At 35.9% G+C, this 223,308-nt stretch overlaps 2 protein-coding genes and 1 long non-coding RNA gene across 6 annotated transcripts; 2 read left to right on the top strand and 1 right to left on the bottom strand.

Annotated features, from left to right (window-relative positions):
* The first annotated feature begins 382 nt into the window (after positions 1-382).
* Positions 383-46,292, top strand: LOC149785204 (calumenin-like). 4 transcript variants are annotated; one of them, XM_089979008.1, is made up of 9 exons: positions 510-721; positions 14,929-15,045; positions 20,841-20,971; positions 22,669-22,859; positions 25,181-25,338; positions 33,001-33,061; positions 37,260-37,484; positions 38,039-38,235; positions 43,114-46,292. In XM_089979008.1, exons 2-9 carry the CDS (start codon positions 14,938-14,940, stop codon positions 43,216-43,218), a joined length of 1,176 nt encoding a protein of 391 aa, XP_089835134.1. In that variant the 5' UTR covers positions 510-721; positions 14,929-14,937; the 3' UTR covers positions 43,219-46,292. The 4 variants fall into 4 exon arrangements, with proteins under 4 accessions (XP_089835132.1, XP_089835134.1, XP_089835131.1 ...); XM_089979006.1 differs by lacking the exons at positions 510-721; positions 38,039-38,235 and adding an exon at positions 383-500 and having other exon boundaries at positions 37,260-37,504; XM_089979005.1 differs by lacking the exon at positions 38,039-38,235 and having other exon boundaries at positions 37,260-37,504.
* Positions 46,293-54,626: 8,334 nt separating this feature from the next.
* On the bottom strand, positions 54,627-170,590 carry LOC149785202 (deubiquitinating protein VCPIP1-like). Its single transcript, XM_089979004.1, has 17 exons — positions 170,481-170,590; positions 165,450-166,396; positions 161,441-161,569; positions 156,242-156,372; positions 152,920-153,031; positions 151,313-151,522; positions 134,697-134,784; positions 127,975-128,118; positions 124,280-124,413; positions 115,540-115,724; positions 112,416-112,562; positions 97,883-98,023; positions 97,091-97,298; positions 92,820-92,957; positions 87,420-87,610; positions 83,534-84,115; positions 54,627-63,587 (listed from the first exon to the last, which is right to left on the bottom strand). Exons 2-17 carry the CDS (start codon positions 166,324-166,326, stop codon positions 62,655-62,657), a joined length of 4,350 nt encoding a protein of 1,449 aa, XP_089835130.1. The 5' UTR covers positions 166,327-166,396; positions 170,481-170,590; the 3' UTR covers positions 54,627-62,654.
* On the top strand, positions 70,350-79,681 carry LOC149785203 (uncharacterized). Its single transcript, XR_016425373.1, has 3 exons — positions 70,350-73,292; positions 75,633-75,777; positions 76,529-79,681. It is a non-coding gene; the product is annotated as an uncharacterized LOC149785203 (long non-coding RNA).
* Positions 170,591-223,308: the final 52,718 nt, after the last annotated feature.

Genomic DNA, 223,308 nt, shown 5'->3' with positions numbered 1-223,308 from the left:
AGAGAGAATCAATAAACAATAGGCCATTTTTAGATAGATAGATAGATAGATAGGTACAGAAACAAGTTCTTGGGCACAAATTCATGTTCTTATCTTATTTTTATGCTTGAACACACGCTCTTTGTGCGTGTGGTGTGGGGTAGGGAGAAAAATGCAATAATAATAATAATAATAATAAATCATAACAAAGCAAGGAAAACAAAAAAAGTTTCCTTGTTCATCTTAAAACAAAATTTTAACGCTAATTCGCTTAAAATACAAAACTGGTTTCGTATGCGAGACAAACAGTCAATGATTTCAAACCAGCGGGCGAGACAAATAGATCGCATGGTTTGTAACTCCCTATACTGTAGCAAAAAATGTACAGCTTTCGTTACAGTAAGTTTCCTGCCACGAATGCAGAGCGGAAGTGAGCGTCATTATCCAATCCAAAAGGATGTTCTACCTTAAAATTGAGGGTGCTAACGTATCAAGTGGGCCACGTTGGAAGCATTTGATTGGTAAAAATACTCAGATTGCAAAAATCTGGTTTCCTGATTGGCTCTTATCCTGAGTTCATTTTTTGCCAGGCAAGTGTGTTAGACATTGAATAAAATACTACAGCTGTACGCCGGTAACGGAAATTTCATTTCAACCTGCAATATTGATCGCACAAAGAAAAGCTGTTGCCTACGGCCACAGATTAATTGATTGTTGGAGATATTTCCATTCACTGACATAGGTAAGAGCTTTGTACATGCCTTGCACCAGTTGCAGTGTAAATAGCGATTGGTACTGAATACCGGGGTTCGTTACAAAGAAAAGTTGGAGTAACCGTCCATGAATCAAGGGTGGGGGATTCTAACCTGTAACAGCCCCATTCCTTGATTCATGGACGGATACTCCAAATTTTCTTTTAACGAACCCCTGTGGTACTGAAAAGTTAGTAATTTCGACTTCCTTCAGTACAAATATTTGCATTTATTTTAAAATAAATTCCGATAGAGATATACCGTCTTATATGCCTGAGTTGTTACACTGCTATTTTCACGTGCTCGTTGAAATTTCGTGCACAGATTTTCTTGTTGCATAAATACAAGATTCACTAATGGACCACAGGTGCTCGACGCGAGCTTGATGTTGAGAAAAAAAACCACAACAACAATAATCTGAAGGTAAAAAATCGTAGAGTCTAAACAATACCTTAGATTGGTACCATGACCCGTTCTGAGTCCCTCTATCATACTATATGAGGGAAGGTACGGAACTTCCAAATACTTGGTTCCACCCATGACAATCGATTTCCTTCAGCTATTTCCGTCTTTAAAGGCACACAACCATACTCTATGGCTTGTTTTACAACTGAGATATTTTTCTATTCATCAAGCCACCATTAGCTTTTCTGCAATTTACCAAACTGAAGTTATGGACTCCAAACATGTGATTGTTGCGAATATTGTCTTTTGGAACAAGTGCAAGCTCATGTGACAACCGGTGTAAAGAGCGACATGTACCATGTTTGTGACTCTGTGATACATCTATTTTTGAATTACAGTGGTAGATACAAAAGTAAGTTTTTACTTACCATTAACTCAATTCAACTTTAGGAAACCTGTTCCATGGAAGAATTAGACATTGTGTCGTTTTCACTGCACACATCATAGACAAGCAACTATCATTTAAAAAAAATGTCCACTCTGTGGCACACATGTCAATGGCGAAATATGATTGGCTGAAAAGCTTATACTTAAACAAGATCAGTGCATCAGAGAACCATTTCACGATGTAGACTGTTTGTACCCAGGCAAAAATAGGTAATAACATGATCGCATCATGTTAGGAATCATTTGAATATGTTAAATTAATGAGAGAATACATTAGAGTATATAGTATGATAGAGAGGGTCCTATGTCAGAACGGGTGATGGGGGTAATCTAAGGTATTTTTGTCCCTCTGTATGATATTTTTCCTTCATATTATTGTTTTTTTTTTCTCAACATCAAGCTTGCGTAGAGCACCTGTGCAATGGACGTGAAACGTGCAAATAATCGTTGACTAGGTCATAAATGCATGAATGCGTGCCTTAATGCTCTTTGCGATTACAGCTACCAAGTTTACATCAATTCGACTGAAAGTTATATGGTGCAAAGTTTTATTTGCAGTGTGAAGCATATGTTAATCCAGTGCTACAATGTAAGACATAGCACATGTTGTTTTTGTTTTAGTGCTATGTCTTACTACCCAAATGACTGCTCCGGTGGCCTGGTGGTTAGAGCATATGCCTCAGATGCGGGAGGTCGTGGGTTTCGATCCTTGGCCGAGTCATACCAAAGACTTAGCAAAAATGGTACTATCAGCTGCCTCGCTTGGCACTCAGCATTAAGAGGTTAGTGTTAGGACTGGTCGGCCTGGTGTCAGGATAATGTGGCTGGGTGGGACATCATGCAATATGTCTGCAACATGATGCCCCAGTGCTAGACATCACTATAAACTGACACACTGCAGACATCGTAGCAATATGACTGAAATTTGTTTAGCTGCGTTAAAAATCCAAATGACACATACTACCCAAATAACGGCCTTGTATAGCATGTTCCGATGTCGCTTGATATTGGAATGAGTAGTGAAAGTTTCAGGAATATCTCACACACTAGGCAGTCCATATTGACCCTCTGCCACTAATTTTTGTGTAATTAGTATACTTACTGTGCTTTTTTATCCTGGCGGAATGAAAATGTGTCATTTGCCAATGGACGCATTTTCATGTTCCGTTGACATACATTTGAATTTGTTGCAATGCAACGGTAGTCAAGGTATGCCGAAGTGTGTTTAAGTAGGTTCATATAGGGGATATGTTTCTTGAATGGAACGAAATGTTGCTTACAGTTCCAATGGGCATAATATGTTTTTTATTCATTTCATTAAAGAATACTTTAGCTTAACCAAATTTTGGCATTTCCGGCTTTCATTGCTTTCCAGCCAACTGAAATGTAGGCAGACGAAACTTGAAAACATGTCCATTTCTTTCGTGAGAATTTGAATTTATTAGAGAAAAGACATCAGGGTAAGTAAAGTCAGACAAAAACACTATAACTTTGTAGAAAAGTGTTGTTATTGGTTGCCTGTTGTGTGTGATATTCCTGAAAATTTGACTTTACACAGTAGACATAAAAACACGCTACACAGCGACATTAGTTGGGGAGTAATACCCATCGCCTCCAGAACAAAAATATCAGGTGGTGTGACTTATGTCGTAGGACTAATGTTAATCATAAATTTGTTAAGTATAGATAAGATTGGAATCAGTTACAGATGGTTTTGTATGAAGTGTAAAAATTTAGGATCGTTTAAATTAGCTGTGCCTAAGGTACAGTGTGTGACAGTAATAGATCATTGACAGTAATGTATGATTTATACGATGTCTTGGTTTTACATGCGGATTACTGAGTTGACACGGATAATGATGTTACACTCATCTACCATAATCAGTTACCTAAACCCAAAACGTTAAACTCGGGGACACTTTCATTCTAATCTAGATCTATAAAATGAAGTGCATTCTTCTGAATTAAGCCGAATTTTAGCCATGATAAAACCTAGAACAAAGAAACGAAGAATTTTTGCTGAAAAATTTAAACTGTAGCTCACATGGAACATATATATCAGGTCTTTAAAAGCCTTCATTATTGCAATAAGATGCATTGCTGTTGATAAACAAAAGCGGTTAAGTCTTGAACTCCTGTATGAATTCACTGATGTGAATATGACAATGACAGATTGGCCTTGTTTTGATGTGAATATGACAATGACAGATTGGCCTTGTTTGATGTGAATATGACGATGACAGATTGGCCTTGTTTGATGTGAATATGATGATGACAGATTGGCCTTGTTTGATGTGAATATGATGATGACAGATTGGCCTTGTTTGATGTGAATATGACGATGACAGATTGGCCTTGTTTGATGTGAATATGACGATGACAGATTGGCCTTGTTGGATGTGATTATGACGATGACATATTTGCCTTGTTTGATGGGAATATGACAATGACAGATTGGCCTTGTTGATGTGAATATGACGATGACAGATTGGCCTTGTTTGATGGGAATGTGACAATGACAGAGTGGCTTTGTTACAGCTGCTTGTCCATGATGAAATGTGTTATTTTTCTGTAGAAAACTGTAAAAGAATATTAACTAAGGATAACAAGGAAAGGAAATTATGAAAGCAGAAACTACATACTCGCTGTCCATTTGTGAAAATGTTTTCTCAGCTTGGTAATTTTTAATGACAAAATCTTTTTTCATTGTAGTGCTTTACTTACATTGATGGTTCAAAATGAAATGTGACTAAAAACTAAATTTTCAGTCCTGATTGATGTCATGCTATCATATGCAGTTCTATAATATGTTTAAAAAGGCCTCAGATTCTACTCAATATTACTCGCTTAAAAAATTTTGTGAACAGATTTATATCAAGATAAGGGGTCATTTTGAATCCAATCATGTATAGTGTGTCCAACAAATTTAATTAATAAACATTGTAAAACTATTAATACAAAAAAGTGATCCATTGCATGCGTTGTATTTTTAAATATTTGGTTTTCATTAATAGTCTGCTTTTTATGATGTATTGAAATTTCATGATTTCATATTTATGATCATTTTTTCCCTCAAATGCCTTGGATATTAAAGTACAGTATGAGGAGCTCAAAAGTTCATACAAAAAATACCTCAGTTGTAGTATTTCTAAACTGAATTATTTTTAAAGAAATGCCCTTAAAAAACAAGATATTCAGACATTTTGTAAAGTGATGAAAACATTTCTATGCGCGACCAATTACCCTTGTTCATGTCATTTTGGATTTGCTTCTAAATATAAGCATACTTAAGTAGATTTAGAACATTAAATCATTTTAAAGTTTTTGCCTGTAAATTGTGTACATGAAAGTCTTTCAAGAGTTTTGCTCATCAAATATAAATGGTTTTTATTTTATTGATTTTATTGATGACCTGGTATAAATAAAATAATAGGTAATGGTATTATGCAAAACCTAACTTGAAAGACCACTGGTGGGTGGTTTGCTGCACTTAACCGTGATATCACATTTTTTATTTGACTGTTTGTTCCAGAGATTTCCCCAAATGTTTGTTTTTAAAATGAGCTGGTGAATGATTCCGTTAAACATAATACAAGGGCAGCATTTATGCATTGTCCATCAGATATATTTAGTTCCTGTTTGATAATATTTATTAGTAAATTCTGTGTAAACCATTGATATTTACTTTTCTTTGAAAGAAATTTAGTTAGTAAAAAACTTAAAAGGCCAGATCTTTCAATCAGAACTGATAGGAAAGTATTCATAGCTGCCAACCCTCAGGAATTTGGTGTGAATTTCACAATTTTATCAGCGATTCACGGATTCACGCCGTAAGCCAAAAATTCACGAATTTTCCAATCCTCAATTATTTTAAATCTTTTATAAAATAACTGATTTCCCGTTAAGCACTAGTCGTGATATTTGCAGTTGCCGAAACGGTCCAGTACTGCTGGTCACGATATTAGTAGATCTACAGCCGATTAGTACAGTTGGCCCGGTAGCAAGCAATTTAGCCTCTTTTAATCTATATGTATAAGAGTAGTTTTACAAATGCTTTTGAGAGAAACTGGGGCCTGACCGGAAATTTGCTCCGCGCATGCGTCAAAAGACTGATTTGAGTTACTGTTCAGCCTCGCATGCAAGATTTTGAAAATGTCTTCACCACCAAGGAAAAAGAAATGTATTACTCAAAAAGTGAAGTTTAATTTGGAATATATCAAAAATTGGCCATGCATTCTGCCATTAAACATTGATATTCATTCATGCTTTTTGCACTCAGTGTGTCATCGCAGAGACGATGTGAGGAAGAATGTCGGTTGCAAAAAACACGTAGAAGTTGGGAAAATTAAGAATTCGCAGATTTCAGCTCTGGAATATTTTAAACCATTTGCGTAAGACCTGCAGGCTACCAATGCTGAAGCATTATTTGTGAGTTTTCTTGTTGAACACAATCTACCTTTATCAGCTGGAGACCATGCTAAACATTTGTTCTGACAAATGTTCCCGGACTCGAAAACCGCTTCCAAATTTTCCTGTGGAAGAACCAAAAATGCTGCAGCTCCTGTGCATTACTCACAGCAACAGTGACAGCGAAAGAGTATTTTCTTTAGTGAGGAAAAATAAGACAGACTTTAGGGCCTCCTTAGCTGCAGAAAATTTGTCAGCAATTTTAGTCCCCAAGATCAACCTGCAGACAATAAGTCAGAACTGTTTAGAAAACAAATTTACGATCAAGCAGTTGAGGAAGTTCAAGTCTGCCACAGTATAATGTCTTGATAAATAAATATTTCTGCATATATGGAGTGTTTTATTTTTATTTTGCGAACTTGATATAGTGTAGTATTGACGGTCGGAGTGGTCAGAGTGGATGGAGTTATTGTCATGGTATTTTTCACGAATTCTTGTCCTAATTCACGACTTTTTATCCCTATTTTCACTAATTGTGAGCCTGGAAGGTTGGCAGCTATGAGTATTTTCATGAACTAAATATTCTTGTAACGTTTGTATGTGGGAGGTCATGGGTTCGATCCCCTGCCGAGTCATACCAAAGACTTACAAAGATGGTACTAACAGCTGCCTCGCTTGGCGCTCAGCATTAAGAGGCTAGTGTTAGGACTGGTTGGCCTGGTGTCAGGATAATGTGACTGGGTGGGACATCATGCTACATGTCTGCGACTTGATGCCCCAGTGCTAGGCATCACTATAAGCTGCCACACCGCAGACATCGTAGCGATACGACTGAAAAATTGTTAAACCTGTGTTAAAAATCCAAATCACACACACACATTTTTAATGTATGTGGTATTTATATACCAGAAAAATATAACAAAGGATGGTCCAGCAAACCTGAGACACTAGCCAGGGGCTTTTGAGTTCTAGAATTCTTTTTTCATGGTGAACAACTGTTATGGTGAAAGCACATAATTATATAGTGTATACATGTTTATGATCAAAACAAAAGGCAAATTTGAATTAAAGTCCCTCTAGAAAATGTCAAAATTGAATATAAAATGTTGATATGAAAACATTTCATAGTAGATGTTATAATCTAATTACACAAAAAGTCATATCATCATGACTAAAACTGATATAGTTGCAAGTACAGTGTAAAATATAAAGATCCGATTAACAAATATGAAGGCAAAATATCTTAAGTGAATGCATGTGTTCTTTGCTTGTCCAGCCAAAGTTTGAAGTATCAGTTATATCTTCGAACCTCTCGTTTCTTCCTGCAAAAAAATTTATAAAACCAAGAAATAGTTGATTAAATTCATTTACCTGCATTTACTCAGGTGTATCATTTTAATGAGATCTCCATATGAACATTACTTTTGAATAACTATCAGGCGAATTAGGGAAGTATGATTCTACTCCAGGAACACAAACTCAAATCAGTACATTTCATTTTAAAAACCTCGTCAATGAAATGACAGCCCCTCTTGGTGAAATTTGGGTCAAATCATTCCAGTGTATCAGTCTGTAATTTAAAAGGAGATTTTAATTTTATCTGTACACACCTTTTCTCACCTTCAAAGTATGCAAAGGGGAAATGAAGTACCTACTACTTGTTCCATTGTTCAGAACTCCAGATCATTCTTAAGAGACTTTACTTATGCTATTATATGTCAATACCTGTTTATTTTATATATATACTATATCCTTTTACCAGTACACAGATGATTATTTTCTGTTTGATTTTATCCAGAATTTAACCTTCAGGATCTCTACACTTGTTTATACAGTCTACTTAATAGATCTGAATGTAGTTCCTGACCTGTCACCACTTACTGAGCTTGGAGTAGATGTAATCAGCTTCTGTTTCCTTGGTTGTCACTCTTTTCCTGGTACTTCATTTAATTATCATTTCCTATGCTGTTGCATTCTGGCTCTTGTCAGTGCTTCCTTGAGATCTTCTTCAGGAATTCTGAGGTCTTCACTGCTGGCATAGTGGACATGTGGGACCGGATTGTATTCTACCACATCATCAACTTTCTTTAGACCTACACCTAAAGTTCTGCCTCTGACTCTCTGCAGTTAATAAATACAGCAGACTACTGTTAATTAATTTGCAGATGTTATGTAATGCAGTGACTGGAGGCATTCACAATGTTGTGCTTCTTACAGCTTTTCCAATCAGTTTTATTCTTAATTGTCTTACTTCTTCCATGGAGAGTCTTTCAACATTGTGCTTGTTCGCAGTAGAGGTCCTTCAGCAGAATGTAAAGCCCTGGGTCAATGGTTACACTGAAATGCCCAGAGTCTAGTCTTGAGCTGATCTTGAAGAGATTTCTCCTGAAAGTTTCATTTTCAAATATTCCTTTCAGCAACTTTTTGCGTGAGATCCCATAAAATTTGGGAATAAAGTCCTTACCACCCAAGCTGAAACTGAAGGATAGAATCACCGCTGTTTTGTGTTCATTATATCTCATTTCCCTATCCCTGACAATTCCAGTGATGTTTGTAGATATCAAGCTTACCAGCACTTTAGGCTTTTTGATGACGACATAAGACAAGATTCTTGAAATAGCCATCATCCTTTCGAGGCAAATACAATGAAATTGCTAGAATACGTATGGGAATACTATCAATGTCCCCTGACAATACATGGCTGGCAGCCTTTTCTCCTTCTTCGAGTCCGGTTGCAATATAACAAAGCCAATCTGCCTGAGCTAGCTCTGCCTCACTTTTTTTGTCTGATGTCCAACTTCTCAGAAATGGACAGTACTGGGATAACATTATGATTCCAAAGATTCATTGACAGAACAGAAACACAGATGCAGATGAGTCAAGATGCCTCCCTTGCTGCTCAAATCAGATGTACTTCATGTAGAATTGACACAGATAAATCCAGCCCATAATAATTTTTTTTAGTAGAATCAACAAAAATACCACAATCCATTCATTCCAGACCAAATGGAAAAGTGGTTGCAATGTACAGTCATTCACAATATGACTAAATTTCAATTTTAAGTAGGCCAAACTGACAGTTTCTTTCTAAAGTGTTGAGCGCACAACTAAGTTCAGATTTCACAGGGCGGAGTTGTGTGCACATTATTATTGTTGTTTTGTACTGATGAATCTGCGTTCGTATGATTAGTTTGGAATACAGCGTAAATTCAATTTGCTTCTTGTAGTGTATTTTTGTTTATATAATTATGCCTTAGGTAGCATAAGAAAATGATTATATAATTAAATGATTACTGCATTTGTATGGGAAAATATGAACTTGTTTTGTCAGATGGATATAATGCACTCCCAAGATGATGCATTATCCATCCAACAAACTTTTTCATATTTTCCCATACAAATGCAGTAACCTATAAATATTGTATCCTCTGGTGTGGGGAGTAGATTGAAGTCATGCTCAACTGACCTTGATGGGGTCATTGTCCGACTCATTTTCACAAGCAAACATTTGAGGAAATCTCTGCGAGTGATAGTGTTAAGACCTCATTTGAGAAACTATCTGCCTTGAGAGAATATGCAGATGGCAGAGAGGTTGTCTCATAAGAAAAGTTTGACTCATGGATATTTTCGTGTTTAAAAGGAAAAAAATTATTGAACATTTAAAAAGTCATTTTTAAAAAAAACATTATCTAATGCTGTACGTTATAACCTGTCTTGAAAGGTCATCCATCTTTCCAACAGAAAGTGGCCTCTTAAGGGACGTTATTATTAATTAATCAGTCCAGTGATAATTTGATCTCATGACCAGTAATCTTGCATGGTCTTACAGGACCAGGTTTAGTGTATCAGCAAATGAAAGGAATACACATTAAGGCAGTAATGGACCAGGATGAGAGTGGTGGATAAAGGATATTCTAAATATACAGCTACTGTCAGAAACAATAAAATATATGGTACCGACCCAAGCTATATGTGCTGCATAAAATTCACGAGTTGCCTGTACAATGACTGTGCACTGTAACATATGCTTAATTTTGAAATTTATCCTAACATTACTTGACATTGTTAAAGTTAAGCTTTGTCTTATCCAGTTAATTGTATACAGTTTAAGCTCATTTTCATGTGTATGGGTGCCTATTCAGAACATGTTTATGGCTGTGAAGATGTCAGCAGGTCAGCAAAATATTCTTCCAGTTGAAGACATTAATTTATAATTATTTTCTCTTAAAAGATAAATTAAATAAGTTATTTGTCATTTCACTGAATTAAATTTACTTCAGGTGTTCTACTCTTGTTCATGAGTAAGGTGTGGTCGTTTCTTATGGCTGATCAAATCCCAAATCCAATATATCTAGTTGGTGCTGATCTGACATCCAGTAAGGCCACCATGGCAGTCATATTAAAAATCATTTTATCACTACTTTTCTTGAATAGATGGCCATATCAAATTGGGTTTTTCACTCAAAGATGACTTACAATGTCTGGTTGGTCCTAAATGAAAATGGTTCGAGCTTGATGTCCAATATGACCTTCATAGCAGCCATCTTAAATATCTTTTATTGCTACTCCTCCAGAATGCATTGTCATGTAAAAAAAAATGGGGGGGGGGGGCAATAAAAGACTTCTTATGGCGTCTGATTGGTCCCAAATGAAAATTGTTCTATTCTGACCTCGAATATGGCTGCAACAGCAGCTACCTTAACAAATCTTGTTATTGCTAATCCTGAATGGATGATCTTGTGAACAGTGTGTTTTCACGTAAAGGCCTTTTATGATTTCTAGTTGGTCCAAGAGAAAAATGGTTCTGATTTGATGTCCATCATGAGTACCACAGCTGCCTTCTTAAAATTCTTCTTATTGTTACTCTTCCATGATGTATCAACCATCCATTTAGTTTTTATTAAAGGACTTCTTATTTATCTATGGGTTAGTTGGTCCTAAGTGAAAATGGTGTCAACCTAATGTCCAATATGATCACCACAGCGGTCATCATGAAAACCTTGTTATTGCTATTCGTTTAAGATGGATGTTCATATATTAGCTTGATTTCATTGAAATATTTCTTATAATGGCTAGTTGGTCCCAAATAAATATGGTGCCAATCTGATGTCCATTGTGGCTGCCATGGCAGCCATCTTAAAAATGTTATCACAACTCTACTTAATAAGCCATATTGACATGGGGTTTTCACCAAAAGATTTATTATGATGTCAAATTAGTCTTAAATGGTGTCCAGTATGACCACCTCAGCAACTATTTTGAAAATTATTGCTACATCTCCTGAATGGAAAGTCAGATTTTAAAATGGACTTTTTTGATAACTAATTGTTACTGAATGAAAATGGTGCCATTCACACATCGATTATAGCTGCTATGATGACTCTACTCCCAAAATAGAAGATTATTATGACCAATTTTTCACTTTGTCCTTAATGAAAATGGTGCCAGCTGTAGACCATCTTGTCACTACTCCCATGAATGAATGATCATTATCAAATGGGATTTTCACCAAAAGATTTCTAATGATGTCTACTTTGACCTAAATGACATTCAGCTAATTTTTTAAATTTGAAATTTTTGTTATTGCTGAAGAATATCAGATGTGCTGTAAACATCTGGCAGTTAAATGGAACAAATGGTCTTGTTTTTAATTCCTGAAATTGTTTTTGCCCAGTAGAGCATCATTGCCTTTGAGGGTCTCTTGTGACCTACATGTATATCATGCAGAGGAAATGTGCCTTCTCCAAAAGGACACAGGAGAAGCAAACCCTGGTTATTGTCAATGAGTATTGAATTCATCTGATATAACTTAAATAGTTCTGTATGGCAAGTCATTCAGTCTATCAGCTGAGTTCTTGCAGGTCTCCTTGATGATTCTATGTATGTATGTAAAACTACACATGCTTGCACAATACTGGTTATAGAGTGCAAACAAAATTGCAGGTAAAAGAATGTAAAGATAAGGAATGCCAAAAGACAGCTTTTACGAAGTTTAAGTCTTCTTTATAATCTGTAACATGAACTTGCTTATTGCAGAAGTTGGTTAGTGTTGCTTTTTTTTCTCCCTTCATTGACTTGGGCTGCATTTTCTATTTATGCTCATTCTCAGGCAATATTGATCCTAATATCTTGAAAAGGATACTAATTTACATATTTGTTAATATCACAACAAAAGATCATCATGACCTATATTTCATCTACCGGCTTTGATTATGTTTTTTTTTTATTTAGCTCATGTCTGCACAAGTTTTTTGGCATGTTACATGTACTTGTATTTGCATACTATATTTGCTAGAATCATGAAACTTGGTGTTGGGGTGTTTTTGAATAGTTAAAGGGGTGTTTTTATCCTGTACCACATGTTTCAATAATTTTCCTGTGAAGTTCATTTATTGGTGACTGTTGTCAGGTCATGAAGCTTGATAGTTATCTGCATGTCTGTTAGTATTACTCTCTTATGTCACTGACCTACATAGTTATCTGCATGTCTGTTAGTACTACTCTCTTATGTCACTGACCTACATAGTTATCTGCATGTCAGTACTACTCTCTTATGTCACTGACCTACATAGTTATCTGTATGTCAGTTAGTACTACTCTCTTATGTCACTGACCTACATAGTTATCTGCATGTCAGTACTACTCTCTTATGTCACTGACCTACATAGTTATCTGCATGTCAATTAGTACTACTCTCTTATGTCACTGACCTACATAGTTATCTGCATGTCACTACTACTCTCTTATGTCACTGACCTACATAGTTATCTGCATGTCTTTTAGTACTGTTCTCTTATGTCACTGACCTACATAGTTATCTGCATGTCAATTAGTACTACTCTCTTATGTCACTGACCTACATAGTTCTTTGCATGTCTGTTAGTACTATTCTCTTATGTCACTGACCTAATTAGTTATTTGCATGTCTGTTAGTAGAACTCTCTTATGTCACTGACCTACATAGTTATCTGCATGTCAGTTAGTACTATTCTCTTATGTCACTGACCTACATAGTTATCTGCATGTCTGTTAGTACTATTCTCTTATGTTGCTGACTTACATAGTTCTTTGCATGTCAGTTAGTACTACTCTTATGTCGCTGACCTACATAGTTATCTGCATGTCAGTTAGTACTACTCTCTTATGTCACTGACCTACATAATTATCTGCATGTCAGTTAGTACTACTCTCTTATGTCACTGACCTGCATAGTTATCTGCATGTCAGTTAGTACTACTCTCTTATGTCACTGACTTACATAGTTCTTTGCATGTCAGTTAGTACTACTCTCTTATGTCAATGACTTAAATAGTTCTTTGCATGTTAGTTAGTAATACTCTCTTATGTCGCTGACCTACATAGTTATCTGCATGTCAGTTAGTACTAATCTCTTATGTCACTGACTTACATAGTTCTTTGCATGTCAGTTAGTACTACTCTCTTATGTCGCTGACCTACATAGTTATCTGCATGTCAGTTAGTACTACTCTCTTATGTCACTGACTTGCATAGTTCTTTGCATGTCTGTTAATACTACTCACTTGTGTCACTGATCTTCATAGTTCTTTGCATGTCTGTTAGTACTATTCTCTTATGTCACTGACCTACATAGTTATCTGCATGTCAGTTAGTACTACTCTCTTATGTCACTGACTTGCATAGTTCTTTGCATGTCTGTTAATACTACTCACTTGTGTCACTGACTTACATAGTTCTTTGCATGTCAGTTAGTACTACTCTCTTATGTCGCTGACCTACATAGTTATCTGCATGTCAGTTAGTACTACTCTCTTATGTCACTGACTTGCATAGTTCTTTGCATGTCTGTTAATACTACTCACTTGTGTCACTGACCTTCATAGTTCTTTGCATGTCAGTTAGTACTACTCTCTTATGTCGCTGACCTACATAGTTATCTGCATGTCAGTTAGTACTACTCTCTTATGTCACTGACTTGCATAGTTCTTTGCATGTCTGTTAATACTACTCACTTGTGTCACTGACCTTCATAGTTCTTTGCATGTCTGTTAGTACTACTCTCTTATGTCACTGACCTACATAGTTATTTGCATGTCTGTTACTATTACTCTCTTATGTCACTGACCTACATAGTTATCTGCATGTCTGTTAGTACTACTATTATGTCACTGACCTACATAGTTATCTGCATGTCTGTTAGTACTACTCTCTTGTGTCAATGTCAATGACCTACATAGTTCTTTGCATGTCTGTTAGTACTTCTCTCTTGTGTCACTGACCTACATAGTTCTTTGCATGTCTGTTAGTACTATTCTCTTATGTCACTGACCTAATTAGTTATTTGCATGTCTGTTAGTAGAACTCTCTTATGTCACTGACCTACATAGTTATTTGCATGTCTGTTACTACTACTCTCTTATGTCACTGACCTACATAGTTATCTGCATGTCTGTTAGTATTACTATTATGTCACTGACCTACATAGTTATTTGCGTGTCTGTTAGTACTACTACTCTTATGTCACTGACCTACATAGTTATTTGCGTGTCTGTTAGTACTGCTACTCTTATGTCACTGACCTACATCTTATGCTCTACTGTTATTGTCAAAATTTTGTTTTATGTCTTTTTGTTATGAGTGTGTGTTATGAATGTATGTATGTTGGCATAATGCTGACAATTTTAAAGCTGAATAATAGTTCTAAAATTAATAATGTAAGAAGCATATATTTTTAAAGGAAAGATGCCAACATTAAGATAACTCAAGTCTGATTTTATTTTCTGTATGACAGTTGCTGTGTACAGTGGCTGCTGGAGAATACTAAAATCTTTGTATAGGTGAGCAATGTAGTAATTGATTATATACTAGTTTCTCATATCATCAAAGATAATTCTGATGCTGTCTGTTTTTCAAGGAACTGGGTTGCAAAATATTTATATATTCATTTATACATTTACAGGTGATCACAATGAAAGCCTACACTGTTTGCTTTACAGTGGCCCTGGTAGCCACTAGCTACTGTTCTGCCATTCCCCCCAAAACACAGGAAAACCACAAGAATAGAGTGTACGAGAAGGTAAAAGTTGTGCAACAGAACAAATGTGGTAAAAGACAAAAAATGCTGAATCAGTAACTTAGTATATTTATTATTTTAGCAATTATTTCTCAAACAGTACTTCCTTTGGATTTATGCATTGGTGGAAAACTTTTTAAAATACCAATTATTCATGCCTCTTAATCCCTCAACACATCAACAGTTGATGCACTTACTAATAATAGAGTGTTACTATTGTCTGTCCATCACACCTTGGCATTTGGGTCATATCAGACACTGGTGGGGCATCTGTTCCATGAACATATTTCTATTGTCCTAGAATGGCTCTATTTCTCAACAATGTTTTTCATATCTCTAGCATAACAATTTCCACTCTGAGATGAAAGGGTTTTGATGTAAATTCAGGTAGTCTCCATAAACCTGCAGTAAGTTAGGATGTGATACTGTTTATTTTGTTTGTTTCCTATTTCATTTCTGCACAGTAGCTTGAGTTATCCATCATTGACCATTGCCAAACTTTGTAACTGTGCACTTGGTGAAAGGATGAATCATCAATTTCTGGCTACAAAAGTTTCAGAGGTTATGATTACAAAGACTCGTGTGCTTCCTGGAGGCAGAGTAGTCAAAGTTGCTTGCCATATTACAGATTATTGACATATCACCTGTCGGTGTGTGTATTCCACGTGTGTTTGAGTCTCCGCTTGGCCAATATGGGTATGTGAGAAAGCTTGCCAGTAGCTTTGTATGGGTTGTTGGTCCTTCCTGCAGTTTTCCTGGGCACTATACTGGCAGCTATGTATAGTTTATCATATGCTGAGGAATGGCATTAAAACAAGCATAACAAAAAAGTAAAAATTAAAAAACAGTACAGTGATGCAAAGAAGGAAAACTGTTTCCACTCAGTAATTTGACATGTATACCTATTACCTTGACTGCATTTTGCATTTGATACAAGTGAGATGCCTATTCAGTTTGAGATCCAAGTTCATTGTCATGGTTCTATACCCATTGTCATGGTTCTATACCCATATATCTTTTCAAAACTTTGTAGATGGCTTGCATTTGAGTCTTGGAATACCCCTGTTAATTCTGGGGTTAAGAGGTCCAAGGTCAAGGTCAGATGGACTGCAAGAAAGATAAAGAGTTTCCACAATAAAACTTGTCATCTCATGCATACTATGGTCAAACTTTGTGGGCGGCTTGAGTTTCAAGCAAGAAACGTAACTATAAAGAAGTCCAAGATCTGAAAGAAGAAAAATGGTTTTCTGCAAAATAACTTTACATGGTAGGGGTAACTTTTACAGTGTATGATAGTTTGTTTGATTTTGTACCTCCAGAGAAAATCTTAGACATTTGGAAAATAAATTTTAAAAATGGACATATGCTAAGATTTTTACCCAGTTTACCTTTGTCTCTCTGTTTATCACAACTGGTAACAGAAGTGCTTATCAGAGGTCTCGCTAGGATTTTAAAACTAGGAGTCCAGGACTCTTATTTTGGAAAAACAGGAGTCCCACCAGCAAAAGTTGCAATCCCCTACCAGAAGCATATTGGGCATACCTGAAGTAGCTAAATTTCCAGATGAGAAGAACCAGTGGCTGCCACTGAGTTTAATTTTATAACTTCTTTACACCACTGACGTATAGCTCTTGTTTGTCCATTAGAGTGAGAGTGAATTATGTCAGCCAAGGTAAAGGTCTTATTCCAATCACTAAGCTAGGCATCACACATAGTGTTCCATGTGAAATATCAGTTCTAGCAACTTTAGCACTCTGCAGAATCTCATTAAAATCTTTATCAATTTGCTCTTTAACCCCAATAAACTTATCCAAATTTGCAAATAGCATTTTGTCGATCTCTCAACATGTCTTGATTTTGAGGTCACATGCACTACATATTAGGCTGCAACTGGAAGTAAACACAATAGTGAAAGCTAAAGTTGTTCATTTGATGTACTCTTATACACAAGTACATCACTGATCTTTCTGCCTCTGAATTCAGTCTTTTTAAATATCAGCACATTTTCCCACCACTTAGCAGCTAGTCAAGGCATTGAACTTGCCACCAAGCTATTAGGTCATGTTCTTCTGATGTACTCTTATAATGACAACATGTACATCTTGAGGTCTTTTAGACACTGAATTCTGTCATTGTAAAATATCAACACAGCTAAAATGATCATTTGATCACATTTTCCCACCCAGCAGGTGGTTGAAGCAGGACTGGCAAGCCCTTGAATTTACCATCCAGGAATTGCGTGCATACGGATGACTCATGCATATGTGATTTTCTGCATCTCAGATTAAAAAAATTGCATCAAAATATATGTGATTAAGAATTTCCAAGACCTCTGCACTTATGAGATGGGCTTTTGTCCATCATCTGTTAGCACAGGACTTTTATCACTAATCCTAGACTACTTCATGGATTGCCATGAAACTTTACACACATACATGTATTCATCCTAAATGCAAATGTTCATTCAATGCTCCTTCCAGATAGATGGTCACTTTGACTTGGTCTTTTCACACAAAAAAGATATATTGTACAAAATGAAAATGGTGACAAACTGACATCCAGTATAGACATTATGGCAGCCATCAAAATAAGCTTCTCGTCATTATTCTTCCCAAATGGAAAGTCATCTTAGAATCAGGTTTTCACCAGAAGTCTCCTTAAAAGGTTTAGATGGTCCTGATCAGACATTCGTTATGACAACCACAGTAGCCAGTTTGAAAATCTTGTCTTAACTCGATAATATTGAGAATGGTTTCAACATTCTGCAAATTTTTTCAGCAATTAAAGCCTTAATCCCTTTTGCATCATCTTTATGGATGCATGGATACTCTTCAGGTGAATACTCCATTCCTTTATAATATTTTTATAAATATTATATTATAAAAAATATTGTAAAGGAATAATGTATTCACCTGAAGAGAATCTGTAAAGATGATTCAACAGCGTTGTAAGGAATAAAGCATGGATATTTTTCTGATCTTTTGTTATATTAACTAATTTACATATATATTGTGTGCTTGACCCTTGTCTGAGATTGAGGGTAAATTAGTTATTGCAAGTGTCAATAGATCAATGAGAAAGCACAAAACTAGATTGAAGGTATTCATTGTGTCAAGCCAAAGAATCTGCAACCAATTGTTGGTGTATTGACAATAGACAAACACGAGTTTTGTTTCTTAAAGGGTTCACATAGAGGGGTAGGTAGTATGGACGGTGATTATTTGATCAAATAATGAGTAGATGGTACATGTGGATTAGTGTTGTCCTCTTAATATTATTCTGAAATTCAAGTCTGTGTTATTTTATATGTAACCAGGAAAAGAGTGGATGTGAATATTACAGTGTAGACATGAGATGAGCTTGCATTATTCCACCACTGATCCCCCAGCTCACAAATACAAAATTAAATTATTGATTAGTTAGTGTTTTCCTATTGGCTTTCATTTTTAGTCATTTTTTGGAACATGTTATGCCAACAACGAAACTGTCAAAAGTTCCTAATGAAAATTGTTAAGAGTTTTTGGAGTTTTAACAAGTTATTCTATTTCATGAAATGCCCACACTTTTATTTAGGGTAATTTTTTTAGGTTAAAGTTAATTATTAAAGAGCACACTGTCAAAAAATGTCTTTGTCGCCATTGGTCGCACTAGATATTTTAGATTTGTATAAGAACAATGCATTTACCTCAAAACTTTGCATGCAGCTCCTCCTGGTCAGTCTTCATAATATCAGATCTTGTTGTTTATGCTGTGTCAAAATAAATTGCATTGCTGCTGCATTTATACCAAGTACGCGGGTTCTAGTTTTGTACGTAGTGTTAGATGGTGCTACATTTAATGTGACTAAATTAGTGTATCCACCACTGTATAACGAAGTTCAATGACCTTTTTAGCTGAATGGATAAAGCACACAAACATCAGTGTTACATAAAAGGCATCATCGGAAAAAATACAAAATATATTTCAGCATGTTTTGAAATTTTTAATCATAATGTTTGAACTGGTAACAGTTAGCCAGTAACAGTTATTTACAAACTAATGTGTGAGAAAGCTTGCCAGCAGCTTCTCGAGGTTCGGTGGTTCTTTACGGGGATTTCCCGGGTTCTTCCTCCACCATTAATACTGGCCGCCATGTATAGCCTATGGTGTGCTGAAAAATGGCTTTAAACCCTACAACAACAACAACAAACTAATGTGTAGTTAAATGGCAGATGATATTGATTTAAGCAAATGGAGAAAGGATTGCCATGGATGATCATTTTCCTTCCACATTAACAAAATATTGCAATCTTTCATGTTCGCAGACGTCTCGAATTATCAGCATTGATACTTACGATGAATTGATGGTCTATAGCCAATCTTCGAGTATAGTAAATTAATAAATAATTTATTTCAGAATCCTTTATTATCCTTTTGTATGAAGACTCTTATATTTTTTGCTGTTATAAAAAGCAGCAAACAAAAGAAAACTGATTCAGTTTGATAGCAAATGTATGAATCACCTCTGCATCACTTGTGAATAGATAATATAGGACTTGGAGCCCTTTGGCTATGCTGTAAGCATTTTATATATACATGTAAGATCCATTTTGGGGATGGCATAAGAAGCCACAGGCAACAGGGTTTGTATGGTAGCAAGTTTCTAGAAAATAATTATGTTCTAAGCTTGGGTTTTCTTCTTGGGTACTTTACTTTTGTGTGTCATGTATCCATAATGTATATATTTTAATGGAGTTTTAAATTAAGTTCGAGGGTGATTATTAAGACACTTGAGTATTGCATTAAATACAGTACTGCTTAACACTTAATACTATATATTCTTGCATACAAGTTTGGTCCAACTGCAAGCTGCATAGACCCTGATCTCGTGTGGCCAATGTGGGTATGTGAGAAAGTTTGCCAGTAGCTTCCTTGTGGGACAGTGGTTCTTCCCAGGTTTTTACTCTTCTAAATATACTGGCTGCCATGTATAGCCTATGAAATGCTGAAAATGGTGTTAAACATAAAACCAACCATCCTGTCACATAATGTGCACAAAGATCTGTGTCCTCCTTTCAGTATTTGTGCAATAATCAGTAGAACAAAAAACCTAGACCTGATCTGTGCTGTTTGCATTTGCACCTAAACTTGTATGCAAATATACAGTATCAGAAAATTTGAGGTGAATTCACCATTATTCATTGGATAGCAATTATCTTGGATTTTAATCTTGCAAGGATCCTTGTGCAGAAACAATAGGACCCATTCCCAAGTCCTGAATTTAAGTACCCTAAAGCCTGGTATTGTTATAAAATAAATGAATTCAGAGTGTTTTGTTTGAATGAAATGTAGTGGTTACACATATGTAGTGTCACTTGTTTTTTTAACTAAAAAGGAATTTCTCTGTCAAGGTTTGGTGAATCAGCTGCTTCCACAAATCTAATTAACATCAGGGTTGAAAAGCAGTAAGGGAACCTAGTCATGTGTTCGCAGCCTTTATTACCAATAATGGAAATATTCCATGTATATGTATAGTCAGATGTCTAGTGACTATTTGCATAATTTAGATTTTTCATAAGATGTTTGTTTTAAAAATGGATTTTGTCAAAACTTCTTAAAAGTAGATTCCCCTGCAAATAACATAGACCCTGCTCTGCGGTTGCATAATGCGCTGTCAGATCAGGATCCATGCTGTTAATTATTACTCCTCACAAAGTGCATAGACCCAGATTGTTGTGTGAAAGCATATCAGGGTCTGTGCAGTTTGAAGTTGGATTTCACTTAAAAGAGAGTATATATTTTACTTGTCACTATCACAGGATCTTAGTGATCAGGACCATGAGCTAAACGGTGATCACAATGCTGAGTATGACCATGATGCTTTTCTGGGAAAAGATGAGGCAGAAACATTTGACCAACTGTCACCAGAGGAGTCCAAGAGAAGACTAGGGTAAAATTCTTGCTCCAAAATTTGTTTTGTTTGTTATTATTCCCACCACCTTGAATATGGTTCGGGCACATATCATTGGTTTTTTCCATATGCCATGCATGTAAATGAAAACACCTAAAAATTCTTGTTTGCAACTATTCTCACATCTTTACACGAGGCTAAGGTCCGGTGATTGCTCCCCCCGTGCAGAGACACCACAAACGAAGTATCTGTCCTTGTATTGATTGATATGTTCTACCTATGTGTGGAAGGTATTGAAAATGACTTTTACTTCCAAGAGGTTGATATGAAGAGCCTTTTCATAAAGCATCCACATGCTACTGACCATCATGGCATACATGCCAACCCCTGGTGAGGAAAAAGTGTAATCCAAATGGACAAAAAGAGTAATCTGAGCAGAAAAAGAGTACTCCACATATAACATGATAAAAATTCAATGAGCATATGTACAAAATGATTTATTTGTCCCTTTGGACTTTTAACATAAATTACTGCTTCAAGTTTTGAGATTTAAAAAGCAACAGATTCGTATTGCATTTCAAAACACTTTGTACCAGCTGAGACTATAAATGTTTTGCACACCAGTAGAGCACAGAGTGCTGGGTTATTACAGAGCCTGGATCTAAATTCAGTTTTACTTTTGTTAACAATGCTGAACAATCTCTCACAGTCAGCATTAGAACGGTAAAGAACCAATATTCCTTTCATAATCTTCCAGTTATTGGGTCTTTTAGCTGGCATATAAGATGAAAAAATCAAACTTCAAAATGGCCTGTATTGATGTGATACCTTGCATTTGTTTGTTACCTGTCTAGGTCTGGAGGCAATATTTTCTTAAGTTTCAATAAAACTTGGTAAATGGGTTTATGCCATCCAGATCTCGGAAGACTTTGAGGAAGAGACTGCATTCTAAGTTTTATGCCATTATATTTTTTTATATATTAGATCCAAATCAACATGTGTTAAAGTTTGGTTTTATTTGTACAATACTGCATGAGCCTGCTTAGTGAAATGATTCAGTCAAGTTATACAAGCCAGGTGGGTGATATCAATTCAAGTTGTTGTTGTTATCATACCCCTCTTTTGAGTTTTTAAGTTTTATTTATTCCTGAATAATGTGCTTGTTCCTTCTAACTCATGATATCATTTATATAGTCACACAAAAGAGCTTGACTCAAAGATTCAGCATCTTAGTGACAAAAATCAGCACAAGCTCTTACAGTTTTGATTGTGTTGTTTTTATTGAAATGAATCTCATTTGAGAATTTCAATTGCTGTTTGTGATTTATTGGTTGCTATTGCCAACATAGCATTATATTCATTACAGCTCTGTTATATATTTGCATGCATGCCAGTTTCAGCTGCAAACTGCATAGACCCATTTTTAACATTGCATAATAGACAATACCCTGGCAGATCTGGGTATATGCAGTTTGTTAAGAGTAATCACTGGAACAAGTATGTGCAAATTCCTCAAGTGCATGAGCAGGATAGTGATTTTTAAATGTACCCATATAATGTAAATGTAAATCAATAATACCATGACCAATGGCTGTAGGTTCCACATGCCCAAAGTTGAACAAACAGCATACATTCTGATCTTCTGGCATATTATGTGTTAACAGATCAGGGTCTATGTTGTTTGCAATGTAACCTGACTTGTATGCTAATTAATACAATTTTGAATTTGTTTTCAGAATTATTGTAGATAAAATCGACAAAGACAAGGATGGTTTTGTTACCGAGGACGAACTTAAAAGTTGGATTGAGTATGTCCAGAAACGTTACATTGTTCAGGACACAGAGAGAATGTGGGCAGATCATCAAATTACAAATAATGTCATGACATGGGAATCGTATAAAAATAGGACTTATGGATATGCTGATGGTAACTATGTATTATTTAAGTATTATATTCTTTTCTTATTAATTGTTGGCGTATTCATTTCCTCCTTTTCTTTATATCAAACACATAATGCTACAATACATGCATCACGTTTTACAGATTGCCCACTCAATATGGTGGACTTGTACAAAGGGGCAGATGAGTAAGTGCCCACTATGAGTTGTGGAAAACTACTCAGTCTGGTGGATTTCTCTCCATCTAGTTGAAATCCACTCAATCTAGTTGAAGTTCATCACAGATTTTATTGCAACCTTAGTGGGTTTTATGGCACCCCATGTTGATTTTATTGTGTATGATCCACCAGTCACAGTAAGCAAACAGATGGGCAATACCCTGACACCTTAAATCCAATTAAGGCAGGTATAAATTTCATACCTTTACATGTACAAACTCTACTGAGGTAAGGTTATGGTATTTATCAGTGGCCCAGCTAGGAATACACAAAGATGAATGTGCATAAACAATGAGGCTTTAAATTCAATGGATATCTTCCCACTTCATTCCATAACAGCATACATCAGAAAAAATTGCTTAGCTACAACATACATCCCTGATTGATTACATGTAATGTACTTGTTAGCATATAGAGAAGCTGAAATTGACCCTGTGTTCTGCATCAGGTGGTAACTTTGATATTCGTAACAAATTATATTTTATTAAAGTGCTTTGTATACAGTTATTAAATTTGTAGTTTCCCTTTTATTTCCATACTGTTTCGAAGACCCACTTTGAAGAAATTATTGAAATGTTTAATTCAGATGAAATTCTGATTACAAATGAATGCCATACTTGTCATATCAGGCATATATGATCAAAAACACTGGAACAATATGAAGTTATATTATAATTCTTTCCAAGGGTTTATTCTACAAGGATAACTTGGCATCATACTTTAAAATATAAAAGATACATGAGCTCTGCTACAAAAAGTTTTGTCTGGACTTTGACCCTTAAACTTTGAAAATAATATTGTTTATGTTTCATTGTGTGGGAACATGTTAAGCAAACAATTGAATGACTGGAAAAATGTAAAAATAAATCTGCATTTCTCGCATTTTCTTTATTGGAATGAAACCTGTTAATACTTATGTGTGATTTGTTTTTCCTTTTGTTTCTTTAAGTTCAGAATCTCTTTCATTCAAATTACTATAACTAAACTTTTTATATTTTGTGAAGAACCTAAATAGTCTTGGCATTGTTTGCTTGTAAATTTTCCTCTTGCAATGCACTTATGTGAATGTGTTTTAGTGGGCAAAAGTGTTTGAATATTAAATGGCGTTGATTGCAACTTTATACATGGCATTTTGCACTGTGTACTCTGCCTGAGCCTAAGTTCCATGTGAAGTAGTGGACATCCACTGTTAGATAATTCTGTTGCTGCAACTTTCTAATTGGGGCAATAAAACTTAATCCCTCCTCTGTGCGCAACAAACTATATCAGGTCATGACAGAAACAGCGTGAAAGGATTAAAGTCGACTTTGGTAATTTGGATTTTCTGTAAAATGTGATGCGTATACTGTAAATCATATAAAACTGGTGAAGTTGATAAATTTTGTAAGTGCAAAAAAAAAGCATTAAAACTCTTTTTCTTTCTTGTTTTTACATTATAAGATGCAGTTATTGAAATACATCATGACTTTTTTGTACTCTTAATGTTACCATTATTAGTTTTTAATATGTACAACACAGCATAATTTGCTGACAAACATGTGAGCTGGTCCATGCAGTAAGTGTTTTATAAATGAACATAATTTAGAATTAGATACATTCATGTTGGGGGGATGACTGTACGCTTTCCCACCTGGCTCTGACAACTTAAAGCCCTTATTTATGTCAGGATGAGAGTATGTACTCCATCTGGCCCTTGCAACTAAAAGCCATCATTCATGTCTGGTATGTATTCCCACTTGGCCATGACAACTGATAACATCATTAGCCTTCTAAGATTTCATATAACTATCCATTCTTTTGTGTTTAAAAAAAAGAATGAGAAAAAAATGCCAGGATATGCTGTTTTCCATCTTGCACACAAATTTCCTGTATCTGTAAAATGATCTTTTTGTTCTCTGACTCAAAGTTTTCAGGACACCGACAGTAATGTAGCCCTATACCTGGTGTCTTTCTTTATCTTAAAATAGCTCGTTGTCTTCAAAGATCTGTTAATTTTATTATATAGTACATAACAGTTTTTTTTCCAGAGATAGATTTTTTAACTGGGGCAGCCACTTGCCTTTTGTTCATGATGAAGAAAAATTGATCTATGCTTCCCTTACATCCTCTTAAAACTGCACTTTCATTACAGATGATGAATTTTCTTCTAGTTATAAAGAGATGATTGCTCGTGATCAGAGGCGCTGGAAAGCTGCTGATAAAAATGGTGATGGCCAACTTGGCAAAGATGAATTTATGGATTTCTTACATCCAGAAGAAGTTGAGCACATGAGAGATATCGTTGTAGATGTAAGTTCTTCTATTTTTAATGATAAATGCGTGATGGTATTGAGTTGCAAATTATCACCAGCATCAGATTGTGTTATATTTAGTTAAGAGCATTGGTCCCATGCCCTTAGTGTACTGCTGCCTTTTTTGAAATGCAGGTATTGTCATGAATCCCACTAGTTGGTCAGATTTTCCTTATTGCTTAATTTATTTAGTGTTTATTTTATTCACAGCTGATGAAGGCCAAACATAATTTGAATTCAAGCCATTAAATTGTTTGTTTTGTTGATTTTAATGGAAGTGTAAGAACCTGATTATTAGCTATATCATGTCTAGAAAATGGGATTTAACTACCTTTTGAAAGGACACACTGAGGCATCTGACTCATGCTGGCCTGGGCAGGTATTACAACCATCATCCTTGGGTTATGAGTCTGATGTTTTGACAACTGAGCCAATGCAGCTCCCAAATCATGAGATGCTGTCATGCTGCTGGATGGAGCATGTTTTTTTGTGCACAAATTAGAAAGAGTTGTACAACTTCTAAAACCCAGTGGGGTAAAGATTACACAAGTTATCTGTGGTTTCCATGATTTCTTGTACCCAGTGTGCGCTTTTTACATTTTTTATTTTAATTAGGTTGATTGGATAGTCTTTTTTTCCTCTTCTCCATGATTTGAATTAATCCTGTATCATGGGAGAATATTGTTTGAATACAGTCTCCTTTATGATCGAGTATTGCAGAAAATATAGAGGTATTCTAATTGAATTGTTACCTTGAGCAGTATAGTAAATTGATCCATCTATCAGCAGTTTGGGAAATGTCTGTATCACAACTGCAGTGGGTCACATTGAAACAAAAGATAACTGATTTCTTTACCAAAGTCAGCACGATGGAAATATCATCAGTTAATGACTAAACTATGGAGGATGAAATACACTGGACAACAAATTTTTACAAAAGTCATGTTACTGAAATAAAATTAGTCAATTCTTATCAATTTTTATGTGCTGAACACGAATATGACAGTCAAATTGCAAAATTGGCTCTAGTTTTTTTGTAATCTGCAAGAAATTAATGTTTACATAACGAAATGCATTCCAATAGTAAAAGGTCAACTGTAATAGCCTACCTATAAAAAATCAAGTCATTGACTACATCTTAGATTTCTTCGCCTGTCTCTTGTACAGCTGTTCGGGAGCATCTCTGAGGAGTGTCCAGCAGTAGTCAGCCAGCATTGTAGTGGACCATTTTCCCTGGTATCTTTGTTCCATTGTTGCGATATCTTGATGAAAACGTTCGCCGTGTTCATCACTAACAATACCACAGTTGCTAGGAAAGAAATCCAAATGGGAATGAAGGAAGTGAATCTTTAGAGACATATTGCAGCCAAGTTTCTTATACTTCATCAACATGTCTTCTACTAGTTCCTTATAGTTTTCTGCCCTAACATTTCCGAGGAAGTTTGTAGAAACTAGGCGAAAAGCATTCCATGCTTGTTTCGCGTCACCTTCCAGCAAGTTGTTGAACCGGTCATCTTTGAAAAGCTCTCGAATCTGAGGACCCACAAAAACTCCCTCTTTAATCTTTGCTTCGCTGAGTCGAGGGAATTTTTCATGCAGGTATCGGAATGCTGGCAAAGTCCAGTCAATGGCTTTCACGAAGTTCTTCATCAAACCTAGTTTGATGTGAAGGGGTGGTAGCAAGATTTTCTGAGCCTCAACCAGAGCTGGGTGTTGGATATTCTTCTCTCCAATGGCTACATTCTGCCTGTGAGTCCATTCCTTCCTCATGTAGTGCATTTCCCTTGCTCAGCTATCCCACTCGCATAAGAAACACATGTATTTTGTATATCCTTGCTGCAGTCCCATTAAAAGGGCAACTACCTTCAAATCACCACAGAGGTGCCAGCTGTACTTGTTATACTCAATGGAATTCAGTAGCTGCCTTAAGTTATCGTATGTCTCTTTCATGTGGACAGCATACGCTACTGGAATAGATGGAAGAATGTTTCCATTGTGCAAAAGCACAGCCTTGAGACTCAGTTTCGAAGAGTCCACAAATAGTCTCCATTCTTGTGGGTCATGAGTGATTTTTAAAGCATTCATGAGGCCCTCAATATCGGAACAGAATATCAGATTACTTTCCTTTCTGAAGAAAGGCTCCAATTGCTGGTGGCGCTTTCGATATGCAGTAATTGTGACATCTTCTTCTAGAAGATTCCATTGTTGGAGTCTTGATCCTAGCAATTCTGCCTTGTTCTTTGATAAGTCCAAATCACGAATCAGGTCATTTAGTTCTTCCTGTGTTATTCTGTGTGGGGTTGATGATGCACCACAGTGAAAATCTGGATCACTGCATGCTGATGGACCAGGAGAAGAACAGGTCGACTCACCTTTGTCTTCGTCAGATGAATCAAGAGAATATTCTGCTGGAGGTTCTGGAATAGGAAGTCCCTCACCATGTGGAACTGGTCTCAATGCAGACGGAATGTTTGGGTAGACTATTCTCGACTTCTTTCACTTCGTTATTCCGCCGGAAAGAGGAGGAACCAAGCAGAAGTAACAGTCATTTAGGTGGTTGCTTGGCTCTCTCCACACCATTGGGACTGCAAACGGCATTGATGACCTTTTGCAATTCAACCACTGTGAAAGCTGTGTTGTACATGTAGCACAGCATATATGCGGAGCCCAAGGCTTGTCTTGGTCACCAACCTTGCATCCGAAGTAAAGATGATATGCCTTCTTCACTTGAGAATTGATACTTTTCTTCTGGTTGGCAAATGTCACTTCCCCACAAATATAGCAAAAATTGTCCGCGGTATTAACACACTTTCGAGGCATTACTGTTCTTTATTGTACGTAAATGGATAAAATAATAAGTTTTATGTAACAGTAGCTTGAACTGTCTCGCACAACGTCTAAAATATTTTAAATGCTGAACCTATCTGATTGGGCTTTATATAGTACACTGCTTACGTCAGCTTCAGCAGCCGCCTGGCATTAGTATAATAGGCCTACACATGTATAGTACACTGCTGACGTCAACTTACTTCAGCAGCCGCATGGCATTAGTATTGCATTGCATCAGAAAATGATGCAATCAACTGTGGATGATGTGAGCATGATGGTATTAAGCAATGTTACATCATTATTCCGGATGTTGCTGCAGTCCTACTGGAGAAATTTACACAGTGAAACATAGAAAATGAGGTATATGAATATCTTCAAAACGAGAGCCAATACAAATTTTTCACGGTTATATTCGTGTTCGGCACACCAAAATACTGCAGATTAGGGCCTTTTCAAGTCAGTAATGATTTCACTGTTGACCAGTGATATCGGATGGTTTCTTGCTAATCAAGCATGGCACAGATATCGATGATCAGGGTTTTCAGTATAATCATACCCTCGGACTTTGACATGTGGAATTTATATATGACCCTTTTTTGCCCTGTGGAAATTTTGACTTGTACGTCTTTTGACGCACATAGATTTGGGCTGGAACATCAGTCATAATTACCCATATTTCACCTCATACTTAGTTTCTTACTAAGAGTATGCCCATAACAATTTTACAACAATTTACACCATGACTGCCAATAATATCGACCCAATGGAATATGCTTACATACATACATTACATTACATTACAGTGGCCGAGTGGTCTAAAGCGCTGTCCATTACAGATCACTGCCTTCTCACCTCTGTCTGCGTGGGTTCGAGTCTAGGATTCGGCCAATATGGGTATGTGAGAAAGCTTGCCAGTAGCTTCTCATGGGTCATTGGTTCTTCCTGGTGTTTTCCCGGGTTCTTCCACCACCATTAATACTGGCCGCCATGCATAGCCTATCATGTGCTGAAAAATGGCGTTATATAACATACATACATACATACATACATACATACATACATAGTAGAACTGCTAAAAGATGACTATTTTTTGGCAAAATCAAGGATTTTATCAAATTAATTGTTCTAGTATGAGATGAATTTCTTCTGCTCCACCAGCCAAGCAGTTTCTTTACTTCCTTAACTTTGTTGAATAATCAAGTTCAAATTCGACTGTTTGCAAAAACTCTACTATTTCAAACCTTTACACACACACAGACACACACACACACACAGGTATTATGCTTCAGGGCAGTTTGGTATTTGAACTGAGCTACATCATTTAAAGAGGTTCATAATGTGGACAGTTTTGGACCAAGACAATTCTTAAATGGAATACACTAATCTGCTCTTTGCTTCTTGTGCTCTTGTGTAGCTCACTCTCAGTATCCCATTTGACAAGAGAACAAAGAGCAAATTTGCAGGTGGAAAAAGAAGACTATAAACAATTCTATTATGTACCATTATTATCATATTATTACATATTGTATATTGTTATTGTCTAGACTCGAAAAACTTTGTCATATTTATGTTTGTGTCATCAGTGACCTTGGGTAAGATCACTCTAAACCATGGACAAATTTTCTGATGTAATTTTTTTAATCCTAAACTTTTTGACTTGTTACTGAGATTTTGTTGATTACTGACATGTTCTGCTAAGCATGCTGAAAAAGGCAAATCTACATCATCAGACCTTGCTCTGTAGGGTATCTTCATTCCTCTCTTTTCCCATTGGGACACCTCACCTCTTGCAGTGCATACCTTTTCCTTTAATACAGGAATTTGCTCGATTGGCCCTCTTTTTGGAGGCCTCATCAAACATCATGGTAGATCAGTGTGACCTTTCTTTTGTGAAGGATGGTTTATAGATATGTTTCATAGAAGTCCCTCCTCTATCAAGGACACCAATATTCTTCCATCAATCAAATGTTTTAAACTTAAAGGAAGAAGTGCACACCCTTCTTCAGAAGGGCGGTTCAAAACATCCATTCACTAGCTTTCTGCTCCAGATATTTCTGGCTTCTAAAAAGGGCATAAAATTGAGACGTGTTGTAGACCTTTCCCACCTAAACAAAATTTCTGCAAGTGGAATCATTCAAGATGGAAACTGTAACTTTGGTTCAGAATGCTATCAAACCATTCTAATGGCAGATTCCATTGATCTTCTGGATGCTGCTTCCACATCCTGATTATTCCTCTGCACAAAAAATATTTCCAGTCCTCAGTTGAATAGAAAGTATTTAAATTCTGAATCATGCCATTCAGTCTAGCCTCAGCACCAGGATCTATACGAGAATCATGGGAATAATAGCTGCGTACTTGAGATACTTGGGGATTCCATTTATCCAGTATTTTGATGATAGGCTGCTACACAACACAGTCTCATGCAGCCACATGACCTGCTATTGGTTTGTGGTGACACAATTAGGACTGCTTCCAAACCTAGAGAAATCAAAACATGTTCCATCTCAAGATTGTATGTACATAGGAATGAATTTCCTTACCTCCCTGGGCCTGGCTTGTGTTTCCACAGAAAGGATACACAAAATCTTGGAACTTTTAAGGCTGTTACAGACCAAGACTTCGTGGTCAGCTCATCTGTATTACTCCATTCTGGGAATCTTGAATTCTGCATCAGACCTGGTATCTCTGGGGAGGCTTCATTTATGTTCTCTTCAATTTCTTCATTGGCAGTTTGTTTGGAAACCCCACAGTTTTTTTTAACAAAAAGTCTCAACAGCAGGCTCCCATTTTGTCTTCTTAGTCCCAGACCATGCAGCATGGGTAGTTGACAACTTGGGATTGACTGTCTGCTTATGCATTCCCACCCGTACTGTTGATTCCACAAGTATTGCACAAGATCGGTGTGTCCACCGCAAAGATCATCCTGCTTGCACCTCTGTGGCCTCAAGGTGAAGGTTTTAAGCAAAGTTGTTGATGGCAGTGTTCTACATACAAAGACTATAATGCAAAGTGGAAAATCTTCTTTTATTGGTGTGCTAGGAAATGCATTAATCCTTTGGATGCTATATATAGCACAGACTGACTGATGGTGTAGGTCAGACTGACTTCATGCACATTTTCTAAGAAATCCCTAGAACTAGGAGTTAGTACATCTAGTTCAGATGAGATATTTTCGTGCAGTTAGGTAAAGCTTAATAATAGTGACAGGTAAGTATTACATAATTAAAATTAGTTTTACTACCTGCAGAAAGCTACATTTTTAGTATTGGTATATTGAAGTGATGTGTTAATATTAGCTCCCTCTACCCATTCAGTACCTGTCTACTTCCCCTTCAGTACCTGTCTACTATCCCATCAGTACCAGTCTACTTCCTATTCAGTACCTGTCTACTACCCATTCAGTATCTGTCTACTACCCATTCAGTACCTGTCTACTGCCCCTTCAGTACCTGTCTACTACCCATTCAGCACCTGTCTACTACCCCTTCAGTACCTGTCTACAACCCCTTCAGTACCTGTCTACTACCCATTAAGTACCTGTCTACTACCCATAAAGTACCTGTCCAATACCCATAAAGTACCTGTCTACTACCCATTCAGTACCTGTCTACCGCTCCTTCAGTACCTGTCTACCACCCATTCAGTACCTGTCTACTACCCATTCAGCACCTGTCTACTACCCCTTCAATACCTGTCTAATACCCCTTCAGTACCTGTCTACTACCCATTAAGTACCTGTCTACTACCCATAAAGTACCTGTCTACTGCTCCTTCAGTACCTGTCTACTACCCATAAAGTACCTGTTTACTACCCATTCAGTACCTGTCTTCTGCCCCTTCAGTACCTGTCTACTACCCCTTCAATACCTGTCTATTACCCCTTCAGTACCTGTCTACTACTTCTTCAGTACTTGTCTACTACTTCTTCAGTATCTATCTACTACCCTGTCAGTAACTGTCTACTATCCATTCACTACCTGTCTACTACTCCTTCAGTTCCTGTCTACTATCCATTCAGTACCTGTCTACTACCCCTTCAGTACCTGTCTGCTACCCATTCACTACTTGTCTAATATCCATTCACTACCTGTTTACTACCCATTCGCTACCTTTCTACTGCCCCTTCAGTATCTGCCTACTGCCCCTTCAGTAACTGTCTACTACCCATTCAGTGCTTGTCTACTACCAATTCACTACTTGTCTACTACCCCTTAAGTACCTGTCTACTGCCCCTTCAGTGCCTGTCTACTACCCCTTCAGTACCTGTCTACTGCCCCTTCAGTGCCTGTTTACTACCCATTCACTACCTGTCTACTACCCCTTCAGTACCTGTCTACTGCCCCTTCAGTGCCTGTTTACTACCCTTTCAGTATCTGTCTACTATCCATTCACTACCTGTCTACTACCCCTTCAGTACCTGTCTACTGCCCCTTCAGTGCCTGTCTACTACCCCTTCAGTATCTGTCTACTATCCATTCAGTACTTGTCTACTACCCATTCAGTACCTGTCTACTACCTCTTCAGTACCTGTCTACTGCCCATTGACTACCTGTCTACTAACCATTCACTACCTGTCTAGCTGAACAATATGGTTGCTTTGGTTTGTCCCTGGAAAATGCTTGTAAGGCATAATATAACCAATGATGTGTTGAAAGTGCTGTAAAAATAAAGAAAAGAACAAAGAAGCGAGCTTCCTCAACCCAATTTGCAAGCTTCCTCAACCCAATTTGCAAAGCTCAGACATGGAAAATTCCTTTTTGTATATGATTTTCATCAAACAAGGGCAATTAAAAGAGAAATCAGTAGTTATACATTTGTTTCATTTCAGGAAACTATAGAAGATATTGATAAAGATAAAGATGGTTATATAAGTTTAGAAGAATATATAGGTAAGTCATACAGTTTTTAATATTAGTTTCAAAGAACATATATGTAAGTCATACAGTTTTTTTGTTAGCTTAGAAGAATACATAGCTAAGTCATAGCTTTTATATTAGGTTCAAGGAATAGATATGTAAGTCATAGTTGTTTTTATTAGTTTAGAAGAATACATAGGTAAGTTATATAGTTTTTATATTTAGAAGAATATATAGGTAAGTCGTACAGTTTTTAATATTAGTTTCAAAGAACATGTATGTAAGTCATTCAGTTTTTTGTTAGCTTAGAAGAATACATAGGTAAGTCATAGTTTTTATATTAGTTTCAAAGAATATATATGTAAGTCATAGTTGTTTTTATTTAGAAGAATACATTGTTAATTTGATGTAGTTTTTATATTTAGAAGAATACATAGGTAAGTCATACAGTTTTTTATATTAGTTTAGAAGAATACATAGGTAAGTCATATAATTTTTTATATTAGTTTAGAAGAATACATAGGTAAGTCATACAGTTTTTTATATTAGTTTAGAAGAATACATAGGTAAGTCATATAGTTTTTTATATTAGTTTAGAAGAATACATAGGTAAGACATACAGTGTTTTATATTAGTTTAGAAGAATACATAGGTACGTCATACAGTTTTTATATTAGTTTAGAAGAATACATAGGTAAGTCATATAGTTTTTATATTTAGAAGAATACATAGGTAAGTCATACAGTTTTTATATTAGTTTAGAAGAATACATAGGTAAGTTATACAGTTTTTATATTAGTTTAGAAGAATACATAGGTAAGTCATATAGTTTTTTATATTAGTTTAGAAGAATACATAGGTAAGTCAAATAGTTTTTATATTTAGAAGAATACATAGGTAAGACATACAGTGTTTTATATTAGTTTAGAAGAATACATAGGTAAGTCATACAGTTTTTATATTAGTTTAGAAGAATACATAGGTAAGTCATATAGTTTTTATATTAGTTCAGAAGAATACATAGGTAAGTCATATAGTTTTTTTCAGGATCATGTTCGTGAAGTTTTCTATGTATTGGTAGGTCAACTCAGGGAAAGCAATTTTGATTTTTCAACTGTTATTATGTTTAACTTTTGTCTTCCCACCAGAGTATTGAAGTTTAATGTTTTGATAACTTTTATAAGGACCTATTTGGGATAAAATGAGCATTGGACACATTTTGTATGCCCCGAAATGGGGAATATTGTATTTGGGTTGTCCATAGGTGGATGTGTAGTTGTGATGGGGCAGCTTTTGGTTCAAGTTTCGTCCAGCATGTATAGCTTAGCAAACATTTACCCAGTTTGCTTCATATTTGGAATATCACATTGGACACCTCTTCTATCAGGACCACTGTTGTTCCTGGATGGGGCTATGGGGTCAAGATTTACATGCATAATGGAGACACATTTTTGTTTAATTTTTCTGGGTTAAAAAATCATTGCCCATTCACTAAATATTTTAATATATCAGTTTGATATGCTCTCTCATCTCCTAGTACCACTCCCGCCTTTGGTTGGGGCCATGAAGTCATAAATTATATTAGTGACACATTATATTTAAAACAATGTTTTAAAGGGTTATTTCATCACTTACAATTCCGTAATCCCTGTACCCAAGTCAATTCATATTTGGAATGACACACCATGGTCAATTCTAGGATGCTGTGATGTATATCAAATTTTTTTTTTTTACTCCTGGTACATGATTTTATTTAATTTTTGAAATTTTTATTCATGTCTGTAAATTGTACAAATTATTTTTTGTTAGAGTTTGCTTATGTGACAGGGTTTATTAAGAACTAAAATTACATAGGATCTATAAATAGATGCTTGTTGTGTTGACAGTTACTAATAATAATCTTAATAATAGTAAGACTTAATGATGATTTTGGGTTAATTTTTCTTTAACTTCACTATTTAGAGCATCTTTTGATGAGAGGTTTGATTCAGTCCATTGTGTTTTAATCGACTTTTCATCCAGTTCACTAAAAATTTCCGATTATTATATGATCTAAGTTTTTCTTTTGCCTTGTATTGTCCTGTGGATTGGTATATCGGGTTAAAAAACAGAACACCTTTTGCCTTATATTGTCCTGTGGATTGGTATATCGGGTTAAAAAACAGAACACCTTTTGCTTTGTTCATTTCTCGATATTTAAATCACTCATCAATTAATTAACTTCCTTATTAGAATATTGTATGATCACATGTTTTCATTTCTCTGTCCTGCTGTTGCCCCAAGTCTGTGTCCCAGGGTGGGGCCATGGGGGGGGGGGGGCAAGAATTGACTGCACATTTTAATTATGACCTCAAATTCTTATCTTTCACCTTGTACCACTCTTACTCTGGGATTCTACCCTTGGATGGGACAGTTGGGTCAAAATGTATGATACATTTTTGGGTTAATGCTTTCTTTTTCATTCATATTTACTCCCAATATGGAATGTACAACATCCTAAACACCTTTCCCTCATTAACTCAGGCACATTGGGGTCCACAAACATAGACCGCACTATAAGTGAGGCATGAGTTACCGAAAGACCTCCAGAATTTTTAAAAAATCTCTTTGATGTCGAGAAAACCATGGGGGTGCGTGTTAGGAAACTGGGCTGTTTAATGACCAAATTCTCATGTTACAATCACATCGATACTAATTTTTAATAACACGCTTTTTCTAATGAAGTTGTTCATTATTCTGTTTAAATAACATTTATTTTTGTTCGATTGATCAAAGAAGAGAGTTCATATGACCAGGGCCACTAGATTTTAAGTTTGTAGGATTTTTGTGCTTTTTAACTTTTCTTTTATTCCACCTCCTCTATTTGACATAATTAACATGATAATAGATAGGAGGTCAGCTTTTACTTCAGGGGATCAATGCAAAAAATACTTCCGCAAGTCAGTTATCAAAACACGGTCGGCACATAATTAGGTTCTCAGCGAAACACTCGCAGACATAGCTGTTACAGTAGATTGAAGCATTTTACGTTTAATTACAAGAGGACACATTGCATTTATGGCGATTACACTTAAAAGGAACTAAAAGATAGAACTAGAACACAAATTTCAATTGCTAATTTTTTTAATTTAATTTGTATTTATTTATTAAAGTACTTCCTCAACTTGGTGCAAGTGACATTTTCATTGGCTGAAATTTTCCTTACATATCATTAATTGTGACATACTAGGAATGTCGTTTGGAAAGAAAAAGTAAAAACAATTGTATGACCTATTTGTAAATTTGATATTTCATAGTGTTGACTAAAATTTCCAGGTCCTATCTACCGTTTTCAGTGATAAAACGAGCGATACATCAAAGTTTCCATTACCAATTTTGATCACAATTTTATTCAAGTTCAGCAAATAGGGATCAGTTTTGGGGGTATTTTCTGGTTTAAACACTGGAATCCACGCCTGACCTTGCATTATAAGAGGGTTCGCGATTTATCAGGGTGCGAGTTATGAAGGGAGTGGTGTACCTCCCTTATTTTCTGTGACATTCCTGTCTTTTGATCATACCCCTGGTTGGGGCCCTGAGGTAATTGGGTTGTATCATTTAAAATATCCACAGCTCATCTCAGGAACTTATCATGCATTTATTCATACAATAGAAAATTGGACTTGTAAAGTTGCTCATATATCATGTGAGCAACTTTACAGGTCCAATTTTCTATTGATGCTCATATATCATATCAGGGGCCCTGAGTGGCCGAGTGGTCTAAAGCACTCTCCGATTCGGATCACTGCCATCTCACCTCTGTCTACATGGGTTCGAGTCTCGGATTCAGCCAATGTGGGCATGTGAGAAAGCTTGCCAGTAGCTTCTCGTGGGTCGGTGGTTCTTTCCGGGGTTTTCCTGGGTTCTTCCTCCACCATTAATACTGGTTCTTGAAGTTCAATAATTGTAGGACAAAGCATGTGGGGTTAATGAGAAATGGGGATGCACTTTAAAACATATTTTAATGTATGCTTTATTTTGAATGACAAAGGCCCACAGAGAACATATATTGTTGATATAATTTGATATTACAATTTATCATTATTATTATTATTATAAAGTACTTTATGAAAACCTGCTTTAATTGAAATAATTAATATACCATGTAAATGTCTGCTATATACAGGTTTTGCTATATTATGCTAAAGACCATTCAGTGCTTTATAACTTGCCTAATATCTGTCTTGGTCAGCTGATATTTATGAAGAAGATGATGAGGATGGTGATGAAGATGATGAAGGTGACCATGAAAAGGATCATAAAGATGGGGAACCCGAATGGGTCCGCTCAGAGCGAGAACAGTTTATCTCCACTCGAGATAAAAATAAAGACGGCAGATTAGATAAGGGTGAAGTTCGGCAATGGATTATTCCAGAAGATTATAATTATGTAGAAGCAGAAGCAACACATTTGATGCGTGCTTCTGATGAAGACGAGGTTGGTTCAACTAAAGTGGAAACAACTTCGATCATGATTCATTTTACCGTCCTTTTGATTTTCAGGTTGAAAATGGGGACATCAAATTGATTTGAAATTAATGTCACTCTTACAAAATTTGGGATGGCTGCCTGTTTTAGTTTCAGTTCATATTACTGGAAAAAAGTAAATCTGGTGCAAACAAGTTTTGATTCAAGACTTAGAACTTGTAAGATTAAAGAACTTGGCCGTGAAGGTTTTATTTCTGGCTTTAGAGTATTATTATGATGAAGTTTTTGTGCAGTGATGGGTAAATGGTAACAGAACCTGATGCAGTTTTTCAAAAGAGGTTGTATCACTGGTTATTTTTTATGTACTTGTTTGTACCAGTATTTGCAGTTTACCATGGGCCTAGTTTTAAATTCATCTTTTTATTTGCATTCAGATATATCCATTGAAACTAGAACAGTTGTAGCCCTTCCATAAATGTGATAATGCATATTGGAAATTGCTGATTGGAAATTGAACTTTAAATTTGACCTTTGATCTTTTTAGGTGATTTGTGGCCTAATAAGGAAGGGGAAGAGCCTGAGTGGGTACAAACAGAGCGTACACAGTTTCATGAATACAGGGATAAAAATAAGGATGGAAAAATGGATCATGACGAAGTTAGACAATGGATTGTACCACCAGATTATGATCATTCATATGCGGAAACCAAACATTTAATTTATGAAAGTGATGCAGATAAGGTTTGTAATCCAGTCAGTAAACCTAATGGAAGAAGGATATGCATTGCTTTGTATATTTTAGTAAGCAGGTGTTTCAAAGGGAAGGCACAATGACGGGCAATCTTCTTGAAATGAATTGTCACTGGACCGATATTATTTAACACAATTCCAGATCCATATATTGTTCAATTTGGAGGGTAAAAGGAGAAATATAGCAGAAAAATAATCTTGAGTGCCTTTAGGAACTATTATTAGTATTTATTAATTTATTGGTAAAAATAATTTTGGCAAGCAATCCTTGTTCACGACAGCAAATACCATGAAGAGTCAAAAAGGGAAAGGTTTTGAAGATATGATATTTACACTGTTGAAGAAATTTTAAACATATTGACAAAACATTGTATAAATATAAAACAGACATATTTTCAAGCAAGGATATGATGAAATTCCTGCTATTCTCACCTTGGCCATATTTAATTTTTTAAGGTAATCCAATGGAATTTATTTATAGTCTTGAAAAGTCTATAGATGTATTAGGAGATATTAGTATACTTTGTATGTATCCTCCATTCATAGTTTGTTATGCACTATGCTCTCTTAATCAGCAGCTACATTTACATGTATGTCAAATTGTTGTTTGGAAAGGTAATTTAATATGCAAAAAATTATTCTTTTAAAGTTTGAAAATTCAATTTAATATGCCAAAAATTATCTGGTAAAGTTTGAAAATATAAGTGTACACATATGTTGTTTTCAACTCAAGGGTTCATATTCAGATTTTATTAATGTTTTTTACTTTTCAAACTTTAAATGTTAATATTTGCATGTGCGTTGGAAGTTGATGAACTCCTTATGTTTTATGTGGAAACATGGAATCCGATTGTAATTTAGAGGTTTGCTATCTTGGAATTAAGCCTTTCATTTTCATTTCACACTGGTATAGACATTATCAGGTTGACAAACAATTAGCATATTATTCAGAAAAGCATAAGACAAAATCAGATATGTATCTAAAACAAGACAAACAGTACAAGTGGTTTGAATCACCAGAATGGACTGGAACAGAAATTATCACTGGAACATACTTTGAAATTTGCAAATGTGGGCATACAATAAAAGGAAACTATAAATATTTTTACTTCACTATTGTCAGTTGCTTCTATTATGTGTTAGTCGAAATTAAATGTGCCTTCCCCTGGGAGTATACATTTTATGGAACAGCCCTAAATAGGATTAATTATTCTGATAGGGATAATTTATCTTTGATAGGTTTTGTTGTATGTATGTGTGTGTGTGTATGTATGTATGTATGTATGTATGTATGTATGTATGTATGTATGTATGTGGAGTGTGATGATGTGTTAAGTCTTTTGATGATATAATTCAGAATGACCTTATGTGAATCACTGTAATTCCAAATTAATGTTCCAGTCCAGATTATTATTGAGCACTTTGTAATTCCAGTGAATAATTTGAATAAATATATAAACCCAAATTGAAAACTGAACACAGTAAGAATGATTCTGCTTCAGATGTTATGGCAAGACTTGAGTAATATTAGATAAGCAAGATTACATACCTCTCTTCTTGATCAAGGTCACAATGAATATGTTCTGAAAACACTGTCACTTAATGGAGTTTTCCGTTGTTGAAGATTTTATGGTCAGAATCAGTACTATCTTTTAAGTCAAATTCAGGTAAGCATGTTTACATTAATAATGATCAGAATATTTAATCTATGCTTGGTGAGAAATATTGGCTATGTATTATGATATTTACAAAATAAATGTCACTGGTTAGATACAATATGAACTTGATTTTGGAAAATACCCTTTTGATCTTAAAACATCAAAAGGGTATTTTGGTGGTTTTGCAAACAAGGACATTTCTGTTAGTACTTACGGTAATGGATTGTAAAAGACATATTATTTTCACAGATCATTCATTGGATCTTGACATCTTTTAAATAATGAACTTACAGTATCTAAGGTAAACATGAATAATCCTTCCATTAACTCATTAACCCCTGACACCGCGTTTACGTGGCAGGAGGTAGTAGTTTACTGCCGAGCTCTTTATCATCATGGTCATGCATGATACACTAAAGTTGGTGGTATTATAGAAAGGTAGACAGAAGTAGCTCTACAATGATACCAAATAATCTGGATGTTTTTGTTGCACTACAAAATACATAGAGAAAACCCTAATTTTTTGGACCTGTTTTTGTTTTCACCTGTGTTCGGAATCTGATTTTGTGTCTGGATTTTAGCCTTTTTGGCCTCAGATCTAAGGCAGACTGGCCTGAACTGTACACAGACAGATGAACCTTTGCAAAAAGTAGGATAAGGTGGGCATTTGGAAAAAGAGTGGTCTCGATACGAAAATGATAGGTCTGTTAGGAAATAGAAAAAAATAGAACTCCCAACTTTTACCCTTCTGCTCATGCGTGAGCAAAATAACCAATGGAAAATGATGTTTCTAACACAACTAGGTATTAGGCTAATGGAAAATTTGTTGGAAGTCGATGTGTTAGGATGTATTCAGAAATAGCCCCCAAAATGTGTTTCCTGCTCGAATTTCAGGTGAAAATGACAAAAACCTTCAGGGGTTAATGAGTTAAGGCATACTATGAGTGCAGTATTTGTGTTCAATGAATCTTTGATCATCAAGATTGGGCAATAAAGTGGTCCCCCTCTTTCAGGCCACCCCTTCTGGAGCAGGAGAGTGTCCATATAATACAGGTGTCCTAACTAATTTGTTAAGTATTTTCATTTAAAATCACTATGGAATTAAGGTGGTAAAATTGATATTATTATTATTTAAATAATGTAAAACCACTCACAAACCTTTTCAATAGAATCAGTGTATAATTGTAACCATTCTGTGCCCATGTCAGGGTCAGAATATCATAGATATCTCACATCCATTCCCATTCCATGCGGAGCAGAATGTTTTGATGTGTTATGAATCTTTCTGATGTCTGGTTTTGTCAGTATTGATCATAGGACTCTCCCTTTTTTTGTCTAGTTGAATTGCTTTCACTTTTTCTTCAAAACTGACATTTTGCATTTTTTGCAACAACTTATTCCTTCATTGGCAACAATAACAGGTTAAAACTTGATTGTAGCTATTATGGTAAACTCCCTTGTCAAGCCACCTGTTACATAAAGAAGGTGAGTTTGTTTATATGATTTAATGGTTATAATCTTTTACCCTTTTGTAATTTGTCTTGTAATCAAGAAAGAGAAGCCATAATGGTTAACAGTACCAGATATTTGTCTGAATATTTTATGTGTTGAGCATATCAGCATGGTGTTGTCATTGCAAGACTTGTGGTGTCTAGTTATTAAATAAACACTGTGCTAATCTGATATCCAATATAGTTGTCTTTCACACCTTATCACAACTCCTTCTGGATACCAGTATGGCCACCATGACATTTCATCTTCAAAATCTTGTTTTTGCTACTCCTGAATGGAAAGTCACATTAATATGGGGTCTTCACCAGAATACTCATTATGATCTCTAGTTTGTCCTGAATGAAAATGGTGCCAGTCTGACCTCAAATATGGCTGCCACAATGAACATATTGAAAACCTCGTCACTGATTTTTGTGAATGGATGGTCACATCATTATGGGTTTATCACCAAAAGGTGTCTAGTTTGTATTAAATGAATATAGTGCTAATATATGGCTGCCATATTGGTTTAAAACTCAAGAATATTGGAGATGATTTCAGCACTATGCAGTTTAACAGAACAGAAGATCTCATCTTGAATTCCTGGAAATTCTTTTCAGACAGAAGATCTCATATTGAGTTCCTGAAAATTTTTTTCAGACAGTGGAGTGTTGGTCACTTTGAGGGACTCTTGTTTATGAATTATAGTAGGCCCTGGCTGTATGCATTATACTTCTGTCTATCACGAAATTTCAACACCTTTGTTGCAAAAAATCTCTGTGACCCATATTTGATACTTTGTTGAAAACTTCATGTTTGCAAGTTATTTATTGGTGCGGTGAATGTTAGATTAATTACAATGAAACTTGATAATGTGTTGCATCCTAGTTATTACTGTACTGTTACAACCAAAGGTCACTGTGACCTACATATTTTATTTAACTAAGATGGTGAAGCTCATGACCACATAATTTTGCATGCTGTATACAGCCCTTTATGACCAGTGTGGTTGGAAGGAGGAATAAATATTTGTTTTCTTTTCCATGATAAACTTTCCATATTAATGATTAAGCATTGTGTATTGTGATAAGTGACCCACAACACTATATTGTGCATGTGAGTAAGTATGGGAAGTATACAAGTGGACTGCACAGATTTCATGTGAGACATTAATTGTAAAAATTAATGATGGTAGATAGCTGACACATGATGTTTGCTTCTACAAACCTGCCAGCCCCAAAAGGACTGCAGAAAGGCCATTGATAACCAGTTTTCAGTACGGTGTAATAAAATGTTGTGTACAATTATTCGGGATTTGGAAAAGTGTCATCTGAGGCAGTGCATGTTCATTTAAATATTTTCATGAAGTACACTTCAGACTTAAGATCTCCAGTTCATTTTCAGAAACTTCAGTTCCATACCCCATGAAGATCAATTACTTCTTGCTAGATTTCTCAACTCAGTGTAATCTTTATTATTTGTAAAGTTCAGCAGCAGTCATCTCAGCTTCTGTGGACAAACCACAAATTGGAATGTTCAATGAATGGAATTTTCACCTCTCCTTTGTATAGCTTATAGACCAGAAGAGATTATTGGATGGTTTAATTTCTGGCATCTGTCCTTTTGTTAGCATGTTTATTATTGCTACACAGCTACCTTAAATAAATGCATGTTTCAAGCAAAATTTTCCCCAGCTAAACAACATTTATTCATATTTCAGGATGGAAAACTTAGTAAACAAGAAATTTTGGACAAGTCTGACGTCTTTGTGGGGAGCCAGGCAACAGAGTTTGGAGAGGCTTTAGTGCGACATGATGAATTTTAATGATCTCAGCCTTTAAAAATCTTCTACCCTTAATGTTTGGAGAATTGTTCCTTGCATTGAATTATAGACTTTATCCAATTTTGTGTTATATACTTCCAAAATGGAGTATAGTAACCATAAGAAACTCCAGATATGAACAACACTTTTCAACCAAACGTTTGTGATATATATTCAAGTTCAAATGTTTATGCGTAGTATTCAAACATTGTAATACTTGTAGGAGAATTACTCCAATGTTAAATGGAATGTTTTATAAAGCATGTTTTCTTTATATTCTGTAGATCAAGTTATATTACTTATGAATGCTAGTCTCCTTACTTCCTGTACATGATTTTGTTCTTATGCTCAATTTTTAAAACTTTTAGTTCCAAACCATGGAGTAAAATATCACAGTTTATTAAATTTGTATTTAGAGCACTTGAACCAATCCAAAAAGAATACTCTTTAACAAGTTGACTTGGTAACTACCTCTCAGTTATGCTTTCGGATCGGAGTTAAATCATGCGGGGATGATAAAGACTTTTATGCAGAAAAATATATCAATTACCATATATACTTGCTTACAAATCGAGACCAACAGGAAATTCACAGACCCAGAACTGTTGTCACGTAAAGCACCATCATATTTGGGTCTCTGCAGTTTGTTATGAGTATTCAGTAGAACAAATAACAGATCCTGATCTGCCAGCGCATTATGCAATAGATTTGGGTCTGTACTGTTTTCATTTTGACTTGTAGCAAATATATATGATACCTAATCACTCTAACAAAAATGTAATTTTGGGGCATATCAGACAGATGCTGAATTTTTAGATTTGGAAATGTTGTCAGAAATTTGTATTTTACTAACCCTGCCCCATTCCCAGAAGAAACTCAAGATTTTCAAACCTATTCATATAATTTAGAGAGAATGTAGGTAATAAAAACATAGATGAAAACACGAATTTCTACCTTATTTGCCAGCCTATAAGTCAGTACATCATTACCAGCAAATCTGGGCTTCATCTTATACTTGAGATCGACTTGTATGTGGATTAATGTCATTCAGATAGTTTCATCATGCATTATGTAATTTTTTTAGTGTGTAAAAAATAAATATGTTTTTCCAGAGTATGAAAAGCAGTGTGTAAAAATATAACTATCAATTTGGGGAAGAGATTGCTTATGAAATAATATAGAACCCAACATTGATAGAGATTTAAAAATATTTACATGATCATCCCAGTTAAATTCCTGTACATCAGATGTAATTGTGCTAAAGCAGCATGTCCTAGTAATATATGTTATCTGAATTTGATTACATATGTGTGTGTGTTAGATTAGACAAGCTGGAAAATGAATGACTATAACAGAGACAGGTATTTTAGTGCATTTTTCTTCTTGCACTTTGTAATAAAAAAATAAAATATTCCCCAATATGAGGGTGGGTGAGAATTGGTTTCATCAATTACCTGATGATTGTGATCTTACCAATGTACAATGGCGATACTATTATTCTATTATCAGTTGATACTTCTGAATAAAATTTCCTTCTAGTATTAATTACATTATCAATTGTCCTGAAAACTGCATGGTTTTGCAGTATTATTTACATGGTAATTAAATATGCTACAGCTTTGGCCAGGTTTTGACACCTGTTTGAGGGCAGACAAGATCAAATTAGTGAGGCTACAAATGGGGTAGCATAGTGCCAGGAAATGACATGTGCTTACTCATGCAAATGTCATTCTTTGGATTTAACCTATCTGGAGTCAATATGGATATAAATTATATATCTTTGAAACTGAAGGAATATGGTATGTATTTTTATAGTTAATGTTTTTATTGCTGTTTTCTCTTTAGCTTTTGCTAAACTAGGGCAGTATGGTACAAAATAGCAAGAATGGATGAAATCTTTCTCTGTTATATCTGGGCATAATTTATTTTGATCTCAAGGTGCAAGAAGAAAATTGCGATGGAATACTTATCTTTCTCTCCCTCTCTCCACAAAACAAAACTGGAAAAAGCATGTTTGTTTGTTATTATCAGTGATGCAATTTCCCAAATGCTGGTATCTGAATAGCATATGGTGATGCCATTAATATTCATGAAACCAAAAGTTAGTAGTGAAAAAGACGAAGCCAAGGAATTGATCTGGCTTCGTCTTGTACTTCACATCGACTTGTATATGGATGAAAGATGGAAAATTTATGAAACTAGCTAATTCAGCTTATACTCTACATCAACTTATAAGCCAGCAAATACGATACTTAAACTTCTGCATAGTAAAATTGATTGGTTATTCAGTAACTCTTTAGTGTTTAAAATGAATTCTTTTTTTAAAAAAATTATCAGATGCTTTTTCAAACTAGCAGCAAGCTGTTACTTTTTGTTTTCAGTGGTATTTTTAACCTGATTATGAACAGTGAAACAACAGATATACCTGTAGCTTACATTATCAGCAATTTGTCAATTATTTTGCGTCATAATATTTTTAATAAGAAAATGTCTTTCCGGAATGTTAAATGTGAACAGGATCATAATCAAAAGAATTTTTAATACTCTGAAAATTGCAATTTGTATTTTCAAGTGGTTTTCATATTTCAGCCGTAATGCTAGTGATAACTCGAGAGGAGCAACTATTCCTGAATGCATTGCATGGAAGGTCACACACAAGTTTTTAATATTCTTAGTTTTGTAGATTATTTTATGTAGTTTTTTATAATTGCTGGTCAGTATTTTCTTTCTAGTTTGAATTAGTTATCATATAACATGATAGATTTTTTGTGCCTTTTTAATTTGCAATTATAAAGGCACCTGAAATAGTAGACGTAACCTTTGGACAAGTTAAGGAATTTTTTGTCTGTCATTCTACTTATCATTTATCAGTTAATATTACCATGCTCATCGTTGTTTTTAAATCTTTACGAACTATATAATTAAATAATGAAACCTGCATAAATAAATGCATGACCAAAAATGTTTAAGTGCCAATTAGTTTTTTTGTTGTTGCAACAAATAGATTTTAATTAGTGTCAACTGCATGTATATTGTTTCCAAAATTATGCATGTGTAGTAAAAAAAAATGAAATTAATTTTCTGAGTTTTGTTCTCATTATTTCATGTTAAAGGTCAGGATTTTCAAGTAAATCTTGTCTGCACATTTTTCAAATGTTACCTTTCCCATCTGGACATGGGCATGTGTGCATTCTTACAGTATGCATGTCAGGCAACTCTTCCTACAGCTTCAGAAAGGGATGTCAAACCAGGGGTCCAAAGATCTGCTCAGAGGTTTTGATCCATATACTCCATAATTTGGGGTTTGGGGGCTGAGGTATGGGGCTCTAATATATATATGGTTTGGGGGGATTCTGGGGTCATTAAATTTTTCCAGTGCTAGGTAAATTTGTTACAACATATTACCTTTTTTATGACATGTACCTGACAGCAAAACAACCTAAACCAGATGACATAATGCACCAGCAGATCAGGATGTTATTTTTATGAGGAAAAAAACCTCTTGAAATTTGCAGTAAGGATGAATTATTTATGTTAAATGTTAGCCCTTGGTTAAATTAGGGATTTGAAAGATCATTAATAACAATGTTTCCAGAGGAATTATGATGTAATATAACTTGCAGTTTGTATCTATATATGAATTGTATTCATTGTCAGAAATAGTTGACCCCTATCAGATGATAATTTCCATTCCTTATTGGATTAGAATTTGTAAAATTAGTTTTCAAAAATAGGTTAAATTTTTTTTATCTACATAAATTTTGTGTGGTTTTGGAGGACTGAAAAATTTTTTTTTTGGCCATAGTATATTTTCTCTTATTATACTGAAACAGCAAGTTTTGGACATGAATCGGATTCTGATGGCAAAATGCACGAATAATAATTACTACGAGTCAGGATATTGTAATTTAAACGAAAAAGGAAGAATTGTAAATCTCACCATTACTTCACTGCAAAGATTTAAAAAAAAAATCCATATGCATTTTTACTGTCCTTCATAAATTCACTGTCTGGTGTTGACTGATAATATTCAGTTTGATTATTAACTTTGAACAGGCAATCAGTAGTTTTTTTGTCTTGATTTCCCCTGAAGCACTGAGTAGTTTTGGTAGAATGGAGAATGTCCTCTCATATCAGCTCTTGGATGATCCAGTCTCAAATAAGTCCTTCAAAGTGAGTGCGAGTCATTGATCATATGCAGTGGTGTTTTCATATGCCTGGTGATAACATTTCTTCCCCCATGTGCTATCTTAAAATGCACTTTGCATGAGACACAATGCAGACCTGGGGCCTTTGCTCCTCACCTGAAACTCACCACAGACTCGGGGACCTTTGCATTGCTGATGTGTTAGCTGGTATTTTTGTTCTGGGAAAGATCGTACATTTCACAATATTGATGTGAATTGACCAAAAAAGATAAAATCTGTCCTTGAATATTCGTCCAAAAACATTACAATAATTAAACTTTAAAAAAATATTTAAGCAAGTGTTCTTTCAAAATCTATTTGTAGTCATTCTCTCCTTTTTAGCATGCTAAAGCCAAAGGTTGGCATATTGTTACTTAGAGATTTGACAGCCATCTTGGACCCCCTTTTTTTTGTTTTACAACACTTCAATAAATATCTCACCTTTACCTTAAACTCTCCAAATTACAACACAGTAATCATCTGACTTGTTGTTGCACTGTTGACAATGGTCCGGTTTCTGTACATGTGTCGATAGAACATTTTTTACTCCAAATTAAAAAAAAAATCTTTCAGTTTTCAACTAGATTCAGATTTCAACTATAGAATGGTATGTGTGAGTCGACCGCTTTTAAAATAGTATTTGTCTTACCACTTGGTAATGTCACATGTATGAATTGAAAGCCAAATAAGGGTCATGAAGAAAATTCAAATTCCATGTATTTTCAAAATGTTATCTTATGTTGGTAGTTATTAACAAGGAGACCATTTGTAGGGAAAGGTTTGTTGGTAAACTGCAACATGATTTACCTCCCCTAGGGTATAGTACAAGTAATGAATACTATATGTATATATTTTTTTTAAACAGTACATGTGAATGCTTGATGATTGTGTTATGCTAAGGTTCAAACTTGGGAAGGCATTACACATATTCTTTTTATTGTTGAGCCCACATTAGTGCAATGTGATATGTAGCAACATTGTTGTCAGAGTTTTAGGTTTTCATGAAAGACTTTCATTTCCTAATTTATTGACGGAGATCCTTATACTTGGGATGAATCACTGTCAGAACAGTTAATTCTGTGACCTTTAATCTTAGGGATAAAGTAAATCACAGGAAAACTGCATCTGGGTTTTGATTAAGGTTTTTCGATTTTTATTTCCTAAACTCTTTTGTGGATTACTTGGAATTAATCATTCTGATGCTAAGATAGTTCATTCTACAATATGCTTGCTCACCCATCTGCATCTGCGGTCGATGCCAGGTGGTTAAAATTTGCATATAGGTTTTGGTTAATGTTTTTTTGCAGTTGCATGCATTTAGTCTTGCTAAATTAAGTAACAAAGTATAGATCAACTCTCCTTGAAGGTCACTTATATCAAGGGAGGTTACTTTAAGGTCACATGTGTCACTCTGGTAAATGATTAATCTTATTTCAGTTATATTCCTTGGATAGTGTTCCACTGATTAACTGATAGTAATACTTTCAACAATAATAGAAACTGTTTATGCTTTTAAAAACAAATCAGCATAATCATTCTTCTGAAAATGCTCAATATAAATTCTTATGTGACATTACAACAAAAAGAAAATTTAGAATATATTATGATTATTTAGAGCAGTCTGTTTACAGTAGTAAAGCATGGAGTTGTGTTCTTCATTTGGTCTTGTATAAATTAGCATCACTTTAACTCACAAAGCCATCAGTGTGTTCAATAATTTTGATTTAAGAATAACATAAACTTCTTCATGATAAGTTCAGGTAATTTTTGAAGATCATTTACAATAGAATACCCTTGCTGTGTATATAGCAACTGGATGCATTTTTATTTTATTGAAGTTAATGAGTTTTCAATAAAATGTGTTTTTAAAGTCAACATACACACACACATATATATATATATATATATATATATATATATATATATATATATATATATATATATATATATATATATATACCTTAAGGTTCTGGAGCTCTATATTCAACAACTTTACTGTATAGCTACATGTGCCATTTTAAGGCATCAACTCTGCAACTTATTTTATGATAGAGTTGCAGCACTTCATTAATTTTCATCTTCTCAACTGCAACAACTCGGAAACAGTTCAATATATCCAGATGCAGTTAGATATCGATATTTTTTATACGAAGATGTGATTTTAGGGGTTCATCTACATTTCTTGTCAACCACATCAGCTCAGTGGTTAAGGCATCAGACTCCTGACCAAAAGGGCACTTGGTTCCATTCCCACCATTAAATCAGCTTCCATTGTTTATTCTTGGATAAAGCACTTGTCTCATCATGATATGATGCTGTATCATTCCACTATTGACAGTGATAGGCCATTATAAATATCAGTCCTTCACATTTGAAGTTGCTTGTTAGAATCTCATATATAGTTTAGGAATTTTTTAACATATTCTTATACCATTGGGTATGCTCCTTGTCTTGAAGATAATTACTGGTGATCAATTTTTTAAAAGTCATCTGCTTCCAAGATAAATGTGCTTTTTATTATGGATTTTGATGTGCTGAATTCAAATATGACAATTAAAGCAACTGATTGGCTAGTGTTTCCAAGATATTTAACGTTTTTCATTTCACGTTTATATATATTGTGTAGATATTAGAATTTTAATCGTAAATTGTAAACCTTGATCTTGTCATGTATTTATGGTTGCTTTACATGATAATATTTAACCTGTCCTGTTTATGTAACACCTTAAAAATCAGCTTCTTGCTTATCTCTTGCATTCGTTAGATGGAGCATTTCTTTTCACTGTCCAGCAATAGTCTGCAAGCATTGATGGGTACCAGTTGTCCTGATATATCATTTTTCCATTGTTGCATTGTCCTGGTGAAATCGCTTGCTGTGCTCACTGCTCCGCAGTTGGGTGGAAAAAAAATCTAGATGAGAGTGCAGTTTAAATGACATGATGCAACCATGGCTTTTGTTTGCCTTGAGGAGGTTTTCCATCAACTTGTAGTTGTCCACCTTGTTGTTTCTGAGAAAATTTGTTCCCTTCCCTTTATATCTCATTTATCCATCACCATTTCCAAATCATGGTTTGTATATACTGACCCAGTCTCATATCTTTAAAACTAGAGCCAATCAACAATTTTAGGCATAATTTTCATTCTCAGTGATCCAAAATTAGTAACGTTTTGCATTTATTTTGGAAGCATTTTGGCTGTAGACCAGTGTAATTGGCATACCTAATGGTGCTTACTGATACTTTTGTTGTTTTTTTTTACAGTTTTTAGGACCGCTCCGGTGGCCTAGTGGTTAGAGCATCCGCCTCGGATGCGAGAGGTCATGGGTTCAATCCCCGGCCGAGTCATACCAGAGACTTAAAAAATGGTACTAACAGCTGCCTCGCTTGGCGCTCAGCATTAAGAGGTTAGTGTTAGGACTGGTCGGCCTGGTGTCAGGATAATGTGACTGGGTGGGACATCATGCTACATGTCTGCGGCATGATGCCCCAGTGCTAGACATCACTATAAACTGCCACATTGCAGACATTGTAGCGACATGACTGAAAAATTGTTAAAGCTACGTTAAAAATCAAAATCACATCACATCACATCACATCACAGTTTTTAGGAATGGAATTGCAGAATCTTGTGTTGTCAAGAAATCCTTACAAAACATAGCATCAAGTTTGAATACATTCATATTTTTGGCAAGTATTTATTGGCCCATTACTTTTAAGAACATAAGATGTTTGTTTTTTGTTTCTAGTGTTGCTGTATTGTTAGTTACTTTTTAACAGCACTCTGAGCATATTATTGGTCTTGGGAAATAGAGCTAAGTGCATTCTCCAGGGAAAATTAAGGCATTTGACTATGGGTAGCATGGCTGGGTACTGAACCTGTGAACTAATGAATTACAAGACTGACACTCTGCCAACTAAACTACCAGAGTTTTCTTTGGTTAAATTGAGAAAATACGGATACATTATTTTGTGCCATCAGACCAAATTGATAATTACAAGTGAGTCAATTTGGACTAGTTTTGAGATGAACATGCCGTGTTGTTGAGGACTGATAAATGCTGAACTAAGGAGGTTTCTGATGTGGCTTGGCTGAAGGATCACCCAGGTGTTAAAAAAAGGTCACTGACCTAATTAGTGCACTGATTCCTTACTCATGTCCATATTTATTGTAAAAGCAATACAGCCAGTAAGGTCAAAGATGCATACCTCATTTTCTAGCTCCATCATGCTGAAAAAATAGATAACTGACAATTTCTTTGGGCTACTATACTCCAGAAGATTTATCAGCAAGTGTGTGTTGTGTGTGATTTAGATTTTTAATGTAGCCTTAACAGTTATAGTCCTATTGCTATGATGTCTGCAGTGTGGCAGTTTATAGTGGTTTCTAGTACTGGGGCATCATGCTACAGACATGTAGCATCATGTCCCACCCAGTCACATTATTATGACAGCAAGTCCTAATACAAATCTCTCAATGTTGGAAACCAAGCGAGGCAGGTGTAAGTACCATTTTTATAAGTCTATCATTGGACTTGGCCTGGATTCAAAACCCGCAACCTCCTGCATCCGAGTCGGACACTCTGACCACTGGAGTGATATATCAGCAAGTGACTGTTTTGGAATTGCAGAAAAATTGGTCTTAAAATGATATACTGATATTTGCAGAATGAAAAAAAAGCCAAACTATGTACTGCAAATTGCACATCACATGCTACACCCATCTCACAATCTTTTCCCTATTGATTATCTTGACCTCGGAACGAGACTATTACTTAAGGTGGAATGGCAGAAGCTCATTGGTTATTGTGCCAGCCTGTGTCCTCGGGCAAGGTACTTAACTCCAGTTACCTCTACACTAAGTAACCTACTTCTCTTGCTGTGCCATACCTCACCAAACTGTGTGAAACATATACCTGGGTAAAGTTTCATCACAATATCTGAATGGGTTAAAAAGTGGAAGCCTGGATAAATAAAGAGCTACTAACCTGCATTCCTAAGATCCTGACCTTGAGGCAAGAGGTATGACTGAGATATAAAACAGGCTCAAGTTTTAATATAACTTCCTTGGTACAAAAGTTATACCTGTACAAGGATAGAGGTCACTGATTTTTTACTTTTCCTTGCCATGACTATGACCTGTATAATAGGAGACAGCTTAATTAAAATATTTAGGTGGTTCAAAACTTATGTGCCAGATGAGGAAATGTTGCAGAATTTTCCCAGCCATAACTTTAAGCAGGAAGATGACTATGGTATGTGACACATCATCTAGTCATGATATATACTTATGGCAACTTTTATGAAAATATTTCCAACAAATACAGTTATGGGCTGGGCAGACAGAAGGATGGCCAAGTGACCCCATAATATAATATGCCCAGTTAAGATGGCCTGTAAAAACAAAATACTCTTAACAGCTATACTGGCAAGGAAAATGCAACATTAATACAATTTCAGTAAATGAGGGTTTTATACAATACTGTTTTTGCCACTTGTGAATTCTGCTTTTGATATAATATCAACAGTGTATGCTAGGAAATTATTTGGGTAAATTTTTAAAAGTTTAAGATCACAAGTGCACACCCATGATATTATACACATTGTTCTCAGATGTGTACACACCACAAGAGTGAGCTTTCTTTGTTTCTGTTGGTTGCTCTCCCCTTTGGAGGTGTACTGTCTCTCCAAATATGATCACACTGCATAAAATATAAAAGATTAGATTTTTTAAGCCTCCTTTAACCCAATAACTGGTAGTACGGGTAGGTCACAAGAATATGCATTGTGGTGAGTTCCAAGATCATAATGACAGGTTTATCCGTTGCTTCTCACCCATGAGGCATGCAAGGGTAAAGAGGGAGAAGCTGCTTCCATCACACAAGGCATGTTTAGATAGAGAAGCAGGTATTTGCAGTAGTTTCCCTCCTGTAAGGCTGGCCAGTTACTGAGGCAGGATTTAGCAACTTTTTCACTCACATGAGGCATGCCAGTTATTGAGGCCATTCTAGCAACTGTTCCCCTCTTATTAGGCAAGCCAGTTATTGAGAGGGAGGTTTAAGTAACTGCTTCCCTCCCATGAGGTATACCTGTTACTGAGAGTCCGGTTTTAACAACTGCTTCCTTCTAATGAGGGATGTCAGGTACTGAGAGAAAGGTTTTAGCAACTGCTTCCTTCCCATGAGGCATGCCAGTTATCAAGGCAGGCATTAACAACTGCTTCCCTCCAATGAAGGATACAAGGTGCTGAGCAACAGGCTTTAGCAACTGCCTACCTGTCACGAGGCATGCCAGTTATTGAGGCAGGTATTAACAATTGCTACCCTCCATGAGGGATGTCAGGTACTGAGAAGCAGGTATTAGCAGCTGCTTCCCTTCCAAAAGTCATGCTAGGGATCGAGAAATGTGTGGTCAGTAAGATAAGTTGCGCCGTGAGCATTGACCCCAAAAAAATTAAAGCATGCAAAGGTATTACATCAAATATGGTATGAAGATTTATTGAAGAACATAAACAAGTCACTGCACCATTTTCTGCAGAATTATTGCAATTGCTCATCTGCAGATCTGGGTGTACATCTTTGTTCTCCCTGTGATTTCCAGAAAACAGCATATAGCACACACTGTTGTTGTTTTAAAGCGACTGGATATGGCTTTACACTGTTGCTGTTTTAAAGCGACTGTATATGGCTTTACACTGTTGTTTTAAAGTGGCTGTATATGGCTTTAGTTTGCAGCTGGGTGGACATTATAGAGCAGTAAATGAAAAAACTGTTTTGCAGAACCTGGCATCTTATCTGCAATCATCTACCGAAGTATATTTACTGTCTCTGCTGTACCAAGATTTAACACAACACCTGAATATCTCTGTGTTGAAAGTTGACTTCTAAATAAGTCTTGCCATGATAAAGCTGGCAAGACAAAAAGCAACTAGTGTTTCTAACTTTATCAGCACAAAAAAACTAAAAAAAGAAATGCACATATAAAATACATACCAAGAAGCGTAACCAAATCATTGCCATATTTATTCATATACTTAAAGACTTGAATTTTCTTGAACGAGTAAAGAGACTAAGTACAGCTTTCCCTTGCTATAGTGCCCTTCAACATGATACAATTCTGGCAACCACTTGGTACTGCTGCTGTGGCGCCAGTGACGAAAATAAAACCAAAGTACTTGAATTGGTCCATGAAATGTATTACAACATTATCCGAAAGACACAACATGAAACTTATTGGTAAACTTTATTTCCTTTCTTTTAAAACATAATTATTTGAAAAAAATGCACAAAAAGCATAAAATTAAATGTATATTTCATTTAGATAAGCAGAAATTACTACTATGCATTTGGCTATCATTTTATTTATTACCCCACCACTCCTAATTACATGCATTCACTGAATTTTCAATCACAGTTTAGTACATAATGCAGTCGGCATAGGTCAGTAAAGAAAAGTCTATATTTGAAAACTATGACCAATTGTTTTCAGTCAAACAAAGTGGCCTAGATTTACAGTTTAAATAAATTAAATCAAAGAACTTCATGCATCTTTAAATTTTCAGAAACACCAATTTTGTAAACAGTCACAGCTCATTGCTGGTCAGTATGCATAGTCAAAGTCAATGAAGCAATAGAAGAAAAAAAAATTGTGACTAAACCCTGCTTGATTTATAAAATTCCACACTAAAAATTAGTGAACAATTAAAACACTACAGGAAACAGAAGTGGCTCCAAAATTCACCAAAACTGAATAAAATTTTAATTTTGTGAAGTATGACTACTGAGTGAAGAGTGCACTAAACTCTTTTCAAATATAATGCTTTTGGACACAAGACTGAATATGTACATACTAAAAAAGGGGCCCAGAGTGGCCAAGTGGTCTAAAGCGCTCTCCATCACAGATCACTGCCATCTCACCTCTGTCTGTATGGGTTCGAGTCTCAGGCTTGGCAAATGTGGATATGTAAGAAAGCTTGACGGTAGCTTCTCGTGGGTTGGTGGTTCTTTCTGGGGTTCTTCCTCCACCATTAATACTGGCTGCCATGTATAGCCTATCTTGTGCTGAAAAATGGTGTTAAACCCTATAACAACAACAACAACATACTAAAAAAACAAGAATTCAACTCGATGCAACATCTTACCTGCTGTGCTATAACATAAGCCTAAAACACTGCAAAGTTGCAAATCTTGAAAATGACATTGCTGTGACATGCATTTGCTTGTGGTGAGGATTACCTTCCAAGACAATGCATCCATCAAGTTTCATGACTGAACATAAAACAGCATCAGAGAAAGTGAGCCTATAATAACAACATTGCCACCAGAAATGTAATCTCTGTATCTCACCTATGCTTTGCTGGTAAGACAATTATATGAACAAGAGTTAAAATGTAATCTTTTCCTTGCATTACCCTGAATACTTTTACCAACTTCATTTATTTCCATTTTTTTAGTTATTTTGTTCATACACAGGAGTGAAAACTGAAGAACTTCCACTGTAGTCATGGTTACCATGCTTTTCTAAAGATAAATATCCAGGTCATTTCCAGGGTTTTTCCAGTTTGAAATAACTTTTTTCAAGGTTCACATATGGCCATTACTGAATGGAATTAAAGAACATTTCTAAATCTAAAGATATTTCTCTTTCAAGACTCTCCAAAAACATTGATGTCAGAAAAGATGATCATGTCCAAAACTACAAAATGTATCACACGAATTAAGTTTGACTATATTCCTATAAACTGGCATGTAAAGTCATTTCAATGTACAGAATAAAAATTCTAACTTTATTTTGCTACATTATGCTGGAAACAATATAATGAACATAAATTATGTTTTGTTTCCTTTCAAACCTTTAGTTCTAAAGAATTCTATAGCAATATATATATATCTCATAGAAAGTAACATTTCCTATGTCAAAAAAACAAACAAACCGCAAATAATTATAATCTTGTCTTGTAACGAAGAGTTTAAACCTGAATTTTGGGCGTCAAGAGGTGGCGGAAAATTCCTGGGTTTTTCCAGACTTTCATCAATATTTGCAAAATTCAAGGACTTTTCACAATCGGGGAAAAAATTATAATTTCTCCCGAATTTTTCCCGATTTCTCGTTAGCGTGGGAACCCTGTTTAGTGTTTAGGCCATCAAAACAAGAGATCCAAATTGGCCTGTTATCACTTACCCAACATTACACAACAGCTATTTCACAAGGAAGGCATATGTAGCATAACTATCTCATAAACTTTATAGCATATTGATTTATAGCTATTTTAAAATATCCTAAAACAAATTCTTTTAATCTCTAGATAAATTAAGGCATAATTAATATCTACAGACTCGGGGTCATAATTAAAGTCTTCTAAGATCTTTCTGATATAAACTCATTTAACATGCACAAATCTCGTTCTTTACTGAACCCATACAAGAAATTGATAATATTAGCCCATATTTCAAGTTTTATACAAATCATACCAGAAAGATGACTTCCACAGTAACAAGCTCAGTAAATGAGATGCATGGTCACCTCAATGATATATTTAGATTTTTTAATTTATCTGGGATCTTAACGACATAAATTTACAATCAGTGCAAAACTGGATAAGAAATAAGGTCTCCAGAATGATAAGCTCAGTTAGCAAGATACCAGATGATCTCAATAGTCTTAACGGATCTTGTTTATTATCAAAATGATACAAAATTTTAAAGATTTAAGCATATCTTTCAACTTTGATTAAAACTGGGCAAGAAATACATGGTCCAGAGTGGAACAAGGCCAGCCAATCAAATGCAGGATTACATTTTTAATATGTGTGGGTCTTGCTCATTATTGAACTCATCCAGTAGTTCAGCTAGGTTTGCCAAAAGAAGGGACTGAATGACACCCATCATTTGAGTAGGACAATCTGAAACGTTGTTTACATAGTCTATTTAACATGTTATTTGCATGACAATGCAAACAAAGAACCAACTTTAAGATTCTTTTCACCATATTTTAGACGCACAAGAGAAGATGTAATCCCTCCAACATCACAATCGTCAGTCTTTGTGAAGTTTAACTTCCAAGCTACTTTTTGATGTGTGTTTTATTTTCCTTTTTGTCTGCCACTGTGGAATCCAATTTTTATTCATGCCAAGTTTCCTTTCTGTTAGACTTTCATCTTGGGTTTTACCCGCTTGTTTACTAGAGTCATGGAATCGGCAGTAATTTTTATGCATCCTTTATGATTTCAGATATCCATTGTTCCTTATGTACCTCTTAGTGAAGCTTCACCACCTTTGCATAAATGGAATTACATGTGACTGGAAGCTCATGCTTACAAGAATCACAGACTACAAATTTTTCTTTTTATCAAACATGTTAATAAAATACTAATGGAAGTTACCTCAATACATTAATTGATCTTTATATGTTTTCATCAAGACAATTGTAATTTGATCATATTCAAAGCATATTTTTACATTCTAAACCAAAAACATATCATGGGATACACATGTACTGAGTATACAATGATTTCCCTAACTTTGTCATATATGGGACTAGAGAATCAGGAAAAATAATAGTGTTCAGTGCAATCAAAATGTATTGTATGATGGATTTTGTTAAATTTTATAAAATAAATCACAAAGCAATTTGGACATTTAATGATTTGTTGGTGCATCTTAGAGTGTAAATGTGCAATTGTTGACAGATCACATACATGACGGACACAGGGTCATACCATACTTGATCTCATGGGCAGGTGGGCTAAAATAACCCCATATGTTCACTGAGAACACTTTGAGATGATGCATAAACCTCGTGGTAATAACAATCTGTAAAGGCATACATTTTGTTAAAAATCTAAACTTATCAAAGTCATTTTCTACATTTTTACAAAGAAAAATATGAATGGCAAAACCAAGACCTCACTACAGTGCAGGGTCTCTCTTCACATGATCTCTGCCAGACAACACCTCTATTCCTGTATTTGTAACCAACGTACAATCCTTTTATCAGTTTTACTGATGTACTTTCATCCGCCACAAACACCTTTGTGAGACTAACAGTAAATGACTATCACAGTTACAGGTTTTAAATGTCTGGTCAAGACAGTGTCACCAACTATATGTGAGAACAGTGATTTTCAGGCATGACTCCTCTTCTAAAACTTGGAATCTAAAGTCTGTTCTGATCTTGGTTAAATTTAATCATTTAAATAAATATTACAAAAAGTGAACCAAAGATTAAAAAAAATTGATTATTTTCCTGATCAAACATGGTTACAAGTAAACATACATGTTGTTAATTTAGGCAACATATATCTTTGATCCTGTGACTGTTAAAGAATATAAACCATGATTCCAGATCAATGATAATGAAATACACATTTTTTATTCCTCTTTACGCTCCCACCCCCTGGCCATTTTTAGAAATATAAACAGGAGTTACATTTATGTTCATGTATATCATTTATTATTGTGTAAATATATAAATTAGCCTTTTTATGTATATCCAAGTCTGGTTCTTAAGTTTTGAAAAACTTTAAATCAAAGTTTAGAATTAGACTTTCAATTTTTGGCTTTTAATAGATTCTATGTACAAAATGATACTGACATAAAATATTCAGGGCTAACTTTCTTATTACTGAAAATTTTCAATTATGTTTAACAAGAGTAATGTGAATGGTACATTATTCACCTGTCCAATGTTTCAAAGTCCTCCAAGTAGGTACTTGCAGGGAATGGCCGACTAGGGAGATTATTGACCAGTGGATCTCAATTGCCTTGACTCTTTGGTCAAAGTATGCAGTTTTGAACTAAACTTACTGCCTACTAGACATGATATGACTTTGACCTTTAGATCCCAACATTCATACATTTCTTTATTACTCTAAGTGTAATACTGTAGCTCTTTGAAAACATGGACAAGTAAAATGAGTGGACAATTATTTCTGATGATGATGATGATGATGAGCATAATAGGTATGCAAATTGATGATGATGAGCATAATAGGTATGCTAGTTGATGATGATGAGCATAATAGGTATGCAAGTTGATGAGCATAATAGGTATGCTAGTTGATGATGATGAGCATAATAGGTATGCAAGTTTCTCAGCAACCCATAATATTTACCAAGTTTGAATGCAATCAATCAAAACTGAAGACTAGTTATTAAGGTTGTGTCATACATTGCATTAAGCAACAAAGGTTTATACATGTATGTGCATTTGGAGATTATTATAATATTTATGTTTCAATGCAGGACTACTTGCTGTAATGAACTTTGGTGCCACCAGATCTTGTATGGACAAACAAGAAGATTACACTCTACTCTTACCTCTGAAGAGGCAATATTAAAACATACATACATATGTATGTACATACATAAATACATACATACATACATTCATATGTACGTACGTACGTATGCACGTACATACATACATACATAGCACTGGAAGTGTTGGGTATATCAAATTACAATGTGTCAATGGAGTATGAATATGCATATATCAATGGTTTTAAATGTAGTCCATCATATCCCTACACTCAAGTCATTAATAAAACAGGAAAATGAGTTTAATATTCATATTCACTGTTTACCGGTAATCTACATTTTCTAAAGGAATAAAACAGAGGGTTCTCACTAGGATTTCAAAAGTTGGGGTCCATTCTAAATGTAGAATTGCCTTGCAACACTATTTAGCTATGAACTGTTATAGCAGTATAAGTAAAGACTGTACTACACAAAAGTGAACAATGTACTAGTCCATTGTCAGCATTCTTCTTTAGTCCAGTTGATGAACAGGGGCCAAATTAAAAGAGCCCCAAACTGAGAAAGGAGTCATTCTTTGAAGAGAGAACTAAAAGTGCAAAGTTTGTTATCAAACCTTCCCTTCCTCAAAACCATATTTAACATATATTTGCAGTATAAAATGATGAATTATTATAAAAAAATTGATACAAAAAAGTTTTAAGAGAGTCTGTTCTCTATAACAAGTGACAAACTCTGAACAAAAATTAACATCATTATGAAAATATAAAAATTGGAACAAGTCTTACGAGTTTTAATGCAATCTGCCCATAGACATTTGTTAACTTGTTACACATTTTTGGATGCATTATAATATACCATATTGAAAATTTTAAAGTGAACAAACAAATTTTAAATGTTTTTATTTCTACCCTTAAGCATTACTGTCCAGGTTCTTTTCTTGGTGTGGGAATATTTAGGTTGCCACTAGAACTTAAAGATGGTAACCAAATTAGGTCCAATGATAATTACTGACATGTACAACTATTTGGTTTGTCAGGAATAGACGCACTGTGGAATTTTTATTTTTCTGGACCATGCCCTCATGTGACTTGAGTCTTCACCCATTATTTAGCAGTATGTTTTCAGCTTTCTCTGAGTTATTTTTTCTTTCAATCTAATAATTCATCAAATTAATACTAAATTATTTATTTTAGCAACCCTGAATGTTACTACTGCAAAGTTGTTTTTTTTTTTTTACATTGGAACATATCACCATCTAAAACAAATTACCCCATAGGGCAATTCTGGTTATCACTAGCACAGCCTTCATACGTATCATTCACTATGTTGAAAACATAATACAGAACCTCTGTTGCTGAACAATCAGCAAATAAATTTCATTACAAGCCAATGTATTATATACTTTTTTAAAATGGTTTGCAATTACATAGTCTACAAATCCCACTTATGTATCTACACCGAAAAATATGCAAATATTAGAATTCCAGCATAATGGAGAACCTTGAGTCGTGTAACACAAGTTTGTTGAAATCCCCTTTGCTTTCCCTCTTCTCTCTAGCCACAAGTAAAAAAAAAAGATCTATGCAATGATATAAAAAGAATTTGAGTTGAAAACCTTGAACTAGAATTTATACCAAGGAACCTACTAAAACCTGTAGTGTTATAATGGTATGTGTACACTTTCCATAGGATTATTCTCAAGTATTACACAATACTAACAACAAATTTGAAAAAGCTTGACCAGATAAGGGACATATGGTTTAATAAATTCCATGGCTAAATAAAACACACGTATTTTAACCAATCAGATCTTGTTTTTTTAAAAATCTAAAGCAAGGTTCTAAAACTTACCATTTAAACATGTGATGCAAGATCAATAAAATAAGCTATCTATATAAATGACCAATGAAAAGCACATATTTTGCCACTAATTTTCACATCATTTCCAAGAATACCAATGCCAAATTCTGAATACCTTGGCAACTAAATTATCAATTTCTTTTCATTTCAGTTTGACATCACTTTTGCTTTTTCAGTACGATTGTCTGGCAGAGAAGCACGATTCCTGAAAATATTTCTGTTCTTGATAAATGACACAAATATAATCAATTAGGTTATAGAGTTACAGTGTGATTCATACCAAGCAGAAATCCAACCTGCGACTAGAGTAATGACAATCATCACATAATCTGACCAATTTAAACATGGTGAAAATTCCACATCTGAATGCAAATCTGAAGACACCAAGGAACAAATAATTAGCCCACAATCTGTCAATATGAAGTTTCAAAACATGTGGCAAATGTAACCAACCATAAAGCTATCAATTGCTGATCCTAGTTAAAGAAACGATGCTTGGTGAAAGCAAACATTTTTTACAAGTTTCCATTTCATTGTTATCACATTTCTATGAATAATGTGCACTCAATTAGAAAAGAACAGACCCAAATTTGCTATAAAATAAAATGCTGGTAGATGCAGATCAGGCCTTTACTGTTCATTATACTTAAATCCTGAAGCAAATACCCTACACTTTCAACAGAATAGAGTTTACCAGCCAGTGAAGGTCAGCCCCAGTGAAGGTCAGCACATAGGTCCTGAAGCACGATTTGCAAAGCCTGACTATCCACTGCAGCTGGTTAAAAAATCCCAAGTATAAGTGCCCAGGTAGTCAGTAAGTCACAAAGAATGGAACTTGTGTAGTTTATGATAAAGGTTATCATGCATGTGTAAATTTCCAAAGGTAAGGCGGCTTACCTTTATCATTGTTTTAGATACATGACTTTGTGACATACCTTCAGTCACAAGATTATGCTGGGGTCTAGACTGGTGGCCTAAGGGTCCCCTGGGAAAATAAATGACAATTTAAGGCCCGCCCCCCCCCCCCCCCCGCCCCAGAAACAACCCCCAGGAAATCTAGTATGCGTGGACAAGTCCAACTGTGTGCACATTACAGAAAGATGAATAGGTTCAATTTCTTTTCTTTATGTGTCTGCTCTTCATTCTGATCCATCTGGTTCCAAGTTCTTAGGTGTCCCTGATTCTCTGAGCATTGACAAGCCCAGATTTGACTCAAAGTCCTTTGTAAGCTTCACTTCATCATGTGATTCATCAGTAGGCATGAGAAGAACACATGTTTTTATACTGTCTGTTGCCTCATCTGGTAGACCTGTTAGGGAAGTAATGTCTGTCTTCTCTTGAAAGGGAGATGTCATTTTTGTGCAAGTTACTCTACCTTTCACTAAGTTTGGAACGGCATCTGATTTACATGTAGTGCCATCTGTGTCCAGTTTAACATTGACTGTTTCGTCCTTTTTGTCCAACTCTGATCTTGTACAAGTCTTTTCTCTATCCACTATGCAATGAACTTCAGTTTTTAGTTCTGGTAACAATGTTTCTTCCATAATCTTAATTTCAGATACAGTGGTATCCATAGCAAACCTCTGTTGTTTATTTTCTCTGCTGCAATCAAGTGTAATTTTTGAATGATCAGTTTTCTTTTTTTCTTGTTCAATAAATTGTGCATGATATGAATCTGTTTCCATCAACTCACACTCAGTAGCAGATACAGTTTTTAACTGATCTGTTTGCATACCAGTGGTTTGGTTGTTCAACATAGATACATTGGAAAAGGGTTCATTACTATCTATTTCCATTATGGATGAATCTTCTGAGATGCAAGTTTGTGAATGAGTCTGTCTATCACATGATTCTGTCATGTGTGTCTGCCTGTCCTGAATTTGTGGGTTGTCTGAGACAGATTGGTGTGATCTAGCCTGATTTCCATTCTCATCAAACTGTTGGCTCAGTGATACTTCCTGTAGTACATCAGTGTCCTCTTTTACAACAGCTGAGCTCAACAGTGCAGAACTTGTCAACCTATTATCAACATGGAATGTAGGCACCTGCATCACATTTGAATCTGTGTCGTCCTGTAAAAGAAGGGATCAAGCTTTCAATTAATTTTATTCAACAGCAATTTTTAATTGTTTTAATATCAAGAAGACGCATCATCTAATTTATGGTGGAGTACATACGATACACATGCACTTCAGTGAAGGAGAGATGGGATCTGAACAATATTATGCACTTCAACAAAACTGTAAGCCCACATAGGGCTATAACCTAAAGTTTTGACTAAAACAATAGACGTATCATTGCTAATGTCATTAGTCGGATGTCCTGTGGTACTTCCAATATCAAAAGCTTGCATCATCATCTATAAAATGACACGTTTCATGCTTTTCTCTTCTGTACAAAATATAATTTGGTGCAAGAGAAGAAAAATGAATGGACTTCAGCTGCTGAAAAAAGATGTTAATGTGAGTAGTGCACATTGTCAAATAAAACTGAGATAAAATCTAATATCAAAGTTACTAAATAAGTAAATTAGTTACTATCATTTTAATGTCCTTGTATGGAAAACTAAAATATGTTTTCATAATTGGTTATGCCATTAAACCATTCAGCCTTAATTTTCATCATTGTGCAAGAAAATTGCTTCAGTGGAATGCATAAAAAGACCCTTGAAAATAAAGATAAAAAAATAGAGATGGTTGATTTAAAACTGAATTAGTTGACCACACATCAAGCTGGCATAATGAAAGAAGTGCACTTATTGCCAAAGAAGCACGAGACAAATTTCACTGGTGCACAGAAATGTCTTATTGATTTTGATCAGATGGGTAAACACAACAAACAATCATGGTCAATGATCATGGATGGAATGTGTAAAAAGTATCATGCAAGGAAAACAAAATGCAGACTCGTATATCCAAAATAAATTCATGAAATAAATCATTCATTATACATGCATGAAGAATCCAAATCCAATAAAAAGGCCCGCAGCAGGCAAGAATGGTAATGATATGTGTTTTAATTTTGTTGAATAAAAACTAAACCAGAAATTACTTCTACAATTTTTCTAAATGACCTCATTTCCTGACCTGGTAGGAACCAAAGGGCTCCACTATTTGCCTTTCTTGAATGAACACTAATAAACATATGGTCATTAACTCATTACTCAGAACATAGTAACAAATAAACCTTTCAGTTTCTTTTAATTAAAAATTGCACCTTCATTTAAAATTGACACTAGTAAATTACTACCTTGTAAAACATAGACAAATTCCACATTGCAATGTATTCACTAAATATAGTATGCAGGATGCCATGTTTTATATAAATCACCTCCACACCAGAAAATATTGTCTTTCTATGAAGAAAATTGCCTGAAATAATTCTTATCACTGCCTCTATTTGTCACCATTAAAGACTGCCCATGTCATCATAAAGTCTGTGTTTATAATGCCTATACATGTACTGTACTGTGCAGTCATTACAGTATTTCCAGGCCGAACGTAACAAGCTATTCACTTGTTTTCAGACATTCTTAATGCTGAAGCTAAAACAATACTCAGACCTTCAATTTGCAACCATTATATAACATGGTTTATCCGTTTCTGAGTGATAGTTCTAGTGATCACAGCATTGTCTTTTTGTATTTAACATTTGTCAGAAATTGTCACAAGATTAAGTCATACCTGCCATATTCCCAGAGAGTGTAAGGGTTTTTTGAGACTCAAAAAGTGTTGTGAGGTCTCAAGGTTCAAAGCAAGCATTTAATACACTTAGGAAGAAATATCTCATGGAGTTAGCATATATCAATGTCATTATGTGTGCAAACACTCACATAATCACATCCACAGTGACGTAAAAAAAAAACATACACCAAGTTTCTGTCTTTAAAGTCCATTGGATGGCAAAATATATGCCTAATTTGATATAGTCTTTGCTGCTCTAAAAATTTGACAGGGGTTTGAAGGTAATGCAAGCATCAATAGTGTTTGTTTTTGCAGTCACTAGAGATTAGATTGTACTGCTGTCCAAACTTCTCTGTTGGATTCTCAAATTGACTCCTGGTCTGAACGGTATCTGATGCAGTATGAACACAAGATATGTTTGTCATTGAAAAATGAATATATAAAATATTAAATCAGATCTGGGAAGGACCATTTTATTGGGGAAAGGGGGATAAAATATTTTAAGTTTAATGGGGTTTTACTGGTAATACAGCAGCAATAAACTCCAATGTCCAGTTTAACATTTTATCAACAAAAATCAACTGTGCAAACATGAGTGTGCAATTATTACTGTCTTTCAATCAATCTATTTCATGGCTGAAACTATCCTAAAAATCATGAGGTAATTAATAATTAGTATTTTAACAAGACTAAGATAATGAATTGAGAATTCAAAGAACTAATCTAAATGTCCAATTTAGTGTGTCAAATATGCTACATACAGATGTTGTTCCTACTTCGATGGACATAACACACTAAATGTAATATGTGCAATAAATAAAATAATCCATCTTACTGCTGTTCTTGATGTAACAAAATTCCGTCAACGTGGAGTTCTGAAATTTATTTTTGCTGAGCTCTGCTCGCTTTTCTCACTGCTCCCTGAATTACACTCTTCAGAAATGAATCACACAGCTGAAATTGTCATGTTTTCAATTTTATACATGGAATTAAAATCAGACTTCAAAGAAACATTGCCACTGATCACAAACTTTATTAACGATAGCTTCAACATTCTCAGTCAATGCAGTGATGTGTAATAACATCAGTTATTCAGTACATCTCTTTCATGTATTTAACTAGACAGATTGGGTTGTTCTACTCTGTGTACATTACTTAAGCAAATTAGCGAAATAGACCATCCCACATCTTGATTAGACTTGACACATCAACCAAGCTGGCCTAGCTACTGTTGGTCAATCAAGTAATATATGAAAGGTGGTTGTTTGTCTCAGACCATTGTACCTTTTTAATTAAGTTATATCAACTTTATGGTCCACCTCGAAGCGAGAGATCGTGGATTCACACCCCGGTCGAGTCATACCAGAGACTTACAAAAATGGTACTAACAGCTGCCTCGCTTGGCGCTCAGCATTAAGAGGTTAGTGTTAGGACTGGTCGGCCTGGTGTCAGGATAAATGTGACTGGGTGGAACATCATGCTACACATCTACGGCACGATGCCCCAGTGCTAGACATCACAATAAACTGCCACACAGCAGACATCATAGTGACATGACTGAAAAATTGTTAAAGCTACATTAAAAATCCTAATCACACAAAAACACACACACACACACACACACACATATATCAACTTTATGATCCAAGGATAGGTTTAACTGAGCTTTGAGCAGGATTGTTCAAACATACTGATTACAGGTACATGTATCATTATGGTAAAGAATTTTTTGTTGTTGTTGCTGAAACATCTTTGTGGCTTAGATTCCTAAAAATAGGTTTTTCAAAGCATGACTGTTTCAGGGGGTTAGGGAGTCCAAAATTGTGTTTTTCATGTGACACTGCATGTTATAACAGGTATGTTAAGCCCTCACTAACTAAAAAAAAGGCACAGCTGAATTAAATTGACATTATCGAAAAATAATGGTATTTTGAATAGGCATAAAAGTGTATTAAATCAATTTGACTTCTTTTTGGTCATTATTATGCACTTTGTGTATATTTACTGGATTTAGACAAGCTGGAAGCAATTGTTCTTGCAAGCATGACCTAACTATCAACAAAATAAAATGGCTGTTTCAAAACACAGGACGTTCTGAAACTGACATCAGGGCGATAGCTTAAAGTCCCACATATGAAAATGTGCTCGACGAAACATACCATATTTAATTAACCATTTTTGTCGCACCATCTGTTTTTCGGGTAGGCAACTATTTATACATCTGGGGTCTTCAAGCATGACTAAAATGGTTGTTAAACTAAATTTGATTATCACATTGTGCCCTGGAATAGGCATTATGGCACAGTTTGAACCCTCCATGAAGGAAGTTTTACAAATGCACGTATAATATATGGGCAACCTAGAAAACCCAAAATGTCTGATTCCCAACGTGGTTCATTATGTTTTTGTTCACCAAATTCTGGCTGGTAATAGTGATGATGACAACAGCTGTTAAAGTTATGAAGTATATCAGATTACTGGAGTTGGGAAATTGTTAATGGAGACACCAGTGAGTGCCCTTATAAAAACGTAATCCTAAATCAAGCTTGCATGAGCTTGTGATAACTCATAGTAAGCTTCTTACGATCTTAGCTGTAGCTCACAGACTACATGGGAACTCGCAGTGAGCTCACAGTAAGCTTCTCACAATCTTAGCTGTAGCTCACAGACTACATGGGAACTCGCAGTGAGCTCATAGTAAGCTTCTCACGATCTTAGCTGTAGCTCACAGACTACATGGGAACTCGCAGTGAGCTCACAGTAAGCTTCTCACGATCTTAGCTGTAGCTCACAGACTACATGGGAACTCGCAGTGAGCTCACAGTAAGCTTCTCACGCTCTTAGCTGTAGCTCACAGACTACATGGGAACTCGCAGTGAGCTCATAGTAAGCTTCTCACGCTCTTAGCTGTAGCTCACAGACTACATGGGAACTCGCAGTGAGCTCATAGTAAGCTTCTCACAATCTTAGATGTAGCTCACAGACTACATGGGAACTCGCAGTGAGCTCATAGTAAGCTTCTCACGATTTTAGCTGTAGCTCACAGACTACATGGGAACTCACAGTGAGCTCACAGTAAGCTTCTCACACTCTTAGCTGTAGCTCACAGACTACATGGGAACTCGCAGTGAGCTCATAGTAAGCTTCTCACGCTCTTAGCTGTAGCTCACAGACTACATGGGAACTCGCAATCAGCTCATAGAAGAAATCTGTCTACATGCAAGAAAAGTTGCTTGCACGATCTTGCTAGCAAACCCTGCAGATAAATTAATTATCTATAAAATGGTTATATAGTGATGGTGAGAAATTTAATTACTAGAAAATGTAACAGTTTGTGTATAAAATCATTAATTTGCATATCAAAACAATAATCTTGACTTGTTTGAAAAAGGTATTGAATTTCCACTTCTAACAGTTATTTGCTTTATTTCAGAATGCATTTGTATACATTAAACTTATAGGGAAGCATACATGCAGGAGCAGTGTTGATGTGGTATATTTGACAACTGACACCCATGGATTTGCATGCATTTGTTGTGTCCTAATGGATATTAATGAATTTATAATGCACAAAATTGGTCAATGAATAACCGTAACTATGTAATGTGAATACTGATATCTTGCATTTGTGAAAAGCAACACTCTCAGTATCAGTACATGCAACAGGACACTAACAAATACTTTATTTAGCACGGTATATGTTGTTGTTGTTGTTCTAGGGTTTAACGCCATTTTTCAGCACAAGATAGGCTATACATGGCGGCCAGTATAACTGGTGGAGGAAGAACCCTGGAAAACCCAGGGAAGAATCACCGACCCACGAGAAGCTACTGGCAGGCTTTCCCACGTACCCATGCTAGCCGAGCCTTGGACTCAAACCCACGCAGGCAGAGGTGAGATGGCAGTGATCCGGAATGGTGAGCGCTTTAGACCACTTGGGGCCCCACAGCAATTTGTCATAATTAAGATGTATAAAAAGTCACTGTCCTGAATACTAACAATGACATCTCACATTACTATAGTGAAAAGTTATGACTAAGTAATAGGTTGGTGGCATTTTTAAATACAAAAAAACAAATTTCATAAAAAGAATTCATATGCCAGTATCTATTTTATTTGATACCTAACATATATACAAGCAAGAACAAGGTTTTTGTAATGTTCATAAAAACAAGTTTTTCAAACAGGAGTGAACTCATATCTGAAATAAAAAGCTGAATTTAGAATGTGCAGCAGTGTATCAAACAACCAAATCAATATCAAGATACAATTTAACTACCATCATGGATATAAGGAACAAAACTTATTATACAACACTCAATATAAATAATAAAATTTTGTTTGCTTAAATATCCAGGAAACAAACCTCTCTAGTGAAATATAAAAATGTTCATGTGTTCAAATGGATAATGTAGTTCAAAAATGTTAAACTTAATGGTAGTGCAAAGTTTTGTTCAGTATATATAGGGGTGGTGGCCAAAGCAGAGCTCATGAGCTGCATGAGGCTCACACAAGCCTGCGGTGTGGCCCTGATTACACATACTAGATTGTGGCTATACAACACACATTTGCTGTTTGCAAAAATATATGGATGTTTTTTTCCAATATTGCCTCCAGTTTTGCAGCTCCCAAAGGTCGTCTAGTTGGCCACCCCTGGTATAATAATAATAATAATAATAATAATAATAATGACTTTATTTAAAGAAGCTTATTTGGTCAACTGACCAATCTTATATGAGGCCTTCCCTCTACAGGTACATTTGTACATGTATAGATATATATGTGATGCACAGATTTTTTACAAGATGAGGGGTCTTTAGACAACAAATGCTATTAAAACTGGATAATTATCTACTGCTAGAATAAAATATGCATAAAGCTTTAAGGACGAGTACATACAGGATTCATACAAAGAGTTGTAGTGAACATGTGTAAAATATTATATATATATATGGTTCATTCTTCTATTTTGATGTACATGTCTGCATGGTCCAGATTTTATACAAGAATGTATATTTATCAGTCATATTCAACAGAATTGTGGGACACATCAGCAAAAGCAGTGTCCATAAGATCATTTAATTGGATATACACACACAAGTCTTTGACACTTGTAATTGGAACTGTTTTGTATTGTACATACATGTACTTAGATTTCAAAGGAACTATACTAACAGGATTTTTCTCAATCACACCATTTTCAATTGAAACTTCAGTATTAATTCTCAGTTCCTTTATGACCGCAAAATATTGTGCTTGACACAAACAATCAATAGTACAATTTCTGTGACACCGTGTATAAACTTCAATATATTTCTCAACATGGCCAACTTTTCTTGATGCATTATTTTTGTATAAAATAACAGTGTACGAGTTTCATTCTGCAACTGCAGAATACTGTAAAGACTGAAACAGAATTCAATCTTTATACATCCTGTAGAAACAAAGCGCTTTTTTAGGTTCATTAATGTCAAGGATTGAACTTAAAAGGTTGAGCTGTTCATCTGAAAGTTTGTGTATTACTCTCCTGCCTACAACACCTGTACCTTCAGAAACATATTTGCAGTGAGCATTGGTCTGACATCCCTTTTTGCACATATATGAATAAAACATTCCAACAACATTTTCTTTGTCTACATTTTGAACAATATCTGGTAAATGCAGTAATGTAGAGATGGCAGAACTGATCTGAACTTCTGGATGCAGTATACCATGAAAGAGTTTGACCAGCTGACCGTTTATATCCTCGAATGAAAAACAACTATATACCCAAAGTGGTCCTAGATCATGAACATCATCTGGTAAATGGAGAAGTTGATGGATGTTTGCAGAATTATGTCTCTCTCCATATAAAACTTCATACCTACAAAGTATATCAGCAGTGCTTTACTCTTAGTTAACATAGCCTGACTGACTGATTCACTACTGAGCCAAAAAGTGCTTCAACAAGTATATAATGTTGAAAATGCTCATCGTCTAAAATACCATACAATATTGGAATTAAATAATAAAAAAGCCAAGACCGGAATTCATTGGCTTTCAAGTATGAAGAATGGTCTTTCAGGCTTCTTGGTACTCTGCTGATAAAGTTTGGTGGCTTAATTTTCAAGAGTCTTTCATCAACTTTGTGTACATGCTTTGAAAATTAAAAGCTTTCTGATGAAAACTGAGATGAAAACCAGAGACTTAATTAATAATCTTCTTACAATTCCTAGCAGGACACAGTGCATATAGTAAACAGCTGTCCCTCTAAATATGTCAGGCTGCAACAGAGAAGACCATGATGGTCCTTTTATACCAAGTATTGTACTGCCTGTTTCAACATCTTCATGTTCATTTCTAATTGTTTCATCCTGACATCTTCTTGGACCAAATGGATCATTTTTAACAAATGGGAATACCCTGGTATGACCTCGTCCAGCTTTAACAACTTTTCCTTCCTGTTTACATCTCAGACTGCTGTGTTTTCCTTTAAACAAAATTTTAGTTGAGTGTGTGCACCAGAGTATTGCCTACTTCACATGTATGGTCCACTGATAGGCATCTGCAGGATTTTTTTCCGGTGGGTGGGTGGTATTGTTCCGCTCTAGTTTGTAGTTTACATGTTAGGAATTGCCAATGAATACCCAGGGCCCCAACCACAAAGTGGAGGTATTGGCAAAGGCATTCAACTCCTAACAAATTCTGCAAGAGGTATGGCTTTGTAACTACAGATATAAAGGTATAATTAAGACAACAAGAGCTGCTACATTGATCAAACTTGGTCGACAAGATCACCACAAAATGGAGACATGCATTTGGCAAGGAGATTCAAGTCAGATTAATTTTGCAAGAGTTAGTCATCTTTGTTGTATTTAGACTATATGGATATAATTTGCATTTTCTTATTCTCCTAGATGGCTAATGCTATCTCGATAGAAATTGGATACCACAATGAATGTTCTGTATCACCGATTTTTTTTAAAATGTTGTCTTTTGTGATTCCTTTTGTAAGGGCTGTTCAATTTAAACACACATGGTACCCAGGGAAGGCAGTTTAAAAAAATGTATGCTGGGGTACTTTGATTACTCATAGGTGCATATGAAAATTATAGATTTCTAAACTGCATCAATGGAGGACTACTCCATATTAAAAGTGCATTCCCTGGGTCCCATGTATGTTTTAATGGAACAGCCCTTAAAACAATATCTTCAATCTTGGCTATTTTATGAAGTTCAGTTTTAAAAAGTGGCATATACTCCACTCCAGTTCTAAATCAACAGCCCCATATGTATTAATTATAGCATGTATAGAAGAGAATGTATTACCCCATTGGGTGGCTCTCTTATTATTCCATGTGAGATCTAGATTTGTTTTTCCATGTTAAATGTGTACATTAAAACAAATAGCCAGCAAATTAAAACATGAAACAGACAATGGTGTTGTTCGTGAGTTGTCAACATAAACTCCAGCAGTCCAAATCCACTGGAGTCTGTTTGTGAGAAAATTGCCATTTGTTTGCATAAGATTCATCATTCTACTCTTGAAAATGGACTTAAGAGCATCCAGGGTCTTCTTCCATCAATAAAACTTGCTGCCTAGGGTATATAAATACATAAAGATGCTTGTTAATGTATTCACAAAAAAAGTCCTACCTACCTACTCTTCTTTGGTTGGCTATGTAATCTGAATCACACTTATAATTTTTGTTGGCCTTATGAATGATTTCAATGAGTAATTCTTATTTTTAATTCTGCTTATTGAACAATTAAGCTTTAGTTGTCGGTAGGTCATAAAGTCAGTAGAAATGGTCCATAAAATCTCAAGAAAAGGTAATGAATTTTATTTCTCAAAGTCTCTTCAAATGCTATTTGATATTTTCTAGCTGCACTGGGTCACTTATGAAGAATATTTTGTGCAAATAATTCACTCACAAAAAAAACCCAAGTGTAACTTGTCACCATCCGATTCATGCATTGTGTATACTGAGCTACTCATAGTTCTTTACTTTACCTGTAGAAAGCTAACAAGAACTGAAGGAAGATGGAGAGATCGAGACCTAACACCAAATGAGGTGTTGGGGAGCATGAGTGTTTCAGATGCTGAACTAATAGGTAATATTAAGGGAAATTAATGTATTTTAATTTACATGTAAAAAATAATATGAAAAATACAGATGCCCATATAGACCAAATTATGGCCTACCTTGAACCTATGGATGTGACAATTCATTTTTCTTGCTCATAGACCAAGGTATGTAAAATCCGATGGTTCATCTTTAAACAATGTTTTTCAAAAGTAGATGCTTTTGTAGATGTAATATCAAATATATACATCAATGTTTCACTACATATGATATATATATATATGTATATGTATATATAATTGCTTCTTCATTCATTCATATTTGCTAAATTGTTACACATTATGATCACTGAAAATGTACCATTATTTCTTGTTGCAATTAACAAGAAGCAAAGATAAACTAAAGGATGAGCACAAGAAAAAACTTGAATGTGATCCAAACCTACCACCCAAGCGGGTGCATGAGCAAATGACAGTGTCCAATAAGGAAAAGGAAAATAAAGGTTTGACTGTTTGATTTAATTATTATCAGTTATTGTTTGAAACTATTCCCCATACCACTACTACTACTACAACTACTAAAGCTATCTATAGTGCCTAATCTCTAAAAAGCTTAAGCGCTGAACATAATTTAAACACTCATAGCAGCAATTATACATGTTCACAATTGTACATTTATATACATCAGGAAAATGTATACGAGATTACGAGCATAAAACAAAAAGAGCAAGTAAACATAATGTCTTTAGAATATATGCTGGTCCAAAGGAAACCAAGTCTGTTCTGTGAACGGAATAGCCTCAACTGGTCTTAAGAGCACTTTTAAATGAAGTGATGTGATGTCACCAAGATAATTATATCAGGACATACAGCTTGACATGGGGTCATTTGAAATAGTCATTTTTTCTTCTGAAAATATTTCATTTGAATGAATTTCAAAGGGGCCCCCGAGTGGCCAAGTGGTCTAAAGCGCTCTCCGTTACGGATCACTGCCATCTCACCTCTGTCTGTGTGGGTTTGAGTCTCGGATTCAGCCAATGTGGGTATGTGAGAAAGCTTGCCAGTAGCTTGTCGTGGGTCGGTGGTTCTTTCCGGGGTTTTCTTGGGTTATTCCTCCACCATTAATACTGGCTGAAATGTATAGCCTATCATGTGCTGAAAAATGGCATTAAATCATACAACAACAACAATAATTTCAAAGAAAAGATCAGATCAGATTATAGATCTAAACATGGAATATCTGGAACTGTTTTGAAACTGATATATATTACTATAAATTACACTGAGCTTCAACTGTGGCATAATACTTTCAACAGTGAAAAATGCTATCCTGGCATCAAAGCTGGAAAGGAAGAAAAGAGGTGAAGGCAGTGTCATAATTCTTTCAACAGGGAAAAATGCTATTCAAGCATCAACACTGGAAAGGAAGAAATGAAGTGATGGATGTGTGGAAAAGACAAAAAAAGAAAAACCTATGACAGGTTATAAGATATGGTATTTTTGACAACAATTATCTCTTGTAAAGTCTAAACTATATTAATTAAACGTGTGCTTTAAAATAAGTGTGAGGCTCCAAACTGTATAGGAATTAATCACCTTGTCCAATCCTATACTTGCTTCAACAGTAACCAATACATATAGCTATTGTACATGTGAACCATAACTATTTTATTGTGAACCTTCAATTTTATTGGAAGAATAACTTCAGAAACGGCTATTGTAAATGTTCCGCAATCTAGAACCTTAGTGTTTATGCTCTCCAAAAATTATGGGGAGCATATAATCACCTCACATTGTCCATCTGTCCATCTATCGGGCACACCTCTGACACTGTATGAAATATCTGGATCAGACTTATAACAAATAAACATCACAAGAGACAGTGTTCAGAGTGCAAGAACCATAACTCTTACATAAATTTTTAAATATTTAGGTCCAATTTTGACATGTATTTTAGTTAAATTTTTCTTGTCCAGAGCACTTCCTTGACAGTGTCAGATAAATGCACAATATGTAGTAGAATTAAAAATTACAGTTACACAAAATACAGAGTCCTAGATTCGTAACTCTACATTAAATCTTACAAGATTTATGCCCTTTCTTTGCTTGGTTTTTTACTAAAATATGCCTAATTTTCTTATGCTCCAAAACATTTTTTTCCCCAATGTATTTATCTATTATGTTCACACAAATGTGAATGTATTTTATCATGAAGTATAGAATGTTTCTATAATTAAAAAAAAAGAGTGTGAAAACACTGGCAGCAAAAAGAACATTCAAAGAGATGCTGAGGGGAGTGGTGGATGACAATTTTAATAGATATTCCAGTGAATCATCGGTCAAGCCCTACACATTTATGAACCTTTCAGCTTCTGCTGCTGCCAGTTCAGTAGACATCCAGTCACATATTGACTGCTGAGCATGATGAGGCGTGGTTCAGAGTAGCAGAACTGGAGCGCTAGGTTAAAGACTTGCAGCAACAGTTAAAAGATGGAAGAAAGCTTGCACCACTTGGTAAGTTATATTTCTGTATGCACTGAATATAAGTACTATGGGGATCATTTTAAAAGTGTTTCATTGACTGGTAATGAAGTGACATTTCATGCTCATATAGTTTAGCCTAGTTTACAAGTTACTGAAACTAAACAACATATTAAGTTGCAAATATAGCTGCAAGATAATGTAAGTATTGCACAATCCAATAATAATTCCTATGCCAAAAACATTGTTTTTACATCCTAATATGCTTTGCCAAAATAAGACTTTAGAATGTTTCTAGGCACTAATTATTTTAATTACTTTAATATTATTTACACATTTTTTTCCAGTACTTTATTGTACTAATTAGTAAATAATATCTTTATTACAATTGTTACTCCAAGCAAGGTTGACTTTCTTCAAAGGATGGTTGAGTTCATTGACTCCAGAACAATGATAACACTAATTTGGACTATACTCTGGTAGTTTAATCTTGCGTGTTTAGTGAAGGTATACAAAATGCAAATGAATTTTTTTTATTGTATATATGCAAGTTACACATAGTTATCAATATCTCATCTATCCCAGGATGTTAAAATTTCTTTGCCCTGAATAGCTAAATATGATTTTTTTTAATACCAACTGCACCAAAATTAAATGTAACAGGATTGTGGCATGTGTACTAGTATGTACCAAAAACAGTAGTTACTTTACATGTATGTATACATTAGTCTGAAACAATATATTCACGCTTTGATCATGTACCCACTTCTTTTTCATTTTGCAGTCCAAGTCAAATACAAGATGATGCTTAGAACAACAGTTGCAGAGCAGAGAAGCATACATTCAGCAATCCATTCAGCTGACCCCCAGTCAACAGACCAACACTGACCACCAGCAACTCACTCTGCAACCACCCTCATTTCAACAGCTACTCCAGCTAACACCAGATCAGCAGGCTCCCACTGATCAGCTTAAGTCCATTCACAAGCATCTGACTTTCATGATCAGTCTATCCAGCAACAAACACTGACCCAGTCATCCCACCTGCAACCAATGCAGTAGATGCACTATCAGCAGATGTCTGCCCAGTTAGTACAACATACATCCACTCCTAAGCAGATGTCTGCCCAGTTAGCACAACATACATCCACTCCTAAGCAGATGTCTGCCCAGTTAGCACAACATACATCCACTCCTAAGCTGATGTCTGCCCAGTTAATACAACATACATCCACTCCTAAGCAGATGTCTGCCTAGTTAGCACAACATACATCCACTCCTAAGCAGATGTCTGCCCAGTTAGCACAACATACATCCACTCCTAAGCTGATGTCTGCCCAGTTAGCACAACATACATCCACTCCTAAGCAGATGTCTGCCCAGTTAGTACAACATACATCCACTCCTAAGCTGATGTCTGCCCAGTTAGCACAACATACATCCACTCCTAAGCTGCATATCACTAGCCAGTCTTTACAACAGTTTCCTTCTGAGCAGTCCATTGAGCATTGAAGGTCCACTGAGCAACCATTGATTCAAAAACGGTACTTTGATTGGCAGCAGGACTATCAGCATTAATATCATCAAAAAGGACACTAACAATTACTTCCAGCACAATTGGTCACAAGATGTAAATAGTTATTGTCCAGACACCATAGAGGATTCAGATGTACCAGCTTCTGCTGTGGATGAAGAATGGTCATCACCAGTCAAGGTTCAAATTCGATAAAATTCTTAATTGGAAGGAAACAAGCAAATAGTATATTTTTTTATGATCATAAAGGTGCTATTAGAAAATTCTAAGAACTTCCTCCTGCTATAGAACTTGGCAACCAGGTATGATGCTGATGGAAAATATTAGAACATGAAAGAAGTGGGTCTGGTTACTTTCTCAAGTGTCATTATCACAGCATATAAATACAATTGAAGATGTATGACATGTTACTCATTTTTTCCCCAAACTAATGCTTGACATCACTGTCACAACTTAATGGTTGATATGTACTTGTTTATAAGCTGTCTTTGGTTTGCAGAAGAAATGCTATAATTATGTTACTTTGTACTGGATATAGTTTTAACTTAACTTAGGTCTGTATAACACCTTAGCAACTAAGCAATATGTTAATGTCACTCACGCCACGTTTGTCCCTAAAACCATGGTAGCTCAACATGCTGGTCATTGTCACAAGATAAGATTGATTGAACAGAGGGAAACAAAGCCTATCAACAGTCTTAGATAGTATGCCCTACAAAGAAAATCTTCATTATTTTAGAGATTGGAGATCGAAAAGTTCCACTTGCTGATGGTGCTGAAGTGTACATAACCAAGCAACAGAAGTCAAGTCTAGCCATTTGTGGCTTCCACCAACCCAGAAAGGTTGCAATTCATATACCGGACACCCTCTTTGATCAAAAGAGGCTTACAGGCATGTCAGCATTAGGGTCACGTAGCGCACCAAACAGAAAAGAGGGACCAAGGACTCTACCAATGCCTGAACAGGTCAAAAAATGCAATTAAAGGTATGATCATTCCCAATAACCTTGGCTGTACAGATGCTAACCTAAAAAATGTTGATACTGTGGAAATGTTATTGATTTTTATCAACACTATTTTACTAAAAGACAGTTATTTCAATTGCCAAAAATAAGAGAAGTAGTACATATAATGTGAAACTGTTCATCTTTAAATAAATATTAACACAAAAATATCAGCACAATGATGATCATTCATGTGATGTACCTGGAACATTATACATAATTTGACACAGTCCAAACTTTCCAGTCTTAAATGTATTATTCTCATACCGGTTTGCCTTTAATATCTGTCACAAAATGATTTTGTCATTTTCTTTTAGGAAGATATTTATTTTGACCAATAGAATATGATGTCAGTCACTTAACTGGTAATTTGACACCAACCAGTTGGATAATACTGACCTCTCCTGTAAGAGATCCAGTCTACAAACATGCCATTTATTTCATCTCATTCAGTCCCTTTGTTTGTGTTTTATGGATTTTTTACGTAGCTTTACAAACTTTAGACATATTGCTATGATGTTTGCAGTGTGGCAGTTTACTGTGATGCCTAGGACTGGGGCATCATGCCACACACACATAGCATCATGCCCCACCTGGTCACATTATCCTGACATCAGGCCTACCATTTTTATAAATCTCTGATACGACTTGGGCAGGGTTCAAACACGGATCAGAAGCAGACGTTCTAACCACTTAGGTCACTGTTGCAGTCCCAGACAGTTACTCTAAATAATATAAATTAAAATAAACTGATGAAATTCTTTTCTGGTGTTTTTCAACAGATTACATCAAGGAGCACTTTGGAGAGAGTGAGGCATCACAAACTATGAAGGAGTTCAATGGTATAATCATCAGTAATCTGTAAGTGTGGCACAGCTAGATGTTACCTACATGCATTGTGCTGATTTCTGAAAGACAGTTGTACTTCAAAGCAGCTTATGAGATGGATTTATTAAAATCTTTAAAAAAATCATGTCATCTTAAGTTTCTAGTCTGTTGGATCATTTTAATTGTTGTAATAGATTCAAAAAACTAATTTTGTTGTTTTTAACACTATCATAAAGCATGGAAGTTTCATTTGCCATTTATGACAATTACTTTTCAAGAGGTTGCGGGTTCAGTGAGCACTGTGGATAGAGTTAGGCATCACCAGCTATGAAGGATTATCATCAACAGCAAGTGCAGATTGCCAGATGTTGCCAAAATTACGTGATTTTGTTAAAAGACATTTAAACTTTATAAACCTTATTATTTTTTCCCAGTCAGTTGGATTTATTATAAGTTTAAAAAATTATCTGACCTTAATTTTTCTTGTCAATTTGTTGGTTTTAATTACTGTATTAGATTCTAAAACTTACATTTTTGTTTTTAATAATTATTTAAATAAAAAGAAATTGCATTTTCCATTTATGATAGTTCTTGTCATAATTACTTTTTTACTGGTTGTTGGTTCATCAAAAAGGCATCACTTTCATCCATTCCTAGAACTGGAAGTCATGGGCTCGCACATACAAAGTTGCAGCAAGCTCATATACTGTCTTGAAATAAGCTCATGATTTTTATAGGGGTGATTTTGAGCCAGAAAATGGTGTTAAATGCGAGTCAGATGTATATGGTGGGTGGACAGAAATAGTGGGCATGACAGTCAGTCTCCCTTTCAGCATCATTTCTAAATTAAATGTAGAAAGGGCAGAATACTGAGCATATTTATACTACAGACAATTTAAAAGTAGAATGCAATTTTCATTTTTTTTTAATCAATCATTTTAGCCCTGTGAATCATATGCTACAAAACCATATATCCATTTTAGGGTTAAGATAAACTGAATAAATAAGGATGAAAAAAATGAAATTATGAAGTAAAGATATTTTTTTTGAATACGTGTCTGCACAAGCTGACTACGGCATTGATTGGCTAAAAACACTAACACAGTATTATGGAACATAAGAAATCTGGCACGATAGTAAACTACTGATTCAAGATGTAAGTTTGAGCAGATGTATCCAAAAGATAAAATCTGTGGGCCCTGGAAAATTCTAAGCAGCAGTCAGAAAGATCAGTTTCCCAACATCTTCAAGCTGACAAAGTTTGCTATGTTTATGCCCTTTCAGAAGGATGCACAGAGAAATTTTCATACACTGATAAAGAACAGAGTATGCTCAGAAATTATTAACACATTAACACTTATACAACTAAAGGTGACATCTTTTAAAGATTTTGATTTCAGTAGAGCTCTAAAAAGTAGAGTTCTGAAGTGTTAGGTAAATATTCAACCGTGACCGTTTCCTCCTCCCGCTCCTACTTTTCTACTCTCCCCTTCTTTTGGTGACAAATGGTGGTCACCCGTAAACTAAAATCCTGGCAGCATCTCTCCTTAACTGTATATGGGGAACAAATTTGGAATTTCTCTTTTTATGCCGAGATATTTAACTAGTGAATGAAGGTGCTGATGGAATAAATAAAATTACCACAAAATCAGCAAGGGGGCAGATTTCAAACAGCTGAAGTTTATATCCTTGTGTAAAATTTAAATAATAAAAAAAATAGAATAGGACTGGGTGTTGTGAATAGTTTTCCTTCTTCACTAATAAATACAAGTATCTGTGGCCACATCAGTCATTTGCATAATCAGGAAGTGCAATGTGATAGATTTTGTTGGTATTCATCCTCATTCCCATTCCCAGATTTGTTCTAGATGAGATTTTCTTTGCATGAGGAAATTGCTTTATTTCTTCTGTTTTGAAGATAACATTGTAATGTCTTCCAAGTTTAAGTGAGACATGGAATTGTTAATAAGATGCTTTCAAAGCATTCATGCAGTGCAAAACAAAGGGCCTGGTGGCTAAAGTGAGTTAAATGGAGCCACAACCCAATAGCCTAAACGCTGAATAAAACTCACTGACAACCAACAAGAAATCTGTTTGAAAGTATTTTTGTTTTCTTGTCATCAATGAGAATTGCATATAAATATATGATAAATATATCTCTATCTGCAAATACAACCAGTATGTCAACATAGATAAAGGGGTACCAGCTACCTTTCAAAGATGGAAAGACCATCAAGTGTATCAATATGTAGTGTATTGCAGGCTGTGTATCATGAATCATATCAATACGTGGCACAGGTGTGTCATTTCACCCCTACTCAAAACATACTGCCAGCCAAAATGCATCACACAATGAAGTTGCAGTTTTCTTACTGTAATTTCAACTGCTTACATACATGTTTTGCTGGGTTTTTTTATGTTTGCACAGAAAATATAAGTACATGTAGTAACATAATCCTCTGCCCTAATCCAAGGTAAAAAGTACCTTTAAAAATTAAAAAAAAAACAAAACAATTAGGTACATTGTACAATCAAACCTAATTTTCCCGCATGACTGGTTGTCTTTCTTAATTACAGACGAAGCAATTGACAACATGGCAGATGAAAATGTTGGTCATAATGTTGATGATGTCTGTTGAATAGAGTGAAAAAATCAAACTACCATAATAATTATTTCTCTTGGCAAAATGCATAAATTGACAGACCAGTATAAAAAGGTTTCTCTCCACATTTAAATTTGCTTGCATACAAGATACACATTAATTTAGGCAACTTCTTTTCAAGACTGGCTGACATTAAGAAGGAAAAGGTCAAACAAACTGAATGACTTATTTCCAAGTCTGGTTAATGTTAGAAAGCAAAAGGTCATACAGACTAGAGGGCTAATTTTCAGGACTGGCTTAACATTAGAAAGAAAAGGGTCATATAGACTAGAGGGCTGATTTTCAGGACTGGCTTAACATTATAATGCAAAAGGTCATGGAAATTTAATGATGTATATTGAAGATAGCTTATATTAGAAAGCAAAACATCATACAGATTGGATGGCTTATTTTCAAGACAAGCATACATTTTGACAGTAAAAGGTCACACAAATTTAAAAGTGCATTTTTAAGACAGGCTAATATTAAAAAAAGCAAAAGATCATATAGATTTGATGATTTTAAAAAAAAAGACTTTCTTATATTAGAAAGCAAAAGGTCATACAGATTGCAAGCCTTATTTACAAGACTTGCTAACATTAGAAACCATAAGGTCGTACAGACCTGATGGTATATTTTCAAGACTGGTTTATATTAGAAAGCAAAAAGTCATAAAGATTGGATACCTTTTTATCAAGATAGGCTTAAATTAGTGTTATGTATATTTGATTTAATTTATATCTGATTTAATTGTTTGTAAGTTTTAAAATCTTTTTATTTATTAATTTCATTATATGTCAAAATAATGCAGTTTCATTTACTAGGAACTCATACTGTTTCCAGAAAATAGTTTGACCTTGACTGTTCATTTTCGTAAACATATGGCTGACCTGGTTCCCGACTTTAATTCAAAATTAGTAACAGCCAAGTGAACAAGTTATTTTAATTTATTTTTATTGTGGGAATAATAAGATTGAGATTGAGGCTGTGTTGGATACGTGACCCTCGACTTGTAAATAGTTTTGAGTGAAGTAAACAACTTTTATTCTTGGAGTAAAATGATTGGTTCTTATCAAGGACATACAGGGGCTGTATGATATTTTATATGTAATTATTTAGTTTTAATAGTGATGCTTAGAGAGAGAGATTTCAGAGTCTGGGCTTAAAAATGCTTGATGTCAAGTCATTTCCTTCTGTTGCAGCCAGTTTTCGAGTTATATGTTAATTTTTCTTCAGATTATTTGGATTCTAAAAGATTAATTCACTTCTCTGGAAATATTTATGAGTGCTCATACAGAATTCTTGAACAAAGACATTTCCTAAAAATTTTAGTTGGATTTTCAAAACTGGGGGATTATTTAGTGTTTTGTCTACAAGGAACTGTAGACAACAACATTGAACTAGATACAGTAAACGTCATCGCCTTCCATCTTGGATTCTTCATCGGGACTTGAACTTTAAATCATTAGAACATTTCAATATTAGGACTTCTAAAATTTTATTTGTGAATTATTCTTGGATTATTTTGGTATTTGATTCTTAAAACTGTAAATCTTATTTTTTTCTTCATTTTTACAGTAATTTTCCAGGGAAATAAATAGTTTGTTAAATTTCTCAAAGCTTGTTGCTTTCACTCTTTCTTGTGTTACTGTTTATTCGAGCCTAAACATGTAACATTAGAAAGCAAAAGGTCACACTGATGGGATGCCTTATTTTCAAGGTTTGTTTATGTTTAAAGTTAGCTTAATTCTGCACTTTTAAGGGTATCATTAATTACAAACCTCATCTTCCATTGTATCTTTTAGAGTTTTCTCAATTGACTCTGCCAGTGCTCGAAAAACTTCCACATTGTGATTAATCTCATTGCTTGATTGTTGGTCTATTACACTGTATGCAGGCCCTAATCGCTGATATACAACCTCACCGATCTTTGGTGCACTTTTATCGAGATCATGGTCATCAACATAGGTACTGCAAGCCGTCCTTCGTGTCTCTTTATCCACTTCCATAAGTTTGTCTTCCTCTCCTTCATCAATACTTTCCTGATGTTTATTTGGGTCACTCATATTGTTAAAATGTCTTACATGAGGTGTGTGGGTTTTCTCTAGAATATCTACTGGCATTCGTTCCTCAGAAAATGACTTCAGAGAATGACCTTGACCTGTGAAGGCAAACTTGGAAGGTCCATGATGACCTATGACTCCACTCATTCCAAAATGAGGTTTACATTCCTCTTCCACTGTATCTGCACTTGTGGCACTATTTCTCAGAACTTTATTTTCTATATCAGGCTCCACAGGAAAATGACCATACGGTTCTAGACACAACTCAAGTCTTCCTTCATTAGCATTGTATCGAAATATCTGAAGCAGAAAAATGTAATAGCTGAACAGTATTCTTAATAATTTGCTGACAAGCAACATCAATAACACTTCATACTTGTGAGAATGACAAGTCAAAGTCTGACATCAAAATTATTTGCCCATTAGGGAAAGTTGTTGGTAAACTTCACTTATCCAAAAGTAGTTCCTATTTGTCTAAAAACATACATTAAATATAATTAATATGCAATTTGAAGTGATATGTGTACCAACATTGAATTGATTTGAAAATATTGATATTATTTCTATGGGATCACTACTGCAAAATATGAACAAATATAAAATTCCAAGAAACTCAAAAGGAGTTTTGTCCTTGTAAAAACTCAAATTTCAAACATTTGGACCTGAATGGATAAACCAAGTCAAATTTCCAGACTTGGAAAAATGTAACACTGGTTCTGAGAGAACTGTTACTGTTGGACCACAATTCAGTTGTTTACTCAACATTTCTTTACTGTGCATTTTATGGGCTATAGATGCACTCAACATGATACACTTTATCAATTTGTTTGAGTTTATATTCATTAGGAATTCATTATCTTTTTTGGGGTATCACAACATATAAAGGACCTTCAATACTACTGCCAGCTTAGCAGAGGCCTGGCAGTGATTTTTATCTATTGAATATTTTTCTTCTTCTTCTTCTTCCTATTAATATTATTATTATTCATTCCAGTTTTATATTTGAAAAAAAAAGCTTTTAAAGTTTGTGGTTTTTGTGTGAAACTGTCTGCAAGTAATTTCATGGTATATGTTCCTCCGATTACAAGACATTACTACTAATGTTGGCAAGCAAGAAAATGTCCAACATGTATGCCATAAGATGAAGTTGTTGTTCAAAAAGGTAAAAAGATCTTAGTCTTAGACAGAAACAAGTAAGAAATAGTAAGAAACATAGATTGAGTGTTTTTTCATTTGTGAGAGAAACTAATTCAACTCATTCAGTAGTGTGGGAAATGCCATTTGATTTTTGCTATGTCTCCAGAAGAGCATGCTTATTTGTAAAATCAGAAGCAGTAACTTAAGTATGGATGAGATCTGGTGCCAGTTCCCCTATCCAAGGAAGATCACTCTTGTCCAACTCCCACCTATGGCAGCTGAATAATTTCATCTTTTTTATAGTTGAAATTTAGCATGTGAGGGCTGGGCGTGCAAGGTTGTGGTTATATTCTTAAGGTATTATGATTCATTAATGCAATGGAAGAAAAAAATGTGTGAATGAATATAGAAAGGAAAAAAGTTATTGTCTGAAAGTATTAAGAAATGTTGGAACTCCTATATAGAGATGAAGTAATGCAGCTGACAACACAACGACACAGAATGGACAAAAAAATCCATGCAATGTTTTCTGCCTTCAAAATATATAATAAAAAGAAAATCTATATTTTTTAATGTGAACAAGAGGAAATAGTTTACTCATTAAGTGGAAACATTTTTTACTGTCCCTCTCAATGCTTGCACTTCACAAGTAAAATATTTCCTTATATCTGTTGAAAAAAAACATAGAATATCCTCTATCTATCTCTTACAAATAGACCTTGTAAGCAATGCATTGCAAATTTAGCAGAAAATGAATTCCATTTTCTGGTTGTTTGTTATAAGCACTCCAAAGAAAAAGAGAAATTATTTCATTTAAAATATAATCAAGTTGCAAAGTCTGAATATTGAGTAAAATTTTAATATTTGCTGATTTGCAAAGATAACATATATTTTCTTTGGGGAAGTTTATCTTTCATTTGCCCAGGCAACACACTAATTACATTGCTTATACCACTTTAACCTTTATGTACAACTATCTTGCATTCTTCATACTTCTCTTTTATATATCAATTTCTTGCTGCCCTATTGTGGTTGCAATTTGGTAAATAAATTCTGGAATAACTAAGGAGGTGGTGCCTAAAATCCAAACTCTAACTTCCAGGTTTTGGAACTTAGAATACAACTAAACTCCACCCCCATTGTCAGTTATTGGATACAGTGTAAGTGTATTTGTAACCTCAGCAAAGTTAGAAATGTTAAATACATTTGAAAAGGATGAAAGGTCTGTTTTATAACTGAATGTGCAATTCACCTATCCCTGGCCCATCATGGAATCGTGTGATACACTAAAGTTATTACTCCCGAACAAACCTGTAGTAGCGTACTGGAGACCAAAAAACCTCAAGGACATCCTGGTCAGGGCAAAGCTAATGCCAATCACTAACCAAGACCACATAAGTCAATCTGGCCCCTGTGGCGATAAAAGGTGCAAAACCTGCCAACATATCATAGAAACCAGGACATTTTCTAGCACAGTGACTTGAGAAAAACTGAACATACATGGATCAAACAAAACGTGCAAAACAAAGAATGTAATTTATCTCATCACATGTAAGATCTGTAGCATCCAGTATATTGGAACAACTGAAAAACTACACAAAAGGATCAACCTTCATATATCTGATTGGATGACAAAGAAGCTGTACAGAAGCCCAGTCGCAGAACATTTCTGTTCCCATGGCCACACTTTCAGTGATATAACACTTATAGCAACTGGTTACAACCCCAAATGGAGTTGAAACCAGGAAAGAAAAGGAATCTTACTGGATATGCCACCTTAGAACATTGAAACAAAGCAGTTTAAACCAAGACGACTAGAAAAAGACAGCCATTTACAAATAAAATTACCTTTTTGCAGCCGGCATGTTCTCTTTTCAATAATTCTCTAAATTTGCTTATTAGTCACCCAATAACCTATAATTACAACTATAACAATGAAATATCTGGGATATAATTTGCGATTACATAAATTTACCTAAAATAACAGATGACGCTATGGCTCATCGATTTCTAGGTCAATATAAAATATCTTTCAGCATCCACAACAAGTCATAGTCATGTAAAGTCTTACAAAGACAACGGTTTGTCTGTTTTATTTGTTTGTCTTGTCTCTGTTTTTTATTTGCCTTTGAAAAAGACTCATTAAGAATCAAAAGTGCTTAGGCTAGCTAGCTACTGTTTTGCACTGTTTGTAGTCTGTTTTTTTATATATATATATATATATATATATATATATATATATATATATATATATATATATATATATATGTATATATATATATATATTTATCTGTGTGTGTATATAAAAATTCACTTAGGTAACTACATTATACCTGTATTATGTCACCCTGTACTATCATACTTCCTGGTATAGCCCTTGGATCTAAATTTTCACACCTTTGTGCACATATAAAAACATATTCTGATCATACATCAAATTCGAAATCTATCTGTTAAATGATGTTACCTTGCCTGGCAGTGTTGGCAGCTGGCAGTGTTTGTTGGGCACAAGTCCCATATCCCGTTTCATCTGGTTATAAAACAGACCTCCAACAGAAAACAGGTGGGGCATGGACTGAACATAGGTCCACAGATCCTTCCCTGACAATGCTGCCATTACAGCCATTGAGGCTATTGAAGTGTCAATACTGTCACCCTCTGAAAATGTACAAGTTTTATAACTGAGTTTGAACATACTGTAAAATATCTTAAACAAGACCACATATATGAAAAGGAGAAATATATATAAATGTGTTGACTCACCTGTGACTATCGCTATGGTCTTAGTTAGAACCTCCATGAGCTTGTTCTCTGCTCTTTCATCACCCAAGGGACAATCACTAGGGTCATTTCATCACCCTCAATCTTATGTACTAAATCTGATAACTATCCAATTATGGAAACAGCAACCCCATTAAGATCTCAGCATTTTACCCTAAAGGAAAGCCCAAAACAAATCACCCTGATATTTACCTTTCACCCTTATACAGTGATCACCCTGATATAAAGTCTAACTTTTATCCATAGACATGTAAGTTTTTGTTTTAAAACAAAAGCTTAAACTGCAACTTTGACCTTGACCAATGACTTTCCACATCACTATATGTTATCTTACATTCCATGCTCAGTTTCTTATTATGGTAATAATTTGTCCATGACAATATTTGATAAAACTGTCAGACTCAGATTCTCTAATCAATGACCATCCACATCAAGTTTAAATAATTGCTTTATATAAGCATGACCTCTCATACCTCAATCTCAGAAATGTCCATTTTTCTAGCAATTTTCCTTCCACCTAATCAGGGGTCAAGCTAGACTTGAATTTTTAGGAAGAAGTGACCTCTCCTTTTGGACAGAACAGGGAAATATGCAATATATATGTATATGAATTATGCCATCTATTTCCCACTATGCATATTTGCATTTGACATTGGCTTTAGACAAAACTTTATTTTCAAGTAGAAAATTTTCTGAGTTCTATCTCTATTATAAACACATTTGGTGCATGTTTAAAAACTATCATAATCACATTCAATGTATTTTGGCAATATGACTTAAAAAGAGAACAACAGAAGCATTACACTGTAATGAAATTAACTGAGTAACTAGATTACAGCATTGTAACTGCAAGTTAGTACAAATGATTAATCAACTACCCTTGATCAAAAAAAAAATTCTTTTTACTTTCTGAAAGTTCATTATAAAATGGCATTTGAAAATATTTCTGAACTTGTTTGAAACAACCAGTACACCATGTACATGACAGAAATGCACACGTCTTTCAGATCATACTGTTAGTCTTAATTTCTTGTTTGCCAATAAAACTTTACCATAACTGTTCTAACTACCCACTTTATATCTTCATTACAATAGTCCAATGATAGGATTGCAAATGTAAGTTTGTATTATTTGTCTACATACTTGGTGTAACATTAGGCATTGGTTAAATAGTATTTGCTTTGCTGTTTTGTTTTTTTCTTCGTATTTTTACAAAAATTAGTAAACTCAAAATACAACCTTGACCTTACAGCATCTTGTTAATTCCATAACATAGCATTGTCCCATATATTTAATGATCTATATAATTGTATTTTAAAGCTAAATCTTTAATAATGTAATATTTAGTCCCTGCTTTTTTTACAAACTGTTTATTTTCCTGAATATACCTGGCCAATGGTTTACAAAAAGACACAATCTAATAGAACTCAAACTGCTATTTAAATAAATTTAAGTTTCGAAACACAAGTTTGTATGTTTTTATCATCAAAGGGTAAAGATGCAGAAATCAGGCAGTAACAGCTGCTAACTTATTCAGGAAATGGTTAATGGTCAATTAGCTATCCAAATACATGCCTGTGAATGTGCAAGAGTTTGTTTGACAGCGTAACTGATATCAACACCAACTATTTGATGGCCTAAAGTGTACATTTCACCTTGAGCTATATACAGCATAACACTGGAACTAACCTGGCCAAGGCGGGGGGAGCATCTCAAAAGAGGTGGTCATTCAATGTTCCTCTTAAAAAAAATCACAGGGCAAAGTCATTTTTGCTTTCCTAACAGACATGATTTTGGTCTTGCATTAAAAAAGCTGACAAATTTTTAAGTGGAGTTTGGGGGTCCTCCCTCAATGGGGTCTTGAGTGGCAGTGGCCCTGATCAGGGGGTCCAGGGGGCCAAAAGCCCACGGCCAAAAACGCATTTTACACTCATAAAAAACTGCTCATGGTGCAACTTATGATGATAAAATAAACCAAATAATCATTTTAAAAGCTAATAAACTTACAAAAAATATTCAGCTTGACTTCAATAATTTCACAATATTTATTGTCACATGAATTTGTTCTCCAATACTATTGATGCTGAAGTTATTTCATGTGCATGTCAGTGTTCACATCGTAATTAAGTCACAATAATTTTTCAATTTTTGCAGCAAAAATAAGCATACTTCTCTCTTTTCATAACAAATCTGTAAAATAAACACCCAAGTACATCAACTATATACAAATAATCCCATAAATGCATTTTTCTTTTTCTCCACTGGACACAACCAATTGATATCTGGTCAAGCTCTTATTTGCTACTTTGGCAAAGATTTCTTTAGCCTTCTTTTTTGTCACCACTAGATATTTTGGCTCAATGTGCAAGCATTTCTTTTCCTTCTCAATGAGAGCCTTTTCTCTTTCATGCTGGTGCTTGTATTGGCAAAATGCAGTGCATATATTCTAACAGAGGGCTACATCTGTTCTCTCATGCAAGAAATTGTTCTTCTTACAGTAATTAACTGCACCTTTTCCAGATGCCTTCTGAGCTACAATTTTCCATATGAAGCTTCTTTTTAGGTGATGTTCCAAATGCAATTACTGTAATTCAGATTTTTACTGCAGAGATCACAAAATGCAAGTCCTCTAGCATTCTGCTTTCTTATAAACTCAACAACGAAATTTCAGTCTACTTTTCACTCCAGCCATTCCCATTTCCATACGTTTTTAAACCCTTACCTAAAATTTTGTGCCATGGTCTCTCTCAACAACTCGGCATGCCATGTTGTGCAAGCATGCTTCTTCTCTCCTTTGCCATCAGTTTAAATTACACAAAGATTCATTGGATGAATTTAAACCTTTGACCAATCAAAATAGTCTTTAAAAGAGTCATGTGCTAACTAATATATTGAATGAATAATTTATAAGGATCATTGCAGAATCGGAGCAGACAGACCGTTTTAAATAAACCTGATCGGAGATGATATAAAAAGACAGACTATATCAAGAAAAATCTGATTTAAGTCAGGAGAAAGGTGAATTCCACTTTAAAACAGAGAAATATCATATCTGCTAACAGAAGAAAGCAAAGTTTACACTTTTTAGGTGACTTAGTTGCCAACTTTGCCTGATAGCGTGACCCCTGACCTAATGCATTTATGGGCAAAATTTGGGGATTGTACTGTAAATATTGCCCTTTCATGAAACTTTGATCAAAAGGTTAATGCCAGATCGATGGAAGAAGAAATATTTTGACAGCTATGTCTCTTTTTTGCTCAACTCATCACAGGTGAGAAAAAATTAGTCTCCATTAGAAGACTGTCTGATTTTAAATGCTGATTTTGCTGATTTATAAAAAATTTCAATGACTGAATATTGTTTCTACAAAGGTGGTTAACTTTTTCTAACATAAATGGAGAAATCTGACGAAATAACCGGTTTAGGCATTGTTAAAAGTTTACATATTAATCTTTAAAAACAGCTACAGCTGTGATGCAGTGTCTTTCTTTTTAAATTACAAATGCACAGTTCCTTTTAACCTGCACTATCTTTCCCCTTGCATTTGGATTGCACATAGTAACACTAGCTTCTTACATACAATATCTCTTTGCATGCTATTACACACAGATACACTAGCTTGTTATATGCAATATCTCTATTTACATGTTGATTACACACATATACACTATTGTTATATGCAATATCTCTCTCTTTACATGCTGACTGCGCACAGATACACTAGCTTGTTATATGCAATATCTCTCTCTTTAAATGCTGACTGCACACAGATACACAATTTTGTTACATGCAATATCTCTCTTTTTACATGCTGACTATGCACAGATACACTAACTTGTTATATGCAATATCTCTTTACATGCTGATTGCACACAGATACATTAGCTTGTTACATGCAATATCTCTCTCTTCACAAGCCGATTCTGCACAGATACACTAGCTTGTTACATGAAAGTTCTCTCTCTCTTTGCATGCTGATTACGGACAGATACACTAGCTTCTTACATTGCAATATCTTTCTCTTTACATGCCAATCACCTTGTTTCATGCATTATATTTTTCTCTTTACATGCTAATCATGCACAGGTGCACTAGCTTGTGATATGCAACATGTTTAACTTTTCATCTCAAATCTGTACAGATACACTAGCCTGTTATCTGCGACATCCTTCCCTTCACATGCAAACTACACATAGGTAAACTAGTTTGTTATATGCAATATCTTTCTCTTCACATCTGATGGAACACAATAACACTAGAATCTTACATACAGTATCTTTCTCTTCACATCTGATGGAAAACAGTAACATTAGATTCTTACATACAGTATCTTTCTCTTTACAATCTGATGGAACACAGCTACTCTTGTTTATTACAGGCAATATTTCTCTTTTTATGTAATTACATTATCTTGTTTCATGGGATATATTTCTCTTCACTTGCTAACTACATACAGTTACGCGATCTTTTAACATTCAATATTTTTCTTTTGATATGCTGACTGTACAGATACCCTAACTTATTATATGCAATATGTTTTCCTCTATGACTGTACACAGTGACACAAACTTATTACAATTATATGCAATATCTTTCTTTATTTGTTACATGCAATATCTCTCTCTTCAAGTTGATTGCATACAGTTACACTAGCATTTTACATGCAAACTGCACAAACCTACACTGGACTGTTAATGCAATATCTTTCTCTTTACATGCCAATTGTACAAATGTACAGTGGACTGTTACTGCAGTATCTTTTTTTCTCTTTATGTGCAAACTGCACACAGCTGCACTAGCTTATTATTAGTAGTACCTTTCTCTTTACATGCCAACTGCAGTCAAACTTATTGAATGATTTTATTTCTCCTTACATCCTGAGTGAACACAGCTGCACTAGCTTATTATATGCAGTATTTTTCTCTCTCATGCCAACTGCACAAAGTTACACTAGCTTGTTACATGAAATGTCTTTCTCTTTACATGAAATGTCTTTCTCTTTACATGCAGACTGCATGCAGTAATGTTAGGGAGAGAGAGAGAGAGAGTGTGCACGTGTTTGGAAGATTCTAGGAAGATCATTACTTTGTGCATCCTTCAGTGTCTGAAGCAGGTTCTCTGCGGTTTGACTATGTTCATCCTCCTCGAAACAACTCCAGGAAGACTTAGGGGCCTTGGTAGAAGGGCGAGATAGCTCATGGACATTTTCTGCTGGAACATCAACTGAAAAGACATGAAATGAGGAATTTTCACATTTGTGAAAACTATGTCTAAAACAAGCTACAAATACCTGTACTTAAATAGAGTTAGTCTCCAAGCAAAGGGTAATCAAAACTCTCTAATGCAATTTGAAAATGGACATCCTGGGCAAAGGTCCTTGACATATATTGAAAACTTGTGGACAAATATTTTGAACTGGAATGTCCTGACCATAAACTGTAGGCACTGGGAAGAGGAACACATGTCACAAGGCCCGATATATTTCTGAGAATGTTTACAGTACTGTTAACAGTTTTAAAATCCATCCTATAATTTCATGAGCTTGGAAAACTATTACTGTTTTGCATGCACTATTTTTGTAAAAAAAAAAAAAATTGTTTCCACATACAAAAAAGTATACGTAAATTTTTTAAAATCATTATTTTGGATAAGTGACCATGAATGAAAGTCGGATCCAACATGGTCTATATGACACATGATACTGGATGACCCTTCAGCACTAACATACAAAGTAAGCATGCATCTTTAGTCTCATTTTTGCTCCAATTACAATAAATTAGCGAATGTGAGTGAGAACTCTAGAAGTAAGAGATGGACAAAACAATAATGAGTATTCACAGCATATTTATTTGTAGCTGTTATGGTGTTATGTTGGCAATGTGAATAACATGGTCTGTACATGTATAGGAAAATTGTGATCAAAAATATGAACCCCTGTTGTCAGAAAGTTATGTGAAACTTGTGCTCTTAAAGCAACAGTTATCTCATTATCAAATTACAACAAAAAAAATAAAACACATAGAGATGTTTTGCTTTTAGTGAATATGTGTGTGTGACAGAGACAAAGAAAGATGGATAAAACAATGTTGTCAGTGTGTAGGATCAAATTAATTCAAATCAGTTTTTATTTGTAGCTTTTCAAAAGAGAGAGAGAGACAGAGAGGTTATTGGGCAACTATATTCTTGTTTGCTCAGTTTATGCCATTTTTCAAAACCCCACCCTTTGCAGTGGGGGGTGGAGAAAGTGGAGAGGACTAATCATAAAAACAACCACTATCTCTCTGTATATCATGACAGAGTTGCAGCCGTGTCTCATGGAGAATAGCTCTTCACACTGCATTCTCATGCACTCACATCAAATGACCACCACAGAACATATATGGTCTCAATAACATAAACATTTCCTTGTTCAAATGAACATAATGCCAAATAAAATTTTAGTTAATACTAACACAAGGATGGTGCCTCACAAACTGTATTAATGCTACACTTCGTGCAATGAATCAAATTATTTTTTCAATACAATCATAAACTACAGATGAATTAATGTTCTTATTTCTGTTGTTTTTTTAAAAATGATTATATGAAATTCAGTGATACTGTATTCTTTGCAGTGAAAAGAACGATAGACATCAAACAAATTCATACTAAAATCACATTTGTACCGGATAAGTGAAACAAAATCTCACAAGTACAGACATTATCCCCTGCAAGAGTTCTCATTATTCTCATTTACATAAGGTACGCTGTCTTCTGACATCCAATCAAACTAATAACCCAATGCAACAGAAGCCATCAACATGGCTTGTTTTCTCTGTTACTGATGTGTTAACGTCTTGTGCAAACTGAAAACTTGAAAGCACAACAGCTCTACTGCAGGTTTGTTTTCTTTGTTACTGATGTGTTAACTTCCTGTGCAAACTGAAAACCTGAAAGCACAATAGCTCTACTGCAGGTTTGTTTTCTTTGTTACTGATGTGTTAACTTCCTGTGCAAACTGAAAACCTGAAAGCACAATAGCTCTACTGCAGGTTTGTTTTCTTTGTTACTGATGTGTTAACTTCCTGTGCAAACTGAAAACACAACAGCTCTTCTGCAGGTTTGTTTTCTTTGCAATTATGTTGACAATAAACAATGTGCTTGGGGATAAGTAAATCATAATGTATAACCACAGGCTGTTCCATTATTTAACTACTGTAAAAGAAAAATCAGTGACTGAAAGAAAAACTTGTGAACTAATCAATATAGCTAGAATCAAATTTTTGTATTTATCTGTCTATTAATCTTCCCCATTCCTTGCACAAGTCTGACTAATTGTTTAAAATGGACAATGGTCTTCTCCCGAACCACATACAAAGATTATTCTAACCTTTTGTTATTAACAACGAGACCTACACACTTGATCATTCGGGTCCCTTTGTTCAGAATTTTGTAACCTTGTATTAAAATAAGTCCTGCCTTTTACAATTTACTAGCAGAAATTAGATGTAGCTTATCTATACAAAAAATCTCAAAATTTACCTGAACTAGTATAAACATATACTCATTTGTTGTATGTAAATACTGTACATCAATTATATACCTGTATATTTATATCACCAAGTAAACTTGAGCATTGGATTAAATTAATTTTAACTTTTTTTTTCTATTTGTTTCCCTACTGCATCTTGTGCATAATACAGAAAAATGAGATGAACCGGTTTGAAAGCACTTCTAGATTATTAATTGTTCAACAGTACAAACACTTAAAAAGATATTATACAAGAATCAAATTAACTGAGTCAATGACTTTCACATTTATGATAGAAAATCACAAGGTTTTATGTTTATGTTTTTTTAAAAATTTATTATGAAACAAGACTAACTGACCAGTGTGGTCTGTGGTCTTCTTTCAGCATGCACTGATATATAATTTTTACTGAATAAGAAAACATCAAATAACTCTTTATAAAATGCATGTGGTGCTTTGTTACAGTGATTGATTTAATGAGGAGTACTCATTACTGATAATGTTTAAGGATTATCTGCTGAAAAGGCTACTGTACATTTGCTAATGAACAGCAGTGAAACTGTACTGATAATAAGAGATCATCTGTATCAATCATTATATTTTCTCATTTCTGATGGGTGACAAGCTTGGGCAGACTGATAAATCAGTAGAGTCTCAACTAATAAAATGATACAGTCAAAGACCTTTCTGCATAATTATAAACAGTGATTGTTTCTTTATTTCCTAATCTCTTGCTTCATTAAGTGATGCCTCAATCAAAAATATATTCTAAGTTAACAAACAGTTTGGGTAAGTTTTTAACTGTGTTACAACCATTGGTCTTGAACCATGTAACAGACAGAAGTGAATCCAACTATGCCTACAAACTCTGATCACATATTCCAACCTCCATATACACAAATACCCACTTGATCTATGTTTAATCTGTGATTAATATCTATTGATTGAACAATAATAGGAGCAAAAGTGACCTCATCAAAAGACTAATAAATAAATGTTATCAGCTAAAGGAATACTTTCTTGATCAACATCATTCTCAAGGGTTCTTTTCACCATATAGCTCTGGTAACTGCAAACCAGGATACAAATTAGGTATTTCCATCTCAACAGGATCAACTTTTTGATCCAACAAATCTTGTCAGTTACAAGTTGATTAACCATGACTTTATCTCTAGCTAGGTCTCTGCCTAGTAATAAATGAATACCTCTGATAGGTAAAGAAGTCACTGCTCCAACTATAATGGGTCCTGAAACCAAGTCTGAGAACATGTATAAAATTTGTGCATGTGTTAGTTACAAAAAGTATCTTAACTAAAATAAAACTGAACGTGTTCTCTAATACACTGTTAGAGTTTGAGAATGTCAAAGAAGTGGAAATCCGGCAATATTTGAGTTTTTGATTGAATGAAGACCTACTTGTGAACAAAACTGTCAATTTCACAGTTTCATTATATCATGTGTACGTATGTTACAGCTGATGTACAGTGGATATGGAATAACCAAAACAAATACTCATACAATTTAATTTATCGCTAGTTTGGGGATCAAAATTGGCCCTTATCATACCTTGTCCTTTCATTTTCCTAAGATGAGAAGTTTTTGTATAAGTCTGCAAATAAGACTTTCTCTATAGACAAGAAAGAGCCTAAAGAGTGACGAAGATGGCTACAAAATGCAAAAATTAATTGGGTGAAAACCTATTCACATCAACTACATATGTGCTGAAACAAGGCAACCAAATGACACTGATCTAAGGCAAGTGGTCTCCAAGTAACTGTGTTACAAGCCATACAATCACACACGTACAGATAGGAGTATTTTAAGGATACATGAAAATCTTTTTTACCTGCAATATTGGAATCATGAAGAATTTCCAGTGAAACTTTATCACCATGCTGAAGAGGGATTATCTGGGATTCAACTTCTGGGGGTGCCAGTACTCGAGGTGGAAAACCTATTCGGATTTTCTGCTGATCAGCTGGTACACCAACAGCTTGGAAAATCAACTTCTGCAACTCTTTATAAGTGACATCCTTCACTAGTGATAGCTGTATCTGTTGAAAAATAACAATAATAAAGAAACTTTGCAGCCAAATTTCTAAAAGGTCATGTTTTTCAAAGCATGACTGTGTCAGGGGTTTTGGGAGACCAAAATCATGTTTTTTGTGTGACACGGCATGTAATGGCAGGTAAGATGAAGTGGAATGTGACCTAATTTGATACAAGCACTGAAGTTGTCTGCTCTTTGAATTTTATTAATACATGTTGTAGCATTCTTTTAAACATACAAGTGACTGCTGTTTGCAACTGCATAATTTTATTCTTTTGTATTCTTTATTTTGGGTATTTCTAGAGGTTAAACTATGAAATTAAATACCTTCTAATATGACAAACTTTGATGGGCAAAACCCCCGATTTAAATACCCAAGAAAATTACTTTTTTTTAATACAAAACAATGAAAATTGAGCATATGAAAATAAATGATACTACAATCAGATGGGCCTTTAACGTGTTGGAATTTTAATTGTCTCAGATCAGATGAAACCGATAACGATGTTGTATCAAAGCATGAACCGGTACACAGTAATCTTAGAATCTTTCAGAGTTACTGCGGTAACTGCATTTGTCCACATGTACCTGTCGACCATCAGAAGTTGCCAGTCTGATTTTCTTCTCTTTGATCTGTGAATCCGTCTGGGATGATGAGGAAGACAGAGGACAGGGCTGGACTGCTTCTGAGTCTGATAGGATTAACTTCGCTTCTGACTTGACTGGATTCTAAAATGTGAACAGAACGCATTAATCTGGCATCTATCCAATACATCTGAGCAAAGTGTCAAGCTGATTTGATGGCAGTGAGAGAGAAATATTTACATTTGATTTAAATAAAAATAAATACATGTAGTTTAATAGGAAAAAATGGGAACTTTCATAAATGGACATTTTCATCCACTTTTCTATTAGTTATTAAAATTAAAAGGCATCAAACTGACAATTTTCAATACAGCTTATGAGACTATGTTCAGTGAAATTAATATTTCTACCTAACTTGTTTAATTGCTAAGCTGAGTCCAACTGAAAACAACTCAGACCCCAAACTGCCATTACATAATGTGTCTTTACAACAGGGTCTATGCTGCTAGTTCTACTGATTACTTCAAACAAATACCAAGATCTTCCAGTGCATAATGCAATGGCAGATTTGAGTCTATGCGTTTTCAGTTGGGATCAACCTATAAGTGGGTATATAAGGTACTCGGAATCATCAAACCTATTAATGATGCTTTAATACCTTTTTGCCACCTGACATCATCACATCTTTTTTCTGCATTTAAATCTGAATGGCACACTCTCAATCAACATATTTGATCAGTGGTTCCCAAACCCAAGGCTGCAATCCAAATCAGGGTTGTGAAGACATTATGAAGGACTGACAGGATTTTCTATTTAGGGTGGCAAAACTAATCAAAGTGTTAAAATGGGGATCATGGCCCAAAAAGGTCCACTGTTTTAGATGAGTACAAAGTGAGAAATCAATTGGAATTACTAATGTTCAACATAACCAGCATGCAGCCACCATTGATAGCTATAAAAAAAAGGTGATGGATCTCATATATTCCTCTTTACCATTTTATTTCTTCTCAAATGCATCCACAATCCTACAGATTATATATAAAATGCATAATGATAACTGCCATTTGGACCACCTTGGCTTTTTATGATACAGGGATGCACCAAGAAGTTACAAATGCATGAAATCATTTTCATTCATAGATTCCCAGTCAATCTTTTGCTCAATCCAATTGTAGAAATAGTTGAGGTAATAAATATTTCAGTTTCATGTGCATAGAATATCTCTGTTAAACAAAATGCATTATTTGTCTGTAAATTATTGTCAACATATATCCAAGGCATATTTTTGACTCCCAGAAATGGACAAGGTGGTCCAAATGCTTTAAAAGTTCACCATATTGAGAGTTCATTTATAAATGGGAAATATTTAAACAATTTACATCAAATTTGCAATGCTGACTATCTACATGAAAATCATTACCAAGGAAAGAGATTTCAAAATGACCACACAGAATTATATTTGAAGACACATTAGCTTGTTCATGAGAATAATGTTAGGTTCTGAGGAAACAAAATGTGTGAAATTTATTACTTAAGGGTAAAAGTTATAAATAACCTAAAACTGAGGAAACAAAATGTGTGAAATTTATTACTTAAGGGTAAAAGTTATAAATAACCTAAAACTGAAAACATCTTTCAAACCAAACAAGAAATTTTAAGGCATGTATTCAAATATTCAGTCATGACAATTTAAGTTATGACAGAATGAATGATTATCTAACCCATAGTACAGCGTACACAATTCTTTTAAAACTGAGTTTCTGTTACTTTTATTTTTCATAGTAGTCTCCCTCTTGAGAAGCCCAAGTTAGGTGAGGCCACCCCTTGTTTTAAGGCCCTCTTGCCCTATATTAAAATAGTATATTTGTATAATTTTGTCAGTATATTTGTATAATTTTGTCCATGTCAAGAGAGGCATATCCTATCATCATGACATCTTTTAAAGTGGTGGCCTTTTAAGAGAGGGATCAATGTATGTGAACTATTTATACACATTTTAAATTCTCTGATTGTTTAAATGATATCAATTTTATATCTACTGCCAGGAAAGTGATTTTTTTTTTCAACTTACAAGTTTTAAATCAATGCAACTGCTACAGTCCTGGTAAGATCTCAAGTGACTGCTTAGCTCCTGAGATATTTTATAAGCAATAGAAAAATCCTCCGTTCCTTTAGGTTTAATATACTTCTTTAAAGATAAGTGATTAGTCATTAAAAGCGATCTGCCTTAGTCTGACCATCTGGAGTACCACTTATCAGTTTATAAGGTAGGATGTTTACATGTGCTAGTTTCACGGTTTTGCAGTCAAAATTCTATTGAACAAAGGTTCAATGTCTTCTTGCTATTTCTCAACTTGATGTAATCCTAAAAAAAAAAACGTTTCACATAGGCCATGGCAACAGCAATCATCTTTCCTGCCATGTGCCATAATCAAATCAATGCATTGTTGTCCTTATTGCTTTTTTACCACAAGAATCTGCACTATTCTTCTGTACTGACAATTAAAACATTTTAAGAGGTTTATTGTTCTTTCATTCTGAAAATGTATTGCTTAATGAATGTTATTTTTAAAACAATAAAACAACAGCTTCATCATGTAGACATTTTGCATCACAAAGTACATGCAGTTTAAGTGTCTAAGGTACTCCTGTAAAGTTGGTCTGGTTCCCTGATGATTCCACTGAATCTAATGTGAAACTCAGATCCAAATCAAATAAGGACAGGCCAGATTTTATCACAATCCTATTTCTGTAATTTGTGCTTTTATTCCACAAGTTCCTATTTTAAGTGCCATTTCCATAAATTGTAAGGGTTGGAAGATCTGCTTTGTCAATGATGGTGTGTTATGTATATTTAATTCATACTGTGTGCTTGACCTATATCCATGATTGAGGATAAAGTTTTTGTATGTACCTGATTTTTGTAATGTTTGTGAGTGATAAAATGTACCTGATTTTCGTAATGTTTGTGAGTGATCAAACAATCTTGTGAACCACATCCTGGTAATTTTGAGGTAAACTAAATTATTCATTCCCATTCTAAGTTCAGCCTTTGTAATCGTTTACTGCTGTGTTCAGATATTATCTGAGGAGTCACTTCTTTAAAAATTATTCAACGGAATTACAAAGTGCTCATTTACTTTTCTGACTGAAACACACTTTTGGGATTATTGCGAATTCATACAAAGCCCTTCTGGATTATATCATTGTGATACATCAAGACTGCTGGCACATCAACCCATTCAAGACTATTAATACATCAGCAAATTTGATATTGGAATTCATTCAGAACACTCTACACTTTTGGGCATGTGACAGAATATTTAGGATTATGTGGGATTTAATTCACAATACTTAAGTTATTCTTAACTTTTCCTTTTGTAACTCAGGGAAATAAATTTATTAATTTTACTAAATTTCTTGTCCTTACCTTTTTCTGTTACTTAGTTTGAGACCATGGAGTCATAACAGAAATTGGGGTCTCATTCAGATCTGCATTTCATTAAAACATTTCAGAGATATTAAAATACTGTCTTTAAAATTTAAATTGATTTTGTTTTCTAATTTTCATTGTCCCTGGTAAAGATTTTAATTTCACATATTTGATAAATCTTAGTCAAACCATCATGCTTTCACAATATCATCTAAAGTGGAGAACTTTGTTTTAATATCCAATCAAGGAAGGTTTTGGGTCTTTGAAAAAGGAAAAGTTGCATGAGATTGCCAGTCATGATCTTTCCAAACTGAAAGCATCTTTAGCAAGAAAGGAGTTAAATAATATTTTGATTCAGTATTTGGTGGAAAAGTAAGTTTTGGATTCTAGAATTTGTATTTGATTAGTAAGTCCGCCTCTGGTTTTGATAGGAAATTAAAGGAATTACAGTTAAAAACCCCAGATGGAATTAGAATTAGGAAAGATTCCACTATAGAAAGAAATGATGGAAATGCAAATTCAGAAGGAGAAAGAGGAGAGGCAAATGCAAATGCAGAGAGAGAAAGAGAAAACAAATGCAGATGCAGACAGAAGAAAGGTGCATGCAGTATAGATAAAAAGATATGGAACTGGCAGGCAGCAAGTGCTTCCGCCCATTACACACAATTTAATTTTGATGTTTGAAATATGAGGCTAGTACCCCACTGTCAGGAAAATGATGTTGATAAAAACTTTCTTAACTTTGCAATCAAATGATGACAACTTGAAATAGCTAAGATAACACTGGACTTTGTTATTACCTAGTGTACTTATTGGCAAAGCTTGTGATATTTACACTTTACTGCTAGTATAACAAAGTGCCGATTATGATGTGGTTAAGGAATGTTATCTTGAAGGGTTATGAGTTGGTACCTGAGGCATATCAACAAAGGTTTGAAGGGTTATGAGTTGGTACCTGAGGCATATCAACAAAGGTTTAGGAATTGTAGGTGAAAAACTGGAAGAAGATACCAATGTCCAATATTCAAGGGAAAAAGAACTATTATTTGATAGGTGGTATTCAAGGGAAAAAGAACTATTATTTGATAGGTGGTATTCAAGGGAAAAAGAACTATTATTTGATAGGTGGTATTCAGCCAAGAAGTTTCATCAAGATTATGATAAACTAAGACAGCTCATTTTAGTTGAGATAGTTCAAAAACTGCATCCATAGCGATGTCAAGACCTACATTGATCAGCAAAACTTTGGAAAATACTACTCATAAAGCTGATGATTATTCCTTGATTCACAAAGTCTGATTTATCAAAAAGTCTTCCACTCAGCAATATTTTGTACAAAAAACCCATCCCAGTCTAATAGTACTTCCAAATCTCAATCTAGCACAACTTTTAGAAATCAAATCTATAAAACAGAACAGAAATCCTTATCTCTTCCTACGTAAACTTACTGTAAGAAATGGCACATTATTTCTGATTGCTGCAGACTGAAAAGTAAGCAAAATAATTACGACAGAGCTATTCCAAATGCTCTTACTTCAAAGAAGTGAAAGTCATGGTTTGGCACTGAAAGCAATACACTGTTTAGGTTTAATAAACCCCAGTCTCATTCTACATGTATTATGAAGAAATATGAACCATTTATGTCATGTAGACCATAAAATTTCCATGGGGAAAAGCAAGGCCCTTAACTCAAATCCAAGTAAATATGTTATTTACAAATGATCATTAAAATCTACAACCATGGACAAAAGTTAGTTATGTAATAGGTTGTTTCTATAAAAAAAATGACCCTTGCAATCTATAATTATCATAGTCAAATTTTATAGATACACATATCAGTAGCTTTCTGCAAAACAGTATTGTACAAAGAAACATCATTATAATATGCTTTCTTAGAACCAAATTCTATATAATACAGGTGTGGTTTTGCTCATGAAATTTTACCTCTTCACCAATTTCTTCTGATTAATTTTTCAATTACTACAAAGTTTTACTGCCACAATAAAATGTAGTATTTTTATGGGGATAAAACTAATTTTAATTATGTAAAACTTGCCAGTGTTACTATCACACTGATACCCATCTCCCATACACTAAATCTGCTGTCGAAGCTAAATAATCCCTCTTCTATTTAGTAACTTGAGGGCCAGAAAAGAAAAAGAATATAATTTCAGTCTGATTCCTTTGTCATTACTTAACATATGGAATACATTCCTCCTTTGACTGGAACTGAGACAACTTGTATTTCAGAGTGGAGTGTAGGTAAGTCTTTGCAATAGTTGGAGGTAATTATTACATAATTAAAATTAGACCCCCCCCCATAAAACATTCCAATAGCAATAATACATTACATACTACTACGGCACTGCTCTATTTAACACTTATAAGGGAGGAGGATGACCTTAAAAACATGAACTGGTGCAAGGCACTTATAGTATGACTGTTCACTATTGTAAGCTGGTAGACAGCCTGGTCACATGATAATGATTCAATGAGACTAAATGCCTTTGTTCTGTGCAAGAGAGATCAATGTTAAAAAGGATAAAAGGTAGATTGAGACTGCTTGATTATGGTTCTCATGACATCATCTAAAGAGCAGTAATTCAAGTATACCCATAATGCAGCAACAGCCCTAACTTTATGGAATTCATTCTTGACGATGGAATGATAAGCTCTCTTGATAGTGAGAACAATCCACCTGGAAATGGTAGCAGCCAAAATATCAGAGGAACCCTTAAGAGATGGAAAGGGACCCTTCTGATCTCCTTTAAGAGGAAGCCAGAAAAAACCTTAAGGGCATAAATGGGCAAATGAACTGATACTGATCATCACTAGCACAGATAAGACTCTAACTGGGAATCTTAATAGACACTGGATTTACTGATATGAATCTAACTGGGAATCTCAATAGGCACTGGATTTACTGATAAGACTCTAACTGGGAATCTCAATAGACACTGGATTTACTGATATGAATCTAACTGGGAATCTCAATAGGCACTGGATTTACTGATAAGACTCTAACTGGGAATCTCAATAGACACTGGATTTACTGATATGAATCTAACTGGGAATCTCAATAGGCACTGGATTTACTGATATGAATCTAACTGGGAATCTCAATAGGCACTGGATTTACTGATAAGACTCTAACTGGGAATCTCAATAGACACTGGATTTACTGATATGAATCTAACTGGGAATCTCAAAAGGCACTGGATTTACTGATATGACTCTAACTGGGAATCTCAATAGGCACTGGATTTGCTGATATGAATCTAACTGGGAATCTCAATAGGCACTGGATTTACTGATATGACTCTAACTGGGAATCTCAACAGGCACTGGATTTGCTGATGGTATCTGATTCAAAAACCAATCACAGTTACACTGAAACACAGACAACCCTCATTCACCAACTAGTTAAGAATTTCACTCCCTCTCCGAACTGATGCTAAAAAGAACAACAATAAAAGTCTGATAATTGTTAGAAATTAATTTGAACTTATTGCAGAAATAAATAATAATTGTGTACAATTATCAAATCTCAGAAGTTCAGAGATTTTAATTACCATTATATTTAGGGTTCATATAGACAACTGCTTCACACATATCCTATTATCTGCTCATTTTTTCAAGGCATAAACATAAAAACAAAATTTTGGTGTGATCAATGAGGCCACTAAAAGCTTAGCAATATGGGTATATTTTAACTGTTACACCCTCTCCCCAAATGATTCTAATGTCAAGTGCAACTCATTATGATAACTTGTACAGTAGGGATTTTGGATTCCATATGTGTGTGTGCGTGTGTGTATGTGAGAGAGAGAGAGAGAGAGAGAGAGAGAGAGAGAGACAAAGAGAGAGAGAGAGAGAGAGAGAGAGGGGAAATTAACTAAAATGCATCAAATGCTAAAGTTTACTTGGTGATATACATATACAGGTATATAATTGATGTACACTAATTACACACAAGGAATGGGTATATGTTTATCGAGGTTCAAGTGGTTATTTATAATTTCTATTGGTAATTAAAAGGCAGGAAAAATTTTGATACAAGATAGTGCAACAAAAAAGAAACAGGATGAGTGACGTTGGTCTGATTGTTAATAACAATTGATCACATAACATCTTTTCAAGCAGCTTGGATCAAGAGTGACCATTGTTAACTTTAAACAACTAATCTTACAGACACAAGGAATGGAAGACAAAAAACATAAATGCAAAAATCGAAAACTAGCTGCATTGATTAGTTCACAAGTTTTTCTTTCTATCATTGATTTTTCTTTTATGATAATCAAACAATGGAATAGCCTGTGGTAATACAGTATGATTCACTTATCAGAGTACCAGTACAATGTTTATTGTGAACATAATGACAAAGAAACCAGCAGAAGAGCTGCTGCTGTGCTTTTAGGACAGGTTATCAGGATTATCAATTTGCAAATGAAACTAACAAGCCAACAGCGAAGAAAACAAGCCATGTTGATGGCTTCTGTTGTGCTAGGTTATTAGCCTACACATTAGTATATATCTTAAAAAAATTCACATGTCAACCTACATATATTTAGGATGATTTTTTGCAAACAGATAACTGGCACAAAGTAGTACACCTTAAAGTAAAATAAAAATACAAAATCTTAACGTTTTTCATTTCTGCTTCTGCATGGCGAGGTAGTAACTGCCAGAACTATATTTTCTAAAATTTCAATTACCTTTCTATAATGCTGTGGTTGGATGTCTAACTGGAACAGACAGTTTTAACATGGAGACTAACTAAAAACTGCAGAAGAAGACTGTTATTTGTGGTAAGTACTACAGATGTAATTTCTCTGGTGACACCTTGGCTAATGTCTACAAAGTAAGGCATCCATTAAAAAGATGACCTTACACAAAGAACCACGTGACATAAAGTGGTGTGCAAAATAAGAGAATTGAGTGCAAATTGACATGCTGACTTTTTCTTCACTCTGGGAAGATGTATTCAAATCGAACAGTTTTTGGCATGAAAATAAGATAGCTATATGATAGTGGCAGCATAAGTAATTACTGCAGTAAAACTCCCATTCAAATAGAGATGTTAATTCCCACCTTCACTAAATGTGACAAACAATATGTAGGCAAATCTAAAAGGGAATTCCAAGTGAGAATACTTCAGGGATATCCATAATCATAAAGATTTCACGATGTCTAAACATTTTAATTTATCTGACCATAACATAAATTGTGTTAAATATCAGATACTAGAAATTATTAAATCTGATCTAGAGCTCTCCAGTAGCACTATTTATAGGAAAGATAGAGAACTTTTCTAGATATACCAATTACATACTCTACAACCGGTAGGTATTAACATCTCTGTTAAATGGAAGTTCAGGCAATTTTAACTATTCTGCAGGTTTGTTTTCTCTATCATTAGGTTGAAAATAAACAATATATTTGGAATTCAGTGAACATTAAACAGTTTAGATTTTCTGCAATGCAGGAGTATGTTACTGAATCAAACTGTATAACCTGTTCCACTGTTTGTCGTAAAAGAATCATCAGTGAAAGAAAACTGTCAACTAATCAAAACAGCTACTATCGAATTTCCATCTAGTTTTTCACTTGTTCCAAGGAGACTGTTGCAAAATTTAATACATTTCAACTTATTCACATCTCTAATTAGTTAGCAGTATCTTGGTTGTGCAATGACAAACCCTGCATCATGCATGACTTGTTTCACAATGGCATTGCTTATACAAGTGCCAAGGCCCTTTTGACATCTGTACTGGAACTGGAAGCATCATAATCTAATACATCTTTAATGATCTGATTGTCATGAGTTTGAATCATATGTGTGCATTTATAAGGTGATTTTCTATCTTATACTACTTGATATGACAGCTATTCATGTAAGTCCAACTCCATGGTCCTCAAGACTATTACAAGCAGTTAGAACTTTGTAAATAAAACCTGACACTATCCAGTTTAGCATGACTGATCTTTGATTGTTGCATGTTTTCCTATCAGAAGCTAGTCTTATTTAATTATCACCTCTCAAAATATTACTAGCAGTTTCTTTGTTCCATTGTAATTAGAGGATTTGGAAGGATGCAGAAGAAACCACTAAACCAATTCAAGATTATTATAGACCCCAAACTTATTTTAATCAACTGGTTCATAGTATCACAAACAAAACATGATAAATGATATCCAGAAAATTGTTTCTGCTCAAACTGATTCATTACTGTATTGTATGCCATATGACAGTTATTCAAATACTTGCCAATTTGTTTATATTGCTGTATGGTTAAAGGAAATGAGAAATAAAATGGTATTAGCGCTATTGATAGGTCTTTTATTTGCATGAAATTTTGATATCATATTAGAGACATGTAAACAGAACATCCATTATTTTATCCAGAGGAGGGAGAGGGAGGGAGAATGAGAGCAATAAAAATCCTTTGCATGCTTGTGTTGAGAGAATTTTACAGGCACATATAGCCATTAATAAGAAAGAGATGGACATGTGGAATCAATTACTTGTCTACCACTTCACATTACCCAAATACTGATTGAGGATGACAACTATTTTCTTTTTTATTTCTCTCACCCTCTCATAAAATACGAAATCCAAACCACCACTGCATAAGTTATCATAATCAATTGAACTTAACCCTTTACCTTATAGAGTGCATGGTTTTCTAGGAAGTTGATACACATGTAACAAAAGTTACTCAGTGCAGTGCACTATAAATAGAACACCTGTTATCCATTTGACTCCATACACATAGGTCTGCCTGTTGACTATTATAGCAGTGTGGTATAAGTTACTTTCAACATCAATTTTAACCATTTTACATTTTTGGTACACATCTATCATGTATAGAAAGATTTAAGAGTAAATTCTGATCATTATAGCTGTGCATTTATTTTTTACCGAAGAACTTTTTATGTGCTACAAAATCTTAAAGAAAACCCGTTCACTGTCAAGCCACTGATGCCATGCAATCAACCATAGCTGCCGTTTCTCATACTCAAAATTTACAAGTTCTTTGTCTATGTCTACATCAATATATCATCTGAATTTGATAATTTATATAAAAAACTAATTGTTGCTGACATCAATATCAGAGCCTTTACAAAAGTTATTGAAGCTTTCATAGTAGTTATTCTAATCGTGGAAACACAAGAAAGTACTGAACAAAATCTGCGGCCTCCATTTTGGAGAGGGGAGAATATGATCCAGTTACTTTAAATAACAGATTACTACCAGAGTTTAAACAGCGATGATACGATCTGACATAATGGTCATTCACATATATTAAATAGGCTCGGCTAGCGTGGGTACGTGGGAAAGCCTGCCAGTAGCTTCTCGTGGGTCGGTGGTTCTTCCCTGGGTTTTTCAGGGTTCTTCCTCCACCATTAATACTGGCCGCCATGTATAGCCTATCGTGTGCTGAAAAATGGCGTTAAACACTACAACAACAACAACAACATATATTAAATTAAAATGTAGTATCTAATGGGCGTTTTCCCTGAAGGTGGCGCTACAAAAACCAGTAAAAAATGGCTGATGTTTACAGCAGGCATCAAAAGACGCTTCCATGAGAATGGTATTGTGGTGTCAAAAAGTGCTTCTATGCCAATCGGGTCGAGGCATCCAAAGGCGCTTCCATGAGACTGGAGTAGAGGCATCCAAAGGTGCTTGCATGAGGTAAAGGGTTAATATTAAAAACATTTTTTTGTACATGCTTCAGTAACAGTTAAAGTATTCCATAATTACCAATCTTTCTACAGTGAGTGCCCTCTTTTTTAACACCAAGTCAGAAATATTTTTCTGCTGTGAAAGTTTTTCTGATTATGTTCTGAGGAATTTTTCACCAATGTTTGTTTCAAAGTTTCTACAATGCTTAATAATGCTAATCAAATTTTACTTTTTCAATCATGACATATTGCAGTTTTAGGCAATCTTTAGAATTAAAATATTAAAATTTGACTAAATATAAACACACACACACACAAAACTGAAATCTGGAAAAGTCCAAAAGTGGTAAAATTGATACCACACATGACATTATAGTGCCATAAACAATAAGAATTGATCAATATTTCTACCAGTAGGCATGAACTCATGACCTCCTGTTTGAAAATCTGTATCACAATTAGGTTATTGACCCATCATTCCCATGATCAAAATGTTGGTTTTATATTTTCCTGTTACAAAAATGAGCAAATAATAGGGTAAGTGTGGAGATATCCATGCAAAATGCCCAAAATTTGTTGGAAATTAAACTCAATGAACATCTAAGATTTGACAATTTTCCACAATATTATTCATTTCAATAACGCACTGAGGTCACATCCATTGCAGTTATCAGACTTTCATTGTTAAAGACAGGACAATAATTGGAGCTGTCAAGTAAAATGCACCCAGTCAGAAGTCTTCGTGTGATGGAAATGCACCTTTCTTAAGCTAAAATGAACATCTTCTGATGCTATTATGACAATGTTGACATTGGTCACTGCCTTGATTTTTGCAGAACATCTGCTGAAGTAAAGTCTTCATTGGAGAGAGACCATTTTCCAATGAGGCGGCTGGGTGGGGGAGAGAGCATACTTGAAAACAATTGTCTTGCTCTGATATGTATTATGAAAAAGGACACTATACCATTGCTTTCTTTTACCTGAAACAAATTTATCTTGTTATGAATGAAAGAACGAAAAATGCCCAGGCCAGAAAAAACAATCTAGCCTCATAAATTAAATGGCCAGTCCCTTACACTACATATGTAGTCAGAACTGAACAAGTTCACAATTGTTTACATGTATATTCAGCATCATGACTGGGCCAGTATGTGGTTAAAGTGTAAATTTAGGTGTTTTTTGTTTGTTTTCAAACTGAAGTATAATCTAGAATTTAACTATACATATCCCAGATGATTACTTTTCATGCTTAAAAAGATAAATTTACACTCTTCAAGTGGTGCCTCTCATCACATCCATGTATAAGTTTATTTAGATCCTCTGAAGAAGTATAAAAATAAACTTGTTGCAAAAGAAGTTGATCAACATTTTCTAAATGTATTAAATATACAAGACTTTTGAAATTATTTTTCATTATCCAAATATATGATCGGAATAAATATAATGATTCTTGAAATAGCATCCGATTGTAAATCATTCTTAAGTCTCCAGTCTTTCAATGGACCGTCAGTACTTGTTGACTATTCAAATGTCAATCAGTAATGATGACCAGACCAACCATGGTGGAGTTGCAATCAGTGTGGCTGTTGAAGCGCAATGGTGATTTGTAGGTATTTATCACTATATCATGAGACATTATCGTAGAGTGAAAGTGGAAGAGATTAATTCTCCCTGCTCAGACTCGTGGAGTTTTGAAAAATACCATTAGATGTACTATATCTATATTGTGTGCTTAATTTTTACCAATGATTGTAGGTTGTACTTGAAGATGTTAATTTATATAAAAAAAATGTTTACATAGCCACCTTCTGTCCATGATTGTAGGTTGTACTTGAAGATAATGTTAATTTATAAAAACATCTGCATAGCCACCTTCTGTCCATGATTGTAGGTTGTACTTGAAGATAATGTTAATTTATAAAAAAAATGTTTACATAGCCACCTTCTGTCCATGATTGTAGGTTGTACTTGAAGATAATGTTAATTTATAAAAACATCTGCATAGCCAATTTCTGTCCATGATTGTAGGTTGTACTTGAAGATAATGTTAATTTATATAATTTTCTTTACATAGCTACCTTCTGTAGATGATTGTAGGTTGTACTTGAAGATAACGTTAATTTATAAAACACCTTTACATAGCAAACTTCTGTCCACGATTGTAGGTTGTATTTGAATGTTAATTTATAAAACACGTTTACAAAGCTACCTTCTGTCCACGATTGTAGGTTGTACTCGAAGATAATGTTAATTTATAAAACACGTTTACATAGCTAACTTCTGTCCATGATTGTAGGTTGTACTTGAAGATAATGTTAATTTATATAATTTTCTTTACATAGCTACCTTCTGTAGATGATTGTAGGTTGTACTTGAAGATAATGTTAATTTATAAAACACCTTTACATAGCAAACTACCTTCTGTCCACGATTGTAGGTTGTACTCGAAGATAATGTTAATTTATAAAACACGTTTACATAGCTAACTTCTGTCCATGATTGTAGGTTGTCCTTGAAGCTAATGTTAATTTATAAACATGTTTACATAGCTAACTTCTGTCCATGATTGTAGGTTGTACTTGAAGATAATGTTAATTTATAAAACACATTTACATAGCTACCTTCTGTCCATGATTGTTGGTTGTACTTGAAGATAATGTTAATTTATAAACCCGTTTACACAGCTACCTTCTGTCCATGATTGTAGGTTGTACTTGAAGATTATGTTAATTAATAAACATGTTTACATAGCTACCTTCTGTCCATGATCGTAGGTTGTACTTGAAGATAATGTTAATTTATAAACATGTTTACATAGCTACCTTCTGTCCATGATTGTAGGTTATAGAAACTTGTTTCTGAGCACAGAATGTTCTAAAACCAAACTCATTTACAAGTTGATGGAATTTTCCACTAGAATGACTCATGCCTAGGTCAAGTGTGGATATATATGTACAGGGGACTTGGTAAACAAATAATACATTCCCATCTTATGATCAGTCACTGGAATATGTTTGTTATCAAGAGTTTATAGTTGTGGTAGATACAATTCACAAGGAATTGTTTAAATTATTCATTAGAATTAAGATGTGTTCACAGACTTTGGGTGAATACATTAAATTTGGTAATGAGAACTCATTCAAAGATATTCTGAATTGCATCATTGTGGAATATCATGACATTCAAGAAGATTAGAATTAATTTGGAACATTCTATACTTTTGGACTTGTTATAGGTAATATAGGATTATTTGAGATTTAATTCACAATACAGAAAGAGTTTCTTAAATTTTCACTCTTTCACTTGGAGAAATAAATTGTTGATTGTTTACTAAACTTGTTGGTTTTGCTTCTTTTTGTTACACAGCTTAAGACCGATAGCCTTAAAGAGCAAGGCTTAAGGAAAACTACTGACTGTTGATGGTCTTTTGGGGATGACATTCAGTGACGCCAATTCCTTCGTTTTCTTCTGTTGTTGTTTAGGAGCTTCAGTCTCTATTCTCTGCTTGATCTCCTTCTCTTTCTTGCTCTTTGTCAGTTCCTCTTTGTGAACAGCCTTGTGCTGGAACAATAAAAAAGTTACAATGATCACTGAGCATTCTCGACTATTATGTGAATCATTATGTGGCCTTAGACATCAATGATCCCACTACTCCCAAATGCTAAAAAATACTTTTGAAGATAAAAATTCCAATATCCAATTTTTCTACTTTGGCAACTGCTCAACACTAAAAATGCTCCTGTGTCTTTCACTAAATTGATTACACATTTTGCTAAAGCAAACAAAAAATCTCAAAAAGGAATGTATGCTGGTCTCTTTTTTTTCTTCAAGTCAGTGAGTCCAAGATTTTTCTATTTTGTCAAGCCTGCCTTGCTGGAAGCTCAACATGACAATATCCTTAGCATATATGTGCATGTACTTTGAAAGTTTGTTCAAATTGACCCTGGACCAGGTGTTTTTGAGACAAATAGCAATTCTTCCCTCAGTGTTCAGGTTAATACTTTTAAAAAAGTGACTACCATATATCAATTTGTGCTTGTGCACCAGGTAAGATCCATTCGTACTATAATAAAAGACATTTAGTGCATGCTTGAAATTATAAAATCAGTCAACAATGTGCAGAATAGTAGATATGGATAGAAATGCATGAAATGAGCTGCCAAGTTAAGTACATGAACCAAATGCGAGACTCACTCCCAGTGGTCTGTGAAGTTTACAATGCATAGGTCTAGACTACACTCAGATTGCTGAAATAAAGCCATCAAGACCAAATTAAGAATGAAGCCTGTTACAATGGTCAAGAAAGATTTTCTGGTCCACGCTCAAACAGAAGCATTTTGACATTTCCAGACCAATGATGTCTCAGCAGGCTGATGGGGCTTCAGTACAGAAGACTGGCACATGTGTCTTGTGGAAGACCTGGATGAAGTTTCATGGGACTTGTGAAGAAAAAGATGTAGTGATACTTGGGTTTTGAAGTTGCCTGTCAAACAGTGTAAGATGTCATTGACTCAACCTAACTGTGGTAGGTGCCAAAATGAGGCTGGTCTTCAATGGGTATGGGACTTCTGTAACAGGCCCTTGAAAGAGCAAGATGAAGTTGACGAGCTTGGGGGGGGGGGACTTCTTCAATAGATGCACAAAATGTAAAGTGATGGACAGGGGTCACACTACCAAGTGAAGTGGGCAACTAAGTCACCTAAAAAATGTAAACTTTGCCTTCATCTGTTAGGAAAGTGAAAACGACTTCACACAGTGATTTTTGTGAGGTACATTGATCGACCATAGTTTTTGGTATGCCCCCTCTCCATAGCCACATTAGTTCTAAATGTTGTCTTGTAGCGAAATGTATTCATTAAGCCATCAAGTAACTAGTGTTGATAGCAATAAAATCAACACACTCTTGCACATTCAAAGGCATGTATTTTAATAGCTGATTGGCGATTAACCTTCTCCGGAACAAGTTATAATTACAACTATCACTGACCAATTTCCCCATGCTATCCTTTAATAATAAAAACATACAAACTTGCATTCGAAACTTTAACAGTAGTATGTAAATAGCAATTTGTGCTTTAAGAACAAAGTTGGTGATCTAGATATTTTAACTGCCTCTTGTAAACTATTTCGTAACAAAATTAGTTTGAAACTAAGTTAACCAGTAATGGGGACACAGCTGTGTCTGGGAATTACCAGTTTATTAGATTGTTCGTTTTTGTAAACCACTGGGCATATATAATCAGAAAAAGATACAATTCATGAAAAGCAATTTGTAGTGTATGTATTATATTACTGAAGATTTAGCTTTAAAATGTAATTATGTAGGTCAGAAATATATGGGACAATGTTATGTTGTGGAATTCGCAAGAAGCACTGTAAGGTAAAAGTTGTTTTCTGCCTTGACTCATATTTATGAAAATACGGGGAAAAAAGTAATGAAGCAAATGCTATTTAACCAATGCCTAAAATTACTAACAGTAAGTAGACAAATTATAAAACCATAAATTTGTAATCCTATCAATGGACTGTTTTAATGAAGCCATATAAAGTAAGAGGTTTCATTATGAAAACCCCATTTTTTAAAGATAGATGCACTCACATGTCTGTGTTGATTCAGTTGAAAGAAGGGTTTAATTCTTATACCAACTATAAAGGAGCCATGTTTGTACTTGTATAAATTTCAGTGTGTTATGTTCGAATAGTTATGGTAATATTTTATCCGAAATTTTTTTTAGCACGAACATGGTACAGGGGTTGTTTCAAACAGATTTAGAAATCTTTCAAACACCATTGTTGTGAACTTTTAGAAACTTTTTCAAAAAATGATCAAGGGTAGTTGATTAAACATTTTTACTAACTTGCAATTACAATAATATAATCTGGTGACTCAATTAAAATTCATTACAATGTAGTTTGTATTATTCTCTTTTCAAGTAATATTGCCAAAATAGCTCTTCTACCTGAAAATAAAGTATTACTTAAATCCAATGTTAAATGTGAATACTGGGAAATAGAGGGCACAATTAAAATATGAGAAAACACACGCGCGGGTGCGCACACACACACACACATTGTGCGTTTCTTGCTTTGCTTTGCTTCCATTCTCCCTGTTGAGCTCTAACTTATCTCTGTTCTGTCCAAAAGAAGTCACTTCTCCCTAAAATTCAAGTCCAGCTTGACCACTGCATGGAATGCTATTTTCTGCTACTCACATGAAATGTTTGTCTAACAGAAAATTCAGTTATTCTTTTATTTTTCATAAACAAGCATGAAAGATTATGTAAATAAGATGTAGTTACATATGCAAACAAAAATGGTATGTGTGATTTAGATCTGAAAATGCCATTGAAAGTATTTTCCACTCTTATATCTGGCTGACCAAACTGGACAGCTTATAAGGAAAAAAAAAACTAATGAAATAATGCAATATTTATGTCACATCTTACAGAAATTTGGCTGCAAACCAGAAAATATATTTTAAAAAAATTAGGTTTCTTAAGGCTTGTATAAAGCGTAAGTTGCTGATGGATATATATACCTGATGTCCAGTAAGTATAATTTTTGAAGAGGAAGTGGGGTTCCATTCCATTTCTGCTGACTGACCAACAGACTGACCAGCTGCTGTCGACCTTGTCTTGTTTTCATCATCTTCCTGTTTAACCATGGTCTGCCGCAAGATGGTGTCTACCACTTGCTGAACCAAGTGCTCACTGCCAAATTCACCTGAAATTATGGAAACATACATTTGTCTCTCTTTAGAAACATGGTCTATTCTAAAATTTAAAATTAAGGAGGAGGTGATTTTGTCAATACAGGAAAGATTTAACAAAGAAATAATGGTAGGCCACCATTTGGCACTGATTGCTGCTCATCAATTCCATAAGAGTTTTTTCAGAGGAATTCCAGCAGTGAATCATTTTTCTCGTTGCACCACTGACAGAGAAACAGTACTATCTTGGCTGATTTGCTGATCAAGTCAACATGAAAGTAATGGGGGAAGGGCATTTATTTTTTTAAAGGCCGTCTTTCAGATCTGCTGCAGCTGCCGTTGATGATGGTGACTTGAACAAGTGACATCATTGGCAGTCCTTGTTAACACCTATGAACTGATGCTGAAACTGGATGAGAGTGTATACTAAACTGGTATATTTTATCCCAAAGAAGCCAGACTAAAGGAACTTGATTAAGGACAGATGGATAGGTATGTGAAAATATGTACCACACAGATTTAAACTGAGTAAAAAATTAGTTCATAGGAAACCTGTGATAAATTCAGTATTCTCAACTTAGAACTCTCTCCACTGCCCACCTTTTGATCTCCATCTGCAATATTTTTGCTTTTTCAAGATAAGATAGCATTTACATCATGGAAGGTAAAGATGAAAGGGGACAGCTGGTTAAAGGAAATCCAAAGCTCTTTTGATCAAATCAAGATCACTGAAAATGAAGGAATCTGGCAGCAACAGACAGGTTGTCTTCAGGCAGCCTGGGTGTCAAGTCACAAATCTGTGTTGCAAAGTTTGGGAAATGGGACACTTTGTTTCCTATCCCATTAATTGACCTGCTACAGGCAATGAGGGGCCTGTTGCTGCCTGCAGTTAGACTGAGATCAAAACTGGCATTATACAGTTTAGCCTCCTCTCATTTACCCATGATCATCTCTCCATTCAGCTGACCTGAGACTGATTTGGCCAGATAATTGGATCAGGTGGTAATATTAGCTGGTGAAGCACTTTTTATACTGCCTGCTGCCATGTATGTTGATTCTAGTTTCTGTGCCGCCTGTTTCCATATATAGTGATTCTACCACAAGAGCAATGATGTATCATGGGCATAAAAAGAGTCAAAGAATGATGCAGCTTCAGTGATGACAAGTGCAGACAGGTATCTAGCCTCACCAGTTCAAAATCTGCCATGCTATCAGGGCAATCAAATGGTCTATAACCATGTTAATTACTTTGGTAATACTGGTAATGAACGCATACATGATTGCTGACAAAATTTTCAGCAACTTGTCCATATGATGCCAGATCAAGCATCAAAAAGAAGTTGCCATCATATTCTAAACTAACCTAGAAGTGGAATGGAAAACATTCAGAACCACTTAGAAACAGAAGTATTGTCATATTAACTACCACAATAACTTTGTGCCATAAATATACCAAGTGCATGTGGTACTAGCATGTTAAGATGCGGACTTTCCTAAATGTAAGGTTTGGAGTTCTATGGATACCACGTTTTGGCAGACAAATGGAGATCTCTTGGGCATTTGTTGACTGCTATAGTAGACAAAGGAAAGATCTTTGTCCTCATCTTTCAAATCTACTCAAGTCTTCACCATATAAGCTTGTTTTGCAGATGAAGATTTGCTCACTCTGAGATTGACAAAACTTGGTAAATATTTGCAGAGACATCTTAAAACTGAAACTCTGTATGCTCTATGGTGGCATAGGTGTATGATAATAGCATGAGGATATCTCCCCATTCATTGTAAGGGTTGTCCTCCTTGGGTACTTTTTGTGAGTGGCACCATAGCTAGGGAACAGATAGATATACCATGAATAAACTGTCTGAAATGATGGCTGTGCAAACAATATGGCTTGTCTTGCTAGTATTGATACATATCAGTATTATATTCATTGTAAGGGTTGTCCTCCTTGGTAACTTTCTGTGAGTGGCACCATAGCTAGGGAACGGATAGATATGCAATGAATAAACTGTCTGAATTGATGGCTGTGCAAACAATATGGCTTGTCTTGCCAGTATTGACAGCTAGAAAGTCAGCAAGAAAATATGCTAGAGGTCAGCTGGTGAGTCAATTCAGCTGCCTGCTAGATGGTCAGCTGTGGTCAAATAGACAGTTGGATCAGAAGTGTCAGGATTGAATATGCTATGAAATTGACATGCAGACTCTGAAGATCCCTATGCAAGACTAAATATCACAGAAAGGAAGTCAGTATGTGGTATGGTTGACTCAACAGATTCCCATATGACCACACATAACATACAATGGCCAGGCAAGTATTCAGCACAGCTAACCAATGTAACAAATCTTGGACATAAGTCATTATCAGCTGGATGGGCTGGTTATCAGGCGAATTAGCATTTGGTATGAAACAATGACAATATGAATCATCATAACTTAACAAATATTCCATGCAACCAGACTTAAATGCCCTGAAACCATGCTCAGACATGCAGAAGGATTTGTGTACCAGTCATTTTCTGTAAACAGACTTCACTCATCTCTTCAAGGTTTTTCAAAAGCTGTGAACCAAATTCCATCTGACAACTGAACAAACACTGTAGCTGATGAACACTGTGCAAGTGAGACATATCATGTGTGTACTTTTTTATTCTGACACATAACATTGTCATTGTTCAATAAAAAATGACAAGAATTACATAAAAATCTGAAATAACAGCCCAAAAGTGTTCAGTTACAACAAAATGAAAAACAATGGAAATATTCTTTGTGCAAGAGAGACATATATCATGTGTCCTTGTTGACACTGGCATAGAATATCATCATTGTTTAACCTGAAATGACAAGAATGACAAGATACTGAAATAACAAACAAAACATGTTCACATAAAATGGGGAAGAACCATTTTTGTACAAGAGACATATATGCAGGTACTTGTTGACTTTAAATCGTTTACTTGGTTGTTGTTGTTGTTTTAGGGTTTAACGCCATTTTTCAGCACAAGACAGGCTATACATGGCGGCCAGTATTAATGGTGGAGGAAGAACCCGGGAAACCCCCGGAAAGAACCACCGACCCACGAGAAGCTACCGGCAAGCTTTCTCACATATCCACATTGGCCGAGCCCGAGACTCGAACCTATGCAGACAGCGGTGAGATGGCAGTGATCCGTGACGGAGAGCGCTTTAGACCACTCAGCCACTCGGGGCCCCCCGTTTACTTGATACATTTCATTATCACTGCTTATGTGAAGTGATGAGAATGATGAAAATATCAGAAGATAATAACCCAAAAGTATTCTAATATAACAATAACTACACCTTAACAAGCAAAACCATGCAGTGTGTTTGAATAAACAACCAACAATAAGCACCTATGATACCCAAATTAAATACAAGGTCAGAAGAAAGAACGAAAATTATATTGTAAATTATGGTCCTCTGAATATACTTATCCAATCACATTATTAAGAAACTTCTACAATGCAGCCCTCCCAGACTTAAAAAGTCTCCCTGTCTATACGCTGTATAGACACAGTGAAATAATGTTTACAGCTTTCCAGAAAAATGATTTACTATAAAATTACCTTTCTCCATCAAATACATTACCCAACTACATCAATGTTAGGAGATTAGGTAAGAAGAGGAGGAAATGCTGAGTATCCAATCTCTCCCTAAAAGCACACTGTAGTGGAATCCCCCCCACTAAGTAAATAATGACAAAGAAGGGTTCTTTTATTTTAGGTGAATCCAGCAAAAGCTGAAACATCCTACTCGAGGAAGCAGTTGTGTCAGGAGTGGCATTGTCAGCTGACAGTCTGGGCAGCAATCATAGAATAAAATAGACTGAACTCTATGTTTTGCAAGGCTATGTCATGTAAGTAGAAAGAGGAAAATATTGGATGGGGCAGGCCAACTGACTTAGTCCAGTATTTCTTTAATTAGGGCATTCCAATGAAAAGCAAGGCTCCTAGAAACAGCCGAAATGTTGTAAGCTGAAATCCTCATCAGACACCTGTTCCTATGCAAGATCAGTAAAAATGCTGAATGACAAGACAATAATACTTGTGGGGTTATGTCCTGTTTCCATGGCTTAAATGGGAAGAAAAGCTTCTGATATCTGGACTGGATGTAACCTAGCCTCTCTCAAACTAGTGTTCAACGAGAGGGGCAGTAAGGTTATTTCTGGTTGCCAGTAGACAGATGCCTGTTCTTAGTGATGAAACCTGGTTGTGTCACTGAAAAGACTGAACCATCAGAATGGAACTGAAGGGTAGTTTGGATACCTGGACTAAGCAAAGATGGAAATGTAGGTAGTTTGGATACCTGGACTGAGCAAGGATGGAACTGTAAGTAGTTTGGATACCTGGACTGAGCAAGGATAAAACTGTAGGTAGTTTGGATACCTGGACTGAGCAAGGATGAAACTGTAGATAGTTCGGATACCTGGACTGAGCAAGGATGACACTATAGATAGCTTGGATACCTGGACTGAGCAAGGATGGAACTGTAGATAGTTTGGATACCTGGACTGAGCAAGGATGGAACTGTAGATAGTTTGGATACCTGGACTGAGCAAGGAGCTCACTTAATCTCAATGCCAAAGCCAAGGCTATTAGGAAGCATGTCTTGTACGAACGTTCCTTCAGCAGAACAGTGGACAAAGGTTTGAACTTGGCAGAGTTGAGCCACCATATGAGTTTTGAAGTGGCACCAAAAATGTGTCTGTCTACCTTGCAATAAAGGGAACAATATTTGTACAGTAATTAAATCTTTGTCAAGGCTAGACACATCCATATGATAGGTAACATTGAGTGACCTGTACCAATACTGAGAAAAGGTGGGCAGAATATAACTTGCCAAAACAAAAGGCCTTATTATTACCTGGATTACAGATTTTTTTAATAAGTGAATGGCTATTTCTGGAATCTTCAAAGACAGGAAAAATTCTTAAGAATGGATGTATATCATCTTTGTCCTTACCAACAGAAGCCTTAACCTTGTGGTTGTATTTGTAATCGCTGGTGGGAGAAATTCCACAGATATGTAGGATATGATAAATTTCTTCAAGGCAAATTTGAAACTGAATTCAGATCTTTCCATGGCAGAATTGGAATTATCAAGAGACTCCAATTCAGATCAGTCATCGACTTGAGGGTCATCTTCCTACAGTGGATATTTCCCGGGACATGTCATACTGATGTCCAAGACATCGTCTCATCAGCATGCATTGCCAAAAAATCTTCTGTACTTGAAGGCTACAGGAGGTAGTATGGGGACATTCTGGGCCACTTGTACACCGAGTCAGCTTGGCCGGCACAAAAGGCTGATTTAGCATGGCTGGCTGGCTGGCTTGACTGGTTAGACTGCTGTGCTTGTGCACACTGAACCAGACTGAAGGGTGCTGACTGGAAGGACAATTGGTTGGTCGGTCTGGTCAGCAAAGTCATCAGAAGACTTCATCGCTGACGGCATGGATGAATGATGTTTAAAAACTGAAACTGTACCATATCTACTGGGTCCAAACAACTGTAGTTTTCTTGACAGCCGGGACTGCAAATATATTACTGTGGTCAACTTGTTTGCCAGACAGCTGGTTGGTCATCAGAACTGAACAGCAAATAATTCATGATATGATTGATGCTGGCTTGATCGACTGGAGAATAAAAAAACGAACACTCCCATACATCTGGCTTCATTGCCTATATCATGTCCAGGTGGGGAGCTGGACATGTACCCGGTGGGTTTGTTAGATTTGTATGACGTAACTTCATCATATTCACTTGCTGACATTCAAAGATTTATGACTCAAACTGATCAACCCGATTCATAATCTCTGTCGGCATTCATCTGCAATATGTCCTCCATTTCATCATCCCTTGAAAACTAGATAACAAGTCACAGGGAGGGTGTAACTTAAAATGTCTTGATTATTAGATCAAGTTTTTTTTCCTTACTCAAGACCTGTTTTTGAAGAACATTGGACCATACATCTTCTGTCCAAAAAGCATACATCTTACAGGTTTTTGGATGACGAGCATTTAGTGTAGGCAAGACAGGATTCATGACTGTCTTTTGCCACCTTAAACACCTGCATTTTTTACCTTTAATAGCCATGTTGTTGCAGACTATCTGAAACATAAGAACAAAACACACCAGGTGTAAATACAATGTGAGATAATGGATATCAAATATCAAAATATATATTTCTGATTGATGTCCTAAATCACCAAGTCTGTGAATGGAAGTAGGACAGAATGAACTGGTATAACGAAATATATACTGATAATATTAAAAACATAAATAAAGTGATAATAAGTGCGAATAGGTGAACATACAAAAAAGAACAGCTATACTGTGATACTATGTAGCTTTAATATGGTGTTACTGATGTAACATGTCATATGAAATGGTAACAAATTCTGACAAAATATCTGAAATTTCACCAAAATACACAAAAAATGTAGTATACACTACATAGTATGATTGCTTGACTGACAGTAGAACCAAAAACATCTGTTGGAATGGCTAACAGAAAACAGATTTAAGTGGATTCTCTGAGGCCTGTTTGTAGGGAAAGTTAAAACTGATGATATCCAGTATACAAAGAGACAGACTTCAAGTCTTTAGAGGGGCTGGTTTCCAAAGGAAGCAAAAGTAATTCCTAACATCCATGTGACTGGATACTGTATTTGAAAAAGAAGTCCACAACTGCAAACAAATTCAGATAATTACTGATCAAAGATAAAAAGAATGACAGCAACATGTGGCACATACATTATGATATACATAATAGTATACTGATCTTCTGGATGAAAGGTTTGAAAACAAAAATGTATTAAAATGATTTTGGGAGGCTTTGCATTGTCTTGTTGAATGTACAGACCAAAAGCTTAAAACTGGTAAAGAGAGTAAAAAGAGATACATGGTCAGAGTTTCTTCCCTTTTTCGTTTAGTACATAGGTGGAAAAAGGTGTTTTTTGTTGTTTTGTTCTCTTTGAAGGACTGAATTGAAGAGATAGCAGAATTTATTTTGCTACTGTTCATACTATTGGTGAATATATTCACAGGTGAAATAAATGTCAGTTGTAAATGAAAACCAATGAGGGAAATGATTAGGACCAAATGAACTAGCTTACATATTCCATTCGAGTGGTGCTTTTTTGATGATAAATACATAAAGCTTATGAAAATTCAACTTGACAGGAGTTTCTATGTGTTCTATGATTACTCATATTCTCTGTGTATTCCAACTTTTTTTCTGGGTCTAACTCTTAATGTAATTACTAATGTTTTCTATGCAATGTATTCATTTGAGTTACTTTGACATGTTATGGTATGGTGTGTATTTTGTCAATTTGTTATTTTTAAGTTTGTTGTTTTCTCTTCGATAAAAATTCTGCTACACAGAAACAGTGAGGTGCATTAAGCAAAATGGCATGAAGGACCAAAACTCTCTTCCTCTCTCATATTAAAGCATGTTTTATTTTGATCCTGAGGTTTAAGAATACAAATGTGATAATGGAACACCTATGCATGTGTCACAGTTATCCATTTTTTGACTAGTCTATTCAAACACGCAAATCGGTCAAATGCGCAGATCTTGTTTACATTAAAAACACATCCAATTTAGCACATCATTATATTAGCTTATTTACCAAGTTTTATCAAAACCAGGTCCAATATACCACATACCTTGTGGTAAGAACCTCAGCCAACTAGATCACCTCATTAAGATGCATAGATCTTACAACAAAACACATATGACATCCTGATGGTAAAAGCCTACATATAGTTATAGTCAAATCAAATCAGAAATGCCAGTCTCTAGAGTGATAACAAGCTCGGTCAATTAGATGCAAAATTACAATGCACAATTACATCATTAATATACACATACCTTGCTCCAAATAAAAATAAATCACGATGAAGATACATTTTTTCTTCTTTTTTATGTCTTAAGCACATATTACAAGATGGATAAAAACTGGATCAGAAATATGGCCCCCGAGAGTGGTTACAATGTATGATCAAATCAGATCAGAAATATGACCCTGAGAGTGGTTACAAGTGTGCTCACTCAGACACCTCATTAATATGTGTGGATCCTGCTCAATAACCAAACCAACCTTCAAAGATCTTGATAATAAGCCTATATTCCATGTATGATCAAATCAGATCAGAAATATGGGCTCCTAGTGCAAGCAATATCAGCCAATCAGATGCAAGATCAGATAATTATTATGCCTAAATCATGCTCAGTATCCCTCTTGTTGAACAGCTTGATGGCTTCTAGTCCAATTCTGATTAAAATCAGATTATAAATATGGCTTCCAGCGTGGTAAAAACTTTAGCCATTCAGATGTAGGATCTCCTCATTAACACAAGTAAATCTCAATCTCCAACAAACTCATTCAATATACAACATTCAGAATGTTAAGAAATAACTGTTGACATGTAAGGTCATACCACCTGGCTCACTTGACCATATCAAAATGCAGGTAACTCAATGGCATGAGAAAGTAATACAATTTATTTCATACTAATTGTTTTTGGGAGGGTATTGATTTACCTGGGAAATGTTTCTGTACCAAAGCCTGTGCCACATCATATACATTGCTGTTGAGACTAGGGTCTGATTCATACTGGAACCATGCCACCTTCTCTGAAACGGCCTTACCGCCCCACTGCAGAGATATGGGAATCCTAATTAGAGAAAAACAATCACATTAAAATTTTTAGCTAAACCATATGACACAACTTTACCCAGTTTGTAATTTCATAAAGGCCATTACAGTGGCTATTTCTGGTGAAGAAAAATTTCCTGTTCTTTAGCTTGGCAGATTTAATACATACAATACTCTGGGACACTTCATGTTGTTTGTTGATTTTTATGATACATTACAACCCCGCTATAACACGAATTCGGATATAGTGCGGTCATGGCATGGCTCCCATAATTTCGTATATTCTCGCACATGAAAAAATATTTTTTGTTCAAAGTACACAAAACAGTGTATAAAAAATGTATTATCATTATGAGGAGGAGATCGCGTATAATTCCAATTTAATATGATCGTGGAGTGGTTCCTGAAATTTTAAATACATGTATGTGTATTTTTCTCGTACCGGGAAAGAACATTTTTTTTTCAGTACGAGAAATAGTGTGTAAAACATTTATTATCATTTGGGAGAGGACTTCACATTTGAATTTTAATATAATACGATCGTGGCGTAGCTTCTGAAATTTAACAATAACACCAGGCTCTTGAAGTGTTATGCCAAAATAAACATTATTGGAAATGTTACTTATTACTGTCCATGAGTAAAGTCAGTAAGTAGTCTTTGTGATTGTCTTCAATTAATTCTGTATACAATTGTTGCTCAAACAATAGCCAACATGTGTTTCTTCTTTAACTGCATACACAACCAAGCAGCAGACAATGCAGTGATTGATAAAAGATTCTCACAGTTTACTAAACATCAAAAAACAATGCCGCCAACATGTTTGCTGGGTTTGGCGATGTTATTAGATGCAATGAGTTGACCAATAAATAAAGTCCGCTTTATTAGCTGGAAATTGAAAGGGTATGAAATTGTACATGCGTTCAACTTAAAATTTTTGTATAAAAGTGACTCGTGACCATTGCAGGTTTACTGCATGTTGTTCTCGGGTTTTACATATGAATGGGGTTTTCTTACGAACTCATCATTAATTTCCTATTTTTTATAAATAAATATTTTACCGTTATGGAAAAGCAAGTTCACAAACGCAATTTGTTCTCTGCACTTTGGATGAAGAAAAAAATTATTATCAATTTGGGGAAGAGATCATGTATGAATTCGAATATGATACAATATTTAATACGATTGTGGCATGGTTACTGAAATATTAAATACATGTACATGTATAAGTATGAGTAATAGTGTAAAATGTTTATTATCATTTTGTGGATGAGTTTGCATACAAATTTGAATCTAATATGATTGTGACTTGGCTTCTGAAACATAAGAATTTTACCAGGTTCTTGAAGTGTTATGCTGGAAATTTAAAGGGTATGAAATTGTACATGCCGTTATGGAAAAGCAAGTTCACAAACGCAAGTCATTCTCTGCACTTTGCGCAATGATTAGTATAGTAGTTTTCAAGTTTCTTTTGCCATTCACAAAATCTTAAGTAAAAGTTACATGCACGCTGAAAGCATGTGCTGATTGTTAATTATTCTTGCTGTAGTCGTTCAAATGAAAAGGCGTACAGTGTTAATTATTGGAAATTTGCAATGGACAAATGTACACGGAAATGCATATGAGAAAATTTTAGCAGTATGAAATTTGTACAGACACCGTTTATAGACCCTGGAACGTAATGAACCGTACACGTGCTTCGTCTTTCTTAACCTAATTTTGCTGTTAATTTTTCCCAATGAATTCAAACACATAATGATGTGTGACAAAATTATTGAATAGTTTAAATATGTATGCAATTTTGGCAATGGAATTACATATATTATGGATTAATTGCAAGCCCCGATGGTACGATATCAGACGGCAAGTAAACGGTGTTGATACTCAGTTCATGCTGTATATTAGATGCTGAATTCAGACACAATGATCTGGGAAAAAAATTACTGAATATTGTAAACCTGTGTACAACTTTTCAATGGAATTACATGCATTATAGATGAACTGCATGCCACAACGGCACAATAGTAAACGGTGTTGATACCCTTTTCATCATACACATTAGACATGAATACACGTATATGTGCCAATGAGCTGTTCTCTGAAAAAAAGTAAAATACTGTAAAATCCTGCATTAACGCGACCCCGATATTAACGCGATCCAATTTTTTGGACCCCAATTATCGCTTATAGCGGGGTTCCACTATACCATTTTTAAAACCCACACCAAGTCATCATCTGTTCAGTGTGGTACAGAACAGTCCTTCTTAAACCTTGTACATTTTGATCTTGAAAACTGCCCATCTCTCACAAACTTATTATGAGAGACCACTTGTCTTGAGGACCTATTGTTGGCAGAAGGCATGGTATCACAAGACAGGTTTTACTGTATTTACATCAGATACAACAATTATACTCTATGTGAAGCAGCATTGAGCTAATTGTGATAATTTAATATCACATTTGCAAAATTTATCGAATCTGCAAAAATTCATACAAAATATCAGACATCATAAGAAGTTTTCAGGTGGAAACCTCACTTTGATATGACTTTCTGATTTGGATGAGAAACTATATTCAAGATGGATGCCACGGTGGCTATATTGGACATATCTTGGCACCATTTCTATTTTTTTCCAATATCAAAAGATTTCTTATGCACAATATTGATATGGGAAGCCATCTAGAAGAATCAGTGGTAACAAGAGTTACAAGATGGCCAATGTGAGGACCAAATTATAAGGCAGATTGGCAGTTTATGTTTACAACCAACTCAAAAATCCCATGCTGATATGACCAATCATTCTGGAGAATAGTGATAACAGAATTTTCAAAATGGCTACTGTGGGAGGTATATTGTTTATCTGAGCAGCACCATTATCATTTAAGACCAACTAGACATCATTTGAAATCTTTTAGTGAATGCCCCTTGTTATTATGACCATTCATTCATGAAGAGGAGCAATAATACTTTTAAGATGACTGCTGTGGTGACCATATCACATCAGAACAGCACCATTTTCTGAAGCTTTTGTTATAGTGAATGACCATCCACTCTGAAGGAGCAAAGATAACAAGGTTTTCAAAATGGTTACTGTGGCTGCCATATTGAACATCATATAAAAACCTTAATCATTTAGGACAAACTAGACATAATTAGAAGTCTTTAAGCGAAAACCCCATGCTGATATGACCATCCATTCAGAAAAAGTAGCAATAATAAGATTTACAAGATGGTCATCTTGGTTGTCATATTGGATGTCCTAACAACACCTTTTTAATTTAGGACCAACTAGACCATGGGATGAACTGTATGTGTAAAGTTTCATGCAATCCTCCAAGTAGCTAAGCTGAAGCCACAATAACAAACCTGTGCAAACTGGTGGACAGCGAGACATAAGATCATTTCATAGGCTATCCTAATCAAGTAAAGATGAAAACAAACCTTTTTATAAAATGTTAAATCTTATGAACTTGGAGGGAAAATGCCCAACAATGAGCAGTGTGAATTTAAACACTTCAAAAACAACAAACTATCATAAGCATGAAATCTGCTAACACAGGTGAAACAAATATATTACTTACATCTCAGGTAGATTGTCATATTCTTTCCCATGCCAATAGTGCTTAAATCCACAGAGACATTTCCCTGACTCTGATCTTGTTTGGGTTCTGTCTCCATCTCTGTACTGATTGCTTCCATCTGAGTTTACCTGTCGCAACATCTCCCTGAGAATATACATCATCTGACATAAAGAGACTTATTCAAAACTACCACCATCCTTTCCCAATTTTGGTTTTGCTGAATAAATTGTTAAAGCTAAGTTAAAATTCCAATTCACACACACATACACTTAATTAAAAATAATTAAAAAAATAATGTATAAATATTATTCAACAATAATCACTATTCATAGTTGATATAAAGCTTATAAAATAAAAATTACTTAAAGTTTTACTGATCTTTCAGATTCCAATATTAAAAGCTACAACTTTGAGTTAATTGGCATAATATATGTAAGTAATATAGTAATGTATAGAATGAAATATTGTGTTTTATGCTTCATAGATACTGCACAATGTTCTCCGAGTTGTATGTGTTTTATGCTTAATACATACTGCACAATGTTCTCTGAGTTGTATATGTTTTATGCTTAATACATACTGCACAATGATCTCTGAGTTGTATGTTTTATGCTTAATACATACTGCACAATGATCTCTGAGTTGTATGTGTTTTATGCTTAATACATACTGCACAATGTTCTCTGAGTTGTATGTGTTTTATGCTTAATACATACTGCACAATGATCTCTGAGTTGTATGTGTTTTATGCTTAATACATACTGCACAATGTTCTCTGAGTTGTATGTGTTTTATGCTTAATACATACTGCACAATGATCTCTGAGTTGTGTGTTTTTATGCTTAATACATACTGCACAATGTTCTCTTAGTTGTATGTGTTTTATGCTTAATACATACTGCACAATGATCTCTGAGTTGTATGTGTTTTATGCTTCACAGATACTGCACAATGTTCTCTGAGTTGTATCCATTCACCACTGCCTTAATTGCTGCTTAATATTTCTTCTTCTGTTGAATTGGATGACTGCATTTAGCTCTAACTACTCTGTGTCTGTTGATTCCTCAAAGCATAAGTTCATGACTAGTGCTGATATTGTAGGATGTATTTTGTTGACAACACCATTAAAAGCATCATGCCATCCTTCAAATGAATTGCCAGTTCATGGCAGTTCTTCCTTGACATGGTGATACTGTGACTACATCATGTGGGAACTTTGAAAGACATTAATCCTATGCCAATATTTCCAATATATAGATATGCCGTTCATAAATAACATTATCTTCATCTCTACTACTTTTAACAAAAGTAAGCTTTTCCATTGTCATTAAAATCAAAAAGAACACTTGAAAAAATGATGGATCTATATATCCTGGCTCCATCAAATGTGTGCTCAAGGCATGCATGATTACTGATGCAATTTGTGCCCAGTATTAGTTAAATGATACATGAAACCAACGTATTAAGTAGAGGCGACAAACTAATCAGAAACGTTTATAGGTTTATTTAATACCCTGGTTAGATTACCTAACACCTAACCATTTGATTCATATTTCATTAATATCTATTTATCAAAACCAATTTTATTGTTATTCAGACATGATAAAAATTCTAATTAAGCAGATTACATAACTAAGACGTGCTCAGCAATTAATAAAACCAATGTCTAAAACTGAGTCAATAAATTCTGACAAACAAATTTGTCGTCATGAATTTTAATGAAACAGTGGGGCTGAAACGAGTTGATGAAAAGAATGGAAACCAGCTACTGGTAGGCAGTGTTATGCAGGGACAGGCAAACAATCTTACTGTATGGACATCTGATGAATGACGGTAAGTAGCAATATCAACAGCTCATTATAGATTATAGATTACTTGCTGCAAACAATGCATGCACATTTTTTCCACTCACAGAACAGTTTGCCATTTGAGACATAAACACAGAGAACTTAACAGCATGGTTAATTTACCTTGACTGTTGCATAATGTGTATAAATACCTATTTATTCAATGATACACATACAATTTTATATTACTCAGGGCAAAGTAATGGTTATTTATTAATTTCTAAGCACAGTTTAACCAAGGACACTTCTATGCCGGCTGAGGCAAGCATTTGTCCATTATGCTGAAAATTCCCATGATAGGACCAAATGTTTTATCAACCCCAATTGTCTCTGCTACCAGTATATAACACTAGCCATTCTAAAACCTCCCGAGTCCAAGAGAATATAAAAATAGCATTCTCTTATTCAACTATGAACTGACAAAATTTCTAATCACCAACTAATTAGGCATCAGCATTATGGTCGAGTCTCAGCCAAGTTCACAGTTTTTTCTCTTAAAACATCAAGGAGACACAGAAAACAATCTTCATATTCAAGTAGCCATCAAATAAAGAATGGTTAACTATTTAACAAGAGGCCCAATTCAGCTTGATAACTACAAATATAGGCTTTATTCAACATAAATTCAGCATTATGTCCTAGTATTTCCAAGGATACATTATTAGAAAATCTACCCGACAATCTTTAAATATTAACATAAGCTGATCAATTGTATGATTGAAATCTACAGTACACGCATCACATTTTATGTAAAATATATGTTACTATGGTGGACCTTAATCCACATTACAGTTTCCATCAAGGACAGGATATAGTGATTATTGTGGAATGTCTACGTCATGACTTAAAGTGGATGGATTAAGTTTTATTGTCTCAGAAGTTACAGCAATATAGTTGTGTAAATGTTTACCTTCATTACATTGTGTGGTAATTACTTGTTGCATCAGTCGCAGCAAACAGTGCACAATGCTCTTTTTAAGTCGTATACAATGATATTTAATATTCAATTATCCTTTTCATGATGTTGGATCCAAGTGTGTATTTATACAGGGTTCAGCAATTAGGCAAACAATGTGAAATTACATCCATAATTGCCCAAATGGCACTGAATCTTTGGAAACCAATGAAGCTTCACATAAATAAATTCTGGACTAGTTAAAAGTAATAATAAACAAAAATAAAATGAATGGGGCTTTTTTGCCCATGTTGCAGTAGCAGTTAATTTCTCCAGTACATCATATATTTTTATATTCAGCTGAAATGTCTACTATTATGCAAATTTATCTGAAAAATGGGCATATGTGGTAAATACAATTGTAATTTATGCACAATAAAAAATAGCTTCCAGTTTTGTACATCAGTTTGGTTTGAGCTTATCTAAGTGGAATTTATTCTTGTTCATACATCTCCACATCCCACTTGTTTTACTTTTCCTGTATTAGACATAAGCTGAATGCATCTATCAATAATGCCCTGTAGATTGCCTGAAATGGCATAAACCATGTGTCTGCCAAGGCTATAAAATCTATCTCTAATTCCACTGATTGCCATTAATATGTGCCTTCTTAATTTTCATGGCTTTAAACAGATAACCCTGGTAGAACTTCCTTGACTTCTCAGAACTGGACGTGGATGTGGTTTTGGCTTCAAATGTTGTAAATCTCTAAAATTTCAGTTTATCATGAACCAGTCATTAATTATAAGGCCATCATGAATATTGTCACTGTATTCACTCTCAGTAGTGCTCATTCATTCGACTTTCAATCTATCACATTTCTGAAGCTTTCTGTTTGTACATCTCAATTATGACCAGATTCGACAACGGATCATAAGCAAATAAGAAACGCACACTATAAAGGCAAAATTCCATGAACATCAGAAACCATTTGCATTCAGAAGTTAATGTTTTTTTGAAACATCGGTGCTAAAAAATAACAATTAAGCTCAACACCTTCCAGACTGGCCTTTGTTAACAAGCGTAACAGCTGACTTCAGAGTAAAAATGTCACTCTTTAGTGTGTGGTTGATAATTCAAGAAAAAAGTGATGAAAAAGTTACCAATTTTCTGTAAAAATCACTTCATTTATTGATTGAACAGCCAAAGATAGAGAGCTGACAGTGTAGATGAATTTGGTACATTACAATAATTATACTCTCAGATATTCAGTCATAGTCTACCAAATTGAATAAAGGTATTTGATTACTGCTTTCAATAAAGGTATTTGCATACTACTTTCAATAAAGGTATTTGCATACTGCTTTCAATAAAGGTATTTGCATACTGCTTTCCAATAAAGGTATCTGCATACTGCTTTCCAATTAAGGTATCTGCATACTGCTTTCAATAAAGGTGTTTGCATACTGCTTTCAATAAAGGTATCTGCATACTGCTTTCCAATGAAGGTATTTGCATACTGCTTTCCAATAAAGGTATTTGATTACTGCTTTCCAATAAAGGTATTTGCATACCTCTTTCAATAAAGGTATCTGCATACTGCTTTCAATAAAGGTATTGGCATACTGCTTTCAATAAAGGTATCTGCATACTGCTTTCAATAATTTCTTTAAAGGAGGTTTTGAAAATAGTACAGATATTAAATGGAGAAACTATGACAAATTAATAACCAGTGAAAGAAGCACTTTCAAGAAATTATTTATTGATAAAACACGTTGAAGTTACTGCTTGATACATAACAATACATCTATGTAGACATTTTCAATGACTTGCCCACTAAAATGCATTGACATGCATGTATTGAAAGAGATGAAAGATAATTTCTGAGCAAAGAATCCATAGCAAATTTTGGTGCTTAAAAAAACAAAAAAAGTTTAATGACAGTAATCTTATCGATAGAGATTCTGCTTAAATCATTAAAGACTTCTACTCCATTTACTTATTATGCTATGGAATTAGGGGAGGGTTGTATGCTGGGAGACAAACTAAGATGGAGGGGATGTGACAGTTTGAAACATATACACTTGTTCTGATTCTTAGGAAATAGAACTATCATTAGGCAGGCATCAAGGACATTAAACCTTTTTTCGATATTTAAGTTAAATGACAAGCCTCTATTTGGGAAAAAATAATTATATTTAGTTTTCATATAATACTAGAGACCAGTTTTACATAAGAATTTAATAACAAAAGCATTTCTGAGTCAAAAATTGTTTTTTCACACACTAACATCTTTGTAGTTTTAAGGTGTGTGGTTTTGTCATATTTTCTTCAATAGTTAATGTACATTTTGAAATTTGAAGTATGACATTGAACAGTAGCTTGTATATGTCCCAACTGTCCTGACTGACTGCTGTCGGCTGGATGCAGGAAGCTACAGAAAGAGTTGTTGTAGCCAACTTCAAAATGAGAATATCACTCCTTAAGCCAGTGGATGGTGATGCATGAAGATTCATGAATAAAGGTAAGGACAGAAATTAACTTTTTATTCTTCATTGAAATGACTACTGACACCATGCAACAGCTAATACAGTGTACACAATTCCAATGCCTTAAAAAAATGTCATCCACTCTCATAAGCAATATTATTTCCAAAAAAAAATAGTGTGGAAATAAAGGGGAAACTATGACAAATTAATAACCAGCATGCAATCCCATTTTATGAAATATCATTTTGTGGAAGAACCTCAAAGTTAATACTTGATACTGCACAGTATGTAAATGTATACTATACCTACACAATTTTTGGTGATGCAAACTATGTTATAGACATGGTGGGAAGATATCCATATTTAAAACCTCATTTTTCTATGTTATCTGTGTTCATCTTTATGTATCTCTAGCTTGGCCACTGATAAATGTAGCAAGAAATGTTACCCAAGTTTGTACAAGGTGTGCAATTGACACCTGTCATGATTGGGTTTACAATGTTGAAGTTTCTCCCATCTGTTTGTATAGTATCTCGACTTGTGGCAGAAATACAACAAAATCAGTGTGTGTGTGTGTGTGTGTGTGTGTGTGTGTTTGTGTGTGATTTGAAATTTTAACGTAGCCTTAACAATTTTTCAGTCATATTGCTACGATGTCTGCAGAGTGACAGTTTATAGTGATGTCTAGCACCGGGGCATCATGCCGCAGCATGTAGCATGATGTCCCACCCAGTCACATTATCCTGACACCAGGCCAACCAGTCCTAACACTGACCTCTTATGCTGAGCACCAAGCGAGGGAGCTGTAAGTACCATTTTTGTAAGTCTTTGGTATGACTTGGTCAGGGATTGAACCCACAACCTCCCGCTGAGGCGGACACTCTAACCACTAGGCCACCAGAGCAGTTCAACAGAGTCAGTGATGATGCCATTAAACCCACTACAGCTGCAATAAAATCAATGATGGACTTCCACTAGATGGGGTGGGTGGGTGGGTAAATCCAACATACAGAGTGCTCTTCCACTACTCATAGTGGGTACTTAATCCCCTGCCCATCTGTCAACATCCACCAGATTGAGTGGACAATCTGTAAAACATGATGCATGTACTATATTTACAGTGTTAATAAGCATAGATGCAAAACTACTCAAATTCGTTAGAAATTCCAGTTTTGTAAGCATACATACAAGGTTGACCAAAATCAGCTGAGAAACTTTTCATACTGAATAGTAAAAAGATAACAAATCAGATGGTAGATCAATCACATCAGATATGTACAATGTCCTGTGCGATGGAATTCTCACAATGTTCTTATCTGCTGCTAGATGGGACGAGTATACAATGGGATTTCTACAAGGGTTCTTGGTTTCAGAAGCTTTGTTCATGAGAAAAATTTCAAAAATATATAGCATATGCATGAGCTTTAAACTTATCTAAAAACCTGACCCAAACACCTACATACAGCTAGTCCTTAAAAAACAATGCCTTACCCAGAACAGAATGCACAGGAAGTTGGGTGACTCTTCTTCATGTCAGGAATCAAAACATTCTTCTCTTTGTCATAGGAACAGATCACACCTAAAAATAAATTGTACATGTCCAACTACAAGCAATGTAGACACAGAGCAGCAGTTGCCAGAAAATCCGGGTCTATGCTGTTTGCATGAATTCTTATACAGCATGAACAGTACTGACCCTGATTTGCTGGCAACACTGTAAATGATAGTAGACCTGAATGGTCCTTGTTGTTTGACAGTGGGGGCACACTGTTATGGTCACCTTGATGGATTGAAAATTGAGCCTAATGCGGTATAAAAGGTAGAATGAAGATAAAGCAGAAGGCAGCTTGATCATCCTCAACAAAGATATGACTGAGACTGGGGATTTTATTTCTTGACAAGAATGAGACTGGGGATTTCATTTACAGACATGACTGAGAATAGAGATTTAATTTACAGACATGACTGAGACTGGGGATTTCATTCACAGACATGACTGAGATTGGGGATTTCATTCAGACATGACTGAGACATGGGATTTCATTCATAGACATGACTGAGACTGGGGATTTCATTCAAAGACATGACTGAGACGTGGGATTTCATTCACAGACATGACTGAGACTGGGGATTTCATTCAGACATGACTGAGATGGGATTTTATTTACAGATATGACTGAGACTGTTGATTTCATTCACAGACATGACTGAGACTGGTGATTTTATTCACAGACATGACTGAGACTGGGGATTTCATTCAAAGACATGACTGAGCAGGGGATTTCATTTACTTCAGGAGCTATCAAAAGGAAGATAGATGATTCTTGACCAGAAAACCTGCTTGGCAAAGAAGAAATAAAATGAATTGCTCTTGGCACTGAATCATAAGCATTCTTTTCTACCAAAATGGGGGTATTTTCATTCCTTGTTCTCAATGATGCTAGGGAGAGAAGGTATACATTCTTCAGAGTAAAGTTCTCCAATGAAATCTCACTTAATGGTTCATAAGGTGGTTTAGATAATTACCTACGAACACATGAAAGGCTCCACCCAGGCATTAAAAAAGCAATACTGGTCTCCAAAAATAGATATAATTGATCATTTCTGAAAGACGAGGGTCTGAACCAAAGGTGGAGCCCACATAAAATTTGAGAGTATTCAAGACGGCTGCCCTATTGCCCTTAATGGTAGAGACAGAGCAATCTTTTTCTTCAAAAAGGAGAAAATCTGCAACAGCAGTAAAACGGGAGCATATCAGTATCAATGTGTTTCCAAATTACAAAATATTTTTCACATCATCACAAATCCAAATAGCTGATTACCTTTTAGCCTGGGTGATGCAGAATGCAAGCTTGCTCAAAAACTGATATTGGCAGATACTTTATTTCATAACAGCCAGGCATAAAAGTGTAAAATATGTACATTATTGTGCAGGAAAGCCCCCCCCCCTCCCCCCCATCCCACAACAGTAAATCCCTTTTCAGCAGAGACTCCTTGCATCTACCAACTGGTCAAGATAGCTAAACTAAGACCATAGGGCCACACAGACTATCAGGATGATGCTTCTGCGAAGAATATGAGGCATTACCATGCTCAACATATATCTTGGGACAAGATAAAATAAATTATTTTTTTCCTGTCCCTTAATTTATGTTTGAACATTTTCAATCTAATATTTCAAAACACCTATTCATGTGACCAAACTCATCAAACAGGAATTAACCTTATTCTTCTAAGATATCACCTGATCAATCTGTCCAATGGGAAAAAGGCAGAATCTCATAAACATATTTACTAATAATTTTATTATTAATAACTGTCAACATGTATGTAAGCATCTACTGACAGATCCTATGCAATTTAACACTGATTTCTTTAATACGTTAAGATTAGACCTTAATCCAGATATAGATATACAATACAATTTATAGTTATAAATTAAAAAGTTAGAAAAATTAGACAAAATCATGTACCAGGAGTTACAATCAAGGATAAACAATACTGATGCCACTTCACTTTGTGGTGAGTAATATTTAATGGAATATTTTCAAATTATTACAATCCAAATAAATGTCAATACAAGTATTGCATAATGAATACTGTAATAAACAGATCAACACAGTACATACCAAATATGCATTTCTGGGTGTGAATACTGGCATCACAATGTAATAATATTTTAATTCACATTTTTGTACATGTGTGTTTGTGATTTTAATTTTTAAAGTAGCTTTAACAATTTTTTAGCCATATCACTAAAAGGTCTGCAATGTGGCAGTTTATAGTGATGTCTACATCTGGGTCATCATACAGCAGACATGTAGCATGATGTCCCACCCAGTCACATTATCCTGACACCAGACCGACCAGTCCTAACTCTAACCTCTTAATGCTGAGCGCCAAGCAAGGCAACTGCAAGTACCATTTTTTTAAGTCATTGGTATGACTCAGCCGGGGTTCGAACCCATGACCATTTTGGTACATACTAAATTATATAGAATTTCCAATAATACTCCAAGATTTAACAAATTATTAGTACATCATGCTTATAATACACCCCCTTCTCTGCACAATTAACTGAATATTCAGTAAAAAGAAAATGTCAACTTGTAGGCAAGTATATACAGTACATAGTTACATTTTTTTTAAAGTTTCTGTACTTAAAGGCACCAAAAAAAGAAACTATCCGTTGATATATAACAGGCATGCTACCTTTGGAGACTGATTGAGAGTGCACTCGGTCATGATAATGCAAAGAAATCAATGCAATGCACATGCTGAAATAACTCATGCATACACAACATGATTACTGTGACAATTACCTGATCATGTGCTGAAATGACTGACAACCGAGAAAGCACCACAAATTACCGGTAAACTGAATTTAGGTGGGATTTTGCAGGTATGTCAGCACATATTTCCAGTTCACTTGTCTGTAAGTGCTATTGCGGCAAATCAGATTAACGTAAAAATAATTCATTTTAAAGGGCTATTATGAAATCAGCCAGAGCAAATCCTGCAGGACAATTATAATTTGACAAGCTTTTATAAATGATATTTAGCATTCCCACAAAAAGTCATGATACTGACAACATCATGTAATTGCTGCTCATTATAAAAAGTTGCCGAGAGTTAATCTGGATTTCGGTGGATTATTGTAGGCGTGTAATCATATCTTTCCAGTTGATTGTGCCACTATGTGCTGATCTGATTAATGTAAAAATCTAACTTTGTTGGAATAAATGGATTTAATGCAGCTAATATTTTATATTACTCTTTAAAATCACCACTATTTAACAAAAAGAAATGCAGAAGAAAATTATCATTGACAATTCAAACTGATCAGCTGCATAGATCATCAGGTGAATGCTTAATTGCCCCAAATTATCGTGGTTTACTGTAATATTTTTTATTTTTTAATCAATACCCTCGTTCATTTTACTATCTAAGCATCAATATTATGACTGAAAAGATGTCTGACAACAATTTACTACTGGACTAACACACTATTGGAATTCATTCTGAATATTCAAAATTTTTGGGCTTGTGACAAGATATTTAGGATTATTTGTAATTTAATTCACAATACTTTAAGTGTCTCTTGAATTTTCACTTTGTATTTAAGGAAATAAATTGCTTGTTGATTTTACATTCTGTATATACTCACATATAAGTTTGTTCGGGTACAAGCTGACAACCCCAAAATAGGTAAAAACATTAAAAAATGTGTGATCCAGGCATAAACCAACCCAAAAGTTCAGAACATTAAATAAAATGCACATGGTAAGTTCCCAATGCATTTATTTAGGCAAACATGTATTTTCAAACCATACATGTATACTTCTCTTGGGTTTGGAATGTATGATTATTACATGGAAATGTTATAAGTTAATATAATTTTATTTAATTTTCTGTTTTCTTCTTGCTTCTGCCTAATTCAGATTTGTGTATAATTTGATCAGATGATGACAAGAACTAAGCATTCAAGGGTTGCTGTAATATTATCTCTTCCTTTTGAGTCTAGTTAATTATTGTTTGTTTATGCATTATTGCATTATAATTTTGTATCAATGCACCAGTAATCTGGGTTGTCTGGAAAGGTAGGGTACGATAAGGTTGGAGAGACGTGGATCGCACACATGCAACTCACTGAATCAAGAGTAGATTGGCTGAACCCTACAAAGTATTGCCATGGTATGGAAAGCAGACCTGGTCATTGACTCTAGCAATGCTGGCTGTTGTCTTCCATGAGTGGCTATTGCCAGGTGTCTGCAACAACAGTCCAAACCAGCTCTGACAGGCATGGAGCAGATTTGTCTGCCCTATATAACAGGTGAGCATACATATGAACAGCTATTACATCTCTTACTCCAATTGTTTCAAACAGCAGTAAGGGTGGAGGGCATTCAAGTGGCCAACACCCTAAAAATGTCCTCAACAGCAGCTTGAAAGCTAAAATTCAGTCCATTCCATGGTCGGATCTGAGTAAGATGTGGATCTTAAGGAGTTCTGTCACACTCAATGTGTGTCGAGGCCCAACTGGGTCTACTTGCAGTGCTGGAGAAGACATACCAGGTGGTAAGAAGACTCAATTCCATCCCTATGAAAATGTCACTAACTCTCTTCTGTGGACAAGCAGTGAACATACAGAATTCTGGCACTGCCAGCTGGTTTGCCTGGCAAATGATCAGCCTGGAAGCTGGCGGTATAGAAGACGGTCTGGGTATCACTGGTAACGGCTGCTCCAAAGGCCTAGCTGGATAGAGAGATTTCTCACCAAAATCCCTGACATAGAAAGGGCATGTCGTCAACGGTACTGTTGAATGGACAGAAAGATCTCTCACTTAGATCCCCATAATTCACAGTTGACTGGGCTGATTCGATGAAAAGGTCCTCATGTTGGAATGGCTGCATGGCCAGCGACTGTGTGGTTTTAATATGTGAACAGAGTGTGGTCTGCCCAAATGCTGGCAGTATATGGCAGTCTAGCAATCACCAGTACCAGCTACACCAAAGACCCGGCTGAACGGACAGATTTCTCATTGAAATCTCTAGTACTATAATGATATGATGCAGATGGTGTGGCTAGATGGATGGATCCATCATTAAGATCCCCATATGAACTGTTTCGCTGGAATTTTCCATGAAATGGTCCCCATGCTGGGATGGCTGGACGGCCATTAATGGTACAGCAGTATTAAGAGTTGGATCCCATGGATCCTGCATGAACCCCATGTGCCCTGACTTACAGGATATGCTCAGACATCTGGTGGTTCTTAGCCTTGTGGGCTGCCTAAAATCTGGCAATACTCCTCAAGGAATCGGTTTTGCCAGCAACTCATAATGTGCATTTTATGTGCATAGTAAAAATTTCTCCCGAAATGACACAAGAAGAGAAAACAAAATATAGATTAGCAAATTAGTATGTTGTTGTTGTTGTGGGGTTTAACACCATTTTTCAGCACATGATAGGCTATGCATGGCAGCCAGTATTAATGGTGGAATAAGAACCTGGGAAAACCCCGGGAAGAACATCCGACCCACGAGAAGCTACTGGCAAGCTTTCTCACATAACCACATTAGCAGAATTCCAGACTTGAACCCATGCAGACAGAGGTGAGATGGCAGTGATCCATAATGGAGAACGCTTTACACCACTCGGGGGCCCCAAATTAGTATGTGACTAACTAGGTACTATTATAAATTGGCAGATCAGTTTATAACTAATTAACTAAAATGGAAGCCCAGACTTCCACTGATTATGTATTATAGACAATGCATATCATAAATGGTGTATACATAGTATAATCAAGTCACTGTTGACTTCCATGCTCTGAAGTTGCATATACATCATTTCAAGTGCTATTTTACTGAAATGAAACAAAAACACAAATCAAAGCAGCAACTAATAATGTATTGAAATTACTATGTTGCTAAAATACTGTTGTAACTAACAGAGCAGTGAAAGTGTCATATCAGAAACCTATAGCCCTGTTAGGAATATATGCACAATGCTTAGTTAATAATTAAACCATAATTCTATCAAAACAGCATGAAATATGAATAAACTAAGCATAAATATTAAGCAGCACTGCATAATTTTGTTAATAACAGCTCTCTAACAGATGGAGTAAGCGAACAAAGTCATAGGTATGCTAACTCATAATGACCTTGTACAAGGTGAATGATAGCATGGTGGGAGGGTGGTCTTGAAAAACGAAGTGCTGAAAGGTGACAAAATTACTCATAAATTGACAAAATATTTAGAATAATACATGCAACCTGCAGTAGATCAATAAATTCATACAATAAATCCAAAATGAACGTTGGATGGGCCCATAGGAATAAAATATGGCTGGACTGGTGGAGGATAACTGTATGACATGTGCTTTACTGCAGCGAAGCTAAAAACTGGCATCACCTGGTGGTATAAAGGGGTGGTAATGGGCAAGAGTTACTGTCCTTTGTCTATTTAAAATGGACAGGATAAGATGATTTTCATCTTTTAGTAGGGCTGGATTTGCAATGTAGCATGCTATTTTCTAAAGTTGTACTGATATCACTTTTTGCAGATTATGCCAATACCACGCATAGCCGATTATTAAAATTGCCTATACCGATTATTTCAAGAAACCGCCTGTTCAACAGTTATTGAAAGCACTAGCATTTGATTGACAAGCAAACTATGCCCTATTTTTGTTATAACCAACAATGCCTAAAATGGGTGCGGATTTATGTTAACAGGTCAAATGTGTTCTCAAGCTACCATAGATGTGATAACTATTTCCCACATTTTATATCCCACCTTATTTCTTATTGTTAACTCATATATGCAAATAAAACTCTACTAAATAACACATTTATTCCAAATTAGTTTTTTGGAGGTACATATGCTCTGTGATATGTTTCTTCATTCCTTCTTTTAATTTAATGATGGTAATCAATGCTTATAGATACGATACAGTAACATAAGGTCAAGCTGACTCGTGTAAGTTTCACTGGCGGGGATGGAGATCATAATTTGCTTGAGAAAAAAATCTACAGCATTCAGTGATCATTCCTGGGATTTAGGAAGCAGTTCACTAACAAGCTAACCATGTAAAGTGCGACAAAAATACATTTCTGAACTCCTGGTTGATGGAGATGTACTTCGTGAAGCTAGCCATAAAAAAAAGAAAGGGGGGGGGCATTTAATCACCGAATGCGTGAAATCGACAGTCACATTATACGTAACTTATCTTACAGTGCAAAGTACGATCATAGGGTTTTAGTATTAAAATTTCATTATCTAAATAAAGTTTCTTATAAAACTATTATTTGGAAAATAATACACATAATATAGATTTGCTTAATAATACCTGATGTTTCTATTAAAAAAAGAGAGACTGTAGGAAAGTAGATATTTTACATTTGATAATGCATTTATTTCAGGTGACAACAGTTAGACCTATGCACTAACGGTGATGTGCAATGCAAAGACCATGAAAGTAGTGCAAAACAGTCATGTAATGATTTATTTTGTAATATTATGGCTGTATTGCTTGTTGTCAATAAAGTAATAAGTATCCCATCTTTTTCAATTTTCATTGCCTATTACATTAATAGTCTTGGAAAAATATTCACTACTTATTCTTGTGACATTTTTTGAAAATTGCCAAGAAAATATTGAGTTTGGCGATTTTTTTTTTTGCGACAACTTTTAAAAGCCAGGACCATCTCTGTAATGTGTATGCTGGAAGTTCAACGGCCACACGAGGCCTCAATGGCTGGTGTGACTGGGATGAGTGCATGCATAGTATTGATAATTTGTTGAGAGCAGACAATCAGCATTAGTTTACAGCAAGCGTGTTAAAAAGTATTTACTTTTAAGAATATACTGTCTTTCAATTAACCCCCAAATCAAATGTTTATTCCTTAATTTCCACTATTTAATTCTGAATTAAAATTCAAGCCATGTCATGATGAATGTTATGATTAAATTTATATTTTGGAAATTTGTTTACACTGGCACTGATTATTTCTGCCGATACAGATTATTCCAATAATTGGCCTGATTGTGAGTATGGCCGATTAATCGGTACAGCTTTACTATATTCTTAACATAATGGGATTGTGAAACATATTCAAAGGAGAAATATATTTATTTTACATGAATAAAAGTCTTGGGACACAGGGAAAAAAATAATTATTTTTCTTGTCGCAAGATTTACAGCCACTATGGTGGTCAATAAAAAAAACCTTCAAAATGTTCAAGTTCAGACCTAGAACCACAGATAAGCCTACCTGACCCCCCCTTTTTTTCTGGCTTTTCCCCTCCCCCTCAATTATTCAGTTTATACACAAGTATATGCGGTAAATTGCTGGTTTTACTTTTTCCTTCTGTAACATATTTTAAGATCTAAGGCCATAACAATAGACTCACAAATAAGTCAATGTTGTTTATTTGTAAATCAGATTCATACAGTGTAGGGAACATCTTTGAATAAGGTGATAAATAAGGGGTAATGCTGGAATCTCTAGATGTTTGTAGAACACAAAAATGTTGCCATTTCAAATATTTTTACATTTTCATGTCACTATTTCAATTCAGAAAACGAAATATGGTATGAACTGTGTTAATTCTTTTCATGGATGGTATTCATTACACAATATTTACAGTTATCTGGATTTTAATAATTTGAAAATATTAGGGTAAATTAAACACTACTCACCGCAAAGTGAAGTGTCCATCAATGCTGTTTACCATGGGTGCTTACTAGCAAGTTTATTGCTTCTATTTTTGTGATAACAAACTTTATTTGTATAAATATTTGCATTTTGCTCAATGAACACTGTCTGATGGAATCAATGTTTTGATATAATTTGAATTTTCCTTTTCCATAATTTAGATTAACTCTCAAGTGAAATTTCCAAAATTTTCTGGCAGTGCATGTGGCTCCATAGGCCTTTAGCTTGTAATGGCATGTACCTGATGTTGACTACTTGGAAAAGTACTCCATGTACTTGATGCTGACTACTTAGAAAAGTACTCCATGTACTTGACGTTGACAACTAGGAATATTACTCCATGTACTTGATGTTGACTACTTGGAAAAGTACTCCATGTACTTGACGTTGACAACTAGGAATATTACTCCATGTACTTAATGTTGACTACTTGGAAAAGTACTCCATGTACTTGATGTTGACTACTTGGAATAGTACTCCATGTACTTAATGTTGAGTACTTGGAATAGTACTCCATGTACTTAATGTTGACTACTTGGAATAGTTATAGAAGTTTCATGAAGATTTTTATGAATATGGAAAACTTAAGTGTGGGTAGCATGCATGATGAAAAGTAATGTGGATTGAAATAACCCTTGCAGTTTACTCATCTGTGGAAATAGAATGGGTCACAATTTATATTTCACCCCATAATTTCCATAATGTCACGGAATCTAATGACAAAATATTAACATGTGCCAGCATATTTGAAATATGGGAAGAAACATGGAGGCTTGCAGCATGAGAGTATTATCATGTACATAACATGGAAAAACTTGAACCTGGAAAGGAACAGCCAGTAAATGCAGTGTCTTAAAATGGAAAGCAATTTCTTCCAGCAAATTACACTTCACAAAAAATACTTACTTGATCATATTATTAGGAATACAAACTTTCTATCTCCTGACTCCCCAGCCATACTAAATGATGAAAATTCATATTTTCTGTCTATAACATAAAGGACAATAACTCTTGCTTATTACCTCACCTTACTGCCGCTATGTGAAGTTAGATTTTAAGCTAACAAAGATGCTCACAAAGCAGGGTGGCTGGAAGGATTTTTAAGTAACGTGATCAGGTAAGAATTCTTGGGCTGGCTGGGCCTTCTCCAGAGTAGTTCCTTTAATGAGCCAACTTAGGCTGCACCACTATTACAAGAATGATCATACCTCGATCATGATATTGACCCTTGTGTCGTATGGACTGGAAAAGGACATCATTAAGCCTGCAAAGTCATTTGTAATGAGCACATATAAAGTGACCCAGTGGGATAGAATTCGCTGTCACACTGAAAACTCAAAGAGTTGCAAGGAAGAAAGAGTTGGGGAAAATTGGAGGCCCCTTCAAAATGATTTGGATCACCAATTCATTTTGCAGAAATAGTTTCATACAATATGATTGGAACTGCTGGAACCCACATACAGACTGCCTGTGTGTGGTAAGGATGTTAAGTTAGCAACAGGAAAGAGGAGGCTTATGGGCAAAGAAACTTGGTAAGGGTACCTCCTAGACAGGTTGTTGTTGTCTGCAGGCATAAGGTTAAGATCTGAACGGCACTTGCCTATTTTTCCTCCATCCTGGATGGGATGGCTGGATGTTAAATGAAGCAAGTGGAGATGAAAGTTTGAAGGATGGTTCTTGAGCTGTCTGCCTCTGAATTTCTTCAAGTTTGCCACAAACAGCAATGGCGAGGCCAAATAAACAGATGTGGCTTTAGCAACATGGAGCTCAAACATGCATACCAACATATCAGTTCAAGATTCGCAGAGGCAATCAACATATCTGCCACTGAATGGTGAGTTTGCTCTGTTAATGGCCTGAGCCATTTGGGCCACTGATTTCCAGGGGTATTGGTTGGCTGTTTTCTTTCTGGCTGGAAAGAGGGATCTATCGCTAAAATTCCAATCAAAATATGTTTGCATAGCTGTAAACCCAGTGAGACAGATGGATCTACCACCAAGATCCAAGTAATTGTAATTGTATGTAGCCATAAACATGTTAGGATGGACAGATTATCATTTGGATCTCTGCAACTGCTAAGAGATGAAGGTATTGGCCAGTTAAGATGGCCAGTCAAGATGGACAGATGTATCACCAAGTTCCCTGTAATTGTAATTATATGTATCTGTAGCAAGCTGTGACAAACAGATCTATCATTATGATCTCAATAATTGTAGAAAGATGCAAAAAGCATCGTCAAGATGGATGGATATTTCAATAAGATCCCTTAATTAAGATGACTGAACTGGATGGTGCCATTATGGGTTATTAGATGAATAAATTGGATCCATTAAAAAACCAAAGTGCCCTGACTTACAGGCCCAAGGGCCAAGCTTGGACTTATGCCATCTGAGCTGTCTAATCATTAAAATTAAAATTTTGCATTGCTGTCACCCTCTTCCTTTGTCTTAATCAAATTTTTGCAAAAACCTGAGCCCTTTCACGTTTGGTTCATATGGTGTTCATGCTGCATGGTACTGATGAAGTAAATTTTGTACATGCAAGGCATAACTTGTGTACATCAACCTTGGCCTTAAATTTGTTGCATTTATTATACTCACTGCCAGTCTCAATGCAAAAACAAAATGAAACAAGAACACAAAAACCTGTATAAATTAACAATGCAGCATTAATAAGTTGATAAATCAATACCCATTACTGACTGGGCGAGCGAACAATAGGATGTGCATGTAAAACCACGAACCACAAAATAGATCAGTGAAAGTTATAATTTCACAAAAATATTTGAAACATTTATAAAATAATGTATATAACCTGAAGAAGAATGATTAACATACAATATAAATACAAACTCCTGGATGGATGGTTAAAATTACATAAATTTTGGCATGGATTGACGGGAGCTTTTTTGTACAATGATTGCATGACAGCTAATGCTTAAAAACTAGTGACACTTAGTGCTGGCAGGAGGAGGTGATGTGCAAGAGTTATTGCCCTTTGTCTACGTGCCATATACAGAAAAGAAAAATGTTCATCATTTAGTAGCACTGGATTCAGGAGGTAGCAAGCTTATATTCCTAATATTATTGTGATCAAGGCGCATATTCAAAGGAGAAACCAATTTTTTTATAGTAAAATGTTTCTTCAATAATACTTTACAATATAACACCTTAGGAGAACTACTACTACCTTTCAAATCCAGCCTTCCCAGATTAAAATGTCTTAGCTAAATAGGTACAAATTATCTGCCCACCTAGATTGTACACAGAGTGATCTTCCCTTGACCTTGGTACTGGCATTAAATCCGATAAGTCATCAATTACTACTGGAGCAGAAGGCATGCTCTCTATATGGATGTAACTGCACGAATCTAGGGAGGATGTAAGAGCATTACAATTGGGTAAGTATTATCGAAGAAGCATATTTTCATCCCAAAAAAATGTGTTTCTTCTTCAAATAAATTACCCAATCATAATACCTTTGGAAAACAGGTATGAGTCAGAGGGAGATAATCCCCTTATCCTTGAGAGACCATCTCCAGTCCTCAAAGGCATGTGAGATTGCTTCTAGATCCCCCAAATGGAAAACAGAAAAGTTTTCCCTACCTAAAATCCCCCAGAAGCGAAGCAGCATCTTTATGAAGTTGACTGACCAATGACCTGCAAAGGTAATCTTTTGCACCACTGGCAAAGGTTTCTCCAGTTGAAATAAGCCTTTTAGGATGAAAGATCTGAAACAAAAACCTGGATCTCCACCCCATGGCATGGATAATTACATTTACAGAACGGTTTCACTCATATGCATTGTTTGTGGTGACTGTCCTAACATCATGAGCCAATATGCACAACAAATTCATTGGCATGTGTTTAGTCCAATATGAGGAACAGAATGTCCACTATATTCTGGATGAACGTGTCCATGTTAATATATCATACTTCCCCTCTATTAAGGCAAATAAGTCATGATCTCTCTCAATGCAACAGTTAGGTCTTCACTTCTGAGCTGACACTGAATCCTGTAGCTAAACCTTGAGATAAAGTGTCATGAGGCAGAAATTAGTACCAATATTTGATTATCCATGAATGGTAGCCTGTTCTTGGCAATGAACGCAGGGGATTTCGTGAGTGATACTGATCCATTTTGTCTGAACTGCATATGGATGGGTTCAACAATACAAAATGTATTTGCTGATTTTGCCTGTGATCGCCAAAGCAGTGAGGAGTCAGGACTTACATGAGAGGTGAACTAATTAAGCTCCTGAAAGCAGTTCAAATGGTATCTTGTTCAGCCAGTTTAATCCCAATGGTAAATTCCACTTGAGCAAGGATCCAGTGTCACTGGCCATCATGTGAAATAGAAACTTAACAGAAAATGGCATAGGTCTTTGGTTTGTCCAGTATCCTCTCTTCCACGAAAATGCAGTGTGCAGTGGTTGTGGAACAGTAGGTTGAATTGTGATTGGTGCTAAATGTTTCTCATTGAAGAGTCAAAGGTGTGTGTGAATGTGTGTTTTGGTGTTTTAACATAGCTATAACAATTTTTCAGTCATATCGCTACTATGTCTGCAGTGTGGCAGTTTATAGTGATGTCTAGCACTGGGGCATCATGCCGCAAACATGCAGCATGATGTCCCACCCAGTCACATTATCCTGACACCAGGCTGACCAGTCCTAACACTACCCTCTTAATGCTGAGCGCCAAGCAAGGCAGCTGTTAGTACCATTTTTGTAAGTCTTTGGTATGACTCGGCCAGGAATCGAACACCGACGACCTCCTGCTTCTGATGTGGACACTGATACCTCTAGGCCAACGGAGCGGTGAAGAGCCAAAAGAAGTTAGCTATTGCAGTATGGATGCCTACAACGGTATCAAGTGCTTTTGTGTGCTCCACCAAGAATATACTCCATTGCCTCTAAGGTGAATGCCAACACACCTAAGGGATTGTCCACCGCTTGTTGTGTGAACTGTTTGTTCTGAAGGGCATCTTTTAATAAAATCCAGATGTGTCGATTCTTCAAATCTGAGTTTGGACGAAACACATGCCAATGTGCTGCTTAAAGCAAATGTTGCATGATTGATGAGGATGATCGAAGATTCCCATTTGAGTGGAGCAATCAGGATGAGATACTCAGATTTTTTTTGATTCCGGTATCACCTTTAGAACCCAAGATGATGAAGTGTACACATCTGGCCATTCCAATCCAGAGAAAGAGCATCAATTATTCAGATTTTTGGATCTGGGGCTTTGAAGACAAAGGTTGTCATTTTAGCATTCCACCTTGTTGCCATGAGATCTATAATAGGTCAACCACATTGAGCAACTATTGAGTGTAAACAGAAGGATAAAAGACCATTCCATTTCATTTGTATTAGTTCCTTCGTGCAGGACAATGGGTCTGCCAATATATTAGCCAGCCTAGGATATCTCAAACTTAAATGCAGATTTGTCATTGAGGACATGTCTTTAAAAAATCCTAAAAAAGAATAAAAAGCATAGCTGCCAACCTTCCAGGCTCACAATTAGTGAAAATAGGGATAAAAAATCGTGAATTTGGACAAGAATTCATGAAAAATACCATGACAATAACTCCATCCACTCTGACCGTCGATACTACACTATATCAAGTTCGCAATAAAAAACTAAAATACTACATACATGCAGAAATATTTATCAAGACATGATACTGTGGCAGACTTGAACTTCCTCAACTACTTGATCGTAAATTTGTTTTCTAAACAGTTAAGACTTCTTGCCGGCTGGTTGATCTTGGTGACTAAAATTACTGACAAATTTTCTGCAGCTAAGGAGGCCATAAAGTCTTATTTTTCCTCACTAGAGAAAATACACTTTTGCTTGCACTGTTGCAGTGAAGAATGCACAGGAGCTGCAGCACTTTTGGTCCTTCCACATTAAAATTTGGAATCGATTTTCGAGTCCGGCAACATTTGTCAGAACAAATGTTCAGCATGGTCTTCAGCTGATAAAGGTAGATTGTGTTCGACATGAAAACTTACAAATAATGCTTCAGCACTGGTGGCCTGCATTTCTTCTGCCAATTGTTTAAAATATTCCGGAGCTGAAATCTGCGAATTCTTAATTTTCCCAACTTCTACGTTTTTTGCAACCGACGTGTTTCCTCACATCGTCTCTGCGATGTCACACTGAGTGCAAAAAGCATGATGAATATCAATGTTTAATGGCAGAATGCATGGTCAATTTTTGATATATTCCAAATTAAACTTCACTTTGTGAGTAATACACTTCTTTTTTCTTAGTGGTGAAGACATTTTCAAAACCGTATATGCGATGCTGAATCGTAACTCAAATCAGTGTTGGTGACGCATGTGTGGAGCAAAATTCCGGTTATGCCCCAGTTTCTCTCAAAAGCATTTGTAAAACTACTCTTATACATATAGATTAAAATAGGCTAAAATGCTTGCTACTGGGCCAACTGTACTAATCAGCTGTAGATCTACTAATATCGCGACCAGCAGTACCAGACCGTTTCGGCAACTGCGAATATCACAACTAGCGCTTAACGGGATATCGGTTATTTTATTAAAGATTTTAAATAATTGAGGATTGGAGAATTCGTGAATTTTTGGCTTGCGGCGCGAATCTGTGACACGCTGAAAAAGTCGTGAAATTCACACCAAATTCATGAGGGTTGGCAGCTATGAAAAAGGTCTGGGTATCGAGACAAGTTACCACAATGGAGTTGTCAGACAGCATGAGAACCCTGATCCCATGTAGGTTCTCCAGCCACCAATGAAAAGCTTTTAAAAAAGATTTTGCCACAAGAATGTCGATATGTAAATAATGATCCTGAGGGGGAGAAACTCCCATGGCACCATGAAAGGGTGGGAGACTTGCTCCCATAGTCCACTGTGGTCGCATTTGTACCGATCCTGATTGCCAGAGGTTAAAGTGACTGGCAGCACTATGTGGGTTAGACTGATCCATGAGAGTGCCTGTACAGACTAAGTCTGCCACAGGCAGTGCTTAGCAGCGCTATGAGGGTTAGTCTGTTGTATAACTGGTTTCATGAAGTAAGTTTTTGAGTATTGTGGCACTAAACTGGACATAATACACAGGAAGTGCCTAGCAACACTGTGCGAGTCGTGGAACTAGACATGTTTGTTTTTTGGTGGCTGATACTGTGTGATCAATTGTGGTCCTTGCCCAAATTGTGATCAGAGTTATATGTCTAAGCCCAGTCCTGAAGGAACATGGCCACCCTGGGTGGAATGACATCCAGTTCTTGCAGTTGAGACAGGGTAATCCATGTAGCCAGTCCATAATTCTTATATGTGAGACTGTAACTGAAGCCGTTGGTGCTCTCCGTCTTGCTCCCCAGTAATTATACGGTTTCAGACCCTTGCATGCAAGCTGTTGTTCTTGTTCCTCAAGCTATGTTTCTGTACCATGCCCTTAGTTTCCAAACAATTGCCGCCCACTGACTTCTGTCCATAAGATGCAAGTCTGACATGTATTAAGAAACGACAACTACATGTTCTGAGTGGCTGCCAGACTGGTCAAGCTCATGGTCTAAATACGTAAGACAAAACAGAGTAAACAATATATGTTTATAGTATAGTAAACATCATGCTTCATGACCTTACAAGTGTCCACGCATAGTTACCCAGTATGATAATTACTTGTAAAGGGTTGCATATGGCCTGTACAGGTAGAGAATTAGAATACTGCTGTTAATATTAACAATAATGGATTATAAAAAAATCAAGAGAGCAAGGCATGTTATACAAGTTTCTTTATCTAATTTCAAGTTATTTGCATTCACTTGTTAAACACTAAACGCAGGAAAGAAAATTATGACGGCCACTAAATAATCACACAACAGTTGTCTATGTATAAATACCATCATTTGGGAATGAATACAACTTAGTAGGATCCAGCTGCTTGTAGATCTCGACAGCCAGTTCATAGAGGGCGCCACCTTCACGAAACCATTCTGAGTTGAGGTGATACTCCGTCAGCGCTTCACATGTCAAACAGCGGTACAGCAGTTTCTCTTGTACAGACATCTGTGTCCTGTGTAACACTTCTTCAGGACTGACACCAACTATTCCTGTCAGAACAAAACATGAGACTGAAATGCAGTAACACATTAGCTTTGCACTTCAATAAGGAAAGAATTTGGTACTCTTAACAAAGAAGGCAACTTGGCACTACTGAACAGTCTGTCCTCTTAATAGGTGAAATTTCACGATGGACACATTCTTGCAAATAGTAGTTCAATTTTCTGACTTTTTAAATGATGTTAATCAAAGATTAACAAATAAGTATTACTTGCCCTTAGAAAATGTATATTTAATCCATATTACTGAGTAAATGGGTAAAAATAGACACCAAGCGTATAACATTCGAGGTAATTTAACTGTATATCCAGGTTCTCTAAGCTATTAATTAAAATCTCAGTTGTCAAGCTCTTCTATGTATGAAATAACATTTGCATGCATTTCTCATGGGGAGCTATATCTCTCAACCTTCAGCTTTTGGCCCTATCACAAATCACTGGCAACTTGTACAGTAGGATTGTTAGCCTGGTGCTAGCTTTATGCCACTTAACACTGGCATTACTGAATGCAGGTCCAAGCTCCAACATTAGGACATGAAATGGTCAGTAAATGTCCATCAAGGATCAGTATTTAGAGTAAGGTCCAATAATTGTTTCCACCTAAGGGGCCACCTAGCACCATAACCTGAGTCATCATGAGTACTCAATTCAATGCAAATTTTACTCCATGCTTCAGCATAAGAAATATTGTGATATCCTTTATCTCTATGCCTGTCTTTTACTACATGACCTTCTAAAACACCAGGCAGAAATTTACAAAATCCTGCTAGTTATCTTGCGAATAACATTTTGGAAGATGAGTACTATTCCTCTCATGGGGTTCCTGGGAAAGGGTCAAAGGTCAAATGTACATAAATATTGATTAAGCATTATATGTGTGGTCATAGCAGGAAGATTCCAAATATTATGTTATGGATTTTGGACAAATGTCATGGACTTGATTATATGGGTGAAATGCATTAAACAGTGTGAAGATTTGGTAATGGTAAGCAATCAAAGTTATCCCAGTTAGAACCTGATACACAGTAAACTAGTAATAATGACAGTATGAACTTCAAAAGTACATAAGAAAACGAAGGTACAGATATGAAAGCTAGAAAATGAAAAAGTAAATAACTATGGTAAAGAACATTCAACCAAGTTACTAGGAGACAATGGCATCAAAAAGCTCCCACTTTTCTCTTTTATTTACTCCTCAATCCTAGCACCATGATCCTAACCCCATGACCTTGGAGTGAATAAAGACTAATCTTTCAAGGTGAGTTTATTAACTATTTAACTATTTAACAGGTAAACTAATTTCACACCGTGGAATTTTGTACTCATTAAAAAGGATCAAATACATAATTTCAAATTAAAAAAATGAATTCTGGTGGTATCAATAGTACCTGAAGACTTGTAGATGTACTGGTGAACATCAGCTACCAATGATGGGGGCACTTGATTCTGCTGGATAAATACTTCCTCCATTGCTGATACAAGCTGATGTATGTACTTGTCCTGGAAAGAGGCAGTTACCAATTAACTGACATATAAAGGCTAGAAAAAGGTTTTCATTTTTAATATGCTCAGATAAATAAACAACTTTTGCCTCTTCATCTTTGAAAATTATATTACGGCATATACTAGCTTACAAGTTGAGTCTAACTGGAAACTAAGGAGAACCAGATCTGACATCACATAATGTGCTGGAGAGATCTGGATCTATGCAGTTCATTGGGAGCAACTAGTAGAACATAGATCAAATTCATTGTGTGATGCAATTAAATGTATGCCTAAATATTCTTAAGCAGAATCAGGATTTATTTAAAAGGAGGTCCAAGTCTGAACAAGTTTATTTATTCTTGCATATATTAGTAAGAATTTTTGTCAAGTTACCATTCATCTATCTTTGTGTTAATATATATGCTGCATATTTCCATTTTAATGCAGAGCTGATTACTAAAATCAAAAGCAAAAAAGTAAACATTAGTAATGTTTGAAGTTTGATTTAGTACATTTTAGTATATAATCTGTGTGTCAACAGTGGGTGTGCAATTAACTCATTGTTTTAAAAATAATAATGAGTGATTCTGCACTAACTATGGAATGTCATACAGTTAAATTAGCTCAACAACAACTAGAAACAATTAAGAAAATTCTTCCTGTATGTGATTCTGTCAAACAGCAGCTACAACAGCATCTGGAAGCTGTTAAGAACCTGTTAAAAAGCCACCTGCCAAATTTACCAAAGAAGGTTTTCAAATAACTTTGAGAGAACCCCATAAAGATTGCTGCAACAGGATATTCTCTTTGTGATACTTTGTTAGATCTAGAAACCTGATGTTCCAGAATCAAACTGGGTTAAGTTTGTATTTTGAAAGTACCACGGTACAAGTCAAATCAGTTGTAAATGCAAGGCTGACTTTGCAATTTTGACAGAACAAGTCAAAGCTGCTGCTAGCACGCCATTACCTGGGGATATATTATCACTGGAAAAATCATCATTCGGAATACCTCGCATTGATGAAAAAGCAACCAGAGTGACCTTGCAACTCGTGAGTTATCACGTGGTTGTAAAAAACAAGATGGTGATATAATCCCTAAATTGCCGGTGATTCATAAAAAACTTTGCCCAAATAACATCCTTGCTGATGTTTATAGACTAAAAATTATGATTGGTGGAAATTGAGCCGGCAATAATTCTCCAGAAATCATCAATGAAGCAGCTGAGATTTGTTAGAATTTACACATGGGCGGTGTTATAGAGAAACATGTCTATAGAGCAATTATCGATTAAATTATTGATGGATACATCAATTTATCAATTAGATCAGTGATAACAAAATAACATGATTATACACAATGCTCAACATGGACCCATAATGGTCTGGGTGATATATTCACAGTTACCAATATAGAAAATTACTTATGGAGAAGGATTTGGTGATGTTGTTCAAGGTCTATTCAGAATGGTAGCCCCAAATGCGATCCAGACTGCAAAACAATTAGGAATGAAAGCCATCGACGTTCATGACAAAGCCACTGGTGCTGCTGGTGATGTTGCTGGTAAAGCATTCTCAGCAATTCGAGACAGACTTGCACAATTAATATGATGAAAACCACAGATAGTAAAACTGCTCAGTGCCAAAGTGGTGCCAGTAAAATAATAAATCTAGCAGCAAATGAATGACTGAAAGAATTAGCTGGCATGCCACTGACAAACAACAAGCTGACAAGAAAGAAAAAATACAACTGCAAGTCTGATGACAAGAAGTGGTTAGACTTGACTTTGTTTAAACAAGAGTGAATATAATAAGATGTTCAAGCATCTCACACTTGACATCGAGGCACCATTTCTCAAAGATGTGTGATTAACAACATTAAACTTATGACGCATAATGTACCTGATGCACATGGCCAAATCAAACTACAGGTTCAGGTAACAAGCAGATAGACATGAATGTGGTCTTCCATAAAAAACGCGGAAAAAAATTTGAAAGAGGCTTTGGGGGTCCATCCCTTAATGGGGTCTCAAGGGGCAGCATCCCCAATCCGGAGGCACAGGGGGCTTAAAGCCCCTGGCCAAAAACGCATTTTACACTAATAAAAAACTGCTCCTGGTGCAACTTATGATCATAAAATAAACCAAAATAATCATTTGAAAAACTAATAAACTTACCAAAAATGTTCAACTTGACTTGAATAATTTCATAATATTTATAGACACATGAATTTGTTCTCCAATACTATTGATGCTGAAGTTATTTCATGTGCATGTCAGTGTTCACCTCATAATTAAGTCACAATAATTTGTAAACTCGAATTCATGGATTTTTCACATACTGTAAAGTACTTAACACATTATGGATAGTAATACGCAAATGTAAGTTGTCAATATATGTTTTTTTCATTTAATGAAAAACATTTCTTTTTTATTTTTGCACCTGCTTTACCCCCCCACCTCCAATTGTTTTGGGTACATGCATCATTTTCTTCAGCTAACTGACTAGATTGGTTATAACACCTTTTGATACATAACATGGTTGGGTTTTATGGACCCCAACCATAGTGTTATAATGGGGTAACACTACATACGAAATATGTCTTATAACAATTTGTGTTAAAGTGTGGTATCTATTTTTATAATAGCTGAATGCAGTGAAGACAAAAGTTACAATGTCTGTATTTTTCATAAATTTAGCACTGGCTGCACATTATATCTGAATCACATAAATTAGTCTATTCACATATGTTTAACAAATATTGGTTCACAAACAACATAGCTACACTTGCAACAACCACTGACTACCATGTAAATAAAGACATAATTTCACTGCAAAATGATTATTTCTAGGTATAATCCATTTTGAAAATAGATTTGTCACTGATACACAAGCACAAAATTAGCTATTTCATTTGAAAATGGACAATAGCTTCATTAATCAGGCAGTCCCTGCAAAAAACAGCACTAATTTGTCATAATATCAATACAATATGCATGTTTATCAATGAAAATTTGTGAAAGATTCTATTTATGGAATTAAAAAAAAAGAAAAAAAAGAATACAGACATTGACACTTTAATGGAATTATTTCTCCATGTAATTATTTTTTAATTTATGTTTGTACAGGTTTGGCCAGAAATTAGTTGTACTGCTAAAACACCATGCCCCTAATTTAGAAGGAACAATTTGATGGCAACCGGGGTATAATGGCACTATAATCTTACACTAAGGCACTTGTCCCCTCCTATAATACAGAGATCATCTTTATCAAACTGTATGTACTTGTCTAGTAGGTCTTGCGGCATACCCCAGGTTCTCTGGATCATTTCACGTGCCAACATTGGCTGCTCTCTTCCTGAAATTGAACCTCAAGATTTATACTACAATAAATGCACCTTGCATGAATAAATTGTGAAAATTTTCTTTAGGTACAATATGCTAGTATTTCTGGAAATTATTGCTGTTGTGGTCTTGATGCCACTTTCCAGCACATGTTAGGCTATACATGGCAGCCAGTATAACTGGTGGAGGAAGAACACAGGAAAACCCTGGGAAGGACCACTGACACATGTAAACTAATATCAAGCTTTCTCACATAAACACACAGACTGAGCCTGAAACTCAAACTTACAAAGACAGAGGTGAGATGGCAGTGATCAGTAAAGGTGAGTGCTTTAGACCACTTGGCAATCCAGAGCCCCCTTTTCAAAAATAAAGTTTTGTATTTACCATTACTTTAAATTTTAGAATCCTTTCAATATATTCTAGATGATCATATAATGACTAGCATTGTACAGCTCACATGTATTTTTGGAACCCCATGCAACATGGTGGTGGTGGACAAAGCAGAGAGGATTAGGGATAAAAACCTCCATCTCTCCACATGTCCTGACGGAGTTGCCATGGCAACTCACTGAGAATTGCTCTGCACACCACACTTTCTGGCAGTCAGTGAGGATGACCACAGTGGAATGGATGTAGTCTCTATTGAATGGCAAGGCTTACTGTGCATGATCCCTGCAAGCATTCTCTTTAGAAGTTGAGAGAGAGAGAGAGAGAGAGAGAGAGAAGCCAATTTATCTACATCATTATCAGATCATTATATACATTTCCTAGTTCTAATGAAGACTATGTAATAGATATGAAACCAAACCAAATTTCAGCTAATATTAACAAAGTCACAATGCCTCAAAAACTTTACTAATACTACTGTAACTTTTTCACTTACAAAAAGGCTGAGTAACACCTTATGCAACAAGTTGATGTTTTTACTTGATTCAAAGAAATCTTAGCAAACTTATGCACTGACTTGATGAGACCTTGTTGATCTTCTCCTGAACAGTGCAAAGTCCACCTACTGTTTAAACATAAAAAGTAATCCTCTGAGGTATGACAATTTAAATTCCTGATGGCAGCTGCTTCTGTTTAACAACACACACATTGAACCCCCCCCAAAAAAACACACAGTAAACACTGCATTTACACTTAAATGCAAACCACATGTTTAGGCCTTGGAAAGTAATGACTCATTTACGAGGCTGAATATACATGTACACAGCTATGAACTTTAGTTCAATTCTGACTGCATTTATACTATATAGGACTGGTCATTTAATTTGTGGTTCTTTGCGAGTGGAGTATTTTTTAATTTTTTCATTCATCACAAGATAAAAAAAATTCAAATAATATAACCCTTTGGAAACTTAAATGGTCTCTCCCTAATAAAGAATTAGCTTGAGTGGATGCTCAGCAGAAATAGAGTGACCACTGTAAACACTGTTATAAAATTAATATCGGAAGACAATGTCAATTTCAGTGTAGGAAAGGTGAGTTTCTAGCATAAAGTCATCTGACTTGGTGCATTGTAGTCTATAACTTAAAATATGGTTCTGTTATTAACAGTGAAAGTTTGGTAATTGTTTCTAATTGATCTGACTTCAATGTTGTTGTTGTTGTTGTTGTGGGGTTTAACGCCATTTTTCAGCACACGATAGGCTATGCATGGCGGCCAGTATTAATGGTGGAGGAAGAACCTGGGAAAACCCTTGGAAGAACCACAGATCATCGAGAAGCTACTGGCAAGCTTTCTCACATACACACATTGGCCGCTGACTTCAATGTATTGTTGAAATAAATAATAATGTGGACAATTGTCAAATCTTAAATGTTAAACAAATTTAAGGCATTCTGCGTGGTTGTATCCATGTGTCCTATTATTTGATCATTCTTGTAAGGAAAAATATAAAAACAAAATTTTTACAATGATAGAGAAAACTAATGAGTCACATGAATCCTCTACTTTGCATGAAAGAAAAACTTCAGAAAGTGCTCATGGACCTATTTGAAGTATATTTGGTACAACGAATCTTATTCTTTTTTAAATCTCTCAATATTATGTTATTGGAATGTACAGATGCATTCATTTCCATATTTCTGTTGCAAGTTTCAATATACTTTGTTAAGCATCATATGAAAGTCAGTATTATTGCACTCTGATAAACATCACACAATTTACAACAAAATCGCATTCATATTTGACTGATGTGAAACAATATTGTACAAGTTCCAATAGTTACCTGATGCAAGAGCACAGCCAGATCAGGTCAAGTGTTGTTTTTCCCCCAAAAATTTTAAAGGGCTTAAAAGCAAACATCTATGTGTCTGTTTACTCAAAGTGTGCATAATACCAAATAAAGCTGTGCAAGAATAAAACGAAAGTCAAATTTCAAGTGACTGTGCATTTGTATATGTATGTTTTGTTTGGGCGTTTTGTGGGGGGTGGAGGAGTGGAGGTTATGGATCCTGACAAGTTCTCAGTAATATCTTGTATTATTTCTTCTGACATCCAATCACAGGATTATAGAGGTGTGATTTAAACTTGAGATTTTGTATTATAAAAAGGAACCATGCCATTCCTTTTCTTATCTGAAATAAATTTATCTTGTGACGAATGTAATAACAAAAAGTATCCTGTCAGAAAGAACAATCTAGCCCAATAAATTAAATGGCAGTCAGTCCATTGCAGTACATGTCTCGTTAAAATTGAACAAGTATGTATACTCAGCCCGTGCAAGGGTCAATACATGATTCATTATTTCAGAATTTGCTCATTTTTGTTGGGTTTATTTTGTGGTTTTTTTTAAAAACAAAAGTGGCTGTCAACTAGAATTTAATTGTCTAAACCTTAAAGGAATATTTTTCATAAAGAGTAGGATAAATTTACACTGTTCAAGAGAAGATCAATACAGTGTGCCTCTCGTCAAGTCCGTGCATAAGATGGTTCAGATTTCTTTGAATATAGTAAAAGTATAAACATACTGCAAAATAAGTTGATCAACCTTCTCTAAATGTATAGAATAGACATTTTTCTTTTATAGAAATTAAGATCACTTTATTCTTGAAATGGTATCTGATTGTAAATCATGTTGACATTTCAGTCTTTCCACGGATGGGTCATCATCCATTGACTATTCAAATTTCAATCTGTAAAACTTCCACTGTTATTGACTGGACCAGAAAGAAATAGATAGAAATGCACTTTTCCCAAGTTGAATTTGACATCTTCTTCTGGTGCTAACATTTTATAACAGTGCTTACAATGGTCACTGCCTTGATATCTACTGAACATCCACTGAAGCCAAGTCTTTGTTAGGGAAATCCCAATAAAATTCGTAACGGGGGGGATGCTTGAAAACTATTTGTCTTATTCTGACTGGTGGTATAAAAAGGAACACTATGCCATTCCTTGATTTATCTGAAACAAACTTATCTTGTGATGAATGAAATAAAAAAATTAAGTCAGAAATAATAATTTAGCCCCATAAAATTAAATGACAACTCCCGTACAGTACATGTGCATTCAGAATTGAACTAGTTGGTAGTTCTGTACATGTAAATTCAATCTCATAACAGGGTCATTATTGCTTAAGTACTAAACAAGTGGTTTGCATTTAAGTGTAAATTCAGTGTTTTCTATTTTGTTGTGTTTTTAATCAGAAGCTGCTATCTGGAATTTAATTGTCCATACCTCACAGAATTACATTTCATATTCAAACAGTACGATAAATTTACACTGTTCAAGAGAAGCTCAACCAGGTGGGCCTCTCACCAAGTCAGTGTGTAAGTTTTCTAAATTTACAAAATATGCACGACTTTTCAAATTAATTTCTATTGTTCATATATATGACTGAAATCAAGATCACTGATTGGTGAAAAGGTATTTGATTGTTAATCACTCATGACACGTCAGTCTTTCCATAGGTGATCTTCATTGATTGGTTGTTCAAATGTCAATGAATAACACCGATCAGCTGCTCCACAGTGGAGATGCCCTCAGTGTGTGAGCCAAGGCATAGGGGTGATTTGTTAGTTTTTATTGCTCCATCACAGAGTGTTATTGCAGAGCAAAAGTGGGGGAATTAAGTCCCCCACTGCAATGCGTGGGGTTCCAAAAATACAAGTGAGCTCAACTGAATTATCATTAGATTGTCAACCTCTGGCATTACTGATGAGAGGTCCATTCAAAACTAAGAAGTGATAGTAGTGACCTATATGAAAGTGAATATTGTGTGTAATAATTATTTTCTTTTCACAGATTTCATGGTTCCAACTAACCAATGATCTTAATACCAACACTAAAGCAACTGTAATCATTTGCATTCTCAAATCTGATTGATTTTTTAGCATTTGGCATTTCAAAACATCCATCCCCATCCCCAGTGGTCATAATACAAATTAAAATCCAACATATAAATGATGTGTCTTCATACTGCCACTAAATATATAAAATTTGATTTAATTATCTTTGAAATTGTAACTGTAATTAAAACTGTACATCTGACCATTCAAGAGATCCCAGGGGCAAAGTCAACAATAACCCAAAAAGGGAAGCATAACTACAAAGTTTTGTGAATCTCAACCCAGCAGTGGACTGCTCTGGTGGCCTATGGCTAGAGCATGTGCCTAGGATGTGGGAGGTCACATGTTCAAACCCAAGATGAGTCATATCAAAGACTTTAAAAAATAGTACTATCAGCTGCCTTGCTTGGCACTCAGCATTAACAGGCTAATTCTAGGACTGGTTGGCCTGATGTCACAATAATGAGATTGTGTGGGACAGGATCCTGCATGTCTGTGGTGTTATGCCCCAGTGCTAGACATTGCTATGAACTGCCACACTGCAGACATCGTAGCAATATGACTGAATTTTTTTAAAGCTACGTTAAAAATCCAAATCACACACACAACCCAGACGTATAATGTCCTCTCTATAGAATGGGGATTATAAACTGACCATAAATACCAATCCTGTAGAAAGCATTTCTAAAAATTATGTTTCCAGCAAGTACCAATAATAAAAAAAAAAAACATTTGTTGCAAAAAACACACAAGATGATAGCCATGAAAAATAATTTTCTCTGTACCTTTCATTCCCACCAGAGGTATGTAGTGATTTCGTCCTGAACTGCTCCAAGCCAAACACAAAGGTTTATTAAGACTTCCATCCTTCCCAAGACATTCTTCTCGACTCACCAGACCTGGCAGGAAAACACCTAAAAATATAATGTAGATTTATAATAATCAAAATTTACTGACAGTTTCATTGTATGAATGTATGTTAATGGCAGAAAAAAAATTACTGGATCACTGTCCACATTTTCTGGTTAAAAAATCAAGTAAAACAACAATCTGAGATTGTGGCAACGAAGACAAATGGTAGCCTTCACCTGAATGATAGTTCTTTTGACAAACATATTTACTGCAAGAAGACTGGCACCCAATGTAACAATTTGGTTTACTTTGGTGTCTTATGGCACAGCTACGCAATTACATGCAGGTTATTTAAAAATTGCTCAAGGTCATACCCACAATAGCCAAACAATATGAACCTACACATTTTTGTGCATGAATCTGACACACCAACCACTGAGGCATCACTGCTCTAGCCTCACAGCTGCCTCTTACAATAAGCAGGAAGGCATATCAAACCAATTCTACACATCCCTAAGCCTTCTGGGGATTCAAGTGAAACAAAGTGCCAAGGCAGAAAGGTATGTGCATATACATATTTGTAAATGATACCAGAGGTCTGGAACAAAAAAATTGTTGTAATGTGTATTATAAGAGTACATCAAAAGAAAATGCTTCAATAGCTGGGCGGGAAGATCAAAGGCTTTGACTGGCAGCTGGGTGGGAAAATGTAGACATTTATGGTGCTTGAATTCAGAGGCAGAAATACCCTGAGATGTACATGTGGTCACTGAGAAGACTACATCAAAATAAACAACTTTAGTTTTCATTTCTGAGTGTAGCGGAATAAGCAGTGCTTATCACCTTGGAATCAAGACATGTTGAGACTTAGACTTGAATGACTATTTTGGTGTTCAATGGCAAACTGACAAAGATTGTAATGAGATTCAAGAGAGTGCTAAAGTTGTTAGAACTGATAGTTTGGATGGGGCAGTAGCCAAGTGTAAGAAAGTGTGTGATGCCTAACTTAGTGCTTTGAATAAAACCTTCCTTGGACTGACAAAATTCAGACTCACTCTGACGGATAAACAAGAGCTACGTCAGTGTTATAAAGAATGTAGAAATTAAACTCAGTGGCAACCAATACTTCTTATAATCTGCACAGTTTCCTGGGAGCAGACTGCAACTTTTGCTGGTAAGACTCATATTTTATTTTACAAAAATGGGAGTCCTGGACTCCTAGTTTTAAGATCCTAGCGATACATCTGATACATGTATTGTGGGTACAAAAAAGTATGTACAATTTAGGCTGGTGTAGGGACCTTAGACCTTTTATAATCAGTTTAGATTGATTTTAAGAAGTAAATTTAAATCAGTTTGATTTTATATAGTAAACTTGATAATTATTTACAGGTATATGCTTATTTTGTCCCGTATATTAAGATAATTTGGTATCCTTTTAGAAGTTCAGAGTGTGGGCTAAGGCTGTTACTTGTTTTACAGTAACCTTAAAAGGATGCTGTTTAATCAAAATGATTAGATACTCAAATTCCTCCCCCACCCCATTCTACCTGGTAGTCTTAATCAACAGCTGACTGCTACTATTAATGTGCATGCAGTAACTCACTAAACTTAAAGATTGTTTCATTTGCTGTATGTTCTTAAGGTAACATCATTTTCTGTTTATAAGAAATGTCTTTCTGGAATATATAGGACAATTTCAGCAAATCCTCCATAGGATTATAGGATTATAGAGATTTTGTTTCCTAAACAAAGAAAAAATTGAAAATGGATCCGGACTTAAAATACTGCCTAGATATGATGTGAGATGCTTAATTAAGATCTGTAATAACTAAGAAACTGAACTGGCTTACAAATTTGAAATGGGGCTTTTGTTTTCTTATATGTTACTGTACTAATGAAGATTCTGTTAATAAACACGTTTAATGGTAAATGTGTGTGTGTGTGATTAGGATTTTTAATGTAGCTTTAACAATTTTTCAGTCATATTGCTATGATGTCTGCAGTGTGGCAGTTTATAGTGATGTCTAGCACTGGGGCATCATGCTGCAGACATGTACCATGATGTCCCACCCAGTCACATTATCCTGACACCAGTCCAACCAGTCCTAACACAAACCTCTTAATGCTGAGCACCTAGTGAGACAGCTGTTAGTACCATTTTTGTAAGCCTTTGGTATGACTTGGCCGGGGATCAAACCCACAACTTCCTGCTTCCGAGGCAGACCCTCTAACCACTAGGCCACCAGAGCAGTTTAATGGTAAATATCAAAGTTTAATGAAATGTTGCTATCGGCATTATCAGAAGTGTGAACCTGATAAAAAAATGTGTAATGTGAGCTGTAACTAATGCTCTTTTAACAGTGATGCCACATTCGATGTAAAAATCATAGATACATGCTTTAGAAAAGAATTAACATAAAAAATTTACTAAATAATCCTCTTCATCAAAACTGTGGAACTTTATAATGTAATTGGAAATGGCTGTTCTTGTCTTAATTATAGCCAGGGGCATTTTCCTTTTACTTTTACTGATTCTGTAAAAGTTTAAAAGGCTATAAACAAAACTAAACCATTTACACTTGTGTATGCTGCAGCCTTAATGTGTGCAGATGGAGAACCATCAACCTCTGGAAAACAGATATTGTAAAAAGTGTTCAACAGAGAGAAAATTTAAGTTCGTTGGGGTCCAATTTACCAGAATGAATTTTGCTGTATGTGTTCGTTGGTGGCTATAAATAACAACCTTCCAAAAGTAATATTGATGTTTGAGGATCCAAATTAAAGTGAATAATCTCCATTTAAAGCTATGTGTAATCAAATTCTACATGAAAGACACAACTGAAATCTTCAGCACTGAATGCATACATAATCTGTATGCCTTCTACAACAGTAAAGTTTCATTTGTTGCCAGTCTGAAACTTGTTGGAAGGTTAAGTGAAAATTCAGAGGGCTAGTAAATTTCTTGATGTATTAGCATTCAGGCAACAAAGAAATTTAAGTTAAACTCTCTGTCAGTAGACAAAACATTGGAGACTGATATGCCACAGGAAATTATTTGTATGTTAATTACAGGAGCATAATGGCAACTATCAGTTTTTGCTCCAAATCACAAAACTTGTGATGACATGTTGTCCGTTGTCTGTCCATCCATTAGCACAAGTTTGTCATTGCAACTTCTCATAAACATATTTATACACACATTTATCCCAAGGTCTAGTTAGTCTGAAATGAAAATGGTGCCACTTGCTGCCATCAGCAAAATCTTATTATTACTTAAAAACATCAGAAATGGTTTCAGTGCTTAGTATTTACAAAGAGAAAATGGTTCCATTGGTTGGTTTCCTTGAAATTCTTGAATTGTATCAGATGTTTAAAAAAGTTAATATATTCCATGCTGAACCTTAATTTTCCTTCCATTGACCACTTTTTGCAATATTTATTTTCCATCTACTTCCCAATGGCTCATGCCTGCCTTTTACAGTTTTGGCCTTGATCTGGAATACCAGAAGTTAGGTGCTCTCTGCCTTTGTTTTTCTTCTCATTGTGTTTTTTTTTTTGGGGGGGGGGGGGAAAGGGGGTTGGGTGGTGCAGGGATAATGGTGGAGTGGACTGGAAATAAAGTAGGAAATTTTTTGTTTGACTGTGTAAAAAATATAATAGACTTGGATAGGTCATTCATTCTAAAGGCAAATACTGCATGTATGTATGACAGAACATCATATTAAAGACATAGCTATATAACATTTCAGTACCTACATAGTAAATAATGAAGAATACAATCAAGTCATACACATGATTACATGTACTGCCCTAGGAGCATTGTAGACATTAGATACTTGAAAATGAAGTACAGTATTTAATTTTCAATATTATGGTTGTTTTTATATGATTACTATAGGATCTGAATTAGTATGATGTGCTCATAAATGAAATTCTTACCAGAGTAATCTCCCTTGCTCTGCATACCCTCAAGAGAATCCAGCAAGATGATTGGTCTCCTCAGCACATTGGCCAGTCCAAATATGTGAATATTTCTCATCCCCAATGGTTCTCCATTGTGGGGCAGATAAAAGGGGTCACATTCATCAATGATGTCATACCACTCTCTTTCATACACAAAATCCCTAAAAAGTTCTTTGTATCTGGACAAATTATCTTGAAAATGATTTTTCAAATTTATTCTCAAAGCATGCCAAAAAAGCTCACGTCCCACTAAGGCTCGAGATATTGCATGAACAAGACAATGACCATCCCCATCAGCATGAATTGGAACTAATCTCTCTTCATTCTCATTAAAACTTTTGATCAGCGTCAATGTTTCTGACAAGTAAGTACAACTGCCAGTGCGATCATGCCCATACCCAATGACATCAAGATTTTCCTCTTCAATTAAAAATGCTCGATCTCCAAGACTCTTACCACAATCAAATACTTCATTCTGACCCATTTCTTTCAAAAGCTTGGCTTTCCCCGTCTTGCGGTCCATTCCATATGTTGTCAGTATGGGTGAAATCAACTTGCAAACATAATTTGATAAACCCATTACTTTAATATTATCTGTCCCTTTCTTCGGTCTAACTTTTCCAACAAGGATATTTTTCAACAAATTATGAAGTGCAACTCCTGGATCTGTAACCTCCGCTATATTTTGAAGTGAGGATTGTTCATGTCTTCTGCCACAGCCTGTGCATTCAATGCTCTTGTCAAATGCTGGAAAAAACAGCTTTGCCTTACACTGCTCATCGGGACATGTCCCACACAGGAACCTATATGACTCAACGCTCTGCCGAAGACCTGACTTCTTTGCTGTAGCCATCAGAGGAACACACAATTTGTTCTTAAAGAATATTTTATTTTCAAGTCAACTCTGGTATTCTGTTGAATACCTGAAGAAAAAAAATGAATACATGTAAGGGTCTTCCAGCAATACAGAAAATCACCATGCCTATGCTTTCTTCCTTGCTACTGATAGCTTCTCCCCTTCTACAACTGTCCTCTCCCCCACCCACCTCATGTACACACAATACAACAATCAACAAGGGATGGGTCAAAATTCTAAATCCATTGTACACATCAAGATAATTAAATCAGAATGTACAATATAAGCTATTAGCACTTTTATGTATTACATATCATGGTCATGTAACCTGTCATTCATATCATTTTCTATACGAATGACAGAATAACATAAACTGACATGAAAGCTCCAAGTCCTTATATTGGTTTTTAAATCTCCCAAGCATTTAGATAATTCTAAAGCCTTTTACTTTGAAATAATAAGGATAAACTCATATAAGTGAAACAGATTTTACAACTCTTAATTTTATTGATGTTAACCATTTACTTTGAAATAATTATCATGATTCCTGTGTCATATAGATTTTACAATGTTTTTACTGATCACCCAATTTTTGCCTTTTTTTCTACCTGGCCATTTTCCCCTCACACAACCAAATCCACTTGGTCTGTGCAGTTTGTAAAGACTAATGGGTCATACAAAGCAGGAAGAAAGGACTTGCACTCTAATAAATGTCAGCTGTTTTAGAAAGTAACTTTTATTTTATAGAGTTTACTGTCTTTGGCAGAATGGCATACAACAATTTTGCTGAAGCAAAATAAATAACGTATTATTTTTATAAACTTTGAAAAGACTTCATTTTGATATGGCATTATTTGACAACAAAATTTAGAAAAAGATGTCAATTTAAGCAAATGTTTAAAACATTATAAATTCTGACCTATTTACACAGAGTTTCTCCCTATTTCTCGCCACCATGCTATTCTGAAAGGAGAAAAGTCCCTTTGCTGAATTTTTCAGCACATTAAGGGTGCTGTAATTAAGCCAATTTTTCATTTCTTAATAAAGCAACATACAGCTGAGTTGGCTAAGTATTTAACCTACAAAAATACAGTTCAGAACTTTTTAATTATTACAGGTTATTCCTTTAGTCTAGCAAATATGTGACTATTATGTGGTTAAATCTTAAGTTCTCACAACAATAAAATGTCTCAAAGACTGGCAAGTTAACAGAAAAGTTGTGTTGATAACATATTTCTACCATAAATCTTTACCTAATTGCCTAATTAACATTTTCTTCACAAATTTTGAAACAGGCAACTGAGAGGCTCATTCTCTGAAGTTGCTTATTTCCATTTTATTCTGCAAGGAATCACCTTGTGACCACAGAAACTGACCCCCAACTAAAAGACAACAAATCCAGTCATTACCAAGCAATAACTGAAGGTATAAAAAGAATTTTATTACTCATTCTGTGCTGCTATGAATGCCTACTAAAGCTCAGTGAATTTTCAGGTGGTGTCATTAATTACTGCTTGAAACTAATTAGTTTCACACACAAAGTATTTCAACACCGTTTGAATTTGGCACACACATTTCACACACAAAGTATTTTAACATGGTTTGAATTTGGCACACACATTTCATTATATACATGCTAAAACAGTGTGGTCTGTTTACATAAAATTTTTCAACGTGAAATGACCTGTCAAAGAGTCAATTAGTTTATTAAAGGAGTGATTAACTTTCCTATTCAGCTACATTTGGCCATAATGCAGTTGTCAAAATTAGATTTCTTTGCAGTATTAATTATGGACTCTTCTAAAACTTAGGACGCACATGGCAGATTACATACACACAGACCAATCTTTTTCAGCATGCATCGAATGAATGGTGGTGTTCTGTATGTCTGTATGAATTATGTTTAAATCATTTGTGCATAAAACAAATTTGGTAAATTTTAGCTAAATTTCAAGATGATGATGTAAAAATTCAATAAGAAACATCTGTCATGATACTGTATGGAATAAATTATAACAATAACAAGAGACCCAGAGGGCGCTTCCATTAGGCTGAGTGCCACCATCTTACTATTTCTGTACAGAAAGGGTACCCCTCTTTACAAGGTTCCCATTCTTTTAAATCTGGATGGATAATTTCATGGATAGCGAGAAAAGCTTACATTATAACCTGCACAAAGGAATCCATTTGGCTTTTCTTTAAACTACACCTTATTGGTAAGAATTTTATAAGGCTCAGAGAACATTTTCGTGAAAACTCAAAAAATGTAAAAATGTGTGATTGGAGAGCGTTTCATGCAAGAGAGGTTTTATTTATGTACCTAAATATGGAATGTGTCAAGAAACTTTTAGTACTTATCTTTGTTTCATGGGAACAGAGCTGTATTATAACATACACCCCCCCCCCCCCCGTTCATCATCAACCAGAAATGCATGTCAGTTCTGTCCCTTGAACAGCTGATAGTGGTAGCAACCACAGGAGACTCACATTTTATCAAATAAAGTATGAAGAAATCTGTAACATAATATCACGTTATCTGTACCATAAATATACATATATTTATTGTACAGATAAGGTGATTTATTGTAAGGTATTTTACTAATAAAACTAAAACTCATGTGCCTGTGGTGGCAATTATTTGCTGACTGAATAAGATCACCACTACTATCACTGGTTTGATTTTATTGCTACACTATAGTATGAAGCTTGCTAGATACATTTTGGTATGAAATTAATGTGGTAGCAAAAAGATTAATACAAATTTTTACATTGTCTTTTACAGATGAGATGTGTCAGAGGAATAAGGCTGCCCCCTACCCACCACCCCTTTCTTTATTTTTTGTTTGCCTTCTAAAAAAAATTTGTTAGGCTACTCACAGCTCAGGCTGTTGTAGCATCCATACCTCTGCACAAACATCTGCATTTGTCTTTGATTTTATCATTATTTTACCCCGTTTAAAAAATAAGTTATTGTTATGGCACAAAAAATACCAGCACAGTACAACCATGCAATAAAACAACAAAAATAATACTACAAAGGTATATATAGTACAGTATTTAACTTTTCATAGGAAATATATGAAAAAAATATTTTATGTAAACCTGCAATCCAAAAATTTTTTTTTATAGATGAGTCTAAGAAATTTCTTCTACAGGTAGGCATTTATAAGGAACAAATACCTGGATTGTCTTTGTTCCTTGTATGTTTAGATTTATTTGACAAATAAGGAGGTGGATTTTACCAATCCCTTTTTGTTTTTCACCTTCACAAGACCAAAGTATTAATAAGGACAAGCTTTGCACATAATTTGTCTTTTGGAATGGACATAGTCGTAAATGCAAATTCTGAGTAATTAAAACTGAAAATTATGACTACTCGAGGAATTAACCCCAGAAAACATTCCATTACCTGATTTGTATTCATTATATACACCATACAAAAGATGCTCACTATTCTGGGTAAAAATATTATTTGCAGGCAATAAAATAAGTTTGCACTTATGAGCAAAATCAATAAAGATTTTGCTAATTTGTGACTTCTGATGCTTTGCCCTTCACAAAAATACCATATTTATGAATCTGAGATAAAATTTTCAATTTGGCCTGTTATCCCTACAAATTATTAAACTGTAAACCTTTAGATCTTAGTAGAATCAAAACTGAAAGTAGTACACTTAAAGTGGTGCGGTCAATATATTTTATATTCAGCAGCATCAAATGTGTACAAACATTTTCAGAATTATATATCGATTACTGAGGGCTGGAGGGTGCAGTGGGGTAGCAACCTTTATTGTTACAGGTTGGACCCTCTCCCCCCAGCATCAACGGATACTCTTTATTTTCCTTGTAGCAAGCCCCTGTCCACTATACAGTAATCCAGTACAGACAGCAGTCCTTTAATGTAAGACGTATCACATGTTATTTATATTTTGGTGCAAAACCAAAACAAAAATATGTGATAGTCTTTCGTTGTAGGACTAATACAGTATACCGATAATAGAACGTTCCGTTAAAAAGAAAAGAAACAACAACCCAAAACACGTATTTCTTGTGAAATAAGTCTAGTTTCTCATTCTTCACCCAATTTAAACTTGTTACACTGTTTCATATCTTATAATTCAAATCTCTGCAGAGTTAAAATACTTTTTAACCTTTAAAACACAGAAATTTACAACATTGCACCAGGAAATGTAGCCGAAAAAATTGACATCTTTTCTTCGCAGTTGTTTAGACTGGTACTGGTACTATACCAAAAAATTTGGAGCAGAATCTGGCAGGCTCTGTCCTTGTCTTTGCCAGACCGTGTACTCTCCGAGAACCAATCTCAACACGGGGAAAAATACGACGTGTTCCGTTTGTCAGAACCATAACACTAATATCCAAACGCAGCGAGTAAACTTGATCAGTGACAGTAAATGAAACGCGGACAACTTTTAAATAGAGGACTTAATTAGATAAATTTATTTTTTATTTTTTGGAGGGGGGGGGTAATTGTACCCAACATTCTAAACAAAAAAACTATATTAAACCAGTGCGAGCAGTAACTCTCTTTGTCTCATCAGAAAAAGTATCACTTTTAATGCCGCATAAATGAGATTATCTTTCTTTATTTCCTCTTGGTAATAGAGAGGGGATAAATATGGTTACAAGATGACCCTGGTCAACATTGATTTTGTTGGTTACTATGTGTTCATTAAAGCATTACAAATTATTATGTATAAATTTATATATATATTCTCAGTTAAATTATAGATAATATTAGAAAGTGAATACTAATTAATATGTGTTTACGCTCGCAATCTAAATTTTTATTATACAGATATATTAACACCTTAGTTTTAAGATAAAAATATCTCTTAAAGTATTAGTATTGCCTATTCTCATATGTGCCAATAATATCAAAATATATTAATCACATAATAATAATTATATCTGTCTTTTAAACCACTTGAACATTTCCCTAAATCTCTGACATTTTCCATGAAATAAAAGTAGTGAAAGGGGTGAGATTAGCGACAATGGGAATTAGCATTAAAAACACCCCCTGGGTAAGATTAGCGACAATGGAAATTTAACATTAACCACCCTGGGTAAGATTAGCGACAATGGAAATTTAACATGGGCAAAAAACCCTGGGTAAGATTAGCGACAATGGAATTTAACATTGGAGAAAGGAAAAAAAGGAAATATCCATTTTAGCGACAAAGGCATTCGAACAATGGAAAAAAAAATATCGATTCTAGGGACAAAGGCAATTGAACATGGGGAATAGAGTTTGGGTCTGTCTAGGGACAAGGGGAATTAAACATGGGAATAGAGTTTGGGTTTGTCTAGGGACAAAGGGGAATTGAACATGTTAGAAAAAAAAAAACTACTTTAGGGACAAGGGGAATTGAACATGGGATTTTTAAAAAAAAAAAATTTTATAAAGGGGTAGGCTATCGAAAGGCTATCTCTTTTCGAGAAATGTGGGTGGCCCTGAAAAGGGCCTTTGGGTTTATGTTAATATTAATATTAACATAGACGGCATCTGTCACATCTTCTTCTTCTTAAACTCCTTCTAACTGCAGGTCCATACACAAGTACCCTCTTGAGGCATCCTTGTCTTTCTATGTAAACTCTTCTCATCCATAGACTAGTATCTGTCCTATCAACAACAGTCCACTTGGACCGGACATATATGAGCATGTCCGTCCTAAACATCATTGAAGACACAAGGGTGGATGATTCAGCTGTGGTCCACATCGTGAGGTGACGAGAACAGGTGAATCAATGCAGTGAACTGCGCTTATTTATAGGTAGAGGAAGGATTGAAACGGATTGAGTTCATTCACCAATCCAAACACGCGTTACAAAATTCAGTCAGTCCGCATCCAATCCGAAGAGAGCAGTCTGTGACGTCATGTGGTCTATATAGATTCGCTAGAGCCTGTGTGCTGTCAATCTATGCGACAGTGATTCATCATGACGGAAACTCAGAAAACGATCCATTGGGGTGCACCAGCAGTGGAGACCGCCCAAGGGAACCCGGACTTACTTTCAGAAGAGGTACATTGGGATTTTGTGGATTTTCTTACCTCGCAAGAATTTGTTCCGGAACCTTCGTCTCATTCTTCATTACCGCAAGTGGAGAATTTTAGACAGAGACAGAAAGAAGAATTGGAGAAATTTATGCAACGACAAAAGGAAGCGGAACAAGCTTTTCTCCTACAGCAACAGCAACAGCAACAAGAAGAGGTAAGAAAAAAACAACAAGAAGAAGAAGTAGCAGCAAAGAAACAAGAGGGTGAAAATCAAACGGCCACGGTACTGTTGGACATTTTAGCGGAGTTAAGAAGTCTGAAACAAATGTATCAGACTTCTTTATCACGACCGAAGAGAATACGACCTTCCCGAGCTAAACACGCCAGCCCTGTGACTAAGCCTATCGTACCACCCTTAGTGATTTCAACCCAATCATCATCATCAGAAGTAGGCCTCAGCCGTGGCAAAGGCTTAAGGCAGTTAAAGTTGATTGCTTAAACTCACCCCTACACCAAAAAAGGCCCTTTTCAGGGCCACTCACTTCTCTCGAAAAGAGATAGCCTTTCAATTTGCCAATAACTCAAAAATCAACAAAAAAAAAACCATTTTACCCTTATAGTACATGTCTGTGTATGAGTGCGTGAGTGTAGCTTCTTATTTTAAAATCAAAACTCAAAGACACTTACCTTATATAATTAATGTATTCTTTTCTCCATAGTTACAATCCAATTCACAATTCACAACAGAACACTTTATAAATTACATTCACTTCTTCTGTTTCTTTTTTACTCTCTCTTTTTTTTCAATTTCTTCACCGTCACAGTCTTTTCCTCCTCTTCCTCCTCACTTTCTTCCCTTCTTCTTTTCTTCTCCTGTTTCTTTTTCTTCACCTGGCTGCTTTCTTCCTCTGAAGAATCTCTCTCTTCTTCTGAAGAATCCCTCTTTTCTTCCGACTCCTCTTGTTTCTTTTTTGGGCAATCTGGAGACCAATGTCCTTTTTCTTGACAATAATAACAGGTATCTTGACTTTTGTCTTTTCTAGCCCCTGTTTTTGTTCTTTTTTGACGGTCTGGACACTCTGAAGACCAATGCCCTTTCTTGTGACAGATATAGCAAGTATCTTGACTTTTATCTCGAAAGGAAGGAGAGTAGTCCGTCGGCTGGTCTGAAGAGAATTTTCTAATGACCCCTCGCAAAGCTCTGGTGAAACGTTCCATCTGGGTAGTCTCTTCCATCGTTGTGCTCGGTTTGAGAGTGAAATGAATAGTGAAAGGACAAGACACACACCCTTTTTATATACGCTCGTTTGCCATGACTATAAATTAGTCTATGGTGTTTAAACTTGAGTCATTTGACGTTTTGCACTCAAGATGAAACGATCCTATTCATTCGAGAAGAAAGAAGAAGAAGAAGAAAGTAAGAGGCAGAAACGTGATCTATCGCCTCGTACCAGAGCTGAAGTCTTGGCACAAATTCATGCCAGTGATTTTGAAGAGGACATGAGTGAACCAGAATCCGAACCCTCTAAACAAAGTTCACCACCCTTAGTCAACCCTGAAAAGTACTATTCCATTCGAGAGACGGAAAAGCGCTCCTCTAGAAAATTTAGAACCACGGCTTACACCTACACAGTGAAGTTTAAAGATTTCAAGTCCGACGTACCATTGGAGAAAGCAGAAGGGTTTATCACCGAGATGTGGGATTCTTTGCTCACCGCACTCAAGCGACAATGTCAACCCAAAGAAGACGATCGCTTGACACTATCCATAGATCACGACAGCTTGAAATCCCCTGTTTGGATCGAGTTTAGCAGACCCGCAGAACTAACCCCTTCCAAAGTCATGGACAAGATTCAACACGTACAACAATCTAATGACCAGTCTGACATCACCGATGGTAAAGCCACACTGAAAATGGCCCACGTCTCTCCTCCTCAAGGGACCGGACAACGCAATAAGGTGTTATTGGTGAACGACCTTCGCAACACCAAAAAGAGTCTCGTCCAAATTCACAATTCTCAAGACCAGATGTGTTTAGCCCGAGCCATCGTTGTGGGACGAACCTATGCCAACAAGAACGACACGGTAGAATGGAAAAGAGCCTGGAAAACTATTCAACGATCCGACCGAGCCAAACAACGAAACGAAGCAGAACTCCTGTTACAACAAGCCGGACTGTCCAAAGACACACCCTGTGGCATTCCTGAGATGCAGAAATTGCATGATGTCCTAGCTCCACTCTACACCTTGAAAGTGCACCCTCAAGAAATGCGCGGACCTCTGTTGTTTCGAGGCCAAGACTTTAAGGACGGAAAATACATTCATGTCTATTATCACGATGACCATTTCGATACCATTACCACTAGCACTGGATTCCTGGGATACAGTTATTACTGTGAGAAATGTGACTATGGCTATAACAATCGAGAGCAACACAAACATTGCGGATGGAAATGCCCAGGATGTTTGGCCTCTCCACCCTGTCTGAGCGAAGGACAAGAAAGAGTACATTGTCCTGCTTGTCTGCGTACGTTTGTCAGCCCTGCCTGTTACCAACAACATCTGAAGACGCAAGGTTCACAGCAGAAATGTGCTTGTCAACTGCTGAGATTGTGCCCTACGTGTCGACAAGGCCTACGTACCAATAATGCCAAGGCACACGTATGTTCAGGAAAGAAAAAATGTCACATTTGTCACCACATCGTGGACTTGGAACACTAATGCTACGTGCAAAAATACCAACCCCCACCAGAGAAAGAGGACGGTCACAAGAAGAAAGGCAATTTCATCTTTTTCGATTTCGAATGCATGCAAGAGACTGGCATTCACATTCCTAATTTCTGCGTGGCTCATCGAGCGTGCGAGAAGTGCATTCAAGAACCCATCTTCAGTCATTGCCCTCACTGCAGCAAGATTCCTGGAGGGCGTGAAAAAATCTTTCGAGGACCGAACACGTTAGCCGATTTTGCCCAATGGGTCTTCGATACCATCGACATGACGTGGAGCCAAGAGGACATCGAACGTTACGGAGATTGTCATCGTCATGCCACATTGATGGCTCACAATTTCTCCGGATACGATGGACAGTTTCTTCTCAGATACTATACGGAACAAGGTACCGAACGTCCTAAAGTCACTTTGAACGGAGCCAAAATCATTTTCATGCAAGTGGGACAAGTGCAGTTTAAAGATTCGATGAGCTATTTGGCCATGCCTTTGAGTCGAATGCCTAAAACGTTTGGAATGACAGAAATGGCTAAAGGGTACTTTCCACACTTTTTCAATACGGAAGCCAATCAACACGCCGTTCTACCCCATTTGCCTGAGGCTCACTATTACGACCCCGACAACATGCGTACCGAACAACGAGAAGCTTTCTACGCTTGGTACCAGACTCACGCCTCGGACCCTTTCGACTTTCAGGAAGAAATGCTAAAGTATTGTCGTTCTGACGTGGACATTTTACGGCGTTGCTGTGGAAAATTTCGAGAACTGTTCATGGAATACGGAGGGGTCGATCCTTTGAAAGAAGCTTGCACCATTGCCAAAGCGTGTTCCTTAGTGTATCGACAACGATTCATGCCTGAAAACACCGTGGCTGTCATCAGCCCTCAAACGACCCACTGTGTCAAACGTCAATACTCGGTCAAAGCCCTACGTTGGTTACATTACTTGTGCGACAAGGAAGACAAATGGATTCAGCATGGCCGCAACGGAGGAGGCGAAAAGACCATCGGAACGTATTCGGTCGATGGTTGGGACTTAGAAAACCCCAAGATCGTGTACGAGTTTAACGGTTGCTTATTTCACGGATGTCCCGTCTGTTACCCTGATCGTAGCACTAAAAATCAGTTTTTACAACGAACCATGGAAGACTTGTACCAGGACACTTGTCAGCGACGCCTAAAGTTAGAACAGCAAGGATACCAAGTGGTGGAAATGTGGGAACACGAGTACGATCACCGTATGAAAACCGATCCCGAGTTTAAACGTGCCGTCGAAAGTTACAAGCTGATGGACCCCCTAAACCCGAGGGATAGTTTGTACAGAGGAAGGACCAATGCCACCTGTTTGCTGTACCAAGCCGACGAAGAGAAAGGAGAAGAAGTCAAATACTTGGACGTGTGTTCGCTGTATCCTTACGTGTGCAAATATTGTCCCTTTCCTGCAGGGCACCCACAATTGTTCACGGAACACATCGACCTGAAAAACATTCGACAATACGAAGGCTTGATCAAGTGTAAAGTTTTGCCTCCCACGAACCTATACCATCCCGTCTTACCTCACCATTGTCAAGGCAAACTGATGTTTCCATTGTGCCGTACTTGTGCCGAAACGTGCAACCAAGACCAACCTTGTCAGCACAGCCAGGAAGAACGGGCCTTGACGGGAACCTGGGTCAGCGTAGAATTGTTCAAAGCTCTGGACATGGGATACCAACTGTTAGAAGTGTACGAAATTTGCCACTTTCCCAAGACACAACAATGCCACAGGGGGGCCCCAGTCAGAAAGGCATTTTCGCCGACTACGTGGATGCCTTTTTGAAACTGAAGCAAGAAGCCAGCGGCTATCCTTCCTGGTGTCACACTTCCGAAGACGAAAAGACATTCAAAGAGAAATACTATGAACAAGAAGGCATCTCTTTAGACCACATCGAGAAAAACGAAGGCAGGCGGTCGTTTGCCAAAGTGATGTTAAATTGCTTGTGGGGTAAAATGGCACAACGACCGTGTTTACCCAAGACGGAATATTTGACAGAACCTTCCCGCTACTTTCAGATAATTCACGACAAAACCAAATACATGAAACACGTGGACGTCGTTCGCGAGGATTTGATCTTGGTCAATTACGAAGAAGATCTGGACTTTGTACAAGACGACCCCTTTGGAAATGTCATCATTGCGGCTTACGTGACAGCTCATGCTCGCTTAAAATTGTACGAAGCTTTAGAACTGTTAGGGGAACGTGTCCTGTACTTTGACACGGACAGTTGCATTTACATCCATCACCAGAGTCAACAGCACCCTGACATCGAAGGAGACCGTTTAGGAGCCTGGACAGACGAGCATCCCGACGACAAGATTCTATGTTTCGTCAGTGGTGGTCCCAAAAATTACGGCTACGAATACCGGGACCCACAAGGAGAATTCCACACGACGTGTAAAGTGAAAGGATTGACTCTGAATTATCGTACCAGTCGTGTGGTGAACTTTGGGGTATTGAAAGAAGCCTTGCAATCGGGAGAGGATGCAAACTTTAAAGTGACCACCTATCAACCGAACAAAATTGTACGTTTACCCACTCACCACATTGTCAGTCGACCCTTGGAAAAAGTCTATCAAATCGTGTACCAGAAGCGAGTGCGACTTCCCAATCATTTCACCTTACCGTATGGACACGTCGGTATTGGTCTGTATATAAAAAGGAACCCTAGGCAAGATCGATAGTTCATTGTGACTACCAAGACCGAGCGAACAAGATGAATACTTTCAGAGAAACACAAAACAAGTTTAGACAGGCACAATTCAAGTGTGGGGCTTCTGAAGTGGAATGCGATTGTGAGCCTTGCGACTTTTGAACCTGTGTTAGTGACGGTGCCAGAAGAACCCGTCACCCAGGACGGGACTGTCGTGGACAGGCCTGAAAGACCCTTTCGGGAGGACACTTGTGTGACCTTACCCCCTACTATAGAACTGGTTAGAACATTACCCAAAACATATTGTACAGACACTTGTGTTTATTCCACGTTAATGGTTATCATGTGCCTTTTATCCTTATACTTAAGCCTTTGGCTTTTATGTATTTTTGTCTTTCGTATTCATGTTTGAAACATTCAATAAACGTGTTCTGAAAAAAGTATATAAACTCTTGTCTTGTTTGTTTTCGTGTCACAAGTGACATTTCTCACACTATGGCTACCTCTGCTGTCTCTGCTCCCTCTTCCTCTACTGTCAAAGTCATCGACGAACACTTAGTTCGTGCCAGCTGGGAGGCTTTGTATCTTCGCCATCCCTTTAACATGCTCATTGCTGGACCTAGCGGTTCAGGCAAAACCGAATTCGTCAAACGTTTGATCGAACATAAACATCATTTGATCGATCGGCCACCTCAACGGATCGTGTGGTGTTACAAAGAGTGGCAATCGGCGTACAGCCTCTTGCGAGAAAGTCAAGGCGATTCCATCGTGTTTGTGGAAGACATTCCTAAAGAAGACGACGGCATCGTCTCTGACTTCCGTCTAACCCATCTGGTCATTTTTGACGACATGTTAGGAGAAGACGAAGAAGAAATTAAACTGTGGTTCACGCGCAAAGGGCATCACCGTAATGCCAGTGTCGTTTACATCACCCAAAATTTGTTTCAACAAAGTAAAGCCCATCGCACCATCAGTCTCAATGCGCATTACGTGGTCTTGTTTAAAAGCCCTCGAGATAAATCGCAAGTGCAAGTCTTAGCCAAACAGTTAGGAACGCCTTGGCTGACTCAGGCGTACGACGATGCCACTCAAACTCCACACGCCTATTTACTCGTCGATTTGAAACCTACGACCCCCGAGGATTTGCGATTTCGTACCCACTTGTTTCACCACTGGTGCCAAGACGGAGGGCCTGTCCTGTACACATCTCCGTCCTCGACTTAATTTCACTCCACAAAAAAATCTATAAAAACCTCAGACCCTTTTCGTCTGTCTCACACAGCGTCAACATGACGTCCCTTCAGTCGCATCTTCCCGTCAAATTGATTCGTGCCTTGTATGGCATCAGTCGAGAAAAAAATCCACAAATACGAGCTCGTGTCTTAGAAGCTAGTCTCAAAGAAGTCTTACGATGGTTCACGGTGACGGCACGTCAATTACTCCAAGGAATCATTCAGATTCCTCATCAAACCAAACGCTTTTTCGATCGAAACAAAGTCGCTTTGGTCCAACTGGCCGATCCCCGCATCGACACTCAAACCAAAAAACAAATCATTTTGAAACCTGGAGGGAGCGGTACTCTAGGAGGGGTCATCATTCGCTCTCTCTTAAGATGGGATCCTAATGCCCCCAAACTTCTCCCCAAGAGAAAAGTCCAACGAAGCCCCAAGAAGAAGAAAAAGACCAGGTCCCCAAGAAGAACTTCTCCAGTGGCGGGACCCTCCTCTTACCAGACACCACCCCAGAAAAAGAAAAGAAGCCCCCAGAAAAAGAAACAGAGAAAAAGTCCCCAGAAAAAGAAAAGTCCACAGAAGAAAACTAGTCGCAAGAGAGGCACTTCGGCCAGGACGCAACTTTACACTCGCAAACCACGACCTGCCACGGCGGTGACCGCATCTCCGGCAGCCTCACGTTCATCCACTTCTCCGTTGATGACACCAAGAACTGAAGACTACTTGGAGACGTTGATCACACCAAGAACTTCTCCGTTGATGACCCCAAAAATTACTTCCCCAGTGGCAGGACCCTCCAATTTAGTGGCAGTGGCTGCTGCTCACAAAGTACCTTCTCCCAAAATCAAAGTTCAAGAAAGATCGGGCATGTTACAAAGTTTACTGGATTTGTCCAAGCAAGAACTGGCTCGATTTAGTCCGTTACGTACCCCTGCACGACGTGTCATGCCTGTCCTCAGATTGATACGACGTAAAGACAATCAGTGGCGACGCATTCCAGTATAAAAAAGGTGTGTGACCAAGTAGGGTATCAGTGTTGTTTTGGTGCTCCTGAAGACTCAAAGATGTCACCCTCCAGAAAACCCCAAGGAAAGAAAAGGAAAGGACTACCACCACGTTTTGTCAAACATGGGGACATGTTATCTGTCCTGTCCAAAGCTTCTCCACCTCTACGAAAAAAACTCATTCAATCGGCCTCCAAAGAGGTCATCGATACCGTGTGCGAATGTTGTTTGAACGTCTTGAAAATACGATCCCTTTGTCCAAACACCAGAAACAATGCTTAAGCAAACATCGTCACGTTCTTCGCCAAATGGTTCAAAAGAAAATTCCGATTCGTCAAAAAAATAAGATGTTGGTCCAACGTGGAGGCATTTTACCTCTCTTGTTAGGCCCCTTACTGAAAGGAGTCTTGGGAACCATGTTGGGAGGACTGGTGGAAGCAAGATAAAAAGGCCCTCGGAAGTCCCAAGATTTCAGAATCGACATCTGACAACCCCATGGAAGGACGAAAACTAGCTTTAGTGCCTTACAAACGATGGATGGAATACCATCGGTGGCAAGAACAACGCACCCCGCATTTACCTCCCAATCCCCATTTGAGCGAGATGTCCCAGTTACAACACGAATTGCAGTCCTTGATGGATCGCCAAGATTTGTCCGAAACAGAAAAATCGCAAAAGTACGGTCAACTCTTGCAACGACTGCAACTCTTTCACCAGAAAGCTTTAGACGAAACAGCTCTACCCACTCTGAAAGATTTTAAGACCTTGATGAAAAGTCCAGCACCATCACCAGTACCAGTACCAGTACCAGTACCAGTACCACCACTACCAGTGACCAAGACAGAAAAAGGAGAAGAAGAAGAAGAAGAAGGGTTTCAAACTCCACCAGAAAAAGTACGCAAGTTAACAAAACCACCTACCTCCAGAATTGGATGGATTAAAAAGATGATGGCCACCCCTTCTTCATCACAAGAGAAAAAGAAAGTGAAGACAGAAGTGAAGACAGAAGTGAAACAAGAACCGATATCCCCCGCTCAGACATCCTCCTCTTCAACACCTATTGCCGGTCGCACACGCAAAGCATTGCAATCCAAGAAAATACCCCAAGAGAAAAAGAGTAGCATCCTCCAAGAGTGGGTGTCTTATTAACACACCAACCAACACAAAAAATGGAAAAAGTCTTAGCCAGCATTTACTACGATCCCTCGCATCCTGCAGGTTACGCAGGAGTTCAAAAATTGTATCGTGCTGCCAAAACGCGACTGAAAAGTCTCCGTTTACCTCAAGTGCAACGATGGTTACAAGAACAAGCTACCTACACTTTACACAAACCCATTCGACGCAAGTTTGCCAGAAGTCGCACCCGAGTGGAAGGCATCGATCATCAATGGCAAGCCGATTTAGCCGATGTCTCTCATTTGGCCAGCTACAATCGTGGCTACAAATATTTGTTTTGTGTCATCGACATCTTTTCCAAATTTGCCTGGGTCGTGCCCTTGACTTCCAAATCGAGCAGCGAGTTAGTGCGAGCCCTGCAACGGGTGTTGAAACAAAGCGGTCGTCACCCTCTTCGATGGCAAACGGACAAAGGCACCGAATTTCTGAACCAAGCTTTCCAAAAAGAATTAAAGAAACGTGACATTCATTTTTTTACCACCGAGAATCCCGAAACCAAAGCCAGCATCGTGGAACGTTTTCAACGCACTTTGAAAGAACGCATGTGGAAATATTTTACGCATCACCACACTCTGAAGTACATCGACATCTTACCGCACCTGGTGCAAGCGTACAACCAATCTTACCATCGAAGCATCGGACGTGCCCCGCAAGAAGTGACTCCCGACAACGAAGTGCTGGTGTTTGAGCGCCTGTTTGGTACGTCCCCGACGAGGGCTGTCCCCAAGAAAAGTGGAGAGTTGGCCGTAGGAGATTGGGTGCGCATTGGCAAAACCAAACGCACTATTGACAAAGGTTACTTACCTAACTGGACGACCGAATTGTTTCGTGTCACTGGACGAGTGCATGGCCGTCATCCTACCGTCTATAAATTGGAAGACATGAACGGAGAAGTGCTCAAAGGAACGTTTTATTTGCCCGAGTTACAACGTGTCACCAAAAAAGAAGACGACGTGTACGACATCGAAAGCATTCTCGAACGCAGAACCCGTAAAGTGGGCAAACGACGTGTCAAAGAAGTCAAAGTACGTTGGAAAGGATATCCACCCAGTTTTGATTCTTGGATCGACGCTTCGCAAGTCATCGACTATAAAAAGAAGTGACCATCATGCCCTTTCACACTGACGCAGCTACGTCGACCACTCCTTCACCTAGTTCTTCTCTGCAAGATTTACAAAAACAACCCTTGTGGGTGTGGTGCGGAGAACGTGTGCCTAAAACGCAAATCGTCTTTTTCTGCCAAATCTTCGTGGTGTATTGTGTCATCGGGGCAGCCATTGCCAATTTGAGTTTGCAACAAGGAGACAAACAATTGTGGACCATTTTATTGAGCAGTTGCATCGGTTACCTGCTTCCCAATCCCTCCCTGAAATTCTCCTCGAACGGGAACCACGGGAACCTTGTGTCCAGTGCCAGTGCCAGTCACCGCTCCAACCACAACCAGAACCCCATTTTGAGCGGAGACACGCCTCTTACGTCCAGTAACCCCTTGGACAGCCACAGAACTCTGGAATTATGAGTCACCAAAACCAATTTTACTTAACCTTACCTAGTGACAGTTCCATGGAAGTGTTTCCCCACAACACGTTGTGCTGTTACACGGCCAAATTACCTCAGGCCATCCCCTTAGATCACGAAGCTCATTGGGAAGTGGCTTTGGTAGAAATGATTCACCGAACACAAATCAAAAACATCACTGAAACTCAAAACACTTTTGACGTCGAAATTCTGGACCCAACAGTGCAGTAAACCATGACGACCATTTCTCAACATAAATCACTTCCCAAGACCCCAATACTCAACAGTGACACTTCTCCTCCTTTTTACGTTTATCACTTTAAAATTAACTCAGGCCATTATTTTAGTGGTCAACATCTGGTGGAGGCCATCGCTGACAAATTCTATGCAGCATTTGACAAAGTTCTGACCAAACTAAATAAACGTGTCACCATGGAGTACCACAAAATGTCTCACCGTCTACTCATCAGATTTGAAAGTGAGGAAAAAAGTATACGTATTAAATTTTGCCCAGAATTGTATGACATTTTGGGTGGAGACCTCAATATGGTCACGGATAAGCAGACCAAAAAGATTCACATAGCAGACATTGACAACAACGGGCATTTTGCGAGGTATTTTCGTTTCCCGGTAGAACTGAACCAGGGACTGAATTTGATCTTCGTGTACTCCGATGTGGTGGAGTACAACGTGGTGGGACACACCTCCGTGCCGTTACTGCGTGTCATTCCTTTCAAAGTAAATTCTGCCACGGCCACTGACGAGGAAGGTGGAAACACTTATCACGTCCACCGCGAATTTGTTCATCCTCACTATTTGCCGGTCAGCAAGTCGTATTTGGACACGGTCAACATTGCTATAAAAGGAGATTTGGGACAAAATATTCCATTCACCAAAGGAAAAGTCACGGTGAAAAGGTTCTCTCACGACTCGTAAGTCATGTATCCAGTGTACCGAGGGGTTGCTCGACAGCGAGGACACGGTTTAGGAGATATGTTAAAATCGGCCTTTCGTTCGGTGGCTCCGGTGTTGAAACCGATGGTGACACGCGGATTGCACGCCTTGAAAGATGCGGCACTGACGCAAGGCAAAGAATTTCTCCAAAATGTTATCATCGACAAACAAAACCCTAAAGAAGCTTTCATGAGGGCAGGCAAAAATGTCTTGCTGCAAACGGGTAAAGACCTTTTGAGCCAACGAGACACACCTATAAATGCCCTGCACGCTACCGAGTCAGGCATTCAGCAAGGACAAGGCAGAAAGAGACGACGAAGAAAACACCCTTTCACCAGACTTCACACTTCTAAAACTAGAAAGGCCAAGAAAAGAAGAACCGTTCGAGACTTAGACGTTTTCGATTATTGAGACACAGCAACAAAAAAAATGATGCACCGAGAGGCATGCGCCTGTTCCAAGTCGGAACTGGATCTGTTTGCCATGCCGCCCACCATGATGACCATGCAAGAATCCCAATGGGTGGAATTTCATCCCGTCTCCTCACTGACCGATTCCGCGCCCATCGAGTTTGAAATCAAAGGACAGCCCGAAGATTACATCGATCTGAATAGCAGTTACTTGTACTTGAAAATCAAAGTTCTATATAAGGATGATGGTGCAGTAGAAGACACCGAGAATATAGCTCCCGTCAACAATTTCATGCATTCCTTGTTCAGCTCAGTGGACTTATACTTGAATAACAAACTGGTCAGCAGCAGCATGGATACTTACCCTTACCGTGCCTACCTGGAAAATCTCTTGACGTACGGAATAGATGCCAAGAATACTCATCTCAATGCTTGTGTGCTATGGGAACCTGACGAAGCGGGCAAGTTTGACGAAATAGATAAAGACAATGACGGCTTTGAGGAAAGACGAAGCAAAATCTTAAATAAGAAGAGTTTAGAACTAATGGATCGTTTGCATTTGGACATGTGGTTGCAAGAGAAATATTTGCTGAACGGGGTAAATGTTCGCTTGAGACTGAATCGCAGCAGTACCGCTTTCCATTTGTTGGCTGATACTGCTGCTGGCAATCCTAAAAGCCAAATTGAGGACGTCAAACTGTACGTACGACGCGTGGAAGTGTTACCCAAAGTGGGAAATGACATCAGTTAAACGTTGAGCAGAACGACGCCAAGTATCCCATACGACGCGTGGAAGAAAAATTCAACGAATATCTGGACGAAGCTTGGAGTCTGTTTAAAAAAGACGTGTTACGTTGGTGGTATAAAGACTTGCGTGAACATTTCTGTCCTCCATTAACGACTCGAGACATCCATTACATCAAAGCCCTCTTTGACAAATTCAAAGAGAAAGTCGAGATCGAAATTGATCACTTATTATCAGCAAAAGAACATTTAGTGACTTATTTTGATCGTGATTTTTCTAGAAACGATGAGAAAGTAAATCGTTGATTTTGTGACTAGTATGCTTATTTTGTTGTCTTCAGCTAGGAAACGTAGTGTCCATCCATGACTCAATGACTTGCAACAGTGGAAATCACAATTTCATTCACAACTTTGCCAACCCTGTTTAAAGTAGAGTGTAAATTGAAAAAAAATGTTTGTCATTTGAAAAAAAATGTTTGATGTTATATTGTTGGATTATTGTTAAAAAATGTTAGAGTTGTTGGTTAATGTTAAGTGATTTTGAATAAAAAATGTTGTGTTTTGAAAAAAATGCCTTTGTGGTTTGTTTGGCTATAAGAATGTTGATTTATGCTCTTTGACGTCTTACTATCCCTCTCATGACACTCATTGAACGTTGCGGCTCGAAAACCGTAGAGGGATGTTTTCCTTCACGTCCGCGCTTTGACTTTAAGAACCGGGTTGTTTCCAGTCTAACCATCCATTGTCGACTCATCCTCCTACGAAGATGTGCTCCAAACTAGCTAAGCTAAACGAAGCCTACGTGAATTTGCATAGGGTCAGACACAGTCTGATACCGAAGCCAGAAGAGATAGAGAATGTGAGAATGTTAAAAGTTACTGAAGACCTGATAGAAGAGCTCTTCAGAGAAGAAGTGAACAGGGAGAAAGAAGAATGGACAGAGAAGTACAGACTTCAGAGACAGCAGCAGCAACAGCAACAACAACAGCAACAGCAGCAGCAGCAGCAACCTGAACCTGACAGAGGCTTTGTCGATTGTCGTATCGACACCAAAGAGTTCTTCTTCTCTTTCCGAAGAAGCAGACCTATTGCCAGAAAGTCTATCCTCAGAGGACATCGCATTCTTAGAAACTAAAAGATTGCCATAGCAAACAAAAAAAGACAAAAAAAACCCAGCCCTTTTCAGGGCTACCCAATACTCTAGAAAAGAAATAACCATCAATTTGTCAATGTGTGTAGGTAGAGTAGTGTGAATATAAACACTAACTCTTTTTTTAATAGTGCGAGTGAATGTGTTTGTGTGTTTGTGTTTGTAACATCTCACGTACGTTGGTGTGGATAGTAGATTAAGATCATTTTTTTGGCTGTTTGAGGTGTGGGGAGCGTAGATTTGGGGGGTTTGATTGGATTGCTTTGCGTATGTGAATAGTATATTGAAGTGATTAATGAAAAAAAATTTTAGAATAGGAATGGGTAGTATAAAAAAGTGAGTGAGTGTTTCTTTTAGGTCCGCGCGTTGTTTGGTCATGATCTAGGTAAGATCAATTTTATGTTTTTAGGGGGATGTTTTCCTTCACGTCCACGCTTTCACTATAAATTGAAACTCGCTGGACAGTCTAGCTACCCTTGTTGATTGATCAGCAATAAAAATGAGTAGCAGACTTGAAAAACTTTTTGAACTCCAGATGCACCTGGAATATGCCAGATGCCTCCTGAACGAGCTGGCTGCGGAGGCCCTTGTGGAAGAAGCCAGGATAGAACAGGAGGAGGAAGAGAGAAAAATGAAAGAAGAGGAGGAAGGAAAGAGAGAGATCAGGTGTCACCCTATGATGAACCCTGTGTGCAAGGTGACACCTAAGGCAAGAACATCTCCCCAACCTGTAGCTACACCACATTTACAACAGGAGGTAAGGATGCCAATTCATCCTCGAATAAGAAATAGAAGAAGAGAAAGGGAAGTATTCACTATTCCAGAGACAGAGGATTGGAATAGTGAAGCCACTCAACCCGCCTCTGCGCTTACAGCAACAAGGGTGAATTGGCAAGGAGACTGGAGTCGAAGATGTGTGTGCGGTGCCAGACCAGGAAGGTGCCAGCATTAGATAGGTGCATCTGGAGTTAAAAAACAGCCCTTTTCAGGGCTACCCCAATCTCTAGAAAAGATATAACAATCGATTTGCCAATGTGTGTAGGTAGAGTAGTGTGAATATAAACACTGACTCTTTTTTTCTTGTGTGTGTGTGTGTGTGTGTGTGTGTTTGTGTGTGTGTGTTTGTTTGTAAGCACTCACGTATGTTTGTGTGGATAGTAGATTTGGGTTTGTTTATTGTTTCTTAGCGTATGTGGAGAGTATAGTTTGGGTTTTGTAACCGCTCACGTACGATTGTGTGGATAGTAGATTACGGATTTTGTTTTAATGATTTGCGTGTGTAAATAGTAGATTTGGGGTTTGTTTATTGTTTCTTAGCGTATGTGGAGAGTATAGTTAGGGTTTTGTAACCGATCACGTACGATTGTGTGGATAGTAAATTTGGGGTTAGTTTATTGCTGATTCACTTATGTGAATAGTATATTATATGAAGTGAGAAAGTAGGGGGATGTTTTCCTTCACGTCCGCGCTTTCACTATAAGAACCCACAGTATTCGTGGTTCAAACCATTCTACAAAGAATAAAAAAAAGAAGATGGCTTCGAACCAGCTCGATAAAATGAAAACATTGCAAGACGTCCTGGACAATTTAGGTATGATGGAGCAAATGTTAGTGAGGTTAAACGAGGATCACTATTCTTATAGCCCACATAGAGTGAAGATGGAGATTAACAACTTAAGAAAAGTAAAGGAAATGATAAGTGCTGTGATGAAAGAAATAAAGGAGGAGAAGGAGGATGAAGAGGAAAGGATAAGGATGAGAGTATGGAACGAGAAAATTGAAAAGGAAGAAGAAAATGAGAAGAGGAAGAAAGAAGAGGAGGAGAAGCAGAAAGAAGAGAAAAAGAAGGAAGAAAAGAAAGAAAAGAAGAGAAAGAGTGTAGGAGAGAAAATAAGAAGTTGGTGGAGAAATAGAAGAAATTAGAAGAAGAAGAAACCCAAAGGCCCTTTTCAGGGCCACCCACATTTCTCGAAAAGAGATAGCCTTTCGATTGCCTACCCCTTTATAAAATTTTTTTAAAAAGAAAATGCCATGTTCAATTCCCCTTGTCCCTAAAGTAGTTTTTTTTTCTAACATGTTCAATTCCCCTTTGTCCCTAGACAAACCCAAACTCTATTCCCCATGTTCAATTCCCCTTGTCCCTAGACAGACCCAAACTCTATTCTCCATGTTCAATTGCCTTTGTCCCTAGAATCGATATTTTTTTTCCCATTGTTCGAATGCCTTTGTCGCTAAAATGGATATTTCCTTTTTTTTCCTTTCTCCAATGTTAAGTTCCATTGTCGCTAATCTTACCCAGGGTTTTTTGCCCATGTTAAATTTCCATTGTCGCTAATCTTACCCAGGGTGGTTAATGTTAAATTTCCATTGTCGCTAATCTTACCCAGGGGGTGTTTTTAATGCTAATTCCCATTGTCGCTAATCTCACCCCTTTCACTACTAATAAAGATTTAAGCAAAAAGAATGCAGAGAGAAATTTCAGAAATTTTCTCTGCTGCCTGATTTAGGCATTACCCAAAAAACTGGCGATTAATTAAACTAAGTTAGCAAAACATTAATGGGATTCGTTGTTTTGCGAACATGTGCAAGGATAAGATGAACTTTAATTCATTGCAGAGGAAATATGACGGTTCCAGAAATTTGCTCTGACATCTACCTATACTGAGTAACGCAATAAAAATATATTTTAACGTATCAAAATGTGACACTTTCAACATCAATTGCTTTTTGTGCAAGAAATAAAAACGTATACAATTTAGTTTAATTCTAGTAATTGTTAGGGACCTTTCGCTAATAGATTATGACCAATACACTAAATAACCATTTTTCGATGACAACAACAGTACTCTGGAAAATATGCATAGTTTTGTAACAGTAGGATAGTGATTTTGTTGTTGTTACTACTACTACTATCATCACCATTATCATCATCGTCATCATCATCATCATCATTATTATTATTATTATTATTATTATTATTATTATTATTATTATTATTAATTTGTTGTTTTTATTGTTGTTTCAATCCGTGAATTTATCATTTTGCGATATACCAAATCGGTGAGTTGTCATTTGTACAAGATCATGTAATCTCAATGTGGTTAGTGGTAAGGTTAATGGGGGTTCTAGACCAAATGTGGGAGAGACTTCTTGTCTAATGATATGTGGGCTCTGGACCAGCTGAACTATGAGATGATGATATCTATAGGTTTTCTTAACCAGATGAGGTATGTGGTGATCAGAGACATGTGAGATGCAGGTTCTGGACCAAACGTATGATATCTATTGTATTTTTAATGTAAAAAAAGAGAGAAAATCATGAGAATTCTGGACCACTGGGTGGTGATCCGACCGATGTTGGTTCTGTATCACGTGATGGTGACAGTGAGTGAACATAAACGATGAGGTGATGATGCATGCTTACATCACAGGAACTGACCGCAGCCTGATGTTTTAATCCTAATAATAATATAGCATAAGGAAAATGCCACAACGAGAAAACAACCGATGTCAACGGTTGTTTCAGAACACGATGGAGAGATGCGTGTGACCCTGCAGAGGCGAATACTGTGCGCAACACAACGCGGCCATAAAGGCCCATTGCGGACCCGGCCTTTGAGTCCAGAAAAATCTTTGATTATGGACTTGTAGCCGTTCACAAGGCTCAAATTTCATGTCTGGAATTTTCCAGAAATTTATGTACGAATTAGGCATCCAGCAATTCATATATTCTGCCTATCACCCTGAGAGCCGAGAGGCATTAGAAAGATTCCATCAGACTTTGAAAAATATGATTCGATCATATTGTTTTGATACGGGTAAAGATTGGGATGAAGGCATTCATTTACTATTGTTTGCTGTTAGGGAATCAGTTCAAGAATCTTTAGTTTTCAGTCCATTTGAACTGGTGTTTGGACACACTGTGCGTGGACCATTGCATTTATGTATATTTGATTTAATTGTTTGTAAGCTTTAAAATCTTTTTATTGTTTAATTTGTTTTGGTCAGAATAATGTAGTTTCGTTTATTAGGAACTTGATGCTTTTCCAGAAGATAGTTTGACATTGGCTGTTCATTTTATAAACACTTGAGGCTGACCCGATTCCCGACTAATTCAAAATTAGTAACAGCCACGTGAACAAGGCCATTTTTTCATTTAGTTTTATTGTGGATATAATGAGTGAGATCGAGGCTGTATTGAATACGTGACCCTGGGCTTGTAAATAGTTTTAGTGAAGTAAACAACTTTTTTTCTCGGAGTAAAATGATTGGTTTTTATCATGGTGTACTGGGGCTACGTGCTTTTTATATGCAAACATGACCACGTGATCCTCAATTTCCCAATTGGGCATTTCCAAATTTGCGCATTACTTAGTTTTAATAGTGATGCTTAGAGAGAGATCTCACATTCTGGTCTTACAAACTCTAGATGTCAAGTCGCTTCCTTCTGTTATAGCCTGTTTTCAAGTCATATGTTAATTTTTCGTCAGATTATTTGGATTCTAAAAGATTAATTCGTTTCTCTGGAAATATTTTTTGCTCATACAGGATTCTTGAACTAAGACATTTCTTAAAAATTGATTTGGATTTCCAAAACTGGAGGATAATTCCATATGTTTCTACAAGGAACTGTGGACAACAACATTTAACAGGATACAGCATGCGTCATCGCCTTCCATCTTGGATCCTACGTCGGGACTAGAACTTTAATTCATTAGAATATTGTATTATTAGGACTTCTAAAGTCTTATTCGTGGATTATTCTTTGATTATGTTTGGATTTGATTCTTAAAACCATAAGGTCTTATATTTTTTTTTTCAGTATTTTTCCAGGGAAATAAATAATTTGTTATATTTTTCAAAGCTTGTTGTTTCACTCTTTCTTGTGTTACTTTTTATTCGATCCTAAATACGTAACACAACATTTTACCATGGAGTATTCTAACAGTTGCCATTGCATGATTTTTTAAAATAAAACTATAGAGTTTGCAAGTCGTTAACCATAAAAACAAGAAAGGAGTTGTGAAGGTAATCATTTAGTTTCTTTTAAGTCTCTTCATAATCCAACTGCTAATAGTCCATTGGAATTTCTCTGAAAATATTATTATTCAATAGTTCTTTCGCAAAACATTTATTGTGATTTTTGTACAATAAGTCAGTACTTCACGACCATCTGAGAGCTAATTTCTGTATCAAAGAGCAAGTCAGCAAAAACATTTTTAAAAGTATCGCTGAATGCAGGGTATTAAGGATTAGTAACGTGTCAGAGACGAAATATTCTGAATATATACAATTACTATTTTTCGCGTGTCTCCTGACTACTTCGGCAAGCTAATATCATAGGCAGGTCACTCGTATAATCTGTACCTCCAAGAATCTGTTGCGTATCCACGAGTACACCAGAATAATGCGTGCGGTACACCACAGGATACAATGAACGGCGATTCTGTACTTTCACTGATGTGGATTATGCTAGTTAATCGCAGTATTAAGAACACTCAAAGTATGACGCAATTGTGAGCAAACTTACAGCCTAAACATTGGGTGCCAGTAAATGTGGTTATATCTACACAGTCTAAGCTGTCTCTCCTAGATATAAATGACCTAAAGTTACAAGCTATTCATGCAGAACTGCTTCTGGAGTAAGTGAATATGTATCAAGTGCCACATCGTGAACCTGTATCGGTTTTAATTTTTGAATGGCAGATAAAAGAGAGATTAAAATTCGTTTGGTTATAGTTTCAAACATAAAGTCGTTATAATGACACTTGTTTAAGACTGTATGTAAATAATGTTAGCAGGACTGAATGTTGCAGGTATATCTTCCATTTTGTTTCTTTTATTTTTGTCTTTAGCGAGTTAAGCACAACATTAATATGGCTGTTTTTAAAAAACTATCAAGCAAACAGTGATCTACAACAAAGGTTTAAAACAAGATGAAATACTCGCATCTGCTATTAATCATCGAAATAGCACTGACGACACGATAACCAAAGCAATATCCTGCAGCAATATCAACCTCGAAGATAGAGATTTTCAAAAAATTACAATAAAATAATTTAAGCAACATAGAAAGTCAACACGTTGACGCCTCCTTGAAGGTTGATATATAGGAACTGAATAAGTATTTTATGAGAAACGGAATGAAATTAAAGTGAAAGAGTTTTGTATAAGCTAACTGCCACAGAAGGGCTATCATCATTACAGAAAACGTCACAATAAAAAAATTCTCAAAAAGGCACAGAATGATTCGGTTCTGAAAAATTTTGTACAAATTTTTCGGATAGCTAATTCAAAAAATGTTCATGAAAATTGTGCTGATCAGGAAAATATTCCTTTATATGACAAGTTTGTTACTCCGGCTTTTGATGAGGTCACTTTCCTCCTGGTATTGATCAAATAAGAGGAATTGAGCAAAACTATAGTCTTAAAATTACTTATTTCCCTGAGGTTCCCTGTTTTTTTTTTCAGAGGCTGTTATCAAAACTTAAGCCACAGATGTAACTGTTTTTTATTTTGTTAAAAATAATCTCCTTGTCCAGAAATGGTGACCATCTAAGGTACCCGCTGCTGAAGAGTTGTCAGTGAGCTTTCAATTATTTTTCCTAAGTCGTATAAGCGGTAAATACTTTAGATTACACCAGTTCTTTCAGTCACTCATTTAAACTGTCTTTTAATGTAAGTGATGTTGGGGTTGGTGGAGTAACGATTCAGGGAGACAACAATTGTATAGACCATCCAGTGTGCTATTTTTCTAAAACTTAAAGATGCATCAGAAAAATTATTCCACAATCAACAAGGAATGTTTGGCTTTCATGTTGGCTTTGCAACACTTTGAAGTGTATAGCTCCTTTACCGATTATTGTATTAAGTCATCACAAGACACTTACCTTTACTGGCAAGATGAAAAACAAAACTGAAAAGATGGAATTTGATATTTAGGGAATACAACACAGACATCAGGCATATCAAGGGAAAATTAGTCTAATTGCGGATGCACTTTCACTTGTATAGAAGTATTACATTGCTTGATATATATTGTGTAATTCATAAGACTGTATCTTATCTAATGTTTTAATGACATGTAAATTTGAACCATATTACAAAGAAAGTTCTTTGTATAAATCTTTTTCTTTCTGAGAGGCGATGCTATTCATGTTTAATTTATATTATGTGTTGGCTTTTCTTAATGATTACATGTTATAGACATTTGTATTTTGTACATGACCCAGCCCCAAATCAAGTTCACTGTGTGCCTGACCAGAGACATTAATTTTGTAAGCAACATAATCCACAGCTAATATTTCTTTGTGCTTGTAAATTAAATATTAAAATCATTATCAGTGTAGTTAAACATGTTTATCTTAATCTTAGTCTAGGAAATTATTATTCCCCTATTCCCCCACGGAAAAACCTGGTGTACCTGATGTTTGCCATGTTCTTCATTATAATTGTTATAGTGTCTACCGGTTATTGCAGCTATGTATCATTTATATTTTGATCAATGTAGATAGATCCCACGGAAAGTGTAAATATACAGTTACGACGAACCATATTCTTGTAAGTTACTTCGTACAAGTTCAGTTTTAAGGTTTTCAACTAACTAAAACAAAATTCTCTCTCACTCCATATTTCTGCCTATGTTGCCTCTGTTGGAAGATAAAGTAGTGGGGAACGGAAAAAAGAAAGAATTGCGATGAAATTGTGTACCATGTTAAATTCATTTAGAAAAAACGGGGACTATTAATATTTTTATAGTTATTTTCATACATCATTGATGATTAATGAGTGGAATTTCATCATTGATCTATAGGGCTGCCATTGAAAGAATGTTTATATATTCATATTATTACGCCATGGGCGGATCACAATTTGATATACCAAAAGTATTGTTATATAAATTTGCTTTATACCAACACTTTAAATGTGATGTATGTATGTATGTATGTATATATATATATATATATATATATATATATATATATATATATATATATATATATATATATATATATATTTGAGTGCATTTAGATATACATTTGAAATGATCGATTGACGCAGCATTATCCTCTTCCTAATTTAACAGCTTCCTTTGCGAATAGTTTGAACTCATTTGCAAAACTGTGATCGCATCTGCTATAGTATGCACAGATTTAAACAATGGGAACATGAGATGATATACTCTTCAATATAAATGAGTTTTCAAAAGTTCCATTCACCAAATTTGGAAAATTTATCTCAAAGAGAACTCTACACTAATATTTAAAAATTATCTTTTTTCTTCTAAATTACAGTTAGACGAAATTGAATTAAAATATATTGGATTTTATTATTCGTTTGTATATGCAACAATTTCTGAATTTTTCTGTATGTCTTGAGCATTGCTTACTTATATAGACTTAAATATCAATATATACATTGAAGGTTTTGTGAACACAATCAGAAATTAATGCAGACACAAGACAAAACAGTAAAATCAGCTATTGGTATACACAGATCATAGTGTTAGAAGAATGCGTTCTCAGGACAACTCTTATTTTCTGATTTCAAATGCAATATCAATATATTTCCTTAATTAATGGATAGCTTTTCTTTTAGTCGTATGTAACAAATCCATATGTTTAAGAAAAAACGAATGTCTCCAGAAATATCTACAAATTAATGTTTTGTCCTGTTTATGTGTTTCTTAAAGACTAATTTAAACATTTTCAGCTCTCAGTGTTTCTTTTATTTGTCGCATATAGGGCATATTATCAGTTGACTTTACAACTATTTTTCCAATATGCCCACCACAGCTAAACAGTAGTTACATCTTAGCAATTTTATACTTTAAATCTTTTTTACCTTTAACTGAGTGCATGACTAAAGTCCACATCCAAACTCTGTTTCTTATATCATTCATATTGCTTTTTTCAAAGAATTGTAACTGTTAAATCACAATTCACTTGCTTTACTCGACATGTGTACACTGCATTGTATGGCCTGCAATTGCATTCTGCAGGGTAATATACTTAATGAATTTAATTTAGTTTATATTCCTTATTCATTATACTTTTTTCAGTTATAACATCACATGATGGACCTTTAAAACCATTGTTTAACAGAATTATTCAAACCAGCTTAGCAGAGGTCTATCACTGATGCCCCTATATTAGAATTCAAAACCACTATGTCTGTTTAGACGCATTGTGACATTGTGAACTTAGCTTACACTGATAGAAGTGTGACTGTTATGATGATGGGTTCTATGTATATTTTTTACCCTGATCGGATTTATGCTTTACCTACAGTGTTTCCAACGCTTTTTGTTTACAAAATACGTTTAAATTTGTGTTCTTTAAAAGATAAAGCGATGTTTTGTATGAGTAATTGCATGTAAAACAGTGTGTGTGTGTGTGTGTGTGATTTGGATTTTTAACGTAGCTTTAAAAAAATGTCAGTCATATCGCTACGATGTCTGCAGTGTCGCAGTTTATAGTGATGTCTAGCACTGGGGCATCATGCCGCAGACACGTAGCATGATGTCCCACTCAGTCACATTATTCTGACACCAGTCCGACCAGTCCTAACACTAACATCTTAATGCTGAACGCCATGCGAGGCAGCTGTTAGTATAATTTTTTTAAAAAAAGTCTTTTGTATGACTCGGCCAGGGATCGAACCCACGACCTCCCACATCTGAGGCAAACGCTCTAACCACTAAGCCACCGGAGGATGTAAAACATTGTTGGTGTCCAGTACCGTAATATGGATAATAATTCAGTATGTTAAAAATATCACCTAACGGAAAAAATCAAATTTTCTTGTTTGCCAACATTTGTATACGTTGAATACCTAGTAAATACCAAATACTATGAAATCACTTACAGACAACATATACAAGAACCACAAACTTTAAAAGTTTTCTCATTTTCCAATTATAAAACTGGAGGAAATAATAATAATAATAATAATAATAATAATAATAATAATCAACTACAATCTGCATAGGTTGCTATATGTCGTTTACCTTTTCCCATTCATAACCTGTATGTACTTCAGAACTTCATTCTTGAGTTATGACAATTGAAGGGAAAATTTATATTTTATGAAAATAAATTTAAGAAAATTGGAACATAATATGAATAAAACAGTTGGAAAATAATGTTTCAGCAAGCAGTAGAGGGGGTGAACAGACCACTTTTAGGAGAAGTCCATTTGTGAAATCAACCTCTCCTATGAAAATGGCAACCGGATTAGAGCATTTTACATTTTCATTTAATTCCTTTAGAACATTGTAACATCGCTGATCATCCACAGATTGTGCCACTAAATAGAACCTATCCAGCTTAAGCCATCTCTTTATCATGTTAAGTAACAATTGATTCTTACCGGACCCAGATGGACCCGTGATAATTGCTTTGATTGAATTTGGTAGCGCTGGATGATGCTTGACTGGCTCTTGCTTTCGTGTCGCTGAGAAGTCAACGACATTCAAGTTGTATTCGATGCAGATCACCCACCGATACCAGTGGATTAAAAACAGTAACGACGAGGAATAAAAAGAGTGCAATTAGAGGCAAGTGTATGAAATGTGGTACAAAAGCTATAAATTTGTATCCACATCACTAGCGATGACAACAAAATGTGGTGGTGATATCGCTGCTTCACTGGGAAAATTACCAGGGACCCCATGGGCTAAGTATCGTGGCGAGAAGCATAATCCTGGATATAATTATTGTGGCCCTGGAAGCCGACATGATATCCGACTTGATGAGAAAGTCCTGGAGAGCATCCAATAAATGCGATTGGTCAAGCGTGCCATGTTCAGGACGTTGGGTATAAAAATTCAGATCTACAACAATGACATATTGCAGAGTTTATTCACATTCTAAAATCTGCAAAAAAAAATAAATCTCTCTGAGAATCGCTTGCGAATGCTTTGATAAGATCTTCGATGAAAGGTAAACTAGTGCTAGGGGCCGGTAATTAATCATAGATAACTATTATATGGACTCAGTTTATTATAGCCCAGGAGGATATTGGAGGGATAGAGCAACGATTAGTAAACTAATTGCTGCAGCAGGTGTCGCATGTTCTGTCCCTACATATTGGTTAGCACGACAGACAATATGGCAAATTTATCTACCACCACCTAAAAACAATTCAGTACGCATATTTTGATGTCGGTACTCCCAATGAAGTTCATCAGGCAGATATTTTGTGTTTACCACATGATACAGTTGAAACTGGTAGATGTTTATCGCACACATACAAATGCGCGCTGACTGTCGTTGACGTTGCAAGTAGATATAAATAAGCAGAACCACTATCAACAAAGGCAGCAACTGAAGTCGCATTTGGTTTTCAACAAATGTTTCAACGTGGCGGTCTGCGATGTCCACAGTTGCTACAGATTGATCCTGGCAAAGAATTTCTTGGTGCAGTAACGTCGATGATGTAACAACATAAAGTCAAAATCAGGCGAGGGGAAACCCTCAATTCAATCGTTGAGCGATTTAATCAAAGATTTGCTGATCGATTATTTGGATATCAGAATTCGCAGGGAATATATCTGAACTAAGTTTAGACGGACAAGAGATCTCGTGAATGGGTTGCAAGACTGCCAAGTGTGATAACTATGCTAAAAACGAAGTTACTCGTGGAATTTCTATGAAACCAATCAATGAAATCTCGAAGAAACACACCACTTAAGCGACATGACTCTTCCTCTCAGAAACCTTTACTCGGCAATGTGAGTGCCAGATATTTATATGAATCTGGTGAACTTTAAGGTGGTACAATAACAGCAACTGATCCTATTTGGAGTGTAACCACAAATAAAATTCCCAATATGGTAAGATCCACGGGTAGACCTGCAATCTACAGATTAGATTCCACTGCTCCTCAACGTAGATTTGTACGTGAACAATTACAAGTAATTCCTGAAGATACATAATTACCACCACCTTCACTTTTGTGAAGGATGCTTCGTTAGCAATAAAGCACTGACTCCTCGACGTCGATTACACTTAAGACAGGTCAGCATCACACTTTCACGTGTGTGGCCGAGACTACTGCTAATTATATCCACGGTGAATTGTCTTGGATTATCATTCGAATACTGCCACAACATTACTGTATTACAGCTAACACAGTGATTGTTTTGTTGTAGTTTCAGCGTCATGATAAATTCAATATCAAGATCAAAGTCGCGCGTATTTTGTTTTTGGCACATCGCCGATAACCAACTAATTTTTTTCCTTACTATATCATTTAACAAAATAGGTTGATTTCCTGTGTTTGATTATTATTCATTGCGTAGTCTATGATAACCCTCCGTAGCTGAGTCATTCTTCTGACTCGATACTGCTAGATAAACTAAATTTGACCATTCGATACGATCATCGACAATCCAGATATTAGTATCCAAAACAGTTAATCCCTGTGATGAATGAATAGTTATAGCATATCATGGAGTCCAAAGAGATTTATCTATCGTTAACGCGCTCTCAACAACACCCACAGGAACAAAAGTAATATCATTAAGAAAGAGCTTTTGTTTCTCTGACGATCCTGGAATTTCAACATCAATATTTTGTTTACTTGTATCTGCTGGGCGATAACAATGGTGCTGGTAGATCTGAGAATTTCTCTTTATGCAACATAAATAATTGTTGCTGAAGTTAATCACGAACTATTTTCCTGGATGCGACAATCAGATCTACAGGCCTCCACAAATCCCAAAAATCACTCATAGCAGTCTCTGTAATTATCTCACGTATTATCAAGCACTGGACACTATCCGGCTGCAGTCTGATTAACTTTTTAACTCTTTCAGCAATTCATCTATAGCTCTATGATCATCCAGTATTTCCTCCTAATAATCTACGAATTCTTTTAACCAGCGACGTGGCGATTCACGACAAAAAAGGGGGTGTTTAACCATGATCACCACACACGATAACAGCAGTATTTTTCGTCAGTGCCCAATCAAGAAATGTTTTTACCACGTCCACGGATACCATGCATATTTCATCCCAGATAATGATCGCAGGAATATGTTTCTCACCCATTCGTTCAGGTGTCCACTCATCTCCTTTCCATCGAAAGAAAATATGATATGAGATTTGACACCACTTTCTTTCATTTTCTGGCAAGCCGGTGAGTTGGAGTTAGTTCTACTACATCTAAACCCCTGAAGAGATGTACCACGAGTGTTGTTTTACCAGAACCATCATATCCTTTGAGCAAACGGGTTTATGTCTAGTCACAGGATCATATACCGATGGTGCTGATGATGGCTGAGACATTTGACATTTTTTAAAAATAGATCTCAACAGGTTTACAATCAGCAGATATATACTAACTAAATATATTTTCGTTTTTTACTCTCCATTCGCCCCATTGTGTATCAACGCCGCTCTGTAATTCATTTAGCAATCCTGCCTTTTTTACTAATATACAATGAATCTGGAGCGCCTCTAACAGCGTCCTTAGGAAATCGGTTGATCATCGATAATAGGTTTATCGAAACATACGCTAGCATCGAAGATCTTAAATGAGTAAACTAAGGTGAGTCACCATCAATGTAGCTTACAATTGTGCCTAGTTTGGTTCCATCTGATAAGTTAACATTGTTTCGATCTGCAAATATATTTTTCTCTGTTGTATCAACAATTATGAAATCGAGCCCAGCATCGTCGATGATTAATCTTGTGCAATTCCGTGTATGATTATGTGATGCTCCTTGTGTAAATATCTCAGTTATTTTCCTGACCAGCTCTTTTTCATTGTCAGGGCCAGGACATATGCATTGCGTTTTTGTATTACTCTCTCTTCTTGCCTATTGCTCTCTTGGGTCACAGTCTCTGTCATGCCGAGTGATGGTCCATTGTTGTTATGCTTCTCATGGGTAATTCATTAATAATTAACATCCTGGTTGAATAATTAAGGAGGAAATAACATGTAGCATTCGCTTATGTTCCAGCGAACCTTTGAAGATAGAAAATTGTGTAGTCCAATCCCAATGTCATATCTATTATATTTGCGCTGCATTGTCGATGAAGCCGTATAGTATCTAATATCCAGTCCTTTGTAAACTGTTAACTGTTTAATAGATACAGTAGCAGTTACATCTCTGAAAATCAATTAAAGGATTTTAATAGCTATAAAAATAGCGGGAAATATTACAGAACTCAGATTTTCATTAATGATAACAAATTTGCTCTTTATGTAAAACGTTTACTTTCGAATGAAGTAAGGCGCACAAAACAGTCAAATATTAAAAATAATTCAAAATAAAAATTCACAAACTAAATTTACTACTGAGAAGTCTCATTCTATTCTTGATGGAAATTGTCATTCGGTACGCGCTCTGCACCTTTCCTGTTCCGAGTTTAAAGCCCGCGTACGTAAAGGTCAGTGGCTATCTATACAAGGGATAGGGGGTTCTCTGGTTTCTCGTGTTGCCTTCAGCTTAGGGACACATAACCTGCAATAGCACTAACCGGTCTAGCGTGGGGGATCCAGCTAGTCAGAAAAATGTGCATATGCTTACTAGAGAATGAAAAGGAGGTCAACGTCTCCTTCTGACAGCAATGAGTAGTCTTGCAAAAGACAAATCATAAGCCGGGTCAACAATCACAAGAATTTGTTGTAAATAGATTATGTGACTTACTTCTTCTGCCACTTCCTTTTCTATGTAGACAAGCCAGAATAATGAATTAAACACAGCGGAACTTTTGAACCTTTGGAAGGATAATGATTGTTTGTCAAATGCATTTACGTAGTATATTGAGCTGATAGGTTGGTGTGTGTATCTCTGCCCTAGCGAAAGGCACAGAGAGCTGTCACATATTTTCAAGCACCGTCATAATTATAATAATGTAAATGTCTAATCCTAGAATATCAAAATGACTTTATTGCAGACGTGAAAATGGACATCGGATGTTGTCATTGCTAATATTGATGTTTAAAACGGCCCAATACATAATTTACTGTCGGTATTGTTGTAAAAAACTATTTAAAAAACCCAACTTGTGAACCGTTTTACCCGAGCTGATTGCAATGAATCAGTAGCAATAACGCTCACATGTAGAATGTCTTCTCTTAAGCCCTGCAATATAGAACACAAAACTCACAATACTGTCTCCTTATGAAATCTTAATGATGTATTAATAATCAATACGATTCATATTAAGCAATAATTGTACTCGTTGTACCCCATGTTGTATCGACTTAAGGCGTGTCTTTTCTTCCACGTGAACATATGGCTTAACATACTTTTGATAAAATGTTATGATGCGTAATCAGAAATAAATGCCAAGATGCTAAGATGCAAGCCTATCATATAATTTAGAATCAGTTCTCGTGTGTGAATGAACGTCTGCTATCATGTCTGTCCTTACAGATCAATGTTCATGTTTGGATATGGAGATTCTTGCATAAATGCTTATTTCCTAAAACCAAATTATTAAACGAGCGGAATAATGTCCATCTTTTGCGAATTGCTATGAGCAGAAGAATAAATTATTCAAAACGTTTAATCAATTATATTTAAAGTGAGCATCAGCAGTTACAAATAAATTTGTCACAAGACAAATTACAGATTTAAGTGATCAAACACCCTGAAGAGAATTCAGATACCACAGGCATTACGCAGTTTCCTTATATAATGTCATGACAACATGCAGTCATTTGTGAAATCGTGATGTGTTATTACATAAAGCTATATGGAGAAATATTGTTTTAGATATCCAACTTGTGACATCCTGTGCAAATCCAATGCGTCGAATGATCCACGTTCCTCAGAGTTCATAGTCTTTCAGAATATATAGCTGTGAGAGGTTGTTTTGACCCTGAGTCCTTAAACCCTATCGTCTTCACGCATTAGCGCACGAACATAATGGCTATATCCCACCTTAGATATCCTATCACAGATCGAAATTGAAGCAAAAACAAGGGAAAACATCAGATAGTTTAGGGAGGCTTAAATGTGATTGATTGTGACGTCATGGGTGTAATGCGACGTATTTCGCGTCATAAGTTGAAACATCGTCATCCATGTGTTTCATCATCGCATTCCAGACTTAATCGTGCAAATTTTGGCAGACTATTTCAATTCTGCAATAAAGCCATTGCAGAGAAAATATCGGAACAAATACAGTTTTAGTTGAGTGTAGTGGATTATCAAAGCATACCGTTTTCTGCAGACGGTGTTATCTACTCATTTGACAGCTTTAAAGCATTGGTCATTCGGAGCAATCTCGACAATTTCTGCAAGACCAAGAAAAAAATATGCATCGGATGTATGTCAGCGCGGAAAAAATTAATTCATTTTGTTGTCCGTACATTTCTTCACAAAAGAATCTACAAGTTCTAAGCAATTCGATTCAACCCGGCAATTTCTGCAGTTGGATTGACTGTACGACTGACTGAGAGGTTGCAAATGAAGACAAAAAAAATCGTAGCATTCGTACCTTCTCGGTCAATACTTGTTTCGTAAATAGCCGAGGTGGTTCGCATGGCAGCTTTCAGCATACATTCGAGGTATGATCTATTAGACTAACCTCGAAATTGCAAATGAAAAAATTAGTATAGCGGATGGCAACGCAGGGAGCATACTAGGCAGGGAACCAGACTAATGAAAAAAGTATTATTTTAATCAAGGGAGGTAACTCTGTGTGGAGTATGTGGATGATCTTGTAAAGTGTTCGATTTTGATCGTTGTCGAGCTTGGGTTCTGTTAAAATTCAACTCTTTACTTTTGTAATTTGCATCGATTTTTATTGTAAAGAAAAGAATTTCCGAGATTTCCCTTACTGGTAATCCTAGCTAATTTTTTTCAACACTCTTTGTATATCTCAGATACGGTTTTCAAAAATTAATTTCCTTTACTTTGGTTTGTGATTGATGGGTTCTATTTGTATCGAAGATCATAAGGTTTTTTAAAATTAAGATGTGCACCTATCAAAAGACCGCACTCTCCTTTTTGTTATATTTACTTCCTGGACTTCAAAGTTAAATTGCAAGGACAATTTTTAAACTTTTTTCAATTTTTTATATTATTTTATAATTCATTTACTGCCCTTACAGATAATGGTATTGTTCAGCGAAATTCATTTTCCGGATATGGTGCTAAAGTTAGTGTACTTTGGACTAGTTTAAGCTCATTTTTTCGTGCACATGGGAGCAAGCCATTTTGATTAGCTATGTTATTTTAGAAAGTATATTATTTCGATAGCAAAATGATTTAAAGATATTTCAGTAACATTACAATAAAGTAGCATAGAGGTATACCAATATTCGCTTGATTGTGAATGTTGCAAAATCAAACAACTTCATTTTTATACCTGTCCCTATTTCAGAAGTACGTAATACTGTAGAGCAGAACATGATTAACGCATGATCCAATAGGTTTTGTTACTGTGTACCATGACGTAACAGTAGATCTATTATGAGACAACAACTCGTAAATCCATGTCATATCATACTTTATCACATAGTTGATACCCTTTGCCTATAGTGTGTGCAGTTTCATATTTGTTGTATCATAACTTGTGAGCATATCACTTTATGTGATTCTGATTGGTCAAAATAAGCCCATGAAATTATTATGCAATATTTTCTTTACTGTTCGGCTACGATCGTGTGAAAACTTTTGTAACCCGCCTTCTAGAATTTGTTGTTTGTAATGAACATTTCGGCAGCCATTTTTCGATTCGAGTCACGAAAGAAAATGGGAAAAATGGTCTCGTCTGAATTTGGCCAAATTACCACCACAGGGGCTTGATATGATTTGTATAGCATATTATAACATGAAAAATAGCTAAAATCACAAGACAAGAACAACAACAACAACAAGTAAAATTAAGGGTATTGCTCAGTTCACATCAGGTGTGTGTAATAGTGTTGGAGGGGGTTGGAGGGGGCGGTAAACCTGTATCATGGAATCCACCCTATATACAAGCGTAGTTTAAATGTTAACTTAAAAACGTATTTAAACTCACCTCTGTTCGCAGAAGAATGTGGGCGTAAACCGGTCTCCCAAGTGACAGAACTTTATCCAACCACAGCATATTTACGCGGTAAATGTTATGCAAATCAGACTTCAAAAGAAATTTGCTTACATCTTATTTTTAGTATTACAAATCAAAATCTGCAAATATCCGGTCACAAATAAATTACAGTAAATACGGTAATATCTGCATCCAGTAATCCTCTTTTCACATGAATATCAGAACAATATAATGTTTAGTAGTGAGGGTGACATTTTAGGGTAAACATGGATCGTGAATAAAAATGGAACAATGTAGTGTTTAGATGTGTGTGAACTGACATGTTCGGTTACGTAAACATAGATCGTTTCCTGAATTATAACGGGTACTGCATCAAACAATGCGAAATCACGCGCATGGGACATTCTGTGTTGAAAAATGATTTTGTCTATGTAAAATGTTCGGTTTATTCGGTAGGGTGCTTGTTCTTTGACTTATAGTTTTGTAAGAAAAGGTATGGTGTATCTTGAAATGTTAATACTAGTTCAACTTTGTTTGGAACTATTTTGCATGCACAACAAATGAAAGGTGCATCGTCTGTCAGAATGAACGAAATTATTGATTCTTTTTCAGTATAAATAATTTCCACTGAAATAAAAACTATGTGGTAAAAATAATCTCAAATGGGTAATGATTTAATATTAAATTTATGAAATTCATTGAATAACGTCCAGCTTTTGCTCACCAAGGCTGGCAAAAGCTGGACATTATTTCAACTCGTTTCATAAATTCAATATTATATCATTACCCAATTGTGATGCTCTATATATATTTATGGGCGATTCAGTCATAAATTAATTAAAATGAGTTTTCTCTTCAAACATATTCGCATTTACGTTTATTGTGTGAAAAGCAATTTATATACAGTTTACTATTTTATAAATGGCAATATATAATAAATTCATAATAGTGTTTGTATTGTTGTATTTTTCACTCAAAGTCAGTTGGGTTCGCGAACTCACCCATTCTAACTATTTTATCACCCATAATAGCCAACTGCATACGTATATACTATTTTACAGTAGTCATGTGATAAGTATGTATATGTGGATACATAGGCATACACTTACGTACATCCTTAGACAACAGTTAACTAAGTGAGCAAGTAAGTAATAAGTAAGCATACAAAGGCTTATACATATGCAATAGTTATAACATTTAAGTAATTTTAATTAATAACTAATTTTCTTTTTTTATTATGATTTCAAGAAATTTTAACGACCAGACCATTTGATTTTCTTTCGTTCACATCCGCATTCCCGAGAAAAAATATAATTTGATCCCGCCCACTGTTAATACCTTTCTAACCACTGGCAGGGAGTTGTGGGTAAAATAAATTGCACATAATGTTTGTTTACATCGACTTCGACGACAGTGTATGGGAAATTGCAGCTCCTGTGTATAGCACGGCAGGGGTCCTGGAATTCAACATTATTCACATCCCAGTAACATTTAAAGAAGATGATCAATGTTTTAACACTTTTACTAACATCTAACGTCACAACGAGTCGCTTATTACAGCGGCACCAAAATGGCGAGTCTCCCCTTGCGATTACGAAAAGTTGCATGTTCATGTTGGATACAAAATGATCCAGTAGCAAGTAAAATAAATAAATTTGTTACACTTTAAGTGAAGCACTTTAGACGATTTCCTCTTTGGGCAGATCCGATACATTGATTAAAAATAAAGGTAGAAAAGGAAACATTCAATACTTTCATCAAACCATACAATAAGAGATCAGACGCGGCCTGTTTCATCTACATCAAGCGAAAAGCCGCCACTGCACGCGAGTAGACGTTACTCAGACTGTGTATAAACGTAGCTGCAATGGTAGAAATGCGCTCCTTTTCCGGGATCTGATAGACCAATTGTTTTATGTAACTGCACGATACACTGATTCAAAACACGAAGCTTGACAACTGATTGATCGCCTATCAATATCGATTAGCTTAATACAAAATCTAGTTAACCTTTAACAATGTGCACATGAAGACTGGCATATAGGCATTAGGTTTTTTCCATCTTCCTTGACACGGATATATAGCTAAGCTTGACCCACTTAACCAGTCATAGTTCATGTCTAACATTTGCGACCATTCTAGTCCAACCGGAGGGTGTAAAAACTTGACCTTTAAACTTCATTTGCTCATGGTAGATTTAAAAAAATATTTCAAATAGCTTTTACGGTAAAGGATGGAGTTAGGTGGTTTATGGTGTGGGTGCAAGAAATTCAGGATCTGTTGGAACATTCAATCTTCGATAGACTACCACCAATTCTTGCACGAGTCGGATATGAGATAAAATCTAGGACAGTAGAGGAAGTTCGATTTGAGGGTATATAAAGAAAGAAAGAACGAGAGATGGTTATACAGATTATAATATATTATTTTACATACACAAATATTTCAAAGCAAGAAGAGATGTGAACGAGTATGCTAAACTGTTGAATACCTAAGTGAACGTATTAAACTTTAATTTGCCAGATCAAGTAAAATTAAAGAGATAAAATTTTCTTTTTCCTCTCTTCCCACAATGACCAAAAGCGTCATTGAAATGTTTCCCCAAGATTTTGATTGAATCATAGGTCATGACAAAGAGTAGCTATTGTTAGCAGGAAGCACTCATTTTAACATCAAAGAGAAAAGAGGACACTTTAATTATTTTTTTTTAAATTTATACAGCACAGTGTCTATCTCAGGGGTCGGCAACCTATTTTACACAGCGTGCCACTTGTTCTCCGGATTAATTACAAACTGAACAAGCGCGTACCACCATTAAGAGAGTAACACTGATAAAATCGATAGTTTTCGCTGCCCTTCACGTGCCACACAAAACCTCTTGACGTGTCACCTTGTGCTACACAGTACCAGTTCCTTATGGCAAGCGTGTCGTAGGTTGCCGACCTCTGGTCTGTCAGTTTCGTGCAAAATATGCTTGAATTTATTGAAAAATATTTGAAATACATCTGAACTAAGGTTTTTATTCTATAAATCAATTTGAGTAATCTGCCTGTTTCGGTTGTCTAAAATGTTAACGTTCCCAAATAAACACAGGCATAAAATCTGATGACCCAGTAATGAAAGTTAAGTCGTCTAAAATGTTAAAGGAACGTGTGTAAATGCCAATTTAACCTTCCAAAACTAAGGACATACTATAAAATGTACTATATTTAAGACTGGTTCACTTTCCCACTTCCCACCTTTGCGTTGCAGAGGACCCAGTCATTATTTATTGTCCTGTGTGTCATTTATATTAAAAATTACTTTCATAAGCTACAGCATATATGTTTTACTAAACCAGTTTTAAGTTCCTTGAACTATCTAGTTGTTAAATGATGGGTAAAAATAATGATGACGCGATGTAGAAATGTATTGCGTAGTCAATAACCTGCATTTTCACTAAGTTCCAGCTTCTAACTATTTCCGTTTCGTTTCCAGTGAACTTCAATGACGTATTTCTTTATTTGGTGACTATTTCTTTTGTCATGTCAACAATATCGTATGCTACACAGTACCAGTTTTCCTGACAGAAATGATAGTAAATTAGATCATTTTAATTTGCACGGTTTTCCTTGATGGAAGAATTAGACACTAAGAAAGATTATAATGTATTATTATAATATATTTGAACAACTTTGCATGTTTGACGATATATTTTACAGTGTTAGCTTTTGTTTTCAGGGAACGATATGTTGTTTTTACATTTTCGACACAATCACTTCATACTGAGTTGTTCCTCTAAAACTGCAAGTCTGCATAAACAATGATAAACAAATCTGGTTGCTACAGTTGTATGTAGGTGTGTCTGTGTTAGAGATTTCTCTGATTTTACACTTGCACAATTGAAAGAGAATATCTGACTATAAATTCGATCCAGGCTTAAACCTCAAAATCTGGTGCCACATTTATCTAACAAGAAACATTCAGTCTAGCCCCAAAATAAGGAATTATGCACTTGCTATGGCCCCTAATGGAGATGTATAAAACTACAATAGGGACTGGTGACAATACATTAAATATCTGCGAAACATAATTAACGGTGAAGGTAAACGATCGTTGATTATGAAGTGACACCATCTTCGTTTATTTATTCCGTGCGACGTCTACTGGAGCATAATATGCCGATATATCAGGACCTACGGTTTTTAAAACGTATTATTCCCGATAAAGAGCATATACTCTGCTTAACAAACACATTATGTAGCGGTGTATCTGTGCTTATGCAGTTCGCAACTTGGGATGCGAAATATACGGTCTATACAGTAAAAATATTGATGGTGTACTGTCAACAGTATGCTCCATTTGCTCTGCACTATTGTTCTCAAATTCTTGTGGCGTGGTCACCTAATGGGGTTATTTACCGAATGGAAGATCTTGTATTTGTTGCATACAAAACACTTTTATACATTGAGATCCAATGGAATCTCATCCCCTTTAAGTTCATGCCATAAAATATTGTGTTACCGGGTTCTGTCAGTGGGACCTGTAGCTAAAAGTGGAAAAGTCAGAACTGTAAACTCCAATCTGCGCCATAGTCGCTAATGTGCTATCTGGAGATTTACTATCCAGTTTTGGATATTACCCCTTACGCCCATCAGTTCTGAGAGTCAGGTGGCAGAGGACAGTTTCGTAAATTGGCCCATGGCAAAATTCTTAACTTAAGGCTATGGTGTGACTTTTTGAGCATTATTGTACAATAATTACAGATATGGATATATTTGTGAATTTGGCCTTTCCAGCTTGTGTTGTTCTTGAAATTGATGTACGGCATGCTTGCCTTATGTAGTCAATACACAGGATGGAGCCAGTGAAATACTAACAGTCGGCTAGGAAGCAGAGCTAGTCATGTATAGCAGTATACACTTTGGTTCAAGGCAAATAGATCATCTCAAAAACAGTCTGGATGACAACTGTTTTGAACTGCATCAAGCTATTAGGTAAAACAATGTTTTTCAAAAATGTCACCTAGGGAAAGGGCCTGTGCTTGCACTGTGAGCATCACATGGTCTCAAACATGGACTTTGGACAACAAAAAAATGCATATCAATATTTGGGGGTGGGATGCATCAGTGTTTTATTCTATGAATTTCCACCGACTTGTCAGGTCAAGTGATAGATATTCTTATGTTGTTCTTTATTATACCTATCCAAAAAATACTAAACTTTTTTATCTTACTCATGGATTTTTATTTTTTTTAATTAATTTTTGCATTAGGCAGGTGTATGCAACATTAAATTTGTATATTAAAAACTGTCCCTTGCAACATTAAGCTACGTCTGTGTGCTAAAAGAAAAAATTAGTCCCAAACACGTGGCCCAATTACTTTGTTGATTTTCATGACTTACTGAAGTTAGTCTAATATATCTCTTGTAAGTAATTTTAAACTAATCGCAATTCTTTCAAAAGCTGTGTTATATGTTTTTCTGCAAAGCGTGAAATTGCCGATTTATAATGGAGCACTTCCGTTGTCAAATCTTCATTTGCAGAGGTACGTAGCTTTGCACTTTGTAAAGCTCTTCAATTTTCGGTTAAATAAATTTTCTTTGCAAGTTCTTAATCCCATAATTCCTAAATAGAAGGGATCAGTTTTGTTTTACAAATACCAGAACTTGTGAAGTTTGCTACTAATTAGTGCAGCGGTCATTGAGTATTTTTGTTGTTCAAAGGACTAGTCTATTGAACTTGGTTAACATGAAATTCTGTTTAGACTCAATAGCTGGCAGCACAAACATCGATAATTAACCATGCGTTATAATCGGACTCTATATACAAACACCTTAATCCTAGATTGATTTTAAACCTTGGCTCTGGGTACGTTACATATATTTCAAATCACGCCTGGTCATAATTATTATGGTAGCAGACCATGCATTGACGGTAGCACTCTTGTACACCATGATCTTGCAAGGACCACTTGGATGTCAAGTTGATACCCGAATTTCATATTAAAGCACTCCACAAAAACATGTTGGAACGAAACATTACTAATCCTACCAATTTATCAGTTTATATTTATACTGAAGAGTAATTTACAAAAGCACAGCGCCACCAGTACCTGTAAGGAAAAGAGGACAGACCAGAGTGGTCATCTTCAGTGTTTATTGTCCAAAGCACTAGGCTAATGAGGATATACCCCCGGAGTAAAGGCTCAAATCGGGGCCCGGACCTAACAACACTTTTTACTTTGATTAAAACTTTGTTTGAATACAAACTAGGAGAGGCCCGGGTGTTTCTTACCCCAGGGCCCGTTGTTCGCTCTATCAGCGCTCTGTGGGACCTTGACCTGGGTTCATCTCAATGACATGTATTTGGCCCCTACTAAATATAAAGAGATGCAAAATGGATAGAATGAAAATAAAAAGCACATGATCGATAAAAAGAAAAATACAAAATGAGGGTTATCTCGAACAATGACATCTTGTTGCAATAGTTTTCAACTTATTTCACGGCTTTCACTGATACGAACAGTAGAAGTTATTATATGGACTGCTAGATATATCTATGCTTTGACTTGGGGCCTACGTAAATCGTTTTGACTGTTAATATGTATATTCAATTTGCATTGTTTGTTAGTTTTCCTATTCATTATATGATATGGATAATTGTATTTTGGACTTAACCTTGTCCAAAATTAAGTTCATTTTCTACCTGTCCTGAATCGTTGATTTTAGTTTTGGAAACAACAATTTTATATTTCTAGAATTTAATTATTTATCTTGTAAGATCTGAGCAAAATCAGTTGTATTATCGTTGTGTTTAATATTTAATTTGGGCTCGAATTTGTTTATTTAAATTGTATAATTCAAGCTATTCTTTTCTGGAAATATAAAATGCTAAAAAATAACAAATGTGGAAATAGAGACTTTGATTTACAGTGAAATTTCAAATAAGGATATATTATTAGATTGTATTCTTGTGATCCTACAAGGACTATTGGCGCATCGTATATCGCCCTTGCCACAGTACTGAAACTACCCTTCTGAAAGTGGTTAATGACAGTCTCACTGCTTGGGATAGCGGAAAGATTACAGTCCTCACCCTCCTTGACTTGTCTGCTGCACTTGACGCAATATACCATGATATATTACTTCAGTCTCCAGCCTATATTTGGCATTCACGATACAGCCTTATTGTGGTTAAAGTCCTATTTCGTCAGCAGGACACAAATTTTAAATGGAATTCACTCCAGCCCAGTTAATTTATGTTGTGGTGTTCCACAGGAGTCTCTTCTTGGACCTGTGGTCTTCATTCTATACACTCAATTGCTCTCAAGTGTCATAGATCATCATAAAGTGTCTCACCAATTGTACGCTGATGACACCCAAATATACAAATCTAGCTGTTAATAAAAATATTAGTTTAGTTCCCCCTTGTAAAGCAAAAAGTTTAATAAATATTTTCCTCATTTTGAAGAAAATATACTGAAAATTTGAAATTGCCAAGAGAGCATTGATTGGACTCTCGTTTAATAGAGCTCATGATATCTACACTTCACTGTCAGTACAGCAATGAGCTGATTATGGTCTGGTTAAGAAAACTATCTTGAAGGGTTATGAGTTGGTACTGAAGGCTTATCTACGAATAAGCATGAACTATAAAAAGAAAACTAGACGAACACATGTCAAATTTTCAAGAAAAAAAAGAACAATTTATTAATATGTGGTGCTTTGCACTTTTAAATGACACATGATCTTATCAAACTCTTTCATTATCAAATAATTTGAATTTTTCTGAGAAGTCAGATTCTAACGAGAGTGTTCTTATTCAATGAATATAGTGTATTGTTCCAGTCCCTTGTGCAAATTTGTCATCAGACAGTCTCAGGACGCGTTACAATCAACTTTACTCATCGGTGATATTTATTTATTATTAAGTAATAGCTGAATATATATTTGTTGTAATCCCATTTCTAACTAACAAGTCTTGTTTGGATCAGAAAGTCGATCATAATGAAAAAGAAATCCCTGATTTATGCCCAGCTTGTGCAGCTACTAGAGCTATGGCAAACAAAGTTCTTGATAATGATGCAGATCAAGAAAATACATTTAGCTGATACATGTATTGGTCAGGTATTTGATGAGATATCTTGTCCTTCTCGTTTGGATCAGTTAAAAGTTATTGGTTACAATGAGCCTCTTGTGATTACCCATTCTCTTTCTTCGACTCAGTGTGACAAATAACAGTCGCTTGTCGTCCAACAGTATAAAGATCATAGATCTCCTGTTTGTTTCAGGAGGCTATTAATAAAATTAAATCCACAGAAGTACCGGATTGTTATTTTGTTTAAAATGGGGTCCTTTTTAATTTGGGCTCGAATTTGTTTATTTAAATTGTATAATTCAAGCTATTCTTTTCTGGAAATATAAAATGCTAAAAAATAACAAATGTGGAAATAGAGACTTTGATTTACAGTGAAATTTCAAATAAGGATATATTATTAGATTGTATTCTTGTGATCCTACAAGGACTATTGGCGCATCGTATATCGCCCTTGCCACAGTACTGAAACTACCCTTCTGAAAGTGGTTAATGACAGTCTCACTGCTTGGGATAGCGGAAAGATTACAGTCCTCACCCTCCTTGACTTGTCTGCTGCACTTGACGCAATATACCATGATATATTACTTCAGTCTCCAGCCTATATTTGGCATTCACGATACAGCCTTATTGTGGTTAAAGTCCTATTTCGTCAGCAGGACACAAATTTTAAATGGAATTCACTCCAGCCCAGTTAATTTATGTTGTGGTGTTCCACAGGAGTCTCTTCTTGGACCTGTGTTCTTCATTTTATACACTCAATTGCTCTCAAGTGTCATAGATCATCATAAAGTGTCTCACCAATTGTACGCTGATGACACCCAAATATACAAATCTAGCTGTTAATAAAAATATTAGTTTAGTTCCCCCTTGTAAAGCAAAAAGTTTAATAAATATTTTCCTCATTTTGAAGAAAATATACTGAAAATTTGAAATTGCCAAGAGAGCATTGATTGGACTCTCGTTTAATAGAGCTCATGATATCTACACTTCACTGTCAGTACAGCAATGAGCTGATTATGGTCTGGTTAAGAAAACTATCTTGAAGGGTTATGAGTTGGTACTGAAGGCTTATCTACGAATAAGCATGAACTATAAAAAGAAAACTAGACGAACACATGTCAAATTTTCAAGAAAAAAAAGAACAATTTATTAATATGTGGTGCTTTGCACTTTTAAATGACACATGATCTTATCAAACTCTTTCATTATCAAATAATTTGAATTTTTCTGAGAAGTCAGATTCTAACGAGAGTGTTCTTATTCAATGAATATAGTGTATTGTTCCAGTCCCTTGTGCAAATTTGTCATCAGACAGTCTCAGGACGCGTTACAATCAACTTTACTCATCGGTGATATTTATTTATTATTAAGTAATAGCTGAATATATATTTGTTGTAATCCCATTTCTAACTAACAAGTCTTGTTTGGATCAGAAAGTCGATCATAATGAAAAAGAAATCCCTGATTTATGCCCAGCTTGTGCAGCTACTAGAGCTATGGCAAACAAAGTTCTTGATAATGATGCAGATCAAGAAAATACATTTAGCTGATACATGTATTGGTCAGGTATTTGATGAGATAACTTGTCCTTCTCGTTTGGATCAGTTAAAAGTTATTGGTTACAATGAGCCTCTTGTGATTACCCATTCTCTTTCTTCGACTCAGTGTGACAAATAACAGTCGCTTGTCGTCCAACAGTATAAAGATCATAGATCTCCTGTTTGTTTCAGGAGGCTATTAATAAAATTAAATCCACAGAAGTACCGGATTGTTATTTTGTTTAAAATGGGGTCCTTTTGAGTAAATGGAGACCACTTGAGGTATCTGCTGGTGACAAATAGTCAGTGAGATATTAAATTGTAGTTCCAAAGTCGTATAGACAGGAAATTCTTATTTTAGCTCACTAAACTCATTTGGCTGGTCATTTAAAGATCATAAGGACTCATCACAAGATGACTAAAACTAAAGTGATGTATGTTGTAGATCCTGTCATACTTGTTAGATGGTAGGAAAACCCAATCAGAAGATACATAATAAATTATTTGTTGAATTTTACAAAGTTTTGTTGCTTCCTACTCTTTTTTATTACCTATTTTAAAACCACAGAATCTTGTAAATGGCTGCTTACTGCACATATTCAACTTCTCTTCGTTGTTGGTGTCTCCCACGCTTTACTCCTACACGTAGGTAACGAAGAAAACAGCTGGATTATATTGAAATCTACGAAAAAAATCCCAAGATTAATTATTTTCTAAGCATCACATCAATATATCAGCTGGTCTTTAAGAAGAGAAAACATCTTGTTGAAATTGAACCGTGGGAGCAGAATGTCTTCAGAAGAATTCATTCACAAAAGATTATTTTTGATGGGAGGCAATAAAGCAGCTAGCACCTGGATGTCGGTCCCAAGTGCCAGTACTTTTACATATTTAATATATATTGAATGCTGCTGAGGGTCAAATGTTATTTTATAAATCTGTTAGTTATCCCAGGAAAGGTGCATGGATCGAAAGAAGCTGATGTCCATATACCTTTTTTGTAGTTGCTGACCGGTCGAAATACTACCACGAGGCTCTTTAGCACCATGGACTATTTGTAAGATTACACCGTAAGAGCATCGATCCTCGTGTGAGAGGAAGCGATTTAGCAGAGCGTGACTTATATACAGCAACGTACCGGACGGTCCATATAGTCCGTGGGCTAGGTAGGCCTACCACGCATGCACACAGGACTCTGTTTGGTATTTGCTTATGCTAATGAAGGAAACAGATGTTACAATCGCAAATTTTGGAATGGATTAGCTCCGCTGCATATAAATATCAAAGAGAGAGAATGATCAAGTGCACGCACCGCTTTAGCAACAAGATGTCTACATATTGACCTGTGCAGCCGAGTTTAATACAGCAGAGTTTAATAAAACAGCGGCAGACGATTTTGTCCACCTCGGGTTGAATAATCACCAACTTCAATAGGTGATGCAATCACGTGTGAGTCAAGATACAGATGATGATTGTGTGTCACCGCGTATTCAACCAAATAAGTTCCAGGACGAACTGTTGTCGAAGCCAGGTTGACGGAACCACGCGTAATCATAGATGCAAGTTCATTTCACAAAAGAGACCGCGGAAATGATTTAATGATTTTATCATTGTGAGTAAATCCAAATTGGTAGATGATCGTGTGGCTTTTTGCAAGATGAACCGGATAGTCAAAGACCTCGATCTCAATGTATTCTACGAGCTGTTCCTGCTTTTTGAGGGCCTTTTCTTTTTATAAATTTTGTTTACGATATGCTACGCAGCTGTTGATTGCCTTTTTTATTGCTGTTCTGATTGCTCATAAAGCAGCTGCTTTTTCAATCGCATGAGCTGAAGCAGCTAATAACGCTAGAATGGTCGCAAACAACGGAAATATTCAACGTTTGTTTTGTTTAGCATTTGTGCTACCTCTGTCTTTCGTAACTTTACTATCAGCAAGGAATTATTTTGCCTGGTTACGCAATGCTTCTTATGTTGTGTTTTGGTGATTTCCATTTAACTTTGTTGAAGGAAGCCTTAATGTGACCCCCAATTGTTTCCGATTTTCGTATGCTGATGTGGACCAAGGCCAAACGTATTCGTGATATGATATTATTTTACATTATTCCGTTCAATTACAATAATAACAGCAACATTTGGAGGTTAAAGGCGCTTCAGTGACCCTTTTTCGGCTATCTGCGCCCTCCAATAAAGGCATCTTATCAGAGAGAATTACAGCAATGTATCTGTATTTATCATTGCAGGCAGAGAAAAGGGGCTCATTTACACAAGCATCAATGTGTAGGTCGACTAAAGAGTGATTCTTAAGATCCAGATGTTTGAACGAAAAGTAATAAATCGAATGCAATGAAACAAATCATATTAGTACATCTGCAGACCCTTGTCACTGTTCTGATCCTGGCCCATGAATGACCACAGCTTTTACAGCGCACGTGTAACATGATTGTCATTCGAATCAAGCAAAATTTCTTCGGCGTTCACTTGATGACCGTTTAGTCGTAAAGAAACTTCAAACATTCACAGCTCGTCAAATATCATCTGATACACCACCTGTCCACCATGCATTCACGATACATTTAGAAAAACCACAAACACGTCAAACATGTATTTTGCGCATTGATACCTTTTTGGGTATTTATTTGCCATGATAACTATTGACAATTGCCTTCCTAAGCGTCTGTCGTAAGAGTGTGAAATAACATTGGTTGATGTACTCCAGAACTCATAAACGCCAACAAACATGAGCATTCATCTATCAAAGGAATTATCACGGGATCCATAATGTTAATTTCAACAACACAATTTTACTAGCAGCACCACCATGACTCCAAATTGTAGAGGTGTGTGGTATTACCGGTACACCCATTTACCGTGGTATTTTGCTCTGGTGGTACGTATCACGGTGTTTTAGTCCTGCGCCGATACATCAGTAGTTTTCGTCAGTTAGGAATGTACGGAAATTCCAGAGAGAATCTTGTTACTACTTTAATGATATTAACGACGTGTTTTCATTATTCACGAGAATCGCCTAAATGGTCAGATAGTTCACCTCGGATACGGGAGGTCGCTGGTATCCTGGCCATCTTTATCCTGCTGGCTTCGATTCCTTTGTCCTTGGGAATTTCATTAATGTTACCGGGCGAACTGACAATTGTTGTTATTGACGATTGTGCACTGATAACCTTGCACGGTGCAGATTTAATCGAAATTATAGAACTGAGTGTGGGTCATGTTCGCGTACTAAGATTGTAATGTGTTTACCGATTAGCAAGAATAGTCAACTTTTTCCCATGTTTCACCATCATCCATCGAAAACACAAACGATCTGTTTGTGAGAAAACCACAGAATCGACGCGGCTACATTAATAACTTATGTTGCGATGTTGCCTGCGTGAAATTCCTTCACTGATATTTTCATCCTATCCACGAATTCATTAATTTGTTGTTGGTCCAAAGATACACATTTGAAAATTGAGAGTTTGGTCTTTCAAAGTTGACGTTTGAGTGCAAGACCACCAAAGCCTTTTCCATGTCTGTGTGGCTCCTCTTCTTATGAGGAAAATATTATATTTTTGTATTGGGAGGAACACACTGTTGTTGAGACTCACCCGTAAAACCAACCCCGAATATATTTTGAAAGTATTTTTGTATGTATGCTGAAATTGATCAAAATACGTATTTTTAAAAAATCTTTAGCATTTTTCTATAGAGCTATACAATTTGATTAAATTCATTTTGTATAGGATTATTTTTATATTGTCTTTATAACCCAGTCCACTCTTTGAATACCAATACGTCCCATTTCTTGTTGCGGAAACCCGGTCGAGTATTCGAGGGTATTTTCTGTTCCAGCATGTAATATTGTAATTGTTTTGGTCGGGTAAATAACGGCAGACAGGACACGGAAAGTCTCAAGCTTATATGCAGTCGTGGTTTGTAATTTTTGTTTTAAAAACTGGAATGCGTATAACTATCATGTGTTCACATGTCATTCTTGTTATGGAAGATTTGCGAGTACTCTCCTACATCCTCTTGCATATCCTTTAACCATTTTTTATTTTGTTCTAATCGTACTGGAGCACTCCTGATCCAACCAGGATGTTTCCTGTTAACTTAATCATCTGAGTGGTTTCAGCAGCTTTCTTCTTTTTTTGTTCCACAATTTCCGTGGTCTTCGCTACATTTTTCTTTGTTGGATTGATCAGTGGTGCAAACGTTTTCTCGAAGCCCGCTGTGAGGTCTTCCATTGCAATTTGTTTCAACTGTAACATATTGTTCACACGTTTGCGTGCATCCATGTACTCGTGTAAAGTTCCAGTTGATCGCGCGCGTTAACGCTCTCAAAATCATCTTTAACTACAATCGGGCCAATGATGAATGCTCGAGCTGAGTTTGCAAACATGTCAATGTGCTTGGGTGCTATTTGTTTTGCCTGAGCAGAAAGGTCGATTTCTTAATGCCATGTTGAATGTTGTATAACACAATTATGTCTTCATATTGTGTGCGATGTCGCATGAAAATTCGATATATGAATCCAACTTGTGATACAAAAACGTAACAGTCGAGCTGCGATCACTGGTTCATTAACTAAGCTAACTGGTTGAAAAGCACATTTCCAAATACAATTAATGTGGGCCAGGAACAAGGCTTGATATACGACTTGATTCTGAGGATCGACCTATGCCAGGGGGTGACCCAAAAATCTTTCTCGTAAAACGTCAAGTGATATCCATGTGCGTCAAAGTGCCGATGTGGATCTTATCTATGACTTGAATGCAGTTAACCCTACACTCAGAGAATGACTCGCCCAATGCATCATCTAAAGAGGCATGAAGCTCAAGATTGTTTTAAGAGGGTCATTTGAGGTATAAACAATTTTGATATAATAAACAAACAAGCAAACAATCTTGACTTAACGAGTGTAGTTTTGAGCATATTTCATCCAAAATGTAATACAGTCACCGCGATTATTGGAAAGGTGAAGCAGCTGAAAAGTTGGCAAGCGCAGCAAAAGTCACTAATAAGGTTCGGCCAAACAATCGTTGTGGCAAATCTACATACCTACACCAAGGAAGATTTTGCGTAGATGATTTGACGTGACGCCAGCCAAAGAAGTTCATAAGGCTGATCTTTGATTTCTTCCAGATAATCTTGTACGGGGACATACCTACAAATGCACATTACCTATCGTACATGTTGCCAGCAGATGCCAAATACTGAGTCTCTGACGTCTAAAGATTCAGCAAGTATCACAGATGCACTTAAAGTTATTTATGCAAGTTCACCAGTAACATTGGCCACGGTTATAGCAAGTCGATCCAGGTAAAGAATTTCTTAACTCTTTTGTTGAGTTGTTTGCAAAACATAAAGTGATCCTTCGTGTTGGACTATTTAACATACATTATGACCAGGCTCTTGTGGAATGATTTAATCTTACACCTACTGAACGCTTTTTCGGACACAAGTTCGCACAAGAATTTCTAATGAAGTCACAGAAATGATCACGAATTCCATTAATCATAAGGCACTAATGAATCACAATTTGATTAAAATCCGCTGATGCGATTCGGCAAAAGATTGTCATGGTTTTGTATAAAATGATTTCACAGCCACTGCCTTTAGACCGACACAGAAACAATTTCGTTTGGTATATGTATCAACCGGCTTAGTTAGAAGGCCGACAATGTTGTGATGATGATTGGTATGGTCCAGCGATGTATTTACAATCGCGGTGGGGACTGATTTTCCAGGAGAGCCAGGACAGTATCATTTGGTACCTGTCGGTGAACGGGCAGCAAAGCAGAGTGGACATCGTTCACCAAGTAAAGCATTTGTGCGAGAAGAATTGCAAGTCGTCTTAACGGGTAGAAAAATGCAAACAAGGTCTATATTAATGTACTAATGCATCTATTCAAATTTGACTAACAATCAGGAAGTATACAGACGCATAAGTGGTAATTCCGTCGGGGAATATCCATCGCTTGGAGTCAAGCGAAGAAAAACTCAGCTTGGTGCAGAGATACACTGTCATGCGATGTTTTGACCCGATCAGAATGACACCGTGTGAGAATTCGTGTTAATGCCGTAGACATTCCACGTCAATGCAACAGTAATCTCGGGAAGTCCTTTCATATTTTTATGGTCTTGCGAGAACCAAAATGTCCCGTTCGAGTTCTAACCACACTCGAGTATATTTTAGGACGCAGACCAATCTGTTCTTTGATATTCTTGTCAGTACAAGCGTTTTTGAATTTGCCAACATTTTAGTGTTACTAAACAGTGGATAATCTTTAGGATACTCGCTGGTATCAAATTCATTTTGCTAAAGTTGTTTCAGCCATGTCCGAGTACACGTCGTTGGTGGCACAAGGCGTGAACAACGAGTTCCCTATACGTGTTTAGTACCTTGTTGTTGTCACCCTACCTAGATTTTATCATGCCACAATAAATACTATTCATGAGCAGTTGAGATAAGTCCAACACAGACGTGTCTACATAGATGGATTTCGTCAAGTTCAGCTTAACTTCTTTGCTGTGGACGGATGTAAATCCACCATTAATTAATGTGTTTGCATGACTGAAATGCCGGGTCCACAATTCATCGATTGGGTTTGCTTTGTTCACTGTCACGAAAAGATCAACACAGATGCGTTTTCGAAAATTCTCTATAGTTTTTCCAAGTATTGATCATAAGTTTGAAGAAATCTTTCCCAAAACTCATACTTTGCATCCGATCACAAATTTAAATTCATTTGAATATACAGAGCTATCTATGCTAGTTGGTTATCTACGCTTACACGCATTCTTAATCGCAGATACAATTGCAGACTGCTATGTGAATTATATAGTTAAATTTAGTCCAAAGAGTTGGAACAAACTTCCCGCATTCAGTTAACTTAAACGTGGATTCGTTTACAATTACACCATGAAAATTTGACCACCATCCGCGAAGTATCACCAACAAATTGGGGGCCAGTGGTTACCCATCATGGGTGTTGTACAGTTCGTTGGCTACTCTAGATCAACTTCAGAGAAGTATACTTTTTCAATGTTGATGTCGTGCTCACACAAGTGTTTGCGAATGTCTATGTTCTGGAGCAATCAGTACTCACCAAAAGGAATGGACTTCATCATTGCTGTTCTATAAAGATACCTCACGTAAATGTTTGGATAGTTTGCGCGAGCATGTCCATTGCTTGAATTTGTTCAATAACCGATCCTGTTCTATATCAGTAAATCCAACCAAGCGTTAGTTTTTGACTGCAGGGAAGGCCATGCCATTCCTGGTGAGGTAAAGTAGTGTGCGGGCTCGATGTTGTACACAGTATAGGCTTTATTACGGAACGACTCAAAGACATACGTGAACAACAACACATGGGTGTTCTCTTACGACTCTGTGTCATAAAATAAGTAACAGAAAGAAAGTGAAACGAACAGTTTAACTACAATCAACAAACAATTTATTTCCCTAGACTACTAACCAAAACTGTAATCCTGAATGTCCTTTACTTAATTCCTCTTGAATTATATCTGAACACAAATGCAAACTCTGATCATAGATGACCAAAGACTGATAGAGAAAAGGAATGACACAGGAGTGGATAATTCTTAATCATTTAAACCAAACATACATTATACTATAATAAGTAAAATTACATAGGAAGATGTTTTAAAAACGACATAAATATACATAAAGCAATACGAGAATGCAACTGCAGTCAGATCATCTTTTCCCTTTATGTGTTCAATGCCAATGTTGTAATCCTGCAAGACACGATCTCAACAATCTTTTGATCACTGAATACCATAATCGGTAAAGGAACTGAACTAGTAATACACACCTCAAAACCTTGAAAAGCCCATATCAAAGCGAAACGCTCATTCTCGATTGTGGAACAATTTATTTGGTGCTTGTTTTTTTTCCCCTTCTTTAAAAATAGCATACTATATAATATACATCATCGTTTTAGTTTTGAATCAAACTTACACTAACCCCTTCATCACTTGCAATAACATATATATTAAATTACTAAGTGGACCTTGGAGCTGGAAAAAAACATTTGCACTTTTAAATATGGACTTTTGTTATGTATATTTATTTTTCATTGTTAGTTAATTTTGTCTTTCATTATATGATATGGATAATTGTATTTTGGACTTGACCTTGTCCAAAATCAAGTTAATTTTCTACCTCACCTGAATAATGGATTTTTTAATTATATAAAGAAACTAATACATAGCTATTTTTTCTCCATGAGTATGGGTTAACTATTATAATTATTTTCGTTGCCTACGTCAAGAACATTGTATTTGACATGTTCTTTATTTTACAATTGTAATAACATTCCTTCTAAAAGATTTCTTTGTTAAGATTTGGAACTTCCGGAATAAAATTTTCCATTTGGTACAGTATTTTGTTTCTAGAAAATGTTAAATGTGACCTGATATCAAGTAGAGGACTATATAATCATTTTTGTCTAGAAATAAATTATTAATTAATTCTTTAAGATTTGAACAGAATCAGCTATATTATTGTTATGTCCAGTATTTCATTTGGGCTGGTATTTATTTACTCAAATAATTTAATTCAAGTCATTCTTCTCTGGAAATAAAAAGTGAATAAAACTAACATTCGTGGAAATAGAGCATTGGATTCATAGTTGAATTGAAAGTTTATTATTGTGATTCAACAAAAGATTGTTGGTGCATCAGTACGACACAGACCACCACACGAACATCAACATCTCCAGCGTTGTATATAGTTTGAAATATCACTAAAATGTATTCAAGCTTGAAATATTAGGAATTGTGTTAGAAATTCTAGGATTATTGTGAATTTAATTCACAACACAGTAAAGTCCTTTGACATTTTTTACTTTTAATTCTAGGTAAATCAATTATTTGTTAAACTTTACCAAACTTCTTGGTCCTTGCGCTTTACTATTACTTTGTTTAAGACCATAGAGTCGCAATATTGTAACTTCTGAAGAGATTCCGGACGCTTGTCAGATCAATAAAACTTGGATATTTTAAATACAAGTTGATCATCAATTGTGGTAAATATTGAGTAAAATCACATCAATATCTCTTTACTAACATGCGCTCGAAATTCAGAGATTGACCTCACTCTAAATTCTTGTTTAACTTCAACGTGTCCTACGATATGTCCTAACAATGTAACACAATAATTTAAAACGTCATCGATGTATGCGTCCCAGCTATTATCATTCTCATTAAGGTCTGGAATATTGAGGAAGAATTTTACATACAAAGCGGCATCACTTTATATCGAAAAATTCCATCTAGAGTTGGAAATGCATACATTTTGTTTGCTCTTTCCGTGATTGGAAGTTGCAAGAATCCTTTTAAAGTTTAAACCTTGGTGACATATATTGTATTTCCAATTTTATCAATCCGGTCAAATATGTTTGGCATTGGAAATGAATCCGTTTGGTACCACTGTTGTTTTCTCCACAGTTATTGCAAAAACGGAATGTATACTATCTGGTTTAGGCACAAAACTACATGGTGAACTACGGTTATTTATACTTGGTTCTATGAAATTATTGTCTTCAAAAAACTGCACTTATTTCTTCAACTACTACTGGCTGAGGGGTACAATCTACAATCACATCCTCATGATAGATTTTATTTATTTATGTTGGAACATCAGGAACTGTTTGAATTCCCTCTTTTTGTGTTGAGAATGTAAACTTGTCTAATCCTTATTGTTTA

Source organism: Sinohyriopsis cumingii, chromosome 13, assembly GCF_028554795.1.
Source record: "Sinohyriopsis cumingii isolate HCF-2022 chromosome 13, ASM2855479v2, whole genome shotgun sequence".
NCBI lineage: Eukaryota > Metazoa > Mollusca > Bivalvia > Unionida > Unionidae > Sinohyriopsis > Sinohyriopsis cumingii.
The sequence above is the reverse complement of the archived record's forward strand: the minus strand, read 5'-3'. Positions and strand labels throughout refer to the sequence as shown.

Bases quoted from the DNA above. Each gene is read 5' to 3' on its own strand.
- LOC149785204 (XM_089979008.1), top strand. From the start codon at position 14,938: ATGAAAGCCTACACTGTTTGCTTTACAGTGGCCCTGGTAGCCACTAGC. The intron at 25,339-33,000 runs GTAAGTTCTTCT...GTTTCATTTCAG, and splicing joins TGAGAGATATCGTTGTAGAT to GAAACTATAGAAGATATTGA. The intron at 37,485-38,038 runs GTGCTTCTGATG...TGATCTTTTTAG, and splicing joins AGAAGCAACACATTTGATGC to GTGATTTGTGGCCTAATAAG.
- LOC149785202 (XM_089979004.1), bottom strand. From the start codon at position 166,326: ATGGCTACAGCAAAGAAGTCAGGTCTTCGGCAGAGCGTTGAGTCATAT. The intron at 156,373-161,440 runs GTACAGAGAAAA...GTTCAATTTCAG, and splicing joins ACCTCTGGTGGGAATGAAAG to GAAGAGAGCAGCCAATGTTG. The intron at 134,785-151,312 runs GTATTTATACAT...ATTTATTTTTAG, and splicing joins GTATTCATTCCCAAATGATG to GTGTGATCTGTTCCTATGAC.